The 288,358-nt window shown below is 44.0% G+C and overlaps 1 protein-coding gene across 3 annotated transcripts; it reads left to right on the forward strand.

The window, feature by feature from the left end:
- Positions 1–13,983: 13,983 nt before the first annotated feature.
- On the forward strand, positions 13,984–235,063 carry COL26A1 (collagen type XXVI alpha 1 chain). 3 transcript variants are annotated; one of them, XM_073315529.2, is made up of 14 exons: positions 13,984–14,295; positions 50,063–50,185; positions 67,524–67,627; positions 177,360–177,421; positions 190,867–191,020; positions 198,469–198,585; positions 201,182–201,334; positions 209,148–209,240; positions 211,507–211,568; positions 215,849–215,911; positions 222,165–222,209; positions 224,175–224,219; positions 225,387–225,471; positions 229,615–235,063. In XM_073315529.2, exons 1-14 carry the CDS (start codon positions 14,144–14,146, stop codon positions 229,779–229,781), a joined length of 1,425 nt encoding a protein of 474 aa, XP_073171630.1. In that variant the 5' UTR covers positions 13,984–14,143; the 3' UTR covers positions 229,782–235,063. The 3 variants fall into 3 exon arrangements, with proteins under 3 accessions (XP_073171630.1, XP_073171631.1, XP_073171632.1); XM_073315530.2 differs by having other exon boundaries at positions 67,530–67,627; XM_073315531.2 differs by lacking the exon at positions 222,165–222,209.
- The last annotated feature ends 53,295 nt before the right edge of the window (positions 235,064–288,358 follow it).

Here is a 288,358-nt window from a genome sequence, read left to right on the forward strand (position 1 = left end):
AGTGAAACAAGGACAGCTCTGGAGTTTACCTCCCCCCCCATTCAGCGAGCGCCCAATGACTAAACTGACAATCTACCATGAAGGTTATTTATTCGGGGGTGAGGGGAGGGAATCCTGAATGACTGCACTGAAGTTAAGGAAAACAAATTCCATTAATGTCAGTGGGACCAGAGCTTAGTCCTGAAGCTTTTGCTTGCAAAATGGACTGCTGGCAAGGAAGAGGGTTTGTCTTGTGGATAGGAAGGGGAGTTTTTTTGTTTGTTTTCTTGAGTTATCATTGTATCACTTCGGCATTTAGCACCAAACAAGAGTTTCTAAATCCTGCATGCCTTGCAAACATCACACTTCCACTAAGGTACCTGGGCCTAGTCACATCTCTTCTTGGGTGTCCCAGTCATCTTAAGCTATTCCATTGAAGACAATAGAGTGACACCAGTAATTAATATGGCTCAGAGTCCAAAGCCAAGTTATCTTCCTTCCCTCCTTCCTTTTTTCTCTATTACCATCAACAGTTCCACCAAACTAATGCTGAGCAGCAAAAGGACACACTTTTCCCTACCCCCTCCATAACCTCAGCTTTTATTTAAAAAGCGTGTTTCTAGCCTTTTTCATAACATAGGACTTTCAAAACAACCATGTAGGTATGGATAAAAGTTCCTTATTTTTCCTAAAATCACCAGGGAGATCATATCAGCTCCTTAGAAGTAAGAAAGGGAAAACACAACAGGAACTACAGGCACTTACCAGCTGAAAACAAGAAGGCTTCAGCAAATAATCAACTACAAAATGGCTACTTTAGAGTGACAGCTGTGTGTGTGCATGTGTGTTGTCTTTGTATCTAATTTAGAGGGCTAGCCACACCCCCTTCCTGCTGTGAAAGGTGTTCTTGGGGAAAAAAGTCATGTAAGAATATACCTTACAGTAGGAAGATTGATGAGGAGCTGGGCTGTCACTAATGAAAGTGCTGTTGTGATCAGGTTTATATTGTTACTGTTTATAACTGTTTATAACTAACTTGGGTTATAGCTGTTTAGATTTAGCCTTTGGGGCCTACGAAGTCCATAGTTATAGGTATCTCAATTTTTGTAGTGTCCCCTTTCTCCTTTCTGATGCTGTGCTCACCCTCCCCAACTCATAGCTGCATGAGGACTGCTACCTGAGCTAGGGACACCATAAGCTTCTTGTTTGCTAGCAGCTGGCTAATTAGCTGAGGTGCTAATGTGGTTTCCAAACATGCGTGGGACAGTTTAGTTGATGGCAGTCAGCAAAAAGGATACAAAAGGTGGGCCCATGGTTTCCTAACTCTACCCTTATTCCCTTCAAAGGCAACAATAGTACCTTTGGGGGAGGAGAAAATGGAGATGACGCGGAAGCAGGCAAATCAGTATTGAGATACCTCCCATCCTCAGAGGAAAAGAAGAAACAGAAATTATGAGCGATAAGACACCAAAGAGGGGATCAGTACAGAGCAGCAATAGGCAAAGAGATATGGGAGGACCAGACAGAAACAATGGAATGCCAAGGGGATGGAGAAAGAAGAATTTGGAGATCAAAGGGTATTTCAAGAACAGAAAAAAAGGTAAACAAGGCAAAGTAACATGGAAGGTGTAGACGGAAGAGAAGGGTTAAATAACAAAGACAAAGAATGAGAATCGTAGAATTGTAGGACTGGAGGGGACCTTGAGAGGTCATCTAGTCCAGTCCCCTGCACACATGGCAGGACTAAGGCCATGTCTACACTTACCGGTAGATGAGCAGTGTGGTGATCCATGCAGCAGTGTTGATTTAGCGGGTCTGCTGAAGACCCGCTAAGTCGATGGCAGAGCGCTCTCCCATCAACTCCAGTACTCAGCTCCCCAAGAAGAGTAAGTCAAGTCGGAGGGAGAGTGTCTCCCGTCGACACAGCAAGATGTATACACCGCTGTAAATCGACCTAATCTACATCGATTTCAGTTACGTTATTCATGTAACTAAAGTAGCATAACTTAAGTCAACTTACCGCGGTAGTGTAGACCAGCACTAAGTATTATGTAGACCATCTCTGCCAGGTGTTTGTCTACCTGCTCTTAAAAATCTCCAATGATGGAGATTCCACAACCTCCCTAGGCAATTTTCCGGTGCTTAACTACCCTGACAGAAAGTTTTTCCTAATGTCCAATCTAAACCACCCTTGCTGCAATTTAAGCCCATTGCTTCTTGTCCTATCCTCAGATGTTAAGGAGACCAATTTTTCTCCCTCCTCCTTATAACAATCTTTTATGTACTTGAAGGAAGATGATGCTTCTGAAAGAGAGAAAAAAGAAACTGAGGCAAGGAGGATTAGGAAAATGAGAGACAAAATGGTGTACAGAAGAGCAGAATAAATCGGAGAAGAAGGGGAAAAGGTAAGAAAAGGTGATAACTTGTAGCTTATATCAGGAATGTAAAAGAACTTGATTCAGTTATGCATTAACACCTAATACTAAAAGTGGAGAATACATATATATGTGTGTATATTCCCCCAGAATGGGTTTTATTTTATAGGTCACCTCCATCTAAGAGGAGGGATGGTATCATGGGTAAAGCACAGGACTGGGAACCAGGAGTGAGAGTCTTTATTCTGCCTCTAAGAGACTTAGCACAGAACTCACAGCTGTAGGAGGGAGACTAATGCTGCTTTACACCCACTTGGCCATGGACTGCTCTGAGGGTAGGGTGACCAGTTGTCCTGATTTTATAGGGACAGTCCCAATTTTTTGGTCTTTTTCTTATATAGGCTCCTATTACCCCCCCATCCCCGTCCCGATTTTTCACACTTGCTGTCTGGTCACCCTGTCTGAGGTTCTAAATTATGGCAAGCTTCTATGACTATCCTGTGGGCTGCAGCACTGCCTAGAATTTCCACACTGCTGCATGCTATCGCTCTGGTGCTCAGCCCTGCCCTAGCCTGCTCCCGAAGCCGGGGTTTGTGAGGGGTTCCTCAGAAGAAAGACGGCTATCTTCCACAGTTCCTACATGTGGGGAATCTTCCCCCCCAGGAGCCAGAACTAGGATTTTAGGATCCTTCTACCCTGCATAAAGGGGCTAGAGCAATGGTGCAAAGTTCTGTTCTCTGGCTGAGCTGTAGAATCCCTACCCTTCCTTGGATGAGTCATTTAGGCAAAAACTTTGCAAATTTGGGGGTCTTAATTAAGGCATTTGCTAGCTTAAGCCACCCATTTAGGTGCCTAAATGTGGATGTAAGGGCTTAACTTTTAGGCCCCCAAGTTTGAAAATGTTGCCTTAACCTCTTTTTGCTTTGCCTTTCCCCTTGAAAAATGGGGTAATAATACTTTTAACTCCCCAGGATCTCGGTTCATTTGTAAATTGAGTTGAATGCTTCATTTAGAAAGTATTACATAATGTGAAGTATTTACATATTCATGTACTGCACTTACATAATCACATACTCTCAAGGTTCACAACGCTCTCAAAGTTTAATATAAAGATCCTGCTTGACTAAGGATCCTTTTGCCTATTTAATTTTGCATATTCTGTATGTGAGCCTTGCGTTTCTGTGAGGGTAGCGATACACGGAAGCATGTAGAGCTCTGCAATTTGAAACATTATGAGGAATGTCCTGGAAATTTAAAAAAAAAAAGAAAGAAAAGAAATGGAGAGCTATTTAAAAAAAGGTTACATTTAGTACAGACTGATGATTGCATAATATTAAGTGGTATGCTAGTCAAATTTTCTTCAGTAATTTGAAATCCTACATCTCTTTCTCCCTTGGCTTGTCCAGTTTTGTCGTCTTGAGCTATGCTATACTTTACTGAAATGCTATGTTTTTAGTTTTCATTTTAATTAGCACAGCTCCAGCTTTAGATGGATTACTACAATTACTCTCTCTTTTTCCCTTCTAAGTTCAGAAATATTATCTGTCACTTGTAACATAAAGAATTGAGTTGGAAGCATTCCAGATTCTTACTTTAAGTGTTCAAAGATTAAATGGAGTCCTCACTCATAAAATCTTTAATTTGAACTGGTCCTTTCAATTCCCAATTCTTAAATTCACTATTTTTACATCCAGGGATTTCCTATTATCCAAATATGTACAGAGGCACTTTATGTTCCTAAATACATATGTATGTATGTTGTGTAGACATCATCAGTGGATTATCCTTAACCTCCTTAGGTTGATATTTTCTGTTTAATTGCGTTATATTTTAAAGCTGAATGGTATCTGCCTAGTCCTGTTTAATAGCTAACAAAGTCTTAATGATGAATGCAGTGTTGCTGTAGCTGTGTATGTCCCAGGATATTAGAGAGACGAGGTGGGTGAGGTAATATCTTTTAATGGACCAACTTCTGTTGGTGCGAGAGACTAGTTTTTGAGTGACACAGAGCTCTTTTTCAGCTGAAGAAGCGCTCTGCGTGGCTCGAAAGCTTGTCTCTCTCCCCAACAGAAGCTGGTCCATTAAAAGATATTTCCTCCCCCACTGTAAAGTTTTAATGAAGCTGCGGTCTTCAGTGTGTGTGTATGTGTGTGTATATATATATATATGTGTCTCCAATAAATGTTATTGGGATTATATAAAACGACACAAATTTATTAAGTAGGTTCGTTCATAGAAATTTGTGTCTCTAAGCAATATAGCTGCTGCAGGCAAACACTATGGTGTGTCAGTTAAGGTGACCCGATATCTAACACAAAACCTAAAAGTCAAGGAAATAAAAAGTTGAGACTTCCCACACAACTGTACATACCCTATGCTCCTCCACCCAGAGACATGCACTTCACCAATACCACAACCACTATACACCACAAAAAAACCCATGCCACAATCTTAACTTTGCCTTTGGAAATGGAGAGAATAGGGAGATGGAGAGGAGGATCTGCAGAGGGAAATCCTGGAAGCAATCAGTTTGGGGACAGGATACTCAGACTAAGGTTTGCTTGGTGTTCCTTGAATCAAGGGAAAAAAAACAAACCAGAACCCCAAGGGGTGGGTGAGTAGGTGGAAGAAATGTTCTGGACTAGGGGTGAGCAATAATTTTTGCAGGGGGCCACTCCATGAATTTTGGTAAGTCGTCACTGCCCGCACATTTCTATTATATTAATAGAAGGGGTGTGGGCTCTGGGAGTGAGTTTGGGTGCAGGAGGGGGTTCTGATTTGGGGCAGGGTGTTGGGATATGGAAGGGGGTTCGAGGTTCAGGCTCTGGCTGGGAGGCCCTTACCACAGGCGGCTCCCAGCTGGCGGCGAAGCAGGGCTCAGGCAGGCTGCCTGCATGCCGTGGCCCTATGCCGTACCCGGAAGCGGCTGTGGCTGGCTGCTGCTGGCAAGTCTCTGCGCGCTCCTTGTGGGGAGGAGGGCAGTGGGTCTCTGTGCGTTGTTTGTGCCTGCAAGCACTGCTCCTACAGCTCCCATTGGCTGGTTTCTGGCTAATGGGAGCTAAGAGGATGGGGCAGGGGCAGCGCACAGAGCTGCCTCTTCCTCTCCAGCCCCCGCCAGGGGTGTACAGAGACATGTCAGCAGCAGCCAGCTGCTTCTGGGAGCGGCCTGGGGCCATGACAGGCAGGCAGCCTACCTGAGTACCCCGCTGCGTTGCGGGACTTTTAGCAGCCTGGAGATCGCAAGGGAGCAAAGGAGGCCAGACAGAAATGATAGTCACAGGCCAGACAGAAATGTTAGATGGGCCGTATTTTGGCCACCCCTGTTCTGGATACTGACCCATTGTGTAGGCTGTGTTTGAGAGCAGGGTGGGTATTAACTGAACAGTAATCAAGGTGGTACTAATACACGTGTATACGTAATTTGGGAAATACCTGGCTCCAGTTGTGTTATAATAGGTGTAGTACTTAATACCTCCAATGACTCTTGCTGTATTTGGCACCTCAATTGTCATTTTATCGCTTCCATGTATTATCTGGATAGTGTTAAAGAAAGGGAGGTTTAGAAGCTGGAAGCTGGAGAGCCAGATAATGAGATATGATGCGCTCAGCATTATACAGGGATTAGTTAAATGCTTGCTCAACAAAGGGTCAATGCAGTAAAATGCATATAAAATGCATTAATAAATCTAGAAAAATATTCTTTTAAAAAAATCTCCAAAGTTTTCAGCCTCATGCACGGCTGTAGTGAAAAAACTGAACGGAATGCTGGGTTGCATTACTTGTAGGAACAGAATATAAATCAAACGCGGTGGTATTGTTATTCCATGAGACACTGGTGAGCTCTCATTCAGAGTACTGTGTATGGGACCAACCCCTGTGTCTTAGAGGGTTACAGTTGCACTTGAGGGGATAAAGCAGAGAGAATGAGAATAATACCAGGTCTTTCAGCTGTAAATTATGAAGCTAGACTGGGGAGATTTGGCATATTCTTGTTTGAAATGAGATCTTGCTGTGACTCAGCCAGTGGTTTTAGAAGAACGAAGAGGATTAATCAGGATGAATCAAATTGATTCAGACGAAGGCCACGAAAACAAGAGAGCTTAATTTGAAAATTAGGAGCATGGGAAAGGAGGTGGAGGGAGAAGCTCTGGCTAAACGGTTTCAAAATCCATATGGAATAAGTTACCGAAAGGGTTCTCTGAATGAAGGAGCACAAATGTCTCAGGCCACAGCTAGATAGAATTGCCCAGGGAATGGGAGCATGATATTTGACTAGCGGCTGGCTGTGTTTGTCAAGAACACACACGAATGCTCATATCCGCTGTGTGGGGGATGGAGGCTGGGTGTTTGATAGAAGGAGATGGAGACAAAATGGGGATGGCTGGAGCCTAGGACATATGGTGGAAGGAAGATAGGCTCATCTATGTGGGATTGGGGTCTGTCGTAGGAAAGGACCAGCTGGCAAAGGGGTGGAGCTGTGGGAGGAAACCAGCCTTCAAGGAAGACAGGAAGGGATGTTAGGGACTGAGGGGAGGAAGGAGGGAAAGAGCCTGTGAGTGGGTGAAGGAGTTCGGTGCTGTAGTTTTTGAGGGACAGGTCTCCATACTTCCCTTAGTCAAATCCCTGCTCAACAACAACAACAAAACTACTTTTGCAAGGCCCACAAAGAGAAAACACTGATGATTAAAACTGGGTCTTTCAAGGAGCCTACAGGAGTTAGGCACTCAGCTCCCAAATGGATTTGCATGCCAAATTCCCTTTGACAGTCCCAGCCTAATGCATTATCTATGGTATTTCCTTAAGATTTTCTAGGGCACTTTCTCTTATTTGTACATCTTCTAGACTGGCCATGCCTTGGAGAGTTTAGAAGTTTCATGTTTGTGCCTTGCACAACACTAACCACATGGTCAGAACTTCACAACTAAATAATAATATTATTTAATGAATAACTGATGACAGGGCATGTGGTTCTTATCTGGGATATGTAATAAGGCGTAAAGCCAAAGGCCAAATACATTGGCACTAGAGAATTCAGATTATTTCTAATTGCTGCACTCTGGAAAAAGTTATCCCATTTGGAAAATGGTATACATGATTCTTTGCATGGTACAAAAATACGAAGAAGTCATGTCAATTCCACTGCACACCGATATTGTCCTAAAAATCACATGGGTTGGCTGTTAACAAACATCCCATTGATCTTTTGAGCCAACCAGTATTCCATTTGCTGAATTATGCTTCGGAATGAATCTTGTCCAGTTTTTTACCTTTACTACTGGTACTTTTTGAAGTGAAAATGGCTGACAACATAAAAATTGGATGGCAACAGATGGCAAATCCATGCTTGTAGATGTTTCCTTTGCTTCACACTGACTCAATAGACATTTGAGGCTTCAAAGTATCAGAGGGGTAGCCGTGCTAGTTTGTATCCACAAAAACAATGATGAGGCTGGTGGCACCTTAAAGACTAACAGATTTATTTGGGCATAAGCTTTCATGGGTAAAAAAAACCCACTTCTTCAGATGCATGGAGTGAAAATTACAGATACAGGCATAAATATACTGGCACATAAAGAGAAGGGAGTTACTTTACAAGTGGAGAACCAGTGTTGACAAGGCCAATTCAGTCAGGATGGATGTGGTCCACTCCCAATAATTGATGAGGGGGTGTCAATACCAAGAGAGGGAAAATTGCTTTTGTAATGAGCCAGCCACTCCTAGTCCCTATTCAAGCCCAAATTAATGGAGTTAAGTTTGCAAATGAATTGTAGCTCTGCAGTTTCTCTTTAAAGTCTGTTTTTGAAGGTTTTTTTGTTGAAGGATGGCTACTTTTAAATCTGTTATTGAATGTCCAGAGAGACTGAAGTGTTCTCCTACTGGCTTTTGTATGTTACCATTCCTGATGTCTGATTTGTGTCCATTTATTCTTTTACGTAGAGACTGTCCGGTTTTTTACCCATGAAAGCTTATGCCCAAATAAATCTGTTAGTCTTTAAGGTGCCACAGGACTCCTCATTGTTTTTGTAGGCTTCAAAGTGACACAAGGACAGAGTGACAATCCTGTTAGAAAGATTGTTCAGATAGAAGGCCTGACGTGAAACTCCTCATTCAAGCAGAACTCCCCTCTGAGATCAATAAGAGTTTTGCCTGAGTAATGACTTCAGGATCAAGCCCACAACATGCTATGTACAGTAAGAGTAGTAGGAAATAACACCCTACACTAAGTGCACTGTAATAACCCTGGTAATCTTGCAGCTTAATTTACCATAGAGATCTACCTAAGATCTTATTGCTATCAAACCTTTGTCTATCTACTTTAACTGTCAGATGGTACTTGAGTGGCCCACTTATGTCATTTAATGATATTATCTGTGTTCCACACTGGAAGGACTTTATTCCAAGCATTTTCGTTTTTAGATTGGCTTCTTATCTGACTCCTTTCTAACTTCAAAAGGACGCTTCATAATTCTAAATCTCCATAAGGTTTTACCAAATGAAGCAAGGCTGTTTTTTGCTTTGCTTTCTTTCTAGTGTCTACATGGAAAAACTCACTGACATGATCCAAGGAGCAGTCGCTATAAAGCTTATTCACAATTCTTTCCATGGTCTCCAGCGAAATTCAGCTGTCCCCCAAGTAGTTAGTGACTTTTACAATCATAGGAAGGATAGAAAACATCTGTGTGTAACTCCTGAAATTCTGGGGCCATATTCTGCTCTCACAGCATTGTAAATGAGAAGTAACTCCACTGAAGTCAATGGACTTGGAGGGGACAATGAGTTCAGAATCTGGCCTTTTCTTCCATTCTGTTCTTGCTGTTCTTCACTCAGTCCTCTGTACTACTATTTTTTCCAGTATGCAACACCCTCCTCTTCTCGAACAGAGGTAGTTAAATATTTCCAAAAAATATATGTAGCCGTGGTTGCATAAGCATATGTTTCATCTATATGTTTAATACTCTTTTCAAAAATGTGTAGCTTTATCTCTTGTAATATAGTGTGTCTGGTTTGTAAGAACAGGGCTGTTCATATTTCAGGGCTTCTCTCCTCGTAGTTAATCTCCCTGATAAAGTGAATGAATTATATTTTTGTTGGCTGTCTTCGTTGCCTCCATCACTGTGTTTCCAATTTATCAACATAGTTTTGAGAAATTGTTAGGATATGTAGCACTCGTAAGCACCATGGGGAGAAAAAATATTCATTTATTACTGCTATTGCATGTGATTACATTACGCATATCCAAAGGACTAAACATTAAATGTCATATTTAATTCTCCCCATACAGTAGATATTACTCTTTCTCCTTCTTTCCAAAAACATCCTGGAAGCTAATTCTTCAGTCTCATCTTAGATCATCCACACAGCAAAGAGGGCAAGTATGATTTAAAGATTAGTGCGAGAATAATAGGAGTCAGGCCATCCAAGTTCTTCTCTTCATTCTGCCTCTAACTCTTGGAATTTCAGGAAAATGATTGTGGTGTCAGAGCTGGGAAGGGGGACACTAAGGAAGGAAACTTGGTGACCTTGGGAAAGTCACTTGACTTCTCTGTCTCAGTTTCTCAATCTGTAAAATGGAGATAATACTAGCTTACTGCAGAGGGCTAATGTCATAATTTGCTAGACTCCCACCTTCTGGAATACTTATCCTGGCACAGCAAGGAGAGGGGATATCCTAAGGTCCTGTACTAAGACCAAGATCATGAACGATAATATATTAAACACTGAAGAGTCAATGAAGACTGAGGTGGCCAAATATGCAGATGACAAAAAATTGTTTAGTATAGTAAAGACTAGAAAATTGTGAGGAACTTCACAGGTATCTAACAAAGCCAGATGAGTGGGCAACACCATGGCAGATTAAATTCAGTGTTGACAAGTGCACATTGGAAGGAACGATATGAACTATTTATCCACATCCCTGATGTCTGACTACTTGGAAAAGAGACCTGAGTTTATTTGTGACTAGTGGAATGAAAACACCTACTCATTGTGTAGTGCTGATGTGAAAAAGACAAGGTAAATGTTAGGATGTATAAACAATGGAATATAAAATAATGAGATGATCATTCCATTATATAAAGTAGTAAAACACCTCCACCCTGAATACTGTGTTGTTTGATTTGGGATGACCAGAACTGTCTATAGCTGGTAAATGTCTATAGCTGATATAAATGAAAGGACAGTCAGGCCCTGGGAACTTCAAATTCAAGAGCTGTCAATCTGGTATCTTTCATGAACAGTAAAGCCAGTTTTTTAAAATGGTGGTTAATTTGTTTCTAGCAACCTAAATAGTTTACCTGTGGCCAATACACCTCTTTTATCAAAACATAAACTTCCAAAGCCACCTTGGGGACTTGCTCATTCATGGAGAGAGTTAATTATGGCAGCCAGGAGTAATGTATGGTGATTCTGATGGGTTGCAAAAAACAATCCTGCCCATGTATCCACCATTAAGCTAATGTTCCCAAGTTTAGTTCTCTGGGCAGCATTGTTTCAATTGATCATAAGAAATTCAGTAGTAGATGCTAAGCAGATACTGACTTCAGTCTGCAGTAAGATTTATTGACCTGAATAAATACTAACCAAATCAATACCAAAGTCTGTATGTAATACATTTTTAAGGTCAGAAGGGACCATGATGATCTAGTCTTTACCCAGTGATTCCTGCATCAAACCCATAACTTCTGGTTGAACTAGAGCAGATTTTTTAGAAAAAACAACCAGTCTTGAATTTAAAAGATTTCAAGTGACAGAATATACAACCTCCCGAGGTAAATTACTCCAATGTTTAATTACATTCAGTGTTAAAAACATATGCTTTATTTGTAGTCTGAATTTGTCCAATTTCAGTTTCTAGCCATTGGATATTTACCTTCAGGTATAAAGAATCTTAATATTAATGAGCGGGAAGTATGCAATATAGCAGTACACTATTATAAGAAAGTTTAGTAAGGTAACACAGCAAGTAAACTTATTTTAAAAGAATGGGAACACAGAAATTGCCACACCAGATGAGACCAGTCATCTTTCTAGTTCAGTGTTCTGTCTGACAGTGGCTGGTATCACATACTTCAAACAAAGGTGGCTGGATTCCTGTAGTGGACAACTAGGGAACAATTTACCCATAATAGAAGAAAAGGAGTACTTGTGGCACCTTAGAGACTAACCAATTTATTTGAGCATAAGTTTTTGTGCGCTACAGCTCACTTCATCGGATGCATACTGTGGAAAATACAAAAGATGTTTTTATACACAAAGACCATGAAAAAATGGGTGTTTATCACTACAAAAGGTTTTCTCTCCCCCCACCCCACTCTCCTGCTGGTAATAGCTTATCTAAAGTGATCACTCTCCTTACAATGTGTATGATAATCAAGGTGGGCCATTTCCAGCACAAATGGGGGAGCGGGGGAGAGAAAACCTGGAAAAGAAGAGCCCTGTGGACTTTGAAAGCTTGTCTCTCTCACCAACAGAATTTAGTCCAATAAAAGATATTATCTCACCTACCTCATAACTCTCACCTCCTGAGACCAACAGGGGTACAACAACATTCCTAATTCCATGCAGTTAGTGGCTGGTTTATGACCTGAAACATTAGTTTATAACTTGGGTGGTTGTGCTGCTGAGTTTATGCGGGCATTGAGAGGGGAAAATAATCTCTAACATACATCCACAGAAATGCTGAAGTCATTGGGACGCTTGGTGTAAGCATTATGCTCTATTCGTAAACATTTGCAGCATTTGACTTTGGCTGTAAGGTTTTCGGGACAGAGACCTCTTGTTCAGGTCTACACAAATAATAAATACTCAGAAGAGATGCTATTTAGTACCAGATTCTTAGTCTGAACACAAAGGCCCGTTCCACTGTGCTGCCACTGAGGTAGATTTCAACAGGCAATATTTTGAGGTTTTTCTTCAACCAGTGGAAGGAAGTTTATTGAGACTCGCATTTAACAGTCTTGCCAATGTGCAATAAAATTGCAGGGTGTTTGATCAGAAGCACATAGAAGATCAGGGTTGGAAGGGACCTCAGGAGGTCATCTAGTTCAACCCACTGCTCAAAGCAGGGCCAATCCCCAATTTTTCTCCCAGATCCCTAAATGGCCCCCTCAAGGATTGAACTCACAACCCTGGGTTTAGCAGGCCAATGCTCAAACCACTGAGCTATCCTCCACCCCCCCAATCATGAAGGGGGTTCACAAAAATCTCTATTATAAACAGGAAAGGACTGTAGAGAAGAAACTTTCCAAGTTTCTCAGTAGTGCTTCCCTACCCCAAAACACAAAAGACAGGCGAGGTACAAATGAGCATATCCACCTGAAAAAAGTCACAGGCGGCCATTAATCACATAGTTATTTGAAGCGTGGATGGAAAGGGTCAGACACCCTGGGGCCGTGGCACCTGAGCCACTGAAACCGAGATAGCAGGTCTGGATAAAAGCTGGGTTCTCCCAAGCTCTCCAATCTTGCGGCCTACAGGGAGATCAAGTTAAACTACTCCAACTCAGTGCTTCTATATCCTGGGAAATTTCCCCAAATCTGGGAATTTTTAACGGCATGTGCCCTGCAATTTCCCAATTTGCCCTGCAATTTCCCAATCACGATATAGAAGCACTGCTCCAACTTCACCTAAAAAGCCCAGGTCCCAAGGCATCCTGGTACAACGGTGCTGCAAAAACCTTGTTTGATCCCCTGCCTCTGAGAGGTTCCTTGTACCATGATTCATTGGGATTTGGATTATCCTGTTGTGGAGGAGGAAAATAATTTGTGTGTGTGTGTGTGGGGGGGGGTGTTGCATTCAGAAATTAGCTGGATCCAGCAGGGTACTGATACCAAATCAGAGATCTTGCAGTTTCCTTGGATCGGGGTGTGCTTGGGGTCCTGACCGCTCTGGAGGAATATTAGAAGCAACACTTTTCTGTACTCTGAGGGCACAAGCTGGGTTTGCAGCTAAAACTTGGCAGGATCCAGGTTCAGAATCAGAGAGATTTGTTAGTTTTTGCTGTGCTGGGGAAATTTAGAGTCCAGATTATTAAAGTACAGGACTGGCTACCTTATTCTTCGCTCAAACAGAAGTTTGGACGAAGGATGGGTTGTTGGGATCAAGGTGCCAGATCCAGAGTTTTGTGCTTTGGGGGGTGTCTGTGTGTGTGTGCCCCCCCCACTTGTTCTCTGTTTAAGCATCAGAATTTGGGTACTTGGGGCCACAAATGAGCCGAACCTGGGTTTCGGTGATACTGTTGCCGGGGGGTGGGGTGGGGGAAGTTTTTTTGGGGGGACGAACAGGGAGAGCTAGGCTTGTTCTCCGTTTAGGCAGTGCAAATGTGAGGGGTTGGCTGGGTCCAAAACCAATCCGGCTCTGGCCGGGTCCAGGTGGACCCGTCTGTTCTCCCTTTCCCTTGCAAGGCTCAACTCCACCGCGACCCTCAGCACGTGTGCGCGCGTTCAGCCCGGCAGCCGCCTCTCGCAAGGGAAGCGCCGGAGCCGCGGGGGTCTCTGGCCACGTCCTCCAAGGGTTAATGGAGAAACCCCACGCCCCCTTTGACGGAACTGCACCAACCTCACCAAATTTGAAAAGGCTGCCGCCAGGGCTTAGCTCGCAGAGAGGGCTTGACTTCCCTTTAAAAGCCAGGAGCAGCAGCAGCAGCTCGCCATCGGTGCCCTGCGGGGAGCTCCGGCCCCTCGAACCCCAAATTCTCACGCGTCCCCCCCCCCCCCACCCCGGCTATCGCATGTCACTGTGACCCCCCCCCCCCCCCAGTCCGCCTCTCGGTTGTATTTGTTGCCGCAGAGATGAACCTGGCTCTCTTCCTGCCCTGGTGGGGCTGTTTCCTTGGATGTACCCTAGGGACCGGTTTCCTCTATCCGTTCCCAGCCTCCACGCTGCAGCACAGCTATCCCGAGCCGGGCGCAGGATCCGCGGGCAGCGGCTTCGCCAGCCGCCGGTGAGTAAACCCGCCCGGCCGCCGCCGCCGCCTCCTCCTCCGGCGGGCCCGGGGGCGTTCGCCTCGTCCCGCACTGAGCGGCAGGGCTGGAGCAAGGGCCACGTCCACCGGGGGGCGGCGACCCCCTTCTCTCTCGGGGAAACGTGAGTCCCCGTTGAATGGAAACTTTCTCCGGCGACTGTACCCGCCCCCATGGGGAAGCACCGACTTCTACAACGCTCAAGTGTCCCCTGTGACCCCTGTGGCTGGGGGTTATCTCCCGCTGGGCATCTAAAAAATGCGGCTTTTGGTGTCTCCCCAGCAAGCTGATGCATTGGCAACAGAGGAGTTTCTACTCTCTACTAAAAAGCCTTTCTGTCCCCGTCCCCCCCCGTCCCCCAGACTAGCCAGTAGGAGGCAGCCCATCCCAGAGGGAGCCCCCCGAGGTGGGTCTCCTACTCGCTGGGGACCCGAGAAGCTGAGCATTTAGCTGATCTGATCAACATCATTCAACATGTACCAGAAAAGCCAAGTTCTTGTTAAAATCAGCCCTGCTCAACTGCCCCAAGAGACCAGGTTTAAATGGCCAAGGAAAACAGGAGATTCTTTAGGGCGACTAAGGGAGCTGTAGCTCACCAAAGCTTGTGCTCAAATAAATTAGTTGGTCTCTAAGGTGCCACAAGTCCTCCTTTTCTTTTGAAGAAAAGGAGTACTTGTGGCACCTTAGAGACTAACCAATTTATTTGAGCATGAGCTTATTGGTTAGTCTCTAAGGTGCCACAAGTACTCCTTTTCTTTTTGCGAATACAGACTAACACGGCTGTTCCTCTGAAACTTTTCTTTTGACTCATCCTGTCTTGCAAAAGCGCATGGTGCATTTTTATGCACCCTAAGAAACGTCATACCTGTTAGGGCTTCCTAAACAAAGACTAATTGATTCTAATTAAACTGAGGACTTGGGCACCGTAAACAAGACCCTCAAACCAGGCGTTGAGGAATTCTGAATGAAAACATAACCCCAAAAGGGTTTGGAACCACAGTCTTCTGATATCCCCAGACTGTGTCCACTAGGCTACACGGAACTGTAGCTTTAAAAATGACTGAAATGTAACATGTTATGCCAGTAGAGGGAACCACTATAGTCCTGGGTTGTTCAGCTCAACAAAGAAAAACCCTAATTACAGATTTTATACAAGGGTTACAGCGTTCAAAGGGGAACCAGTCTCCAGGTAAAGCAAAACAAACCCTGAAACAGTTTCACATGAATTTAATGTAAATCACCGTTAATTTATTACGTCTTGCTGCTTTAACAGAGAAAACAGTTTAGATTTGTGTCCCCCTCCCCCTTTCTCTCTAAGCTTCTCTAGAAGTAAAACAGCTGTTCAAATGAATGAGTAGCTCTGCACAGTAACCCAAAGTGGCTTAGGAGGCTTTCAAAAGTATCTTGATTTAAATCACTTTTTAAAATTCAGTATTGTATCTGTTAACCCCTTAAAATCAGAGCACGAGTGGTAAACATTCAGCATTTGTAAACCCTGCTTTTCTCTTTGCTGTGCCAGTGCAAATCCTGAGTGCGGATGAGTTAACACTAGTGTAAAAAGGAGCTCCTACCCATGTCGTTTATCCTGGCTTTAAAGCAGGGTAGGCTGCAGCAGCCTTTTTGCAGCCTGTATTATAGGCTTGGATCAGTGCCCCCACCCCCAAAAGCATTGACACGCATGACTGTAAGCATGGCAGGGCAGGGAACATGTCTTACTCTGTGTTTGTAAATGTAAAATTACAGGACAAACCTAATATAAAATTATGGAACTAATGTAAGAGACATGTTTCTCCATGACATGACTCTCTTCTATCCTAGGACCAACACAACTGCAACTATGCTGAATAGAACTAATATAACATTATTAAGAAACATTTATGTGGAACTGTTCCAGAAATGGCATATTCAGCCAATGGGAAATTTTGACCCTTCAAAACTAGTTCCTGTTGGAAAGTGGGACAGCGAGTCACAATATCGAACCGTTTCATGCATTAAAAAGTTTCAAATCTGAAACGGTTAATTCATTTTGATTACAAAAAAAAAGGTGTGGGTGTTTTACATTTTTGAAATTAGATTTCTCATTTAGCATCTCCCTTTGGAAAATAACTCTCTGGTTGAAATCGACATTGTACTATGGAAAGCATCTGCTCTGACAAAACTACTTTTTCCATTGGGAAAAATTTTGATGATCTCTAATGTTGGGATTGTTTTGGGAGACTTGTTTCTTAATGTGAAATTTAGGTTGGGATAGCTGTGGTCTAATGGATCAACATGTTGTGGGGACTTGCGATGTAGGTTCCGTTCCTGACTTGTCAACCTATCTATCTGGGTTTTTATACTGCTGTGGTGTCTGAGACCCTTGAGTCATTCAGCAGTTGGGGTCTCTACTAAGACTGCTACATTTGTGGTGATATGTTTGTAGTCTGAATGCATGGCTGCTCAGGGACTGGAGTATAGCCCCCAAGAGCCTGGTGCTGAGCTACTGCAGATCCCAGGGACTGCATCTCTCCAGAGATGGCAAATGTCTATCATGTGGCAAGAGCTGTTGGTCACAAACTACTTGGTTTATACTCAAACAGGAAACCAAGCAGTAAAAGGGATCTTCAGCTTATTGCCAAGCCATTGAGCCCTCCTGCACTAGTTTCCTGTATCAGTACAACATGGCAACTTTAGCCTTCCTCTGACTTTTGTATTCCATGCTGGGGCTTTATGTGGAAGATGATTAAAATGGTCTAACAAATTTAACTGCAAGAGCATGGAGATGTAGGAATGGCATTGGAATTCCAGACACTGTTTTTTTCCTTTTGTTCCACTAAATCATGTTCATTTAGGAAAACTCCTACTGTCTTGGCTTTCTAATTGTTTGATGAATAACTTCCTTCCATGTACATTTCATTCTCCCGCACTAAGGAAAAGGCGTTGGAGCAGTAGAAACACGTATGGGTGGGGGAAGGAGATGGGGCACTCCTGCTTTTCTTAACTAAAATAATAGGCCTGTCTTGCCTCTTCAATCACTTTGTTTGTTTGTTTTTCTGAAAACCTGCATTTGTTGATATTTGTAGGCTTCAAATGTAACAAATGGTATTAGAGATTTAAAAACAGCAATGATAAGAGTAGTGCTAAGCCACGAGAACGTAGCCTAAAATAAAGAACAGTACAATATTAAATAATGTGACTGATGCATTGCTCCAGGATTATATGGGTGCAAACTTGCATGGGAGAAAAGAGATTTAGGTTCCAATTTGACAGCCATTCAAGCATTTGTCCAAGTCTATCCATCTTCAGTAAAGCACTCAGGCATGTACTTAATATTCTGTTCATTTGGGCCTTGCTAGGGCAAAGGAAAAGATAAAAGATGTCTCTTGGGGTCAAACTAGCCTCTCAGAATAGGCAAAGGAAGGGCATCTTAAGTGAGTATGGTTTATTAGTTGGTTGTGGGTTTTAGTGGTTAGAGTAGAACACTGGGTTCTGGGATTCCTGGGCTCTAGTCCTAGCTCTAGACCTATTGTGTGTCTTGGTAAAGACACTTCAGTTTTCCCCATCTGTCAGATAGCCCTTACCTCATGCAAAGGGTGTTGTGGCAATTCAGGGACTTCCTCTTGAGAGGTGATGAAATCCCCCAACTCTCATTTTTACGTGAGTGGATGGCACTTAGAGCCTTGTCCGCTCAGGCTTGATGTTTGGGTTGAGCTTCTGGGATAAAGGTGCTAGGCTGTGTGTATCTGGATTGTATGAAGCGTCTAACAATCAATACAGCACTAAATTTTACAATACCTAAAGCTAGCAACCTAGGCCAAGTTATCTCTAAAATCTCAGTTCCTGCTTATTAGATCAGATTTATCTTTTACTACAAATTTACACAATGCCTTGCACAGTGGAGCCATCATCTGATGTAGGGCCTTTAGGTGCAACTATAAAATGAAGATGATGGTTGTGGATGGGTGTATTACCATAACACCTAAGAGCAACAGTAAAAACACTGCCCCCAGGGCCAGATATAGAGGGCAGGTGACCTCCTGGGGTGCCGGACTTGCAGATCCTAGCATGCAAATGTATCCTCTTATATGGCAGACAAATCATGCATGCAAATTGTGCATTGAAATCATGAAGAGGGCTACAAATGCAATAAAAATAAGGTATTCAAAAGTTTAACAAATAGAAGGAGGGGGGGCCTTGCCTGGGGCACCACTTGGTCTAGCCCTCCAGGTCACAACTTATGAAATTGAATAATGTACTTGAAGTTCTGGTTTGATATTACATTTTTTTCCTACTATTAAAATGAATATACACATAGAAGCAAAGGAATAGAACTAGATGAAGGTGTAACTTGTGCAGTGATTTAGGGCTGAATATCTGAAAGTGGCCACTGATATTTAGGTGCCTAATGTGAAACACTTTTTGAGCCTAGTGTTCAGAGGTGTCGAGCTTCCTCGAGCTTTAGAAACGAAGGGAAACAATTATTTTCCTTCAAGAAGGACTTTTCTGTAGAGGCCCACAGGAGGGATGGTGTTGAGGCATCTATTGAAGGCAGCTGTGTGATGTTCAGGATAGGAGGATCTCTTTTCCATGTCCCCAGGGTCAGCATTAGACTTGCTGGGGCATAGGGCAGAAACTAAGGAACCGGAGCCCAATCATATAACAGCTTTGCAGGCCTCCTGTGACATGGGGCCTCAGGTAATTGCCCCGCTTGCTATCCGCTAATGCCAGCCCTGCACGTCCCATAAACTATTCAGTGAAACCATGGGACATTAGTTGAAAAGGTTTGGGAAGCTCAGTTTGAATATCCTAACAGCCAGCTTTCAAAACTCCTAGTGTTCCACCATCACAGCAAACTCTTTGAGGGAGAGATGAGCACTCTATAGGCTGAGCACTACTCTGACCATCTATAGACTGCAGCTGGTACGTGCATTCTGAGAGAGCTCTAGGCATGACTCCGTTTTGCTGGGGGCAAAGGAATAGAGCTGAATAACTACACCCTTTTTTAATGTTAGTGTAAAGTACCCTGGGGCTACTCCATGCTATCATATGGAAATGTATACATTCAGTTCTAATCTTGGCTATGCACAGTCAGGGCTCCAGTGTGTCTAACCCATGCATAGCTTCTCCTGCCTCTGTGAAACTGGGTTGAGACGTTATTTCTTTGCTTCTCTACAGAGCTAGCCTTTCATCAGGCTGTCCAAGCACATCACATACATTAATAGACTGACTCTTGCCTCATGGCTGTGAAGTAGGTGAGTAGTACTGGACACGCATAGAGATTGCATAACCTTCCTTGTAACACAATCCGCTGGTGAGTCTGTGGCAGGGCCAGGATCTTTTGAGTCCCATTCTTGTAAGCTTCAGCCCTTGAGCTGTTCTTTCATGTGCAGGTATGGAAAGAGGAACCTTGGGCTTTGCATCTCTTTCTGAATGGGGTATGTCACAATAAAGATATTATAGAAATGATGAGCCAATAATAAGAGGGAAACACAAATAACCAAGTGACAGGAGCAGCAGAATTAATAACTTTAGTGTAGGACATTATGATAAAAAGAAAAGGAGTACTTGTGGCACCTTAGAGACTAACCAATTTATTTGAGCATGAGCTTTCGCTCACGAAAGCTCATGCTCAAATAAATTGGTTAGTCTCTAAGGTGCCACAAGTACTCCTTTTCTTTTTGCGAATACAGACTAACACAGCTGTTACTCTGAAACCGGACATTATGATGTTTCAATAACCCTAAAATAGCTAATAAACACACATCTGTACAAAATAACGTGTCTCTGTTGCTGGTATGATATTTTCACCTGCTGTGTGGACATCTTTTGGGGACTGAATAGATAGTATTGAAGTTCACTTGGTCCTGGGGTGTCTGTGATCGTTCATCCCTGGTCCAACTCCATGGCAGTCCATGTCATTACATCAGGAAGGAACTTGATTAATTGTTTCTTCTCTTGTGAAGAAATTGTGGGCTGGATTCTGTGAATGGGGAGAGGGAAGTATAAGAACAGGGCATACAGGATGTCTACAGGGCTGCCCCACACCAGGGGGGTGGTAGGTGATTGTCCACTCCAAGCATCTGGTTATCTGTAGGGTAGCACACTGGCTTTACTTCAGCTCGGGCAGTAGGAACTGACTCCCTTCTACTCACTTCATAAAATGGCTCCATGGAGTCTTATGTAAGTGGGGGAATAGTCCTGCTATTGTGGGGAACTTTCCTGGCTTCTGCACTACACCGGTGAAGTGGGCTAGTGAAAGGATCTGAGTCCTCGCTCCCACTTCTTTTACCCAGTGGCCTCCCTGCCCTTGAGGACTCCCCTTCCACTCTCCTGTCTGGCAGAGTCCTCGTAACCACAACAAGGCTGGGCCCAGGATTCCTGGGGGGCTCAACCCCCAACCCTGCTGTGGTCACCTAGGACAGGTGCTAGGGTGTCCCCACTCCGGGGTACTCTCTCTGTACTGGGCACTTCTCTGACCATTACATACAAGTTAAAGCAAATGCAAGTTATTTAATCAACAATTAATTTTAAAAAGAATAAGGAATAATGGGAAAGGTTAAAGGAAACACATCAACCCGCCCTGTGGCAGGGAACATCACAAACAGCATCTCTGGAACGTCAGGGCAGTTCAGTCTGTTCCTTGTAAGTCCCAGGCCTCCTGCTCCGGCCCTGGCTGTGCTGTAGGGATGCTCTGGGTTGGACACTTGCTCTGGTGGTGGCCACACGCTCTCAGGCTCTAAGTGGTAGGACCCTTCTTCCCAGTGTCGCCCCCGCCCTGTCGGGGTTATGATCCAAGCCTGGCCTGCAGAGCCTCATGGCTGAGGCGTCTCCCTGTGCTGGGCCTGCTGCCCAGGGTCCCCCTCGGTCTCCCCAGCTGCTCACTGCACCCAGCTCCAGACAGCTCCAGTCCCAGCTCCACCACTCGGTCTCTGCGCTGCTGCTGCTCTGCCTCCAGCTCCTTGGGCTGCTTCTCTGGCCCCTCTGCCTCTGGTTGCTGCAGCCCTGCTCCCAGGACAGGTCTGCTCTGCAGGCTGCTTCTGTGACTCTGTTCCCAGCACTGACCTGCTTCCTGGGCTGCTTCTCTGGCCCCTCTGCCTCTGGTTGCTGCAGCTCTGCTCCCAGGACAGGCCTGCTCTGCAGGCTGCTTCTGTGACTCTGTTCCCAGCACTGACCTGCTTCCTGGGCTGCTTCTCTGGCCCCTCTGGCTCTGGTTGCTGCAGCTCTGCTCCCAGGGCAAGTCTGCTCTTTTTGGGCTGAGCCTCTGGCTTTGGGGCTGCAGCTCTGCTCCCAGGATAGGGTCTGCTCTCTCTGGGCTGCTTTTCTGGTCCCTCTGGATCTGGCCCAGCTCTGCTCCCCAGCTCAGTTTGGGCCCCTGCTTTCTCCTTAGCTCGGCTCCCACTCTGTCTGACCCAGGCAATTCCAGCTCACACGGAGGACGGGACATCCCTGGCCTCCTGACTCCCTGATTAGCCTGCCCGCCCTGTCATTCAGGCTGACTTGGAGCATTGGCCTCTCCCCATTGTTCCTGGGGACTATCAGTCTCAGGGTCCTGGTTTCTCATAGACCCTTCCCGTTTTAGTACTGGGAGCTAGCCAACCAAAACACCCCCACTGAATGTTAGTAAGGGGGCAGCAGTCCCCTTACATTTATTTAGATTCTGAGACTGGATGCTGAGCACCTCGGTGGCTGCTCTGTCTCTTCTTTACCTCCAGTCCTGCGTCTTGCATCGCTCTTGTGAGGTGCAGGGATGGAGTCATTAGGTCAGAGTGTGGCACAGGAACTTATATGCTGTCTTCAGCTCGTAGTACCAGCTGTTGCTGAGTACCTGCTCTGCTCCTCTCTACCTCCTCCCAGTGAGTGCTGAGCACTCTTCAAGCTTGTGCTCATATGTCTGTCCAAGGAGCTGGTGTTGAGGTTCTTCAGCTTGGTTGAATTGCTTTTCTTAATCGTGAAAAAGGCTAATGATCAAGGCAGCTGCTTGTGGAAGCAGCTAACAATGTCATTTGCCCAAGGAGTCTGTTCTGGTGACATAATGTCTCTAAGTTGGGTTTTCCATTGGTCTGGTGTCACATCGCTTGGTAGCCTGGTGAGATGTGGTGACTCTGAAAGGAAGGGTAGAAGTTTGTCTTCGTTGCGTGCTATTCAGTCCTTATTAAACTCGGAGGTTTCTAACTCTTTCCTCTCGTTGTTCTAAATGCAGCAGGGTCGTGACCCTGACCCAGATCAGTTTAGCTCTTCTGTGTGAAAATCCAAACTCCTTTTTGAAGGTTTAGTTGGTGACAATGCTACTGGGTTCTACTTCTTGGGAGTAGATGTGTGATGGACTCCCAGCATGAGTAATGCTCTATTGCCTGTGTGTCTCTTTGGGGAAGGTGATTCCTTTCCTCTTTGGCATGGGTGGTCTTGACTTTTTTCAGTGCATATCAGCTGCTGGGACTCTTGTTCAGTTTCCTCTGGAATCACTGTCCCCTTCCCTGCTCTCCAAGAGTTGTTCTGCTCCAGGTTTTTCTTAAGGCCAGTTGTCTTGGTTGCTTATGCTTGGCTTGGCTTCATTCAAGGTATAGTTTGAGTCTTGGTCAGTTATTTTAATTCCCGTAGTCAGCTTAGATAGAGGAAAGCTAAAAAATTTTCAGAAGGGCTCTACACCCACAACTGGGGCCAGATTTTTTAAAACAACTTGGCACAGTAGTTCTGATCTCTTGAAAATCTTCCCCTTAAAGAATGTTTGGCACGCAACAACATTGGCGAGCTCTTGTCACTCAGTATTGCATATCTCTGGGCAAACGTTACTTAGTTGGCGGTCACTGCGGCTTCCTTGAGGGAATTTTTACACTGTTATTGTTTTTTAACGAATTTAAGGCTGACACTGCAGGGACTCTGTGAACTGAGCTGTCAGCTTGTCTGACACTGACAACATAGAGGGAAAACTTGATACACTTAGGCTTCACAGTTTCAACATGGGAAAACCCTACTAAACTAAAAAAATAAAAAGATCTTCTACCGCTTTCCACAGTATGCATCCGATGAAGTGAGCTGTAGCTCACGAAAACTTAGGCTCAAATAAATTGGTTAGTCTCTAAGGTGCCACAAGTACTCCTTTTCTTCCCACTAAACTAGACACTAATGAGGAGGGAGTTAAATTCCTTGGTTAACCTAATCTCGGTATTTTGTTTTAACATGCAGTACTTCTAAAGTCTAAGAACAGAGCTGAGCCCTGGCACCTCTAGGCTTGGCAGTTCTTCTCCCCGGACCTCTGGGCTGGCTGCATCCATTATGAAAGTAAAAAAATAGCTTTGAGCTCTGGCCCCAGCACCTTTTTCATTACAAATGAAGTGCTATCTAAAAGGCATTGTGACAATGCCTAGTTGGCCAAATTGCCTTGGCTTTTGAGAATGGCAGAGGAGTTTGGATCTTCACACAGATGAGCTAAACTGACCTGGGTCTTTTTGCCATTTATCCAGTCAACAAGGTGGCCAATGAGACTTATTTTTTTCTGCCCACCTAGAGGATAATGGGCTCCCATAAATATCTAACACAGTGGCTGTCCCAGAAGTCTGGGAATCAGGATTTCCCCTCTGTCTTGGTTACCCCATATGTAAAATTGGAATCCTTCACTCTAGGCATGGCTATGAGAGTGAATTCATTCAGGTGTGGTAAGGTTGTTGGCTGGAAGCCACTAGGCCCTAAAAGGGTGTGGGGGGGTGTGTGTATACATACACACACCCTCCTCCCACACACCCTTTATAAATATAAAATTCTATGCTAAATTAATATATTAAATGATTTCTAGTATAGATGTGAACATACTCCTTGTTTCCTTTCCTGCAACTGTGCCTGGCAAACAGGAGGACTTGTGGGGGACCCTCTTTTTCTCCCCCCCCCCTCTTGATGTGGCGTATATTGTGGGAGTTACTTTCCACCTGACCTATGCATAGAAGGCTTCAGTTAGTAGGTCAAGCAGAGAGATCCAGCAGAGAAAGAGAAGAATCAGGGGGTGCTGACTAGGAAGGACTCTGGCTGGAGTGATCCAGGGAAGAAGATGGCACAGTGGAATTTCTCCCAGCTGTGGAAGCAGTACAGAAGCATGTGAACCAGTGTGAGTTGTGGCAATCCTTCTGAAGTCTATCATGCACCTGGGAAGCCTCTGTGTGTTACATGCTGATGGAAGCTGACTCTTGGCAGGAGAGTGCTGAGTGAAAGCGTATCACCTTTGCATTAAAATGTGCCACAGTGATAGGCAGTCCTGCATTGGCTGCCTTTGTTGAATCTGGAATAGATGAGAATTAGTTTTGGTATGTGGAGCCATGTGAAGTCAAACATATTTTTGCAAAGTTCCCGTGTGTTGTAGCATGTTGGAGGGGGGGGGGGAAATGAGCACACATGGGGCAATTTGGTCTGGCAGGATTTTACAGTACTTGGCCCAGTGCTGCTGTAAATTAACATAACCTGCAACAAAATATATTCTCACTGCAGCATATTGCAGTATGCGGCATGGCATTGGAGCCAATCAGGTTAATCTGAATTGTCACACTGTCTTGTGAGCTCATGTTACTGTAAACCACTAATATATATCACAAAGAGTACTTTTCTATAACTAAGTGCAAATCCCTTAGACTTGTAACCCTACAGATATATTTTTGAATGACTATACAGCACATGCTGAAATAATAGAACTCTGCTTTGCCAATCAACAAAAATATTTTGGTTCTGTTAGTGTAATTAAAAAGACTGCTAAAATCTCTTCTGAAGATCTGCAAGGGGCAGGCCTGTTGGAAGCTGTCACAAAAACTACAGCAACGTATCTATTTGCTCGGGTAAAGCCCTCTGCAACAATCGAAGACTCTATAATTACATCTGTGAGCTCATTCCAGGTGGTTACTGGCATCTGTGAGGCTTTCAAAGCAGCTCCTAGATCAGCCAACTTATATGGTCAGAAGTTTGATTTCCAGCTTAAAGGGAGACAGACCAGTCCTCGCTTACAGACAGCCCCCCAACCTGAAGCAAATACTCTCCAGCAACCACACAGCAGAACCACTAACCCAGGAACCTATCCTTGCAACAAAGCCCGATGCCAATGCTGTCCACATACTTATTCAAGTGATACTGTCATAGGTCCTCATCACATTAGTAATGCCATCAGGGGCTCGTTCACCTGCACATCTACCAGTGTGATATATGCCATCATGTGCCAGCAATGCCCCTCTGCCATGTACGTTGGCCAAACCGTTAGTCTCTATGCAAAAGAATAAATGTACACAAATCTGACATCAGGAATCATAACATTCAAAAACCAGTAGGAGAACACTTCAACCTCTCTGGCTGCTCAGTAAAAGACTTAAGGGTGGCAATTCTGCAACAGAAAAGCTTCAAAAACGGACTCCAACAAGAAACTGCTGAGCTTGAATTAATATGCAAACTAGATACCATTAACTTGGGCTTGAATAGAGACTGGGAGTGGCTGGGTCATTACACATATTGAATCTATTTCCCCATGTTCTTGTCAACTGTCTAAATGGGCCATCTTGATTATCACTACAAAAGTGTTTTTTTCTCTCCTGCTGATAACTCATCTTAATTAATTAGACTCTTACAATCTGTATGGCAAATTCCACCTTCTCTCTGTGTGTGCGTGTGTGTGTGTGTGTGTGTGTATATCTTCTTACTATATGTTCCATTCAATGCATCCGATGAAGTGGGCTGTAACCCACAAAAGCTTATGCTCAAATAAATGTTCTTTTTGCTGATACAGACTAACATGGCTGCTACTCTGAAACCTGTAGAAGAGCTGATTTTCATAATGGGAAGGTGGAAATGCTGTAATAAAAGAAGTTGGATACTTCCTAACTTCTGTCTAAATGCTAGTTCATGAGCGGAAAGCAACCAGAAGTCAAGCTGCTTGGTACCAAACGCTTCTGCTAACTTGTGGATTAGGCCAGCCCGAGAATTTGATGTCTTTAATTTAGTGCACTTTGGTTTATATCTTTGCTCTGCATCTGAGTTTTCATCCTGTGGGCTCAGGAGCCAAAATTCACTTTGTGGGGGCATTTACATCAGCTGTGCTGTACCTGATGTTGGAAATTAAACACTAGCATTTGGTTTGAATTCCATGTTCCCCCACATTGTTTGAGGCTAGTACTAACAGAGAGCCACAGGAACTGATTATGTTAAAAGAAAGAGAAACCTCTTTCAGCCTGCACCTGTTCTCAGATTTTGTTTGGCAAAGCTTTAGTCTATTATGCTTCTACGTATGGGGTCTGCACTATATGATGGGGGGGTGGGGAAGAGAAATATCCTATTTAAATTCATCCCATTTGTTACAGCATAGGCTGCGTTACAGCCTATCGCAACCACTAATTTATGCTCAATGCTAATATTACTGAGTGACAAATACTAACTCGGCTGTTCTGCAATTTCAGTTGGGTATAGCAAGCTTACTCTTTTTTCCTTTCCTAAACTGCTTGTCGTATTGCTTTGAGCTGTCAAACGGCTGCTCTGTTTGCCATATAGGTGGCTGCATTTTGCTTCACTCACTACTGATAGATATATTCCATGCAAAAAACAACCCCCAAAAACCTACATGAAAAGACTATTAAGGTTTTAAAGTGAGGTATTCAAAAGTCGGCAAACAGCACAGCTAAGCTTTCATGTGCAACCTTATCTCTGGCCTTGTGCAGCATAGTCTTTAACATGCTATCATGTAATTTCAGAAGGGCCCTGGCTCATTCAGCATGTTGAGTGGATCATGCACAGTAAATGAGGCAAGGGTGTGACATTTTAAAAACCTATGGCAAGGCGAAGTGAGGAAGGGTGCACAAGAAAAATGACTACTTGGCAATCAACGTTAAAATCAAAACTAATTTATTAAATATATTTTTAAAATTCTGTTCTCGCTGTTAAATGAGTGCCCTCATCTTCTTCACTGTACACGGTCAAGGCTAGTCACTGAAGACCGAATTCTGGTTTCAGATTCATCAGTGTGAACTTGGAATAAATCCACAGACTTGAATGGATTTATTCTAGATTTACATCAGGTGCAGTTGCAAATAGTATTTGGCCCCGAATGAGACATGGATCTCACACTGAAAGAGGTAGGGAATGTTTTGTCCAGCCAGCCCACAGACTGAGGTGGCCTTCTGTGGCAATAATGGTATATGATCATACAGCTGCACTGAGAGGCAGAGTTGAGTGTTGTCTCTGCAGCCTTTACTTTGACACTTCCTGCGATTTGAATGCTTCACTTAGCAACCTTAATCTTCTTTTAACTTAGTTGTTTTGTGTGGAATTGCCTGCTTTTTAAAAAAAATAAGCAACCAAGAAAGCAAACTTGAATTCATTATCTGTTAACACAAAAAAGCAGCCTAAAACAATCAAAAAATGCAAAGGGGTTTGTTCCACCTTACAATAGCCCACTGCGTGAGGCAGGGATTCTCTGCTGCACTGCCCTACCTCAACCACTGGTGCCACCTGTTTTGGCTCCTTGTTTTTTCCCCTCCCCATCCAGTTTGTTTCAAACCGCCCCCCCCCCCCCCCCCGCTTACTCTCTCCTTTCTCAAATGGCTGAACTGGGTTTGCTGCTTTTGTTTTTGTTTTTTAAAACCACCATTGGCCAGAAACCAGGGCTGGAAAATTTCATCCCAAAAGATGGAAAGTTTGGAAGCCTATAATCTGAAAAGGCCTTTAATTGCAGCTCTGAGTGTGCCTTAACTGTAACTAACACAACACCCTCCAGCTATAGGGGCTGGATTTTATTTTATTCCCGTTTTACACCAGGGTAAAGGAGTCTGCAGATGTCAAGCGTGATGTTGGTGTAAGTGAAAGGAGACTCAAGCCCCTAATATACAGTATAACTCTGAATCTGATAGCATGGTAGAAGGGTTTTACTGGCATGAGTTTGGGACTGCTGTAGGTCAGCCCCTCTGAATGCAATTTTTTGTGGCACTATAACCAACGCAGTATCCCAAGGGTAAGAGCAGGACTACACTGTACACAGGAAGGTGAGAAGTGGGCTGCTGGTGGGGTACAATCACATATGCATCTAATCACTGACCAGTACAAAGGAAGTTGTCATGATTGCATTACAGTTAAATGGCCTTTCGATTATTGAGGCTTTTTCTCAGTGTGGATAAAAGCACCTTGAAAAGGCTAAATCTTTATTAAAATCACATTCGTAACTCAGTGGCTACTAGACCTCACTCCTTTACTTCATTCCAGGACCCCATTTTAATATTTCTTTGAGGAAAGAGGCGCTACAAAAGCGATGGAGTCTCCTAGCCTTCCTCATTGGAGCAGACCCACGGCTGCAGAGGGTATTGCTGGGATTAGTGCAGTAAAGCTGCTGCTGGTTGAAAGCATCCGTTCTTGCCACTAGAAATGGATTAACCGCAGTTACAGAAACAGCCGTCCCGTTCTTTACGGTAGCTCCCCTATTCTGAGTTCCACTGCAGAATGTGGCCCTTGGCTTGGTTCCAAACAATGACCGTTTTGTCAGAGGGCAAAACTCTGCTCTGTGATCCTACAACAGGTCGCAACCCTGATGCTCCTGTTTCCCTACACGTGAAACTCCATAACGCTTTGCGCTTTCCAAATTATTACTGTATCGCCTTCAACCCCCACTCCTGTACTAGGGCCCCACTGTGCTGAATGCTGCACAAGCATAGAATAAAAAGATGGTCCCTGCCTGCAATGATTCTTAAGCTAAGTAGTAAATTGATACATAGATCTAGCTTCTCAAGGGTGGCTAGTGATTTTGGGTGCCCAATTTAAGAGCTTACAGGGACCTGATTGTTCAGAGGGGGTGTTAAGCTCTTTCTAACATTGGACCCTGTAAATTATCTGAAGTTGGGCACTGACGACACTAGTCACTTCTGGAAAATTTTAGGTAAAATTGACTGCTGACTAGAGCGGGAGACTAGGTGTCAGAGCTGAGTTCCATTCCTGGCTCTGCAGCAGATTTACTGTGTTCTTTGGGCAAGTAAATTCTCTGCCTCAGTTTTCCCCGTCTGGAGAAAAGTGTTTCTCGTGACTTTTGCACGGCTTAATTTATTAACGTATGCAACCCACATCCACTCAGAGATGGTTTAGTCCACATATAGAGAGAGACTCAGCTTGCTACAGTCTTGGCGAGGAGAGCAGGCTTCTCTAGCTTGGCAGTAGAGGCTCATACTTTTAGATTCAAAAGTCAGGCAGGTTCAGTCCTTTCTGCTGATGGTCGACTCAGGGGTGCTGTATTTGTCTCCATGGTTTATTAATCTTATAGCAATGCAAAGTGTTATAGTCATCACAGCAACTGGCAGGTCACAGAAGTGTCCCTTGCACTAGTTTGGGATCTGGCTACGTTTTGGGGCGTCTGCACTTTGTAAGCAGGGAGCATTATGACAAAGGTTCTTAATATTCATTTGAATTTACAATACATCCTTGCTGGAGATTCATAATTTTTCCCTCTTCGCTTGACTCATTGCAAGGATTGCACTCTAGGTCATGTCTTGTTTATGAACATGTGCTCAGCCTCCTCCTCTAATCAAGACCTTATGATACGTTGTAACTAGAGCCGGGTGAACTATGTGTAGCAAACAAAGTATTTGTCGAATGCAGCATTTTTCTGGTTGTAAATTGTCTAGGAGCAGATCTCTGTGTCAATAGACTTGTTTACGGTTCGCTGTTGAACTGTTTTGACGTGACTCTTTGACATGGGCTTTTAATATTCACAAACTAAAATTCCAGCTGGTCTGATTAGACGCATTGCTCACATGGTATATTTGTCAGCCCTGACTGGACCTGTGAGGGATTTGACTAGCCCATGCAATGGGTGTCTGCTCCCTGGGCACTTCAGAAACCGGGGGTGTGGGGTGGAGAAGATGGATCTGGTACTCTGTGGCTTGACTGGCCATTCACCCTATGTGGGGGCATGGGTGGACACAGGTGCTGTAGATGCTGCTTGAGGCTTGGGAGGCACCATGGAACAACACTACTATACTCTACAACCTGGAAGGAGAATTCCTCCCTCCCTTGGTCCCTGAGGAATTCCACAATCTGCAGCTTGCAGTAGCATTTGGGCTTAATGGCAAATGTAACCCGTGTGTGTCCATCCTTCAGTGCCTGACCCACAGAGGGTTATGGGTCTCTGTTACAGCTTTTACCTACCAAGCCTGGATCCCTAACTCAAGCTATGGAGACTCCATGGTTTTAGCTCTGGAGGTCCCTGGTCCAATCCCTGGAATTGGATAGCCACCATTTTGGCCTACAACCATTGCATGTTGATGTGATTTTAAAATAGATTGAAACAGTCAGGAAGCTCTCCCTGGCCTAAGTGAGGAAGAGGAGCTGTAGGGGAGTGCTGCTTACTCAAGCCAGGAAGAGGAGTTACTCTTTTGCTTTTAGCAGAAGAAAGAGCTGGAGGTCTACCTCCCCTTTCTGGCTATATGTAAAAGTGAGTGTGAATTCTACACAGATCAACACTCATGTTGCTCAATTTCTCTTGGACTGTTGTACCATCTGATACAAACCGAACACTGTACTGAGTGCTCAACTAGGGTGGCAATGTTTTAAAAGAGGCTGATCATCCAGAATGGTAGAATAAATGGGATTTAAAGCCATTTGTCTTCCTTAATTCCACGCTGTTTAGGAGAACTGGATTGTACACATGGACTCACTTTTTGACATGGAAACTAACCAGTAACCGATTTCACCAAACTTCTGAAAACATATTCAGGATTTGGCAAATCAATCTGGTGTCAAACTTAATTTCGCGTTCGTCTCTATTGCAACAGCTTAAATTAATGTCCTGGTCAAAATGAAATAGACGATGGATCTTGCCTAAGGTCTTGCTGCCTTTTATTTTGAACCTGAGACGCATGCCCTTAAAACTAACAAACACTTGGCTCCTATATGTACCTGAGTGATGCATTTTCCCTTCATTTTGCATCTAGCCTTATTTATTGAGTAACAAGATTAGGTGACACTTATAAGCTCTCTAAAACTACACACGGAACAGATGCTGTATTTCTTTCCGCAGCAGCCATCTTTAGCCAGGGCTTGTATGGACCTCAGACTGAGGGCTAATTGGACTCTAATTGCTATGCTAAATGCTGCTGGGTAAGTCACTACATAAAAAGGTGAAAGATCACTTGTTCGTTAATCGGCACATGATAAAGTGGATGGAATCCGTCTGGAGAATGGAGATGGACTTTGTTTTCAGTGTTTAATTTTCTGACTCTGGTGCAACAGCCCAGAGCTTTCAGTAGACAATGCCACTAAATGTCTGTGATCTGGTGGGATAATTAGCTCCTTGAAGAGTGAGAGAGAGTGTGTGTGTGTGAATGCACAGTGGATGAAATATATGATTTGGCTGGTGCTATGAAAAACACCAGTGTATTAAGTGCTGGTTAGAAGGCAGCAGGGTTCTCTGTACCACTTGTATTTGATCAAAGGGCAACAATTACAATGCTTCCTTACATATTTCAGTGGTACTTTGGAACACTTAAAGATCCTGGTGACATACAAGGTATTACCAGACTATTCTGCCAAAGCCTAGAAAAGGCACTGAATTACTGTGTGGTTAACGTTGTTTCTGATGGTGTTAGCAGTGGTGGGAACATTGTCCTATTTGGAAATCAGACTTTCCAAATGATCGGGTCATCTCAAGTAGGTCACTGAGTGCTGAGCATCAAGATTCTTCACCCCAAGCCCTGACTACTCAATGTGGAGGAGGAAACCTCCGTTGCAAGACTTTGTTCGTGGTTTTGTGTAGCAAAATGCCCTCTAATGATGTTTCATGGGGACTAGAGGTTACTATTTTGGCCAGCGTTGTCTTTGTCCACAGTAGGAACTTGTAAAAGGCTGCTCAGTATTTTACATTAACTGTGAGATCAACCCTTGTGTAATTTTTAAAGTAGATGTGATATTCTCTCCTTGGGTTTTCTATTCTTGGAGCTAGAGCTTTCAAAGCTGAAATATTTATAAATGGCTCTAACTAGTAGAAACTAGTGAGGTGCTGCTACTTATAAGGTCTAAATAAATGGGGAGCCCCAATGCAAATGACTGAATTTTGTTCATTGTGTTAGTTTGTTTACTTACCCATGAGCTTGGGGGAAACAATGATTTTACTTTTGTTTCTTTCACTATTGGAGTGTAGTTTCTATTATTCAGAGGTACTTCATGACTAGGTTTGTGTATGCTGTAGTGCATCTTGTAAATGGAATGACGTCAACCTCACAACAGAGCTCTGCAGTTTTAAACCTCTGCTAAGAAATGGGGGAGAGTCCAGTAGTTTTGTGACTTGCTGATAAGAAAAGCTCTGTGGCAGGACTCTCCAGTGTAACCTTTTCAAGAGGGTTGTGCTAAATGCAATGGGGGCCTAAAGTTTGTTTCCTAGGTCCATATTTAGGCACTTAAATATGTGACCTGATTTTAGTGGGTTGTTTTATTTAAAAAAATATATTTCATAAAACAATGCAGTCCCCTTCCAGGCAAAGTTCCACCATTGAACATGATCTCCTCCATTGGCATCAACAGGAGCCATAAGCCTTGCATCAGAAGGCAGAACCTGAGTCAGTGCTACACATTAGCCCGTGGGGCTACTTGTGTGAGGAAAGAGGCTGCAGGAATAGACCCTGTATCCTTAATGACTATCTATTAAGGCCTACAAATGCAAACCATGTGTTGTAGAGTACCAGGTGCCAGATTCTGATCTGAGGGAGGATATCTTACCAGAAACTAATTAAATTCCATTTTAGGATGTTTATATTCAGAGGATTGTGTGCATAGGTAACCGATTAGCAATTCCTATTTTCAGAGGTTCGGGAGATTGCTTTGCTTAGTCTTATTAGTGCTTTATTGGAGGAGGTGTATTTATAGGTTGGAGAGCAAGTTATTTCTATTTATAATATCAAATACTGCACAGTACCATTTAAATCTATATAGCCTGATTCTGATCTCAGTTGTGCTTGTGTTAAGTCAGGAGTAACTCCACTGAAATCAATAGCTACCCTGGTATAAAACTGGTGTGAGATAGAATTGGGCTCCTTGCATTTAGTTCCGACAGTTCTAGATCATGGATTTATAAAGCAGGAACAAACAGCCAAGTTCAGAGGCAAAAGTTGACTGTGTTCTTTAGAAACAAAAGTATATTTTAAACAAATACTTAAATGGTGTTTTGCCCTCCAGTTCTCGCCCTGCAGCTTTTATCAGTGTCTCTCTAGAAAATCTTCCCTTGAAATGAAAAGGGAAAATTTATATAAAGGAACAAACCAGTCCTGTGAATGTCCTGGAAATATGAAGACGGGAGACTAGTCTGCAAGTGAGTATCCAACTGTGCAAAAATGTTTAGGCTCAGGTTTTTCTTTTTTTAAATGGAGAGCTATCGGGTTTGCAAAAATGACATACTTGGTTGTAATTGTGCACGATTTCCATACTGCATGGATATCCAATGCCAAATTCCAGTCAGTCAACTTCAGGAAAGTTGAATTCCATGGATATTTTTGTGCTTTCTCCCCTTCCCCCTGCCCCCAAAGTGAATGCCGGAAACCACTGTCCCCTCATTGATTACAGCTCTCCCACATTACTGCAAAGTACTGGAATGCTTATAACAATAAAGTCTTCAGGAAGAGGACTCTCGAAGTGAAAGCCACTGTCCGCTTTTGAGAACTTAAAGCCATGGAATAGCCCCCATCACTTTGATGATGGACCTTAGATGATGGACCTGGCTCCGGCAGACAATTGATAGGCTTTGATTCAGTCATAACATGTCACTGGCAAGATAAGGGGAATCAGAAATCCTACAGATAAATAACAAGACCCTTCTGCCAGACAAAACCATCCCCCCTCATGTCCTATATCTAATACTCCCCCCCTGACCCCCCCCAAAATGTTAAGGTTGCAAAATCAAGCACTGAAAATTTAGGAAATGCCAGATTAAGGTTGCCTGTGCAACCTTAATTCTGCCTTTTGTGTATGCATTATGATACAGTCTTTTTAATTACATGATCACATACTATTTTTTTTTCTGCACGCAGAACCCCTGCCTCATTCACTGCACAGAAGGGACAGCGCTTTGACAACCTCACTTCTGGCATTTCTTAACTTTTGAGTGCTTGACTTTTGCAACCTTAAGGTTCTTTAACATAGTTGTGTGTGTAATTTTCTAGGGCTTTTAAAAAAGCAAACTGAAAATAGAAATGCCAACAAGTGGCATCATATTGACACCCACATGGCTTATTAGCAGGGTCTAACCCTTCAGATGCACCACACAGACCTCTGGCACTTGAGCTAACACTGCACATGATAGCAGTAGTAGGTTGGCATCCTCTATGTGGACCAGCACTGAAAGGGGATGAGACACTTTGCCAGTGGGTTTCACAGATACTTGCTGACATCAGAGGAATGGTGAGACTTGGGAATCTTGGGTTCCATTCCAGGCTCTGGATGGGAGTGTGCTTCAGTGGGCAAAGTTCCAATCCTGTCTCTTTCTCACCCCTTGCTCTTTATCCCAGTCCCATTCATTTCACTTAGCTCTAGTCTCTGCTCCTTTCATCTAGTCTCTGCTCCCAGGCTTCTCATCCCAGTCCCAGTGTCCTTGCCTAGCCAATCCCAGTTTCTCCCATCTCCACAACCCAGCTCCTCATCAGATCTGTCTGCCCTCCATCTCATTTCCCCAGCTCCACTAGGTTCTAGTCCCAGGCTTTCCTCTGGTTTATCCTCAAATCTGTCTCCCCCACCTTTGTTTTCCATCCTGGCTCCCAGTCTCCTCCCCTAGGTCTGGCTCTTGTCTCTTGGGCAGTCTGTTCAAGCAGTGTTGTCCTCCATGATGCTTTGACCCAATAGACTGGGCATTGAGAGCACAGGAGAGGCAAGCTCCCTGCTCTAAGTTCTGGTGCCCAGACCTGGATGCAGTATGGCCTGGTGCAGCTGGGAGATTGAAATTGCAGGGAAAGTCTTGCTCATCCCCCTGTAGCCCTGAGCTCAAACATGCTATGTGCAGGTGGAATCTTCAGAAAACCGCTGCAAAGCTAAGCATGTCTGTGCTGAGCATGTGCAAACTTCTTGGGGAAAAGCTGCTTTGACCAAATTTGGACAGACTTTCAGAGGGAAGGCTCAAGCTATAGCTCTGAAACTAAAGCCACCCACCTGCCGAAGTTCAGGTCCCAACCTCAATGTATGGGGTGCTAGAGCTTCTCAACGAAAAAGTTGCCAGAATCTGTTAACATGGGCAATAGTGTGTTTGTCCTTGGTCTTGTTTCTGTAACCGTTCCCTGAACTGTTTTGGCTGAAATTGTCCAAAAAGAGTTCAGCCTGAGGGAGAGAGACCTCCAGAATGGGAAAATTTCAGCCCAAATGGTTAGCTTGGCAATGGTACAAGCAGGGAGGTGTAAGGCAACCATAATAATAAATGTGACCAGCTCTGCCTATAGATTGAGGCTTCCTGTGTCTATGTCTGAGCTACTTACGTGCTACTCTTGCTTATTATAACATCCAGAGCCTATTGAACCAAGGATAAGCTGTCTTCTGCCTTTACAATAGAGCAGTTCCATTTTATCTATAGAATGGACTCCTACTTACACTCCCTCTGCCTCTCTGATTTGTTTTCAGAGGGTTCGTTCTGTGTTCCTTCGTGTCTGGCACATGGGGCTTGTGCTATGGAGATCATTCTATATGCAGGTCACATGGAGCAGGAGCAGCTGCAGAATAAAGCTATTATGGACACTGTTACCAGATCCTGGCCCACTTTTCGTTTAACTAGTTAAGCTGCAGAAGGAATTTAGAACCTGATCGATCAAAACCTGTATCAAATACTCAATTCACACCATTTTTAAACAAAATCATAAATTTCTCTCTTCTGTATAGAAACACAGCAGTAACTTCTGTCCTCCAAGCGATACCTTCTGGTGGGATGAAGGAAGTCTGTACAGCTGTAGCTCACAAAAGCTTATGCTCAAATAAATTGGTTAGTCTCTCAGGTGCCACAAGGCCTCCTGTTCTTTTTGTGAATACAGACTAACACGGCTGCTACTCTGAAACCTGTACAGCTGTAGATGCCAAAGTCCAAACTTTGCTGGTGGTGGTTAATACCAAAATTTATGATTAAGGGAGATTAGATCCATTATTCTTAATATGGTTCTTATTCCCCTGGGGCTCAGTTCTAGCCTCACTGCGAAAGATTGTGCTGTTTCTAGGCTCTTGATTACTATAATAGAGTTTTTTTTCCTCAACTGGGTAATTTCAATTATTTCAGGGGAGTAAGGTGCAACTTTGTGTCGTTTCTTAGGAATGTTAATGAGGCCAACCCTGGGAGTAATGGCATAGGAAAGTCAGCTGCCACATTACAAACCCAGCAAATCACGGTTCAGTACACTTGGCCTCAGTAGCAGCTGAAGAGTACAGTCAGTGTGGAGATGGAGTTAATTTTCATGGCTAAAGTAGAGGATTCCTCCTGGAGCAATGGAAATTCTGATAACACACCAGGCATGGTGTCAGGCCGGGGTGGGGTGGGGTGGGGCGCGGAAGAGAGAGAGAATATATATATCTCCTCACTCCTTTACTCGCCAGATGGCTCCATTCCTTTACCTGGATAAATAATGCTGCACCTCTTCCAAAGGTTTCCTACAGCTCTCGAAGTGCCTGGGCAGCGATTGGCTGCTCTGAAGATCTTCTGCCACTTTTCCTTCCTCCAGGGCTAATATCCATGATGGTTAACAGCCGTTTTCTAGGCCTAACCTCTTTTCTTCTGGGCATAAATAATAGCTATTCTCTCCCTTGATCAGTTTTGACCTCCCTTGCCCACCGCAAATGCTAATGCCTAAAGATTAGTTTTTCCACCTTTACCTTCTGTAAAACAGTTTCATGGTTCTGGTACCCCCAAGGATGGAACTGGTTATTTTGCCTTTCTGGATTTCCAGTGCACCCATCACAGTAGTTTCTAGGCGTAGAGTTATGTGAGCTTGGTATGTCATTACGAACAGGACAGCATGTTGCAAGCCTTTACGAAGGTTAGGAAGTATAAACTAGCGGGTCGGCCGCTGGGACTGGGGCGATCTGGGTTCAGTGCCTTGGCTCAGCCATGTACTTCCTGTGTGACCTTGGGCAAATCCCCTAATTTACTCAGTGCCTCATCTGTAAAAATGGTGATCCTGTCTCCTTCCTCGCAGGAGTGAAGATACAATCCATTCATGAGGTGAGGTGCTGGGATGTTGATAAGAATGTGTTTAGTGTTTCATAAAGTGTGTGTGGGAAGCTGCATGTCTAGTTCTCACTCGACTATACCCAATGCTCTAAAGCGAGAGCAAGCATTTGCATTGTAACCCTCTGTGACTATGTAACTCATGAAACAGGGAAAAAGCCTTGTGGAATGCAAATGATGGCCTCTAACAGGATTTAACATCTTTATTAAATGCAAACGAGCCATTGTGCAAGATCAAGGATCAAAGCCTTTAAATGGTTTTCTCCCCTGACTCCATGAAGGAGGGACCTGCGTGGAAACTTGCTATCAGCTTGCTTTCTGAGGGAAGAAGATATAAAAATGCCTCACAAGGAAAAACGATCATCTCTCTGCTGTTTGAACTCTGAGCCAGAGCTCTAAACTAAAGCGAGACATCCTCTAGGGATATCCCCTGGGTTTGCCCTCAAAGACATTTTGAATTGACAGGTCTTTACAACTCTGTTGCTCTTAGGATTTAGATTGAAGCTCATTTATGTTATATCCTTGCTTGCTTTAACCTGTAAATAACTGACTGCTTTTTCTTAGTTAATAAGCCTTTTAATTAGTTTATTGCAGAATTGGCTACAGGTATTGTCTTTGTGACATCTAAGATAAAAATTGATCTGGGGTAAGTGACTGACTGGTCTCTTGGGACTGGGAACAACCTGAATATTTTATCAGGTTTCGGAGTAGCAGCCATGTTAGTCTGTATCCGCAAAAAGAAAAGGAGTACTTGTGGCACCTTAGAAACTAACCAATTTATTTGAGCATAAGCTTTTGTGAGTTACAGCTCACTTCATCGGATCACATGCATCCGATGAAGTGAACTATAGCTCACGAAAGCTTATGCTCAAATCTGAATATTTTGTGTGTATGAGTGCCCATTTATTGCTAAGTCCAGCTTGCCTGGGTATCAGGATAGACTGGAGCCTGAGGGGACTGACTCCATGGCAAGATTGTTACAGTGCTTCAGAAGTTCACATTTGTTACTGGGTTGGTGAAGTCTAATTATAGAACACACCACAAATTTGGGGTGTCTGCCCTGTTTTTTGATGGTCTGCCTTGAGGCAGGCATTCATAGTCGCAAGCCACCCCAGATAGCATGACAGTGGTGATAAGGGCCAGGTACGTATCTACATGCTAGAGATGGACCTAAACAACCCCCCAGATCTGAGCATCCCTGAGCTTTGGACAAATTGGCACCCAGTTCTGAACTTTCCTTGAAATTGCTGAACTGTAACCCTGGATCTAGACACCTCTCAACTTTTGAGGGGGAGAGTTCTGCTCTGTCTTGGAAAATGTTTTAAAGAGGGAATCAAGCTCATCTCTATCCAGCTTGGAACCGTTCTTGCCAGCAGAGCACGTTGGACTCTGTTCAGTCAGGTGACAGCATTAAAGACTGCAGTTCAGTCATAGACACCTCAGGTAACTAGTTAATGATGGAGGGTCAGATGAACGGGTATGTCTGTGAATAAGAGGGGAATAGCGGGTGGCTATGTAGGATCAGGCTATGTGTGAAAAGAAATCCTAGGTGCCTGGCAGCCTTCACATCTGAGATTTCTTGGCATGCACAGGAGCAGTTTCTGCTGCTAGTCTCGGGGATATATAAATAACTGACTCCTTCCAACTGTAGGCTTCGCAGTGCAATGTATGGATTGCTCTTCTGGCAAGGCAAGTAGGACGCTGTGCTATTTACAAAGAGAATAGGGCATGGTTTACTTTCATTGAGTCAATCAGCATCTTTTTCCCACTAAAAGTCAGCGACCTTTGATTTTTATTGAAATTCCTTTCCAGTATTGCAGGGAAATTAATAGCGTCAGTGAAAAATGTTATGAGGAAACTCAGGAAAATCTCTCTACTTCTCAAAACACTCCTACTGTTTTCTGCACCCTAAATGTTGATCTATGCTAAGTATAACATACAATCTGTTATCCTTATGAAAACAAAGATAATTCAGTGCAGTTGTTTACACAGCTAAAAGCTATAGGGCAAACTACAAGCAACAGAAATGCCAACTTTGTAGCAGAGTCTCAGTGGGGTGCAATCAACTTTTGTCCAAACTCATGAGACAGGTGTTGGTAAAAACCATCCTTCTAGAACAGATACAATTCCAAGATCGTCTGCTGCTTTTCTCTGTCTCAGCCCAGTTCAGTCTAGCTGATCACTAGTGCCCGGCTTCTTGTACTGTATGTGCTGCTTGTGGGTGGGTGGCACAGAAGTCATGTCCTCATCTCCTTTCAGTTGGCTCTGCACCAAGATAAACGGCCTAGCTTCAAGAACTGTTTGAAAGTGTGGTGCATTGGACTAGTGTGAACTTGTTACTCTGTTTAAGGGTATTATCCAGTTGTCACTGGGGCTTGTCTACATTATCCAGTTTGCTGAGTACATGAGACAAGGTCCTGAGAACTGCATACTGTAGACTTTTTTTTTTAAAGGGACATGGTACTATTTCAGTTTTCAATTATGAAATTGAACCATGGTCCCCCAGCGAAAAGGGGGACAAAGTAAGAATGTAACTGCTTTCATTTCCAAGCTGTAGCCTTTTGACTAAAACCGGAGGCTGGATTAAGCTCAGAGGCTGTTGAGCTCATACTGTTTCATAGACTAAACCAATCTAGATTTGCTGCTGTGAACAGGACTACTTGTTTGCTTTAGCCATACAGCCTTTAGTTGTGCTTTTAAAATGGAAAAAGTTAAGTATTTGCAAATATTTATTCTAGGGCAGTGGGTTTAGAAAACTGTATATTTGCAAACCTCTGTGCTCTTTTTTGTATTGTTCATTTGTCTCTCTCCTATCTGTCTTCACTTCCTTGCCCCCAGTGAAATAGCTTTTTGGTTACTCCAAGCCAACACAATTAAACTAGCCGTTAATTTGCTGTTGAGAGCTGGGTATATGGCCTCTTTTGGAGGTTAGAATGTTTTAGACAGCTGCACTTGTGTTACCTCTGATTTCCCCTCCCTCTCTTGTCCCTTCTGTTCTCTCTTATTGCAGGATTGCCAGCTGTGCAGAAATTTTAGGAAGAAATATGACCCTAGAGACTCTTGCCTGAGGTTTTTCATCCAAATGGGGGTTCTAAAGAGATGGCTTTCCCAACTTGCTCTATGCCAAGGTCAAAAGCTTGCCCCCTTCCTGGTGTCTGGCTTTATTAATACAGAAATTGACAATAATGAAATGCAGCTCAAGTCTTCTGTCCAGGGTTGGCTGCTCTTTGAGTTCCTCCCTCAGGACTGCTCAGCCCACACCCTAGATAGTCAGTCAGCCTCTCTGTCATCTCCCTTATGTCCAGGTGGGGTAATGAGTCATCTGACTCAGAGACAGCAGAATCCATTTAACCCTTTCTGAGCATCTGCTAACAGGGTGGGTTAGAACACTTCAATTTCCCTGGACATTCAGTAACAGATTTAAAAGTAGCCATCCTTCAACAAAAACCCCTTCAAAAAGAACCTGTAGAGCTACAATTCATTTGCAAACTTGACAGCATTAATTTGGACTTGAATAGGGACTAGGAGTGGCTGGCTCACTACAAAAGCAATTTTCCCTCTCTTGGTATTGACACTCCCTCATCAATTATTGTAGTGGACCACATCCACCCTGACTGAATTGGCCTTGTCTACACTGGTTCTCCACTTCTCTTCATGTGCCAATATATTTATACCTGCATCTGTAATTTTCACTTCATGCATCTGAAGAAGTAGGTTTTTTTGCCACAAAAGTTTATGCTGAAATAAATCTGTTAGTCTTTAAGGTGCTCCTGGTTGTTTTTGTAAATCTCCAAGGATGTCTAATGGTGTCTACATGTTGTTTCTCAATCCTAGCTGACAACATTACTCTATAGCCCCAAGCTTGAGTTTTCTAAATCAGTGGCTCACGAACTACGGTCTGCAGTTCCCCAGTGGTCCACAGAAGCCTTCCTGGTGGTCTGCAGAATAGAACATTTTTCAAGAATTAAATTGCGGTGGGTGGAGAGTGTGTTTCTCATGAAGTGGCCTGCAGAATGGAAAAGCTGGAGAGCCACTTCTCTAAACTATTCAGTGGAGTGTAAATTCTGTAAGGCATTTGCTAAACATATCAATGATGGACACATTTAAGATCTAGCAGCTCCAACCTTAAAGGAGCTGTAATTTGGGTCATTACATTTACTTGGCTTGAGTCTCCTCCTTGCATAAGCAATAATACGTTCTGTGTCATCCTGGACCTGTGCCTGTAATACTCCTAAACCTTTCTTTCTAGCATCTGTCCATAATGCAAAGGGTCATTTATAGTCTGTGTAAGCAAAGATGGGGTCTTTCATCAGTTTTAGTCTGAGGCACTGCAGTGCCTGCTCGCACTCTGGGGACTGTTCCTACTGAGATTTTATGGCTTTGAAAGGAGAAATCTCTCTGTGTCTGTGTCCCCTTTAGGTCTTAAAGTCATTGCACTCTTATAGCACATGGCCCCTAAATTCTAGCTGTTATAATTCTGGTAGGCCCGACAGTGATCTAGATAGGTTCTTGTTTTATTGCGACCCTCTTCTAGCCCACGGTAGAATACCCAGGGATAAATATTTTCTTTCTCTTTAACTGATACATGTGAGCCCACATAGATCAACTTGCTTAATGGGAAAATAATTCTTAATAGAAAAGCTTTTCCAGGCCACAATCCATTGTGTAGTAAGTCATGGCAATTGGAATAGGATCACTTGCATTAAAAGCACAGACCTTTACCACTGGAGCTCAAGGACTCAGCCGATCAGCTGTAAGCAGTGTCAGGCTACTCTCTCTTTATGTGGTGTGGTCACTAAAGGGGACAAACACCCTTGCCCACATTTTCATGGGCACCAGTGACAATCCAAAGCCAAATTCCCATTGACCTGGGTAGATGCCAAGCCAGAAAATCTCCCCCGAAAGTGCGTGCACACACAATTTTCTCTCGTGTGTGTGTGTGTGGGAAACACTCTCATTGCAGCTGGTTTTGACTAATGCGCTGAATACAGATTAGGGCTCCGCACTGTATTCTTAAAGACACAGTGCATAGAAAACAGCTTTACTTCACAGCTTTACTTCACTCCTCCTGAAGGTCGAAACAGCAGACTGGACTTCTACATAGAGTGCTTCCGCCGACGTGCACGGGCTGAAATTGTGGAAAAGCAGCATCACTTGCCCCATAACCTCAGCCATGCGGAACGCAATGCCATCCACAGCCTCAGAAACAACTCTGACATCATAATCAAAAAGGCTGACAAAGGAGGTGCTGTTGTCGTCATGAATAGGTCGGAATATGAACAAGAGGCTGCTCGGCAGCTCTCCAACACGAGTTTCTACAAGCCATTACCCTCTGATCCCACTGAGAGTTACCAAAAGCAACTACAGCATTTGCTCAAGAAACTTCCTGAAAAAGCACAAGATCAAATCCGCACAGACACACCCCTGGAACCCCGACCTGGGATATTCTATCTACTACCCAAGATCCATAAACCTGGAAATCCTGGGCGCCCCATCATCTCAGGCATTGGCACCCTGACAGCAGGATTGTCTGGCTATGTAGACTCCCTCCTCAGGCCCTACGCTACCAGCACTCCCAGCTACCTTCGAGACACCACTGACTTCCTGAGGAAACTACAATCCATCGGTGATCTTCCTGATAACACCATCCTGGCCACTATGGATGTAGAAGCCCTCTACACCAACATTCCACACAAAGATGGACTACAAGCCGTCAAGAACACTATCCCCGATAATGTCACGGCTAACCTGGTGGCTGAACTTTGTGACTTTGTCCTTACCCATAACTACTTCACATTTGGGGACAATGTATACCTTCAGATCAGCGGCACTGCTATGGGTACCCGCATGGCCCCACAGTATGCCAACATTTTTATGGCTGATTTAGAACAACGCTTCCTCAGCTCTCGTCCCCTAAAGCCCCTACTCTACTTGCGCTATATTGATGACATCTTCATCATCTGGACCCATGGAAAAGAAGCCCTTGAGGTATTCCACCATGATTTCAACAATTTCCATCCCACCACCAACCTCAGCCTGGTCCAGTCCACACAAGAGATCCACTTCCTGGACACTACAGTGCTAATAAACAATGGTCACATAAACACCACCCTATACCGGAAACCTACTGACCGCTATTCCTACCTGCATGCCTCCAGCTTTCACCCTGACCACACCACACGATCCATCGTCTACAGCCAAGCTCTGTGATACAACCGCATTTGCTCCAACCCCTCAGACAGAGACAAACACCTACAAGATCTCTGTCAAGCTTTCTTACAACTACAATACCCACCTGCAGAAGTAAAGAAACAGATTGATAGAGCCAGAAGAGTTCCCAGAAGTTACCTACTACAGGACAGGCCTAACAAAGAAAATAACAGAACGCCACTAGCCGTCACCTTCAGCCCCCAACTAAAACCCCTCCAACGCATTATTAAGGATCTACAACCTATCCTAAAGGATGACCCAACACTCTCACAAATCTTGGGAGACAGGCCAGTCCTTGCCTACAGACAGCCCCGCAACCTGAAGCAAATACTCACCAACAACCACATACCACACAACAGAACCACTAACCCAGGAACTTATCCTTGCAACAAAGCCCGTTGCCAACTGTGCCCACATATCTATTCAGGGGACACCATCACAGGGCCTAATAACATCAGCCACACTATCAGAGGCTCGTTCACCTGCACATCCACCAATGTGATATATGCCATCATGTGCCAGCAATGCCCCTCTGCCATGTACATTGGTCAAACTGGACAGTCTCTACGTAAAAGAATAAATGGACACAAATCAGATGTCAAGAATTATAACATTCATAAACCAGTCGGAGAACACTTCAATCTCTCTGGTCACGCGATCACAGACATGAAGGTCGCTATCTTAAAACAAAAAAACTTCAAATCCAGACTCCAGCGAGAAACTGCTGAATTGGAATTCATTTGCAAATTGGATACTATTAATTTAGGCTTAAATAGAGACTTGGAGTGGCTAAGTCATTATGCAAGGTAGCCTGTTTCCTCTTGTTTTTTCCTACCCCCCCCCCCCCCAGATGTTCTGGTTTAACTTGGATTTTAACTTGAAGAGTGGTCAGTTTGTATGAGCTATTACCAGCAGGAGAGTGAGTTTGTGTGTGTATGGGGGTGGGGGGGATGTGAGAACCTGGATTTATGCAGGAAATAGCCCAGCTTAATTGTCATGCACATTGTGTAAAGAGTTATCACTTTGGATGGGCTATCACCAGCAGGAGAGTGAATTTGTGTGGGGGGGTGGAGGGTGAGAAAACCTGGATTTGTGCTGGAAATCACTTTAGATAAGCTATTACCAGCAGGACAGTGGGGTGGGAATAGGTATTGTTTCATATTCTCTGTGTATATATAAAGCCTGCTGCAGTTTCCACGATATGCATCTGAAGAAGTGAGCTGTAGCTCACGAAAGCTTATGCTCTAATAAATTGGTTAGTCTCTAAGGTGCCACAAGTCCTCCTCTTCTTTTTGCGAATACAGACTAACACGGCTGTTACTCTGAAATATGCATCTAGTAGCTTTTGATGGTGGCAATCCACCCATTGCCACCTCACTGTGCTAAGTATTTTGGTTCCTAAAGTAAGGAGATGGTATTCATTAGAGGCACCCAAGATGCAGTGTTTGGCTACTCTACAGCCAGATCCAAAGGCAGAAAGCAATATTGGTTGGTCTTTAATCTCTTTTTAAATGACAGATGCAAATGGCGGCTGTTGCTTTTCGCACCAAGGAGTCCTACTACCTCATTCTCTAGAATGTTGTGCATCCGTTTCCAGGGCCTGCATTTTTGTCCACCCATGTTGTGCCCTCTAGAATATCAAGATCCCATGATGTCATCTGATGGATTGGATTTCAGTCTCTGTGAAAACAACAGGAGTACTTGTGGCACCTTAGAGACTAACAAATTTATTAGAGCATAAGCTTTCGTGAGCTACAGCTCACTTCCTCAGATAGAAAAGTGTGTTCTCAAAGTGTAAAGAGAAGCCCTGAGCTATGGGAGGTATGTGATCTGCCCAGGATAAGGCTACATAGTGTGTGTTGGTTTGTTCCCTTGTGTCCGTTTGTCAGCAGTGTCCATTCTTGATCTGTTGCACGTTGCTGCGTACTGCAATGTCTCCTTTCTCCCAGGGCTAGGAGTGCCCTAGAACAGAGCCCACTCCTACAGTCCTTAAGCAAATCCTCCCATTAAGGCTGAGAGCTGAAATGGCACTAACCACAGTATAATGTGTATTTTCTAGTCCAATCTGAAACCAACTCCTGTCTCCAGTCCTCTCCCCTCCCCATCTTTGTTACATTCTCCCTCTCTTTCTCCCTAATCTTAACTCATGGAAGCTGTTTACAGCCCATTAAAGGATCAAATATCTTCAGAGGATGATTTGAGCTTTCATTAACATTTTTCCATCTTGCAGCTCAATTCCCTATATAGGAAACCCTGACTTAAAGCATGATTCAGAGGGTAGCAATGACATTTGGATATTACGGAGTTTGGATCCAGAGCCCAGATACTAGTATTATGTATTTGTAGAAAGCAGGATGTCTATTATCCCCAGACGTTCACTGGAATTCATTTGGAACATCATCTTTACAAGCTACATGCTTTGTATCTTTAAACATTACAACCCAATGTGGTCAAAGCTGAGTTGCTCCTATAAATGAGATATGGCATATGAATAAATGACACAGCACTGATAATCTTGCTTGTTTTATGACCATGAAAATCTTCATCCTGTGATGTGGGATTGTATTGAATGTGGCAATGCAAACCAATATTAGCTCTTCATTTAAATCTTTAACATAGTTTCCTACTTAGCTTCTCCTGATTCCTTTTTCCAAGGTTGCCTGGCAAGAATCCCCCAAAGTGACAGCTGGAGCGGTGAAACCACGCTCTAGGCCTTTCCCACAGTGGAGTCCTGCAGTGTCAACTGTTTCCCAATGTCTAGAGAGAGGACCTGGTGGCATGAGGTCACATTAATACCCATCTGAGTCAAACCATAAAAATAGGCCTGAAAAATACTGCAGAATACTAATAAACCTCTGAGAGAAATGGCTCTCCAATTCCCCTGCATCATTTTCAAGCCTGGAAAATACTTGGGCTGTGACCATAACATGTTGTTGTAATGGGTTAGACCCCTTAAGCTGCCACCTGATGTATTGGAATATCACTAAGCCCGCCTGTTCTGCCAGCCAGGGCACCCTTTTTACCTGTCTTGCTGAGCCAGGCTATTAAGGCTCCTCCAGCACACACAGGCAAGGCCACTCCCAACTACAGAAGGACGCAGATACTGAGATCAGCTCTGGGAAGCCTCTGCTTAAGAGACTTTCCCCAGAACTCAGCTGTCCACCTCCCTTAGAGTGCAGACCCAAAGGTATGTTACGAAATCTGCCTCCTCCCTCCACACTGAGGGAAGGTATGCACGGCCTCTTACAACCCCCCAATTATGCAAACAGAACAAAGCAGATTACTAAGCAAATAAAACAAAACACACATATTAAGCTTCAGAGTGGTAGCTGTGTTAGTCTATGTCAGCAAAAAGAACGAGGAGGACTTGTGGCACCTTCGAGACTAACAAATTTATTTGAGCATAAGCTTTCATGGGCTAAAACTCACTTCATCAGATGCGTACAGTGGAAAATACAGTAGGAAGATATATATACACACACACAGACAACATGAAAAAATGGGGTTGCCATACACACTATAATGAGAGTGATCAGTTAAGGTAGGCTATTATCACCAGGAGAAAAAAAACCCTTTTGTAGTGATGATCAGGATGGCCCATTTCCGACCGTTGACAAGAAGGTGAGAGTAACAGGGACGGGGGTGGGGTGGGGTGGGAATATTACTTTGTGTAATGACGCATCCATTTCAGGCTTTATTCAAGCCTAATTTAATGGTGTCCAGTTTGCAAATTAAGCTTGTTTTACCAAAGAAATTGGTTACAAATAGTAATTTCTCATGCTAAATATTGTCACAGGTAGATTACAGAAAATCTTGAAAGGCAGCTGCATTGGCCTGTAGCTGGAAATTTCAGGTATTTCCACTCTCAGACTGGATGCCTTCCCAGCCTGGGTTCAACCCTTCTCACCTCAGTTCAGTTCTTGCTTCCAGATGTTTTTCAGTGTCTCTTTGGGTGGGGAGGCAGAGGAGAACCACGATTATGTCACTCCCCTGCCTTCTTGTGTACGTGGGGAACCCTTTGTCTCCCAGTGGAAGAACACTGGCATTCCAGGGGGTGAGTCCAGTACCACGTGACTCAGACCCATGTCTCTGCAGGGCTATGGGAGCCATTGCTCGTAGGCTGTCTGGAGCATCCACAGGAAGACTCTTTCACAGTCCATTGTTTTTGCTAATGGGCCATTAGCCATGTCTGGCTTTTCCATTGTTGTACCTGAAGGGCTGGTTGGGGATGACACCCAAAGTAACACATTTGAAATACAAATACATAGTCAATATTCCTAACTTAAGATACAGAAATGATACAGGCATACATACTGGATAATCGCATTCAGTAAATCCTAATCTTTCCAATGATCTCTCACATGAGCCGTCTTGCATAAAGTATATCTGTTATGTCATATTCATATCCTAAGCATATTTTTCATAAAGAATATGGAGTGAAATGTCACAGTAGGCTCCCTTGAGGTGTGTGGGGAGGGTGACCAGATAGCAAGTGTGAAAAATCGGGACAGGGATAAGGGTGGGGGGAATAGGTGCCTATATAAGACACAGCCCCGAATATCAGGACTGTCCCTATAAAATCGGGATATCTGGTCACCCTAAGACAGGGTGGCATGCTAGTCCAGAGTCAATGGGAGCAATGTTGGCAAGAAAAGCTATGTGGGTTTTGGATCGCTGCTGTTAATGAGCTCCCATGGCTGCAGGTGAAGCAATGATAGCTATTCGAAAGCCACTCCCTTCCTTCCCTGTTCCCGCAGCAGCTGCCAGCCCTGTTTGTAGCTGTGGGGTCAGTTTACTGATCCTCTGCTCTGATGCCGCAGCACTTGACGTAGCTGTTTGGATGCATTCATCCCAACTCTGTGGAGCTACAGGTGTGAGTCTCCCCCTCTCTTTGAAGATCATGGAGCCTCCTGGGGAGATGGGAGGAGGATCAAGAAAAGGAAATAAATTAGAAAGCAGAGAAGGGGAAAAGAACAGAGGCTGAAAAGGACAAAGGCAAGGCAGGCGAGAGAGAGTGGACACAGGATGGGAACAGGGAAGACTAGGTTGCGGAAGGGGTGCACCTACTTGTACACGGGTAGGGCAATTCAAGCAAACAGGGTTGGGCGCCCTTGTCGTACCTACAGAATAAAGGATTGGCCACGCTGGGGTGTCTTCACTCTGGTGTAGCTGTACAGGTGCGGATCCTGCAGTAGGGTTTGAAACCTGGATAAGCCATACTGGAAGAAGTCTCGCTTGACATCAGTGGAGCACACCTACTTTAAGTGTTTGCATCAGTACAACTATGTTGGTGTAGTGAGCACACTGCAACCCCCGCAGGGTAAAACATCTGAAGGCACCATCATTCTCGTTCCTCAAAAGCTGATGGCCATGAACCAGAGGTTTTTGAAGGGCACCTGCTACCTTAAATACTGAGGCCCAGGATTCTTTTGTGGGCATTGTGCCAGCAAAGCTCCCTCCTGTATTTCGAGCATGAAAGTTACCTTTGGGCTCAATTCAGAGGCCTCTCGCTGCTCTCCCTGATTTTTGCACCCCAGTCAGGTAGGAATGCCAGGGCTTGTGTGCTACCTCTGTTCCGATACAAGAGCGAAAATGTGGGCACAAGTTTGGCGAATGTAGATTGTGCTCACAAAAGAGAGGCGGCCTGGCTGGATCTAAATGCCCCTTAAAGGAGGAGGAGGGAAAAAAAATCTCACTGAGTGGGGAACATGTGAATAACAGTTATATTCACTAAGATTAAAAGCAATTATCCAGAGGACAGGAAGGATGCTGCTTTTGTCAAACCACTAGACTGGGACTTGGGAGCCCTGGTTTCAATTCCTGGCTATGCCACAGGCTTCCTGTATGACTTAATCTCTCTGCCTCAGATTCCCATCTTTAAAGTAGTATGCTACCTTTTTGTCTTGCCTCTTTAGGTTGTAAACTCTTTAGGGTCTGCAACAGTGTCTGTACGGCACCTTGCAGAAAGTTATGAATAATAAACCCACAATTATCTGAAAATTGTAAACACCCAAAGTGCAAGGAATTGTTCAGAGTGGAAGGGAGTTGGGGAATAATGCCAGAAGTAATGGAATGAAATTAAGGCAAGTAAAATTTACGCTGAATCTTTGGGAAACTATTGGAAAGACCTCCCTGAGTCCCATCACTTACAGTGCCTGAAAGGAGACCAGATAGTGCACTGTAAGAAATTCTGGCCTCTGGAAAACGGACAAGATGTCATATTAGGTTTCTTCTGTCTCTCATTTCTTTGATTAGCGGACACAGAAGATCTCCTCGAGGCAACACTTTGAGGATTACAAATATTTGGGTAAACCTAGCTGGCAGCAGACTGACGTATGTTGCCCAGCTCGCTGCACTACTGGGATTTAAAGTGTTCTTTTTCTTTGCAGGCACTGGTGTCACTACACAGTTACGCGGACGGTTTCCTGCCAAGTGCAGAATGGCTCGGAGACGGTGATCCAGAGAGTTTATCAGAGTTGCCGGTGGCCAGGACCTTGTGCCAACTTAGTGAGGTAAAAGCCCTTAATGTCTCGTGTTGTATATTCAATCTGTAGGCCGGGCCCTGCGCTGCTGATTCAGTTAATGGGTATCTGGGCAAAGCAAATAGGATTGGGCCATATGGGACCAGATTCTGATCTTAGTTAACCCAGTATGAATTGGAAGTAACTCACTGAAGTCAAAGGAGTTACTCCTGATTTATACCGGTATAACTGAAATCAGTACCCTACCCGATGTCTGTAGCTTTGCTGCGTGGCATTTAGCTGTGCAAGCTTCCTCATACAGTTTTATTGAGGCACGTGGTGTTACTGACCTGAAATGCCACTACTCTGGCTCTCCGAGAACGCCAAGCGCTCTGACCTGCAGCGGGGCTTTGATGTGTACCAGAGCCCATGAGGGACTAAGATAAGGCCACCAAACTCCTTGTCACATGAGACCTGTGCCAGGATTGGATTTCATCCTGGTAGGTTCCCAGAGATTGTGGGCTAATGCAGGGGTAATAAAAATACTTGATGCTTGGAGCTGGATCTTGCAAGGTGCTCAGAGCTTTTAATTCCCATTGACTTCAGACCTTACAAACTTGAGCTTTCATAAGGTACTCTTCATCCACCAGTCTCCGTGCCCTTTACAGAGATGTGGTGTCCAATATTCCCACTTCACAAATCAGAAACCTCAGCACAGAGGTCGTGACTTGCCTAGGGCTTCGTGACTTCCAGGTCTTCATTCTACCTGCTAGACTCTTCTAGCAATCTTAAGGCTGCAGACAGCCAGGCAGCACAATAATTAGCCACCAAAGTGAATGGAATTATTTATCCCCACTTTATCACTAGAAGCTACAGAACAGGGTTTGAGATAATCTCATGCTTAGTAAAGAAATGTCTTGATGGTAATCTAGGCAGAACATAGTTCCACCCTCTTCGAAAAGCATCTATCAAATACTGAGCTTCTCTTATGATGATAGGGAATTTTAATTTTTCACATTGCTGTTAATACTCTTGGTTCTCCGTTTTCATTTGGCCACTGGTTAGTCTTACTCATTTTTCATTTGTGCTTTGGTGTGTGGTTGGTCTTATTTCAATGACCACTTTACATGGGACATTTTATATTTTACATTCTTGTGACCAGACTTCTGCTGAGCTCTTTAAATTTCCCAGAACTGACTTTTTTTTTTTTTTTTTTTGGCTCTCCATTCCTGTAAAGAGTGCATGTTAACCTTCAAAATACAGTTTTAAAAACAACTTGCCAAATTCTTGCCCATTCTCCTTTTTAAAAATGTGATTGAAGCTACACTGCTAACAAATCCATCCTGTTATTGGATCAACATCCTATCTACATACTTGTAAAGTTACTCATTAAATAGGCATATTCACTGAAAAGAAAAAGGGTATAAAATTGAAGTTTATCTTTGAAAACTCTAGCAAATATAAACCCTGAGATTTAGAATCTTTTTTTTGGTGTTTAATTTTGTGACATTCTAACTTGGCTGGATGGTTTTCTGTCTTAAGTAATTTTTCAAATAGCCTGAAGACTATTAGCCTGAATTGTTCTGGCTGCTTATTTTAGGACCGGGCAGAGTAGCACTGGAATGATTGGCAAGAGAAAAGCTTAAATTAAAAATGCATACATTTAAAACTGAGAGACAAGGTGGGTGAGTTCATACCTTTTACTGGACAAACTTCTGTTGGTGTGAGAGACAAGCTTTTGAGCTCTTCATGTCACTAAACACTGAAGAGACTTGAAGAGCTCTGTGTAAGCTCAAAAGCTTGTCTGTCTCACCAACAGAAATTGGTCCAATATTACCTCACCCACTTTGTGTGTGTCATATCCTGGGACCCACATCACTAAAACACTAAATTTACAAAAGGCAGAAGCCTTGGCACTGAAATAGTTTGAGGTTACTGACACTTAAGATCTCAGTTGGGAGCTGCCTCTCTGGGAAGTAACTGCCCAATAGAATTGCCAGGCATCTGGTTTTCGACTGGAACACCCAGTTGAAAGGGATCCTGGCAGCTCTGGTTAGCACCGCTCCTGGGAACTGTGGCCAATGGGAGTTGCAGGGGTGGCGCCTGTGGGCACGGACAGTGTGCACTGTGCAGAGCTACCTGGTCACCCCTGCGCCTAGGAGCCGGACATGGGAGCTGCGTGGAGCCAGGTTAGGCAGGGAGCCTGCCTTATCCCTGCTGCACTGTGGACTGGGAGGCGCCCGAGGTAAGCGCCACCTGGCTGGAGCCCCTAGCCCCACCCCTCTGCCCCAGGTTGGAACCCCCTCCTGGAGCCCCCCCCTCCCTGCACCCCAACCCTCTGCCCTGAGCCCACTCCCACACTCTGAACCCCTCTGCTTCAGCCTGGAGCCCCCTCCTGCACCCTAACCCCTCATTTGTGGCCCCACCCTGGAACCCACCCCCCCAGCTGGAGCCCTCCCCCCCCCATTCTGCATCCCAACCCCCTGCCCTAGACCAGTGAAAGTGAGTGAGGGTGGGGGGGGGGAAGAGAGAGAAGGGTGGGGTGGGGCCTCGGAGAGGAGGTGGGGGCAAGGGCGGGGCCTCAAGGAAGGGGCAGGGCACAGAGGTTCAGTTTTCTGTGATTTAGAAAGTTGGTAACCCTACTGTCCAATTGCTGGCCTGTGCTCCTAGGGCATGGACTAGAACACAAGAAAACTCTGTCCAGACTGGCATTGAGCCATGCTACCTATTGTTAATTAAGGCAATTTCACGAAATTGTTACCGGGCAGAAATTTCTTAAGGTAGAAATGGACCAGAAGAAATATTCAGACATGAACATTGAAATGCTACCCCCCATCTCCACTGTAATTCGGGGAGAATGTTAGATTCCAAGCTGAGCGGCTGTCATGCTTCCTAGGTCACCGCAGTGCCCTCTGCACAAGGTCATGCATCAGAACCACCCAGTTTCAGTCATATGGGAGGCACAAAAGACACCTAAATGAACCTTAGGCTGTCCCTGGCTCTCTGTTTTGTGGGGACCTCCAGAAGGGGGCTGACAGAAGTGATATGAGCTCACCCAGTTACTGACCATGTTAAAACAGGACTAGCACATGCCTGCTCCAGGTGGCACACGGTATCCTCCGCTGAAGTCATTGCAGAGAAGGAACAGTTCTGAGAACAAGTGCCATGTTGTCAAAGCCCCTGAGATTCAGAGATGGTAGCTGATTGAGAGGTATCTGTGCTAGGGGCCTCTCTCCCTTTTTTTTTTTTTTTTTTTAATTGGTTGTATTATTTTGATTTTTTTTGTGGTGCAGGGTGGGATGATCTCTTATTTACATTTTGATATTTCACAAGGAGGTAGAAGTAGCCCCTGGAATCAGTAGATGCTGATCATTGCCATGTGACAAGTGCAACCTGTTGTAACCCAGGCCCAAGAAATGAAGATCTCCTGGCATCACCTTTGTTACGCTGCCTATCCCTTCAGTTGGGTGGAATTCATGATGTCTATAATAGCACCATCTTGTGACTCCCAATAGCATTACAAGCGTTGCTCCAGTTTTAATTCCCAAGGCTGTTCTTTGTGCATCTCTGAAGTGCTGGCTGAATTTGTGACCTTTTTAGTTGCACAGCCCCATCAGGCAAACAGACTGGCCTTTGGCCAGCACGTCTCTCGGATTGGGAGTGCTCAAGTCATACGATTGGTGCATCCATCTCTGGCTATCTTGTCTAAACTCAGATTTCCTCTCGAACCAGGCCCTGGTAAACTTTTGTGCATTAGTATTGAACCTACGGAGTTGGAGGGCACTCATTCGTCTCCTGGTAGCTCTTGTATTGTGGAACACTGTTTAACATGGGCAGACCAGGCCCCTGCACGCTCAAGCTGCCCCCAAACCCTTTCTTTGTGGTTTGACAACTCGGCTTGATTTCACAGAGACGGATCTGAATCCCAGAAAGAGCTGCGCGTTTGAGTGTGAGCTTTGCTCGATGCTAAAGTGTCCAGTCATCTGTTGGGAGTACAGTGCAGGCCAGTGGTTTCCAGTTATTTTTGAGATCCCATTTGTCCTGGCTGGTGGGCTTTCCAGTAGCGGAGTGAGTGAGTGTGTGTCTGTCTGTCTCCATAAAATATCTGAAACAGTTTGATGCCCAAGGACTTAATCAGTAATGATGGCCTTTGCTTCACTGCAGGTGTCTTTTGAACAGCTCGTGTTGAGTTCCTCAACCCTGTTTGCTTTCTGTTGTTCCTGTATCCCTTTCTCTCTTTCGCAGCACTGTAATCTGCAGGGTACATTCATCACCCTTCGTGATGCTCCTACTGGAGACATCAAACAAAAATGTCTTCTGCTGTGCCTGGCAGGTGTCCGGGTGGGGAGGGGTGAGTAAAGTGATTTAACCACTACTGTAGTGCTAAGAAGTTCCTCCCATCCATGGTACTGTGTGAAGGATCCTTGTTTGTACTGGCAGTTCAGTTTGGTCTCACGCTCGTTGTGCTGCCCATGGAATGCTTCGAGAGACCTTTTCTCAGAAGGAACGTTTATAAATGAATTAATAATGAACTAAAGGGGGGGTAATGTAATTAATGCAAATCATCAGGACTTTATGGAAAATAGGTCCTGTCAAACTTGATTTTTTTTATGAGATTACAAGTTTCATCGATAAAGGTAATCGTATTGACATAAATATGTAGACTTCGCCAAGGTGTTTGATTTGGTACTGTGCAACATTTTAATTAAAAAAAACTAGAATGATACAAAATGAACACGGCGCACATGAAGTGGATTAAAAACTGGCTAACTGATAGGTCTCAAAATGTAACTGTAAAATGGGGAATCCTCATCAAGCAGGTCTGTTCCCAGTGGGGTCTTGTAGGGATTGGTTCTTGGCCCTATGCTATTTAATATAGTTATCAATGACCTGGACAAAAACATAGTCATCACTGATAACGTTTGCATATGACACCCAAATTGTGGGAGTGGTAAATAATGAAAAAAGGCCATGGATTCAGAGCAATCTGGATTGCTTGGTAAACAGGGTACAAGCAAACGATATGTGTGTTATGGCTAAATGTGAACATATAAATCTAGGTACAAGGAACGTAGGTCATACTTATGCGATGAGAGACTCTGACCTGGGAAGGGGTGACTCGGAAAAAGATTTGGGGGTTGTAGTGGCTAATAAGCTTAAAATGAGCTTCCAGTGTGATGCTGTGGCCAAGACCGCTAATGTGATCCTGGGATGCATAAACAGGGATTTCAAGTAGGAATTAGGAGGGTTATTTTACCTCTGTATTTGGCACTGGTGCAACCGCTGCTGGAATCCTGTCCAGTTCTGGTGCCCACAATTCAAAAAGGATGTTGTTAAATTGGAGAGGGGGGGTCAGAGAAGAGCCATGAGAATGATTAAAGGATTAGAAAACATGCCTTATATCAATAGACTCAAAAGCTTAATTTATTTAGCTTAAAGAGAAGGTTAAGGGGTGACTTAATTACAGCTTATATGTACCTATATAGGAAATACATATTTAATAGTGGGCTTTTCAGTGTAGCAGAGAAAGGTATAACGCAATGCAATGGCTAGAAGTTGAAGTTAGACAAATTCAGACTAGAAATAAGGCATACATTTTTAACAGTGAGAATAATTAACCATTGGAACAGCTTACCAAGGGTCATGGTGGATTCCTCCTCACTGACCATTTTAAATCAGGATTGGATGTTTTTCCAAACTCTGCTCTTGGAGTTATTGTGGGGAAGGTCAATGGCCAGTGTTATAAAGGACATCAGACTAGATGATCAGAATGGCCCCTTTTGGCCTGAAAAACTGTGACTCTGACAATACTGGACTCTCGCTCACATCCCTGCTGACTGAAATCTCCTCCTTGGTTTTTGGCTTCTTCCCAGTGATCCCTGACTTCAGCCTTGTGTAATGCACCTTAATGGCACAGACACCTCTGTCCATGCCCTGTCTGAGACCGAGAGGATGGAATGAGGCTCCAGAAACTCTGTATCCTTTAGTACCACTCTCCGGAGGTTGAGGGATTCTTGTCTCTCTTGGGATGCTCTGTACAAAATTATCCAATACAGCAGGAGTCGTCTTAAATAGAGAAAACGGTAAAGAAACTGTATATCACACCCCTGTGAATACTAGGCAAAGCCCAATGAGGTAGGCTCCCCTTATTTCTAGATTGTCTTTGTTTTTCCTCTGTAACTGAACTAAGTCCCCTCTCTGTTTCCTGGTCAGTCTGACTGCCTCTCCCTGCTGTGTAGAGAAGTCTCTCTATTCCTCCTCTGACCTGCTTTCCAATCCTAGCTGTCAGAGCTCGTTACCCTATCAGTGAAAAGTTACATAATTTCCATGGGAGTGTTTGATCAAGAATACCATCTGGGGCAAACCGCATAGTCTTTGTGCCTCATACAAAGACTATTGTCTCCCTTTACTCCTGTGAGGCTTCCCCACATTCCTGTCTCAGGTATCTAGCATTTCAGAAGCCATTTTTGCCTCCACCTCCCTAGACACGTGTTGCCAGTCAAGGCGATTTGACTCCTGATTTGCATGTACATTGTTTTTGGCAATAGGAGTTGTATCCAGTTTTTGTCTCAGTGGCCACAGAGGTAGCATGGATTTATCCATTTTCCCTTGTCATGAATTATACATTACTTGGACTGCTGTTACATCAGTGGTGGGGACACATCTCTAGTTATAAGGAGGAAGCATGGGTAGATTTGATTGGAGTGATGATAGGGGAATAGAGAAAACCATTAGGCAGATAGCAGCGCAGCTCTGGCTTGGTTCTATTTCTCACAGCTGTGTCTTGATACAACTGTTTCATCTTCTTGTTTGCAAGTAATGAGCCAAATCTGGTCAAGCTTTCATTCCCTCCATGTCCACAATGGGGAGGCTCACTAGCAAAAGCCACTCCTGCCAAAGAAGAAGGCATCTTTCAATTCTTCAGTGACAGCTGAGGGGGGCATTTCGTTAATGATCCTGCTTCCAAACAGATGTCAGTCTGGCCAGACGCTGTTTAATCAGTTTCCTGTCACCAGTTCAGATGCTACATTTCTCTTCCTTATTGCACAAATTTTGGGTCAGCGCCCAGCATTTGACAGGGAAGTATCTGTATGATCCCTAGTATAGCAGCTCGGGGTGTGTTGCTCCTTGCTATTTACTCACTCGCTCGCTCCTGGGAAGCTGGCAGCTGTTTCTTTTGCATGAGCGTTGTCATCTTGGCTCAGATGGGATGAGCTATGCTGTTCCCACCCTAGACTCTCTATTTAGCTTGGAGGCCTGCGTTGCTTTGGTGCGGTCTTTGCTGTTGGCTTTTGTCTCGGCAGAGCTCTCTGCTATGACCTTTCTCCGTCTGAGCCATGCCATTCGCATCTTCTGCGTGTCACTGCGGGTGCCTAGCTGTTGTGACACTGAAGGGCAGATGGGCCTGGCGAGCGCACCTGATGTGCGTATCCATTAATATCTCATGCATCTCTCTCTTGAGAAGTGAATAAAGTTGCTTGTTTGGGTTGTGTCTGTCAGCGATTCCCTGGGGTCCAGCCATCCCATCTATGGGAGCACAACTCCCATAGAAGCCGGTGGCACTTCACGTTTGGCCTTCCCCCTACATGACGCATGTGTTAGCTCTCCAAAGGCCGCACTAGGTTGATCGCTTTAGAGCAGTCAGTGCCCTAACTAGGACACGCTCTCCGCAAAGGCTGATAGAGAAGGATGGTCTTGTGGTTAAGGCCCTGGATAGAGACTTGGCAGATCCTGGCTCTGGCACAGACATCCTGTGTGACTTTGGGCAAATCGCTTTAACCTCAGTTACTCCATGGTAAAATGGGGTAATACTTCCTGGGTCTTGTTTATCTTGTAAGTAAGAGACCCTCCCAAACAACTGTGTGCAGGTACAGAGCCTAGTGCAGCGGGGTCCTGATCTCGGTTGGGACCTCCATGGAGCTATCTATACTGCACTGTAAGCCCTGGTGCTAACTCAGGTTTTAACCTAAGCCCCTTCCATCCACACAGAAAATAGTCTGACTTGGGCCAAGAACCCGCTGGATTTGGGCCTGCTATGGGGGAGAGTCGGAACCAGAGTCCCACTGTGATGTGGGTCAGAACCCAAGCATTTTGCAGTATGGATACAGCTCAGCTCTGGGTCTCCTCAAACTCAGGTCTGGAGAGTCCGCCCATGCTATCCCACAATCCCTTGGGGCTGTTTTCCCAACCTTTCGCTTCCAGAACTTGCCACTCACTTCCCAGGAACTGGAAGAAACCAGTGGTGCTAGAACGATTTTTATAGAGGGGAGGAGTGCTGAAGGTGGAAATCATGTACTTGGGTGGTTGGTACTACTCCAAGCTGGGGGGTGCAGCAGCCCCCCTCCTTCCAGCACCTATGGAAGCAATCTCCTGGTTCAAATGCAGCTGCTCGTCGCTTAGCCCTTCATTTCCAAGAGGATTACTCAACTGGAAAGAGTACTGCCACGGCTAAAGCCAAGCGCTTGCAAGGCGGTGAGCGGTACAGAGCAAGTCAAATGACCTCAGAGGCTTGAGCGAATACTGGTGAGGCTGGCGTTTGCTATTGCTCGTTCAGCAAGGGATACACTCGCTGTTGGAGATCTAGAATGTCCGATGTATCGTTGTCAAGTGCACAGCCGATACTGGGGGTATCGTGCATCCGGGAAGCCAAGAGGTTTTAGACAGTGGCCCGGACAGCCTGCCTTTCCTACAGCTACTTCACTGTCCCAGCAAATGTTTCCAACATGTACAGTTTAGTCCTGCTATCCCCCCTTGCCATGATTGAGCAGCATTGTCTCTCTGGGGTCCTGCTTCTGGGAAATGCAGGTGCAGCAGCATTGCATGGCAGCAGACAGTATAGCTCAGGCTGAGAAGATGGGCACTTTCATTCTGGCACTTAAACACCCCCTGCAGCATCAAAGTACCTGATTTTTAGAATTCAGCAAGGACAGTGGGGCGCAAGCCTGTGTGAAACGTGCTGTTAACCCATTGACAAGAGCTTTACTTCTGCTTCAGTCCCTGCACCCCACCCAGCCCTGGGGGCAGGGAAGCACCGCTTCCAACACAGTGTTTGGTGATGCCATACTGGGACATTATTTCAGACTGATATCTATTGATGCACTTCAGGGGTTTTGTGGGATGTCCAGAACAAATCATGTCAGACCAACCGAATATCCTTTTTTGACAGGGTAACAAGCCTTATGAATGGGGGGGGAGTGATAGATGTGATGTACCTCGACTTTAATAAGGCTTTTGATACAATCTCATGTGGCCTTCCCATAAACAAACTAGAAAAATACAGCCTAGATGAACCTACTATAAGGTGGGTAGACCACTGGTTGGAAAATCCCACTCAGAGTAGTTATCAATGGTTCACAATCAAGCTGGAAGGGCATATTGAGCAGGGTCCTGCAGGGAGCTTGTCCTGGGTCCGATTCTATTCAATACCTTCATAAATGATTTGGATAATGGCAGACAGAGTACGCTTATAAAGTTTGCAGATGATTCCAAGCTGGGAGGGCTTGCTAATACTTGGCAGGGCAGGATTAGAATTCAAAATGTTCTTGACCAACTGGAGATATGGCCTGAAATAAATAGGATGAAATTCAATAAGGACAAATGCAAAATACTGTACTTAGGAAGGAATAATCAATGGCACAAATGCAAACTGGGAAATGACTGCCTATGAAGGAGTACTGCAGAAAAGGATGTGGGGGTTATAGTGGATCACAAACTTAATATGAGTCAACAGTGTAACACTGTTGCAAAAAAAACGAACATCATTCGGGGATGTATTAGCACGAGTACTGTAAGCAAGACACAAGAAGTAATTTTTCCACTCTACTCGGCACTGGTAAGGCCTCAACTGAAGTACTGTGTCCAGTTCTGGGTGCCACACTTCCAGAAAGATGTGGACAAATTGGAAAAAGTCCAGAGGAGAGCGAAGTTCCAGAAAAAATGACCTATGAATAAAGATTGAAAAAATTGGGTTTGCTTAGTCTGGAGAAGAGAAGACTGAGGGGAAGACCGATGACAGCCTCAAGTGTGTAAAAGGTTGTTACAAAGAAGAGGGTGATAAGTTTCTCCTTAACCACTGTGGACAGGACAAGAAGTAATAGGCTTAAATAGCAGATAGGGAGGGAGATTTTGGTTCAACATTACGAAAAACTTCCTAACTGTCAAGGTAGTTAAGCAATGGAACAATTACCTTTTGGAGGTTGTGGAATCTTCATCGTTGGTTTTTTTTTTTTCTTTTTTTTTAAAGAACAGGTTAGATAAATGCTTGTCAGGGCGGGTCTAAGTAATACTTAGTCCTGCCTCAGTGCAGGGGATTGGACGAGCTGACGTATCCAGGTTACTTCCAGTCCTACCATTCTATAATTCTATGTCTTCCATTCCGATACAGACCAGGTCTGACTCTGCTTGTCCCATTGTACATGACATGACCACAAACTTAAGTGGTATCTTCAATATCTTACTTTAAATGTAACTTCCAGAGCTTGCTGATCAGTGCAGATCCTTCTTGCTGTTCAGTAGTCTTGAATGAATACATTTTTTTTTAAATGTAGCAACTCCTCGCCCTTGCTCCCCCCCGCCCGCCCGGAAAATGGGGGACATCATCTTGGTGAATAACAAGACGATCTATTTTAGATATGTGGGGGTGTGGAGCACGTGCCTCAGTTTCTCTATCTGTACAATGGAGATAATGACACTGACCTCCCTTTTGTAAAGTGCTTTCAGCTCTATTGATGAAGCGCGTTAGAACAGCTAGGTATCTATCATTTATTGTCTGTATCAAGAATCTGTTGCTATGTGATCGATAGAGTTGTGTGTGGAGTGTACATCACCAAAGAATTTGGCCCATGCTTTAGTGCTTATGCTCCGTCAACAATATTTCTCTAGCTGGCATTGCCTCTTCTGAAACTGGGAATCCCTCCGTCTCCTTTCTTTGCCCATTCAACTGGATAACTCCTATGGACTGATTCAGTGCTTAGAATTGCTATTTGAAGTCCCTTTAGACAGGAAACGCTGATTATGTGTTAGTCCCATTATTTCTCTGGAGGCGGTTAGGTCACATACTAGGAAATAGACCCCCCTCCCCCTTCCCCGCCACATACACGTTACAGCAGGATGAGCGTTCCCCGGAGAGCATGATCAAGGCTTTGAGTGTCTAAGTGATTAGAGCCCAGACGTGAAGGCGTATCCCTGGGTTTGTGAAGGGGGCAAGCTGTCTTGCGTTCAGAGGGGAATTGGTCTCTGTGTGTATTACCACATGCAGTGCTGGCCAGCTGTTTTCAGAGTGAAAGGGCCAGCTGTTACACCTGTGCAAAGCACATAACTATTTAGACCAGTAATTAGGTAAATTATCTTGGGGTCTGCACACTGACTGAGCTGGGGTCTGACTGGGCTAGATCTTTTGGCCAACAGCAACTGGGAAGAGCAAAGCTGATATACTGTTGCCGCTGGTTTAATTCTAGTCTGAATCTTGCTACAGAGCAGAGAGGAGCTGTGGGAAAGACCAGATTTTGGGAGCTAGCTGGCTGACTTCTCTCTGGGTCTCTGAATGCTTGGGACCCTTTTTTCCTGGGGCTATAGACATTAAAGCCCTCCAGATGGGTCCCCTATGGAGACTCGGCAACATAGAGATCCCCACTCCGTGGTCTCAGGCCTTCGCTGTGTGGTGCAAGTCAGACAACCTCAGCAGGTTAAATCCAGCCCTTGGTAGATTCCTTTGGGGAAGGCCGAGCACATGCCCGTCTTTCAGGAGAGCCTCTCGCAGCTCCAGCTTTGTTTTGTCCAACGCTGGAAGAAGCAGACTTAAAGCTTTTCATGACTGGGAATTGTTTGGCCTTTGTGCCGGGTCAGCTGGAGTAAACAGGGGGATAGTGAAGCTTGAATGCTGAGTGGCGGGGTGGTTTGTTTTACAGAAGAGATGATGAAAACAAAAATGTCCAGCTAGCCCCTGACATGTTCATTAGTGAAAACCACCATCGTAGACTCTCCTTGACTGGTGTCTACAGTGTGGCACTGGGGAGGGGGCAGCTTGCTGATGATCCTTCAGACATGCTTTGTACAGGGCAAGTGGCAATCCTGGCTGTCTGGGTAGGGGGGGTTCTAACTAAGGAAGCCAATCATCTCCCAAGTATATCGGTCCATCCCATTTAGTTGCATCAGTTGTATCTCAGAAATATGAATGATTGGCAGTCATCTGATTTGAGTGTTTTTGTTTCCTACAGCTTTGCTATGCTCCCAGGAGAAGCTGGGCACTAGGAAAACACAAACACAACAGCTCCCACAGAGCACATCTGCTTGCTGTGCGTGGTGGGTCTTAAAGCTACTGACTCTTACATAAAACACCTGTTTCTGAGCTTGTGGGTTCATCACTGAATTGCTGACTGACTTTTTCCCTTCTTGAATTGGGAGGCTGTAGGGAAGCGGTTTTAAAGAAGCAAATGCAAAGGAAGCTTCCTTTGCAAACTACAGTAGAACCTCAGAGTTACAAACACCAGCGTTACGAACTGACCAGTCAACCACACACCTCATTGGGAACTGGAAGTAGGCAATCGGGCAGCAGCAGCGACCATAAAAAAGCAAATACAGTACAGTACTGTTCCACATAAACTACTAAAAATAAATAAAGGGACGAGCATTTTTCTTCTGCATAATGAAGTTTCAAAGCTGTAGTAAATCAATGTTCAGTTGTAAACGTTTGAAAGAACAATCATGTTTTGTTCAGAGCTATGAACATTAGAGTTGCAAACAATCTCCATTCCCGAGGTGTTTGTAACTCTGAGGTTCTATTGTATTGCTCCATGATGGTCTGATTCTGCCAGGAGCTGAGCCCTATCCACTATGGACTTTGGGAGTTTGACATTCAACTCCATGGAGAATCGGGCCCTATACCTGGTTACTGGAACTTGCAGCTAATCTAATCTTCATCGGATGAAGTGAGCTGTAGCTCACGAAAGCTTATGCTCAAATAAATTGGTTAGTCTCTAAGGTGCCACAAGTCCTCCTTTTCTTTTTGCGAATACAGACTAACACGGCTGTTGTTCTGAAACCTGCTAAGAAAGACTGCTTGTCTTGTGATGTGGAAGCAAGTTTGACAACCCCCACCCCTCCCCCTGCTTAGGCCAGTTACGTACAAACAGTTTTGTTTATATGTGTAAAAAATAAATGAATCCAAACAAACAGGAAAGGTATTTCCTGTGTGTGAAAGGCTGTTCTGTTTATGCCACAGCAGAGACAGTCACTCCTCTTTGACCTGATTGCTGAGGATCAGATTCAGGCAAGTTGCACGTTCTCCCTTTCTTGTGTCATGACTGGCTGTTGTATTCAGCAATGCTTCTTTATGAGCAAGAGGAATGTGCGTGTACTGGGACTTGAGATCCACTGTGTGACTACACCACTCATATCCTCTCAACAGCTTGATCTCCAGTATTAAGGGCTTGGCTAGCCACAGTCAATTGATCCACCTGTATCCCCAATCATAATGTTCTGTACAGTGTTTTCAGATTCTCTTACTCGTGTATCCAGATCCACTGGTTCCTAAACCACGATCACACACTGAGAAGCACTGTGGTCTAGTAATTAAGGGTAGTCTCCACTCTTGGAGACGGGACAGTGGGCTAGATAGACCACAGGTTTGATTTAGTATGGCAATTGCTAGGATTGTTAGTCAAGACCTTTTTGGGTTCTCTTCCAAATCCTGCCACTAACCTGCTGTGTTACGGACAAGCGGCTAAACTTTGCCCGGTTTCCCCTTACTTGCATGCCTTGCAGGTGAGTTGTGAGGGTTGGCAGCTGATTACCTGTAAAGTGCTCTGAGAGCCTTCACTTACAGGAGCTGTTCAAGTGCCATGTTACCATTTTGACATTCGCTTGAGGTGGCAGTGCAGGTGAATGCTGATGGTGGCACGTGCATTATTGACACATGAGGGCAAAGCTTTTCCTGTGCTTTTCTTGAAGCATTCAAGGGGCACGTGGCTGGATTGATGTGGGGGAAAACCACCGTAAATAGCTTACAGCATGGGCTAAGGAATCGTGCATAGGACTGGAGCTTGAGACTTGGGTTCCAATCCACTCTGCCACTGACCTGCTGTGTGACCTTGGGCAAGTTCCCCTTCTGTACCTCCTACCCTTTTGTCTTGTCTGTTTCAACTATATGCTCTTCAAGTTTAAGGCAGTCTCTTGTAATGGATACATGTATTTCTTAGCATGATGGGGTTTCTTGTTCTTGATTGGTTACCTCTTGTCACTACTGTAATACAAATAACTAGTGCCTAGACTGGGTCCTGACTTGCTTACTGTGACAGGGATAGGATTTGACCCAATGTATTATGTTCTAAACTTAAAATAAAGCCGCACTATCTGAGGTTTGCCAGTGTGGAGCACACAAGACTTGAGTTGGCATCGAACCAGTGAGCTAGAGGAGAAAGGCTCCCTAGACAATTATCAGTCTCTTTAGCCATCCGTTGCACTCTCCACTGCCCACCCCACCCCGAATCTCTCCAACTGATGTTTCTCCACCATTTTCCTCCTCCTTCAACTGGTAAGTAGGCTCCAAGAGCAAAAACAACTCTTCTATGTCAATTGGCCAGTGAGTGGTTGTAACATACTCTGATAGTGGATCCACACCCCTCTCATTCTAGTCTTCACCATCTTGTGATGTGCTGATATAACCTCACATTGTGTGGGACATCAAGCTCTGATGCAGTGTCACGTGATGAAGTTGTAATGTTGTCCTGTGACATTGTGCAGACCTCAGTTCGGTCTGATGTTGCAATCTGTCCAAGGCTTGCCAGTAAGAAACTGGACGGCACCATGAGCATCCGATTCCTTCCAGGAAATTCAGGATGCATGGTAATCCTAACTGAACCCCAAATCTGTCATGTCCCAAGAAGTGCCTGACTCCTCTTAGTTTGAGGAGTAAACCTACAGCTAATTCCTGAGTACTGTGGTGACTGCTGAGATTCTAGCCTGGCTCAAGCCATTCTCTGCACCTCATAATGAAGTTTGAGAGCGTTTTAACATCTTGGCAAGAACCACGATTTGAAATTGCGGCGTACTTGGAGACGAGCTGGCACTGGTAATGGGACAGAGGCTTTCATCTCCAGGTCAAACACAGCTGAGTTGTTAGCGACAAAGTCGTGATCTTCTGACTGCTGGTTCAGGGCTTAAACCAGGCAAGATGGGCTTTGGGCTGCCACTACAAGACTGAGTCAGGAGGCCTCAGTTCTGTTCCTGACTCTGCAAAAGATGTTCTATGAGACCCTCAACAAGGTGTTTAATGCTGCTGTTCCTTAATTTTGCCATCTGTTTTAAGACTGTGGGCCTGCCTACAGGTTAGGCTTGGTGAGAGGCTTATCTCCTTATCAAAGAACCTGGAAGTCAATACCTGTGGCTGGAAAGTGCTGTAGTGAAGAACTAGGTGAAGTTACTTGGCTCAGTTTGGCCCCGATTAGACAAACATCTTGCTCCTAATTGGGGTGCTTGCTGGCAATTCAGCAGCAAGGCCAAGGACTGAATGGTCCAGGGAGACTACATTATTCTCCCAGGTCAGGGTTGTGGCATGCTGCTGAGGGAGCTTGTGCCGCTGCAGCTCATGCAGTGCCTGTCCTGTGGATAACGGAGAAAACTTGTCCGTCTCCAGAGTGAGCAATCGGCATAAATATCATTTATGTGCTTATAGTAGCAGAGGCCCCCACTTGTGTTCAGTACACGAAGGGGCACCCCTTGCTGGTATGCTTGCATTACTGCTGCTGCTAACAAATTAACCTTACCACTTGTAGTGCAAGACCTTTTCTGATAGGATCCCACACTGCGACCTGTAGGAATCAAGGTTGGTTCTCATTATTTAGTGCTCCATTTGGTGAGACAAGCTCTTCTTGGTTCACCTTTCTTCCATGCTCAAGCATATAGTTCATCCTCTGATCATGATCAGACCAAAAGTGCAAGGGACTTGCTTCCAATGCCGGACTGCCTGTTAATTCCAGCTCTTGTTATAAGGTAGAGATCCCCCTCATCCCAGCAGAGGGCAGCCCATGCCAATAGAGGGAGACTGCACATTCCTTCTGAGAATTATTTTTTCTGTAACTGGCCCTGGGTATTGCAGTACACTAGAGTAATACTGGGCTTGGTGACAGAGCTCCACCTACTGGCGTTTCTAGATATTGCAAGTCACAGGTGGTTCCTGGTAGAATGCAGTACATTTTAAGTCTGTCACATGGCGTAAGTTTCCCTAAAAGAAATATAAAAGCCACAATGCAGAGTTCCTTAGTCTCTCCCCCACTCTCACCTTCATTCTCTCCTCCTCCTGGCCACGCCCCAGTTCATTGTATCGGCGTATAAATGAGAGCAAGTTTATAGAATATAACTTTTTTTTTTTACACATGTTAAAACCTTCCATGTTCTCCTGAAGCTTCTTAAAGAGTGACAACAATTATTCCAGCTAATGCAGGGAAACCTAATTTGCTGAATATATATATATATATAATTTTTTTTTTTTTGGTAGGGCCAAATTTTCAAAAAAGCTCAGGATTTGCATGTAGTTAATATAGAAATGTGCCTGTGGAAATAACATGATTGAACACGTGTGTCAGGTGATGGTGTGTGCAAATCGCTAGTTGTGCATACGAATGGCTATCGAGACTATCACTAAATGTGTGCACTATGATTTGTATTGTAATAGTGCCTAGATGTCCCTACTGAGATCAAGGCCCTGTTATGTTAGATGCTGTAAAGGAGAACCTGCCCCAAAGAGCTGCTTATAGATAAGACAAAGAAAGGAGGAATTATCCCCATTTAATGGATGAGAAACTGAGGCATGGATTAAATGAGGTCACAAAAGGAGTCAATGGCAGAGCCAGGAATTGATCCCAAATCTCCTGGATCGTATTCGTGTTCTCACCACAAGATGATCCTTGCTCATTTTCGTGTGCACAGTCATGCTCTTTGTATGTCCCAGTGTTGATAAACAATTTGCGTGTTCTGTCTTTGGCCACTTTCTTGCAAACTGATCCTCTGATATTATGGTATGGAGAAACAGAATGTATATGTGGGACTGTGTTTAGTGAATATCTACCAAAAAAAAAAAAAAAAGAGTTCTGGGAAATACTGGGTTTGGTGCCTGGGGAGTTAAATACACATGCACTTCTCTTGATCCCGCATCCATTCACGAGCAGAGCCATTTAGTTCAGCAGCGAGTAAGCACAGCAGGATCAAACCCACAAAGTGCCGATTCCCTCACCCAAACCCACCTGGTAACTTTGTATGTTGCCAGTCACAGCTGCTGGGCAGTTGGATGCTGGGATAGTCCCATGCGTGGGACAAAATGGCCCCTCTGTACAAAATGGCAGTGATAGTCTGCAAGATGGGGAGGTGCAGTTTGTTGACTTCTCGTTTGTGTTAGTTACAGGACTCTTCTCAGGCCCACGTACAAAATGTCTTACCGAACTGTGACCACCCTGGAGTGGAGGTGCTGTCCTGGGTTCACAGGGAGTAACTGCGAAGAGGGTAAGTCAACTGGAAATCTGTATCTCTTCCCACAGAGTCTTGGTGGGACAGGAGGAATTGGGTTTGGGTGAGTTTATTTTGGCTGAGTTGCTCTTCATTTCCTCAGTTCATCATATGTGGGTTTCTCTCTCTCTCTCTCTCTTTTTTTTTTTCTTCTCCTCCAAAAAACTCCATTAATTTTCATATGAAACACACATTTTTGTATTGCAAGCCAAGCTCTAAAAGGAGAGCATGGCAGGTGAGTCTGGAAGCCATGTGTGTGCCAGCTGTGCTTTCAGAAACCTGCCGTGGGTAGCAGAGCACCCAGCTGTGACTTGGGCATGGGAGTTTGCCGTTGGTGGATGACTGATGCATTTTTGGTTTGATACTCCCATTGTGCTCTCCTTCAGAAACCATGAAATCCTGCATGCAAGCTTGTCTCCTCAGGGGAAATGTCATTCACGTTAAATGCAGGAACCCCCCTCCCCCCATCCCACATGAAATGGAGATACATCTCAAAATACATTACCATCAATTACTGAGGTCAATGAAATTGAATCATGAACCGCCACTTATAGCCTCTTAAGTTTATGCTAAAGAAATTGAATCGTTCATCTTCTAGACTGAGCTGCTTTATTACTTTTGTGTCCCAAATTTAAGCCTGGGCAGGTTAAGAGGTAGGCCTATGTCTATCCAAAACACAGCTGTGTCCCTAGAGGTCTATTAACTGAAATTACTCACTGTCCTCGCTACATGGAGATAATTTTTAGCTTCTACCATACACCGCACAATTCAGTGTGTCTGCATTTGACATCAGATCTGTCACATTGGGGGAAAAAAAAGGAACTCATTTTTTCTTGAAAGGAAGAAAGGAAAAGGTTTTCCTTTCTTTTCTCACCTCAACTGAAGATGAGCGAGTGATTTTTTTTTTTTTTTTAAATTTTTTTGTATTTTCCTCCTTCACTTTCTTTAGCTTATCTGCAGTCTCCAGGGTTTATGAATGTGCGGTGCTTACGCATGTCGTATCTCTGATACGGGAGCATCAAAACTTGCGTCTTGCTATGAATGCCGTATGGCTACAAGTGGGAAGGCAGGCTGGGTAACCTGGGCCCTGGATTGACATGTAATGAAGGTCGGGATGGGAGTGAGGGCCATTGGCTGTCAAATGCGGAGTTATCAGGAGCTTTCAGCTTCTCTCCTACAAGGCATTCTCTGACCATGTCCCGCCACAGGCAGTCCTGGTTTGTTTGTGCCATTAGGTCATGGCATTAAGCACGCCGCAGACAACTCAGGTGACTCTGCAAACTCTAAATCGTCCTGTGACAGTTGCAGAAAATGAAGCGTGTGGTCCTAAGCTGGTCACTTCGTTGTCATGGAAATAATAGCCTCCCAAACCTCGTGGAAATCTAAACCTAGTAAAGCTACTACAAAGCAGCCCTGCAGCTCAGGTTCTCATTTCAGCAAGGTACTAAAGAGAATGAGTCAGAAAGAGAGAAGGCCTGGAATGCAGTGAAATAATGGCCAAAGGCCAGCTTGGTTTCTTAGCTATCGCAGCACTGAATGGTGGCATGGACGTTTGATAGACATGGCAAAGGACCAGTTACTGGCAACACACCCAGCAATGAAGATTCAGCCTGGTACAGAGTTCAAATTGAGCTGTGCAGCCCCATTAGCCCTCAGTAGCTTAGCACAGATATAAGCGATTACAGCTTTGTAAGCGATTCCACAGGTGGAAAAAAAAATTCTTCTCCATCCCTCTCTGTTGTATCCATCTCTGGAGTGTTAATGGGAGTAGAAAGCCATAGACGCTTGTTTGAGAGAGTCAGCAAAGAAGACTGAATACTCATGGGAGCAGGTCTGTTGGACAAGGTGACCATTTTATGTAGTTACTTCTCAGTGGAGAATATTCCTTTCAGGCTTGCATACGGTGTTCCGGAGCGTTGACAAAGTAAAAGTGAGAAGCAGCCCCCTTTTCTCCCATGTTCACACTCTCTTTCAAAACATCTGGAGCAATTGCGAATCCCAGCTCCTGAAAACCGAACCCCGATCAGTAGAATTGCGAGTTGCTGCTCCCTTTCTGGCAATGGCGTTGACCCTAGTGGCTTGTACTGAAAAACAGAGTGAAAATCATCAGCTAAATAACAAGGACATCAATTTAAATTCATCTCTCTTTATTTGCTATTGCTCCGGTAATGTTAGGTGTTAGTTAGTCTCGCTAAACTCTTTCAGCTGCAATTTTCTCTGTATTTTCAGTTTTTGCTTAGTAGAGGATCAGTTTCCGTTTCCCGTATATAGTTAGTTTTTTTCCTATGGGGCGGATATGTGTGTGGGGAACAGCAGTGAAGGATAGAGATCCGATGAAGTGAGCTGTAGCTCACGAAAGCTTATGCTCAAATAAATTGGTTAGTCTCTAAGGTGCCACAAGTACTCCTTTTCTTTTTGCAAAAAAACGTGATTAGGAAACTGCATGTGTAAAAAAACAACTTGGAAAAAGTAGTAATTTGTTCTTCCCCTTCTCCTGATTCCCTTTTTGCTTTTATTTTTTTAAACTGTCTCTTTTAATCTGTGAATGCTTTTTGTGCTTAGAAGTCAGTGTGGCTGCATGAGTGTAATTGGGGACAGAATTTGCTTCTTTAAAGGTACATTCTGACCACAATATGAAAGTCCTGTTCCTCAGATAATCTCACTGTACTGCTCCATCTGGTTTTATTTAACGTGAACAACAGTGATCACAACTGATGGTCCCAGCTTTCCACTTGCTTAAGAGGAGCCTTGTTTTCCTTCTGTGTCTGGAGGCTGTGGTCTCCTTTCCAAGTGGCACTGCCTTTTCACGCCCAGAGCTGATTACGACGATAGAAAATTAGGGTCAAGCAAAATAATTGTGAGGCAGTTTGGGGACCGTATTGTGGGTGGGCGGCTCCGAGAATGAGAGATGGTGAAGTGACAAGTTTTAAGGACTCCTCTTTAGGCCCGTGGGACCACTTTTTGGAGTGCAAGGCTCAGAAAGCCCTGGCAATTTGCTCCTGCCTTGATCCACAGCTACAATGCCAATCCCGCTTTTTATGATTCCTGAGCGGTGTCTCTGAAGGAGCCAATGTGGCCTCTCCCAGTGAACAGATTTTTATTTAGCTTCCATCGTAAAAGGATTTTGTCTTGTTTTCTTTAACATTTAAAGGGTGGAAAGACACCATTTCAGTAACTCGGAGTCTGCAGCACAGCCACCCCCCACAAAGTGCTGCTTTCAACTACCGGAAGGGGGCTCCAAAGAGGATGGAGCTTGGCTGTTCTCAGTGGTGGCCAATGACAGAACAAGGAGTGATGGTCTCAAGCTGCAGTGGGGGAGGTCTAGGTTGGATATTAGGAAACACTTTTTCGCTCGGAGGGTGGTGAAGCACTGGAATGCGTTACCTAGGGAGGTGGTGGAATCTCCTTCCTTTTGAGGTTTTTAAGGTCAGGCTTGACAAAGCCCTGGCTGGGATGATTTAGTTGGTGGTGATCCTGCTTTGAGCAGGAGGTGGGACTAGATGACCCCTTGAGGTACCTTCCAACCCTAATAGTCTATGAAACCCAGGACATGTAGGGGAGCAGTGATGGTCTGTCCTTGTTCTCCCTGGGTTTCTCTTGCGATGGGGTAGTGTGGGATGGAAGGCTGGTTCGGTGGCACTCTGAATGTCTTGAGGTGCTCTGGTTGTCACAGCCTTCTCTTGTTGGAAGTCTGTCCTCCCCCAGGGTGCTCCCTCTCCCCTTCAGTAATATACTGCACATTGAGGGAATGAACAATTGTTAAACTCAGTGGAGTATTACCAAGTGTCTTGACCTTTAGCTAATAGGTTCAGTTTGAGAAAGTAACCACTTAACTATCACCAGCTGGCGGGCACCAACTTAATGCTGATGGCTGCAGATTGTTTGGATTAAAATTTATCTCTGGAATTTAACTCTTGCATAGCAGCTGACAAAGAAAAATCTTTGTGTGTGTGTGTGTGTGTGTGGGGGGGGGGTTGCTTTACTCAATCTGCTGAATGGGGACAGCTGCTTTAATTATCCCCTTTAAATCACTCTGCCCTTAGAGGGAAGCTGCCCTACGCATACCCCACCTCTCTCTCCTCCGGGCATGTCAGCATTTGAAAAGGCCCAGCTAATTCCTGCACTATTTTTGCAGATCTCTGAAGAGCTAATTCATTAGGTGGTTTACTAGATTCCCCAGATTGCACCAGACCTTAAACTGCTTCTTGCAACAAACCCCTTGCTCTGCATTGGACAAAGAGGGAGACTTGACAGAAATGAGTCTGGTGAGCTTAACTGTCGGTGGATAATTTTTATTTTTCCATTTTATTTTATTTTATTTTATTTTTTATTTTTTTAAAACTGGAGCCCTTGCTAGGACAGGAAATGAATCCACTGAGCCACCCAGCCTGCTGAATGCTGATATAAAGAACATATGGAAGAGGGCAGTGCAAAGGTGAAGTGGTTTAGCGATTGCAATCATGCATCAAGCTGATTGATTTGAATCCAAGATGATGCTGACATTTCAACCCAAGCTTGTTTTCTATTTTTCCCCCTCCCTTGATGGCTGAAAGTTCAAAGCCAAGAAGAATCTCCTGGGAGAGGAAAAGGGTCCCTAGTCTATTCAGGGGCTCAGCACTGCATTACCATTAGCTAGCTAGTGAAGACCTTGTTTTACTTTACAAATCTGACTTTTTTTTTCTAACTCAGATTTAGGATAGTAGCCAATAAGCTGTTTACCCTTCAAACAAAGTGTTGACAGAGTATTTGGGACTGCTCCCTGCCTAGACTATCCCTCCACTGTTAAAGTGACACTGTGTCTTTAAAGGTATGTTTTAAAAAAAATAATGGTTTTTTAAAAAAAATATGATCCTGGTTCTGAATGATGATTAACTCTTTCTGGTCCTTTGCATTCTTTTAAATGCTCTTTAGATGAGCATATAACAATTTAATAGTAAAATGACTGTGTGTGTGTGAGTGACCCTTCATCCTCAAGGATTCAAAACATTTATTAGTATTTGTGTTTCTAGTACCCAGGAGCAAACAGCCAACCAACACGGATTAGAGAAAGTCAGAGAACGTGGTAGAGGGGTGTGTGAAAGTGAGTGACAGAGCTGGGTGTGTCTGGGATTTCTAAAGGAGTCTAAGGAATTTAGGCACCCAACTCCCTGAATGTATCGGAGAAAAGGAAAACTCCCCTACCCTTGAAACAAAGGAACTGCTGGGCTGGAATGGGAGAACCAATCTGCTTCAGCAAGGCCACACAGTGGTTCTCACTATGGGAAGGGAAGACCAATTTAAAATTAAACTGGAGGGTGAATTTTAAGCAGGCAGCATATAGTTACATAGGCAGAATTTTGGTTAGGACACTAGGATTATTACTCCTTCCCTCCAAGAAAGCTTTCTTGAGATGGTAAGGAGTCAACATTTCAGTTTTGCATCTCTTCTGTAAAAACAGATGCATTTTCAAAATGCTGTGTCTGGGGGTTTTCTCTAATTTCTTCAATTTAGATCTTGGTTTATATGAACCCAGGGCAGTCCCTTAATCTGTGCCTCAGTTCCCCATCTGTCAAATGGGGGTAAGAGCACTTTCCTATCTCACAGGTATTGCAAGGATAAATACAGTAAAGATTGTGAGGTGCTTTGAGATCTACTGATGAAACATGCTATATAAGAGGTAGGGCCAGAGTTCTATACCAACATGTGCTGTATTTTACTTAATAATGGTGTATGTAGGTCACAAATTGCTTTAACATATGTGGGTGAGCATCACTGGCCACTGAATCACATTGCCTCCTTCCTGTGTGCTTTCCTGTGAAAATATTTCTGATGCTCTGATTAATTTTTCTCCACACCATTAGCACACGCTGCTTTGGAAATAGGTAAGTTAACATGGTGTAGCTGATTATTCTTGTGGGCAAGGGTTTTTGCCAGTGGTGTATAATTGCTGCTATTTCTCATTTTTCTTTCTTCCATCTCTTGGAAGATTTACAGTAGTACCCAAAATGTCTGAGAAGAACAGCGTGGCTAGGTAAAGGCATGGCCCTGCTTATTCTGTCACTGTTCACTTCTAATACTCTGTTTCTCAGTTGGATTAAAAAGAATCCAACTGCTGTGTGGATCAAGCAAGCCTTCCTTTAGGACAGGGAAATCCTCTCACAGATGTAGATATCTGAACACTGATTCTGGATCAGGGAAGTTTCATACTACAATTTCTGGGCCTGATGCTGATTTTGAATTCACTGGTCTAAATTGGGAGAAATTCAGTTCAACAGATGTAAAACTAATGTGTGCGTGAGATCAGAATTGTCTGTCTTCCACAACAGAATGATCACCACAACCTGTAGGAGCTGGAGGGTGTAGGCTAAGGAGGTTAGAGGAAGACTGTTAACGCTCAGTGTACTGATTTGTTCACAAGAGGACACCTTGGCTTCTATTCCCGCCTCTGCTGCATTCTCACCATGTGACTTCAGGCGAGTCAGTGAATATCATTGCCTTGGTGCATTGTAAATGGTGTATCTGCCAATTGTGCAGCAGTGTTAGGGGCTTCCTTAATGTGTTTGCATCATACCATGGGGTCCTGGTTCGTGACTGGGGCTTCTAGATGCTACTGCAGTACAAATCATTTTGAGAATCCTGTGTGGAAGGGGCCATTTGAGGTAAAATGAAAGACATGTGCTTTAAGTTCTGAAAAAAGAAAAGAAGTACTTGTGGCACCTTAGAGACTAACCAATTTATTGGAGCATAAGCTTTCGTGAGCTACAGCTCACTTCATCGGATGCATACTGTGGGAAGTTTAGAAGATCTTATTATATACACACAAAGCATGAAAAAATACCTCCTCCCACCCCACTCTCCTGCTGGTAATAGCTTATCTAAAGTGACCACTCTCCTTACAATGTGTATGATAATCAAGGTGGGCCATTTCCAGCACAAATCCAGGGTTTAACAAGAACAGATTGATAGAGCCAGAAGAGTTCCCAGAAATCACCTACTACAGGACACGCCTAACAAAGAAAATAACAGAACGCCACTAGCCGTCACCTTCAGCCCCAACTAAAACCCCTCCAACGCATTATTAAGGATCTACAACCTATCCTGAAGGATGACCCAACACTCTCACAAATCTTGGGAGACAGGCCAGTCCTTGCCTACAGACAGCCCCCCAACCTGAAGCAAATACTCACCAGCAACCACATACCACACAACAGAACCACTAACCCAGGAACAGATCCTTGCAACAAAGCCCGTTGCCAACTGTGCCCACATATCTATTCAGGAGACACCATCACAGGGCCTAATAACATCAGCCCCACTATCAGAGGCTCGTTCACCTGCACATCTACCAATGTGATATATGCCATCATGTGCCAGCCATGCCCCTCTGCCATGTACATTGGTCAAACTGGACAGTCTCTATGTAAAAGAGTAAATGGACACAGATCAGATGTCAAGAATTATAACATTCATAAACCAGTCGGAGAACACTTCAATCTCTCTGGTCACGCGATTACAGACACGAAAGTCGCTATTTTACAACAAAAAAACTTCAAATCCAGACTCCAGCGAGAAACTGTATCCAATTTGCAAATGACTTCCAATTCAGCAATTAACTTAGGCTTGAATAGAGACTGGGAGTGGCTTAGTCATTATGCAAAGTAGCCTATTCCCCTTCCTTCCTCCCCCCCCCCCCCGATGTTCTTGTTAAACCCTGGATTTGTGCTGGACATGGCCCATCTTGATTATCATACACAATGTAAGGAGAGTGATCACTTTAGATAAGCCATTACCAGCAGGAGAGTGGGGTGGGAGGAGGTATTTTTTCATGCTTTGTGTGTATATAATATCTTCTACACTTTCCACAGTATGCATCTGATGAAGTGAGCTGTAGCTCACGAAAGCTTATGCTCCAATAAATTGGTTAGTCTCTAAGGTGCCACAAGTACTCCTTTTCTTTTTGCGAATACAGACTAACACAGCTGTTACTCTGAAACCTGTCTTTAAGTTCTGAAGCATCTCAACCAAAGTTTTATAAGGAATATTTAACATCTCCTTCAAATATACAGAGTGAGCAGCAGACCCCATTACAGTGAACTCAAGATCCTCTTCTCAAAATTATCCATACTGAACATGTAGCTGAGTAACAAGAGGGAAATGGAGGAGATGCCAGGACTAAGTGACCAATAAAATGTTGATTTTGTCAGTTAAAGTACGTTTAGTTGTAAATTACTCTAAATATTTCACTTAGCTGGTGAGAATCGGTCTTGTCTGTTTTCCTAAGTGACGCATTGTCTGAGAAACACCCTACAAAACTGAAATTCATTATACTTCCAGTTGTGTCCCAATACAAGGAACATTGAAATTTGATCTTGTGTTCCTCGGTCTAATTGTGTCTCTTTGATGATTGATAGACTTTTAAGGTGAGCAGGGACTTTTAAGATGATTTTAGTCTCACTTTCTGCATAGCACAGGCCATAGAAGCTTACCCAGTAATTCCTGCATCAAGCCCATAACTTCTAGTTGAGCAACATCCTATCTTTATGAAGTGATGGAGAATCCACCACATCATTTGATAAGGGGTTCTAATAGTTAATTCCCCTCACTATTAAAAATGTTCATCTTATTTCTAGGCTGGGTTTATCTTGCTTCATTTTCCAGCTGTTGGATCTCATTCTGCATTTGCCTCTATTTATGAGACCTCTTTTCTAGACGGTCATGAAGTTGCCTCTTAACCTTCTCTTTGGTAAGCTAAGTTGAAAAGATTCCTTAGGATGGTTAAAAACTTTTTATAACAGGAGTGTTTGTGTTTTCGGGTACTATCAGATTCTCAATGGGAGAGACTTCTAATGTTAGAGCAATGGGCTTGGACTCCTACTTCTAGGGCTTGACTCTGAAATATGCAGATCTGAGTCCTACTGAAGTCAGTGGAAGCTCTGGATGCTCAGCCCACTTGAAAATGAGACTCTGGAGTCTCTCCATGGCTCTGCCACTCATTTTGCTGGGCAAGCAGATTAACCTCTGAGTCTTAGGAAAATGGGGCTATCTCTCTACCTCGCATGAATGTTGGGGCTTAACATTTGCAAAGCACTTGGTCCTACTCATGCGCTGCAAAGTATTATCAACAAACATAAATTGGGAGGATGGGTATAAATCATTCGCTCATCCCATAGATAAAGAAAGCATTTCTAGGTTTGCATTACTAATAGGATGAAGTGCCAGAGAATGAGTATAAATTGGACCTTGGTTTTTAGAAGGGGATCAAGGCCTTTTAAAATTTGGTGAGACAAGTTTGTCAATGGTATATAGAGGAAACTCTACAGCCTAACTCCTAGTAATAATGCTGTGTTTGCTGGGGGGGAAAAACGATGAAGCTGGAATAGCAGCAGTCCTCAAAGTTTCTTGAAGTAATGGGTGGCGGCAGGGAGTGTTCTGTGGTTATAATAGGGAGTTGGAATCAGGACACATGGGTTCTGTTTGACTGTTATGGGCTCACTGAGAGACCTTGAGCAAATCACTTCTGTACCTCCATTACAAAGCTAGTGAAACTGAGAGAATACGTCAAAAACATTGACTCTCAATTCCGAATGTGTAAGCATTGTGAGTTCTTAAGATGAAAGAAAATATGGATTCTTGTTGCCATTGTACTCCTTTCTAAAAACTTCCATAGGATTTAGGTGACAACCTGAACAAATAGGGAATAAATGATTTCAACAGTTCTTAAATGACCTCTTGCTATGAAAAGCATTCCTCCAAACTATCTGAATACTTACTACCTCTGTTTTTTAAAAAAAAAAACAAAAACAAAAAACCCCTAGATACTTTTTTGGAAAGTGGCTATTTTGGTGGTGGGCTGATAGCTCAGTAACCCCTACTTTAAATTTACCCCAAATTTTGGACACTATTCCTACCCCGCACCCTCCTGATGCCCACCATATTTCAAAGGACTCTGACATATGTTAATTTTAGAGTGTTGAGGAAGGTTGACCTTTAAACAGAATTTTTGACACAGCCTTAACTATAGTGACGCTGCTGCACCACCTCGAACATACAAATATTCAGATCTAGCTACCTACACTGCTCCTCTCTTAGGTTCTGGGGGCTTCTGGAATGGACATTCGAGATCTCCCAAGCTATTTAAAGGGATACTACTCAGTTCCTATACCCAGGTCTCAACTCTGACTGGCCATGCTGACCACTTGGCAAACTCTGGCTTCAGGCAGCGTGTTGGTGTTGCCCCAGTCGGCTCTTCAGTGGAGTTCCTGGAGCGTGTGGTAACTGTTGGAAAGGGGCGCAGCCTGATAGAACTTTCTGACATCTGTGCCTCAGGACTACTTAGCTAGGCTCAAAAACGTTACTCTCCTAGCTAGGGACTGTGTCAAAATCCCCCTGTCAGGTTTCCAAAGATGTTGACACTGTATTCCATCCAGCATCTGAGTTTTCATTTTTATTGGACACTTTTTAAATCTGGTCAGAGGGTAACTTGATTCAGCACCTAATGTCAAAATAGTTGGAATGCTAAATATCTACAGATGTTATCTTAGAGTAATGATGATTAAAAAGCTGCCTATGTTCTATGGCCTTGTCCGCATTTTTTAAGCGGCATTCAAATTGAACCAGTATTTACAGAATCTTTATTTTTGGTAGGTTGTTTGCTTCCTCTTGTGAAATGTTTGAGAGCCTCATGTTTCCCCTGTACTGTTTTCAAAACTCTTAAATGACCAAACCTCCCACCTGCAATGGATGGGTTTCCTATGTATTGCCTTATTCTTTGTACTGCATTGTGCTAAACGCTGTTGAAACTGAGTCGGACATGGCCTCAAAGGGCGTACAGTCTAGGAGATGAGACGGAGAAAGGGTGGGCGGGGGAAACTGGCTGGGAGAGGAAGTGAGTTGCCCGTGGTTGCACAACAGATAAGGGAAAGAGCTGGGTCCAGTGCCTGGCTGAGTCTGTTCAACTGGAACACGCTGTCTCCCTGTAGGTACAGACATCACGGCAGAGCTCTGCTGTGAACTTCTGAAATTATCTTTTGTCTTTGCAATGTATTTGGCTCCTTTCTCATTAGGATTTGCTCTGCCTCTAGTCTTGTAGTTACTGTGTGAGAGGTGCTGAACATCTTGCCCTCACAGAGTTCTATCGGTCCAGGGACATTTTTATGGCTTCTCTCACTGTGATATGAGAACCCTGGGAAAGGATTTAAAATAAGATTAACCGGAGGCAGTTGGAACTCTGCAGGAACAGTCCTTGAGGAAGCAAGTTGGGTCCCAGGAGCAGAGCACAGAAGAGGTGCCGGGGCTCAAATGGCACCATAGACTTGCAGTCCAGCAGACATGCCTCCCTTTGGCTGTCTTGTAGCTTTCTCTGATGTATGAATGGTAGGAGAGCAGTAGTCGTGATCATGTAACCCTCATGGCTGAAGAATGGCAGAGGACTCAAAGGCAAAGCCTAGAAAATAAAGATGAATTGCTGCGATAGGTCTTGGTAAAATGCATTAGGAGATGCTAATGCCAAGCATCTTCTTGGTCAATGTCTGGAGCTATTATTAGCAATAGTGGTTTCTCTGAGGCTTGTCCTAATTGCATATTTTCTTTGTAGAGAACTTTTCAAGAGTTGAACTCCTAAGATCGCTTTGCAAAGCAGATAAAGATCAGTCAGAGAAGCCTTTTAGAAAGAACTGGGTGCAAAGGTTTATTCTGCAAGAGGGTTCCTACACGGATTACAGACAAGCAGGCACATCTTAATTTGTGAAATCAGAGTGAAATTCTCTTGCCTACGCTATGCAGGAGATCAGGCCAGATGATGATGGTCCTTTTTGGCCTTAAATTGTATGAATCTTTAAGGTGTCCATTCAGGTCAGAGCAGACACTCGGCTTTGATGATGAAAGCTAGCTCTTTGGTCTGCAGCAAATGCTGTCATTGTGGCTCTGATATAGCCCTTATGTGTTTCTACTGATGCTTTTTACAGCTAACCTGCCTTAGGGGAGAATATTGACTATGAGAATGGGGCTGAGTAGAGGGAGAAATAGAGTATGGAATATTTGATGTTAAATTTCTTTTATTTTGACCTAGAACATTTCCATTACATTCATTAAAGGTGAGTTTGAGTCCCTTAAAAACAGTAAAAGCATGAATGTAGGTTGTGGTGCTAATATTGGCTATTGGGTGTGTTTAAAAATCTAGGAGCATGTAAATGTCTTGGGCAACTTCCTATGTCCGATGACAAACTTTTTACACAGATGTTTACACTATCTAGGAGTCAAAAGAAAACTAATAATTGGAAAATTTAAGAGGAGAATCTTGAGCTAAGTTTATAGCCTAAAAACTCCTCTCGGGAGTGTTTTTTCCTTGCTTACCTTCATAGCTGTTGTCTTACTAGATCCTTGTACACTGAATAGGTTACTATTTACTCATTGCATTCCCTTCAGATCTTCTGCAACCCCCTGTTAAATTCCCAAGTTTCTCAATGATTTCCTCCCAGCCAGCTTAAAAACTGTTGGCTGACGGTCTTTCCTGACCACGTGTGGTTTTGTCCCCTTCTGATGGCTAGTTTTTGGTTCAAATATTGCTTCCTTGCTCTATTTCTGATACAGCTTGAGGTAAGAACATGCTTCTCGTTGTGTGAGCTTTCAGAGTATTGCACTGAGCAGCATCGGCTGGATTTTATTGGCAAGGCTTTCACTTTGTGTCAGTGGTGGCAGAACCTCTATGTGCTGAGGTCTAAAGAAATAACAGTAAATGAAAGCGTTCAAGACAGGAGGCGACTTCACTGCCTGGTTTTCAAAGATGTCAGCTGGAGAAGACTTGCTAGATAATCCAGTCTGTCCCTCCCATTTCAACCTGGTCTGTTTACTAATACCAAAGGTATGAGGTTCTGCAAGATAAGGGAATAACCAGATTGAGGCAGTACAGAGAGGCCTGTGTGCTCTGCAGTAAGCGGGACCTAAGGTTCATGGCAAGATTTCTATATTCTATGCTGAGGCTGATGGAAATCTTGTTCCATCTTCATTGGAAAATCCATAAAATGTAGGTTTTTAATTAAATAGTATACCAAATGCATTATTCTAGCATCTGTGTCTTTATAAGAGCAAATACAAATTATTGTATGCTTGTGATGGCACGTATGGTCTTGCAAAAAGAATATGGGGAGCAGGGGTAGGCAGGGATCTGATGATGATAATCTTCAAATATTTTAAGGGCTATTATAAAAAGGATGGTGATGAATTGTTCTCTATATCCACTGAAGGTAGGACAAGAAGTAATGGTCTTAATCTGCCACGAGGGAGATTTAGGTTAGCTATTAGGGAACACTTTAACTAGAATGATAGTTAAGTTCTGGAATAAGCTTCCAAGGGAGGTTGTGGAATCCCTGTCACTACTGGAGGCTTTTAAGAACAAGTTGGAGTGACGCCTCTCAGGGCCAGCTTCTAGGTTTACAGGGTCCTGCCTCAGTGCCGGGGGCTGAAGTTGATGACTTCTTGAGATCCCTTCCAGCCCTATGTTTCTATAATCCTCTGAATTCTGAGCTATTATTACAGGCTTAGGGAGAGGGCACTGCATCATTTTATATTTCAAAAGGGTTTTTTGTTTTGTTTTTGCAATGGTAAGAGCTACGAACATAATTTTAGAAATGAGTTCAGATTCTGAAACACAGTCCTGTGACAAGGAGTGCAAGCCACAGTGAATTCCTTAACTGCAGAATGCACAAGAGAGCTTACGGGGTGCAGCAAGTATGCATGCTAGTATAAAAGTTATACATTAAAGATTTTTGTGATCAGTTGATTTTTACCTAGTTCCTTGCCTCAAATAGTTCAGCTGTTTGAGCAGGATTGAGGCAAGCAGTAAGTTTTCCTCCGAGCTGACATCTTTATTGGCCTGGAGAACATTGTCGTTTCAGAAGATGACACTCCCGTCAATTTGTTTTTACTTGAGATAGATAGTTCCTCTTTAGGTATTTGTTCATCCTGCCAAGAACCAGTGAGTTGTGCCTTTCAGCTAAGCACAGCATTAAATGTAAGAAAACAGATCCCTCTCAGATGTAACGGGAAACTCCTGAACAAACCTTGGAAGTCTTACAAATAAAGCCAGCCTTTCTCAAAGGGAATCATGGTGCGAACCATTTCCATGTCCTCTGTGAAAATAAATCTGGTGTTACTGTACAAAACCCCCAAATGTTCTGAACTTAGTAGGTTAGTATTTTTGCTTACAGCTGTGGCGGGTTTCTAAAAAAGCAGCGAGATAGCAGTGCGGTTGCACCAGATGCTTTTAAAGGCCTGAAATAGAATTCATTTTAGAATGGAGGGGTAAAATAGCATGATGAGGTAGGGTAAGGGGAGTTGTATGGTAGTTGGGGAGAATGGCTTAATGGGCTAATAACAGAGTTTGAAGTATCTAGTGTAGACTCATGACTTCAAATCCCAGTAGAGTCTGCTCAGTCCTTCATCATTCCGAGGTACTGAATATTGTGTAGTTTACCAGGTTCTTTCAGATAAGACTTTAATATCAATTTAATACAATACATTGATATTAAAGATCCAGTGACCCTTTTCATAGGGGTTGGACCCAGTGATCTGACTCTAGTTTTCGCTTTCCCCATTGCTATGTTGTGTACCTGTTTGCTGCTGCTCACTATCCCAGAGGTGGCTGCCTTTCAGTGGTGGTGTACATACATAGTTTAGGAAATGCTTTAAAAACAGTCTTTTTGTTCTGTTTGTACAGCGGCTAACACCATGGGGTCCTTGCCCATGGTTAGGGCTACTAAGTGCTACGGTATTAGAAATAATAAATATTTATTATAAACATAAGGGCTACATAGTATGTTGCACCTTAAAACATTAACTAATTCTCCAAATACCCCCACAAGTTAGATATGCTCTCCATTTTAAAGTTGGGGGGAAAACAAGATAGAGAGGGTAAATTAATACATTCATTCAAATTTTTAAAATTTATGGCACCAATTCCATAAATTAAACTCATACTGTAAACAAAAGGACTGCCCCTAAATATTCCCATCTTGAACAAAAGGGAAAAAGATTAACAAATCTGGCGCAAGGAGTGGGTAGCAAGTTCTAAAATTAAGGATCCCTCGCAGTGAACACTCTCTGCCAGCATCTGTCTTGTTTTATATAGAGGGATTTCCAACTTGAATGTCTGCTCATCTCCGCTGACATGGTCTGTCGGGGATGGGAGTGGGGAAGAGACGCTCTCGAACCATTCAGGGCTTTGTAAATGACTCCCCTGAGGTTAGAAGAAAAGTCAGTAGCGAAGCTAGCAATCACATTCAGGAGTTACTGACTGGCTTTTGCCCTGTCCTCTGGATCCAAAGCCACTATTTATAAATAGGGGAAAAAATGTGACCCAAGAAATCATAGATTATGAAGTTTAACGTCCGTTCAATACCAGGCAAATTGCAGAGAGCTATTAGTCAATAGTTTTATTAAACACACTGATTTAGTATCTTCTGTTTAACTAGTTTAGTGGATCTTGGAAATACAGCAAACCTAGTGTATTTCAACTTCAGGAAAGCAATTGTTATGGTTTCACAGGGTTTTCTCATGTGGAAAGTGAGAGGAATGTGTATTAGATGGACCGACTTCAAAATACACATACAGTTTGCCGAAAAGAAACCCTGCGGTGTAATTAGTAAGGGTTCAGTTTGTCAGTTTGGGTGGAGGTGTCGGGCAGAGTTCCACAGGGGATTGTTCTGGGTCCACTGCTGTTTGATATTTTCGTTTACAAGCTGGTGGAAGGGATGGAGAGCATGCTAATCAGAGTGGTGCATGATACATTGCTGAGCAGTGCTGGGAATACTGGGTAGGCTAGGATTAAAATGCAGTCGGATGTTGATTAAATTGGAGAATTGGGCAGAAATCCATAAAATTAAGATTCAATCAAGGACACATGTCCAGTAGTTCACAGAGGAAGGAATAATCAAACGCACAAGTCTAGAATGGAGGGTAACTAGCAAGGCAGCAGAACTTCAGGGAAGAGATGGGCTTCAGGGAGGACGATTGAATAAATGAAGCTGCTGTAACTGAAAGGGAGGAGGGGAATGATACTGGAGCCTGATCCAGCAGACACTTACTGCCAGGTATAGTGCTCACCACTGATTAGCCAATGGGGGTGCTCAGGGTAGTTAACATTTTAAGGCCTGATTTTCAGAGCAACAGTTCCCACAGACTTCAGCTGGAGTGGTTAGCTCTCAACACCTCTGAAAATCAGGCCTGATTAGTGTTTGCAGAACGGGGTCCTAGGATTTTAAATAGTATAGGAGGGGTGGGTGTAGGAGATTAATTATTTTTAATGAAAATGCTGGTGGTGTATATCTCTTAGTAACGAGGTGTCTGCATCTACAGGATGTGGGCGATGCATTTTATAACTGTGTTCAAAAGGAACAACAGCACAAACTGGCTTTCTTAAAAATTATTTCATACTTGGTAGTCATGAATGGTTAACTGTTGGTTTGCAAGGGGTAGGTAAGAAATGGGCACAGGCCCCCTGTAATTGTTCTCCCTAATATGATTTAGGGTCCATACCAGAGTAATACACACCGTTAATTAACTCCAAGAGAAGTAGAAATATTACAGGACAGCTTTGCTTATAAGTATGTCAAAAAGGGAATTAGTTGGACTAGTTTAGTAGCGTCCTTAAGTTTTTTTAAAAACCACAACGATATCTGGAAAAACTTGATTGGTGAATTTTTCCTGGACATCAGGTGCACTAGTGAGGTTTGGTTGTTGAAGTCCTTTGAATATATTATTTGCAATGTGGAGGAGAACAAAAGGGGAAGGACAGGGATAAGAATATTATTGTTCTGAAGTGTCTTGTTAGGTTCCCCAGCTGTGTGAGCAAGAAATAGCTTAAAGAAAGGCTCTGAAATCTCCTGGGATGAAGTACTTCAATGTCCAGTTGTATGGTAAATTTGTTCTGGCTCTCCTAGAGTTTGTGTCTAGTCTGATCTCCTGACTTGTCTCTCTCTTGGATAAAACATCCGACTGCTCCAAATATTCAGGTTTGCTTTTTCATTTTGAGCTCAGCAGGCATACAGCAATGAGTTTACAGGGTTTTCCAAGTGAGCCTGAAGGGACTTGTTGGCTAGAATTTGGACTCCTGGCAAGCAACTTGCCCCAGCTCTTTTCAGTTATAAACTCCGGCTTCAATCCCTGGCCTCTTATAGATACTGAGCACTGCTGCGTGTCTTTGGCTGATCTGCTGCTGGAAAAGCACAGATGTTTCACAATGCGTAACAATGGGCGCAGCATATCAGAAAGGCAGGATCAAGGTCAGGCTACAGATGCAGCAGCTGCTACATATGCAGCTCTATCTTGATCGGCAAATGCTAAACATTTTTTCATTGGTGACAAATGTCCCCAGGTGAGGAATGCTAGAGCCACTAATGCCAGTGAAAATAACGGTCTTTTTTTGCCGATTTCCTAAAGCTTTTAAATGCTACCCGTGGATAATGCCTTTCCTGTGACCAAATCCAATGGCAGAGCATTACAGTAGGTTTTGTCCTCACTGAGTACTTGTGCAGTAGGATGGAGTGGCTAGAAAACCATAGCCTCTGTGGAGATTGGAACTGCTGTGGATCTGAGACATTCAGTACAAGCTTCCTCTATTGGGGACTGTGCAACACATTGGCTAAATGTGTTGTGCTCTTGTCTAGTGGCTGAGTCATGTGGAGAAGAAGAGCCGAGGATTGCTATCCGCTAATGTGCTCCTCCTCTACCTTGAGTGTTAGAAGTCTGTGCTTTGGTAATAAAGGTCCTGGGTTTTCTTCTCACTGACTACTCATGGAGGGGGTTGTTTCATATGACTCATGGTACTCCGATGGACATAGCTCCAAATGCTAAAGAACGTTGTGTGGCTGCAGGGCTTCCAACTGTTGCTATAAAATACTGTAGTCCTGTAAATAAGGGGATTTGCTAAACCTTGCTTTCAACATTCTCCCTCCATCTTGAAAAATCAAGGGAAAACTTAAATAAGTCCTTTCTAAGGCTCCTCATCTGTCGGGATGGGATGGAGAGGATTGATGTTGGTTTATAAATAATACATGTGTGCGTCTCACTTGTGTTGTAAAATTAGGAATCCAATAGCAAGAGAGCAGTTTTTTATTAGCCACAAAGGAAAATAAGCTTCACTCAGTATCATGCAAGTAGCTCAGATTCTTTTCCAGCACAATGTAGATGTACAAAGGTGGCTTTCTTGCTGTTTATCGTTAGAAAAGTGGGTCTTCCTAATTGATAGTGATACCAACCACGTATTTAGCATTGTAAATCACTGAGTTCTATGGATAAAAAAGGTACGTATGTATCATTATCCATTTTATACTTATGGGGAAACTCAGTCAATTTAAATGGCTTGTTTAAAATCACATGGTGAGCCAGTGGTAGAATCTGGATTAGAGCCTATGTCTCCCATCACCTACTTCCATGATCTACCCACTGGACAACAGTGAAAGCTTTGCAATGTGAAATAGTTACAGAAAACTTAGTAGTTTATTGGAGTTGTAGCAGTGCAATTATTTAAAAAACAAAACTCAAGTTTTAGGATATTAATCTGATTGCTATAGGTACAACAGACCAAAAGTCTGTTGCCCTCTTCATATGTGTGACTCTCTGAGAGATGGAAAGATGCATTTCTAAAGTATGACAAAAACTGGTATTACATCCCCTGCCCTCTAACTGTACACTGTGATGGCTACGTTGGAATAAATAACTGGTGCTGTCTGTCCTTTTTTTTTTTTTTTGGATTGAATGGGGGGGGGGAATTTAAACCAAAACAGAATTTTTGTTGGTTTTTCTTGCAAAAATGAAAACCTAAAAAGAATATTGGGGGGTTGAATTAAACATTGAACCCAGCTTTTGAAATTAAATGTTCCACTTAGGTTTTTCCATAAAAATTCCTAATTTTTATTTGGCTGAAAGGATTTGCTGAATTTGACCCTAACCTGCATTTTTTGATGAATTTACTATTTGGCTGAAAAATTTCTCCCAGCTCAAGTGATGGCTGTGTTTTTCAGGAATTAACTTGTAGGTGTTTGGGGGCTTTGTTGTTTTGTGTTTTGTGTTTTTTGGTTGACATGGTTTTGCACCTCCTGACTTTCACTTTAAATGTTGGGTTTAAGTAAACCTCAAAACTCAGCAGAAAGTTTCTGCTTTCACCGGCCTTTACAAATGAAACTCTGTGAAAGTGCAAAATTGAATTTGAGTTGACAGTCCACCCTAATTCTGCCTCAGGTCACTGGAAGCTGGGATGGTTTGTAAATCTTGGTGACCCTTTGGACAAACCCAGGCTGAGTTTGGAGTTGTATCAGAACCTTATGTCAGTAAAGCTTCATCAGGCTTCAGTTTTTATTGGCACCATTATACTGAGCTTTACCTAAAGCAAAGTTGGGATGGCAGTGTGGAATGATTGTTGTGCCATTCAGTTAATCGCTTGTTCGCTCACTTGGGGCCTGATTCGGAGCATCCTGCTGACTTAAATAAGTGCTGAAGACAGTCAGCACCTTGCAGGATTGGGGCCTTATAGCATCCCTTTCTGCAGTACCACTCATGGGTATCCCATAGATGGGGAACTGAAACGGAGCACATCTAGCTAGGCATTTATGCAGAGTTCATTCCTATGGTATCTGAGGACCAAGTTTGTTGAACTTGCTCCTCTGAGACCACAGATTCCCTGTTCTTGATTCCCTTTCCTCGCCCGCTTGTATCACATGTGATGTGCTATTCAGCATGAGGGAGCCAGCAGGAGAATTTAGAGGCTCTTCTGGGCTCAGGGATCTAACCATGTGGACCTGATTGGAAGGATTGGGTCCAAAGACTACAGAAGACTTAAAGGAAGGGAAGGCTCAGTGATTAGAATTCAGGAGACTTGGGTTCAGTTCCTTGCTCTGCCATAGACTTTCCAGTGTGATCTTGGGCAAGTCACTTAGCCTCTCTGTGCCTCAGTCCCCCCTGTGTGAAATGGGGATATAGCACAGGGGTGTTATGAGGATAAATACATTGGAGTATGAGCGTCCGTTACTGTAGGATAGTAGGTAGTCCATGCACCAAGCAGCTGACAGTCTTCCATTTGCTCTTTGTACAGTAGCCAGCACAATGAGCCCCTACTCCTGACTGGGGCCTCTGAATGCTACTATAATATAAATAATCCCAGCGCTTCTCCTGATGTATACAGAAGGGAGATAAGAATCAGGCTGTGTGGGTGGGTGGGTGGGTGTGTGTACACGTGCTTTAGAAATAATATACACTGAGAGCCAAACTCCAATTCAGATGTCACATTAGTGAATCCTCAGTTCTCTCTAGGAACCTCTCAAACTGATGATCCAATCCTCCTTTGAGTTTTGATTCCAGCTGAAGCATTGTGGCTGGCTGTCAGTGATGCTGTGTCCTTGCCTAGAATGCCTAGTTTAAAAAAAAAAAAGTTTTAACGCACAGATTGAGCTCTTTTCCCCATTTTTATGTATAAATTCCACTTCATCAACGCAATAAGACTCTCCAGACCATGCACTCCAGGGCAATTATCCTAACCCTCCATGTGCTTAAACTCACTTGGCCATCAGCCCTTATCACTGTGGGGTTCATTTCTCTTGTAATAGTGGTGGGTGCATGTCTAAATACATTTTATGGATCCAGAATTCATGGTACAGAACTTACATCTCAATAGCTAGAAGACTCTGTAATATTAATTGATGTCCCACCTGAGACCCAGGCCCTTATTACGCTGTGTTTTGGGATAACTGGTTTATCATACAGACATGCTTCAGGATCCCCGTGTCTCTAGCTGTCCGTCTCCATGCTTGCGCGCGCACACGCCCAGTAGATATTTGCATTGCCCCTTGCATATCTGGCAGTCCTTCACCGTTTAATATGAACCATACCAAATAAAGCTGCCTGAGAATTGAAGATTATCTATGGTATTCATCACTTTTAGTAAGGGGTGTTGGTTTAACATTGGTTTTTAGCATTTGTTAGGCCTTGTCTCCTTGACAGAGAACAACAGACTAAAATGATTACCCAGAACAGCTGCTTAAAAGGGGCTGAGGATATTCCCCCCACCCCTTTTTGCTGACCTGAACCATGGTAACTATAAGTTCTGGTTTTTGTAAACTTACCACAAAACACAAGGCATACCTTAAAATGATGTCATGTCTAGACACTTGATTCAGGTATAAATTATAGAGACAAAGTAGCTTGTTCAGTGGTTAAACTGTAAAAAAATAAAAAAAAAATTAACCAGATATTTCTGTCTCTCTAGCATTCCCTCTTGAGTATGCATTTCTCTGTCTCTTACCAGGAGAGTTCTGAAACAGCCTCTTAATTTTTGGGATGGTGGATGGAATTTCCTCACCCATTTTTCATTTCCCATTTCTGATTTGTATCTCTAGGGAAAGAGCATCGTCTCCTGGTTAGAGGAGGGGGCTGCAGGGGGGACTTCCATTCTGGACTTAGCCAGCATCACACAGTGGGTGACGTATAGCCATGTTTTCAAACGTTGGCCTGTAATTTTGGATGACTGTTTTTGGGGGACTCATCTTGAGATGTCGATGGGGCTTATTTTCAGAGGTGCTGAGGACCACCAGCTCCCAGAGACCTCACTAGGAGTTTGCATCTTAAGGATAAGGGTGAGTCAGTCCCTGCTTACTACAGGGGTCAATAGTCAGATTCCTTATGAGATTCTACAAAGCTGCCCTGTGCAGGAATAATCAGGTATAGCCCACACACCACTGACTGGGTTGTGCCTAGTGACCAAGGTCTTGCAAGCTGAAGGGATGCTGGTGTTGCCAAGAATAGAACCTGCAACTCCTTACTTCTGTTCTGTTACTTAGGCATAACTCATGTAGGAAATACACCTCTGCATATTCAGGTGGAATTGGGCTCTTAGTTTACACTTTTATACATACACTTCCACAGCACTTGCTGGTTAATTAAATTAAACCCAAAGTACATGAAAGTCACAGGTTTATCTACACAATGTAATCTCTGTATAAAGGTTCCGTGCCATGAAACACAGACATCAGAGATGGAAAAGGCTTGTTGAATTGGGTACCAATGCAGGACTGTTCTCTACAGCAGATCTGCTGGTGTTTTGGTCAGTCTCAGTAGGAAGCCTCAAGATCAGGATTCTGGGAGACTCTTCTACCACTTCTCCTGCTATTCAGCCTTATTGTTGCCTTTAATAACTTGTATCTTTGTACCACCCTGGAGAATTCCTTCCTTCTCAGTGCTTGTAGACCATTGTCATTACTTTCATTCCCCAGGGCCCAATTCTGGCACCTTTGCTCACATGGAGTAGTACTTTATAAATAGTACAACCGAAATCGAGTGGTAAGGCACTAGTCAGTGCAAGTGTATCCAAGTCTGGCCCTTAGCCAAGCTTGCAACTCTTTTAATCTTTCCTCCTATTTTAGTCTCTCGAGCGTGGTTTCATTTTACTCTGGATTACTCCCACTTGTATGGTCTGGTAACAAGGTTCCCAGATCTGATTTCCTGTCCTCCAAGTGAGGTAACCCCAGAGCCATGCAGACAGACTGTGACTATGATGCTTTTCCATAGGTATCCCAAACTTAGGCTGGCACTCCTGTCTGTCCCATTTTGCAAGCTCTCGTGCGAATGTGCTATCTAGTATTGCCCCCAGGTCTCTCTCGGCACTAACCGTTATCTGTGGCTTTGGATGGTTTTCCCTCAGCTGCATCAGTGTCAGTCATTTTTTCCTGGCCTCTCTACCTTTTCCCCTCCCCCATCACCACATAGGGCAGAATTTAACCCAGATTCTATGAGTTATACCTGCAACCCCATTGGACTCCTGTGCTTGCAGTTTGTAATCTACTGTGTGGACTGCCATCAGCAGGAAGCCTGCTGATACGAACAAATGACCTGCAGAGTGTCATGTATAACCTCTTCACGGGTTAATGAACGAAATGAGATTGTGTACAGCAATGCTATGAGGTGGGCACTTCTCATCCAAATAGACTTTATTGTAATAAAACCACCTCAGCAACTGAAACCTCTAGGCTGAAAACCCCGCCCCCCCCAATCCGCCGTGAGTGCTGAGGTGGCCTTAAGGGCCCTCTTCCGTTTTTATGGCATGATTGTATTTCGTATGGTTGCTTTTGTTAAGTATAGAAGTGCTGTGTTAATGCAGCTCCAACATGCTCTTTGTAGCCAGTGTTTGTCCTAGGTCCCATAGCTCAGCTGTCCACAAATGTCTAATCTTTCCCCCCCTCTCCCCTTTGCACAGTGCGTGGATCCGCTTTGTCCTCCGGGAGAATCCATGCAGGCTGAGGACTAACTGGAGGATGGATTGGCCAGTGTGGGAGGGGGCATGGAGTGGCCCCACAGGATCTGAAGTGGGTCGGGGAGTTCCATCTGATGGGTGGCTGCACAGGCATTGGGGCTGTAGTCAGGAATGATGGGGCTCGGAACAGATGTTGTAAACTCCTCCCCCAAGTCCCCATTTCTCTTCTGTTGCACCCCCCATAACCAGCCGGGTTGCGTCTCCTTGCAGGAGAACAGGGCAGTGCCACCAGCTAGATGGCCCCCTCACCTCTGTGGCAGGTGGGCTGGTCCTCTCTTGGCCCAGGCAAGGGGAAGGAGATTGCAATCTCCGCTCTTCTCTCGGGTTGCCTGCCACCAGCCCTTCCGTGTGCTGGCTGGCCAGGGAGGAGAGAGGTAACTGTCTGCAGGGGTTAGAGGTAGTGTGTACAGGCGTTGCAGGCAGCTTTAAACAAGCTACCCCACTGGCTGATGGGGAATGGATCCTGGGGGCCCTGCTGAAGTGGGGCCAGGAACGCCATTCACAGCCCCCTGTCTCGAGTTGCTGGCCCTGAGGGGGAATGTACTCTACCTCCTAGTTCAGATGCCGCCAAGACACGAGTCGAGTGTAGTATTTGAAGAAGATTGCTCTCCTCTATAAACCTGCCATGGCTTTTATTCATCCCCAGGACCGCCGGTGGGAATGCAGTCTTAATGCTGCCCGGGTAATTGGCATGAATCCTGCACCGGAGGGCCCATTTTCCAGACCTATTCTTTGATCTCTGTGCCTTTCCCACCCTCTGCCTCTTAAGGAAGGCTACCAACAAAGGCCAGCTGTAGTCCTGGTTCGTGTGATGTGACCTGTCCCCTACTTCGAACGGTATCGAGACGACTAGTACAACAGGCCACCGAACAGCCATCCGGTAACTTTCTGGCACTGCCCATGGGAGCCTCACTCAAACCAGTGATCTAAATTTCAGCATCTTTGTATCCCATTACCAATCACAGGTCAAAATCAACCAGCCCCAAAGTACTGCAGTGATGCAGAAAGCTGCTTCTGACCCTAAGCTGTTGCATGGTATTTTTCTCTGTGTACAGTAGAGCTCATCTGCTTCCAATCCTTACCGAGTAACTTACTTTGTCAGCACCCTAAGGCATTCGTGTACATCGAGGGAATGGAAACTAGTAGAAGTACAAAAAAATGAAAATCCAAACCAGAGACCATGCAGTGACTATGTCCCAAACACCAGATTCTGTTCTGCCCCAGATTCTGCAGCATGTAACATTTCAACAGCGGGGAGTGGGATGGAAAAGGCATCACCATCCCCGTGGAAAATATGCAGACCAGACCCTTTGAGTCAGAAGGCAAATGGTGGAGATGGTCCAGAAAGCCTATTAAAATAGAATATTAAATGTTCTATTTGTAAAGCTCACTCCGCCAGGCTCCCTGGACATCAGTTATTACTCGGTGTCTGCATTTATTAATGGAAACAGGGCCCTATAGGAAGAAGAGTTTGGGATGCCGTGAGGTTAGCTGTTTGTTGCTTTTATTGTAGTCGGGCATAGAGACCTCAGCCAGCTCCAGTCTCTGGTTGGGCTAGACACACTATGAACTTAATATGTGCTAGGCACTATGTAGACTTAGTAAGTAATAGCACCTGCTCTAAAATCTTCAGTGGTGCTGCTCCTAGATAGTCTATTGGGTCACTTAAAAAGAAAAAAACATCCTGATACTCAATGGTTGAATGTACTGCAGGCAAGTGGGGGTTTGTATAGGTAGCGGTGTGACTTTGGCCATAAATTTGGAAGCAAATCTAATTTATTTAATCCGCGGTCGTCGTCTTCTTTCTAAAGCACAAGCAAATATACCTTAGGGAACAATCTTGCATTAGGCCAGGAGGTTGGCTCAAATGTAACCTAATCTTCTCATGTGGGCACCTTCCCTCTCTTTCGCCACCTTCCTGTCTTGCTTCTTTTTTTCTGTTTTCCTGGATCCATTTTTCTTTCGCGACACTTAAGGGCTGTTGCCCCCCGACTCTCCTGAGTATGTTTGGATGTTTTCAGAAAGCTCTGAATGAACTCTAATGAATGACTTTTCTTAAGCTGTCCCTTCATCTTTTAGCCTTTGATAGCTATCAAATTGCAAAGTCAACAACGGAATGGTGTCCACAGTTGTTCAGTGGCTCTACCTATAATCCCTCTCCAGTTGTTCCTTATGGGAAGGAACTGGTAGGTAAATCTCTGGCTTTCTCCTCTCCCCTTCCTCAGCCCCATCTTTAGTGCTTTCTGCAGCTGCCTTGCCTGGAGGACTTTATGTAAATACAAGGAACAGCACTGCAGGATGCACCAATGGCTCCTGAGAAGAAATCTGATACCTTTGTAGCTACTAGGCTACAGGGACTAACGCCTCAGCTCCTAGAGTCCAAAAGCACTGTCTTCCTTTCTTGCCCCGTACCTTACAACTGGTTGCCCAGCTGCAGCCAAGAGGTTAATGGGCAGAACTCACTTGGTCCACTACAGAGAGGAGTTTGGCAGCACACAGAGCTGCTCCACGTTTTTGCGGGTTTCTAGTAAATCCCGGTTGTGTAACTGTGAGTGCTAAGGGACCATGCTGCCAGGCTTGTAGTGATCCAAAAGGCAAGAACATGGACCAAAGTCCTAATAGGGTGAACTCTTTGCTGTCATAAGTCACTCTGGTTCTCCTCCGAGAATCCTTTTCCTAAGCTTGGCAGCCTCATTGGTCTGGATGGGGGTTGCAGTGACAGAATTACTGTCTGCAGCAGCATGGCAGTTGTTTTAGATTAGTGTACAAATGGACATTGGTGTAATACATCTGTTGTTAATCCACATCTTGGTGCAAGAGAAATGGCAACACATCATTTATTAACCACGTCAATCCTATAACGTCCTTTCTTTCGTGTCTCTTCTCCTCTCTATCTAAGGGTGTAATGGATTCCAGCCTGTCTTTTATTTCACTGTAGACCACATTTCCTCTTGTCTAACATAGCCGGACATAATGGGTTCCAGGATGTAATTTATGCCCTTTTGGAATCGGACACTGGACTATTAATTCTAAACCTTTCTGACAGTTCTCAGTGAGCCTGTTGTCTTGCTCTGCGGTTACTCTTCTCTGATCTGACTGATACAGGTATTCAGTGACATCAGGGAGACCTAGTGGCTCATTGGTTCTTCTCACCACTAGTGAGACAGGCTGCACCAATTACCCACTTAGTCTATCTGTGAAAGGTGAGTCTTAGCCTGGCCCTAGGGCCCCTCCTTGTCTGCCAGAGGATCCACTGCATGGGAAAGGGATCATAATACCATCCTTGCTGTGTGAGCAGTGGAGACCACACTGAAAATGGGAGAACCAAGGAAGAAGTTGTGGGTGAGCGGAACAGGGCATCTGTCATAGGAGAAAAAACAAACAACCTCTCCCCCAAACTTTAACTCAAGATGATCCACCTTACCTTCAGTCATTACCTTGCTAGGCAGAAGTATATGGTTAACAGGTGCTTGGTTGGAATGGTGAGGAGGGCCACATGAGCACAGAGTGAGAGCAGCAGCAAATGCATTCCTCCTAAACGTGGTGTATTGAAAACTGTTAAAATTGCAAGCTACCACTTTAAATTTTCAGGGGGTTCCTAATCCTGTATGCAGGCAAGGGAGCTCTGTTGGGAAGCACACAGTCTGCAAAGTGCCAGCCTGTAGCAAGGTGGAGTAAGTTGCCCCTCGCTGCCTTAGGGAGCAGCCTGCTTTGTGTCTCTCTGTTTTTGGTTCTTGTGTGTTAGGGTTCTGAACTGTAAGAAACAAAACAGTGTTACATTGCAATCTTCCAGGAAGATAAATATAAAATACTCTAATTTCTCTCATGTATGCTAGGAACATAACACTAAATGTGCTGAGTTTATTGCAGAAACTGACGGACAGCAGCCATTGTATGCATCTCCCTGAGCAATCATTTCAAGAACATTACACCTCCACTCCCATTGCTGGAGAAACCACTGATTTCATTTTTCTATTACTCAATTCATCATGTTCACCCTTTGGATGCTCTGGCATGAATTCATACTTACTTTGAAGTGTTCCAATGAAACATCACATTCTGACACATCTATTTTTTCTTTTTTATTTAATTTAAATTCTTTCATTCATCCCAAGATCTCCAAGGGAGACAGGAAGGTGAATTTACCCCACACTGTCCCCCAATGCCTCTCCCTGCTGCTCCAGACATGTTGTCTGGGTTCTGATGCTTTGAGAGATCCAGGATGAGGTGGCAGGGTGGGGAGGGTCGGCAATACGGGATGCTAAGTATCTATTCAGTTCCTTGGTCTATCAGAACTTTTACATACTCCTTTTAAAAGTTTAATTTTAAGCAGACGAAAAATCTTTCTGTGGAGTTTGTGAAGTGGTTGCTAACAGTAACAAAGATCTTAGACCGAAGGGAATAGTGTTGATAAAATTGTGACTCTGGGCAGCCTGCTAACTCAGACTGGTGAGTTATTAGGTTTGACATCATGTATTCCCCACTCCCTCCCTCCCGCGGTGTTCAGCTGTCTCCTGCTTGTAGGCTGTGGTCCTGTGAAAGAGAGTTTAGTTAAATTCAATACCATGTCATGCCATTAGCACACTGGTCTCCTGCGCCAGGGACCTGTGTTCACAGGCCTCCAAAGAACTGAATATGAAAACCTATAAAGGCAAGCTGTTTTAGTAATGAAAAGCGTGTAGAAAGGAATAATACTATTTGGTGATGGGTAACAGGAGAGCCGATAGAAGTGTATATAAAACTGCACATATAGAGGATGTCAGTCAAGCACACCTAATTACCCTGTCTCCCCATACTGGCCGGGTTTGATGATTATTGTTTGTATTTCAGTAGCACAGAGCAGCCTTAGTCATGCACCAGGGCCCCATCGCGTTTAGGTCCTGCACAAACACGGACTAAAAAGATGGTCCATGCCCCAAAGAGCTTACAATCTGCTGACTGAAATTAAAAGTTCACTGATGTAAAACTGCTATAAAGAAATACTTTTGTATCTAAATAATTAACCTGTGGGACTTCCTGTCTCAAGATGCTGTTGAGGCCAAAAGCTTTGTGGGATTCAAGAGGGCTAATCATTTACATGGCGCACCTTAGTCCTCCTATTCTGTCTGTGGCACGTAATAGTCGAGTCTCTTATGGACTGTAATATTTTTGGTCTAATTTCTGTTGCTGGGTGTACTGTGCAGGTGACTGGGGTGGGGTGGTGGTGGTGGCTTGTGATAAACAGGAAGTTAGACTAGATGATCTGGTGGTGTCCTCTGCCCTTAAACTCTATGGATGAGAACACTTGAAGTTACATTAGAGGACAAGGCCTCCTGCTTTGGGGCACAAGCCAGCCACTAATTTAATGGGTTAGGAAGAAACTTTTGCAATGGGAGGTTATTCTAAAACTGTCCGTAATGGGAGGGCTTATTCGTAGAAAAAGAATTCTGGCCTAGATGGGCCATCGGTCTGATCCAGTTGCCTTGGGTGCCAGAGTCCTGATGAAGGTAATTTGATATTGTAGGACTAGATAATGGTACTATGCTTGTAACTGCACTTTCCATCACAAGAGCTCAGAATTCTTTGCAAACTTTACTTAGCCCTGTGGGGGCGGGTTAGCATTCTGAACACTTTGCAAATAGAGACACTGAGGCATAGACGTTACGTGACTTGTCTAAGTCCTTCAGCATGTATGTGTCAGGGCTTTATTCCCAGCTCTGTCTCCTACTTTAACCAGCAGGCTGTACTGCCTTTCCCTAAAACAATCTTTAAAAACGCTCTTGGGTTTGGTAACTTGTAGGGATAACTGATGTGGTCCCTTCCTTTTCCAACACCAACCACTTCTTGGGCTGCACTGCCTCCTACAGGATCCTCGTGGACAGAAGGTTGTAGTGGTTTCTGCTGCTGCTTGCCTCTTCCCCCAAAGATTTCCTGCTCTCAGGGCTCTTCACACTCACTCATGAAAGTGGTAGTTAATCTAAATTATTCCGTTATTGATCAATGAATCTCTGGAGGGTTTGGTGGTTTGGTTTGAATAAGCAATAGTTGCAGTCTTTCATAAGTTAAAGTAGCCCTGGACAAAGATGCCATAATGTCACCTCTGCTGTTGCTCCTGAGGGCTGGTGCAGGTTTGCAAGACCCAAAGATCTGCCCCAACAACTTAAAATGGGAGGACATAGACTGTGATTTAGTTTTTGCTGTAAAGACAATGCTTCAAATTCTACCCTGCTATGAATGTACAACTCCCATGGAAATTTCTGGGCTAAATTCAGCTGTGCCGTAACCATAGCATAAATTCCATGCCTGTTGTAAATTGGTTAGGGAATGAGTGTAAACTGGTGCAGTATGCACTGGCTTGGTATTAGAAAGCAGGAGGAGTGCAATTTAATGCAAAGGAGCAGGGCAATGTGTTTTGCAGGGGTGGGGTGGCACAGGAAAAGTTACTAATGGGAAGGAAAGAGAGAGTGTGTGGGGTTGCAGTTTTATCTCTGTCCATGGATTTTTCCTGCTATAACCCCTCAGCATGTAAATTGTATCTTTTCGGTGCCAAATTGAAGCAAGTTACCCTCCTTTTCCACTTGCACCACCCTTGACACCCATGCTGATTTTGGTCCAGTGTCAAGTTTAGCTCTCCACTGCATGTGTACATCCCTGTTGTAGTCCAGGAAGTAGACCAGAATGGTGCATCGAATCGGGAGGAACTCCATTAAAGTCTATGGGGTTACTCCGGTTTTACACCAGTGCAACTGACATCAGAATCTGACTTGACATGCCAGTGTCATGTCGTGCATTCAGTCCTAATTTCTGGGGGTGACCGGCATAACTGCAAATCTGTATGCTTCTGCCATTCTACATGCCATTCTAGAGGTGGTCATTTAATAGGATTATAAATAAGTGGCGTGATGCACAATTTGGGCACTGTTCAGTTATTTTGCCTAATAATTCAAAGATTTAATCTGAGATGATTAAATTGAAGATGTCATTTCAAAAGCTAACGCTGTCTGTATGAGCTTTGTTAGGCTTGGTAAGAGCTGTGTCTTGTTTGGTACAAATGGAGGGATTTTCTTGCATGGGGGCAGGCGGAGGGTCAGCAGACAAGCCTAATCTGATCATATTTACTTCCACCATTTCTTGTTACAAAATACGTTGATGTAATGCAGAGCAAAAAAAAAAAAGAAACAAAAAACCAAAACGCAATGACCTCCTGTGGATGAGAGCAAAATATTCTTCTGGTGTTGAATGTCTGACAGGAAACCTCTTACATCAAATTCCAACCCTCTGCCTGCTCATCTCACCTTCTGAAGGGGACAAATTGTGCTATTAAAAAAGAACCTTTGGGCTTCTCCACACTTGAAAGCCTTTTCTGATTAAGAGAAGGTGTGAATTTATAGCGTAATAGCTATTCTGGAATAATGGCCACACCTGGAGTTTCTCTTTTGAAATAAGTGTTAGCTCCATTTATGAACCAGGAACAGCTCCATGTGTTAGACACCTCTTGATTAAGCAGTGTTGAGGAAATACATAATTCTGGGGGAATTCTGCCAGGGATTTTGCCCGGGAGACGCAAATAATCCCAGTCTGCTGGGGACTGTGACTGTTGCACATTGAGTTCTCCTCTCTGTGGCTGCCCTCCTAAACAGCCCCCCTTGGGTTGGTTTGCACCCCACCAGCTGGCACAGTGTCTGTCTGGTCTTCTCCCTGTCCTTTCAGTAAAGAAGCGGAGGAGCACATTCATGCATCATTATCAGCTGTTCCCAACTCTGAAGGGGAAAATTCTCCATCCAGCCATCAGGCTTCCTAGTCAGAGTTTTCTCTGCTAGATAGCATTAATCATGCACCCTGCAACGGTCTGTTCCAAAACAACATGTGACACAGTGGAGTTAATTGGCTTAATTTGAGCATTTACCCTTCTGGTATGTAACCTATAGGTGGCTGAAACGCGTGTGCCAAAAAACAGGTGCTGGCTTGAAACACACTATTTCCATTTGACTACAGTGCAGTGAATTAGGAACCGCGTAAGTTGCAGCTGCTTGTTCGTGTAATAAAATGCAGACATGGGTAACCCTTTCCATGGCCCTCCCCCGACATCACCACCTTCACCTTTTTTCCATGGATGACCGTATGATGGACATGCGTGCAAAAGGAGACACATGGGATGAAATGCAGCGAACTTGTCTTGGCGCTGTATTAGGTTAGATTATGCTCTTCCTATTGCTGCGTTTACCCGCTCTCTCTCTCTCCGCTACCCGCTGTACCCAGTGCCCATAGAAGTCAATGCTAAGACTCCAGCCCTGATCCTCCGCTATCCCTGAGCCCCTCCTGGATATTGTGGAGAAGGGTGCCTTTGTTCGCTTGTGCCTCCCTCTTTCAGCGGTGGCAAAATGAGAACAATTCAGCAATTACAGTTTGGGAGAGGAAAAGGGCTGAGAGGAAATGACTTTTTCAGGCCCTGTCCACACAGAGATTTGAAACCATGTTAGCACCTTTCTGGAGCAGTTTTGTTTTATAAACACTGTTCTCACCAGAAAGGTGTTAATATGGTTTCAAATCCCCATGTAGACCGAGCCTGCAGATTTCTGCTCCATTCTTGAATTTAACCCCTGGATGAGATTTTAAGATTTCTAGAAGTCTTTTGGGTCACTGGTACTTTAGTCCACCAAGGAGAATTTATTGAGCCGATGGATTTATTGGAGTCAGCAAGCCTGCAATTTTTTTCCTCCTTGTCATTTCTAGGAACAACTGGTGAGTTTAATTAAACTTCTGAAACCTTCCATTTCAATAGTTCCTGCCTAAACCAGAAGCGTTTTATTTAGATTGACTAAAATCCGGTAAATCAGAAGTGCTGTTTACTGAACAGCTGATATGGAGCATTGTATAAAATATGGAGGAATATATCCATTCCTGTCACCAAGATCATACAGTGAGAATTGTATACGTCCTGATTTTGACCTTTCCTTGCTGTAAATCAGAAGTAGGCACTGGGGCTACATCAGTGCAAAATTGGGGCAAGCGAAAGTAGCATGGAAACCCAGGGTGCGCCTGTAAACTCCCACCTCCAGGCCTTCCTGAGAAAGAGTTAAAAAGCTCACTCCCCTCCCTTCCCATTCCCTCCCTACTACAGTGAGGTAAAGTAAACAAACACAGTAACTTTCCATTCAGTGATGACAGACGCAGAGTCCCTCTCTTCCTGGAGATTCTATCAATTTCCACTTCCTTGTCAGCAGGTTGTAAATAAAATTGTGGCTAGATTTATTTTTTTGCAAGCTCAGGAATTGAGCCTGCTGCAGAGTGAATGTGTAGGTTTGATTACATGTGTGGGGTGTGCTTCCAATGTGCCTGGCCCAGAAGAGAACAGCCCAGTATTCTTAAAATTAAAGTTTTTAGTTGAGAACCCCAACGTGCACTGTTGCAACACTCTCACTTAAGACTTTTGAATTTGCAATAGTCTTATACAACACAGTTCGCAAAGTTACAAACACTCGCATCCAGCTAGGTACAAGGAGGTACTACAGAATGTGTCTCTGACCATCCATATACTCGCGTCATCCCTGGCAAAAGGACCTAAAGTGCTAGCATCCTCACCATTTTCACCACCAGTGGTTGTCTTACTGACATCTGCCAAGAGTTACATCTCCCAAGGCGCACAGGCCAGGATATAACTTTTATAATGTATTCTGCTGATGCCACTATGCCTAATGCATGTTTGGTAGGAGTCTCTCTCCCTTTTCCATATTTGTGTTTCCTCGCCCTACTAATGTTGGGGTGTCCTTCTCCCATAGGCCACTAGCCCATTTACCTCAAGCTTTTTAGCATGTACTTAAATTAGTGACCATGGCACTCTTGTAGTCCGACATCTGCTGATGTTCCTAACTGAAAATATCCCAAACTGGTATTAAACTAGCATCTTGTGGTTACCTGTCAGCAGTTTAGTCGATACGGGATTCTCTCTTGTGATATCTTATGATTTAGGGTTATTCCTGGTTAGCTGCTTATGCTAAGGCTTTTGGGCCTTGTGCCTTGTTCAGCTAAGCTATTGTCTTCAGGCCTTGTAGGCTCATTATATTACTGCCTTAATTTATACCCATGCCTTACCTAGCAAATGCCTATACCTATAGGCTACAGGGGTGCTGTGAGATGCTTGTAAAAGGAGTCTTTTGTATATCTGGTTTCCAAGACTGTGGCTATTGTCCTCTCTGTCGAGAGGACAAAAGTGTCCTGTTACTAGCTGATCTAGGCCTACTTAAAACGTGACTTGTCAGCTGGTCATATAAGAGAGAGACTCCAAAGAGCTAAACTGAAGTTACCTTTTGGTTCTGAATGCATCTAGGGTGGTGACTTCTGACAGTAATTTCCTCAGTATGGCTCTGACTCTTGTGAGTTCTGTTCCCTATGGATATGGGAAGCCCTGTTGATCGACAGTTGTGTTCTAGTGGAGTGAAGCTACATGCGAGGTCCTCATTGCAGAAGGTGCTGATTTCTCAGGGGAGTTAAGGTGAGTACTAAGCAGAGCTTTGAATATCAATGCAATGACCTTGAACTGGACTGTGTGCACTGGTGAATTGGGATGATATGTTCCCAGGAACCTGTGGTGTTCATTGGGATGAAATGGCAACCTGAAGTTACCCCAAAAAAAAGACATCTAGGACAGATTTGTTTTTTCCAGACACTTCAGGGATTTTGATACCCAATTCGTATTAATTTTTAATGGGGGTTGTGCATCCAAGTCCTAGGCAACTTTGAACACCTCAGCCTAGATTTAGAGAATGCAAATAAAAATGCAAATCATATGAATTTGTGATAAATCTCAGGGTAGTCTTGTCTCCTCTTGCCCAGAGGACTATTGATTTGGCTCTGTAACATTAGCTGTTTGGTGTCTGGTCAATTACACAACACTGAAAGAGAAGGAAGCCCAGAGATAGCCTTTCCAGGTCCATCTGTAATTGATCTGTGTGAATCTTAACTGGCACTTTTGAGGGGAGCTTTATGATTTCCCCCTGAAAGTTTGGTGCATGTTTTTGTTTTCTTTGGAGCCTCTGTTGACTTCTCCTGCCTTTTGTTTGGAGGCTCCAATGATCAATGCCTTTAGTTGTGGGAATTCTTGCAGAAAGGAGAGTTCTGTCGTCATTTATGGGGCACAGCAAAAACAGATGAAGTAGAGAGAAAACGTATTATATGCCAAACTGCGTCCTCAGAGCTCTTCTTATCTGATATCTACAGCTGTACTTGCTTAGTGTTAATATTATTTTGCTTAGCTTGACCTTTTGATATAGAAAAACAAAATGTATGGGGTCCTTTGAATGGAATTAGACATCTTTGTTTGGCAACCAGAATGATCTCTAATGGTATTTATAATGGCTCTGCCCAAGAATATGCTTGATTCATTTTTATTGTATCAGGACCAAGTCTATAATACTAATCAACTGGATTTTCCAAAACCACCTCCTGGTGAAAGCCATCTGAAGGAGTTTTTGTGGTTTTGGAAACTAATTGGACTGTCTTTATTGGTTGCCTCCATAAAAGGTATCAAATGTTCTTTAAGCCAGCATTACTCTATCGGTTTAGAATGTAAGCCCATCAGGGGAATGCACCCTTGAAAAGGAGAATAATAATAAAACATAGAGGAGAACACTGAATATTAAGGCAGGAGGTAGATCCTCAGCTGGTATAGATTGTCAAAGCCCCACTGACTTCAAGATCTACCCCAAATATTAGCTGGATAATTCCTTCGGGGCTGGGTGTCCATCCAGTGAAAATCTATGGTCACTTTTGGATTGGTCTCTTAATAGAGCTCAATATCATGCAGTGGGTTCAGTATAAATCCCAAGAGAGAGAAATGTGTGACACTAGGACTGTCTACTGTTGGACTAACCTATTCCACGTAGAGCATTAATGGGGTATGCGCACTCACACACACGCAGCTCTCGAAGGAAATTGGCTATTCTTCTGGAAGCACAGACTGACACTTCAACCTGACCCCCTAGTGCTGTGCTGCAATGGAACAGCACGAGACCTCAGTCTTTCACAGCGGGCAATGGAGTCTCTTAAACACACAGGACCAAGATGCAAATAGTGCTTATTTTATTTAAAAAAAAAAGAAAAAAGAAAAAAAGGCTGGGGTGGGGGAGAAAGTGAAAAGCTTGAATAATTTCCCCAGAAAGCCAGTTTGTAACTTAAGCCTTCCTAGGGAGCGATCCAATGTGCAGTCTAATCGTTTTATGTGACTGTTTAATCTACTGTTTCACAAACAAAAATACTTCCAGTACCATAGCAACTGCTGCACGGTTCGGTGCCTGTGGGGGACGCCGCAGTTTCTTGATCCAAAGCAAACCTGCCTGCTTCATGCATTAACGTACGTTTTAAGGTAGCCTTGCAAAATTTTCAGTCCAGGCACAAAAATAGACTCGCCTGCCCTTTAATGTGATGACTGAGGCGAATGGGAGAATTAGAAGATATTTTACTCAGCAGTCCAAAAACATTCCTGGTCCTGGGCAAGTGGGTGAGTTGTATTTTGTAAGTCTTCATGGATACAAAGGTGTCTTTTCAGTACACAGCTGAATTAGAGGCAGAAGTTGCCATCGTACGTGTAAAGCCTGTGCATGTCAGGAGGAGAAATGGCCCATAGGGAGTCTAGACCGTCTTGACATTTTGTACTGCCCCACTCATCACTGTTGTAGCTGAGGATTCCATGAAAAATACACTGACAACAGTGAACTCCCTGGTCACTTCTCCTGTTTCAAGATGTAAAAACCTCTTTGGAGGAGACTGTTTTCAGGAGAAGACAAGGGTTGATGTGTCTCCCATTCTGGTTATGGTGGAAAAGCTTTATAAAAGAGGAAGGTTTTCCTGTGTTTCCTAAAGCTCTGTATTTTGGCTCCTAGAGCTCCTGACTCTGGATTGATCTCCTCTCCTCTTGAAGTTTGTTCCTCAGCTGAGAATGCTTTGTCCCTAGCGCTCTCAGGCTTCATTCTGGGCTCTGTGATTGGTGTTGCTCTGGAGGAGTTTAGCTTTATTGATTGCAGTACCACCTTGAAAATGCAGTCCTTGGGTGGTTAAGGTCTGCTGCCAATTGCTCATGCCACCCCATTGGCCTCTCCTTGATTTCAGCGGATTTGCACAATGGGCAGAATTGGCCATTTTTCAGTGTAGCATAGGACTTTTTTCTTGTTCCAGTATTTGTGAACAGTTCCTAATTTCGATCACCATCTTTGTCAGTAGAGCTGGTTGAAAATTTTCTGATGGAACAGTTTCCTGTTGGAAATGCCGACTTGATAGCATGGAAACATTTTGTTGAGAACATGCTGATTTGTCGAAACTTTCCATGGAAACCAAACAAGCAGGCTAGCGGGCTTGTCCTCTGCCTGGCCTGTGGTTGGGCTTTCCAGCTTCCTAGCCCGCTCATCTGTGGGTGTTGAAGCAGCTTGTTCTGTTGTGCTGGAAATTCCGCCATTTCCACATTTCTTTCCAATGTGGAACAAAACAAAATGTCGGCAACCCGGAATTTCCCACAAAATGGAAATTCTCTTCTCCGGACAGCTCTCTTCGTAATCTGTAAGCATTTAAGTAGCAGTTCATCTGACTAAACTGCCAAACTGTGCACTATTCACAACTGTTCACTGTGTCTATTTGCCACTTGCTATATGTGATTGCTCACATGGTATGTTTTCTGCTCTCTGATTGGGTGACTGAAATATTTTAAATAGAAGAACAACTTCTATCTAGGAAAAACTGAAATGTTTGTGATTCACTAGTGTTTTTATGAATGGTGGTGGCCACAGGAGTATTTGTGAATAACAAACCATGTGATCCTCCAGGTATAGTAGTGTCCTGAATGAGTCATTTATTCACAAAGATAGTTTTAAAAAAAAAAACAAAACAGATTTGACACTATTAGCCAGTCAACTCTTGTTCCTGCTTTACCCATCTTCTGAGGTTCTTCTCCCCCCCCCCGAAAGAAAACTGTTGAATGTTGCCCTAAGAGAGGTGCATGTATAAAGTTTGGGAACCTTTTTTGGTTTGAGAACATCAGTAAAATGTTAAGTAACTGCAATCCTAAAACAATATCCTGTACTTCATCTCAAAAGAATCTGTTCCACATTGCAAGATCCCTGGGCACTCCATGTAAAATGATACCCCACAAAGAAATATCGCTTATTAATGAAAGTTTTGACAGAGAAGATTTCATTTTGAAAATAACGTTCCCCATAGCTTTTATAATAATTAGGGTTGAAACCAGGCCATGCAGACACAATAATTTCCAGATTGGGCAATCAGATGTTCTCTCCCCCCTCCCATCCTCCAGCCTTTTTTTCTTTTTCCAGTGGAGTACTGGACCCACAGGGCACTTTGTACTGGAAGCAGCTGAAGTTGGCTTACACAGGCAAATGGGAAGAAAAGAAAAAAATGTCCCTACTGCTTCCCCTCCCTACCGCAAAATGATTCTAGGGCCAAATTCTGCTCTCATCGATGCCTTTGAAACCCCGGTAAACTTTGTTCAGGGCCCTTCACTCACTGATTCCCTCCATTGCATGTGTGGTCTTATACAGCGCTCATCACTGTAGCATCTGAGTGCTGTCCATCTCCTCGATCTTTCCCATCTCACAGTGTACCCCACAATTGCTAAAAATAGTGGTAGTTACTAATGTGTGTGTGAGATTTAATAAATCCACAGGAATCCCAAAGGACTTGAAGCAGGTACAGCCAGAAAAAGCAACCACATGCTGCATAGGGCCCTGCTAATCAGCATCAGACCTGTCATTCATCTAGTTTAACATCCTGTCTCCAACAGTGGCTGGTACCAGCAACTTTAGAGGAAGCTGCAAGAAACCCTGCACCAAGAAGTTATTCAATAATCTTCCCATAGTACTGTTTTTCCTTACCTTCCATAGCTAGAGGTTGATGTATGCTCTGAAGCATGGAAGCTTATAGATCTTTCAAAAACCTTTTAAAAAATAACCTGAGTTACAACAGTAGGGAATCTGTTCTGTACAGCTCCAAAGAAAGGTCAAAATCCTTGCTGCAGGGGTTTGAGCTTCCTTCTAATTCTGGATCACTAGCATATACCCTGTGAACCAGTGATGATGCGCTATCCCATGCTGCAGTTGCACCTTTGTTTGCGGTGTAGACTTACCCAGTGTATTTGTAGTGTTCTACAAGGTTTCATGCATTTGACTCCCATTGTTTTAAAGGCTGTCTTGCGTCACATCCAGCTCTCCTTCTTGGCTTTGGAATGGTGGGTAGGGGATGTAAGGACTTCTTGTAGAGAAGGCAAGATGCCCCACCATCTAGCCAACCAAATGTTTGCACATTTTAGAATCATTTGGATAGGGTCTTGTCCTGTCTGGAGGCAAAAAAGCCAAAACAAGGCCTCAAAGTCCGTTCCCTTGTTACCTGCATTCATGACCCGGAAGAAGGGGTGCCAGAAATCTTATGCCAAAGCATTTATCACAATTTTTGTGTGCCTTGACACATTGGCTTGCAGTGACTGGAGGGTATTGACCTGGGAAGAAACAATTGGTAACCCAAGGTCAATGGAAAATCTGTTTGTTTTTACTCCTTTACCTGTGCGTTGTCGCTGTCTGCATTAAGGAAATTTGCACTGGTGTTGCATCAAACTAGCCGGCTCCTAATTCAGACCCGCTGCAAAGTGGAGCTAGCATCAGTGCTGCTTGACCCAGTAATGTACAAAGATAACGGGAAGCCTGCTTTGCTCCAGTGCAACACATCAACGTGAGAGACTGTCACTGGTTGTAGTGACACGGATGAAAAATATCCTTAGTGTAGACAGGTCCGTTATCTAATAATTTTCTAGGGACACAGGTAACGTCCGTCCACAGGGGATTCTGCCATAGATATGCTCCATAGGGGCTATGTAGCTAGAGCCACCTTTGTTTAAAAAAGAAGGGGCAGCTGGCATGCTGCTCTCTACGAAGGGCCCTCAACTTCGGAATTAATCCTTAACTTGCTCTAAAATAGCATGAATTTGTTGCTCTTACACAGAGCATGGTCAAATATTCCAGCAAGAATGTTCTGATTTAGACAGTGTCCAACATTTTTGATGGCACCATGGTGCCATTTTTTTTTAACTACTTCACTTTGCTTTTTTCTCGGGTACAATAATTCAGTTAAGTATCTTTTTTGGAATTGGGTATAAATATCTATCTAAGGCGAAGCCTATAAGGTCTTACTCTCTCTTGTTCTAATAAATTAGTGGTTTAAAATATTTGACCATTTTTGATATTGTCTGACAAAACTTGACTCGTCAGTTGACCAGTTATTTTTGGACTGGTCAAATGCCTAACCCCAATTTTCAGTTGTTTGGCTGGTTGATTTAATTGTGCTCTGAGTTTGATTGGACGTGAGTGATTTGGTTTTTATTTCATAGTTTGTCTCTCAAAATTTTTCAAAGTGCCTGGGTCCTGCGATAAGTTCCTTCTTTATGTACCTATATCAAAATAAATTGAGAACACCTTATATTTAAGGATCCCAAAGTTCTTTACAAACATTAGCTTCCTAAGATGCAGGAGAGGCAGGTGGGTAGCAATAGGAGTAGTAGTAATTGAAAAGAGGGGTAAATTGAGGACACATAAGTGACTTCTTCAAGATCCCACAGACTTATCGGTGGCAGAGTCAGGAATACAAGTCTAGATCTGGCTCTCAGACCACTGCTCTCCTAACAGACCACCCTTCCCTGCTATGCATGTGCGTTTCAGAACTCGTCTGTTTGCATGCATTCACAATTAGTAATTTGTAGTGTTCCCATTATCAACAACATCTCTCTTTAATTTATTTTTGTGCAGAAGATCTAAGCTTTTACAAAGCTGTGCTCTGGCTGTGTTCCTTCGTGCATTATTTACGGTAGTATTTCTGGTCCTCAGTCATCCAGTTCTGGCGAAAACTGTTTTCTCCAGTTTCCTGCCATTTATCCTTCAAGCTCTAAGCCAAATGCCTAGATGTTCCAATTACCACACCTCGGGCACTGTCATTAACCTCTGCCTTGGAACTAGGAACGTTTGTCAAGTATATTTTCTCAGCATAGTTTAGGGTGCGGGTAACAGATCCCCCCGCCCCTTTTTTTAAAGGAATAGTGTCAGATTAAAAATGTGTATTTTTAAAAAAATTCCTTCCTTGTAATACAGATGTCCCTTCAATTTATAAAGCTGAAAGAAACTTTGAACAGGTGAAATGTTTCTGTATTAATTTTGTTGCTGTTTTTGCGCTTCTCTCAGTTTGGACAAGGAAAATATTCTAGTCCATTGTAGCCAAATCTAGTAGTCCAAACACAGCCCTTCCTCAAGCAAAATTTTAATTTTTAATCCTGAGTACGGGCTGCAAAGGATCGGATCCTTTCTTTATGCTCCATTTCACTTTCAAGTTCTTGTGCTGTGATGTTTGAGTTGAATAATGAACATTTGTTTGGGAGTATTTTATTTGTTTTTTAATAAAGCTCCATAAAAATCTTTCAGATAGAATTTGAAAAGCCCCACATTTCTATTGGTTTTAAGTTTTGAGAAAACTTGTTTGTAGAAAAGCTAAATTTTGGGGGCAAAATTGACTCATGTCCCTTTAATTACGGTGATGACAAAGAGCAGCTGGACTCAGTGGAAGACAGAGGGAGAACAGTCTTCTACAGTTGTAGTTTAAATAATTTTTGACCTGCTGCTTGATATGGTGATGGATGCTTTTGAAGGTAAGAGAGAGAAACCGCCTACTCTAATGTGCAGACTTACTGTGGATGCATGGCTCTAGATTCAGAGGAGATGTGTAGGGTACATGTCACTAGGTGGGAATGTTGAACTGAGTGCAGGAGAATCTGAATCTCATTTGATGAAGTGAGCTGTAGCTCACGAAAGCTCATGCTCAAATAAATTGGTTAGTCTCTAAGGTGCCACAAGTACTCCTTTTCTATTTACACTTTAAGGGCCGGGAAGAGAAGGTGGGGTGTGTGGGGGTGTGTGTGTGCGCACACTACCTTACTTACACTGTCTTGTTTGCTGAAGCACAAAAGACAAGTTGCATCAGCTTAGATTCCCTTGTATCTATTTAATGTAAGTTGAACTATTACTTCACGCATCACCTCTGCATTTGTCTCAGAGGCGGCAGCATCATTACAAATGATGGATTGTGGTGCATGTTCTCTATCATCTTAAGAGCCAAAGAATGGCAATCTTTCTTAAGAATGTTTCCTGCAATATAGTGTTGTTTCTCTCTCCTCCTCCTCCTGCAATTGCTAAGGATGAGAAAGTTTGTTTGACAACAGGATCTGTGTTTCTTAAGAGTTTATCTGCTCCTGCTGTCTGTTCCCCATCTGGAGCCATAATATTTGACCTGTGATGACATACTAGGGTGACCAGATGGCCCGATTTTTATAGGGACAGTCCAGATTTTGGGGTCTTTTTCTTATATAGGCTCCTGTTACCCCCCTCACCCTCATCCTGATTTTTCACTTTTGCTGTCTGGTCACCCTACATCATACATTTGCATCCATGGTAACCATCTGGGATGTCATATCCTGTGGATTAGAACTTGAGGTTTGGGGGAGTACACAGCAGAAGAGGAATCTTTTGGGAAACTAGAAAATCCCATCTTCCTGCAAACATCCTTGCTAATGAAGAGCCAGGGAACAGAACTCAAATATGAGAGATGGCCTCTGAGCCTTAAGCAGATTCCCAATGTTCTGTAAATAGGGCTAAGAATGTGTTTTTGAAATTAAGTGTGTGTCTACATTTTCCATGAGGCACTCTATGCTCTTTACGTGACCAGGTTAAAATGAGCTTTTTAGTGAGATAAGTCTAGCTGCTCAGTTATGTCCTTGCTGTTTATTTCCTGTTCCTGGGTTTAATGTCTTATGTTTCCCACCATAATCTCTCATCTTGGTGAGCTGAATATTCCAGCCCCTAACTGAGCAAAACTCCCATTGACTTTAAAGTGAGTTTTACTCAGCTAATGGCCAAAGAATCTGGCTCATTTTCTTCAGTTCTAGCCTCAGCTCGCTTTGTAGTTTTGTTTTGTCCTCCTGCATGTTTTGCTGCCCTCTGTGTCCCTGGCAAATTTGATCATCATTGAATTTACACCAAATAAGCACCCAACAAAGAAAGACACTTGTTAATGGACTTTATGAGCAGCAAGCCAAACGGGAAGACGTACATGTATGTGTGAGGAGGGGTGGGTGTGCTACTCTGAAGCTGAGGGTCGAGGCATGTACTATTGTAACTTTAAGGAGGAAGACGAAGAAGAAACTCTTGTCTTAATTGTGCGTGCTTTATTGCTGTGGTAGGAACAGCTCTATAGACCTCTAGTGGTCCATAGATCACAGCCTGTGAACCACTGGCAATGCACAGTACATGGCTATAATGGATCGCGGAAGTTATTAGGCAGTGTTGTAAATGTGAACATTTTATATAAGTAATCTTACTGATGGAATGTTCTGTTCTGCTTTATGAGGTTTGTATTTAAAATGTCTAAAGCTGAGCTAATTTTAAAAAGCCAACCAAAAAAATTACCCAGCCAAAAGAGGTGGAGTGGGGGAAATTCCAAAAATGAAATACAGACCTAAAGGAACATTGTCAGGTCAAATATCACCCCATATTTAGTTATGTTTTTTAAAAAAAATTGTGAAGCATTTCTCTGTCTTACGTTTGGTAAAAGCTTCCTTTTTCTTTTTTTAAATACTAAAGAATGTTTGTACGTATATGGTGTGTGTAAGTAATATAAAACCTTGCATCCTTTACAACCTAAACACTATAGCATTGTGCTAATATATTAACTGGTCAGTGAAACTGGCTAGAAGCTGGCAGATGAAATTAACAACTCCTTTTAAACTGTCCTAACAGAGAAGCAAAACCAAAAACAAACGGCGTAATAAATGGCGAAGAGTGAATTATTTAAAAAAGTTTTCCGCTTTATTAGTCTCAGGTGATCTAAAATAGTTGTTTGCAATATTATTTTAAATTATAACGTCTCTGTACAATTCGTGGTGCTGGGGAGAAATAGGCAGTCTGTGTACCAGCCAGTCTGTACCTGGCTTCTTGTTCTTGCTTAGAGACAGAGAAAATATTAGGAGACCTTTAGGGAGCAGAGCCACCTGTATTTTACAGTGCACCATCCCAAATAGTTGTTAAAACAAAACTATTTCGAAAAATGGCAAGTCAGGCTTGACAAAAGGTCCTTGTGTAGCAAATGACCTCTTATTTGTGTGTGTGGTGTTTAAGACAATAGTGTGTGTTTAGTAATAAAAACCAAAGTTACTGCAGAATACCACAAAGCATTCAGACAAATGGAAAGAGATTTGTGTGGGGCGGGGGATTAGCATGTACTGTCATGTGCCAAAGCTAGGAAGGGGGGAAATTCAGTTAATTCTGCACTGAAACACCTGCTGCAGATAAAGGAAATACAGCAAGGATGTCTGCCAGCAACACCATTATTGAAGTCTGGGCCTAGATCATGTTGTGGCAACTTTGGGAAGATGCAAAGGCAGCAATCAGTCAGAACTATGCAGTACAAACTTTCAAATTAACTTCAAGTTGGCTGAGCCCCTGTTTAAAAGAAATACGGTGTAGTTGGATTCTTTTTATTTACCTTCTTATCTTTAATGCTTTAGGGATCACGTGGGGAGGGGTGACGCACACACCCTCCCCCTCCACACACACAGGGAGAGGTGACACACATGCACACACACCTCTCTCTCTGTCACATGGGGGAGTGACCCACTGACCCGACCCTCCTTGTCGCGCACTCTCCACCTTCCATGCCTGACTGGGCCCCCGGGACCGACCTGCCTCTCCTGGTACCTGGCGCCACGTCTTTCTGAGGCAACATGTGGGGCGTCACTCAGTCACATGCTCCCCCCCCCCCCCGTAGACTTCTGCCAGGGTTCACGCCATAAGGCCAGCAGCAGCCTTTTGGCACTGTGTGGGAGGGAAGGGGTGGGAGCTGCTTCCAGCCACGGGATGGGGAGGGGTGATCCTTCCCGTGTCTTTACAAAGCTCATTCTCCGCACACCCCCCCCCCCCCGAGTGTGGCTTGTCCCTTCCTGCCCGCACAGTGTCAAAAGGCAGCTAACACCTCCAAGCTGCTGCTGGCCACCGACATAACCTCTTCCTGCCCATGTCTTAGCTGGAGGCGGCTTGGTGGTTAAGCCCTAAGGATACGTTGTGCACCAGGGCCAGGGAACCAGACTGCAGGGGCTTTAGCGAGCCCAGCCAGAGAGGTGGCTCAGCAGGGGAGGGTGCCTAGGGGATGGAGCAGCCCCGCATTCCCTGGTTGCAGGACCTGGGGCTGCGTGGGGGTGTGTGTGAGTGAGAGAGAGAGTGCTGAGTCCCTGTCCTGAGGGCTGGTGTGGAACATGCAGGTTCGGGGCAGGAACAGGCTGGAAATAGCTTTCCTCTTCCCACCACCGCTCCAGAGCTTAGCTGAGGGGTGGAGAGGCTTCCCTGTGCTGTGCAGGGCGTAGCTCCTCTTGGCCAGTGCCCTGGGCCAGAGGGTTTTGGGCTTTCCCAGGGCGCCGGCCCAGCCAGAGGCAGTGGGGGAAGGAAGGATCCTGCCAGCCAGGCTGTTGGTGAGCTGAGCACTCCCACTAGGTGCTGGTTCTCTGGATAGCGCTGGGAGTGGGACGTGCCCCGCTGGAGGGGAGGGGGGATATGGAGGAGCAGTGGGGCTGGGTAGGGGTGAAGGGGCAAAGCAGGGAGAGGACACTGAGAGGGGGAGCACGTAAAGGGCCTATGAGTGGGTAGCAGAGGCAACACATAACAGGCCACCGCCTGGCGCCTGCCCGCTCTCACCAGCCACTGCAACTGGCAGCCAGTGCGGTCAGAAACAGGATGGGGGAGTGGGGCCCTACGGGCCGACAGCTGGCACACAGCGGGGGCTGCACTGACAGCCCTGCCCGCTGCATCTTTGCCCTGTCACCAGCCTTGCACACTCGGCCCCATCGTTGGCCACTGGACCCCACTGGTGGGCGGGCGGCTAGCGAGCTGGGATCCGGCCAGCAGCAGGAGCCACAAGTACTGATGGATAGGGAGACAGAAAATACAGGACAATTTGCCTGTTTTTAAGCCCTCCTGCAGGTGTCCTGACTTTCTTAAAAACGGGACTGTTCCTTTAAAAACAGGAAGTCTGGTCACCCTAACAATGAGGTACAAAAGGATCATTGTGTGGTTAACACACTAGTCTGGGACTTAAGACTTGGGTTCACTTCCAGTGTGACGGTGGGCATGTCGCTTGTGCTGATTGACTTTCAATCACCACCTGTTTCACAGTCTCATGACCTCCACACCTGTCCCCCTCACCCTCTTCTCCCCTGCCCCCCCTCCTTTCCTTCCCTTCTATCTCCTAAATAAATCCCCCTGATACGTGAATAATTTAAACAATGGTGGAAGTAACATGCCATTTGCTGCTATCACATGGTTCACCCCGCTTGTGTGTCTGTCAGGGCCTGTAATGTGGGATGTGTGACCTAGTGGTTGGAGACAGGAGTAGCCTTATGGTCAAGCCGAGGGTTAAACCACAGTCAGAATCTGAAGCCAAACCAAGGGTCAAAGCCAGAATCAGCAGCTGGGGTCAGGGTGAGGAAGCAGGCAGGGACTTGGTCTCAGACTTCTGTTGGTATGCAGTCAGCAGTCTGCTGCTAATTCTCTGACTCCAGTGAGATAGTGGATGTAGCTTTGGCGGCGCGGGATATTAGCAGCGCTTCCCTTATCAGCCTTTGGAGCTCAGTGGAACAGAGGGTAAGGCTCCTGCTCACCAGCCGTGCAGGCCTAGATTTGAGATCCGTGGTGCCTGACAGTACCATGCTCCTTTCCTCATCTTGTGTTTGCCTTGTTTATTTAGATAGTAAACTCTTCAGGGCAGGGACTGTCTACTGTTCCGTGTTTGTTCGATGGCTGGCACACTAGAGCCCCATTCTTGGCTGGTCCTTTGGCACTATCATAATAAATATGATTATTAATAAACATATTGCTCTGTGCTTTAATTCTCCATCTATAAAATGGGAAGAATAATAAATCTTTGCTTTAGAGCCCACGGATTGATTACATCAGTATTGACTGAGCTTATAAATTTGGAAACAAACTTCTTGGCAAAATAACCTCTTGAAAATGAGTAGATACAGAGAGGTATTTTCTGGCTGCAGGAGGAGTTTACAGAGGTTAACGGGAAATTGGTTGCACAAAGTCTGAAAACAAACACATTTCACAACTTAGTGAACGTTTTCAAAGGTGTGGAGATTTTGCTTTTGTTTTGGAGTTTTGTGTCATTTACCAAACTGGCTTTCTTTTATTTTGTTTTTTACTACCTTGAAAGTGGTGAAATCTGTCTGAGACAAAACTGGAGAACTAACCAGCATTCAGTCCATGGGAGCTGCTATTTTTGCAGCTCATATTCTCACATTGTTCCTTGGGCCCAAACGTGAGACAGTGGGGGAACAGACTCAAAACTGTGTGACAACAGCAGAAGAAATAATCGGGCTGGGAACCTTAAACAGTACCATTACTTCAACAAGTTGCTGTAATCTTTTGGTATATAGAAGGGCCAACTGCAGAAGTAATATATACAGATCTAAAAGTTTGCAAAATTATGGTTTGGCTAGTGAGTAGATCCTTTGTAGTGGTCTGGCTTAGTGTGTGCAGTCATGTCCCCCTCGAATTCTTGTCCCACTGACTAAGACAGTCTGCTATAAGAGTTCACCTTTAGCTTAAATGGTAAAGGCTTGTTCCTTCCATGCTGACGGACCTGGGCTCAAGCTTCACTGAAGACCACGGTTTCCATGCGTAGCTACACTGTTAGTTACATTTTGGACCCAGGATTTTGGCCTGTGGCCCAGTGGCAGGGCGCTACTAGGAAAGCCCTTAATCAGCTCCTGCCACCCCAGCCCCAATTAGGGGGAATGGATTGGGGCTGGGTAAACAGCCAGTGCTTGCCTGGCAGCTGTCCACACTGGCTAGCCTCATTAGCAGGAGCTAAAAGGCAGGGAGGAAGTGGAAGGGGGGAGGGGAGGAAGGAGACTAGGAGGGGAAGATCTGTCTCAGAGGGAGGAAGGAGCCTACTAGTCTGTTGCTGCTTAGGCTGGTGTGAGAACAAGCCGTGTAAATAGCGGGAAACTGGTGGTGGGAAACGGACACAAAATAAAGTTCATGGGTGTTGCACCAGCATGGAGTGTTCCTGAGTCTTAAAGGAGTGGGGCCAAGGGGCCAAATCCAACGGGGCACAGTGTGCACCCCATTACAGGCCCATCTCTAGTTTTGTGGCTTAATGTTTCTCAGGTAAGTGGTTTGCCATTAAGTGAGAGGTTGGTGTGGGATAGACAGGATGAGCTGAGTGGTAAGGTGCCACTCTGTATTTTTAAAAAAAGAAAGATAATTCCCAAGTTAGATATATATTTTTTTTAAATCTATTTCTGATAGGAAAGTGGGCCTTTGCCTGTGGGACAGGTTTATGGGCATGAAGCCCATCGTGCAAGTTTTGAGCAGCCATCTTAGCAAATGAGCTCATTTCTTCTGAAATACGAATACTCTGGGAATATTATTGCTAAGGACTACTGCGATTCATTTTCCCCTTTTTCTGACTGATTCATGGGGTGTTTTCTTGCCATTTGCAAAAGCACCTCGTGAATCACTTAAGCAGAAATTATAAAATTAAACGTGCGTGTATCCTTTTATGACTCTAGCCCTTGGAGCCAGATGATCTGGGGGAGGTGTCAGAAAAGGGCGTGCGAATGTGTGCATGATAGAACGTACACTTCCGTAGTTGTGTAGTCAGCAGTTCTTTCCCCGACTGCTCAGTCCAGGACTTAGGGGACACTGTGTGGCGAAATCAAGCCATGAAGGCTATGCTTAGTTAAATTCATGCATGTTGGAGAAGGCTGAATTTTGCCCTAAAATACTGAAAGTCTGTAGCTTGTATCATCTTCTCTACTGTTTGTGGTTGATTACTATGCCATGTGTCACCTGGTTGGAACTGTAAGTTTCCTACCAACTTTTGAACCAAACTAAAGACTGATTTCCAGAATTATTAAATAAAGCCAAATTTCCAGAATTATTCACTCCTTTTGTGTGCTGTGGAGTGTGTGTGTGTGGTGCCCAGCTTGGGCTAGATATTTCAGAAGTGCCAAACACCCACAGCTCCTGTTGAAGCCAGTGGGAGCTGGGGCTACTCCGTACCATGGAAGGGGTGCTCAATACCGTGCTCTAACATTCCATCTGGATTATATCAGGGGCTGTCTTGGATCCAGAGACACCATCTATGCGCAGTCCAACTCCCTCCCACCTTCACGTGTGTCTTAAGATTTCCTTATTGGCTGCCTTCAAGGTATCATGCAAAGTCAGTTTATTTTTACCATTGTTTTCCTTCCTCTGGGCTTGATCCTCCACCACTGGAGTCAACTGAGAGTTTTACTTTACCATTGACTTCAGTGGCAACAGGAGCAGACCCATTGCCACTAGCTCATATGTCTCGTAAGTTACTTTTTCTTTGCTCTTCTTGTCCCTGGCTCTTTCTGTCTGGGCCATTGATCTCAGTTTAAATTTAGTATATTGTTTCTAACTTTTGTCCAGCTCTGAAAAGATTTTGCGATGGGTGGTACAGATTGGGTCCCTGTGCTTCCCAGCTGGCATCAGAGGCGTGAACAGGAAAAATAATTAGAAAATGTTTAATACATAAGTTTTTTATTTGGAGTTTGTGAACAGGCAGCTGTGAAATCACAGCCTATGTGCAATGTAAAGTCCAAACTTACCGCTTCCCTGAGTCGGGATTTGGCTTGATTAACCCCCAAACAGCAGTAAGATGACATGCATCAGCTCACACTTTCTCCTCACACGTTGCTGTTCCAAGGGTTCCTCCTCAGGACGGCTCATCCTCACCCTGGATCCTCTCACCCTAGTGGACCACTTCCATCTTCATGATATCCAAGTAGGGTAAAGAGAGACATACCTCAGTGAGTGGGCAAAACACTTAACGCTAACAGGGTGTTTGTTTCTGGTAGAGCTGGAGAGGAATAGGTTTTCTGGCATGCAAAGATTTTTAAGATTTCAAAAATTTGACAGTTACACATCAGGGTGAAACCGAGACCTTTCAATGTTTTTCGGAGGAGAGGGTGAGAGACCCTACCACAATAGCCTAGTGGTAAAGGCACCTCTCTGGGGTGTGGAAGACTCAGATTGAAGTCCTTGCTCTGCTTGATTCAGAGAGATTTGAACCTGGAATTTACCACTCTGAGGGCACAACAATCCAAGAAACCCAAGTGGGAGTCAGCAGCCCTTCAGGATTTGCCAGAGCTCATTACTGTGTGGCATGGTTGTTCAGTGCTCTGCCTGGTTTGGAGGACTTGAACTTAAGTCACCCACATCCCAGGTGAGTGCCCTCACCACAGGCCTGTTGTGGGGATCTCTTACACCCCCCTCTCCAAAATTCCATCCCGGTGCTAAGAAATCTTTCCCGTTGAAATCAGCGCATTCCCGGGTAAAGTTTCGATTTTGACAAGTCATAGAATATCAGGGTTGAAAGGGACCTCAGGAGATAATCTAGTTCAACCCCCTGCTCAAAGCAGGACCAATCCCCAATTAAATCATCCAACTGATTTTTGTCTCTTATCCCTAAATAGCCCCCTGAAGGGCTGAACTCACTAACCTGGGTTTAGCAGGCCAATGCTCAAACCACTGAGCTATCTCTCCCCACCCCCTCAATCTTTTGTCAATCTCAAAAGTCAATCTTTTTGGGTGAAGATCCATTTTTGTCAGTAACTTTCTGACAAGCTGTAGTTTAAAAACAAATTTTCAACCTGTTAGCGTTGCAGTGATTCCACTGTTCTAACCTAAGACTGTGTGTAATGCCAAGAAATGCAGTAGTTAGGTGAATTTGGTCAATGAATAGCTCTGCCTGAGAGGGCAACATAGCCGCTGTAGAGAGCTCAGGAGAGATGGGGAAGATCAATGATACTCTAGGTAGGTTCTTTCTTTTTCTTTCAAGGGCACACTGTATCTTTAAAGTTCAGAATATTAAACATATTGCAGGCATACGCTTTCCATGCAGAAAACCACATAATAAACCTAATGCTGAAAACCACATTAAAATGAGGGAAAATCACTTTGCTAATGTTTTATTTTATTCAATTTCTTTTAGACTTGGAACAGAGTAGTCTGCTTTTTGGCTGCTTACCAGAGAGCTGGCATGCTCTGCATGGCTGAAATGTAAACTTCAGGGGGCCATTGCTTTTTCTTTCAATGCCCTCTTCAGACAGTGGTTTTTTGGGTTAAGAAATGTTAGTCAATTGCAGCCTTATGGGGAAGTTAGTATGATTGGTGTCTGAGTAGCTGACTGTTCTATCCTGTTGGGAATAATGTCATTGACCTGGAGTCATTTAGATCTTGTTAGCCCAATGATTAGGGCTGTTGAGTTTTCAGCATGTCATCATTTTTGTAACCTTTTAAGGAAATAAACAGTATTTACAAAGGGAAATAAATGAGCGTGGATTCCGCATTTAATTGCAGTCACGTCTCCCTAAATCAAGATGCTTTATTTGGGTTTGCAGGAGAGCTGCAGTGCTTGTCAAAGGCTGATTGATTTGGAATATTTTCTGTGCCCTCATCTGGGTCATATTCCCTATCAGATTGACTAACAGCAGAAGCAACTGTTAAAAGGGGGGTGGTTTTTTTGTTTTTTTTTGCATGGAGTCCATCATATCTTTATTTGTAAATTATAGCCTGAGTTTGGAGAGGGGAAGGTGATTTAGTAAAAGGTACTTGCACCAATAAACTCTGTGCTTCTTAATTTTAGCTGAACCTCACCTGATAACTTTAATGTGAATGACATTATATATTATCTCTCACTATTCATAAACATGTCTACCAGCCTCTCGAGCTCAATTGCATTGCTTGCTTTCATCACCATATTTAACAGTTTATCTGTCTTATTGGGTTTCAATAAAATGCAGTGATGGGTAAAGGTCCGATCCCAATCCTACGCTGTTTATACGCTTGTGTAAGTCCGGAGACTGCAGTGGAGATAAGTGTGAATCGTGGGAGTGAGAGTCCAGAAAAGGTTCCCAAGCGAGTTTACGGCACAAGTAATTTCAGAAGATGAGACCATGAAGTTTGTCATATCTGATCAGACCAATGGCCATGTAGCCTGGTATCCCCTGGCCTCTTGTATCTGCCAATGACTCATACCCGATGCTTGAAAGGAAGGCAAAATCCATGTCATATGCTTAGCCAATGCTATGCACAAGGGACAACTTGCCTGCGGTAGTGGTAAGTTTACTCACTGATGCTGAAATTCACCCCAGGATAGAGGATCTGCACAAGACCATTTTACAGTTCGTAAGTTAAAGGCTTAAACGGGGCTTGTGAGCCTAATGCCGATTTGATTTGTTGTCTTTAATGTAATTTAATGCAGGTATGTTAAACATGGTTTTATCAGTCCAGTCACTTCAGTACAGGGCTCAATTCTGACCAATGCTACCAAGCATTGCGCACCTTCATCTTGCACTGATATCAGCGAACCTTGAGGCCATTTCACACACTGCCCACCAGCATACATTCCCTAGCCCTGGTATTGCATCTGTCTGCCTTATGTGTCTCCAGTGTTCTCTCCATGCATTCTCTTGTTTTCTTGGTAGCTCTTCTCTGTGGCGAAATCTGGTCACTCCCTTAGGTAATACCCCCTTTTGGGTACCAGCAAAAACAAAATAAATGAGCATACACCTCTTCCATTTCCTTGTTTTCAGTTCTGTCTCCTGTGTTACCAAAGACAGTGCTTTCTCCCTTCCATCTCGCCTGCTGCAACAACATTTGAAGAGCACTGTGCCTAAGATCAGTTATGTAATGAATGCTGAATAACTTTCATCTTCTGGTATTATTCTTTACAAATTCTCCTGCTTATTTTATAGATCTCCCAATCCTCCCCACTCTTGGATTATACCTCTATATCTGTAATAATATACATATATATTTTTTTAAAAACTCTTTTTGGTTTCTTATGGAGCTCTTTCTTCCTGTTTTGACTTTAAACCCTGGCTAGGTTTCATTTTCAGGTACTCCTGCTGTTCCTTAAATATCTCCCACTTCTCTGTTGCTGATCCCATTGCGTTTGTTCATGCTAGCTGTTCAGCAAGCCACATGAGGGAGGTCCTCCTCTCCTAGACGCACATTCACCCGCCTGCCTCACTTTGTGTAAATATTATACCAACCACTAGCTGAGTCAGTTGGAATTCCTGATTGATCTGATTCCTGGATTTTTGCCTCCATTTTCTCTGGAGATCTGCAGTGACATCCAGAATCCTTTCCCTAACTTACTGAATCTCTGCCCCAACAAATGTCCAAATCTGTAAGTAATTTTCTTCTTTTTGAAAATTCTATTATATCATCTCCACCCCCAGTGATTGGTAGCAAATTCCCTCTGTTCTTAGGTACCCACCCATCAATATGGGAAAAGTCCAGTCAGTGCTGGGATGTTACTGCTGCCTTTCAGTGCATGCATTCAGCTGGTATACAGCAGTATGGCATGCTGGCACCTCTCTGAAACTGCTATCTTGCTCTGCAAAATCTCAGTTGTCATTAAAAACAACAACAAACATCTGTAGCTTTTTTGATTGTGAAGAAACCGTCAAAGAGTGAACCATGTGTAACTACCACCAAGATGTCCCTGGGCCTCTGCAGAGAACCTGGAACAAAGGTTCAGGGAGGTGTGTTTTTTTTTTTTTATAGCCTCTTTCATCGTAGTGAGGTGTTAACTCAGATGCCCAATGATTTAAATGTAAAAGGTGTTAATTGTTTAATTCTCTGTGCAGTACAGGAGAGGGAGGATCATAGGGAGCTGCACAGGTTATTGCGAGTGACCTCTCGTTTTGGTGCCACAGTTTGGCAGTCGCCATCATTTATTTCCCCATGTCAAGTAGGACCCAAAACCAAGCAGGCTAGCAGTGGCCCTGGGCATATTAAAGCCCCACTGAGGGGGAGCCAAGCTCAAGGAGCGGAGTGGAGCTCGGAGTGCATACACTGTCCTATTTTGAATGTCTGCACAATCTGCTGTGAAGAGGGTCTCATTTTTTACTCACATGGGCGGAGCTTATTTTGTGGGTGGTACTTGGAAAAGTACCTGGTCCCAGGTAATCCAAGCAACAAGCATAAAGCACTAGGGACACCCACATCACTGCAAGAACAAAACCAAACCTCTCCAAAGGGCTGTCTCCAACAAACAGAGTACTTAGTAAGAACACCAGCACTTCACAGGCAACCCACAAAGTGACCTCGCCTCGAGGAGAGGTACATTAGGACAGCCATAATGCTGCAGGAACAGCTACAGAATAGCCATGGGGCTGATCAGAGGTTACAGACAGCGGCCAAAGGAAACGGCAAGAGTTTAAATGATTAACAGCGACGAATCCTGGCAGAGTGATCAGAGAAGAAAAGATGCATTTTCACTGGCACATGGAGGTGGGAGAACAAGGACGCTCAACAGAACAGAGTAACACGAAAGGCCTGAATGAAATTCAATCCAGAAATCAGTCAAAACATCTGCAGCCTGGAAAGAGAGACCAGGGCACAGTCCAGAAACTAACTGCAGTGGTGAAAGAACTGCCGGGAATGGAACACCCTTAATTCATTTATTGTGGCACTTAGACAAGAACTATTTGACTGTGGCCATTGATCTATTTCAGCTAGATAATAATGACAGCATGGGAATGCCTATCGCCTCTCTCTGGAGCTCACTGCTTACGCAATCAGTGATATCCCATCCTTATGCCCTTTCGTTTTCAGTTTAAACCGATTTTTACTGAAAAAATCCCGGGTTTTACAAAAAGTATTATTCATTTCCCCCCCTGATTTTCACCCTAGTTTTTTATCGTTCAAATAAATAAAAAAAAACCTTGTTTTATAAGGAAAATACAGTACATTCCATGAGATATACATTAGTCTGTGTGTACATTCAAAGCTGCCTGATGAAGGAAGGTTATGTATTAGTCTAGAAGATACACACAATAAACAGGCGTGCATGCAAGCTCTGAAGTGTGTGCGCATTGAACATACAGATGAATCTCATACCCACCACGTACACATTTCAAGCTGTTAGCAGATTACGGTTTAAAGATTTGACACACTAAAATGGGAAAACAAAAGTCTGTTTCAGAATACGGTTCAGAACACAAGGAAGTATTCAAAAGTTTTTAAAAAACAAAAACAGGAGAAAAGGATGAAGCTGAGTGTACGCACTGCAAATGATGTGGCCCAATTATTAACTGTAAATATTTATAGGTGAATAGTTCTAAGTCTATAACAGTAAACTATTTATTCAAATGAAAAGTTTTATTTGGGGATTAGGGATATGTTGTTTTCTTAAACTCAGAGGTGGCATTGTTTTTTCAGTTCTGTTTTAGTTCTGCAGCAAACCACATTGAAGTTCATTCGTCAAAGCATTAATCTACTAAATACTATTTTCCCTGTCCTTCCATCCACCAAAATAAACCCCAATATTTACCCAGAAAAATTAATAATTTTTTCTGCCAATTTTCACCCATTTTTGTTGTAGTAATAAACACCGATAAGTTCCTGGGAAAAATTAAATAAAATAAAAACCAAAAACGAAGGGCCTTACCCATCCTGCAGCCAGCCAATTGGAAGGCAAATCATTATCTATACACACACAAATTTCCTTCAAGAAATTACTGTAATTTATGGTAAAATTAATCTGACCAAATTTTTTTTTCTTTCAAAAAAAAAAGAGTCCTGTGGTATGGATTCACATAAGATTCTGCCACTCTTATTCACTATTGAAATCAATGGAGCTACTTTAATGAGAGCATAAACATTAGAATTCAGATCTAATCATATCCCTTGTGTGTTGTAAGAGGAAAGTGTCACTCACAGACAAGACTAACAGGGAATGTTAGGGAGTATAATTTTCCCCATTCCTGTTTCTAATTTATGCAGATATAACTTCAACATACAAACAACCCTTTGAGAAAGGAGACAAACCTGAAGGAGGAGGAGACGTAAAAGGAATAAACAAAATAACTACAGAGATTAGGATTCTCTGTACAAAGTTATTCAGATGTGTTACAAAAGGCATGATGTACTGTATCTAGATCATCCAATAAAGTGGCTTCAAACATACCTACAATCAAGTGCCTGGATAATACAGACTAATTGAGGTGAATGAAACGGCATATACTTAGCATTATCTGTGTAGCAACTGGGCAAATGGGTGAATATGCTTCTGTTTACACATAGAATCATAGAATATCAGGGTTGGAAGGGACCCCAGAAGGTCATCTAGTCCAACCCCCTGCTCAAAGCAGGACCAATTCCCAGTTAAATCATCCCAGCCAGGGCTTTGTCAAGCCTGACCTTAAAAACCTCTGAGGAAGGAGATTCTACCACCTCCCTAGGTAACGCATTCCAGTGTTTCACCACCCTCTTAGTGAAAAAGTTTTTCCTAATATCCAATCTAAACCTCCCCCACTGCAACTTGAGACCATTACTCCTCGTTCTGTCATCTGCTACCATTGAGAACAGTCTAGAGCCATCCTCTTTGGAACCCCCTTTCAGGTAGTTGAAAGCAGCTATCAAATCCCCCCTCATTCTTCTCTTCTGCAGGCTAAACAATCCCAGCTCCCTCAGCCTCTCCTCATAAGTCATGTGTTCCAGACCCCTAATCATTTTTGTTGCCCTTCGCTGGACTCTCTCCAATTTATCCACATCCTTCTTGTAGTGTGGGGCCCAAAACTGGACACAGTACTCCAGATGAGGCCTCACCAATGTCGAATAGAGGGGAACGATCACGTCCCTCGATCTGCTCGCTATGCCCCTACTTATACATCCCAAAATGCCATTGGCCTTCTTGGCAACAAGGTCACACTGCTGACTCATATCCAGCTTCTCGTCCACTGTCACCCCTAGGTCCTTTTCCGCAGAACTGCTGCCTAGCCATTCGGTCCCTATTCTGTAGCGGTGCATGGGATTCTTCCGTCCTAAGTGCAGGACTCTGCACTTATCCTTATCGAACCTCATCAGGTTTCTTTTGGCCCAATCCTCCAATTTGTCTAGGTCCTTCTGTATCCTATCCCTCCCCTCCAGCGTATCTACCACTCCTCCCAGTTTAGTATCATCCGCAAATTTGCTGAGAGTGCAACCCACACCATCCTCCAGATCATTTATGAAGATATTGAACAAAACCGGCCCCAGGACCGACCCTTGGGGTACTCCACTTGATACCGGCTGCCAACTAGACATGGAGCCATTGATCACTACCCATTGAGCCCGACAATCTAGCCAGCTTTCTACCCACTTTATAGTGCATTCATCCGGCCCATACTTCCTTAACTTGCTGACAAGAATACTGTGGGAGACCGTGTCAAAAGCTTTGCTAAAGTCAAGAAACAATACATCCACTGCTTTCCCTTCATCCACAGAACCAGTAATCTCATCATAAAAGGCGATTAGATTAGTCAGGCATGACCTTCCCTTGGTGAATCCATGCTGACTGTTCCTGATCACTTTCCTCTCATGCAAGTGCTTCAGGATTGATTCTTTGAGGACCTGCTCCATGATTTTTCCAGGGACTGAGGTGAGGCTGACTGGCCTGTAGTTCCCAGGATCCTCCTTCTTCCCTTTTTTAAAGATTGGCACTACATTAGCCTTTTTCCAGTCATCCGGGACTTCCCCTGTTCGCCACGAGTTTTCAAAGATAATGGCCATCTCAACAGACAGGCCCACAGGATCCTCGCTTAGTACAATTTAACAGATCTGAAATGGAGGGAATGCCAACAAACATTTCCAACTCCAACCGCTAAATAAGGAAACATACGCGGAAATTACAGATTAAAAAAAATCTAAAGAGACTTTAGGGAATTTTCTCCTTTTTGTCCAAAAAACAATAAATATGACACAAGTAACAAATCATACAAAACAAAGTAGCTTACCATGCATATTGCCAAGGCAAAGATGCTGAGGTCACTTAAACAATTTGTTGTTGTTTTCGGAATGAGGGGCTTAAAAAACAACCAACCCTCAAGAAGTGCAAGTGGATAAATTGCCCTTTCTTCTTTGCTAACAATGGGCATGACTCTCAGCCAGGGTAAATCTGCATAGCTCCACTGAAACCTATCCCTTATTTAATGTTTTGCTTTGTTTCATTTTGAGTTACTTTCCCAACATAGTTAAGGTCTGGCATTCCTCAAGCTTAAGCCTTCCCGTGCAATCTAATAAACTAGCCAAATGAGGTTAGTCTGGCATGGCATGGCTTGGCTTACAGAGGTTCTAAGTATCTGTGTCTCTCACTGAATTCAGTGGAAGTTATGGGTGCTCATCAATCTCTGAAAATAGAGGTCACCAAATCTATACTTCAACAAGCACTCTGGGTGCCCAGCACTTCTCAAATATTTAGGAGCCTAATTATGATTTTAGATTTCTAAACTTTAGGTACTCACCATAGAAAATTTTGGCTTGACTGTTTTTAATAATTCAGATGAGGAAAAATTAGCAAAGAAATGTCACATCTTGAAATGTCTGATGGACAAGGTATTGTACATCAATCAGCAACTCAGACTGTCTGACAGGATATGAGGGACTGCTGTTGTTCGGTACAGTACAGTTACAAGATATAAAGAGTACCCTTACAGCTGCTTCCAATGACTGACAGCAGGCTATCACAGGCTGTCATTTACTCCCTTATTTCCCATTCATCTGTCCAGGAACCCAGAGCGGGCAGTGGGGGAGCTGGAAAAGAGGCAGGACACCATACTGTATCCTGCACATGTGGACACTATCCACAGCTGGGATGGTAATTCAAATGCTTCCTATAAAGTATTGTGATGGGAAGCTAATTGTTTTTCCTTCTAAGCCAGCTGAAGGTCTAGGCCTCATCTGAAACATGCTGAGTCAATGCAGAATATGACAATGGGGCAATATACTGTCCAGGCTTCTACAAGGGATTTCCTTGTACTTGGGAGGGAAACTAGCAGAATGCAGGCCTGCTGTCCCATTTGTGCAAAGTCTGTTCATTTCAGACATCTGGATTCTGGGTTATACAATTGGATACACCTCTGGAGAGAGAGGCGCTCTAACAAGCAGGAGAGAGTGGAATTAAAGAAGGGCCTGACCCAAACCAGCAACAATGGGAAAATTCACTGTATGGAAAATATCCAAATCTTTCTACATGCCTGGTGCACAAGTTACACCTAAAGACAAGCCCAAGTTCCACCATTTGGATCAGGATCTGAACTCCCATAAAGTTCAAGGGGTTTAGGTCAGCAAGCTTGGTTCAAGTCAATCTCATGTCATAGCCAACATACCCTAACAGCGTGACATTAATGTGTCCATAAGGATGGACTGTTAAACAATTTCTCCTATATATAATATATATGACACTTTCCTTTAATCATTTTGATTTGGCACCTAAGTCATCCCCTTATGAACAAATACGTTGTGATCAACACAAATATAGTCCCATATTTCATTTATACTTGTTGCCTGGTGTCCCTCATATTACCCCTGGGCAATGATATAGTACGTGATACCTTCTGCACCAATACGCTATAAATCTGTTATAAGGAGCCACAGTTAAATGAAAATCTTACTTTTAACCAAAAGCGGGGGTCAAACTCGGGGAAAAAGGGACCAGAAAATGGACCAGGACCGCATTGCACTCGATGCTGTACAAACAGAACAAAAAGATATTCCCTACCCTAAGGATTTTACAATCCAAGTATAAGACAAGAGACGACAGATGGATACAGACCAACTGGGGAGTATATAATTGGTTTATGACTTGGTCCCTTCCCTTGTAACTGAAAATATTATCACCTCAGTGCAGTCACCTGAGAGAGCTGGAATCCATTGCCTAGGCAAACCCCTGTATATTCATAGGCAAATGGGCATTTGTGTATGCACACTGAGGAATTGTGCAAATCTCCAGGGGTGCACAAGGAGTTGTGGAATGCAGAATTGCACCCTTGGAGTCCCCTCATTTCCTCGTGTACACTCTGTTAGCATAGCATTGGATTATGGAGCCAGCCGTGCTCTGAAATTAATAAAATACTTATCTACAGCCTTTTGTACCCTTCAAAACTTTCAAAACTGTTCATCTTCTGGTATTAAAACAATTTGCAGCAAAAAGGGGTTGGAGACCCTGTTCCAAATGAAGCAGGAATAATTTTGTTCCACTGAAACAAAACATTATATATTTTAATTAGGGCTGTCAAACAATAATAGAATACCGTTTATTTAAATATTTTGGATGTTTTCTACATTTTCAAATATATTGATTTCAATTACAACACAGAATACAAAGTACAGTGCTCACTTTATATTATGTTTATGGGCTTGTGCCATACTGAACTGATTGAGCTTTAACCTTCAAAATAATTATATAACCCCCCACCCCCCAAAAAAAATAAAAATAAAAAGTGCTTGGAAATGAAGGATGCTTTTTAATCACTGACCTGGAAACAACAAGGTAGGTCAGTCATTAGCCACAACAGTGTTCAAAATAAGATGACACACAAACCAAATGCAGGCTTGAAAGGACTAATCAGATTTGCCTTCTGCTGAGATATCAAATGAAATGTAAGGCCATAACATCTTCCTTGTGCAAAGTCCTTCATCCCAATTGTGTTCCCAAAGCTTTTGAGATATAAATATTCGAGAAAACAGTGTTGTAAGAAGTACAGTCTAGTGTGAAGGAGTGTGGTCCATTGCTTGCAGAAGGGGCCTAGGCATCAAGACTCATGGGTTCTGCGTTTTTCTCCATTATTGACTCGGCATATTTCCCTTGACAAGTCACTGAGCTTCTCTTTATTTCAGTGTACCCAATAACAAAATGAGGATAATGCTATTTCCTTACCTCGCAGGAGAGTTTTGAAGCTCATGGTAATTTTGTTACTGAGATCTTGGCAAGAAAGATGCTGTGATGCCTGATAGGGCCAGAATTTTCATTAAGGCTCATCACTTGCAGTTAGGGCAAAATTTTCGCAAGAGCTCAGCTCCCGTTCAGGCATCCCAGTGGTCAGATCTGCAAAAGAGCTTAGTACCCTGGGTGGTGAGATGTCTTGAAAACCTGGCCCCAGCTGTAGGTGCTGAGTGACTGAAAACTTGGTCACCTCTTCAGTGATGTTAATTGTTTACTTATTGCTAGTAAAATAGTCGGACACCTTTTCCCACTGAACATCAACCTATTGTGCCTCTGGCTGCCACTGTCCTATTTAGGATCTTCAAATTAAAAGTGAACTAAAATTCAAATGGATAAAATACTTGAGGAAAATATGGTACTGGCAGAAGGATTCAGCTAGGTCTGTTTCATCTCTATTTTTTTTTTGTTTGTTTTCTGTGATCTCTTGAACATGCCTTTCCTTGACTGTATTCCCAATATGTTAAATTTTGCTCTTTGCTGCACTATACAGTGAAACGATAACTCTGGCTAACTTGGTTTTGGGGATGTCTCTTCCCCAGTCTTTCCTGCATGCCTCACATTTGGAATATGAATAAGACTGGGATAGGCTATGAGACAAAGTGTATCAGACACTGGAGGTTTGGCTGGCTCTGGAAGCCAGGGTCCAAGATATGAACATCTGCTTTAAAAAAAATGGTTCTGTTGAGGAGGAAAGAAGAGGGGATTAAAACATTACTTCCATTTATGGCCCAACACTATATTTCTGTTGGAAACATGATAACTAGATAAACATTCTTTCCTTCCTCTGCCTCTAGGCTGGATGTTCTGCTTTGCATGTAACAATGGTAATAAGAATAACAAAGCTTCAAGCAGACATCAGTAAAAAGCTGTTGCAAAGTTCTTTGCTTGGTTAATCTCATTGCATGTTTGTGTGTGTGCTCCATTCTTGTATGAATTTGTCTCTTGGTCTGTGAACAGCATGAGGGGGGACTTTGGCTGGAGCATGCCCATCGTGTCTGGTATTTTTCTTAACTACCAGTGGCTTTGTACATTCTGCAGCCTTTGACGATGGCATCATGAAGTGAGTGGTCTGTTTCATCAGCACCATTAAGTGGCTGAATGATATGGGGAAATGCAAAGCCACTGAGGTTAAGAATCCCGCAATATATAAATAGTTTTGGATGAGGGTAGGCATTAAAGTGAATGCAGATGGGTCTGTGGACTGTTGCAAATTGCTCGCTTAAGAATGTCTGCACCGTACATCAACCATTCATTCATCTTGGTTACAGCTTCAGTGATTTTTAGCAGGGCTGGATTAAGGCAATCTGGGGTCCTTGGAACACCTCAAAACAGAGCCCTCCCCCCCACACTCCATTGTCCACTTCCACTTCCCACTAGCAGTGATGGTGGAAAGGGCTCCCTCCCCACCCAGACATACACGGGCTGTCCTAAGGAATGACAACAAGAGCCCACCTCCTCTCAGGAGTGGCAACAGGAGGGTCCTCTCCACTTCCACTCCCAAACCTGAGAGTCAGGGGTGGCAGCAGGGGCACTCCCCAATACCTAGAGATGCATGGGAAAGTTCACACTTCTCAGAGGTTTCAGGATCTCAGTATAAAATATCTATCATGCAAGTTGCTTGAGTTTAACATTCCCCTGTGGTTAGTAGCAAAGTTTATTGAAAAAAGTTAAGGGCTTTTTTTTTTTTTAAATATACCTTTGGTCTTGTGGCTTGCTTTAAAGTCTTAGATACCAATTTTCATTCTCAGTATATTTCCATATGGTGTAATTTTTATGGCTAAACTAGAATTACTTGTGTTTGTACTTACTAAGTTATTTAAATATCCTGGTGACTCAGCCCAAAACACATAATCTCTCTCTCTCTCTGTGCCCACTACTCACGCAGAGTTTACTCGTGGTACATACTGCAAAGCGGTTTTAAAGTAGACAAGCTGAGAAAAGAGGCTTAGACTGAGTGACTAATATAAATTACAAGAGTTATGTTATTTCTCAGCCTACATACAGGAAACTCTGAAGTCAGTGAACCCTAGGAAAGAACAACAAATGCAATATGCTCTTTCTAATTTGCTTTGTGCATTTTTTCCTCAGTATTTTGTTTTCCTATTTGTTCTTTTTGGGGGGGGAGAGTTTTTCTTTCTCCCCTTTTTTAGCTGTGTCTCTTCACCCTTCAGAGCCAGAGGCAACAGCCAAGCAAGCACGATTGTGAGGTCATATCTGCAGATATAAGATTGGGGTGATAGACTGTGCTGAATTTTCATTGACACTGTTCTTTCTAGTCCTCTTTATTTTATGTCTGCAGACACTAGTTCTATTAAGTAGGCGCACGTGAACAATCTCTCCTAAAAACAGAAACCAAAGTAATCTTTTGATTTAACAGAGGAGTGTTGATTTATGCATCACAGGGTGGCTGGCCCTTTAAGGAGAGAGGGGCTCAGCCTCACTTGTGACTGATCAGCTAGCAGCTGAAACTGGTTAAGTGATTATAAAAGCCAGCCAGTGACTCAGTTGAAAAGGGGAGCTGTGGGAACTAGATGGGCTTCTGTCCCAGGCCCTGGAGGGAAGGGAGAGAGATACAAGGGGAAAGGCCGCTGGGTCTGTGCTGCCCACTTTGTTCAGGGAAATAGCTTTATTTTGGTTTTGCTTTGAGTTTTATATGTGAAGAATAAAACCGTGCCCTGAAGGAAGGGCCTGAACAGACTTTGAACCTGGCTTTTTCCTTCCTGGGCTGAGGGAGTCAGGCTGGCATCCCACGCAGGGGTTATGAACCTCACTCAAGAAAAAAGGGAGTGTTAGCGATTCTCAGCAATGCCAATGTTTTTAATTAGAGATGCAAGAGTCCTGTGTCCACTTCGAGAGTGCTTTGAACTCCTGCATGGCAGCACACAGATTCATTACTAGATGGAAATGGTTGAATGATCCACAGTAATGCAGAAAAGGCAGAAGTGTTCAATAAATATTTGTTCTGTATTTGGGGGAAAAACGATATCTCATCATATGGTGGTAATCTATAGTACTTGGTGGGTCCCTTATTTATTTTGAATGTTTTTTGTGTTACAAGCTCAGACTTGCAGTAGCATTTGTGTTGACAAATGAAACTTAAATATGTGCAACTAACAGAGCTAGGTGAGAAATCTGTCCCCTTCTTTCATCAACAAATTTATAAATTCAAAAAAAAATTCAGCCAGCTGTTATAAAGATATATTGTAATAAGTGACCTCATAATGGCACTGGGAAACCTTGCTTTCATTTGATACAAGATATCACTTCTGTTAAGAGAGGGGCGTGGCTAATACCTGTGACCTTTTTGCGGGAGAAGCCGGGGGAATTTCATGCTACAGCTGGGATTTTCAAAGAAGCCTAAGGAACTTTGAACCCTGGACTCTCAGTTTAAAAGTGCTCACCAGCTGAGCCAGTCCACAGGGATATTTTCCCATGGTGCAGTACTTTGTGTCAATATTGCATTAGATTTCACCGTCCAAACCCACTGGGATGAAGCTGCTCTCCAGTACTGAACTTTTTCCAGTGTGCATCTTCACTACATACAACTCCCTTTCATTTTTGATAGCTGCTTATCTGGAAACCACAGACTGTGGGTGAGAGAGCATTAAAAAATAAATCCGTATCTTCTCTTCGAGTCAGAGGAATCCCTGACTAATCTATTAAGCCATTCGGCCCTTAGAACTTGACCTCTCGCCTGGAAGCTTGTTAAACAGAATTCTTTCCCAGTGAAATGTTGATAGGAGAGTAAATTTACAACTTGCTCAGGAACAAGGAGACTTTACAAGTTATGTTTGGTGTCATCTTTCAGAATAAGAAGCCTCTTCATGCCTGACCGTGCTGGACCATCTCATTACATTTATGATTTTTTGTTTTGGATGAGGGGAAGGGATAACATATATCTCCAAACAATAATTTAAACTGAACAGCATGAAACTAAAAACCCAGCCGAAGAAAAATGGCTGAAGTTACTGAACCTTTAAAGACAAAACATATGTAGGTCTCATCTCCCTAGTATTCTCCGTCATCCTAACTGCAACTGAAACAGTATCCTTGCTTTCTGTTACAGCAAAATTCTCTGGAATTCCCAAATGGCTTTCCTGGAAGACTGGTAATCCCTTAACTGGAGCAAATTGTAACACGTTTTCCCTTGACCAAACATCCGCACCTTCTCTGTTGCGTTGTGGTTCTCTCTCTCTCTCTCTCTCTCTTTCTGCTTAGGAAATGGGGTGTTGTTAGGTCATGAAGTCATCCAAAAACCATTAAAATTGCTGATGTCTTTGAAAGGCTTGTCCATAATAACCACATTTCATGCAGACCTGAATGTATAGCACATTTGATTGTGGCATTACTACAAATAACTTTAGCAATGCAAACAATCAATGTATACTATAGACTTATACAGTGTCTTTCATCTGGAAAGTTCCCTATGTGCTTTGCAAATTCACGTTTAGAACCGCAGTTTTATAAAGTGATAATGTGAGGTGCACCTGTAATTGTGAACCTCCGTTATGGCGTCTAATGATCATGGATTGCATATGCAGTTGTGGTAACTGCACGGGCAAATCTAGGCATGCACATACTAACATACTACGTTTGTTTTGTATGTCGAACCCTCGCCTATTCCTAAGTCTGATCCCCAGAAGGGATCAATTGCTATTGGAAAAACCGTCACCTCAAGTGGATCACGGCAGCCATACTGTTAGCAACACTCAAAAAATGGTTTTTAAGGATGGTAGAAACTACAAGGTGAAGGTTTTCTGTAAATCAGCATAACATTAATTATTACAGTTGGAATTTGGGTAGGACATGGTCATGATGAAGAGAATGGCCTTGTGGCTAAAGTATAGGCATGGGAGTTGGGAGATCTGAGTCGTGTACACACTTAATCCTGCCGCTGTCTGTCTGTCTCACCTTTGAGCAAGTCACTCAGTGCTTTGGTTTCCCATTTCTGAAACTGGAATGAAAATACTGAACTACTTTGCAGGAGAGTTGTGGATTAATTCAGTGATGTTTGTCCCATGCTTAGGTGGAAGGCAATCTAGAAATGCAAAGTATTATTGTTTGTTGTTGTTACTTCTGCAAACATCACTATGGGATCTTTACTGACCACAAATGCTGAAGGCCTTAAAACTATTGCTTACCAGAAATATGGAAACACTACCCTTGCAAAAACCCTAGACCGCATATTGAGCATTTGTTCACTACTGACTTGGAGGGAAGAGTGAGATGTTAAACAAAACCAGAATGATCTTTGGCCTACAAAAGACAAGTTGGTTCAAGGAGAGTCTAGACCAGGGAAAAGGCATCCACTTTTGTGACACGCCGAGGAAGTTATATACCCTTACACCATGTTTTCCTTAATGGATTGCCTCAATTTCTCTATCATGGTGATTTTTCTTCTCCTCCTTCATGTATTTTAGCCTGGTCATGAGCAAACTACTAATACCCACTTCATGAATGACTTGTCCAAGTGGTAACTCTCACCTTGGTGAGGAGAATCCTTGAGTGGCCATCCCAGGGGCATGATGTTGCAATCTCTGTGCACTCCCACTGACTTGGGTGCTAGTTCATTTCTATCTGTGCTCTCTAACAAAAGTATTTTCAGATTTGCTCATCAACCAGATTGATTCCTCAGCCATGTACCAGGCTCTTTTTGGAGGCTATCACCTCCCTCCATTTGAATCTTCATATGACGCCCATATATATTTTGTGACAAAGTTCCTGCTCTACCTTGGTGGGTCTTGCGCTTATTGGCGGATTTGCTCGCCTGGGAGCTTCACGGCAGCCCTCAGCTTGGCCATTTTTCTGAACCCACAGTCCAGGTCGACTCCTCCTGTGTCTGACCAGGAGTTGGGAGGATTTGGGGGGAACCCGGGCCCACCCTCTACTCCGGGTTCCAGCCCAGGGCCCTGTGGAATGCAGCTGTCTAGAGTGCCTCCTGGAACAGCTGTGTGACAGCTACAACTCCCTGGGCTACTTCCCCATGGCCCCCTCCCAATGCCTTCTTTATCCTCACCATAGGACCTTCCTCCTGGTGTCTGATAATGCTTGTACACCTCAGTCCTCCAACAGTCCGCGTTCTCACTCTCAGCACCTAGTTCCTCTTGCTCTCAGCTCCTCACACGCACACCACAAACTGAAGTGAGCTCCTTTTTAAAACCCAGGTGCCCTGATTAGCCTGCCTTAATTGATTCTAGCAGCTTCTTGATTGGCTGCAGGTGTTCTAATTAGCCTGTCTTAATTGTCTCCAGAAGGTTCCTGATTGTTCTGGAACCTTCCCTGTTACCTTACCCAGGGAAAAGGGACCTCCTTAGCCTGGGGCTAATATATCTGCCTTCTGTCACTCTCCTATAGCCATCTGGCCCAACCCTGTCACAATTTGTAAACCTGGATAATTTTCTGTATGGCCTAAGAAATGAGTTCCAGGGGTCATCTGCTGTCTAGGAAGCACTTGTCTAACTGGATCAGGAGATATATTGCAATGTTCAGAGTTGGCTATGGTCCCAGTCCCTTATGGTCTTTAAGCCCATCTGACCAGAATAGCTGCACTTGCAGCTTCCACAAGATGTCTAGATTGGAAATTTGTCATGTTGCCACTTGGCAATCAGGCCATATCTTTCGCAAATGTTATAGCCTAGATAAAGCAGCCAAGACAGACTCCTTCTATTACAGAGAGACTTTCCAGGTTCTCTTTACTTTATTCCTCAGTCTGTCTTCCCTACCCCATGGAATAGGGAAACTATGATAAAAGTCTAATGGGAAAACATTAGCTTGTTTACTGTAGCTGCGTGTGGATTCCTTGCAACCATTTCCTCAAAAGATACACACACAGCAGCACTCCTGACAGTTTTAGAGGTCAAGGCTGAGGTGCAGTGGCCATGCAGGGGACTCATGCATTACCACTCTCCATGCTGTGTTGGCTGGTTGGGCACATGAGGACTCCCATCTCCGAAGCTGTCAGCCTGGCTCTTTTCACAAGCACTGAGTTCTTTTCTTTTTTAAGTGGGCTAAACAACATACACACATCAAAAAGAAGGGTCTTGTGGTTAAAGCACCGGAGTAGGCATCAGCAGATCTGGGTAGACTTGAGCCTTGGCTCTGCTATAGGCTCTGTGTGACCTTGGTCAAGTCAGTTAAGGTAATTCTGCCTTGAATCTTCCTGTTCATAAAATGGGGATAATATACTGCTCCTTCACAGGGGCATTGTGAGGGATTATGTTTGTGAGATGCTCAGAATACTATAGGGATGGTTTCCATGGAAATGCCTATCCTAAATTCAAGCCAACGCTGGTTAAAGAGCAATATTGAAATGCGGTTTGATTCCTACACTGGTTCCGCTCTGTCCCCAGTAGACAAAGCCTTGGAAACATTTGGTGCCTTTGCATTTTAGCTTCCCTCTTCTCACACAGAAGACTAGAAAGTACAGGAGAAAAAGACCTGTGTCTTGCTTATCTCACCAGTCGTTCATGCAGAATGTACTCTCTCCAGTGTATTCTCCAGTATTTTGTACGATCTAGTTCTTAAATGTAAACCATTGTTGTACCTTTCTGAGGCATCAATGTGAATTCCAGCTATGGGAAAGGGAACAGAGAGCCTGACAACCACCGAGTAGCCCTTCAGACAATGCCATCATTTTCAAGTGACATGAGTTTTTAATAGGAAGTATATTAGTCAAAGAGCATCCGCTCTCCTTAATGAAAGAAATCATCCACCTGAGAATTCCCACAGTTCAAGAAGAATTTCCAGACACACGCTCCACAGAGAGAGAGCGCCTGTCAATTTCAGACAGAAGATTCCATTATAATAAGGCTAAATTAAAAAAAAAAATACTGGTGTAATACTGTTTGGAAGTGGTGCAAGTAAAACTGTCTACACTAGATTCAGCCTGCAATGTTTGCTTCAAGCACCGAGTGGGAGGGGAGGCGCGGGAGAAGGAAAGCTGCTCTGTGCTGCAATTGTGCTGCATAATGCCAAACCCTGCAGCCGTGTCTGTGGCAGACCTGAGAAGACTGCTTATACGCCCGTTACGCACGAATATATAGTGTCTTGGACCAGTAGATTGAGCTGAGGTGTGCTGCCTAGTCTGGCTCACGTGGTCAGCAGCCATAGGCATTGTACTGTCTCTCTTGTGCTTCCCTTATTATTTTTATCTGCCCATAGTGCTATGGTAGGCTGCAGATTTTGGAATAATTGCTGTAGAACCATGATGCTGTGGTTGATGGAACAGTTGAGGTGATCACAGAATCTTGGAATACCAGGGTTGGAAGGGACCTTAGGAGGTCATCTAGTCCAACCCCCTGCTCAAAGCAGGACCAACGCCCAGCTAAATCATCCTGTAATCCTGGAAGCTGTTTTTGTCCGTGGTGAAGTGGCACTCAGTCTTTAAAGGGCAGCATTTCTTTCTCATTGTATCCCAATCTACTGGATGAAAAGTGGGTGACTATTACTCCCAACTCTTCTTAGATCCTCTTTAGACAGAAGGGTTTGGCAATTGGTCCTAAAAATGGCACGAATTACCTGTATTTATCTCAATGTACTGCTGTTAATTCTGAGCGTAATCACAATATTTGAAGTAAAAATGATTAACTAACTGTTTAATTGTTGGTCATTTTTAGCAGAAGCATCCTGCTCCTCTAGGATTGTGGGTGGAACTTGAGTAGCGTTTCCCCCCGCCCCCTTCCCAACCTGCCCCATGGGACAAAACTGAAATTGCAGCTGTCTCTGGAAGGTAGGGAAGTGTTAGGGGAGAAAGACTGTTGTATGCCTTGATTGAGTCCTAATAAGGTTCAGAATTGGGTCTGGCTAAGCAGAATGGTTTGGCTGGTTTGCATTCTCCCCCCATTACCAGTTAGATCTTGCTTGCCAATTTCTAAATAAAGTCGAGTGTGTTATCATTATCCTCATTCACAAAACCCAAATCCTAAAGTTATTAATTCCCTCTTCCCACTCCCTGTAAAGCTCAGGCTTGGAATCTTTATTCTTGTCTCCCGCCCTCTCTCTTTCTGTTTTACTCTTTTAAATTAAACACATTCCAGAGAGGGGCCAGTGGTTGACAGGAAGCTCCGGACTGATGGTGTTTCCTTGGGACTAGTGCAGACTGGACACCCATCCTCCCTCCCCGTCAGCCTCCAAAGACCTGCAGAGAAGCATAAGGTGAGATTTTGCAATGTAGGCTCTACCTGAGAGCTGTCTTGTGCATTATTAAGAACAGGTCAGTAGCCTAACTAGAAGGCAGTAAGTAACTGAATGTCACTTGCTCAGACAGGGGTTTTTGCTTGTCCCCATATGCTAGCCAGAAGGAATTTAGATTAGCCTGCTCAGCACATTCAGGCCTGTCTCTCTGCTCTGGCTCTGCACTCAGGATCTTTAATTGGCTTTAGTGAGTAGCTAAATTTCACTCATGCTGTAGTTGGAGAAGGGTTTCTGTTGTTGGTGAGAGCCGTTTCTGGGGTGGGGAGATAGAGGCCTGATCTGATGATGTAAATGCTGGCTGGACAATGGTTGTAAGGGAGGCTGCAGCTGTTCTAAACCCATTCCCCTTAGAGGGACATGGAAAACCTTACACTGGAGTAGCAAAGAGCCTGGAAAATATTTAGTCACCAGGAGACCCATTATAAATCTATTCACCTATGATCTGAAGACTTCTCTTATAAACCAATACGCTTATATTGTCTTGTATATGTCCAGACATGCCCTGAGCTTGTCACGTGATTGTAAACCAAAAAAGCGAGGTAGTGATGTGTGTGCAGAGGTGGGAGGGTTCCTATTTCAACAAACACTCTGTGAAAAATGAAACTTGGATCAGCCAGGTGGTTGAGGTCGGAGCTGTGAATGGTTACATTTGGAGATCCATTTGCTACAATGGCCTTGGAGACCTTTCCCTACATCAGTGGTGCTCAGGTGAAAGGTGTATGATGCAGTGTCTCCCTGCATCATAGATCAATGGTTATTCTCTTGTATCTCTATCTGTCCAGATGCACAAGAGTATAATACCCCGAAACACAGCATTATCATGGAGGAGGCATGGCCTGTACTGTAGGTAGGGCAGAAGGCTGAGGGTTAAGAGATCTGGGTTCTATTCCTTGCTCTGTCACTGACCTGCTGTGTGATTCTTCGTAAGCAGCCTGCTTTGTCCAGGGTGGCTGAACAGCCACAGTTCCCACAAACTTCCCTCAGAGTTGTGGGTGCTTAGCAATGCTGAAAACCAGACTTTCAACTTCCTTCTGCCTCCGTTTCTTCCTCTGTAAAATGATGATGTCAATGATGCTTGTTCACTCTGGTAAGGTGTAAATCTATGGATGAAAACTGCGAAGTGTTGTAGGTTGCAGTGCTTCGGAACCATGGGCAGCGGGTATCGTAGGCTGAGGGAGGCTGAGCCTCCCCAAACAGCCCAGCGTGGCCCCGCCCATGCACCGCCCGCCTGCGGGGGGGCCAGCGGCTGCTGTGGGGGTACTCTAGGCTCCATTGGGGGAGGCAGGGCACAAGGGAAGGTGGAGGGGTGGTACCTCCCCCCAGGGTCGGTTCACCTGCTGCCCATGTTTAGAACGTAACTGTAGAACGAGGTAGCACTCTTTTTATTTTAAAAACTAGAATGAGTCATGTATCCTCTCAGCCAGAGGCAAGGATAATTTGCCATACATGAGTGATCGTTAGAGGTTTTCCTGTGATAAATATGCCCATTGGATGATATGTTCTGACTTCAATGGAAACCTTTATCTCTCATTAGCAGAGACCCCTGCCTGCCTAGTCCGGAAGGGGTTGAGAAATTTGGTCTAAATCAATAGGTTGCAGTTCTTATGAGGCATCTGTCTTACAGTGGCCAGCACCAAATGCTGCAGAGAAAAGTGCAAGAAAAGCCATAGTAAACACCTATGGAAAAAACTGTCCAGGGGGCAGTTTCTTCCTAACCTCAGGTGATTAGTGTTTTGCTTGAAACATAAGGGTCTCTTCTCATTATTTAAGAAAGAAAATAAAAGACTTTGGTAAGTCTCTGTACCATTTTCTTTACTCCATTATGACTTCTAACTTGATTGTGCTCTTCAGTTACTGTGTCATGTTTGAATGTGATGCTCTGTGGTAAGATGGTAACAAATATGCAAATATGGAAACATTTAAATTTAAATTTTATATCTCTTGGCATCACCCTGGCGACATCCCAGTCTCTCAGCGAAAGGGTGGAGACCAACTTTTCATTCCTTGCGAATCAAGAATGAAGGAGCCTGGGAATGGGGAAGGAGACTCTCAAGGGCAATGACTGAAGTCAGGCCAAGCATGGCAAAGGAGAGATCATGGGTTATATCCACTGGGGGCCCAGCTCAGCAGTAACACTGTGGATTAGCGGATATCCTCCTTATTAATTTTGTCCTTTAATGTTTGGGTTTAATGGATTCTTTTTACTGCATCACTTTAAAACAATAGTTGATGCAGAACGTATTAACTTTCTCAAACTGATCCAAATACTTTTACCAGATGACTTGATCTCTCATGCCAAAGTGCACTACACTTGCAACTCTTTGCTGTAGGCAATTTCCCTTTGAAAAAATGCCCAGTCCTTCATGATAGTGGCTGAAGATGCAAAGTAATTTGATAAAAATTCCCAGACCTCTTGAGGGATCTGAGATTGTCCCACCAAGAAAGAAAAGAGACAACCGTTGCCCTCCCAACCAAACAACTAATTTTCCCCATTCAGAAACTGTGTGTTCCTTTCAAACTCCTTTCTGTCCCAGCCAAATCTGAAACCCAAGCCAACAGCTGAAAGTTGTACCATCGATTTCCATGTAAATGTTCCTCAGATAATTACCTGAGGGAGTGTGTTCCAAACCACAATGCATGGCATGCTGCCAGATTGATAAAGATCTGGGAAGAAGGGTCAGTGCAAATCAAACACAAGCCCCATTTCCAAATGAAAAGGAAATAAAACCTCCACGTGCAGGCATGTATGTAGGCCACTCATTAAACATAACCAAGCAGGAAAAATAATTCTGGCAAGAAAAGGCAAGATAACCTGTGCAGCCTATGTGAGGCAGAGGCTGTGATTGGTTGGACCTGCTACATACATGTTTCTAGACACAGGGGCAAAGTAAGCCCAGCCCCCTTTTTGCTACACACCCTAAAAAACCCTGTTCTGGACTATGGGGAGCTGGCATGGAGCTCAGCTCCATGGCTTCCCGGGAGTAGAAAGTCTCTCGTGTCCCACTTTGCCATCGCTCAGCAGCAGGACCTGTATTGGGTTACTTCTATTGTGCTCTGCTGCTTTTGTGAATGTGTACAATGGGGACAGGTGTGTTCCAGCGCTGGGAAGGGAATCCACACTCCTGGGTTTTCTTTCAGCCTTTGCTACTTTCTTGTTTAGACTTTGACGAGTCACATAGGCCAAAATTCTCTGACCTGTTTTTGAGATACCAAGACAGATTTTTTTCAGAGGTGCTGAACACTCATAACTACAAATTGAAGATAGCGGGCGTCACAGCTGCTGCACACCTTGGAAAATCAGGCCTCTCGATCAGTGGACACTGCTGAAAATATGGGTCTTGGCTTCCCTGTGCCTAAATTTTCCATTCAGTAAAATAATAATAGTTGCCTCTCTCATAAAAGCTCTGTGGGACTGAGTATTTGGTGCTTTGAGAGCCTTGGATAGCACGCCTAGTTGAATGGAAAATTATTACATTGCTTGTTGAATACTTGTTTTCATTCAGTAGCCCATCTAGCAGACTCTTTACTCAGAGCCTTTGTTGTTGTTCCGTATACGCTTAACACATCAAGTCATGAGAGGTTTCCTAGCACTGGCAGATGAGCTGAGGTTGCCCATTCTAAAATGAAATTCAGATTGTGAGGTCCAGTTGTTAGGGCATGGAAGTGGGATTGGGAATCCAGGGTTCTGTTCCTGATTTTTGCCGCTGCCCTGCTGGGTCACTTCCACTTTCTGCCTCCATTTCTTGCCCACCTTCTGTTTTTTCCTATCTATTTAGATAGTAAACTTTTCAGAGCAGGAACTCTGTGTTTTACAGTGCCCTGATCTTATCTGGGGCCTCCTAGGCATTATTGTGTTATTTACTTTTCAGTCGATTTTTTTTTTTCTCTTTTGCAGATACCAGTGATAAGTCTCAGCTGTAAAAGCCTGTGGAATTTTACGCTGCATCTTAGTAGCACAGCCAAGTTACTATTATCCTTAATGGGCAGAGACTCCCATGATCTGCAGAGCCTTTTTTGGTCACTAATAAATCACAGCTCTTGTAATAACAAATGGAAGGTTTTTAATTTTGTATTTAAAAATTTTCATTCTTTCTCTGCTGACTGCAGAAAATGTGCTTAATTTCAGGTGCAGATTTTTTGGAAATATTTCCCCCCCCCCCATGTGTTTTATGAAAAATTCACATACAGAGTGAGATGCTCATAAGCTCTTCCGAGATAAGAACTTAATTTATTTACACTTCATCATTCCAGAGATGGCCTAGAGACTGGCTGGGAATTTGCTGTTCTAGCTTTAACAGGTCACAGCCTGGAGGGAAGCAGCTGGATTTTCCTCAAGAGCAGCCGTCAGCTGTTGGAAGTCTCTTGATACTTCCCTGGCTTCTCCAGATTCGGCATTAACTTTTCTTTCCTGTAACAGGAATTATGTTACATGCTGGACACTCTTTTTAACGAAAAGGAGTAAAGTGTAGATTGCTGTTTTCCAGTGTTTATGGAGCTTATAGAGAACAAGTAATTGATTAGATCCTACCTTACTTTCACAAAGACAGTGTGAAGGAAAAGGACCATTTCCTACTCCAGGACGACTTAAAGAAAAAGCATCTTGATACTCTGTGTAAAGGATCTCTTGGCTTCTGATGCTCAGGCAGATAATAGAAGCAGTGAATTCGAAGTCACGACTCTTTTTTTTTCCCCCATCGTGTCTCTCTTCCTTCCCCATCTCCTTTCTTTAAGAAAATTTTTTACATTGGATGAATGTAGATGCTTTAACGTTATATCGTTAAAATACGAGGTCAGCCAGCGTGGCTCTCATTTTATACTGATTTTACACGTGTGTATCTCCATTGACTTTAGTGGAGTTACTCTTGATTTACACTGGTATCACAGAGCCATGTTAAATATGTACTATAAAATATTCAGGCTCAGCAATATCGCAAAGTAGCTTTGCAGTAAAAAAGTTTAACACCTGCATTTCCTGACCCGCTTTAATATACAACTCTGCAAACCTGGCATTGTATTAAGTGTTGTTTACTTCATACTAATAGGTATCTAAATAAGGAACTTGGGTCCCTTAGCTCTTTGGTCAAGCAGTCCTGCTTAGGTCTAATCTAGATTTCAGTGACTTGCCCCTTTACTGGCGGATGTTGAGTTTATTTCTCCTGTATTTCCAATGGGTACAACAGTGATCACTGAAATTTCCCCTCTGAATGGGGGGGGGGGGAGGAAAATGTAATACAGATTACCTACAGTGTCTTTTAAATCCTTCTGATTTAGGGCACTCATCTTAGTGCTGTCCACTGTAAACTCCACATTACATGATGTTGCCCATGAGCTTTGTGGGTAAGACCACAATACTTTAACCATAAAATGCCAGAATGTCCCCAGGCCATACCACTGTAGAACATCATTAATTTATAATGGGTGGATTGCACTGTAGCTTCAACCCCGGGAATTTTGGATATAAGCTTAATTAATTTTTTTCCATCGGAACAACTCAAACTCTCTGGGAGAAGGAGAGGAAAGTGGGAGGGAGAAATAGAAAGGAAAAATAAAAAGAACAATGCTGTTTAGTGATATTTAAAATGTATGGTCTGTGAAAAGTATAGAGAAATAATTGAGTTAGGAGGGAAGAGTTACTAGCCAGGACATAATTAACCTAGTTAATATAAGGCTTCATGTTATACCTTCACAATAGGGGGAGGACTGTCCATTTAATCATGGCAGGAAGGGGCAGCTCTTCAGCTGGTGTTAATCGCCACAGCTCAAGTCAGTGGATCTGCTCTGGAATACTTGTTTCCCCTTGGAGGTACTGATATATTTTCATGTATGTGGGTGTGTCACGGTTAGGTAAGCCATGGTTGAGTGCTGACCCTGTCCAGTCCTCAAGGTTGAGATGCGAGAGCTGCACCACATAAAATTTGTTGCAAGCAATCTCAACAAGCTTAAGAGAGTTTTCGGTGATCTCTAGATGCATCATTGACCGTGTCATTGAGCAATCCAAGGGTTACTTAATTCCTCAGGCTATTCAGCACCCCTTGCCTTAATGCATGCTTAAGCAGTGCATTAAAAAAATCAATTTCTTCTAGTTATGGTGCTTAATCATATTTCCAAAAGTACACAATAGCATCAAAACTTAAGTGATGCATTTTCCTAAATTGCCTGTTAGGGGATCTTTGCTCGCACATGTAGCTTCTGTTATCAATGGGATTATCTGTGGGGAAAGATTCTTGTGCATCTGTGGAAGTAGAACTGTGGTTCTTCTGCCTATGGTATTAGGCTCCACTTCCTTCACAAAAGAAAACAGCTGAACTAAAATGCTAGGGGACCAAGTTTTCTATAGTAGGAGTATTAAACCTTTCTAGCAAACTGCTGACAGCTTGGGCAGCACTTCATGGTTTGTCTTTTGAGTCTGTGGTATTGTTGGTCCCTGTTTGTCATGCAAGATGTTTTGAATAAGATTGCCTTTAAGATTTATGTCACCAGCAGCTGTGTGACCTGTGATGCCGTGGTATGAGTTGCCTATCTGAGTATTACGCAGAATGCTGAGATGGTCCCATTTTTCCGGTCAATGCTAAATGTAATAACTCATTAATTGAAAAATTCTGAGGGAAATCAGTAGTTTCTCCACAGAATTAAATAATCCACGTACATCTGGAGTCAGATTCCAAGGGGTGGGGAATGGGAGAGCAATGTTCCATGTTCTCAAGGGACTGTAATGCTGTAAGCATTATTTCTTACCCTGAGAAACTGGCAAATGGAAGGGTGCTTGGACTTCTCTCTCTAAATGTACAGACAGTACTAATGCTACATGAGTATTTGAATGGATTCCTGTGCCTACCCTGAGAGCAAATGAGATTGAAGCCAAATTATCTTGCTCAAAGGAAATTATAAACAGTGAAATGTCTCCTATCCAAATTTAACAGGAGATGCCTGGACAGATGTCTTTCAGCCACTGACTAAATGCAACATCAGCAGAGCTTTGGAGATTAGAAAAATTGTAATTTTACCTTCTATTAAGCAGAATGAGAAATCCATATGCTTTCCCATCCTATGATTTTGCATTAATCTTCCACAAGGCTTGTCATTTCTGGTGAGCTATAGATTGAATCCAGGCATGTTCACTCTCTGAGCCTAATTTACGAGTCATTATTTTAAAAAAAAAAATTCCTTCAATACCAAAGGACACAAACGTATTCTGAGCTTTCTTTTTTTTTTTTTCTTTTAAAAGATGATAAAAATAAAGGAATAAACAACCTAGACTGTGTTTTAGCTGCCAAAAGTTGAGAATCCGGAACGATGAAAGATGAAACTACCCCAACCTACTTGGCAAATGTGATAGAAGCAAATATTCCAAAGGTCACTTGTCTCACGTCAATTTGAAATTTGCTTCCTTGGGGATTCTGCTGGGGTGAAGTTTGCCTTCTAGATGTTATCAAGGGAACAGTGGAATTTCTTAGTAATTGAAATTAAAGAACTTTAGGATGTGTGATCTGGATAGGAAAGCTGAGTTCCTTCTCCCCCATCTCCTGCTGTTCTCATCAACTTCATTAGTAGTACTGGTGTTTACTGTTAAAATTGAGAAACGTTAGAATTAAAAGTTATGTGAAACACTGCAAGTTCAAAACAATGAAATTGCCCCCATTCTCTGATGATGATATTATAGACCGAATAGTGCCCTTCTGTATTTGGGGCACCCATCACCGCTTCACCACACTTGTAAAATAAAACATCTGCTTTTCCTGTGCAATAACTGATTTTACAAGATGTCTGGTGATCTGTTTGTTGTTATTTAATAGCTATATTTCAATAGTGCCTCAAGGCCAATCAGATTGAGCCTCCATTGTACAAGGAAATGAACAAATGTTTTGTTACGGTAGGAATCAACAGATGGCACTGTTACAGTTTTACAAGTTTTTTCTTCGTGTATAAGCAGTGGACAGTCCTGGATGAAATGCTGTATTGTTAGTTTCATGATGTAGTTTTTTATGGGTGGAACTGTTGCAAATAGCAGAAGTTTGCTCACTACCTTTCTTAGTCTTTCTAACTAGAGGTCGTTTTTGGGGCAGAGTTGCTCCTGGGTAACTGGGCATTGGTCTTTTGGAGAGGTTCCCTAAAGAAGGCATTGCCTATGTACTCTTTGACCACCAGTGCTCAAAGACTGGTGTATATATTGTTAATAAAGCTAATTACACTAAGAAAAGAGACCAACTCTGTTACTGCTTTCTCCTTTAAAGGGAGAAATCTGCTTCCACTCCTCAAAGGGGCGACAGTATAGAAAATAGCCTCTGCCCCAAGAGCATACTGTCCATCTTTTAGGGTAAGATGAGGCTCTATTAATGGTATTCTAATTTAATATTGAATAACCTGTTAACAGAGCAAACCTGTTGCCACTTTTTGGTATAACCAAGGGACAGTTCAATGGTTCCAACCATATTCACTGGATCAAACATAGGATTTGAAACACTGGTTAGTAGGAATTCTATTTAGGCTTGATAACACAGCTTTGTGCAGCTACCTTGAACTCCTCCACCTTTGTGGGAGGCAGTTTCACGAGACGTTTTCTTGGTTAGTGCGCAACACTACTGCAGTTCCCTCTCTTTCCACGGAGGGGGGGATGACGGCATTGTGTTTTTCTGTGGGAAAATAAGTTCTTTCCACAAAAACGGAGTCTTCACGACACAGGCTTCCCCGGCAAAGAGGGGGCCACTGTGAGAGTTTTATCCCAAACGATGGTCATTTGCAGCAGTCAATGAATGAGACTACTCCACAGTGGCTGTTTGCAATACCTGTTTAACAGATAATAACTTATACATTAGGATGGAGAGCATATGTTCCTCTGGCCACATGAAAGTAACTGTAACCACATTGACAGCCAACTTCACAGGAGAGCTGAATGCATCTTTTCTTAGTCCCTCTAGAACTCTGGGTCACCATGTTCTCATCTAATCATGGCACAGATAGGGGAGCCCAGTGTAGTAAACGGCAAGCAAGTTTCCATTGTGACTTTGATGCAAAGAATTTTAGGGCACTGACCTCCATTTTTTATGTCTGCAGTTTCTGGAGGCAAACAATTGTGGATAGACTTTAGGACAACAAACTGATTTGCAGGCACAAATAGCTTAAATGCCCCTCTCCTTAATAACAACTGCATCAGTAGGAGCTTGGCTGAAAATGGGGCCCATGATGTTTAAAAGTTAAGTGTTGATTGCTTAAATATTTAGTCATTTTTGATCCAGTTTAAAACCGGTTTCTAGTCTCTCCAAACTGCAGTCTTGCTTTTCAGCAAGGTGACAATCACAAGTCAGGTAGAAGTCTCCTGGTTGGGACTTTTAAACTAGGTTGGAAAGAGTATTAGAACATGTACAGGGACTTGATGATCTAATACATCTTTTCCATGTATGACTTTTTATATGAATCAGAGTGAAAAGAGGTTCTAGGGTCTGGATGAATGGTCATTTGTTGAGTGGTCCTATTAAAGAGGCAGAGAGAGGAGGAAAATAATAGTTTAGTGGGATGTTATAGACATTTTGCCTTGCCCTGTAGTTTCTTTCTTGTTTAAGAAAGGGGCATTGGGGAGGGAGCGTTCACCTTACCCAGAAACTGTCAGACTCACTAAGAATATATTTGGCTAGTATTTAAAAGAAAACAACAATTTTGCAATAATATTCTAGCGTGGTTTGGTGATGGTTACTGCCAGGTGCACCATTCTTGTCACAGACAGTCTGACTCCTTTGTACTTAAGTGTGTATGGCAAATCTCTGAAGTCCACAAGCCGATTGGTACTTGCAGTGCATTCCTCTCAAGAGTTAAACATGGGTTCAGGAAGCAACGTGGGACTTTGCTTCCCTAACAGCTGGAAGCTAATGAAAACTGTAGAAGAAGCTGCAGATTTTAATCTGGAAAACCAAGTCAGTGATAGCCTAAGCACAGCCTCTCTACTCCATTTAGTTGATTTAGGAGTTGGCGTCAGTGAAAACCAAAAGGAATTAGATGGAAACAGAACAGCCGGAAAGAATGGAGCATGGGAAAGGTGGAGGTTTAAAGGTGACTCCATCATCTGATAAACTATTGCTGATTCATCCTTGGAATATTCCACAGTACAGGGTTGTAATTTAAGAGAAAAATCGAAAGTGAAGCCTGGGCCAGAGACACTTCTGAGAGGCTTTTCTAAACTAAGTTTGAAGGGAAAAATATTTATGCAGGAAGGTCTTTTTTCTCTGTGTGCGCATGAGTGTGTACACCATGCACATGTGTGGGAGCACTTAGTCCCGATTTCAGTCTGAACTACCCTCGCAAATCAGCTTGACAGGACAGTGACAGCACATCAGCCTTTGAAATAGATGCGTTCTGCTGCAGGAGACAGACAAAAACGCTGTTTGGGATATGCCACATTGCCATGACAAAAACTTTTATTTTTCGCACAAAGGTAACTTCCCTTCCCCACTTTTTTTTTCTATTCATGTCACATTTTACACACTTGCAGTTTCCTGCTTGTGTGTTTTGGCTTTTTACCAGCACTCAAGCCTGTGTGTGATCATATGGTTTTGATAAAACATTGAATTTAGACAATACATCTTCTTGGACATGTCTTCCTGTTAGATTCAAGTATGATACAAAGCAATCTGTGTTTGATCGGTAGCAGATTCTATTTGTATCAAGTGCTATTAGAGATTCATTAGCCATGTAGACATAATATGCTACAGTACATGCCACCACAGGTAAAGTGGTGTTTTCTTTTCCGGTCTCCCCTTGTTGCTACTTTACCAAGGAAAGGATCACTGTACTGTTTGACAGCTGAGCTGGATATTCTTTGATGACCTCATGTAAATATTAGTGCAGAGCTAAAGCTGGTGCACCTAAGCTATATGGTTGGACTTTATCTAGCTTCTTTTATAGGCTCATTAGTCTGGTAACAGAGAGAAAATGATAGCGGGAGTATGAATGGGAATAGGAAATCCATTTATAATCTGCTAATGCTGACATTTTAGATTTCCATTTTTAAAAAAATGAGTTGTACAGCTAGTGCAAAAAGTATGTCGTCTGGGTAAACAGCTGGATAAAATTTGCATTTCCCATAATCTGAGGGACTTGCATGGCCCCCAATGCTGTAGTATCTGACTGCAGCCAACTCTTTGAATCTATTCTCCCAACATCCCTGTGAGGCAGGGAAATGCTTTTATCCTCATTATGCAGCTGGAGAACTAAGACACAGACTCGGGCCTTGTCTACACTACCGGGGGGAGATCGATCTACGTTCCACAACTTCAGCTACGTGAATAACGTAGCTGAAGTCGATGTACTTAAATATACTTGCCACGGGGTCCACACTGTGCAATGTCAAAGGGAGACACTCTCCTGTCGATTCCCCTTGCACTTCTTGTTCAGGCGGAATATAGGAGTCGACAGGAGAGCGATCCGCAGTTGATTTAGCGGGTCTTCACTAGACCTGCTAAATCGACTGCCGATGCACCAATTGCCACATGTTGAATCCCCCGGTAAGTGTAGACAAGCCCTTAGTGACTTGCCCAAGGTCACAAAGGAAGGTCTGCAGTAGAGCAGGGAACTGAACTTGGGTCTCTAACCACTGGACAGTCCTTTCTCTTAATGTGCCATGTATTTGTATATTGTCAGATACGTTATCCATGTAAGCCTTCAATGGTGCAACCCTCACTCAAACTGGTAACCATTTACTCATAGTTCATCCTGTTGACTTCAAAGGAATGATTTGTGTTAGTATGCATCAATGGGTGAAATAAACTACTTTGTATGATTAAGAACACTTAAATCATACTTTAAGGACCGAAGTGGTGCATTTCATCCCAAAGTGCAGAAAGGTTACACCACTGGGCCAGCACTATATTAAAATATACAGCAGTGCAACAATATATACAGCCTACTGAAACATTACATGACTCTCCAGATTACAAACAATGGCCTGACACTAGCTTTAATTTAAATGCATTTAACTATAATTTTTCTTTTAAACTTAATTAACTAGCTGTAAGGCTTTCCAAGGGGGCTGGATAATAATGTATAACTTTTACAGACACTTTTTATACAGCCCAAGGAGCATGGAATAAAAATGGAATGTACAGAAACTACACTGGACTTGTTCAATTAGGCATTTTCTTCTACTATTGGACAGCTGAGTTGCGGAGAAAGATAAAACATTAGAATTTACAGAGCTCCATTGCTGGAGGTTCTAGCCTGACTTCCGTTTTTAGGATCTGACAGGCATGCATGCAGGCCTCTTTCTTTTTAGCTTTTATCTCGTTATGCTTAGTCCCCCTTCCTTGATCGGGAGGACTGAGGTGAAAGTTGCCTGCATCCCTCTCTTTTGTTCCTGATCGTTCCAATTAAAATACATTGTTGTTAAAGCTTATGTGAGTGTTGAGCCAGTAAATCAACACTTGCTTGGGGAGTTGGCATCATAGGGTCTTTCTCTGTGCTGGTGCTGTGATGACAAATGACTGATGTTGAGGTTAGTCAACTTTTAAAGTCCAATAGAATTTAATAGATGATAACCTTTCTATAGATTTTTTTTTTTTAAACATTATATGGAATTTATTCTCTAGACCGGCTTAAAAGCATATAGAGTAAGTTAATGTTGTTGTCTACTGTAAGGATTTTCAGAGTAATATGTACAGAATTCCAGTATGTTTTTATTGGTTGCATCCCTATAAAATTGTCTAGCACTTAGCTTATTTACACAGTTGACAAACCAAAAGGTGACTGTTCTATCTTGCCTGCTGGCCTAACTCAACCTTGGTTCTGAAAACACAAAATCATGTTGTGCATTTTCTCCCTCTTACAACATTACCAGTAATACAGCTTCTGTGACTGGAAGGCAGTTGACAATTTTGTTAATGATGCATGGGGTAGAACAGAATCCTGCAACATTGACAGTAGTTTTTGAGGGTAAAATAAGTACATGTGGCTTGATAAAACACAGAGCAGATCTACTGAATGAGTTGGTGCCATTTTTACAAAGTCACTCTTTTAACTACACCTGCAACTTAAAAACTGAAGTCGTGCTTACAGGAACTATATGAAAAAGCTTTTGTGAAATACTGCAGTGTCCTGATAACATCTTAGAAATCTTCTTGGTATCTTGAAGCCTAAAGTTAGGAAAGAGCTTTGAAATCTACCTTCAGTTTTAGGGCAAAAAGCAAAACATGTGGCTCTGTTTAGGAGCTATTTTTGTTAAAACTTGACAATGAAGGATGATAAGATGCAGCTGCATTGTTTAAACTTTGTTTAATTTCTGGTTTGGAGCCAGCCTGTTCATTAATATGGCACCATTTGTTTCAAAACAACATCTTTGCAGAGTCCCCCTTACTCATGTTATTGATTGAAAGTGCCAACATGCTAAAATATAATCTCATCAGGTTTCTGGCCTGTTTGTATAATTTTGATATATATGTTTTTTATAGTTGTGTCAAATTTACAGTCTGGGTAACTTTCCACAACAATTTGCCAAAGTTTTGGTTGTCATGCCATTCAAACTAACTAGTGCTTGAGTTTTCAGGACACAATAGATGTGCAAAGAAAACACATACAATACCTTCTACATTTCCCTTGCACCAAAACACACACATCCCTTCAAGCTATGCAGCAGCTACTTTGGGGTGCTGCGTTCCTGCTAAGCTCTCTGCTGTTAATTCAATAAATAGCATTGTTAATTGCACTGTCTGGCTGCAAACATGTTCAGGAGACACTTGTGAAACATTAACAAACAGCATAAGAAAAATGAATCCTTGAATAATTCACCAGAGGTCTGTTTAATAAGAACCCTTAATGAGAAGACTGTAAAATTACTAACTTTTTCCCTTCACTGGTGTTACGAAACCTTTAAAATGGGACAAGTCATTTTTAAATGTCTCCATAACCTGACTAGAGGTATAACATCTCTTATCATTCTAATAATCTAGACCCTGATTCAACAAAGCCCTTAAGAACATGCTTAGGTCCCTTTTTTGGTCTTTCTTGGTTTTTAAAGTTAAGTACTCATTTAAGATCCTTGCTGAGTCAAGGCACTCTTCTCTTCTTAGACAATAACCTGAAAACCAACGTATAACTGGGGAAAGTTACAGCTCCTTTGAAAAAACTGATAGGACCTTTTAGATTTGATGTGTTCAAATCACTAAGGGCATGATCCTTAGCTCACTGAAATCAATGAGAGATTTTTTTTTCTATTTACTTCAGTAAGCTTTATATCAGACCCTAACTAAAGTGGCTACTTCTAAAATTATCCATGGGTTTCAGAGGTACTGCATACATCTTAGGTTCAGTCTGTGATTCCAGAGCCTGCCACTTCATATGGAACATATACGTAGTGTGTCTGTCTCACACATTTTCATGTGTCCATATTGACACATGCACGCATTCCAGAACACAGATATGAAATAAGGCTTTATTGATACTGAATCCAAGTGCTCCAAAGCCCCAGTCTTGCAGAAAAATTTCCCTTGGGAAAAACTTCATAACTGATTCTGTTTCAATTAAATCAACTTTTAAATTAATTGTCAGCTAATAAAAGAATGCTGCCCAGCTCATAAAATATAAATCAAGATTACAAACTTAGTTGCCATGAACAGGTGGTAACTCTGTTTCCAAGTCAGACCACATTTCTTCTTTGGCATGGATTCCCCAAGTATACCTCATATTCCAGTTAAAAAATATTTATGAAACTTATAAAATGTAGGGATTGTTTTACAACCCATTTTCTATCTCACCTGCCAAGTGCAGTGGGAGTTGAGCCAGAGCATAGTGGATGCAGGGGGTAAGGAAGCTTTCCAGAAATGGGTTCTCTGTGCGGGTCTGTGGAATACATTTCTTCCTTTGATCCAGCTCTCTCTTGCAATTAGAGTGCTTTTCTGTTCCATAAAAGACATTATAAACATTTTTGTTTGTGATCTTTTAGCTGGGCTGGCTCTGGTCTTGCCACGGAGATTAACCATGTATTCAGACTCAGGGCAGGTCTCTAGTTAATAGCTGGGTCTCTTTGGATTCAGCCATTGGCATTGCTGATGTTGCGGATCTCAAATCCTTTTTCTTTCTCGGGGCAGGAAGTGGGGAGATGGCCTAAGCTGGAATTTTTATTGACTCCCAGCATGGGATGTAGAATTAAGACTTGAGTGAGGGGCTTTCTGGCTGCTGCAAAAGCTGGAATAATCAAAGCTAATTCATTAGATCGTGGCGGTATTTTATTATTCAGTTGATGTTACAGAATGTACTTATGGGCTATCGAATTCTGAGACCGTTCCACCAAATTGTAAGTCTCAAAAATTCTGTATTAGCCTATTTTGTACCGATAAAACGTTGGCTGTGTTAGAAAGGCCTTGTGCAGAGAATGGAGTTATTGCATTGGCTGTGAGTTCATGTTAGGCCCATTCATTCCCACAGACCATGGATCGATTCCTTTGGCCTCCTGCTACGTTGTCCCTCCCTGCACTGCACACAGGAATAATTCCCTTAAACTTGAGCGGTGTTAATTTTTTTTAAATGAAGGCCTCTATGTAACGAGGGCCCTGTCTGTATGGGGAAGTCCTGGGGGCAAAACTCACTCATGAGCCCAGGACCTTCCTTAGGAGCGTGTGGGGTCCGGGACAAATCAGCCTGTATGGCCCCCTCTTAACATTTATTTATGCAGGTGAAATCTGGTTACAGTGAATTTCAAGGGCAGCTGCAGGCTGCAGGTTAAATATTGATAGCGCCCAGCTGTAGAATTATAATGTAGTTCTATTATAGTGTAGTTCTTATGTATAATTATAATGAAGTTAATATAATTAAAAAAAACTCACCGTGAGGCAGCCCCGCCCCAGGAATGAGCTGTGCATGGACCCTCTAGCTGGGGGCCAGTGTCTGAGCCGTTCTGCACCCCCGCGGGGAGCTCATGGGCCAGGGCCCGGCGGGCCGGACCAGCCCCCTGCCCCGCACAGAAATAACCAGCCGCAAAGGGACCTCTCACAGGGTCCCGAAGCTGGGGCCTTCCCGCGACCCTGCTGCTGGTGGGCTGCACTGACCCCCGCGAGATGGGGCGGGGAGGTCCTGGCCCATGGGACGCCCCTGCCTGGCTGCGCTCCCCCATCCCGCAGCCCTGCACTCACCCCTCCTTGCACCGCCTCCTGCCTCTGATCCCACCGCAGCCCCCCCATCTCCGGGGCAACCAGCCACAGAGCCCGCGCAGGGACAATCACCAGTGCCTCCAGTGCTGTGGGGCGCACCCGAGAACAGCCGACATGGGTCATCTGACTCAGACTTGTGGGGCTTGGGCTGTGGGGCTAAAAATTGCTGTGTAGATGATTTCTGAGCAGGTCTGACCACGGTACAGCATCCCAGGGCTATCACAGTGTACACCAGTTACCAACCAGCCTTCACAGAGCAAACTGCATTTGTTTTTAGGGCAAAAACACTGCAGAGAAAACAAATCAACAAAGGAACCTACACACATGCTGAAAGTTTAGCAGAGGTCACCCCGACTACAGCATAGGGCTCTGGTAGGTGTCAGTTTTTCAACGGGGTTTGTTCCTTTAGTCCCGAGTTTACATCAGTTTTTCGTTGTTATCGAGTAATTCTTTATAACTGATGATTAACTGAGTGACCGAGCCCAGGAGTCAGGGTTGGAGGCTCACTCATTTGTGATTCCCAGTGTATTATGGGTGTTTTCCCCTTACTCTCCTCTGAAATATCCATTACAGACTACTGTTGGAGGCTCTAAGCACTTGACAGATAGTCTGCCTTGTCCAGTATGGAAAATGCAAAGTTCCTCTAAGAACGTATGAAGCTTTGTCTGCGGCAGCGTTTTCCATTGTCAGTTTAAATGCAGCTTGTTGGCAAACGTTTGCTTTAATGACAAAGGGAGAAGTCGGAGCTGCTATAAAAAGAGAGCTAAATATAAACAAAACAACCCCCCCACCACCAACAAAAAAAATTGTTTCTATATAGTCTGGCCTAGAAATAATAATATCCAGAACAGGGTGTTGACAATACAGTGCCAGATGCACTGAAAGTCGCATCCAAGTTATTCTTGTTGCAAAGAGCCTTTAGGGCACATTCTGCCTTTGTTCCATATATAGAATTCCCACTGAGGTGATTAGGAGGGAAAAGGGCCAAACTAGGAGAAGAATGTGGGTTTCTGTCTTAGCGGTCCTTCTAAAGCAGGTAAGGGGACTTAGCCTTATATGGTGGGTAGTCGCTGTGGCCACTCTGGGAACCCATTTCCTTGCTATTTGAATGCATCTAGTTTGGAGAAGGAACTTCTCTGCTGAAAGTAATCATTGTTTGCTTATTAAAGCCAGTCAGGTGTGTATATTGCAGCAGAGGAAGGCACTGAAGGTGGATTCCTTTGACCTCTTCCTAAAGCGAGTGTCACTCTGCGTTGTCTCTGTGCTAGAGGTCAGGCCGGCAAACGCTTAAAGCACAATATTCTCCAAGTGAGAAACCCAATCCTGATGTTGACTCCGAGCCCTGAGGTGGTTTTTCAGTGTTCCAAACCATGTGTCTGGTTTGGCGTTGGATCCTGCTTTGCTTTGGGAAACTGGGCAGCGTCCACAACTGCTAAAACAAGGACGGAAGCAAATGGCCCGAGACGTGGCTTGACCCTGCTAGGGTGTCCCGTCCAACGCTGTAGTCGTGTCACTATTTCTCATGCCGGCACTGCAGAATTGTCAGGGGTGGGGAGGAGGCTCCGACAGCTCTGAAGGCAGCATCAGCAATGGGTTTCGAGAATTCGATTTGCCTTTTTTTATACAGCCCATTTCATGATTTGTATTGTATTTATTTTTGAGTCTGACTCATGACTTTTGAATGGTTTGTGGGGGTGGGGGTGCTAATATTGAAACTGGGCCTTTGGGCTAGATGTATAAGAATGGGCTTTCTGATGAGATCTCGCTGGTTGTTGGTTGGAGATGCTATCAGAACAGCCATTGTGGTGGCAGCTTGGTGCTTTCCCCTTCCAAAACCTGGCCAGAACTTGGAAGCAACGAGGCTATTGAAACTATTAAGCGGGTCTTTCGCCAGTCTGTTCCCAAACTCCTGTCTGCAGTGTCCTATGCAAAACCCAGCTCTGCTATACTTAGGAGGTCCCCCTATGCACCAGCTCTGCAGTCATCTTCCCCTTTACAGTGGAATCTTCTTGCTTTCCCTGCTTGGACCTGCACAAATCATACTGCGTGTGCAACAGAAAGTGAATCCAGCAAGATCAAGTGCCATTCCTGCTAGGTTTGGACAGGGACATATTCCCCAGAAACTGTTTTTGTTTTTTTTTTTCAAAGAAACCAGACAAAGTTGTTGTTTACAGCCCACAGTGCTCTTCGGCTTCTTTGCCTCTCCAGTCATTGTCCCAACAATATCTGAATACCACGACAACGCTCAGGTTTTATATTTAGCGCCACTGAAGGGTATACATAGAAGGAATGGAAGAATGCAAAATATGGGACCAGTTCTGACCCCTTATCAGTGGTTTTTTAGTGTTGAAACTACAAGATGACTCAAAAATGTAGCAATGTACAACTGTGTCATCCACCCTGATTACTCAGTGTAGTTTGTGTTTAGCATACAATGGGCTTGTTTTCTGATCTTGCTTGCATAGGACTCTGTTAACTTCCCCAGTTACTTACAGTGGTGTAAATCAAGAGCACTAGGAGAATTCACACCCACTGCTTAGTAACTCTGTGTGTGTGTGTGTGTGTGTGTGCGTAAACGTCTAGGGTCCTAAACTAACAGAAACCATATTCAAAGCGGTTACAGAACCTGTTTGGGGTTTTTTTTTAAATGTTTCTAGACCAGGGTAAAACAAACACAGGGTAAAATCTTAATCTTGTTTGGACTGAGTGATCTGGAAGTTGCTATTATGTACACTGGTCAGGTTTACTCTGTCAGTTAAATCTGGTCTCTTCGTATTGGGAAGTTTCTGGTCCCAAGATAGTTGGGTCCTCAGACTGTTTGGTTATGTTTTTAACCTTATGTGAGAGAGAATGATGATAACGAATGATTTGTGTGTCCATTGTGCCTTCCAACTAAAACTGTCTAAGGAATGTACAATTATTAATGAATTAATAATTCTGTGAGAGGCAAAGATTTTTACATTTCCAACCATCATCTTAAGCGGGCAACTACATAAAATAAAAAACTCCAGTAAATGCATCTCTTATCCTTAGGCTGCAGAAAAAAGTTGAGCTGAACTTGAGAGAACAAATTCAGACAAGAGTTTATAAATTTGGGGGGAGGAGGCGAAATGTATAGCTCAAGCTGTATAACTGGTACTAGTGTCTTCATTAAAGGCAAGGGTCTAATTCTCTTCTGGGACAGGTGTAAATCCGAAGTAATTCCACTGGAGCTAGTGGGCCCCATTGTCGATTTAAACCAAGCTCTGAAATGGAAATGGGACGTACCTTTAGGATTATAGTCGAGGAAGAGAGAGATCTTTGGCACTGGCAACCTGCTGGGTCTAGCTTTAGCTGGGCATGCACAAAACAAACCAGGTGAAGCCCTCAGGCATGCTTCTGCAACTTGTTGGCAGCTGGGGATTGGGCACTTGCCATCACTGTAGAGGGGTTTGTCAGGAAAGCTTTAGTAGCCTAGAGGGGATGGTCATCCAGGGGGCAGGGGAAGGGGCTGGGGTTGTAGGTGCAGCCCGGGAGGGTCTCCCAAAACCATGCAGGGCCTTTGGTTGCTGAATACCTGACACATGCGCAAGACCAGGTGACTCTTGATGTTGGGCACATGCTATGTTTGAAATCCTGCTCCAGGAATGGCTAAACTTTTCCTCGCTGGGTTTGAAGGAAGCGAGGGTAGCGCCGTACATTGTGTACCCTGAAGCTCTTGCTCTTTCTAGTGGAGATGACCTCTCTTGTCTGCCTAGGCTTACAAACTGGGAAGACAGCAGTGCAGTGAAACGGAAAGGATCCGACTGGTTCTTCCAGTGTCTTTTCTTGGGATCAGATTTCCTTTAATGCACTTTTAGATGTCCACTAGGTGGCGCAATTTCTCTTTCAGCAACACCAGGTCTGGCATCGGACAACTTTACTTCTGTTCTAATGGGGAAAAAGTTCATAAAACTACCTGACCCCAAACATGGGGGTGAGGGTGTGCAGGGCGAGCAAAAATATTTTGATTAGTGAGGGGATGGGGGCAATGACATCCCCCCACTTTCCCTACCCCCATTTTAAACGCTTCTGGAAAATGATTTATATGGGTTTGGGGGGAGATTTGAAAAGTTATTAGAATATTTGGGGGGACGAGTCAGAGGAGGGAGAGGCATGAGGAAAGGGGTCTTTTCCAAAGCCCAGCTGGCTTGTTTCTGTATTAGGAAGGGGAAAAACTAGGCAGAGACAAGGTCCAATTTTGCAGCCCTCCCTTAGCCCCATATCCATTGGAGCCAATGGCACATTCAGGCTGACAGAGGGCTTATAACAGTGGTGGGCGAATTGACTTGGACTTTGGGTTTGGCTAAACACCCAAAAGTTCTCTGCTGCAAGCCCTGGCTTCCAGAGGCTGCTCAGGTTGAGTGCTTGGTGTGTTATCCAGAGGATGTACAAAAACACAGCCCAGTAAATACAGCAGGCCAGGCTCAAAGCTGGGTACTGATGGGCCCAGACACAACCCCCAATGTAAAACACCCCACTCTTTGGAGTCATTTGGATCCACAACAGAATGGAATAGCTGGGAGTTGATCTTGAGTGGTCTTGTCCGAACCCCCAGATCCCATCACCTGGGAGGCTAAATCTGAACTTTTGCAGCTCAGACTAGAGTGACCAGAGAGCAAGTGTGTAAAATCAGGTGGGGGGGGGGGGCAATACGGGCATATATACAATAGAGCCCCAAATGTTGGACTGTCCCTATCAAATCGGGACATCTGGTCACTGAGCTCAGACCCCACTTTAATTTGTGGCAGGGAGAGGGTCAACGTGTAGGACTCAATTAAGAACCATCTGATGGTTCACCCTGCAGTCAAACCATACTTTGTGAGGGTTTGAGTCACTTTATTAGGACAGTATTTGTTCTGCGACTGCAAGCAGAACACCCCAATGGCAAGTTTGCCTGAACCAACATGTCACCCAACACTGGTTGGGACCTGTGTATGTCATGGTCCAGCTGTACCTAAAAGCCAGTTTGGAATCCAGAGACTTGTGATCTGTATCCGGTTCTGACCTCTTATGTGACCGCGGGCAAGTCACTTTCCCTCTCTGTGCCTCAGTTTCCCCATTGGCACAATGTGGATAATGATACTTGATCACTTGTGAAGCACTTTGAGATCTACTCCTAAGAAATGCTATCGTTCTGTCACTAGAACCATTTCCCAGAAAATGGTACTTACCTCCTTTGTAAAGCGCTTTGAGATCTGCTGATGAAGTGCACTAGGCAAGAGCTATATATTGTTATAAATAGCAAACATTATGAGTTGAATGAGCTGGGTTCCGGTGTAGAAAATACGTGTGATCTTGTTTGTAATTGAAGATCGCATCAGAATGCGCAAGGGGGCGGAATTAAGATTGCACGGACAACCTGAATTCTAGCAATCCCTCATATTTGAGTGCTTATCTTCACAACCTCAATGTTGCTTTAACTCTGTGTGTGTGTAATATAGCGTGTGTTAAAGTAGCTTTGTATACGTGTAATTGTTGATTTTGTTTTACAGGGGGAAGCAGCACAATTTGTTTCCCTAGCCTGGGCAGGAGCGGTGCTGTTTCCAAGCTGGTGTTTAACACACCTTGAAAGCACTTTGGTGCATGTACAAAGGCCCAGCTTAGGTTTTAGAGTAAATCGTACGTCTCCACCGATGGCTAATTAGTAAGCACCAGGGATTTACAGTAATGGTAAGGGTTGCTTAGAAAGAGCCTTTGTACCTGATAGCCATCTGCAGATTTGCTGTAAATGAAAACCTCGGGACTCTGGAAGCAACACATCTGCTGAGCAGATGATCTATCCAAACACAGAGTGGTTTTGGGAAAGCAGTGGCAGAACGGGCAGGGCTCTGCCGGGGTTGGACAGAAAGCAAACTCCGCAGAAAAATAACACCAAGTCCCTGGAGCCCAAAGGCCTCTGATGAAGTGTTGAACCAGGAGGTGCCTCTTTTATCTGCCTCTCTCTTGTTTCTGTAGGACAGAAGCATTTTCCTTTTGTTGTAGCTCATGGTCTTCTTGAGGGAGGCTTTGCTTCCTCTGCTCATGTGAGTTACAGAATGCATCTCTGGGGTGTAACTTACACAGAATCTTAGTCATGGTTACCCAGTTCACAATGGGAGATTTGTCTCATGCACAGCTGGAAAGGGTGCTAGCCAAATGGGAGTCAGGGGGAATGTGGGGAAGAGTACAGATGAGAGCACAGAGAGGAATGGCTCCAGATTGTGACGCCGATCCCCATCACGCAGCAGGTCCTGTTCCCGGCACCAGTCAGCGACCCCGCACAGATCCCGATCCTGGTACCGCTCCCCAGGCTCACGGTGCTGCTCCTCGTCTTCGGACTTGGAGACGGGGTCTAGATACTCAGAGCAGGGCTGGCACCGGTTGGGCTGTGGAAGGCCTGAGGTGGGGGGAGGGCCACAGCGGCAGGGACCAGCACAACGGCCATTTTGGACCCCAGGCCTAGGGCACCCAATCCAAAGGTTCCCGTTCGGCAACCTCTGAACTGTGGGTGCCGGAGGTATCAGTCAGTCGCCCCACCCCTAGGGGTGCCAAGGAAGTACCGGTTGCTTGACCTCCCCTGGAACCACCCCCCAGTTCCTGAGCCTGATCCAGGCGCGGTTGGCCCCGACAGAGAGGCAGGACAGGAGGACCCTGTTCCCCCTTTAGCCTCCTTGTCATCGTCCCCGGACGAGGCGGTTGCAGGCATCTCTGTCCCTGGACCACCCCCAATAGACAGTTGTGCCCACCAGGACCTCCTTCTCAGGGAAGCGCGAAATATGGGCTTGCAAGCCAAGGAGGTGGTGGAGTTGTAGGACCCGATGGTCGACTTCCTGGCCCCAGAAGGCCTGTCGAGGGTGGCTCTACCCATCATAGATTCATAGATATTTAGGTCAGAAGGGACCATTATAATCATCTAGTCTGACCTCCTGCACAACGCAGGCCACAGAATTTCACCCACCGCTCCTGCAAAAAACCTCACACCTATATCTGTGCTATTGAAGTCTTCAAATCGTAGTTTAAAGACTTCAAGGAGCAGAGAATCCTCCAGCAAGTGACCCGTGCCCCATGCTACAGAGGAAGGTGAAAAACCTCCAGGGCCTCTTCCAATCTGCCCTGGAAGAAAATTCCTTCCTGACCACAGATATGGCGATCAGCTAAACCCTGAGCATATGGGCAAGATTCATCAGCCAGATACTACAGAAAATTCTTTCCTGGGTAACTCAGATCCCACCCCATCTAATATCCCATCGCAGGCCATTGGGCCTATTTACCATGAATATTTAATTACCAAAACCATGTTATCCCATCATACCATCTCCTCCATAAAGTTATCGAGTTTAATCTTAAAGCCAGATGGATCTTTTGCCCCCACTGCTTCCCTTGGAAGGCTATTCCAAAACTTTACTCTTCTGATGGTTAGAAACCTTCGTCTAATTTGTAGTCTAAATTTCCTGGTGGCCAGTTTATATCCATTTGTTCTTGTGTCCACATTGGTACTGAGCTTAAATAATTCCTCTCTCTCTCCAGTATTTATCCCTCTGATATATTTATAGAGAGCAATTATATCTCCCCTCAACCTTCTTTTAGTTAGGCTAAACAAGCCAAGCTCCTTGAGTCTCCTTTCATAAGACAAGTTTTCCATTCCTTGGATCATCCTAGTAGCCCTTCTCTGTTCCTGTTCCAGTTTGAATCATCAAGACTATATAGGCCAATACTAAGACCATCTGGCAGACCCAGGGCTCCATCCCTCCCACCGCGAAGGGTGTGGAGAGGAAGTATTTCGTTCCATCTAAGGGGTATGAATACCTCTTCACACACTTGCAGCCTTGCTCGTTGGTAGTGGCTGCAGTAAACGAGAAGGAGAGGCAGGGACAACAAGCCCCAGCGCCTAAGCCCAAGGATGCCAAGCGCCTAGATTTATTTGGGCGCAAAGTGTATTCTATGGGTTGGGGCGGGGTTTGCAACTCACAACTGCCAATCAGCAGGCAATTTTCTGAGTACCTACAGCTTCAACTCCTGGAACTTGATGCTCAAGTTTTAAGGAGCTGGTGCCAACTGAGTCCAGGGAGGAGTTTGGAGCAATAGTAGAGGAGAGGAAGGCAGTGGCACGGACCTCTTCACAGGCTGCTCTGAGCTGTAGCTCCTGGCTCCCGCCTGTGGTTCAACAGACCATGCAGGACCTGCCTTTTGATGGGGCAGGTCTGTTTGCGGAGCAGACTGACTCTAGGCTGCATAGTCTAAAGGACTCAAGGGCTACCATGAAATCCTTGGGTATGCACACCCCAGCAACCCAACGCAAATATTTCAAGCCTCAGCAGGAGCAGCAGCACCCCATCCTCCTTGGCCGAGGCAGGATTTTTACAGGTGAAGGGGCAGGAATGGCAGACGCCGGGAGCAGAGGCTACACTACCTGGATGTTTGGCGAGCACTAGCTTTCTACATCAAGTGTACTAAGCCGTTCAGGGAATCGAACCAGTTGTTCATAGCGGTGGCAGACCGGATGAAAGGACTCTCTGTCTTGTCTCAAAGAATATCTTCCTGGATCACGTCCTGCATCCGTACGTGCTACAAGCTGGCCAGAATCCCAGCTCCGGCTCTTACGGCACACTCCACGAGGGCTAAGGCCTCATCATCCTGGGCCAGGTCCCGGTACAAGAAATCTGCAGGGCAGCGACTTGCTCCTCGGTGCATACATTCACCTCTCACTACGCCATCCTCCAGCATGCCAGAGATAATGCAGCTTTCGGCAGAGCGGTGCTCCATCAGGGATTCCATAACTCCGACCCAACTGCCGAGGTAAGGCTTGGGAGTCACCTACTTGGAATCGATATGAGCAATCACTTGCAAAAGAGAGAACAGTTACTCACCTTCTCGTAACTGTTGTTGTTCGAGATGTGTTGCTCATATCCATCCCAAACCCTCCCTTCTGTTGGAATAGCTGGCAAGAAGGAACTGAGGAGGCTCTGGGTCAGCTGGGTCATATATAGAGCGCCATGAAGGCACCACTCCAGGGGACTCCATAGCCAACCCGATGGGTGCTGCTAGGGGAAAACTTTCTGCTTACTGAGCACGCGGCATGCACACGCCTAATTGGAATGAAGTTTTTTTCCTCAGGGAGGGTGAGAGCTTTACTTCACCGATGCTTGAGATCCTAAGATGAATGGCAAAGGCAATTCATTAATGAAGATGATGGCTGCATTGGAGCTCCCCATGAGTATCACCCCTTGCCTATGCTCCCCTTCACAGACCACTGCCACCAAAATTGTCTGCAAGTTGTTACAGACGCTTCTATTGAGTCCCACTACGCTTAAAAGGGCAATATTTTATTTCTGAAAATGGATCTTTAGAACCGTCTAAAGCATTATTTTCCCCAAAGTAGGAGCCAAGTGCTTCAGTGACTTACACCAAATGAGGTGTAAAGTAGGAGCTTCCCTACTCTTTATTTCAATTTCTACTTCCCTTGTCTTGTGGGTGAGGCACTGGACTGGGAATCGGAGATTTGTTCCGGTTCCAGTTGTGCCACTAACTGGCTCTACGGCCTTGGCCAAGTCACTTTCCCACTCTGTAGCTCAGTCTCCCCACATTAAAATGAGAGGATACTTCCCCCACCTTTGCAATGTGCTTTGAGATCCAGGGAGGTAACGTGCTATATGAACGCTGAGTATTGCTGGGTTTTGTTGCTCACATGCCGATTTCTGATTTTCGTCATCTGAAGGACATTCGCGTTCTTTTGACACTCACATGTACTTCCATGCAGCTTCTCTTGCTTCTCTCCTTCTTCCAGGTTCCCTCTCTCATAATGTGTGGAATAGATTGCTGCTTTCAATTTAACTTATTGAATGAGCACATTCTTCCAGTTCAGAATAATTTGTCGCACCTGCAGGTCCTTTTCTGTTCCCAGGGATGTCAAGCGTGTGTTCTTCCCCTTTGGCCCCACTTAGTAATGGTTAATGTTGTCATTTCTGCCAGCTGCTGGTCAGACGCTAGAAGGAGTTTAACTATTGGAGTCTCCCATCTTGGACCTGCTGTGGCCAAGCCTCAGACAAGGACCGTTGTGGTCCATAGACAAAAGGGAAGTCTCTGGCTTACCTGTAGAATACAGTCTAGGTCTTCTGAATCCCTGTCCTTGAAGTCAATGAAGCTCTGACAACTTGCAACAGCAAAGACACTGGCCCTTCCTCTTGAAGTGTCATTCATTAAGGAGCCTTCCTTCTTGAGGACACTATGGGAGGTTTCATAATAGCAGGGGTGTTAATCTTTGTCTTCCTTGCCAATTTGGGTAACTACCACCTCCCTTTAAATTCACCCTGCAGTTTCTACAGGATGCAGAGTTGGCTGGCTTTGGTTTTTCACTTCTTGTTCTAATCTAGTGTGTGCTGTCACTCCGCCCTGTTGAATAGCTATCACATTCCAGCCCCACTCCATTTTCATTTAGGAGCAGAAGCGGTTCCTCCTCTTTCTTGTTTTGGGATCCTTGGGGAAGATGGCTATTAAATGAATGTAAAGTAGGTCGGGCCCCATTCGCTCACTTACATCCTTTGGACATCAATGGGGTTGTACAGTGCAACCAAGGACAGAATGTGTCTCAGAGGATATTAGTTCATCAGGGTGTTTTTTAGTCTGAGAAAGGAATCCACCTTATCGAGGATTCATTCTAGGATTTGGTATCTCTCCAGCTATCTGAGGTTTAAAGACATTTTCCTTCTATGGTTGCACTGAGCCTCTAATTGACACGTTGTTTTCTAGGCTGTAGGCTAAACTCTCTGGAAATATAGACAGCTAGCAAGGCACAGATGTGGTGCTGCTGTTCTGCAGATTGGGGTCTTATCTCAGATATGTGTGAAGAGGGATTTAATGGGAACAGGACACGGAGATTAAATCCTTAAATGAGTATTGAAACGTGCTGGAGCAATGCCATGGCTTCTCCTGGGACTTAGGTAAACAGATTTGCGCAGTGTAGGATGTATACTTGGCCCTGCACCCTCAAGAGATTATTTTTTTCCTTTTTTAAAAGGAAAGGCACCAGATGCAGTAGAGAACAGGTACAATAGGGGCAGCAGCATTGCCAATTTAACTCCCCATCAATTCTGACGTGGTAAATACCAAAGTGGGGAAGTGAGATCTGTCTTACACAGGAACGTATGTCTGGCTACTAATCCTCTGCTCCCATGTCAAGCTGAAGATGTTAGAGTTCTAGAGTGGAAGCGTTTGAATTGCTTGAGTTTTGTAATTCACATTTCTCATTGATTGTTTGTATCTGAAGCCTTGAAAGTAGCGTGCTTGGCCGTTGATGATCTAGTTGGGCAAGACGTTAAGGTAACATCATGGGTATAAGTTGCTCGCATCTCGTAAGTGTGGATTGCTGCTGGAATAGACTGGCCGCTCTCCATGATAATGTGATGTTCAGTACAGTATTCTAAGCATTGTAATATATGGAAATCAACAGACACTTTGTGTCACTTTGAATGTTTTATTAAAATGACTGAAGCTTTGAAAAAGATTTCAGCTTTAGGGATGTCGTGAGTATTGCTGGGGGGAGATGGTTTTTCCATTGCATGAAAATTTTCAAGATTTCAAATATTTTCCCATTCCACACTTTGGGGGGTGGGGAACCTGAGACTTTTTTGAATATTTTCATGAGAAAAATGCAGAGAGAAAGAGACCCGCCCCTGAATAACCAGGACATTCACCTGGTATATGGGAGACCCAGAAAGAGCAGTGACTTAATCTAGGTCTTCCATATACCAGGTGAGTCCCCGAACCACTGGGCTATAGGATATTCTGGGATGGCTTTCAATATAGGCATTTTCCAATGAAAAAACATTTCATCAGAAAATTCCTCAACCGCTGTAGTCATGAGGGCCAGCGGAGAAGGGACCTAGGTGGGGCTAGTGAGTTATATAAACAATGTGGAACTAAAAGACTTGGGTAACAGGTTCTATTCAGAAAGCTGTTTGGAAAGGGTCTTGTCCAAACAAACAGGGAGACGAGGACTGCTACTGGAAAACAAATAATAATCCTTCCGCTACAGCTGATCCGTGGTCTAACCTTAAGAAAATTACTTAATCTCTCCAGGCCTCACTTTCCACATTTGTAAAATCTGGCTAATGGCACCCACTGTTCGTAAACTTCTGAGAGAGCTGCAGAGGAAGTGTGCTATAGGTACTAAATATTATTGTTAATTATTCCGTAGCATACTATAGTGTAATATAAAATGAATGCACAACAGAGAAGAGCAGATAAGCTGGTTATCATGCAGATAGAACTGTCTTCATCTGCAAAACTCTGCAAAGCCCGAACTGGATAGTCTGGAGCAGCACTATTTGTGCTAACATAAGGTATTGTTGGACTGATAAGTTGTCACTATTAAAGTCCTCATTCACCAGTGGTTATCCTATAGTGGTATCTGAAATATCGCCATTCTTGCTTATTGAAAATATAGGGGGAGATTGTATTGTCTTATATCATTAATGTGGCATTTTATAGCCAAAGTTGATATTTTTATAGCGCTTTCTGAACTCATGCTTGTGGGAAGGGAATGTTCTGTTGTTCCTTTGTTCGTTTAAATGTGCATTTTGTTTATACCTTGATAACATTTATCTTTTTTGTGCTTGGAATTTTTTGAGTATGTTCTCCTCTCAGTGCGGAGTAACTCCCATGACCATTAGTGGGTGTTACATACACAGAAATCCCCATTCGTTGATGAGAGAACCGTTGCCATTACCATAAGTAAAGTAGTATTTGATATCTCAATATTTCTAAGTGGATTTTCTAATTTTAAAGGGTTTGGGTTGGGTGATTTACTTGTTTGACGTGAGTGGGAATGCCTTTCAGAATATATTTTATAGGAACGGTGAATCTAAAAAAACTCAGTGGTTAGGTGTGCTTGGGGGTACTTACTTTCACCCTGCCACTTGAACACTCATAGTTTTCTGGCTGGGCCAGATACTTCACCGGGTATAAATCAACAAAGCTCCATTGACTTGGGTGGAGTTATGATAATTGATACCAGCTGAAATCTGGACCGGGAAGTGTGTGAAAGTGAATGGTGCCATGTTGACAGATTTTGGCAATGTGCATGCCACTAATGTGCTTGCTTCTGACCTAGAGAGACCATTTCTGGTTAGTTCAGTCTTTTCACCCACTCTGTAGCCACATGGTTTTAAAGCCCTGGGCTAGGCTTATTTCATTTCCACCAACCTTTTGCTCGTTATTGTCCAGAAATACCCAGTGTGGATGTGGAGTGGGATTCCTACCTCCAAATTCTACGTGGGTTATGGCAGATAAATGGCACTGCTGTGCTGTATTTCATTTTGGACCCATAAGCCTCTGGCTACTCTCCCCACTCCTAATCAATGCACAGAGCTCAGAGGAAGGGTAAAAATTCATTGACAAACCCTCCACAGCTGTAAAAGTAACATAATATCAGAGCTGAGCACATCAGGCAACTGCCCGAGGGGTTGGGTTGGCTGAGGTGCAGCCTTACCTTATTCTTGCCCCATTCCAAGAGACATTCCTGGAGCTGCAATAAATTTTGCATAAGCCCTGTTTAAGGAGGATGCTAAGTGGTTTTTTTAAGATATGAGGATTTCAGTAATGAAGCAGCTGTAACCTTGGAACAAATCCCTCATATGACCACTAATGCAGTGTCCACTGGGATGCTGTTCCTAGACAGTGCTCTGTCATGGATTATGTACCATAAATCAGAGGAAGTATTTGCTTTGAATAAATGCTGACGTTTAAACTAGTGAGTAAGGGCCAGATCCTCAGCTAATGTAAATGGGCATAACTGCAGTGCACTGTATTATTTGTATGGTAGGACCCAGAAGCCACAGTGGTGGATGAGGGCCCAGCTGTGCTTGGCAAACACGGAACAAAAAAAGAGTCTCTGCCCCAAAGAACTTAGTGTAAGTAACCAAGGGAACTATGCCCATTTACACCAGTTGGCCCTATATCTATACAATTGAGTTAAAGAAAGCAAGATGGGTTGCATTTTAAGACCAGGTTTATTATAATCTATGATTGACTGTGTTCCCTTGTTCTTCATGACTCAGATGAAATCATAGTAATCAGAACCTCAGGAGTACCTTAAACACAGATCAGAGATAATGCTGGGAATTATAAACCCAGGATTTGTATAAACAGTATAAACAGCCTGGAATAGGGACTGCAGAATAGCTGTTCCACGCTAGCTCCCTGTGTGCACACGCTTATTCTGCACTGTCCACCCCGAGCTAGAGCACTTTAAATTCACACCCCCACTTAGTTTGCAATAGCTTCTGCATCTCGACAAGCCTGAATAGGCCTGATTCATTACTGCTGTTCCTCTGTTGCCTCATGTCTTAGTTTACTGGGGAGTCCATTGGGAGACTTTGTGGAGAAGGGCCCTGGGGATGATGCAGAGTCTGAATTGAGACCACTGTCTCCTGTGTACATTTTAGTTTCTTGTCTGAGGGTGCACGGACACAACTGAATACTTCTTGTAACTGGGAGCATTTTGCAGAGTGAACAGGACAGAGCATCATCCTGGCTTTTACAATGGGTTTGAGGAAACGGACAAAGCTGTTCATAGATGTTTGGGGAGCCGGTACTTTACGGCAGCGCCGAGTGCTGTCGCATTAAAATCTGAAGGCAAGATTGTCACAGGCAGCTAGGTGCCTCACTCCCAGTGAAAATCAGTGGAGGAGAAGCCCCCTTCTCTCATCTGCGTTTCACCCTGAATCTCAAGAGACTTACACCTCCGAGCATCCAGTCCCACTGGGTGCTCCTCAGGGCAGGCAGGGGTCCTTGTTTTGAACTGGCGACATTGCATTATGCCTTTTTAGCTGATGCTGAAACCTGGCCCCGTGCGCGCACCGGTGCCTGCCCGCCTTTCAGATGTCACCTACCAGCCTCCACGAACGTTTAGTTTGCAATAAGCCATATCTGCAGTGCCCTGGGGAAATCTCCTCCAGCACTTCGGAACAGCCAAGGCTTCCCCGCAGAAAGTTCATTCCCTGGTTTGACTCTGGGTGCTGAGTGCATTGCTGGGACAGTACTTCGGGAGATGAGGGAGGGAGTTCTGTGCGCCTAGTGATGCAGTGCAGGCATGTCCAATAAAGTTTATAGCTCTGTCCCCTTCCTCTTAAGTCTCAGCACTTTGATTTGAGGGGCTTTCCAGGAACCTGGTACAGAACAGAAACCAACGTAATAGGCTACCAACAGCAGTGAGCCAAGAGACAATTGACAGCTTGGATAGCTGGAACTCACACCATATAGGAATGCTGCAGTATTAATGGCCACTGTGATGATAAGGAGTTGGGCTAGAGGTCAGCAAAGGGCAAATAGATTTGAAGAATTAGGAGGACAAGTGAATATGTGGCCTATTCTGAAATGCCTGTAGCCTCGGAGCAGTTGAGTCAGGTAGTCTCAGGAGCTGTGAATTACAATAATCTCTCTTGTATGATGCCACACTTTGCATTGTATGGGCAAGGTTCGCAGTATCTGGTGCCGAAAGACAGGGCTGAATCTGTACCAGAAGTCTGAAGATGGCAGAAGAAAAACCTCAGTGATGTTTTGAATGTGAAGCTCAAATGGCCAGCTTGGAAATAAACGGAGCATCAAAGCTGGTGTTACAGTTTGGTTTACTGTAACAGTTTGGTTACAGTTAAATCATCAGAAATCTCAACAATAATATTCTATAGTTCAGCTCTGCGACCGTTACAGATGGGTGGATCTTGTTGGAACCTTGCAACAAACCTTGCAAACTACATTTGCGTGCGTGCACGTGTGTGTGTGTGTGAAAATTCTTTTGAATTCTTAGACTTCCTCCTTCCCACCAGTAACTTAACCCATTATTGTCCCCGCAAGTCATTTCACTAATTTTCCCCCCAGCTACAGGAAAGCCTGTTCTATGTATTATTGAGGAAGAATCCTCAAAGCTAGACTATGTTCACCTTATGTAGAAAGATAAGGTGGGTGAGGTAATATCTTTTATTGGACCAACTTCTGTTGGGAAGAGAGACATGCTTTCGAGCCACACAGAGCTCTTCTTCAGGCCTGGGAAAGGAACTCTGAGCATCACAGCTAAATGCGAGGTGGAACAGATTGTTTAGCAGAAGTAGTTAGCTTGTCTCTCTCACCAACCTCATGTTGATTCTTAAATAACTAGGGAAGCTCTAGAGAATGGGAAAAAAACTAATGTTGTTCTGAAATCCTTGGCTGGACCGTGCAGTAGAAGGGAAAAGCATGCTAGGGACATGATAAATTAGAACAACAATACTTTGTCCCAAGGAAAGAGGTAAGCTAACAGCTTCTAGATTCAACATTTAGATTCAACAATGTGCTACTATACAAGGGACCCTCAAGTGATACACAGCCAGCAACTTCCTGTTTGGAAGGCTGTGTGTGTCACCTCTGCGTGGCATCTTCACATTCAGTGGTCCAGGGAACATGACTCCAAAATTATCCAAGACTTGTTTTTTCTCAGCCCAGCAGCCCAAAGCAGTAAGGTCCAGATTTAAAAAAATATATATATTCAGGTGCCTAATAGGATTTTCAAAACCACGTAGGCACCTAGTTCCCATTTGGCGTTAGGCGTCTAGGTGCTTTTGGAAATCCTATTAGGTGTCTAAATACCTTTAAACATCTGGGCCTAAGTCATAAAAACAAACGAAAAAACCCGCCCAGAAGAACAAAAACCCCACACCCCTGCAGCTACTCAGATGCATTTGGAAAGAGGTGAAGCAGTATCCTGCTTTGTTTCAGCCCACCACAGCCCCTGGTGTAAATCAAGAATATTTTGTGCACTTTTTTCCCATCTTGGAAAAATCTTGCTCTGTTAACAAATCTGTACTTTCCAGTTGAAAAACTGCATCTATTCCTGTGCAATTATTTTGGCTAGTCTCCACTGACATCACTGTTCCCTCTAAGCTGTGTGCGTGTATACACGCACACAGATCCTAAACCCGCACAAACATTTGCACAGAAGAAAAATTAGAGGGAACATTGATTGACATTTCTGTTTATCAAACACAGGATTTCTGTAAACTGTTTGCATTTTTTAAAAAGTAATTCAATAAAAGAAGAATCTGCTTAGAACAGTCTTTTGGAGGTTTTTTTTTTGACCTTATAATTATACTGTCGGGTATCTGTCTTCAAACCACCATGCAGCCAAGAGCTCTAGACTCTGTAGTTCCTTATTCTGACCTTTGTCATGGACTCCTTGTGTGATGGGCAAATCAGCAAAGGCAAAATGCTGATGTCCTCACACAGGTTTTATTCCATCCTCCTATGGGAGTTTGCCTGAGTAAAGAGGGGTAACAATTTAAGTAAGGACTTGAGGAATTGTCCCTTAATTCCTCTGAGCCTCCATTTTTTTAATTTGCAAAACAGCTTAGTTATCATAATACTTAAGCGGGGAGGGGAGTTGTGAGGCATCAGTAATATGTGTAATTAGCTCCTATTGATTTTCAGTGCGATTTCGGTACCTCTGAAAATCTAGCCTACTTCGACTTTATTTTATAACTCTTTGGTCATCTTGGTCCCTTTAGTGTGTGGCTTTATTAAAGGCTGAAAATCTATGACACAAAATAATAAACCTAGCCCACCAACAGGTAGGTAACAGCACGTCTTTAAATAAAGAGTACTTAGCAGCGCAGGCCTGATCATCTCAAACTAAAAGGAAATTGCACTCAACAATATAAATGTTCAAGATCCTTAGTGAGGAACGTTCCTCACTGAAGTCTACCAGGTTCTTGTCTTACTTTTGGAGTGTCTTATGTTTGTTAGAGTGGGCTCCCTTCTGCCTGTTCCTTCCCCCATTCCTCTGACCTCTTAGCTGATTATTTTTGATCTGAGACAACCAGACAAGGCCAGCTCTGTAGCACTCCTATCCACTGACGCTGTCAGCTCTTCACCTTTCACATGCTCAGGCTCCATTACAGAGCTAGAGACATGACTGATATTAAATAACAAGCATAATTAATAAAGTCGATCTAGCCAACATCTGACTCTCATTAAGGGGAAAGTGTTGAAAAAACACATCCCAGGTTGGTCATGATTTATAGCCTGGGTCTGCTATTCTTCATGAGCACTAGGGAAAGCTTTTGAGAAGGACCAGACCACGAACTACTTAAGGAAACTGTGTATGGACACACACAGGCTGAAAGGGTCAAATCAGATAAATTAAAAAGAGGAGGGGAAGGGCCCTTTATTCATCTACTCCCTGTTGTAGGCCACCTAGGCAGGCATGGTGGGGATGCATGTTTATATTCCCATTGAAACTGTTGACTGTGTCTGAAAAAGCATGACTGGGAATGCTATTGGCTAGACAGTGGGGAAAACATATTATATTAAGGAAGTTTATGTCCTAGTAGTTTGTCTTAAGGGAGATCTGTCATTTTAGATCTAGCAGGTTTTAGGCTGGAGGTGATAATAGAAGGCAATAACTCAACAAAGAGCTATGGTTTAGCAGGGAGATTACAAAGGTACCATTGTTACTTCAAGGAATAACCATCTAGCGGTTTGCCACTGGACTGTAGCAGACGTGGGGATGTCTCTTTCAGTTCTCATTCCCCATCCACTCACCAGTGAGGGAGGGCAACGTGTATACATGTCCATTCTAATGGAGTAAGTTCTGCTCTCGCATCATTTGGCTGCTGCAAATTTGAATAATGGGACTTTCAGGCTTACACATATGAAAAGGGTTGCTTCTGCTTCCAGAAGAGTACAGTTCCAGTTCCAGTTTCCAATCTCTTTTACACCAGTGTAAACACTTGAGTGACTTGACTGGAGTCCCTCCAGATTTGTACCAGTGTAATTCTGCGTAGGAACTGTTCCGTATTCTTACTGGAGATTTGAAGAAAGGAGTTTGTCCTGTTGACTAACAGGAGCATTATTTCTTCCACTTCATTTGGAAATGGAAATTCTCTTAAACCTCTTAATAATGGGCATTTTATCTTTTACTACCATCTTTATAAATCCCAATGCCCCAAATAAGAACAGCTTTATTTGTTGAAAGTGTAAGATTATTAAGGCTGATCACACACCAGCTGTGGTCTGAATCAAAGCACTTAATAATCATTTCATACTGTAGTAAAAGCCAGTGGAGTCCTGGTTCTATTCCCAGACCTGTTCACACTGACACTCTGGGGCCTGCCAGTGGCTCAGGCTTGCCATCTCTAAATTGGGGATAATTATTTTTTCCATCTTTTGGAGAGCACTGAGAGAGCTATGAAAAGCGCAGTGTACATGATGAGTATAATTATCTAGAGACAAATCCTTACTCATGGAAGTAGTACAACTGAAGCCAAGAGACTAATTATGTGAACAGGAATACTTTGCACTTGCAGAGCACTTTCCATCCACAGGTTTTAAAGCACTTTAGAAAGGGAGGCCAGTATCATTGCCCTGATTTTACAGATGGTGAAATGGAGGCACAGAGATGGGAAGTGACTTCGCCAGGGCCCTATAAAAGACTGGAGACAGGTTGGGAACTGCCTAAGTCTCCCAGCACCTCTCTCCTGCCCCGACTAGTGTGCAGTGCCCTGGACCATACTGACATTTTGGAAACTAAAGTCTGCAACTTTGGAGCTGCTGCTTGTTGAGAGATAGAATCCTCTTATTTCCTGTTCTCTCAAGACTATTTGTTTTCAATGAAGAGTCCACGACTCTGGAATTTTCTCACACTCCATTTACTGTACCCCAAATATCCACTTTGGAGTAATCCTTCAGGGCAGAAACCCGGGGCCTTGATCCACTGACTTTAATGGACTTATGCCGATTTGCACTTGGCCTTTAGTGTCTGTATCTGCGTGCATGCTGTAGGGACCAAAAACTGAGTCAGAGACACTGGGAAGTTTTCTTTTTGCACAGTTGTGGTCCCTTTTGTAATCACTGGCCTGACTGTCCTCTCACTTCCACTGGTGTAAAGCGTGGGTTTAAACTGGTCATAACCGAGAGGGGTCCATTGTGTTTGCTTTTAGTGAGGTGAGGAGCTCTCCAATTTGCGAGGCTGGAAGCACTGAACAGTTAAAATGTGTATATTTTTAAATAATCATTATAAAATTATGCTGATGCTTATGCTGTCTGAGGTGTGTAAAGAGGGAATAGCAAACGCCACATGGCATAGCTCCTTTGAAATTGAGAGAGAGACACCAGTCTACACTAGCTGAAGGTCTGGCCCACACCCTTTTATCTAGGATCAAGTGTAGCAATCTTTTTAGATCAAAACCAGCAGGTTTATATCTTGCCCCAGGGGTACGGACTCTGTGATCTGTTACATTTCCGTTTCCTGAGAAATGCTGATCCTATCCTGCGTCTGATATGTTATGTCATTTCTTTCCATCATGTAGCATTATTTTGCACGCGCGTACATACGGTGAGGGGGGGAGCGAATGGTGCATAAGGAGTGGGGTATTGGAATAAGAATGTTAAGACATTATGGAGACAGACTAGGTGTCATGGGATACTCTGCTACAGTATAATGTTCGTTATCTCAATCATTTATCCTCCCTCCTGGAATATTTCTAAAACAAATCCAACCATGTGTTTTGAAGTTGGGCTTCGTACAGTGAAATCACAACTCCTTACTCAAGATTTAGCTGAAAACCCCCCACACCTAATACACCAACTAGGAATACGAGGGAAATAAACGATGGTACTATGCTGCAACAGATGATGAATTTATGCAGATCTGGAAGGAGTCTCTTCAGGAATTCCAGTTCAGAGAGCATGTAAGATTTGCCTCAACACTGAATTCATTGTATGTGAAATGATGATGTGAAATCCTCCTAGCTGGTTTTAATAATGCAAAAGGCATTCTCTCTGATCAGAAAACTCGACCTTATGGGCTCCATTTTTGGATTCAATGAGTTTTTTGGATCAGACTCTCTAAATACTTAATTTCATAGTAAGTGGATACAGAAAATATGTATTCGCTTGATTCCTCCCATTCCGCCTCCCCCAACCCATCCTAAGGACCAGATATAGTCCCCCGGTAGTAAACCTATTCAATATTAGACTAGAGTACTAGAAGCTGTCTTGCTGTTTTGTTTCATCAAAGTATGTTTTGAGTGTATGTGTAGTAATAATAATCCTTAGCATTTATCTAGCATTTCATTTTTTGAAAGCACGGTCTGTTTGTTGATGAACTAAACATCACTGCTTAGTTATAACACAAGGGTTTGCCATTTTGCATTTGTAGAACAATTTGCCTTTGCAGCATAAGTTGCTGCTTTGTGCATCCTGAGAAGTGGGTTGGAGATAAAGTTTGCACACAGATCTGAACTTTCGTACAGTTCAGGGGGTTCAGACCCATGTCGAGCTCCCTCTCAGCAACTTATGACATAAGAGCTGCTGACCTTCCCTTGCTCCTTTGTAGGAACAGCTCAAGATCCTCTGCGCCAAAGTAAAGTAACTATTAAGTTTAACAAATAACACTGTATTCTTTGAGAACTACGTATTGTATTGTAAATCTTTCTTGATTTGTCCTGGTTTTCATTAATTAACATTACATTTCTTTGGTGGGCGCGTCGGTGGACGCAAACCATAACCAAATGCCTGCATGATCTTATTACTGTAACTCTTCTGCTTCCTCATCCCCATCCCACCATGTCATTAATTATAATCACTCCTTGTGTCAGTTCGAAAATGAACCTCATGCCCAGCAAATAGATGTGCTAATGTGGAGTCAGAGAGTCTCCGTGAGCTCTGCACAAATATATTTAATTGCAGAATCAGGACTACAGTTTGTAAACTCCTCTGGCACAGATTATAAACCTGATTCTCCCCCATCAATTTGATGAAATTGAACCATGCACAGAGGGGCAGTATGAGCCCCATGTACCAGATGAATTTTCAGGTGGTACATCCATCTCCTCTTCCGCACAGGAGTGAATTTCAGACAGTACAAGTCAGTCCCACGGAAATCAATGGGAGTTAATAGTATCTTTGGGCAGGGAAAGGGGAGAATAGGGCTCCTTATTTTATTTGTTCTGTAATGCATCTGGTAACCTTTTTGGCTCTGTGAAATGATGGGTTTGTTCAATTGTTTCTTCCTGTGTGGATGAGCAAGATAAAAAGCATGTAGCCAATCTACACACAGATCATTCCTGCTTTACACACCACAAACAGTTCCGAACCAAACAAGCCTTGCCCGTTCTGTTCCATTTTGTAATAACACATTTAAGGCATTCACATATGCATGAGCCAGTTTGTGCCAGGAAAAAAAAACGTTGCCCAAGATTTATTGCTGAGAAGAAAAAATTAAAAAGGTATGTCCTGTTGACAAACCTCCCCCCCCCCCCAAAAAAAAGTCCCTTTCAATACGGAGTTGTAATGAAATTCTTGAAATCAAATCTGCCTGAGAAGTCAGATGTTCAGTTGGCAGGTGGCTGTTAGAAATTAAGGGGCCAATGGGAGTTTAAACAGCTTTAAAAATCCCACTGCAGAATTTCAGTGGCACTAATAGACCAAAGAGGAAGAACTTCTTAGGAAGTGCGTTTGGAGATTCATTGCTCTTAGGACCTGCTGCATGTGCTTAGATTGTAAGCTCTTTGGAGCAGGGACCAGTTTTTGTTCTGTGTTGTATACAGCACCTACCACAGGGGGGTTCTGCTCCATAACTGAGGTTTCTCCATGCTACCATACAAGTAATTAATAATAATAATAATCCAGGTTTCAGAGTAGCAGCCGTGTTAGTCTGTATCCGCAAAAATAAAAGGAGTACTTGTGTCATCTTGGAGACTAACAAATTTATGGACGTCAATGGATCAGGCCCTCAGTGAGCCGAAAACGGCAGATTTATTTCTGTATTTGTTTTGGAATGAGGGATGTGAGAGTAGCAACTGATTCATAACGAGGTACAGTAACCAGTTGATTATCTATAATATTCCACATTGCTCGGCTCACTTTTTCCTTTTAAAACTGCTACATTGTAGAAGCTGACACATGTGAATGAGCTAATCTGTTCTCCAGAGGGATTGGGAGACTTTCTAGTAGCCTGTAATGTAAAACACAGAGTTGCTGCCAACTTCTGGGAAAGTGGGTGATGGAGGTTAAAACCCTGACCAAAGACACTCTCAGCTGAAGATGACCCCATGGATACAGCCTGAAACAATAGCTCTGAGAGTGAACTGCTTTGTTCATCTCGGTGGGTTGTTCTCATTTGCCCCACCCCCCATTTAGTACGCCTGCTCACACAGGGTCTGGGAGAAGACCTCCCCCATTCCCTACCCTATAGGGGCAGAGTCTCCCCAGATCCCAGTTCACCCAGGGGCGGGAGGGAGAGCCTGTATAGCACTTAAAATAGTCACCGTTTCAACAGAAAGCATTGTTCAGCAAAACACAACCAAAAATTCTAAGAAATTATTGAAATGAAAACTAGGGGTAAATGCAGTCACGAAGTTTAGATACGTGATGTTCTTTAGATCAGGCAATCATTTTAAATCACACTCGCAGCCCCTTATGTTTCTGTTTGTTCTTTAGAATACACGCAGTAGAAAAGCTGGTGGTTGTCATCAAGTGCTTAGTGGCTCCTATACAGTAAAGTGAGATATGAATCACCTTGTGAGTGCTACCTAGGGCTGCTTCAGATCTGGTGCCTGACCCAGCACCTGCTAAAGGCAATGAGAGTATTTCCGTTGGCTTCATGGACTTCGAACTAGGCCCCTTGTAGGCACAGATGAGTGTGTGTGTACATACAGTGGTCACACTTTTTCACAGATGCCAAAAGTTAATCTGGTGCATCTCCCCCATGCTGAGGCTGGATTTCTTCCAGGTGGAAGGGGATTCCCTATACTTAAAACGGGGGAATGCCCCTAAAATCATCCATCTCTCTCAGAACAGAAGCAGCTTTTGAAGTGTGAGCGGTGCACGCTTGCAACGCTGTAGATATTTGATAGCTGCAGGGGGTGTATGTATTCTATGTGCAGATGCCAGCCATGTGATACATTGTGAAGCCATGTGACTATTGATCATGCAGCATTGACCTCCTCATCTACAGTCTGCCTATTGCTACATCTCAGGAACTCATTCGAACATTCCACACCTCTTAGCAGCTTCAGAACTTACGTAGATTTCGTTTACATTTCGCATGGCTGTGGCCCCGAACTTGTGCCTTGGTGTTTAATATTTAATTTTTTTTTTTGGGTCTATAATTGCCCCATAAGCATTATTTCTTAGTCTTGTGAAATCCACACGTTTGCATGGATACAGCGTGCGGGGACACTGCAGATTTAGAGCTGTTCAAATAAATTAATAAAACACTTGTTGTACCCCTTCTCTTTTCTAGAATGCATGAACTGCACAAGACTAACTGATATGACTGAGAGGCTAAACACTCTGGAAGCCAAGGTAAGCACATGGAACATGTTTGAAAGGAAAAAATAGTGACTTTCGTGCTGGGGAGAGGTGCTGAAAGGACAATCCACCAAACAGGTGCAGCATGAGCAAAAACAACGCATACATTACTTCACCAAACTACCCCACTCATATTGCGCAGCCCGGTTCAGTAATGGCCACCTCTTAGAGTACGTCTACACTGCCATTTGGACAGTACGTGTAGGCATACCCGAGCTAGCTCACTAAAAATACGGGCAGCTGCAGCACTGTTGCTTGCAGCAAGAAGCTTGGTCAAAGCTAGTTTGGGCATGCCTACCCATGCTGCAGTTGCACTTCCCTATTGCTAGGCAGACATACCTTCAGCTGGGAGGTTCCTTCAGTTTCCATTGTTCAGTGTCTCTGCGGAGGCTGATAACAAGAGGACCAATTAGTGCCCCGTGTGCGGGTGGTGCTGGGTTTATATATATATATATTTTGCCATGTAGACACTTGCCACTAGAACAGAACCAAAGATCAGCTGATGTAATCAGACTGGTATGTGATACCATTAAGGACAAAAAGCCTAAAGCAAACTTCCACATTCAACCCACAGTTGGACTGTGGCTGTATTTGTAAACGATGGTTAATGTTAGCAGCTCATTACTCTTGACAGCAGCTCATTACTCTTGATCAGAAAGTGTCCATCTGAACCCCTAGGGTTTTATTCTTTGCATTCAAGAAGTATGAGGGCAAATTTATACTGGATTCAGCTCTGTAACAATGGGATGTAAATCAGCAGTGAATTTAACCTCCGAAGGCAAATAGGTTCTGAGTGTGAGTTCCAATATTAAAACACACAGAAGAAACTCCATCCATACAGTCAGTATACAAGATGGAGGAACAGCTTGTGTATTTCCTGTGTTACAAAATCTAAATCAGAAGCAATCCAACTCAATGAAAAAGGGCAGAGATCTGAGATTTGAGGCTGTCCTTTTGTAATTGTCTCCCATAATTCTTCTCTTTAGTCTTTCAATTCTTTTTACTACTTCTCTGCTGCTCCCATCTCTCCAAATCCCTCTTTCACTTCACTGCTTCAACAGTAGCAAATAGAAGAGTGTATGGGCTATTCCAGTTCGAACGTACACATCTCTTACTCAGATATGGAGGCCCTTCCTAAGGTCTAGGCACCATATTGGTCTTTCTTCACTTTTTAAAATAAGCCTTAAGTGAGTCTTAATGTGGTGCATGTGTGCTGGCCCGCTGCACAGGAGTGAATTTTGCTCAGGATGAGTGGCGGCTTCTGTTTGCAGATTTGTCTATTAGGGATTGTCGACACTTGAAGGTAATTCAGATTAAGGTAGTGTGTGAATTTGAAGTGCGCTAGCTATTCCAGAATAACTCCATGTATTAGCACGCTAATGTATTAGCGCTAAGTCTCACATTATATTTGCTGATGTAACTGGATGAGAACTCCGTATATCAGCGTTAGGCTCTCCACCTACTTTGCATTGATCTGCTGTTCCATATTTTTCATCCACTGTGCTAATACACAATGGTTCACGTGTGTGTTGTTCAAATCTGTATTCCTCCTTTTTTCCTTTTCCAAAATATTAGGAGGATTTGATGTACCACACAGTGTTGAAAACCTTTCACAGGTGGAATTCAGTATTGTGGTTTTGGTTAAATTGTTTTAATGTGTATCATAGAATATCACGGTTGGAAGGGACCTCAGGAGGTCATCTAGTCCAACCCCCTGCTCAAAGCAGGACCAATCCCCAACTAAATAATCCCAGCCAGGGCTTTGTCAAGCCTAACCTTAAAAATATCTAAGGAAGGAGATTCCACCACCTCCCTAGGTAACGCTTTCCAGTGTTTCACCACCTTCCTAGTGAAAAAGTTTTTCCTAATATCCAACCTAAACCTCCCACACTGCAACTTGAGACCATTACTCCTTGTTCTGTAATCAGCTACCACTGAGAACAGTCTAGATCCATCCTCTTTGGAACCCCCTTTCAGAAAGTTGAGAGCAGCTATCAAATACTCCCTCATTCTTCTCTTCCATAGACTAAACATCCCCAGTTCCCTCAGCCTCTCCTCATAAGTCATGTGTTCCAGTCCCCTAATCATTTTTGTTGCCCTCCGCTGGACTCTTTCCAATTTTTCCACATCCTTCTTGTAGTATGGGGCTCAAAACTAGACACAGTACTCCAGATGAGGCCTCACCAATGTCGAATAGAGGGGAACGATCACGTCCCTCGATCTGCTGGCAGTGCCCCTACATATACATCCCAAAATGCCATTGGCCTTCTTGGCAACAAGGCCACACTGTTGACTCCTATCCAGCTTCTCGTCCACTGTAACCCCTAGGTCCTTCTCTGCAGAACTGCTGCTGAGCCATTCGGTCCCTACTCTGTAGCGGTGCATGGGATTCTTCTGTCCTAAGTGCAGGACTCTGCACTTGTCCTTGTTGAACCTCATCAGATTTCTTTTGGCCCAATCCTCTAATTTGTCTAGGGCCCTCTGTATTCTATCTCTACCCTCCAGCGTATCTACCTGTCCTCCCAGTTTAGTGTCATCTGCAAACTTGCTGAGGGTGCAGTCCACACAATCCTCCAGATCATTTATGAAGATACCCACCAAGCATCATAAAAATAGCTCCCATAAGCAGAGTCAGTTAATTCCCTTTGATCTTTGGTTCTTTCTGTGACAGCCCATTCCTATTTGTTAGATATAGTGCTTGATCTCCCTAATGCTTGTGTAGCTAATAGTTATCAGTGATCTGTCATAGGAATTCAGGGAATCTCCCGGGTGGCGGGGGAGGAGGATGGGATGGTTTTGCGGACAACACATGATTTGCTGATAATTGGGGAATTGTGTCTGAGGTGAAGTGAAGTGAAATGAGCGACGCTTTCTGGAACTCCCTCAAAGATATGTGGGGTTGTATTTCACCATGAGGAAAATAAGAAAAACATTCCAGGGAGTTGAATTCCTCAAGTGAAAACAATGGTCATGGTGTAAGGGAAGATTCTGTTTTCGATTCAAAGATGAGCTGAATAATTGTTTTTGAAGCAGTAAGTCCAGGCAGGCTGTGCGTTCCCTGGCAGTGAAGAGCAGGAGGTGTTATAAGAGGAAAGATGACTCTCCTCTTTTAACTACCCACAATGGGTGTGATTTAAAGCTCAGGGAAACCCAAGTGACAGACGCCCATTGACTTTGTCTGGCTGTTGCAACCAGCACTGTCAGCAGTTCATATGCCTCACTCACCAGAAAATGAAAATCTAGGACTCACTTAAGGCACTTGCAGCGAAAGCACCATTAGATTAGTAAGGAAGGTGCCGTGCCTGAGGAGAGCTGGTTTGTGCAATTATGCTTGCATAGGCTAATGGACGGAATGAGCCTGGTGCTGGGCTCAGTTAAACTACTGTAAATCAAAGGAGGAGTTGGGTGCCTAAGTCCCTTAGGATCCTTTGGAAGTCCCAAGCCAAGAGTGCAACTGCATTGGAGTCGATGTTGATAGGCAGATGTGAAACTGGATTAAGACAGAGGAGTGCCCTTCGTGGACAATGGTGGCAGTGAGTTCACATGTAGCAGCACTAACAGCTCAGTGCACAGATGTTTCGTAAGTGCTGGCAGCAGCATTGTATTTGCCTTCTGCATGAGAGCACTAATGAGAGAAGGAGCTGCCGGGGTCCCTTTCCACCCCTTTTAAGCTTGGCTGTAATTTGTCTATAGATGGACAAAACTGCCATGCTGTCCCATTAAAGAACTCTTGGATTTGCAGCCTTCAAGGTTGTGACCTGAACTGAAGTTAAGAGGGATGAGTTGAGATTTCAGCCAGAGAACATAGCATGCTAGTGGCTAGCCCTGTGGATCGTCTGACATTGTTAGCATGGAGGTGGATGCATGAGAAGTCCAGTGCCAAGATGTAGCCTGCGTCCCATTTAGAAGGTAATCAAAGGATTTTGGTAATATCTGAATCCCAACCAAAACCATCAGAACAACACCCCTCTTCCCCTTCCCTCTTGAGTGCTGAGTTTTGGATAGCTCAGAGTCATAGATAATTAAACAACAGCCTCCTGCCAAAAGAACTGCATTCTTGCTTTGGAATCTTGAGGAAAGCTGTGGCCTTCCAAGTCTCCAAATAGCTGGACAGTCTGTTGAATAAACAGAAAGAACAAAAGACTTGACTAGCTGGGAGAGTCGGTGACATTTCAGCAGCATTGATTCGTCTCAGCTCAGTTGATCCTGGGCATCACACATGGCATCTTTGTGTATTGTGCTACAGTGTTTTGCAGTCCCTGGCACCTTGTAATGCTGAGCAAACGCTGTCTCTCAAGGCTCCTCTAGCCTGGAAGAGGAGCGCGGTCATTCTCTATTTTAGCCGCATGATTTTAAAGTGAGCATTCACTTGTGACGTCTCTTCACATTGGTTGGAAGACTTGAGTTTTCAACACAGCTCTCCTGTAACTAGATCTTAACGCAGTTACATTTTACTGGATTGTGAAAGCAAAGGAAACCTGGGTACTTTGGACAGTTTGGAGAGACTATTTATTTTATGTGAATGGTTTCTTTCAGATTTTTCACCATTTCACCACAATGACAGCTTGAAGCAACGTTGCCATGTATTGATGTAACACAATGGCCTTGTGTTAAAATATTACATTCCATCATGACACAACAGGAAAATGGCTGAAGGAAACCCCATCCCAATTGCAAAGGGAGACAGAGAAATTGGGAATAAACCTGGATTGTGGTTAATCTCTGTGAATGTTATTCCTTTGCTCTTTGCATCTGTTCACTCTCCAGGAGTGGTGATTTGGCACCTAATCCACCTACCATGGGCCCAATTCTGCTTTTACTTATGCTGATTTTACACCAGTTTAACTTCATCGATTTCAGTGGCATTATTCCAGATTTACACTGCTAGGAGAGCAGAATCACGTTGTGTGGGGGGGGCCTGATCCAAAGCCTCTTGAAGTCAGTGGATGGGTCCCCATTGGGTCCAGCACTAGATGAAGGAAGAAGTTGAGAAGAAACTATTCTGGAGAGAGCCAAGAGATGCTGTGTGTCAACACAAACAGCACTGCAAAAGGTCACTTGACCAGCGCTGCAAAAAATAGAAGTCTTTTGGCAGCAGGCTTTTAATAGTGGAACGATGCAGAAGTCTGAGCTAGTCTGAGTTTTGCTATGTACTCCTGAAAAGGGTTTGGAAAAGATGAGGCTAAAATTGCGACTTTTTATACTCCTATGAGTAGGGCTCGGCCAGTTATCTTCCTTGACTTGGCCCTGCTCTTCCTTTTAGAGATAGCAGAACTGAATCAGAAGAAGTAAAAACCTCTCCGAATCTCCATTCGCTGCTGCATCTGAAGTGAACTTCGGTTGTGATTCAGAAAAATTGGGTTTAACTGTTTATTTTTGTGTCCCTCTGAACTTGGTTTTGGCTGGAAACAGAAGCACCCAAGTACTACAAAAGAGGCTGCAGTCACTGTATTTTTGGCTAGTGCAGAGGCAGAGGTAACAGGACATCTCTCAAAAGGCTGTTCTGAGATTTTTAGCTCAATTTGAGTGATCTTTTGGGCTTGGGTGGCTTGGCATGACAGCCAGACTTCTGTTTTAGCCTCAGGCTTAAGGGAGATTAGCTTAGTGCTCCGGGAGGAGGGAACTGTCCGGGACTAGGCTGAGATCTGGAATTTATCTGCTGCTTTGCTTTTCCTCCTATATTCAGCCCAGATCTTCTCTTCCTCACCCCTGACTTGGCTTGCAGTGTAGGAGAGCTGCTTATTGCCGGTATGCCCGTCTCACCCATGATTAGTGCTCCCTTGTGTGTGTGAAACAGAGAGCTCCCCTGTCCAGCATTTGGCTCCCTTCTCTAGCCATGCATCCCTGGCAGAGAAGAGCAATGAGGATCCGAGTGACTCCTGGAGAGGAGTGGGCTGGTGATGTGGACACACCCACACCACTGACAGGACCTGGATAAGCTGCGGGCAGCAATTCCTCTGTCAGTCACACCTCCTTCTCTTTCCTCCACTTCCCACCATGCTTCACGCTTCTCTTCCCATGCCCGCCTCTCGTTTCATCTTCCTCTTTCCCCACTCCCCTGAGGTCCCCAGAAATCTCACTGGCACTGGCTTTGCGGAGCTCCCTCTGATGCTCCGATTCCTTCTCTTCCCTCGCTTTTCCACGGCCTGCATAGCACATGAAACATGAGTGGAAGCACAACTGGGTGCCAGGCAAAGCAGAAGTCACCAACAACCGAACCATGCAAGAAAATATCATGAGTTGGAAAGCAGAGGGAGTTGCCAGAGCCAGTGTGGGAGAGAAGACACACACTGGGCAGCAAAAAGGTCCCTGTGACCTGACTCTTCTCTTTCAGACTTCTCTGGAACAAATGGGGAATTTCCTAACTCTTTGGAGGTCACTTGGAGGTGGGATGTGTGGATTGGCATCAGGTGTAAATAACCAAGAAATAAACACAGGAGTCATTAAGGCAAAATGGTTAGATGCTATCTGAGGGTGAGAGCATGAGGTAGACTTCACTCGTTTTCTCAAAATGCCTTGTGCTCTCAGTGGCCTGGTCCAGAATTGTCAAGTTTAGCACCGTGACCACGCAGAGGAAGAGTTGGGTAAAATGATGGAAAGTCAGGTTGCTCTCCTGCTTCAGCTCTGATTTATGCTGTGTGCGGACTAGAGATGGGTGACCTCACTTTGCTTAACGCTTAGCCCACTCAAATGGAAGGCTGTTTGGCAGAGAGTATTAGAATGCTGGATTGGAACTCAGCACACCTGGGTTCTATTTCTTGTCTCTTCCACTGGCCTATTGGATGACCTTGGGCAAGTCATTTCCTCATCTGTAAAATGGGAATAATGAGTCTTACCTTCCTTTGCAAAGCACTTTGTGTTCTACTGATGAAAAACACTCTATAAGAGGTAGGTGGTATTCGTTTTTTTAATTATGTGTTGTAGGTTTGAAAGTTTGACTCGTGCTCAGGTATCGTGTTCCCGATCTGTTTATTGCCGATTAAAGAAAGGATCCTGGGAAGAGGAGAAAAAACAGGCGGAAGGAGAATCAGAAAGGGGGCCAGGTGAATAATTTCAGAATGGGTGATGAAAGGGAGTGGAGAGGGGAGAAAATTCTAAAAATAACAGATGCTCTAGGCTTGGCTTAATTCACTCTTTATCTGGTTTTACACCATTGTGGGACCATTTGACCTCAGCGGAGGTACTCCTACTTCACATCGGTATGAGACCAGATTCCAATTGTGCCCGACCAGCCTTTTGGGAGTGGGATTTCTTTTACCCCAACGCATAGTACAGGCTTTTCACTAGCTAGAAAAACACAGAGCCGGAATTCTGCCATCAACTGTACCTTGATTAAATCTCTTAAGTCTAAAGGGTGTAAAACTGGAGTGAGTGAGAGCAGAATCCAGCTCTATGCAGTCTTATTGCCTCCTTTGAATACATTATTCTCTTTTTGTAAGGCATGCAGACAACTTACATCTGTATTATCACATAAAAAGGTCCCATTTGTTTTATTCTGCTATACACCCATATCTTTTCACAAATTCTATCCAAGGGTTGCAGATAGTGTGATATTAATCTCATCTTTTGGTGATTGTTCAAATGCAATATTTGATGCGAGTCGATATAACCCATTCTTATCTCCTGACGCTACTTTTAAGAAGTCTGTGGCATTTCACAGTGATTTAAATGCAAAGAGATACATTACAAATCCTGTGTCTGACTGATTCATTGTGTGATTGATAAATGATCTGCATATTTTCTGCATGAAAACAGTCCTTGTAAGGCGATACCCTGCCCAGAAGTCTGTGAAAGGTTAAAGGAAATTTTTTAAACATGTATAGACTTTAGACCAATACACTGTTGTTTTTTTCTGCTACATGAAATCCACCCTATTTATTTAGAATATAATATCACACTCCACTTTTATAACCCTATCTTTTTTTAATTACTAGGTACAATTATGTGGAGCCATAGTAACAAAAAAACAATGACAATTACAATACAGATGTTAAAGTGCTCTTGACCTGTTCCGAGGGGGGATAGATTTAAGAAATGCATACGACAGTTATGTTTTATGGGGTTCACCTCTTCCCTTGAAAGATATAAAATGAAACTAGCTCCCACTGTAACACAGCGGTAGTCATAAATACTAGAGATTGAATATCCCCATATAGTACTATAACCGTGCTCACAAGTCCTCTAGAATGGAAAATCCTGTTCCTCTGTTGTATGGCAAGGATGCTTACAGGTAAAGTAGATTGGGTCCTATTGTTATTAAGTGCTGATGTTTCATGGATATTCCAGGTCTTGTATGTCACACACACTGGTGGTGAACATTTCATAATGTACCTGGTATGCCACCCCACAAAGAGGTGGTAAAGTAAATCCCTGAGATTCCCGTTGCCCGGGTCCAGATCCCACATTTCTATTTCTAACAATGCCGTGACTTTTAAGAATGTTTTAGGCAACTTTCCAGTCAGCAGTTCATTTAATATCTTGCCTATTGCTCCTAACAAGAATGAAAATCAGGATGGGGTTTAAAACCACCTTTGTACAAGTCTTAAAACGGGAGCTTCTGAGGCTTCTGCAGCTCAATTAATGTAAAACAAATGTCCAGGAGGGTAAAGAACAATTTCATGACTAATTTTAACTAGGGAGGGCCTGAACCAAAACCCAGTTCTGAACAACTCAAACTTTGGATCAAGAGCCATTTGTGAATGACACAACTGGCTCCTGTGGTCTTGCTAATGAGCAGAATTTATCCTCCAGATTGGGACAACTTGGGGAAGTTCAGATCTGGCCTACCTCTTATTCTCACGTACTACTATAATTAAGAATGACAGTGCAAAACCTCTCATCCTAAAGCCTAATAATTCCCAGCCCTCACTTCTTATAAATTTCAGGCTTGATGAGAAATCCTTTCCCTGAGCCTGTGACTCTCCGACTGTCCCATGTGGCTGGCAAATGTTGTGATTCACTTTCTGTAACCAGTCTTGCACTGTAAAATATCCCCCCCCCAATATGTGTGTTAAAATTTCTCTAAAGTAACCTTAAACATTTCTATTCACCCACAACACACAACTTACTTTTGCCAAGGAAATGTGTGCCTAGGATGGTAGATGCTTTTGCAGGGCTGTTATATGGGAAATGAAAAACACCCAAGAATTTTTTTAAGGTAGAGGAATATTTTCACAGACAAATTCCAGCTTGATTTAGATAAAAGGTGCCCTGGGAGGGATTTTCAAAGGCCATTAGAGGAGTTAGGCACCTAAATCCTTTGACTATCCCAGCCCATGTGTGCAAATATTCACTCTAATCCCTGGGGTGAAATTCCAATGGAATTTCTCCTGATTTACATTGACGTAAGAGGAAAATCAGGCCCATTGACTTCAATGGAGTTACTCATGAGCTACATCATGCTAAGTAAGAGATGAATCAGGTTCTTATTGTGGCTCCTCTGTTGTGTCGCTTTCCTCTTAGTGGCAAACTGAGGCTAAAGGTCACAAGGCAGTATGACCATTGAGAGTGCTGACACAACCCTCCCAGCCTCACTTACCTGGTGTCAAATGTCATAGTGCAGACCTGATCACAAGCAGATATCTAAGGTCAGAGCCATTGCTGAGATCAGATGTTGCTTTCACAAGTCTGACATCTCACGGTGGCAAAGCTTGGGCACTGTGTTACTTTCTCGAAGGGTGACGCTAAATTGGGCAAAGAAGAACGCTGTGACTGGGGAGGTGGAAGCGAGATTATAGCTCTGGTATATTTTTATGGGGTGTTTTAAAATTATGGAGGCAAATCTGATTTCACTCTGAGCTCTGCAGTGAACTCTCAGCGTGGCATTTGAAGGATTACTGGATCCTTTCCACATGCAGTAGTTTAATGGACTCCAGTACCAGGCTTGAAGTGGTTCCCATCATATACAAGATTTACAGTTTGGTTCATTGGCATTCAGCACCCTCACTATACAAATTGTTCCAATGTCTCTGTACAGAGTTATGTGAGATGTGGTGCTTTAGATTCACAGGGGTTAAGTGTCTCAGTCTAAACTTGGCTAGTTTCAAACCCCACTGAGCTTTGTCCGGTTTTGCACCCAAACCAGCTCATTAGCCCAAGTTTTATTCTGTTCTGACTTCCCCTCATGAAATACCATTGACTTTGTAGTAAATGGTATCCGTTCTGCCGGTCTTTTTTGAACCAGCATATAGAATTTAATAGAGAATTATACCCCTGCTATAGAAGTTATAAGGGTAACCATATGCTTCAGTGCTTTGCTGAACAGGGATAGACTTTACCTCATGGTTTGCTCATCGTTTCAGGGTTCTGTCTCCCAAGAACAGCTAACGAGATTACAAATAATTGATGGGCCAGAAACCTTTTTCTTCAGAGCTGCCTTGGGTCAAAAGTTGCCATCAACTATTGTTCACGAAGTAATTTATCTTTTAAACCTGTAATGAAATCTGTGAAATTGTTTGTGATCATACTAATTATGTTGTCCCCTCAAGGGAAAGTCCTCTGGAACTTAATAGGCATGAAACCAGTAGGGTCCTATAGAAATCACTCTGGGCATCTACAGAATTTAATAGAAACTCATTGATTTTCTTTAGAATTTTGAAACTGAGCTATGGAACTGAACAGAGAACTGTATCCTTGCTATAGAATTCCACGGGTTGGTTTCAAAATTCTATAGCAAGGATGCTGTTCTCCATCAAATTCTGTACGACTTCCAGCTCAGCCCTATAGCTGGGTGAAAGATTTTTATATAGCTTACTACACCAAATATTTTGCTCAGAGAACATGACACAATCTGTCCAAGTTATTCAATGAGTATTACTCAACTGGCTCAAGTCTTTGCTATCTTACATTACAACTTTTTGGGACTTCTAAGCTGTCCTCTGAGTCCTCTGAGCCCAAACCAGTTTTGGAAAACGTACTTAGAACTACAGTGCCCGTCTTAGTGACTGTTAAGTGTAGGCAGTCAATGTGGAACAGTGTGTTCAGAATTATTGAGCTACGCACCTTAAATCCTTTACAGCATTTATCAGCAGAGCACTCATTTAAAACATGTTGTTTTAATGCAAAAGACTCCATTGCCACTGTTCTGTGTTGATTATGTGGTAACACGTTTTTATTATCACCCACAAAAATGACTCAAAACTGTTCCATTCCAGACGTGAACTTTGGTAGAACTCAGTCAGCTCCGCTAATAATGCAATGGTACAGGGCCCTAGATGCCCCCACTTCACTGTGTTCTGCATACCCACCTAAAATTGTTGTTGTTATTGATTTAAATGTGTTCCTTTAACATAGCACCTCTAACAAGCGTCAGAGCACTTAGTTCGTGTAGAGATCGCATCATTTCCCCCAGTGCTGAAGTGCAGCCTCCTTTGTGTTGAGAGGTGGAAACAGATATAAATCAACGTTATCCAACAGTTTTGGAAAGGGAATTACTAGGATAAATGCTGATTCAGGAAAGCACTTAAGCATGTACTTAAATCACAAGTCAATGGGACTTGTGTGTGCTTAAATTATAGCACGTGCTTAAGTGTTTTTTTTCTAAATTGAGACCACAGTTCCTTCAAAACTGGAACAAGAAAAGAATTGGATGGAAGAAAAAGAGTGCAACAGGCCCACTGAACTAAATTCACCCCAGGGCTAACATAACCACAGGCACTGGAGTTAAATTAGGGGTCAGTGTGGCCTCGTTTCTTGATGGTGGTTTCCTGCCTCCCTCTTCATCAACCTAATGTTCAGAAACCAAGACACCAGTCCCTGTGAATAATGACCTTGAAGTCAAGGAGGGCGTTCTGCTAGTTCGTGCCAGCAGAGGTTCAGTTCTTTGCACTTAACCTAGCTCCCAGTTTAATTAGTCTCTGCTGTGCCCTTGTCAGGCTAATGTGTTCTGCAGAATGTTCGTCATTTCTGGCTTTGTCGCGTTATTGGCTCCCGCCATACATTGTACTCAATAAATTATATACTCCATAATTTTTGGAAGTTTAAAAAAAAAAAGCATCATTCTTATTTATAAATTACACCGACTTTATTATGTAAAAATCAACGCAGCACATAAAGGCTCAAAAATTCTTGATGATTTCGAGGCTAGCTTTGAGTCAAGTACTCCTTTTATTTTCTTGAGCTCTAGATCAGTGTGGGCATGTCTGCACAACCCAGGTCGACAAACTTGGGCTGGCAGAGCTCGTACTGGTGCTCTAAAAATAGCTGTGTAGACAGCGCTTTGAAAAGTTGTGGCTCGGGCTGGAGCTCACGCTCTGAAGCCTTGGGACATGGGGATGGGCAAGCCCAGCTAGCCCAAGTCTGGGAGGCTTGCTGTCATGGGCTGTGTAGACGTACCTTATGTGGTTAGGAGATGTACAAGGGAAAAATGTGGTGCTATAGGGAAGGGCCGTTACGTTGTTTTGCAGGACTTTTTCCAGGTCAGCACTGAGCCATTGCCCCAACATGGTATTTCAAAAGAAAATTCTGCTGGAGATATAATCTTGTGGATTGACCCCACCCACCCCTGTTTTTATGGGAAATTAGGTCCTGATTCTGCCAGATGCTAAGTGCGCTGAATTCCCACTGACTTTGTGGCCCTCCTCTTGGCCTCTGTTTATAGTGCCGTAGAGGAATACTAGTAATATTGTATTTACAGTGATGTTAGTGTACTTGGCACTGTATAATGCACAGAGGGAGATATGGCACTGGTCCCCTTTCCCAAGGAGTCTACATTCTAAATAGCCCAAACGGTTCAAACCCAGAAAACATCAGATTGTTAATTATTTGGAAGTGGCATCCATTAACTCAAAGTTACAGCTGGCATTTTGCGTACTATGGCTTACTACTGAGCTGAGTTGTGTGGAGAAAAGAGGAAAAATTGCCACCGTTTTAAAAATTGTGTTCTCCCCAGCTCCCCCTGCACACACACCCCCTTTTTTTAAATTCCAAAATTGAGCTGTGTCTGAAAATCAGGGAAAATGTTGTCCAGATTCCCCTCTTCAACTTTCAAAATGTTGTCAGAATCTTGAAAATTGCAACCGGTGCCAGTTCTCAGGCCCCGAAATTAATTTCATACAGGCTGCCAAGCCTCCCTTCAGCATGGTGTTACTGACCTGAGCTGCATTTATACAAGTGACGTAGAGCGGTGAAAGGCTCCGTCCACTAATACTAATGTCGTTCACTGACAACATGTTGCTTTTCTCATTAAGGGCCCAATCCTGCATGATGCTCAGCACCTCCCTGCAAACACCTCAATACACTGTGCAGCCCACTGGGGTTCAGGGCACACAGTAGAGTCCCTGGAGTGCAGTAATTGAAACTCTAGTCACTTATAGACTTGACCCTGAGATTGCCCAGCACCTCCCATTGACCTCAGTGCTGAGTGCCTCTCTGAATCCAGCGTTCTGGAGTATGGAGCCATCTTGCCCAATTACGTTTTTCTTCCTGTGACTTGTGTTTAGATTCTTCTGCTCGAGTCTGCAGAGCGCACCCTCCCTTCAGAGAATGACCTGCCAATCACGAGGACGACAGCCACGTGGTATGATGAATTGCTCCCAGATGCTATTCCCCTGGTAAATCCTGGGACTGTGTTGAGGAAGCCGGTGGGACCAGCTGGTAAGCATATAGCCAGGCATTAACTCTGACTGCCTTCTGTAGTGTCAGATGCCCAGTACAAATCCAATTGTGAGTTCTGCGTGATAACTAATGAATAAGTTGCTTCAGTGCAACGTGGTCTTAGAAACTGCCTTGGGGTTGAGCACATCCATGACTCAGAGTGAAATATTTCCTGTTCTTTCTAGCTATCGGGAGTGGGAGTTATAGGAAAAGGTTTTCAAAAAGGCAGATGTAAGTTGCACACATGACATTTGTGCCCATGTTTTTGAGCCTACAGGGAACTGCAAGTACCAGTCCCAGCACTTGTGCCTCCCGCTACCTTAGGGCAGTTGCAGACTGGGGGGTTATTGGCCCAGGTCCTCAGAGTTGCATCTGCAGTTATCTTTGCACCCGCAGCAAAGCAGTGGGAGCTTCAGCCTGGCTGAAAATATACATTACAAAGAGAAAACAAACCCCACAGAGATGTGTTTTCAGAAGTCTCAGCCTAACTTGGAGGGATGGAATAGAACCAGTGATGGTGAGATCTGGAGCCACACTTCCCCAGTGCTGGAAGCTATTCAAATCTGGGTTTGATTTGATCTGCCATAGCTGCAAGGACCATTTGTGAATCTTATCTTCCCCAGAGCTCAGGGTGAGTGAGGGGTTTGCTTTAAGTCTCTCTCTGCTAAATTGTGAGCACAGATCTTGTGTTCACACGTCCAAAATGGTATACTCGGATACAGCTACCTGTCACTCTAGTAGAACGTGGGATTTGCGTGCACAGTTTAGGCAGTTTGTCTGTGCAGCTCAGCTCTGTGGACTGCATTCTTCCTTCTCTCTGAAAGAAGAGATCTATGAGTTACAGATGAACTGCATAATATAAAAATGAAACTAAATCCTGTACTGTTTTCTGGAACATTGCAGGATCTACTCCTATTTCTCCTCTTTAATCTCCTCCCCTCACAATCTCCCCCCCACCCCATCCTTCCAGCCAAGGGGAGCTGGATATGACTTCCTCAAAACCCATTATTACTGTTCTTGCATTGGTGAGGATGCTGTTATATAAAGTGAGGAGCTTTTTGCTTCTTTTTCATGCGCCTCAGCCTCTGCAGGGAAGAGCGTTGCATCCCAGGAAAAAAGTGGCCAACCTCGGGGGGGAACATTCCAGTCCCCTTTTGCCAGCCTTAGTGGTCTGTTCTTAAACTGTGTGTTTGTGTTGGCCCAAGAAATCACTAAGAGCTGACTCCTGGTTCCATTGACGCTAAGCTTGCATTAGGAGCAGTAGGTATTTCTGTGTCTTGTAAGGAAAATGTTTACACACAATGGATGGGGATTTTCACTGTGAAACATTCCTGAAAAATCTAGAGACCCTGGGGGTACCCTAGAAAGGACATGTAATGCTCATCGATTGTATTCAGAATGTAGCACTTCTCTGGCAGTGAGCCCTGGATTGGGAGGCCATTGATGTATTAACAGGAAAGATGTTCTGTTAATGATAAATCTGTGGCACAATGCAATATATTATTTTAAATTGAGCATAAACAGATTTGGGCTGTTTTATGATCCCTCCTGTGGTGTGCAAAAAAAAAAAGTTACAACAAATCTTCAGCTCGGCTGTCTTGGCTAGACAGGTCTCCTAGCATTGTATTTCTTTGACCTTGGCACGCTCACTTCAAGATCCTCACTTTCTACTTCCAAGGCCCTGTCTGACAGTTGCTTTCCCGGCTCCCAGCGTTCTTCCTTATCTTCCACAGGGCCTAGTGTTGGTTTATGTTTTCCTTTATTTGTCAGAGCCGTTTATTATGGCAGCCCTTCATGACTGCAGCAGACTCGGAGCACGGATGCAGCCAACGCAGACCAGATGTAATCCTTGTTTATAACTGGACAGGATGCCACAACAGGGAAGGGAGGCTTTCTAACGATATGTTCTGCAAAGTATTTTTAGCATGACAACTACAGTTGCCAGTAACTGAATTAAAGCAGCATTTCCCCAAGCGTCCATTAGGTGCTCATTTCTTCTTCCCCATTTCATTTATTTTTGCTCTCGGGGTCTCTCTGCACCTGCACTTCATTTTATCAGTGTCTGTCCAGGAACAAGATTGAAGACTCCACCCACCTGACTTAAATTCCCTTACTCCACTTCAAGGGTCCATGGGCATGATATTTTTCCTTGTGCTCTTACAGTGTTGGGAAGTTACCTCCTGCCTAGGCCACTGCCATTGTTTTTTCCAAGGGTGGTTCCCATTAGAAGTGGGTTTGGGTTCGATGCTTTGAACAGTGGGAATGGTTCAGAATGACCTTGTAGCGTTGACTGACTGAGACCTTTCCAGGCTAAGATCCAGAAAAACTTGCTACTGTTTACTGCGGTTGATATTTCTTCCCTGACTGACAGGAGTTAAACTAGACAGTCCTTTAAAAGCAATTAGAGCTGTTGAGACAGCTGCATCACTGGACTTTCTGATCAGCTCATTAATCAACAGGCCTGTATTTAACTGAGGATTAAAAAAAAGACTCAGATTTTAGCTAGTGGGTAATGGGAGACGTATTTTTCATCTGCATTTCCTCTCCACCCTCCTGCTCTTTTAATTAGAGTCTGAACAGCTAGTGCCACAGAGAAAGTGATTGGTGTATCTATTTCTCCCCTTTCAAAGCACAAAATGTTGTTCATTTCTGTATGTATGGTGCCTCCAGGAATGCAGGCAAGATCATGAGCTTCAAATGAGAGTCCTCCTATAACTTGGGGTGGGGGAGGCGCCAGAGAGAGATGTGTGGTGATGTGGTGCCCTGTAGATACAGAGAGGTTGGGTTTCTTCTTTGGGTTTTACCTCTCTCTTGCTGGCATGGCATTAACTCCCCAGGGCAGACGTTCATCTGTCCTCAGATGTTGGGGAATTTAGAATACCAGCTGCACAAGGAGGGATAAAATTGCTGCTCCAGGTGGATAGTTGGAGGCAAAAGGAGCTAGCAAGTATGTTACTGAGTGAAAAAAGAAACCCACATCTGATGATGATGATTTACCTGTATTACAAATAGCTAGGTACCTAGAAACACTGACTGAGATCAGGGCATCGTTGTTCTAGGCACTGTACAAACAAACAGCCCGTGTGAGACAGTCCCTGCCCCAAAGAGTTTCCAATCAAAATAGACAAGCCAGACAAAGGATGGGAAAAAAAAGAGGCACAGAGAGTTGGCCAAGGTCACATGGCAGACCCATGAGTAGAACCCAGATCTTCTCAGTCCTACTCTGGTGCCCTAGCCAATATGCCTCCACAGCCCTCTTCCTCTCCTTTCATTTCTCTGGCTCTCATCATTTTCAAGGTTTGAGCTAGATTCTCAGCTGGTGTAAATCAATACCGAAAGATTTCATTGGAGCTACGCTGACTTATCCTAGCTACAGACCTGACCCACCGGTTTTGTTTTCTCTTTTCTTGTATCTTTTTTTTTTTTTAAACATTTGTCTCTTTTGAGCCGGTAACACCATTTGTCACCGGGCTGAGCATTTGTCTGATATATTACTCAGTGCTGCAGCTCCTGGTCCTTCCATTAGCACTTTCTACCTGCAGGGAAATAAGTGCCATCTCCTTTAAATCTCTTCTGTAACAGCACGATTGAGGCTGTTGGCAGCAAATGATTGCTCTTGGTCTGCAGAAGTTAACAGGGTTGAATTATAATGGTTGAACTTGATGATTGAGGCCATTTTGTATGATCAAGGGCATATTTTGACCCAAGCTCAGTGCGTTGTGCCTGAAAACAGTCTATATTTTTTATTCCTCCCTCTGTGCAGGAAGGAATTCTCAGTGACAACAATTCAGAATTGTGTGTGTGTGTATGTTAGCTTCAGTACATGGTCTAGTGGCTGCTTACAGTGCCCTGCGTGGATGGCCTTCTTTTCTTAAAGGGGCCAATGCACACCTACCTAAGCTTGCCAAATATATCCTCTTGTCCAGGGGCAGCAGGTTGTATAATTTTTGGTGGTGCCCAGAACCCACCCCTGCCCAAACTCTGCCCCCCACCTGCCCAAGGCTCTGGGAGGGAGTTTGGGTGAGGGAGGAGGTCTGGGGTGCAGGCCCTAGGCTGGGGCAGGGGATTGGGGTGCAGGCTCTGGGAGGGAGTGTGGGGGTGGGAGGGGGTGCGGAGGGGGAGTGAGGGCTGTGATGTGTGGGGTGAGGGCTGTGGGGTGTAGCTGCAGATGAGGGGTTTGGGGTGTGGGAGGGGCTCAGGGCGAGTGTAGGGGGTGAGAGCTCGGGGGCTGGGAATGAGGGGTTTGGGGTATGGGAGGGGCTCAGGGTGAGAGTAGGGGTGTGGGGGTGAGGGCTCTGTCTGGGGCTGGGTGGGTTGGGGTGTTAGAGAGGCTCAGGGCTCGGGCAGAGGGTTAGGGTGCGGGGGCATGAGGGCTCTGGCTGGGGCTGGAGATGAGGGGTTTGTGGTGTTAGAGAGGCTCAGGGCTCGGGTAGAGGGTTGAGGGTGCGGTGTGGGGGATGAAAGCTCTGGCTGGGGGTGTGGGGATGAGTTTGGGGTGCAGGCAGGCTGCTCCGGGACTCCCCCAGCCCTTTCCCTGCCGAGAGCTCTGGGGGAGGAGCCCTCCTTTCCCGCCCCCAGCAGCACACTCATGCCCACCACTGTCACTGCATGTGCTCCTAGGGCCCCTCTCAGGCCTAGGAATCTCCCTCCCCTCCCCCGTGGTGGGTGCCCGGGGGAGCTGCGTGCGCCTCCTCTCCTGCTGTTGCCCCCGACTGTAGCCTCCCTGGGGGGCGAGGGATGGGGCTGCCTCCTTGCCCAGCATGGGGCAGGACGGGTGACTGTGGGCGGGGGTCCCCCCTGTGCTGGTGGAGGGTCCCGCCGGAAAAGGGAAGGGTCTGAGGTGGAAGGGCAGGCTCAGTCAGTCTGCCCTGGCAAGGGAGAATGGGGGGCGCTAGGACCCTGCGGCAGCAGTTGCTGCAGGGAGGCAGCATGGAGCTGCAGAGGTGGGGAGGCGCATGGAGGGCTGGGGGACACTTCAGGGGAGGCACAGGAGGACGGACACCCAGCTCCAAATATTGGTGGAGCTGGGCCCCTGGGCTCTGAATATTGCTGATGCCAAGGCACCACGTGGAGATATAATTTGTGGCCTATGCTCTTGTCATGTTAGATGACTCCCGTACCAGATCCATGAGGCTGGCCCTGTCAGACACTGAAAAACCTTTTGTGTCCTATGGATGAACAATCTTGTTTAGGGAAAAATGAAAAACCTTCCACGAATCTTTGCTCTGCATTCAAATCAAATCAGAACTCTGTTTGATGGCATAAAATAGTCTTAATTTTTTAGGATGGTAGTGGTGTTAGTCTGTATCAGTAAAAAGAACGAGGAGTACTTGTGGCACCTTAAAAACCCTTAAGATCCGATCTGATCCTTTCATTCCCAGAGTCAGCTGGGATAAGAAGTGGAAGTTCCAAAACACTGTGAGAAAAATACTTGTGTCAATATTTACAAACCAGATAAAAGAAAGAAGGACGGGATCTTTATGAAAGCCTGTTCTCTTGTGGTTAACATCTCCAAGATATGCAGATAGTTTGGATGAGTATACCCAGAATAGGAATCAGATCCACACCTGCCAAAAAGGTAACCCAGGCTTGGTGTATGCTTAAACGTTAGGTCAACATAGCTATGTTGGTCAGGGGTGTGAAAAAACCACATCCCCAGCCGACCCAACCACCAATGTAGACGCAGCTATGTCAACCGAAGAATGCTTCCCTGGACATCACTGGGGGAGGTGGTGTATCTTCACCGACAGGAAAACCCCTTTTGTCAGCGTACGGCTGCGTCTACATTACGGAGTTGTGTCAGCATAGCTACAGCAACTTAGCTATGGTGATATCGTCTCCATAAACATACCCTAAGGATTTGGTCTCCAGTGCTTATCTCAAGCTCTTGGAGCTGCAGATCTCATGTGTTCATCATTTATTGCAAGATCTTCAATCCCTTGTGCACAGGCCATGACGCTGATACCTGGCCAGCCCATGTTGCCCTCCAGAGGCAGCTGGGAGTGATGTCTGAGGGGCTGGTGCCTCTCCTGATCTCAAGCTGTGGTGGAGGGGAGAGAAAGGGTGGGATTTCCCTATCTGACAGTTTAAAAGTGTATGAAAATGAAACCTGCCCTCTGTGTGTTTGAGAGTTCTATTTTCCGATTCACTACATTTACAAGTAAAGTTGGGCCTGAGCGAGTACCCTAAATCTGAACATTCAGAACTAAACTTCCCCAAAGTTGTGGCTTGCATTTCTCTCTCTTTCTGAGTATTCCAAAGCCCCTGGTAGCACAGATCTAGGAGCCAGGAATTCCTGAGTTCTTCTAACCCTGTCTCTGACACTGACTTGCTCAGTGCCCTTAGGCAAGTCACTTAACTTCACTGGGGCCAAAAACATTTACCTACCTTTCAGGGGAGTTGCAAGGATTAGGCAGTGTTTGGTCAGTGCTTTTAAAATATATATATAGCCAAAGCACCTATTACCTTGGTGTGCAAGAACAGACATAGTGTTTGATATCAAGCACTAGACTATATAAGTGATAAACATTATTATTATTTTGTCAGCCCAAAGGAAACAGCAGAAACATTTAAACCATTCGACCTTTCCACAACTTAGAGCCTAGAGGAAGAACTGCCTTCCTGCTTGCGTACAATGTACACCCTGCTCTCTGTGCCTTCTGTCTGCTTACCCAGGGTTTCAGAGGAATATGCTATGTAACTCACTTACCTGGGGTCACTGTGTTACAAGTATCTCCATGTATTTTTGTTCAGCACTCTCCTCAATGACACAAACGGGTAACATCTAGTTGCCACGCTGGGTCTGGTTCAGTCACACGTGTTTGTTGACGTGGGCAGTGTTTGTATTAACTGGGACATATATTAGATGTAATGAAATACTAAATGAATGGAGGAGACATACCACTCCTTTGATGTGTAATAGACAATCTCTTTGTGGTAGTGGAAGTCATTCTAGTACCTGCTTTCACATAGGTATCAACTGGATCATGTCATATTAAACTTGTATGGGACGAAAAGCTGGGTCTGGGTTAAGGAGGTGAAGGAGGGAGTAGGGACTTCAGTAAACCCCTGCCTTGTGCCTTGTAGGTGTACTGGTTTGGGAGGGGGGCCACTGCAAGTTTAGATTAACACAAGGATGGAGGCACTGGCTAGCATGCTGGCCTGTGCATCAACACTCCAATGGGCATGATCTGTTGACTAGCATAGATACTGCTGTCTGCAGCATGCGATCTGCGATCTGTGAGCGAAGCTCTCCTGCCCAGTGTGCTGGTAAGCTGGCACTCATGGGGTCAACACCACTCTCCCTTGCTGCAACCAAACAGAGCAGAAACTTCCCCTGAGTCAGCTGTACCTCTCAAAATCTCTTTGGGTTGCTTTCTGATGCGTAAGCGCGTATAATAACTCCAGTGTCCTAAGCTCCAACTAGTTTCCTATTTGAATGTTTGCAGGGCTCCCCGGGCAGATTGGGCCCCCAGGCCCAATTGGACCAGTTGGACTTCCAGGACCACCAGGACCAAAAGGAGACAGGGGACAAACTGGCGAGAGAGGACCAGCAGGGCCGCCAGGTGAGTCTCCTAGGGGAACTCATGCTAGGAAGCTCATCTTACTCTAGACAAACTCCTCTGCACATAAAGGGCCTGATCACATGATGGGCTGAACATCTTTAGGTCCCATTGAATCAACTCTCTCTGATCAGTGAGTGTTGAGGGCACTCAGCCCCTCCCAGGACTGGGCCCAAAGTTTTAAATTAACATAGACACCCCCTTAGTCCATCCATGTAGCTGAAGAGTGATTATTCTGGGATGCCAGCAGTATCTAATAGGAGATGTAAAACCAGTCTCTGTCCAGCTAGTAAGCAGAGTAGAGCTTTTTTCCTGTTTAGCCCTTTCACTGCTCCATCCTGCTTTTGGGGAGCATGCGTAGCTCATGGGGAGGAATTTTGCTTCTCTCGTCAGGTACGTCAAGCAATCAGATGGTTAACATTGAAACAATAATGCTGTCTACATTAAAAGAAAGGGCCCTAGATAGGGCGCTCCCTTCTGAATGCAACCTATTCCTGAGCTAGGAGACTTCACTCATCCCCAGAATGTTACTAAATCTTGTGATGGAGACAATGCTATGCCAAGCTGCCAGACAAGCGGCATACGTACTGATTAGCAGTGCTTCATAAATCTCCAAGCCAGGGAAACAGTTGAAACCCGGAGTGTGCCTTAAATGTCAGAGGTTTCAGAGTAGCAGCTGTGTTAGTCTGTATCTGCAAAAAGAAAGGAGTACTTGTGGCTCCTTAGAGACTAACCAATTTATTTGAGCATAAGCTTTCGTGAGCTACAGCTCACTTCACTTCACTGAATGCATCCGATGAAGTGAACTGTAGCTCACGAAAGCTTATGCTCAAATAAATTGGTTAGTCTCTAAGGTGCCACAAGTCTTCCTTTTCTTTAAATATGAGAGTGGCCCCAGAGACATCTTGGCATTTGCTGCGGTCCTGAAAATGGCTGAGGTCTGGTCTGGGATGTCTTGACTCTGGTTTCTCAGAAACAAGATAGCCCTCCAACCCCAAAGAGAGCAGCATTAATCTGCCCATTGCACAATTTGGTTCCCGACCTGCTTGGGAGGGTCGCTCAGAATAATACTTTGCATTTCTTCGCTGCCTTCCATTTGCGTAACTCAAAGCCCTTCACGAACATTAGGGCGATGTTCCCCCTCCCCTCTCCCATGCAGAATTGCAGCGTGAGGCCTATGTAGAACTCCAGCCCTTGTGCGGATCCTCTGCACAGGGGTGAGTTTCATCCTTAAGTTAAACTTCACAATGCCCTTGAGCCAGTCAGGCCTTATGATCTTTGTTTTGCAGAGGGGGAAACCGAAGCAAAATAGGCTCAGCCCCAAATTACCCATATTTAGGACAGCTAAATAAGAGTGAGCTGAATTTCAGAGGTGCTGAATGCCCACACCTCTAACCAAAATTAAAAATCCTCTGCATTTTGCTAATAGGGACAGGGTGGGACTGTATTGGTCATTGTCAGGTGCCTGATATTTCAAGCCAACTGAAAGGGCTTTTATTTAACTTAACAGATGTGGTTCTGAGACAAAACTACTGCTTTTCATTCTCTCTCTCTCTCTCTCTCTCCCTCCCCCCTCCCATTTCCCACCAGTTCTGTCGATAATGAATGTTTTTTCATGTAGAAATCTTCAAACTCTTCCCCAGAGAAGTTGTTCTGTCCCGTGCATCCACCGCGGTCTCCTGTGGAGTTCACTGAAAAGAATCACTCATTTAAAACTAATAAACAAGGGTTTTTCAGTGGAAAATTGGGAGGGGGGGGGGTTGTCCAATTTTTCTTGCCACAAGTTTCTGCTTTCCCAAGAAAATTTGATTTTCACCAAATACCCAAAAACTTGAATATTTTCACTGAAAACCAAAAATTTTTAGTATTCAAATTTCTGTTAAAAAGTGAAAAATTTCCATAAATTTTTTTTTTGGAGCAGCTCTATTAATAACTGCCTGTTTTCCCCTGTGACCTGGCAGGAATCAATTTGTGATGGGCTCAGCAAAAGGCTGGGAACCAGGCAGTGCTATTGGTTTGCTTTGTGGCTTTGGGAAAATCATTTAACCCTTCTGTGCCTCAGTTTTTCCATCTATAAAGGGAGGAGGGGAATAATGATGTGGACTTAGCTGTCTCCCTCGGATGTCATTGAAGTTTCCTGAAGGCTTGTGTGGTGCTCTGAAAATGGAAGCTGCAAAGTATTCCTATTAACATTAACCCTTTTTCTGTGTAGCTTCCGTGGCTCCATTCCACACTGAATAGCAGCAGCTTCTAGAATCATTTTAAATGGTGCACTTCATCCCTCACCAGCAGCAGAAGGCCAGAACATTTCATCCTCCAAAAGCAGAGATTTTTCCTTTTACTGGGATTTTTGCCAATGTAAGGGTTGTGACGGGCCACAGACTTCGCCGGCACGGCCCGAGCCCTGCAACTGGATCCAAGGGTGGAGAGATGCTCATCTCAGCCCTTCTGACAGCTCCTGTTATGGAGCAATGCCGTTTCTAGACCTAGATTAAATTCTTTCCAGCAGCTTGGTGGGCTTTGTACTAACTCTTTGCCCCAGTGCACCTGCTGATGTGTCTCCAACTTCACAGAAATCTCCTCTTCTATTTCTTTGCAGGGCTTCTGGGACCTCCAGGACCAAGAGGACTTCCAGGAGAAACTGGAATCCCAGGACCCCCAGGACCTCCGGGGTCACCTGCCACCCCAGGCCTTCCCCTCACTGTCCAACAAGGGGTTCTCTACTCGCTGCAGCCCACAGCTGAAAAAGAAAGTAGGTTTCCTTAAGTGTCCACATCTTTCCGGGTGCATCTGTGAGTGACAGGCTGGTAACCTGTGCAGAGGAAATCAGATGTTTTTCTTCCCCTCCCTGCCCAGTGCTACCATGTCCCAGCTTTCACTGGAAGAGACCAGATGACCTGCGTCTCTTGTGGATCCTGCTGGGTATTTAGGCAGAGGAAAAAGTTTTGGGGGAGGAAAGAAGTCAAATTGTCCCATCTATCCCTGCTGATGAACCTCAACTCTTCATTCAGGTTGTTACTTGAGCCTGGATTAAGAAGCGTAGCTGGGTAGTTTATGGGACTGGGGGTTATGGGGAAGGGTTTACGGTTGCCACATGTCCTAGTTTTTCTGGGATTGTCCTAATTTTAAAGAGGCAACTGTACCTCATGCAAGCCTAGTTTGCTGGACGTTCATCGGGTTCCAAATCAAACCGAGGCTGCATCATGATGATACAACCCGTGTGACATTAGGTGATAATATGATGATGGGCACTGTGACATCACAGAGCAACTGTCACAATGTCAGGACGCTCGTGTGTGACCCGCCAAACTACCTCTCAAAAGTGGCAGTCCTAGAATATTCTAGTTGTAAGGGTGGAAAATTGCAATGAGAACCTCAGCGGTTTAGTACAAGTTGGAGTAACAAAGGAGCATGCTTCTTGAGTGGCTTCCTTGCATCCTTCAGAACCCGACAGTATCATCTGCTTGTTTCTTTCAGTGTCACAACTGTCAGTGCTCCTGTTTGTTTTGTACACTTTATTTATCCTGCAAATAGCTCCCCCTGCTGACTCTGCTTTGCTCGTCTTGCATTGGGATTGCCTTCTACATCAGAGGAAGGGCTGGCGGGGGGGAGACTATGCTAGGGGAGGCTGTGTGGCCTAGTGGATAGAGCACTGGACTGGGACTCAGGACACCTGGGTTCTGTTCCCAGCTCAGCCAGGGGCCTACTGGGTGACCCTTGTGCAAGTCACTTTACCTCTCTGTGCCTCAGAGCCCCATCAGGACATCTACTTTGTGATCTACTGATGAAAAGCACTAGATAAGAGGGGGGTGGTGGTGGTATTGTGGTGTGGAAACTGACCTTTCTTTTCTCCCTTCCTCCAATCTTCTGAATCAGGGAGAGGGAAAATCTTCCTGTTTGAACCATAATGCTCTGAGCCAAATTCTGCTCTAAAATATGCTTTGGGATTTCAGTGGGGCACCTGGGATAACTGAAAGCAAGAGTCAGGACACTGGGGTACAAATCAGAACTTAATGCAACTAGGCTTAAAACAAAGGCACACAATAACTACAGATCCAGTTTACCGCTGCCCCTCCCTCCCCCCGTCTGTCTGTCTAGCAGTTGCTTTTATATACCACCAATTACCATGGATGCTTTTATATACTCTAGTTCAAACAGGAATTAATTCAGGGAAGTCTTATGGCTTGTGTTACACAGGTCAGAATAGATGATCCCAATGGTCCATTCTGGCTTTATAAACTGTGAATCTATAAACCCAGCATCTATGTACTGCACAGAATTAAAAAGCCTGACAGCCCAGGACAAGGAAGTGTTTTGTTCCTTCCCTTCCCGTAGGCAGAGGGGCACGGATTTTGGTGCACTGGCTGGCTTTTTAAAATATTGTACTTGTTTATTTAGTTATATTTTTAAGAGCACGGAAAGGCATTCTAGAAAAGGTACATTTTATACACCAATCTGCGCACTGTCAGGTTTGGGCTTGTTCTGGTCGCTTCTGGCAGGGAGTTCTACTGCTCGGGTCCAGTGGTGATACTTTGAAACTCGGTAATATCGTCCCTTTGGCTAGTAAAGTGCTGGAAAACTAATGCACTACCCACCCTACCCCTAAACAGTGCCAGCTGTTCTACTCACCTCTGGCTTCAGAGTCAAAATATTGTAATTACAGCCACAGGATTAGTAAGTATCTTTGTGTCTGATAATTATCTATGGATTTCCTTCCCCTCCACCTACCTCCCACTTCACACTCCTTTTCCTGGAGGAGAGTAGATGTATTTTTAATTTGTTAAAGATTTTAACAGCATTGCTCTGTCTAAAGTTATTTAGTGTGTTATGGGCAGGATTAAATTAACTGTGGTTCAGTATCCAGGCTTTTAGCAAAATGTAGAATGAACTACTGTAGTCACTGTCACTAGGAGATTTTGCATTAAATTCACACCGGCTTCTTAGAGGATCATACCAATTACTGTGTGTGGATACAATAGTAACATTGTATATTTCCATAGAGCCTTTCATCCCAATGGATCCCAAAGCACTTTGAAAATGACATAGATACAGAACCACTGAAACACTGCCTGTTCTTGGAAGGCAGCAATCAGCCAGCATGAAAGAGTGGTAGGGAAAGAATTAACTTTGACAAACCTATATACTTGTGAAAAGTGCCATGTTCTCCTTGATAGCCCTGAAAACAGCCAGGACCCTAGTCTCATGAAAGAGACATACTGCATGGGACCCAATTTCTCTGCCTTGGAAGAATGATTTTACCCAGTCATTCCTTCCAGGAATGTTTCAAAACTGAGGCCTAATCCTGTACTCGGTGATGCCAGTGGGAGTATTGCTACTGACTTCAAATTGGCATAGAAACTGGCCTGGATGCTTGGCCCACTGGGCAATCTCCCCTTGAATTATAGACTCTACCCTTTTATTTTAAAAAAGCTATAAAATCCCTGGCATTTGCTTCTAATGAGAGTACTTTGATCAGACAGAACAATGGCAATTTTTAAATCAAGATTGGATGTTTTTCTAAAAAAATCTGTTCTGGTTCAACCATGAATTTTCTCTGGCTTCTGTTGTACAGGAGGTCAGACTAGAGGATCACAGTGGCTCCTTCTGGTTTTGAATCTATGAATGTGTTACTTAAGATTGATTCAAGACGATAGTCTGTAGACCCAAACTAAATGTGTGGGGACCCGAGCAGAAGAGTATTTGTGGAAACCCCAACGTAGTCATGGTATGAGAACCTGAACAGAATAGATAGCATAGAATGTTTCACCTACTGCAAACGCAGTAAGTTCTGAAGACCATTTACTGCTTTATCTTGTCTTCTTGTCTTGATCTCACAATATCAGAATTTCGCCTCTCCATCCCTGTAATCCTCAAAAGGAAAATTGTTACTCACTGCCCCTTTAGGTAGGTGACTACATTGTATGAAAAATATTGCGTCCTCTACTTTTTCAGTCATATGAAATCTTTGAGATTGGAAATTGGCAAGAATCATGGCGTTCGGCTGATTCCTATTAGATACACATTCAGGATACACGTTGGTCTCGTTTCCACAAATGGTCAGTAGCAATGAAATTCAATCCAGCGTGTGGCCTTGCAAGATTTTTACCCACTGTTGAAATCCTGGCTCTACTGATGTTAATAGGGATAGACTCTCACCTAGGTGCAGAGAGTGATGCTAAGCATTTTAGAGTTTTGGTCTATATCTGATCTAGACCCTATCTGTCTAATATAGATTTTCATAGAGCCTCCATCATTGTTGTAAGTAAGTGTTAAACTCTAAACAATCCCTACTTATTTTTTCTTCTTGTGATTAATACAAGGCTTACTAATAGGATAGGTCACTAATGTGGCATGATGAGCTTACTGCAATCATCCTATAAAATTTGCCCTTTCACTCTTGTTAACTGATTTGTGTGGGTTGGTGGAAAGCTAATTCTCAACAGCCAGTAGAAGCCGGCTCTATAAATCCCAGACAGGATTTTTTTATTTTGTTTTTAAATGGAGCACATCTGAAAACCATAACCATAAGATCCCATCTGCTGACAGCAGAGGGAAGCATACCCCAGCTAATGAGCATGTGCACCCCCATTATGGGAGAAAGCTGTATCCGATTATTATTAACCAGTGTTCAGGTTCTGCCTGATCATGGTTAATGTCAGTGTTTTATTAATCACAACAAGTTCCTTGTTGGCAACGTTTATCAGCCGGCAAAAGCAAAAAAGGGGGGAGACAGGCGTTTTCTCACAGTTTCACTTCGCTGCGGTAGAGAAATTGGTCCCAGTTGTGTCTCTCCAGATCAGGTAGCGGGCAGAAATTAAGACAGGATTACTTCATTTCCATCCTGTCTCAACAAATCAAGCCTTTAAGGGGGAGAATTTATCCTTAACACAGAATTGTTTGAGATGGGCCAGATTCTAAACAATACCTGCTATTGCCACTGTGTCTGTAGGTAAATGGGCAACTTACGTGCTCTGGCACTTAGAGATGGGAGGGCAGGCTTTGGGTACGTTATCTTAGAGCCCCCATCAAAAGGGCTGTGAAATGAAAGGACTTTTTTTCTGGGGAAAGGGAAGGGGAAATAATACCTTGCTCTGATCAGAGGGTGTTACGCTCTTATATCTTTTGTGAGTTGCTTTAAGATAGAAACGGCATCGTGGTTCAGAGCAAGGATGGGACATGCCCGAGGTCAACCAGCAGTTCAGTGGCAGGACAGGGAACAGAACCCAGATCTTCTGGCTCCCCATCCAGTGTTTGATCCACTGGCCTTTCTGAAAAGAGTGAACGGAGCAGAGGGAGTAAGAGAGAGGGATGGGACAGGGAGGGGAAAGTGAGGAGAGAGATTGAGGCTGGCATTGAGAAAACTGTTCCAGTGGCTGTGAAAGTTGTGCACATCCAGGTACCTGGGATGCCCGCGGCTGCTACAAAGGTGAACAAGCTTCACTGCCTCTCAGGATAGATTTCAGCCTCTCTTTAAGTTTCCCCCTTTCCATGTGCTCAAATCCCTAGCCCTGCCCATATCGAACAGGTTGGCTTGTTAGACACTTTGGGGCAGCTGGGCGTTTGAAAAGGCCTGGAGCAACTTCTACATCAGGGTGGTTTAAATGGGAAGGATACTCCCCTGCATTCAAGCCAGGGTAGCTGGAATTGTTGCAGGCAGCTCAGGGAGAGCCACATTGGAGGGGGAGAGGATCCTCCATCTCTTTGCTGTTGAATGACACAGAAGCTACTTTGTGGTTGCTACTGTAGCCCTGAGCTGCATAAGTCCCAGGGTCTCCTGTGACCCCAGTGTGTATGGAGAGGGAAAGACCGGAGGATCCAGGTAGCCACTGGCTCTCCCAGCTTGACCTGCTGCTTTGTGGGGATACAGAGGGAGTGCAGGGGGGTTTGGACTCCCCAAATCCCACCCTCACGTATGGTGGATGTGCACTAGGTGTGTTGTAATTCGAGCCCTATCTGACAAGGGAGGCGAGGGGCAGGATTCTCCCCATAGAAGGAATTCAGGAAACGTTGTGCTGGTCCTCTTGAGGCAGCCAGTACTTTGGCTAGTTTTCCATGGCTGCGCTACCAAGGAAGGAGCGACAACAGAGTCTCACCCCAGCATGCGGCACAGCCCAAATGCTGAGCTATTGAGCTCCCTCCCCCTCGCCCCCCGTAGTGCATCACAATTAGAGAAGCACCTTTCATAAATAACTCGAATTGATCTAATGTCAGGATGGGTGGATTTGTGAGGAGTAACTCTGTTTGTCATCATCATCATATTCTCTTTGCCTGGAACTTTCTGCAACACACATTCACTCCCCTCAGCAATAATTAAATCCCATTAGTTTGCAACCGCACTACCCCATCCCACCTCCCTAAGGATGCTTAATTTTGTTGACTGCTTGTTCTTTTTTTTTTTTTTAAATCCCCTGAAATTGTTAATGCATTCTCTGCTGTTCAATGCTCGTTTTCAGATTCCGTCTCACTCACAAACCCTGATGGATTTTGACATGGTCAAATAAAACTCAGATTAATTGGATTACACACTTCACTTGGGTACCTTTCCCTTTGAACATGAAAGCATTCTCAGACGTTTTGTTTCTGGGCCGCAAAGAAAGAAAGATGGCTACGGTCAAAAACAACAGTCAAGGAAATACCTGTTTGAGTTTGGCCCTTCTGTGTTGGCTCTTCTCCAGGAGAGACCTAGATTCAAAGTCCCAGGCATGCTGGTTCCCTTCCTGGACTCCACTGCAGAGATGCTATGTCCCTGAGGGCATCTGGAGTACGGCTGTTTCCCAGCATTCCATAGCATATGTCACGCTGGATCAGATCACTGATCTATCACCACTGTTCCTATTGTACCTCTATCCATGACCAACATCCATTGCTTCACCAAAGGTGAAAATCCTCTAAAATGTCTATACAGGACTTGTCTCCTTTTTTGGGGTATTCTTTGGGTCAAATTCTGCTCTCATTTATGCCAGTGCAGAGTACGCAACACCACCATTGATCTTGGAGGGGTTGCTCTATATTTACACCCATGTACCACAATAGAATTTGCCCCTCTATGCATGGAAAGAATCCCATCTAATGGTAGTTCAGTGAGCTAAAAATCACTGAAATGCAGGGTGGGAAATGGATGTGTGGAGGTTTGAGATCACAGGCATGAGGAAATGGAAGTTTCTAGATCGTGGGGGGCAGGAGCTGGAGAAAACCTGGCTTTTCAGAAGGCCTTCTGTCAGGGGTAACTGTGCTATGCAGTATCCATTGACCGGACCCTGGCAGAGCCCCCTAGTTGGGGAGTCTGCAGCAAAGGTGCAGTTATTTTTAAGTGATAGATTATCTCTCATATATAAATTGTTTCTTCAAGCAATAGTTAGCACTTCCATCCCATTTCCCCCGAAAGGAACTGCTGAAGTAGCATGGCTTGTATTATTGTAGTGTTTAATTGTATGTATTCTTTTCAAGTTTTGAAGATGCCTGTGAGTCTCTTCTCACCTTGTCCTTCACTGCCCCTGCTTATGAATCCAAAGGAAGGTCAGGAGAATAGAGAAATGTTGATTACAGTTAAGGCCAACAGCAACAAAGTCAGCAGAGGAATAAATTCCTGAGCCTATGGAATTGGTTAGGATCAAGTGGCTGGAGCAGTGGACATGAATCCTCACTTAAGTCAGGATACCTGGATTCTATTCCTAGCTATGTGGCATTGGGCAAGTTACTTAACTTCTGTGCCTTAGTCTCCCCATCTGTAAAATTACATATTGTCTACAGCACTTTTGTATCTTCAAATGAAAGGTGCCACTCTAATGGACTGCAAACTATTAGTATACTAGCATAGGAGTCCGTAGATAGTGTGTTGGGCTGATATTCAGACACTTGATGACCTGGTGGCTGCATATTGGCTACCATGGCGGTTTGGTGGCAGTGCTCTGGGCTGCTATAATGGTGCAGTAGCTCAGCACCATTGACACCAGTTATTGGGCAGTCACAGGGAGACTCAGAGTTCATACATGACTTCTTGGATCACTGGAAACCAGTGGTCTTAGAGGTGACATCTGTAGGCTTTCACAAACACTATTGCTATGCAATGCAGTAGCAGCCTTTTGCCACCCAGCTCCCTGAAGGGGGCGCGATCCAGTCTGCTTTGGCGACTGGCGGCAGGATTCAGTAATTAAGCAAGAACACTGATTTGGAATGAGGGGAAAATTCTTTGGGGCAATTGGAAGAAACAGGGTGCAGGGATGAACAAGAGGCGTGTGAAAGAGACTAAATGTAAACGCACTTGATCCGGAGCCAGTCTGTCCACATAATGGCCTAATGTATAGAGCCTGAAGAATGAGATGATTGCTTTGGCACCTCTGGTAGAAAATCACAGTTTTATTTTTCAATGAGCTTCTGGATGAGTTCCCCTCAGAACGGTCAGGGAAATTGTTCTAATGGTCAGAATTCCACCTAATTAAACACTCACTCTCTCCTTGGCCAACAGCTAGCTCGAGCTTTCAAACAGCCCAGTGTGAAATCCTGACTGACTGGACGCTGCAGTTGATAATTTTCTCAATCGTTAATTCCTCTGCTCTTTATCACAGATGGAGAACCCCAGCTGGCTTCCACCATCATAGACACGATCATGGCTGGTTTGCCAGGCCCACGTGGCGCACCAGGGCCTGTTGGGCCACCAGGTAACTGACTAAATTGAACTAGACAGCTTTAATGAGGAGAAACCAAACCAAAGATTCTTCTCAGGCTGTGTGTGTGAAAGATCCAGTGGCATAGTTTATTCCGACAGGATGCCTGCCAGGAAAAGCAACTGGGCCTGGCTGCAAGAGTTTGGGCTCAAAGGCCTTGGACTAGTCAGGGCGGGTGCAACCACTAGGCAAACTAGGCGGTCGCTTAGGATGCCAAGTGGTTGCGGGTGGCGGTGGAGCGGAGGTGAGCTGGGGCAGGGGGGCGCGGGGAGGGCCGCCTGCAGCAAGTAACGGGGGGGGGGGGCGTGGCGCACATGGGAACCGCTCCCTGCCCCAGCTCACCGCTGCTCCGCCCCCTCCCCTGAGCACCGCCCCGCTCTGCTTCTCTCCCTCCCAGGCTTGCGCGCTAAACAGCTGATTGGTGCCGCAAGCCTGGGAGGCGGGAGAAGTGGCGGTGCGCTCGGGGAGGAGGCGGAGCAGAGGTGAGCTGGGGCGGGGAGGGCTGCACGAGGCTCCCGGGCCGAGGGAGGGAGGGGGCGGTGGGAAGCTGCCGTGGGGGGGGACGGGACTCCCCGGGCCGAGGGGGGGAGGGAGGGAGCGGCGGGGAGCTGCCGCGGGGGGGCTCCCCGGGCCGAGGGGAGGGGGTGGCGGCGGCGTGGGGCGGCGCAAGGTGGAAGTTTCGCCTAGGGTGCGAAACCGCCTTGCACCAGCCCTGGGACTAGTGGAGGCAAAGCTTTGTTAAAGGGACGTCTTCAGAGCGAGGGAGAAGCCAGTTTGTAACTGTTTGCCTCAGCAGGAGCAGAGTTGACACCAGCTGTGAAGAGGCATTTTATATAGTCATGTCAACCCCTCCATTTTAGCTGTGGCTAATACAAACCCCTTTCTGCAGTCATGGCTAAGCAGCAGTTGTGCAGAAAAGGACCTGGGGATTACATTGGACGAGAAGCTGGATAGGAGTCAGCAGTGTGCCCTTGTTGCCAAGAAGGCTAACGGCATATTGGGCTGCATTAGTAGGAGCATTGCCAGCAGATCTAGGGAAGCGATTATTCCCCTCTATTTGGCACTAGTGAGGCCACATCTGGAGTATTGCATCCAGTTTTGGGCCCCCCTACAGAAAGGATGTGGACAAATTGGAGCGAGTCCAGCGGATGGCAATGAAAATGATCAGGGGGCTGGGGCACATGACTTACAAGGAGAGGCTGAGGGAACTGGGCTTGCTTAGTCTGCAGAAGAGAAGAGTGAGGGGGGATCTGATAGCAGCCTTCAACTACCTGAAGGGGGTTCCAAAGAGGATGGAGCTAGGCTTTTCTCAGTGGTGGCAGATGTCAGAACAAGGAGCAATGGTCTCAAGTTTCAGTGTAGGAAGTCTAGGTTGTTTATTAGGACACGCTATTTCACTAGGAGAGTGGTGAAGCACTGGAATGGGTTACCTAGGGAGGTGGTGGAATCTCCATTCTTAGAGGTATTTAAGGTCAGGCTTGACAAAGCCCTGGCTGGGATGATTTAGTTGGGGTTGGTCCTGCCTTGAGCAGGGGGTTGGATTAGATGACCTCCTGAGGTCCCTTCCACCCCTAATCTTCTATGATTCTATGAATCCTCAGAGTACTGTGGGTCCGGTGGCACACGAGGCCCAGCGATCTCTTCACTCAGTATTGCACTCATTCTCTTTCAGAAATCCCAGGTACAATACCTCACTTGGTACAATTGCTTTATGGATTCTGATCTAAGATTTCTCTTGGGACCAAGGAAGAATAGTCATTTAAAAGGAGTCTGAAATTTTGCTGCATTTCTTACTTCTTACATTATTAAAATTTTGTATATGGCTCTAAAATAATTCCAGTATGGAAGGATGTTTTACATCAGAATGTGCATCTATCTTCTGTTTGATATCAGTGCTTAAGCCATGTCCTGATGTTCAAGCGAGATTTGTGTAGAGAGTGAGAAACACACTAATCAGGAGTAACGAAAGAAAGAGTTTCAGAGTAACAGCCGTGTTAGTCTGTATTCGCAAAAAGAAAAGGAGGACTTGTGGCACCGTAGAGACTAACCAATTTATTTGAGCATAAGCTTTCATGAGCTACAGCTACATCCGATGAAGTGAGCTGTAGCTCACGAAAGCTTATGCTCAAATAAATTGGTTAGTCTCTAAGGTGCCACAAGTACTCCTTTTCTTTTTGTGAAAGAAAGAGTGTGACTGAAATTGAGGTTCCTTCTTTCTAAATGTCTCTAAAACTGTCTCAGATTATGATTTTATCGCCAGGACCCCCAGGCAATTCAGGACCCAAAGGGCCCCCAGGATCTATTGGAGTTCCTGGATCACAAGTAAGTAATTTTATCCCATCCCATGCCTTGGAGGGGGCGGAAGTGGGGGAAGGAGGGGAGCGGAGCATGGAATTAAATGCAAAGCAACTGATCACTGTAGATGAAATGTTTAATTAGTAGAGCTGAGTGGAAATCGGAATTTGCATCTAGCAAGAAATTCCAATATTTCAATACTTTATTTTTATCTCAAATCAGGACAAAAAGCTGAAATACTGAAATTTTTCTCAAAACAAAATGTTCTGAAAAATTTTGATTTGTAAATGGCAAAATGCTCTATTTTGGTGTTCTTAAGCTAAAGAAAACATTTTGATATTCCCAGGCAAAACGTTAAGTTTTGGTTTATTTAACTGAACCAAAACATTTCATTTTGAGCCAGTTCAATATTAAACTGTATCTCCCTATGAGGTCGCATTGCCTCCTGGGAGTTTTAGTTTGGGTGCCTGATGCCCCCTTTCTCTTGGGCTCCCTGGGCCAGGCTGGCTTGCTGGACTAAATCTCCCATGATGCACCATGCGGCTCAGTCAGAGGAGAGAGTGTTGTATCATGGTATACATAGTCTGGCTAGGGATGCTGGCCCCTATGAGAAAATGGGCCCATGAGATATCTGAACTATTGCTCCCATGAGGCAATGCAGGACTGTAGGGAAATGCAGTTCAACAAACCAAAATATTTTGATGTGGGTTGATCCAAGCTGCAACAAAATATTTCATTGCCTTTTTCAGAATGGAAAATCAAAAAAGCTTTGGCAAAAATCAAAATTTCCCCCAAACTGCATTTTCAGTCAAAAACCATTTAGATGAAAACATTCCTGACCAGCTCTATTAATTATGTGTGGATAAAAAAAAATTATTGTGATTGGGTAGATCATACAATTTTGACAAGGTCCCTCATAAAAGGTTATTGTGGAAAACTACAGAAAGAGGGGCTAAATCTGTTCACAGATTGAAAATTGGCTAAAGAAAAAGAAATGAAGTGATGATGAATAGTTGACTAGTGGTAATTATTTTATAGTGGGGAACCCCAGGAGACCTATATTTGGGACAGTGTTCCAGAATGTGTAGTCCAGCTGCCAATCCAAACTATTTCAAGGACATAAAACATGGATAAAATGATGATAGGGAATTAGGAAAATTGGGGGAGATATAGGGGGTAAGTGATTTATGTCGAGGGACATAACCTTGATTTCGGATAAGGAGGAGGTTGGGGTTGCAGGGGATTGGAGAAATGGGATTTTACTGTGTATTTGTTAATCACTTGGAAGAAGAAATGGACAGCAAGTTGGTGAACTTTGCCAATGGTGCAGAATTGTTTCAATTATCAAATGCTATGGAGAACTGTGGGAAATTTCAGATGACTATAAACACACTGGGAGATTTGGCTGCAAAATGACGGCTGCAATTTCACATGATTAAATGTAAAGTAATGCACAAGGGCAAAACAAACAGAAGCTTCTCTTAGACTCCGGCCTCTGAACTTGCAGGATATACACACGGGGTGGGGGGAGGGAGGGGGAAGAGCCTTAGTCATGGTAGGTAGCTTTTAAAGATGGACTGAAACTTCAGCTGGTGGAAACTTGTCTAATTCTATTGTTTTCAAGGGAGCTATGCGGCTTTCCCTCAGCGGAAGGTCTGCCCAATCTTTACTGACTACAGAAGTGCAGCCTGTACTTTTCTTTTTATAAAGTGCTAATGTAATGTTCCAAATCTTACCGCTCAAAGTCAAACATGCAAAAATTAAGGATGCCTGTCTGCTCTTATGAATTATGAGTCTTAAAATTTCATGATTTCTTGCTTCCCCCTCTCCTCATGTGGAGCTTTTTGAGCTGTACACAAGAGAGTCTTCCAACAACTATGGAGCAATTTAGCTACACACGTGTGAGACTGTGTCCTACGGCAGAGCTTAGACACAGAAGCATCAAGGTTTCAATGCAGAGAAGGAGCTTTGCACTCTACGTTGAGAAGAGAGAGTCCTCTGCCAGCTAGGCTACATGAAAAAATTAACACATTAGCACAAAACTTTAACAAACGTTGTCCGAGGAACCCTGCTCATCTTTCCATATGCCTCAGATACTGCATGCCCCCCTCCTTTTGTTTTTTTAAGCTGCTACCTCTTCTCCCGCGTCTTTCCCCCACAAGGTCTCAAAACTTCGTAAGGGAACGGGAGAACTGGATTATTGATAGCATCATAGATATCAAAAGACTAGACTATTTAGTTTCCTATTAAGTACCAAATGAGTATTTCACCCTGTTTGTTATGAACATCCTTAGCCAGGTGACTAATGAGGGCCTAGTCATGCACCATGGTAAAGATTTTCAGAAGTGATGGGAGTGTGCCTCACTTTTGGAGTGCAATTTGAGACTCCCTAAAAGGCTTGATTTTCAGAAAGTGCTGAACACTTCCAACTGCTGATAACTGGGTCCTGCCTTTTGAGGCCTCTCAATTTGTGCCTCCAAAATCAATCATCACTTCTGACAGTCGTATCTGTTTAGATAGGATAGCTTCAAACTACCATCTTCCTTTAGATCCTGGAGGCTACTATAAAAACGTTTGCTGAAGCTTTGCAGCACCCCATAAAAGTTTGGCAAAGGCCATCCCTAAGGTATGAAAGCATCCCAGCAGGATGGCCAGAGTGAGCAGACAGACCTAAGATTAATTGGATTGTACATTTGAAACCATTTTGATGAGATTCACTCACCCAAATAAACAATTTTCAAATTAAGCCCAATGTGTGCTAATAATTCTGCTCCGTGGGTTGAATAAATCTATAAAACAGGCACCAATTTGGAGAAGAATGGCTTTGTCTCAAGACTTCTGGTAATTAAACTCCTTTGCGGATATTGATCTTAACTCTTTAACCACCAAACAAAGCCATGATAGTGTTGCAAACAAGATAGGAAGAGAAGAATGTTTGTTTATACTCGGCGTTCTATCCTCCAACTCTCCATAACTATTTGTGAGGTGTTAGTACCCACCCTAAGGACAATTGCAAGTGTCTTAAGGATTGCTGCAAACAAGGTCTAAAGACATCTTGGTCTGTTATTCCTTTGCATAGTTAACTGTGCAGGATAACCTAAGAACTGTGAAAGTATCTCACGCCTACCCTGCCAGGACTATTTCTAGGATCTTTAAGTCCCCATTCCCATTCAGTCTTTGGCCTTCTGCAGAGGCTGACAACAAGGCAGCCAGTAATGGCTGCAATATGAACAACTGTCCATCATGACCTGGGCTGGGTCCACTATCTATTTCAAAGAACCCATGCCGAACAGTTGTCTGCACTAAGTGTACTACCAACCTGGGCTAGACGTGAACCAGTAACCAAGAGGTTAATCCTATTTTTCAATATCCCATTACCAGTGCCCTCGAGACAATTCCCTCCCGCTCCAGTCTTTGCAGCCCTGAATACCTTGTCATCAGCTTTTAGCAACAAATACCAGTTGTTATAGGTCAGCCTGTTTATAAGCAAAAAACCTAGGCGCTTCGAAAAGAGCCTAGCACGAGGGGTCCTGGCCCATGACTGGGGCGTGTAGATATTATGGTAATACAAATAATAAAGAATAATAATATATGTGCATATGCACAGGGAGCCAGCTGAGAGGTCTGTAACTGCACAAAACTGCTGAAGGCCCTTTTTATGATGCATCTTTTCCTTGATTCCCTGTAACACTGCATAGACTTCATAAATCATCCTCTGTGGGCCTGATTATGCAGATGCACCATTTCCTTGAAAGGGCCATGTGACAGGTTACTCCTCATGTTCAACTATCCTGAATGTGCAAAATGTAATTGTAGAGATCCCCGGACCATTGGAAGGTGGGTGTGTTGTATCTGTGTGGTCAGTGATCGCTGACTGTCCCTGCCTTGAACCTTGTGAAGTCATTTACACCTGTGCAAAGAGTGTGCAAAATGCTGCTATCTGATGCTTCCTATGTGACCTTGGGCAAGTCACTTATATTCTCTGTGCCTTAGTTTCCCATCCTTACAATAGGAATAATAGCACTGCCCTGCCTCACAGGGGTGTTATGAGGATAAGTGCATTAAAGTTGCTATGATGATATGGGCCACAGAAGTACCTTATAAGATAGATAGACAAAGTCACATCTTACACTCACGTCACCCAGGTAAGTGACTACACAGGCTCTCAGGCCGCAGAGAATCTAGCCCAGCATCTTTAACAATAACAGGTGGTTACGCAAGATGTTCACTGGAGACTTTGTTTAGTTTCCATTATGTATTTTTTGAATGGAACGGTAATTTCCTCTTATTCTGCATCTGCCCTCTAGGGTGTACCGGGCTCTCCAGGGCAGCCTGGGCCTAAAGGTTCCAAAGGAGATCGAGGAGAAAGAGTAAGTTAAAACTTTATCACATGTAAAGATTCACAACCAGTTCTGGGCCAGCTCCTCAGATGGGGGAAATCAACATAGGTCCATTGAAGTCAGTGGACCATCTCTGATTAGGTGAACATAAGTTTGGAATATTATGCAAGAATCTCGAAGGGAGATCATTGCACAGGCACAGGGGACATTTTGTTTTCACAGGGTATAAGTTACCTCTGAAAGTTTCAGAGTAGTGAACACTAGATCCATAAAAAGAAAAGGAGGACTTGTGGCACCTTAGAGACTAACCAATTTATTTGAGCATGAGCTTTCGTGAGCTACAGCTCACTTCATCAGATGTTTACCGTGGAAACTGCAGCAGACTTTATATACACACAGAATCATGAAACAATACCTCCTCCCACCCCACTGTCCTGCTGGTAATAGCTTATCTAAAGTGATCAACAGGTGGGCCATTTCCAGCACAAATCCAGGTTTTCTCACCCTCCACCCCCCCACACAAATTCACTCTCCTGCTGGTGCTAGCCCATCCAAAGTGACAACTCTTTACATAATCAAGTCGGGCTATTTCCTGCATAGATCAAGGTTTTCTCACATCCCCCCCACCCCCATACACACACAAACTCACTCTCCTGCTGGTAATAGCTCATCTAAACTGACCATTCTCCAGGTTTAAATCCAAGTTAAACCAGAACATCTGGGGGGGGGGGGGGTAGGAAAAAACAAGAGGAAACAGGCTACCTTGCATAATGACTTAGCCACTCCCAGTCTCTATTTAAGCCTAAATTAATAGTATCCAATTTGCAAATGAATTCCAATTCAGCAGTTTCTCGCTGGAGTCTGGATTTGAAGTTTTTTTGTTTTAAGATAGCGACCTTCATGTCTGTGATTGCGTGACCAGAGAGATTGAAGTGTTCTCCGACTGGTTTATGAATGTTATAATTCTTGACATCTGATTTGTGTCCATTTATTCTTTTACGTAGAGACTGTCCAGTTTGACCAATGTACATGGCAGAGGGGCATTGCTGGCACATGATGGCATAGATCACATTGGTGGATGTGCAGGTGAACGAGCCTCTGATAGTGTGGCTGATGTTATTAGGCCCTGTGATGGTGTCCCCTGAATAGATATGTGGGCACAATTGGCAACGGGCTTTGTTGCAAGGATAAGTTCCTGGGTTAGTGGTTCTGTTGTGTGGTATGTGGTTGTTGGTGAGTATTTGCTTCAGGTTGCGGGGCTGTCTGTAGGCAAGGACTGGCCTGTCTCCCAAGACTTGTGAGAGTGTTGGGTCATCCTTTAGGATAGGTTGTAGATCCTTAATAATGCGTTGGAGGGGTTTTAGTTGGGGGCTGAAGGTGACGGCTAGTGGTGTTCTGTTATTTTCTTTGTTAGGCCTGTCCTGTAGTAGGTAACTTCTGGGAACTCTTCTGGCTCTATCAATCTGTTTCTTTACTTCTGCAGGTGGGTATTGTAGTTGTAAGAAAGCTTGACAGAGATCTTGTAGGTGTTTGTCTCTGTCTGAGGGGTTGGAGCAAATGCGGTTGTATCGCAGAGCTTGGCTGTAGACGATGGATCGTGTGGTGTGGTCAGGGTGAAAGCTGGAGGCATGCAGGTAGGAATAGCGGTCAGTAGGTTTACGGTATAGGGTGGTGTTTATGTGGCCATTGTTTATTAGCACTGTAGTGTCCAGGAAGTGGATCTCTTGTGTGGACTGGACCAGGCTGAGGTTGGTGGTGGGATGGAAATTGTTGAAATCATGGTGGAATTCCTCAAGGGCTTCTTTTCCATGGGTCCAGATGATGAAGATGTCATCAATATAGCGCAAGTAGAGTAGGGGCTTTAGGGGACGAGAGCTGAGGAAGCGTTGTTCTAAATCAGCCATAAAAATGTTGGCATACTGTGGGGCCATGCGGGTACCCATAGCAGTGCCGCTGATCTGAAGGTATACATTGTCCCCAAATGTGAAATAGTTATGGGTAAGGACAAAGTCACAAAGTTCAGCCACCAGGTTAGCCGTGACATTATCGGGGATAGTGTTCTTGACGGCTTGTAGTCCATCTTTGTGTGGAATGTTGGTGTAGAGGGCTTCTACATCCATAGTAGCCAGGATGGTGTTATCAGGAAGATCACCGATGGATTGAAGTTTCCTCAGGAAGTCAGTGGTGTCTCGAAGGTAGCTGGGAGTGCTGGTAGCGTAGGGCCTGAGGAGGGAGTCTACATAGCCAGACAATCCTGCTGTCAGGGTGCCAATGCCTGAGATGATGGGGCGCCCAGGATTTCCAGATTTATGGATCTTGGGTAGTAGATAGAATATCCCAGGTCGGGGTTCCAGGGGGATCCATAATGCCTATGGGAACAGATTTTACTATAAGCACTTTAGTACCTAGCGTTTTAGAGGGTTTAGCTCAGTTATGTTGCAACTGGAAAAGAAGGGCAAAGCATGTTAGAGAGAATAAGAACTATTCTGAAACAGCCATTTTTCAGGGTCAAATAATGTTCTTAAAATGTTTGCTTTTACTTCAAATTTTGTCATGTTATCGCTATTCTTGCTTATTTTGTCAAGGACTTAGACGTGTTAGTGCCCAAAATACAGCAAGAGGAGCTTGCTGAGTGTTTCCAAGCTGGCCAAGATTAGGAAATACCAAAAAAAACCCCCCTGAAAACCTCATGCGAGGGCCTCTTCTCACCAGGTTACCAGCCCAGTGTCCAGGCAGATTAAAGAGGTTCAGAGCAATATTTGAACTTTTGGTTGCTTCCACTATCCCAGTCCTCCAAAACTCTTCAGGACTGCCCATCACTTACCGTGCCAGACTATGGCCTGTGGACCACTGATGGCTTGTGGAGACCCTTCTAAGAGGGTCTGTAGAATGAAATCTTTTAAGAACTTAGCATTGGGGGAATTGGATTGATGAGAGAGACACAAAGTGGAGCAACAGAATGAAAAAGTTACCATTGATGGCGTTTGCAGCATGTTTTGGAAAGGAAAGACGGCTGCATAAAAGTTTTAGTGCTAAATTTCCAGTAGGTGCACAGAGCAGGAGTCAGGTGGCTGCAGCCCAAATGTATTGCCTTTCTTTAAAGAGGAATTACCTGCATATAGACTTAGGTGGAGGTGGAGCTCACTACCTGCAAATCAGGTGAACAAATCATCTGCATTTGCCAATTTCTCTCCCATCTTCCCCCTTCTGTTTGCTTTTTCAGTCTGAAGGGCAGAACAGTGTCTGTGGGGGCTTAGAAAGGCAAATGCCAAATGCAGTTTGATTAGTTTCAGATGAGCTTGGAGACTCTCCAAGCCCATGAGCATAACTAGTGACAGGCTTAACCTGCATCGCTCCAGATTTTACATCAGGGCAACAACAACAATTCAAACTAGATTGTACAATACACACACTGAAAGCAAATAAGACACAGAGGTTGCTGATAAATGTAGTGGTCTTTTGTACCTTTCTACCAAATACTGCTTATCTCTATTAGATGTTTATTTCAGTTTTCAGTGAAGGCCACTGTTATTTGTAGTTACATGCGGAGCTTTCTTCGTACATTTGATTAAAGCCCCTTTTTTTAATAGGTGGCTTAATTCCGTAGTTTACACCATTGCTAAATATTACAGATTAGAGCTGGCTGAAATTTTTTCACTGGAACAGCTGAGTTGAAACTGAAATATTTGACATGAAGATGTCTATTTTGATTAAGTTCGATGGGAAAACATCTAAAAGATTTTTATACTCATTTTATTTTGAAAATATCAAATGTCTTTTTGTTTCATTTCATTTTGACTATTTATATATAATATAACAACATTTCAACATTAGGAAAAAAACTGTTTAGTTTTGATAAATAGAAATTGTTTAATTTTCATTCTATAATTAGTTTGAAATGTCTACTTTTTGTTTTGTTTTGGAATTTCCTGTGGAATGGGAACTCCATTTTCCAGCCAGCTCTATTATAGATGAATGGCAAAGCAATAATTAAAGTTTTCATTGGCAGAAGAAAATAACATTTCTATATAGAATGGTGTGTATGACATGGTATTGAGAAAGTAAATAGGAAAGTGTTTATCCTTTCACACAGCACAAGAGCTAGGGATTACCCGATGAAATTAATAGGTAGCAGGTTTAAAACAAACAAAAGAACTATTCCTTCACATAATGCACAGTCAATCTGTGCAACTTGGTGCCATGGGATGTAGTGAAGGCTAGAAGTACAATTGGGTTCAAAACAGAATTAGATAACTTCATGGAGAATAGGGCTATCAATACCTATTAGCCAAGATGGTCAGGGATGCAATCCTATGCTCCAGGTGTTCCTAAACCTCCAACTACTAGAAGCTGGGCCTGTATGAATGGGGCTGGATCACTCAAAATCACCCTGTTCTGTTCATTCCCTCTGAAGCATCTGGCACTGGCCAGTCAGAAGACAGGACACTGGGCTAGATGGACCATTGGTCTGAACCAGTATGGCCATTCTTATAGTCTTACCTTTTTGTTCACCCATATAAATGCTCTTTCCAAGTCAATGAAAAATCATTCTAGACATTGTGCAGGCTTTTTTATACAGATAATATCTGCTGGCTTATGGTCATGAAATCCCTGGCCACCCACGCTGCTTTTATCATCAGTCTGTAGGGGGAAGTGCATGCTGCACCTTTGAATTAGTGTTGGCATCACAAGGACAAAGTGCAGAGACTATGTAAGCTGATGAAGGCCAGAGCAGAACAACAGGAAGGGGCTATCTTACTATCCATATTTGAGGATAAACAAGAGTCTTGATTCATAGATTCCAAGGCCAGGAGGGACCATTGTGATCATCTAGTCCGACCTCCTCTATAACACAGGCCGTACAACTTCCCCAACATAATGACCAGAGCAGAACTGTTAGAAGCATCCAATTTCAATTTAAAAATGGTCAACAATGGAAAATCCACAGTGACCTTTGGTAAATTGTTCCAACGATGTACCTCCTGCCACTTTAGTTCAGTGAATTGCTGCTTGCTTATACTTTTGCATGGGCCTGATTCACCCAATGCAGGATCTAAGCAACTCATATTCTTTTGGTGGGGAGAGTTGGGCCTTATTATATTTTTTCCTTCTCATCAGTATATAGTTCTGCCAGCAGTGGTCACCAAGCATTGCACAGGTCTCTCTAATGCAGTGTTTTTGATATAGTATCTTGTTCCAAATTGGTTCTTCATATAAAACCAGTGAAGAAAAGGTTGGAAAAAATTATATGTATATATATATGAAAAGGTAGCATTTCTTCTCTGGCAAATGCAAAATCCTACATCCAGCTGGAAGGTTCGAAGCAGCAAAAAAAAAAGAAGGGGGGGATGTGGAAGGGGTGGATATAGCAGGTCAGAAAATGGAAATTATATTCTTCAGAATATTTAGAATGAAATGAGTTTTTCAGTTCGTTTGAAATGTTTCCGATTTTCTTGAAAAAATAATTTTGAGCCAACTTGAAATCAATCTAAATTTTACAAAAATTCACGGTAGGGGTCCACCCCTCTTTTCCAGGGGGGGAAAAAGAGGGCAAAGGGAGGAAAAGGCAGTAGAGGAAAGGAAACAAAACAAAACAAAAAATGGCCATTTTGATTCTATTTGATTTGAATCAAAGCAAATATTTTTCAAATAGGTTTGAAACTGTTGTTTTGAATCGTTTCACCCAAAACCGCCCCAGAAAATTTAGAATATGAAAATTATGAAAAAAAATTGTATAATTCAAAAAGCCATTTTTCATCAAAAAAATCTATGTAGAGAAATTTTGTCGTTCTAGTTGTGGATAAGAGGGTGAGCATGTGTGCAGAAGGAGACTAGATGGGTATGTGATGAAGTTTTAAGGGAAAATCATAATTAGATATTGCAGAGTCTTTTGTTCAATGGCGAAGGCTGAGCAGTCTTAGCCTATCCATTATACTAGATGGAAGAATGTTGTATTTGGGGGAAAAACTCTAGGGCCAAATTTCTCCCCGCTTTAATGTAGTTGACTTCTCTAAAGTTCAAGAGGATGCAAATCCATTTTACAAAGCTCATCCTGAGATCCTGAACCAAACTTCCCCAAATGTTGCAAGGATTCAGAACTAGTGTTTGAGAGCTATTGCCCATTTTGCTGCCTGCTTGAATGCTGAAAGCTAGAACATTAAGGGAAAAGAACTTCCATGCTGTCTCATGCCTTTATTTGTTAAGCCATTTTAATTCCATTGGTTAAATTACATTTTGTTCTCATCAAATGGAAAAAAAATGACACTTGCTTTATTTCCAACAGGGGCAAGCAGGTCTGTCTGGAGAGAGGGGCAATAAGGGACTGCCTGTAAGTGTTGTATGTGTGCGTGAGAGACAGACACACACACACACACACACACGGGGTGTGTATGTCATGTCCAGCACCTTAACTACCACCTGGCTGGACTATGAGTGATATTACAAGTTCTTTCTGGATGCTAATACAACATCCAGGTCAGGAGACAGCATCTCAGAGATCTGTGCAAATGAAACACTGCATTTCAGTGCTACACTTTATATTCAAGTGCACAAAGCAGTAGAAAATACCTGGTACCTGCCCTGGGGTTGAGGAGCGGGACTGCACGATCTCATAGGCCTTCTCCATCTCTTTGATGGGTCTAGGAGTGGGCCTAGTAGTCTAGCAAAGAGAGCCTGTTAAGAAGAGGAGTGCTCCAACCAACCCTAGTTCTACCCTCAGGAGTGAGAAATTAGTAGCAAAAGATTTGTGCAGAAGATAGATCTGACATACCATACCTCTGCTTTACCCCAATGAGGCCAGATTTTCTCTCGCGTCTATACTTATCTGTATTGTGATAGTGCCTAGTGGACCCAGTCACGGATCACAACTCTGTTGTGTTAAGTGCTGTACAAACAGTCTCTTTGTTCTGTCTCTGCTGCAAAGTGCTTTACAGTCTTACCAGGCTGGCTTCTGCTAACATTCTGCTGGCATGAAGAGGGTTGAGAGGCGCTGTGGCAAGGTGGATGAAACCTTCCTATTGCCAGGGGAGGGGGCACAAGTGGGCAGCAATGATCCTGAAGGAGTTGTTGCCAATGAAGCAGGAAGGACATGCTAATTCAGCACAGCCCCACAGGAGCTGCCTCCTACCAGGCCTCCTGTTGACAGAACTATAAAGCTGCCTCGCACGTTGGAACCCTGGACAGACCATCTGCCCTGTGGCTAAGCCATCGAAATTCCACCAGCAAGCCTGAACTCTCCAAACCTCCTTTCTCTGTGAGGCTGGGCTGGAAATCTCCTGAGAACAGGCTTTCTCCCACTAGATCTGGGACTACCAGCTTCTGGCCAGGCTGGGAATCCTCTGGAGCGTCATCTCTCAAGCTAAGTCAGCATTTACATGTGCAGTTCTGATGAAAATGAAAAATATTAGGGAGAAGTGAGTGAATCCAACAAAAAGTTGAATTCCGTTTGAGTGGAAATGTTGGGGGGGGGGGCGAAGGGGAGGAAGGTAAGAGGGCTCTTGTTTTGCCTGACATGGGTCTCTTCCCAACTCTGTCATCTTGCTCAGCTTGAAATGTCTCTGCAATGCCTAGTGTTGCTGAGGAGCCAAGTTCTCATCCCAGCCACCTTACTCAGCAGTTTGTGGACCTTTCCATTGCTCTTTATTTAGCTTGTGGTTTACTCTGTGTATGCCATCTGCTGCTTGGGAAATGCAGACACTTCCTGATTAGATGAGTGGGCAGCAGGGGAAGGAATGTCAGACAAACTGTCACAATACATTTTTACTGAAGAAAGATCCCTAGTTAATGAGCTCTTGTAGAGAGGTTGTGGGTGATGTGGCTAATTAATGGGACCTCTTGTGTAGTGGATATGAATTTTTCTGGAAAAATAAACATAGAGGCAAAGTGTGCATGTTTGGGGGTGGTTATAGTTAACTCCATACTGGTTTTAACGTAAAGCGTTGCTTACGGGGAAAGCCTCACAGTACACACGTGGTTTTGGTCAAGGTCCCTGGCCGCAGCAATCGGACAATGGTTCATTGCAATGCAAACATCATATAGCTCAGGTCACTGTGGGCCAAGTTCAGCTGTGGTGTAATGTAAATAGGTAGACACTTCTGCTGGCTTTGCCAGGGGCAGGGGAGGAGCTGTTACAACTTATGTCAGAGCTGAATTTGGCCCTGTCTGAAAGAACAGATGACATGCATTGTGATTTCAATTTGCTTTCTGCTGATGGGGCTTTATTGAGGGAGGGGATTTGAATGATTTTGGTGGCAAATCTCCTAATTTACATGGAAATGTGTTTGTCTCATCTTAGGGTGAACCAGGCAAGAAGGGTGAAGAAGGAGATAAAGGGGCTGATGTAAGAAAACACTTTTTTACTGCTACCTGGATTTTCTATTGGTGAAAAGATGGTATGGTCCCAAGGGGAGAAAACACTGTCCTCGTTCTGTGTGCAGGACTCCCAGTAATGTAAATGGAGGAGTGCGGGGATTGCAAAGATAAAAGAGCAGACGATGGAGGTGGCATTAACCTCTGATTCAAATATCCATGGGCACTGGCATCGTCAAAATCTGGATCCAAATGTTTTTGGCTTGATCAGTGTCTGATTGCCATACAATTATCAATGGATATATATCCTTACAGCACCCCTGTGAGATTGGGCAGCGCTATTATCCCCATTTTACAGATGGGGAACTCTGGCCCAGGGCAGATTCAGAGACTTGCCCAAGGTGACAAGGAAGGCAGTGGCTGAGCTGGGAATCTTTTGTCATTGTCCAGTGCCTTATCAACTAGACCATCCTTTCTACCTATCTCATCCCACATCTAGTAGAATATGGCCCCCTGACAAGGTCTGATTTTGTTTTTTCAACAGCATGCTCCTGCTTGCCTGCTGATCCCTTACTTTACCATTAAATAATCAAGAGTAAGATATTTGGGACCCAACCAAGAAAGAGACAACTCTCTTCCCCAAACCCACGCTACTACTCAGATAATTTCACAAAATGGCAAGGAAAGGGGTTCTTGCGACATTTTTCAGTTTGGTGGTACAATGTCAGGGCAGGGAAAGCCAGGCCAGAACAAATGTCAGATCTGCTTAGCAAGGAATATTTGAATTGTAAAGTAAATAGTGCAGTGGACTGTGGAAATGGGCACAAGCCACATAGTTTGAATCCAAGCCTCACAGTTTGACAATGTTCAGATTTGCATGGCTGTTGGTTTGGCCCATTATCGAAACAGGAGCCAGCTGAAAATTTTGGATCTGGCTCTAAACCTCTTCAGTATTTTAGAGACGCCAGAATTTGGGTTTATAATTGAGGCTTTTTGCCTCATTGCTTTCCTTTGGCTGTTTTTGAGACTTCTCCCTGTTCTCCACAGATTTGCAACCTGGTTTTGTTTTGTGAAATCATTAGCAGTTTCAGGGGCTACATTAGCACTGTAGTCTTGGAGGATTGCATTATAAACTTGAAACCTCTGTATATGTCTGCAGCATAGGTACATTATTTATTTTGTTTTTTCCTTCTTGCAGGGAGAAGGAGTTCAACAACTTCGAGAAGCCCTGAAGATTTTAGCTGAGAGGGTGTTAATTCTAGAGCATATGATAGGAATTCATGGTGAGTGTGTCTCAGCCTGTGACTAAACTTTGTTTTTCTAGAGAAGTTAGATGTCACTCTGTTCCCACACTATCTAACAGCTCTAGAATTGGCTAGTTCTAGACTCCTAGAATATGACTTTTCTTTTCACCTGCTCTCTCAATGAGCGGCTGGCTTCTAGGGCTCAGTGTAGTTCAGCTCAGTAGCTGGTTAGCTCAGGATTTTAAAAGTAGGTGCCTAAAGTTAGGATCCTAAATCCATAATGAGGTGTTCAAAGTGGCTGAGTTTTACACTTTGAGCACCTGCAGCTTGGGCTTCAATGGAGTTTCTCGGTCTTCACCCTAGTGCACAATACGCCCCACCGACACATTGGTATTATAATCCGTAGTACAGAGCCAGCTCAGCAGCAGACCAAGCCATGTTGTGTTCTGCATCACGTAACCGCTACAAAAATGTTCTCATTGCAGAGTCTTTGGTCCGGATACTCAGCTACTATCAATCACCACAGTCCCCTGACTTCAGTGGAGCTGTGTTCACTTACATCAGCTGAGGATCTGGCCTTTTTAGTATTCGTCATGTCTGACGGACCCTAGAAGGGGCCAGGCCTCACTCTGAAAGGGAGTGCAAGCCAGCTAGCCCGCAAGTCCATAATCCAGGCAGCTCCCCTGATTAAAATTCAGAGAACACTGATTTTTGGAAACATGAGACTCTTAGTGAAGGACTCAATATTTTGAGTGATTCAGTTGGAGCCATTTCCCTCCCCACCACTGCCACAGGCCTTTCATCAGAGGGAAGGGGGTTTTCTGCTTCTCACACATCCGAGTTTTCTCTGCTGCTGATGCAACAAAGAGAAATCACGTGGTTTGGGGCAGGAACTCCAATGCATTGACAGATGCATAGCTTGCTCTGCATAATTTTTTTCCTTCAGAAATAGTCGGAGCAAGGGGAAAATGTTTTGGATCTGTTCACAATTATGTTCTCTCTGTGCCTTTGAGACGTTGATTGGGGCTTTTGGCACCAACATGCATGCTTCTTGGCCAAACACCATTTACTGCTGCTGGCACCCTTGTCCTCGCCTCATCCATAAAGCAAGGACTGCTTTGCCCTCTTTCAAATCTCTCTGCAAGATCCACTCCCATGGGGACATCTTTGTGAAACTGGCAACAGATAACAGCCCCTGGGGACTTCTGATAGTTATATGGCTTCTGTGAAATTTTCAAATGTACCCAAAGTGACTTAGGTACTTAGAGCATGTGTCTTATTGAAAAATCAATGAAACTCAGGCTGCTAAATCCCTGTCACATTCAAAAATAGGACTTAGGCACTTTTGGCAATTTAACCCGTGAATGTATTAATTTGCTTTGTCCTCCCCACCCCCAATCCTCCTGACTTGTTCCTCACACTTTGTGCATCTTGTCTTAGATTGTAAACTCTTCTGGGCAGGGACTGTTTTTCACCCTGTGTTTGAATAGCACAATCACGGCCCTGTAATTAGAGCCTCTAGGTGCAACCATAATACAAATAACTAAGAAACGGGGGAGGAGGAACACAGTGTTCAAGCACCAGGGACAAGCAAGAGATTATGCAGGAGGAAATCCACTGTATAGCTGTTCATGCTCTTCCTGGGGCCATACAAAGTCAAGAAGGTAGCCAGAAAACGTAGGGCTTTATATAGGCCTGTTGTTCTCTCAACATAATAAGATTTAAATTAATTTGATACACAACTGCCTTAAAGTTGAGGACATAAAGATGTTCTAAGACAATCTGACAGCAGGAATAGTTACCCGCCCTCCCAGCTGTTCAGCACCCTGGGAACTGTACTTGATAGTTCAGTGAGAGAAGGAATTTGCAAAATATTTACAGCACGGCTAGAACATGAATGAGCACTTGACAACCTCAGCATTACCAGTGATAGCGTCAACTCCTGACTTGCATAGGCCTGCACTAGCAAAATCTAGCATGCTTTGTACGGCCAGTTTCCTTTCGAAGAATACTCAGGCAGTCTAAAGCTCCAAGCACTTTGCATTGGGTGTGATTCTCCAGTGCCCTTTACCTTGTGTATCCATTTATACTAGCATAAAGGGGAAAGGCAGGATTTTAACACCCACTTGGCCTTGGTGTAAATGACTTGAAGGTGCAGGGCAATGGAAAACTGGGCACAGTGAGTTGAGTGAACTGATTCACTTTTTGGCTTGGTCTACTACACACAGATTTTATAGCAGTGTAATAGTGTTGGTTAAGGGGTGATTTACCAATATAGGACTTGTATTTATATTTAATTTCCAAACTTTGCCTCAATCTCTATATTTATGTACAATTTAAAAACATAAATACATCACAAAATCGACCCTGCGTCATTTAAAGGCTGACACCCCCTGCCTCCCCCAAGACAACTCAATGGGAAAGGCCTCCACAAATAGGCTCTGGCATGCAGCCTGTCCGATCAGAGAGGGGAAAGCAAGGTCTAGAGTTGAGTGCCACTCACAGAGGAGGCCCTGCTCCCAGACATTTAGATTAATTAGCTCGAGCACCTCCATTAATCTCAACTGCTGGGAGACAGTTAAGGTTTGTAGGACCTAGAGTAATGTAGGCTGTAGAGATTAAGACCAATAACGTAAATTGCACCTAAAAATGGACTGGAAGCCAGATCTGGTTATTTGCCATTCATGCTGCAATACAAAGCTTTGTGATACAGTGACAAAGGGAGTTAATTCATCTTAAATTTCCCCAACTAACTAACCTATTTTTATAAATAATTGGTATTACAGACCCTTCTTGTCCACTCTTTAAGGCCAAAGAGAAGGTTGAATGCTGGAAGCTGCTTAGGGTCAAATCCAGTGTCTTTCATTAAACTAGTACACCCACAGAGTGCAAAGAAAGAGCTGTTTGCATGCAGTGGTTCTATTGTAGTGAAATTGATTTTTATTGAGCGGAGACAGCCCCCCAAGCTGTGAGGCCACCCACAATTTTAATCAGCTGGCGCTAAGGATCCGACCCTGCTCCCGCTGTGGGCACTGAGATTTTTGCCATTGACATCAGTGCAGGAGACCCAAGCCGAAATGCCAATTACATGCTATCATTGTCAGACAAAGTGCCAGAATCCACGTGGTTTTGGAAACCAGAACCACCACCCAAGCAACAAAGCAAAACATACCAACACAAACTTTTCCCCACGCAACAGGCTGGAAGCTTGAGATAATTGGAGCGTATTGACCAGCCCTACAGAACAGAACAGCAGGACCCAAGAAAAGCCCAGTTTTGGCAATGCTTATTTCCAGCTAGCGCAGCACCAATCCCTATGCACTGGGGTACTCGCTTGAATTAGAAATACTGCTTGATGTGAGCTGGAGGTCTGGGTAGGAAGGCTGGGCTCTTGGCAGGGAAACAAACAAGTGTCCATTACTGAGGGCAAAAGGAAAAGAAACAGGGGCATTAACATTGGAGAGTCAGCATTACGGGTTTCTGTGTCTAAGCACTTGAAAAGGACTTTGGCCATAGACCAAATGTACAATTAGCGTTATGGGGCAGGATCATTGTAGAAAGGCTCCTCACCATAAGAGGAAGCATGGCCTGATGTCTAAGGTGCTGGGATTTATTGCCAGCAGTAGCTAATTAGCTGTGTGAGCTGCGGTAAGTCACATCACTGCTCTGTGCCTTGGTTTCCCCATCTCTAACATGTGTAGAATGATACTTAGTAACTCCTCAGAAGTGTTGAGTCTTCATCTTTGCTCAATGAGTGTTTAAATGACCCTTGGCACTTCTATAACTGCTGACAACTAAGGACCACAAGGTATTGCTGTTATGTTAATCGTGTTGATTATGGAGCTGCCGAAGGATCAGCTGAGAACAAACCCCACTGTGCTAGGTGCTGTACAAACAGAGTAGTAGGCAGTCCCTTCCCCAAAGAGCTTACAATCTACAATGAAACAGGGGACAGGGTATGATACACAAGCAGAGTGAGCAATGGGATAGTGGCAAAGATCACATTAGTTCCTTTTTTTGTTTTGGGAAGTGAGGCATTAGATAGGAGTGCACCAGCTAAATGGAAAGAAAAGCGAAGGGAGAGGGGACATTGAAGGGAAGGAGAGAAGTGTAAGAAGGGCAGGGACTTTGTTTCCTCCATAATAGGAGAGTAAGCTCTCCCTTGGCTTTATCTCCTTTCAGATTCTTTATCTTCCATGGAGCCGGGCTCAGGGCAGGAAGTGATCCTAGGCTCCTCCCTACGAACGAGCATCAAGATCAAACGCGGTGGTCGTGAGCAGCGGCACCAGCCCTATCAGTTCCTCTCTTCGCTGCTGGAGGACAGCGAAGCCAAAAGGAAAAGCAACTGAATGAAACAGGAGCATTTGTGCATTCTAAAGCCCATTCGCTGATTAAAGATACAGTATCCTAGTGCTTAATCACAGTGTGCAGAAGGAAGTGGGTAGGAGGCTGCAGGGTTAGCAGTAGGGTTTCCTTGCCTAGACGCTGCTAAACCATTACTGCAGGGAATGTCTTGAATTGCTCTTCATAAAAATATTTGAGCTACAGTTCTCTTCCCCCCCGCCCCACTTCAGAATACACCAAATGGCAGGTATTCTTAAAAGCTATCCCTGGAAATGGCCCTCTTCAAGGGGTTTGATCCTCCCCCTCAAAAATTATTTGTTTAAAAGACTGCACAGTTTGCTCAGACATCATTCAGTTCTACCTTAGCTCAAAGCAAAAGCCCTGAGCAACATTATACTATTTTGATGGCATCTGGTTATTTTTAAACATGTTTTTTGTGTTCACACTATAATTTCCAGTTGAAGATACCCCTTTCAGTACTCCACTAAAGCCATGGAAATGTTTCTTTTTAAAGAGTAGATTGAAAAATTAAGAACTAATCACTTATTTGACAAATTTCATCTCTCTCTGTGGAGTATCTTTCAACAGATCATGATTTGTCTCAGAGGTGTTGGCTATTCACAACAAATTTGTATTTGGCAAATTTCATTTACTCTTGGGCTTTCTGATTGAAATTTTAAATCAGGGATTTGAGCTGTGTTGATTGATTGTGTGAATGGTGTCATATAGACCTTGTGGTATTCCTTCTGTTCCCTGATTGCATGAACAGCTTACTATCAAGGTTTCTGGTATAAATAATTACAGAATGTAAAATTTGCTTTTTGTGCATATTCAAGATCAACATTCTTGTTGCAAACATTCATAGGAAGCAAGATAAAATTGTATAAAGTTTGCATAAAATGAACACAAAATAAGTATAAACACAGCCAGGAAAAATTCATTTCTTATTCGGAACAAATCTGCACTGAAAATGTTTTGCAGTATTTACCCAGCTTTAGATTGTAAGCCGGAACTATTGATATATAGTTTTCTTTATATTGTGGGTATTTTTAAAAGTATCCATCATCTCCTACTAGTTTGAATCTGGAGGTGGTGTGTTGGCAAAACACAGTAGAAGGATTAGACTCTTGCCAGTGGTTTGTCTTCGAACATTTTGCTACAAGATAACATCATTTTGCAATAGCTCCTGTTATTGGGGAAACAGACTTCCACTGTTAAGAGGCTGAACAGAAATTTCACAAACAAATTGGACAAGTTAATGTTACTCATGTAGACAATTAAATTACTTTTTTTAATAGCAGGAGTGAATGACCAAGGCAACTGATAATAGGTTACAGAATCTTTCACTGTGGGTTCTAGCCCACGAAAGCTTATGCCCAAATAAATTTGTTAGGCTCTAAGGTGCTACAAGGACTCCTCATTGTTTTCACTGTTCAGTCACTGGTTCAAATCCTCTCCAAGGCACTAGTGAACACATGTTGTTGTGTCTGTTATTTGGTGGCTTAAGTAAATTCACAGCATCACTCAGGCTCATTCCTAGTGCAAAATGTATCTACATCAAAAAGCCACCATTGAAATTCATTAGCACCTTTGTTGGCAACCTCAACAGAGAGACCAAGGCCTGAATGGCCCGTGGAGACAGAAGTACCCTCTTACTGCTAAAGGTGGTCCTCCTAGGTCAGCATGGAGGCAGGTGGAATGCTGAAAACTGGAATCTTGCACTGCCAGTGGATGTAGTCTGTGCCTAGAATAAGGGGTTCAGGCTCTGGTGTGAGAGATTTATGTATGTACATGTGCACACATACTCTCTGTCTACAGCGATACTGATAACTATATCAAAACATCCATATCAGGCCTCTAGACAGCATTGTATCACCAGCCACAAATAGTTTAAAACTCACCCCAAGTGAATGGATTTACATCCTTAAACTACCACCATTTTGCAAAGAATAGGTGACGGGGGAAGCTGATGACATAACAAAAAGCAACATCTTGAGCTGATAATGTGGTCTTCCCAGAGAAATCTCCCCGTGCTGTACAGTTAAACAATATGAACAGCCACTGAAGGACCAAAAGCTGCAGTAAATTTATTTCCTTAACATACTTTTGAATTTTGGTACTGACTAGGAAATTGTGAACAACAGTTAGGGCTACATTCCATAGTCAAGGGGTATAGTTAGATCCTTGCTTGGATCCATTTAAGGTAGTGATTGGGCAAGTCAAATCAGCCCAAAATGTGGAGGCAAAGCAAAATACGATCAGATGCTAATCCCCATAAGCCATCAGAGACTTCAAAGAACTTTAAACTCAGTGCAACACTTTAGGAGATGCAACCATAAAAAGCAGATGTTTGGCTCCTGTGCAGCTGTGTACATTGCATTCTGGGTTAGTTGTAGCTTTGATGTGATACAGGTAAACAGGGAGCAATAACCCAGCCTGGAGCAAATAAAAGGGTTTGTCAATATCAGTAAGGCATTGATGAGAGAAATGGTCACACCCTGGTGTGACTTCTAGGACAATAAAATAAGGCCTTCAGAGGAGATGTTAGTTGCAAGCCCACGGCTACATCCAGTGACTATGTGTATATACACAATTCTGAATGAGATCAGTATCTTTTAGAAATAGTTGGCAGCCATCTCTCAGTCTAAATACAAACAAATGCAAAGAGCACAACTCTACCAAGACATCTGGTAGACAAACATCAAAAGCCCTGTGACCATTTTCTTCCATTCACTAACTGAGGTGGAATGGAGTTGTATAAAGGGAATTTAGACCACGAAGTCTTGTTGAGGGGCAGCTGTTTTATAACACAGCCATGCCATATTTGCACTAGTTTTGTTCTTGGACTGGTCTGTTTCCTTTTAGGAAAAACTCGTTGACTACAACAGGCTTTGATAAGTCAGCCACTGGTTAGAAATTTACAAGAGGTGCCTGGTTACTTCTGTTGATAGATAATCTGGGGTCCTATCCTGTACCGCTTACCAGGCAGAGTGCTAACTAATTACTCTCAGGTCTAGTGAGTGTTCAGGAAATTGTTTCTTAAGACATAATGAGAAATCACCGTTTGATCAAAAGATTTATGCTGGTGTGAGCTGCATTTCATCTGATCAGTAGGGAAGAGTTTTCCCATAGCAGGACCCAGTGGCAAAGCCAAACAACCCTCCTACCTGATATTTAAAAAGGGAAATACCAATATTCCGTTTTGATGATCCCATGGATGTAATTTGGGAAGGGGGAGAGAAGTTAGGCAGTGTGGGTCCAATTAGTAGTTCCCTGAGATTTTGGAGTCCCCCAAATGAGTTAAAGGGGACAGTTTTTGTTCCCACAACTTAGTATTTGGGAATTAAAAAACAATTGCATTAGCTTGATGAGTAATCTCTTTAGTTGATTCGCATTTGACTAGTGAACTGGGTTTTAATTAAATTATTTAGAACAACGTAGTGGTAAAATGAAAAAGTTAATTGAAATGGTTTGCAATTAATCCTCGCAGATAGATTGTCAGAAGGCAGGTTTAGGTTCAGATTGCAACACCATTTTAATTACCAACTTTCACAGATTTCTATGAAGACCTGTGTAATTCTTTGCTCCCAAGACTCCTTGTTTTGCTTAGCTACATCTATCTATTAATGTGGTACTGTATCTTTAATCTGGGTAACGATAGGACCATATAGTGTGGACATTGTCACTGGACTAGGGTTTAATTCCTCACTAATAAGTCAATTAGACCACAGTGTGGTGCAGTCTTAGTTAAAAAAAAAAAAGTTATAAAGGTGACCATAACCTCATATGTTGACATGAATGATATTTGTGACTAAAATAAACCACTCCAACCACATTTTCCCTCTTAGGCAGGATACTAAGATTCATTTTAGCCTGGGCATATGCATTTTACCATCTCTGTGTAATTTAGGGGGTGGTCATATTTCATTTGCGTGCTAATTTAGAAATATACTTTAATTGAAATGTTAGTGCTTTATCTTACATACATACTGTGCACTACCATAGTGTGTTCTTTTGCCTTTGTTAAGATTTCTTTGGGATTTTTAAAGTACTTCTCTGACCTCCCATACTTTTCAACTTGGATTGGTTCTGGTAGTAGAAAAAAAAATGTTCCCTGCCTTGTGCTACCCAGAAGCCATGGCTGCATATTGCACAGTATAATACGTTATCATTTATGCACCCCAACTTTCACTAGTGCTCTGGTACCCTCCTGGGAAATAGAGAATGCTTCACTCCAGAGTATCCAATACACATTTATTCTAAAGACTTGACAGCAATGCAGGAAAACAGGAATAAGCTAGAGATAAGGGTCATATCCTGCTTCCACTGATGTCCACAGAGCTCTTGCCATTGACTTTAATGGGAGCAAGAATAGGCCACATGTTCAAATCCAGATCTTCAGTTAGTGTAAACTGGGACAGGCCCAGTGATGTCAGTGAAACTATGACTATTTACACTAGATCTGGCTCACAAACTTTGGCACTGAACCAAAATCCCAGATCCAATCTATAGAATAAACGTTGTTAAAGTAGAAACCCATCAACTACACCTATGACTTCAGGAAGGCAGACAGACAAACTAATTCTGGGATTACATGAAGGTAGGTTCTCAAGTGACTAATTGGAAATCCCTTCTAGTCCACAATTATGACCTCTGTATTATTCAAGATTACATTGCATTCTGCTCCAGCACTGGGGTGGGGGGAAGGAGGGGTTAAACTACTTATTCTGAAATCAAGCGAATCAAAGGTGCTATAAATGTCCATGAAACACATTCCCAATCATAGAAGAAAACATGAACTTTTTTCACGTTATTTTACACAGTACTTTTTTATTTATAGCCGTGTGTTGTGTGTGTGCAAGGGGGCCTAGTTTTTCTAATTGTAATAAGTTCTACAATCATTTGATCTTTTATAGTGAAGTCACATACTGTATCTTGTGATTGTGGGTAATTTTTAACAGAACAACAACAAATGAACTCATTTCTGACAGGCTCCAACGTTTGTCATCAGACTTCACTAAAGGAAAAAATAGAAAAACCCCAACCTGTTAGCTCCAGATCTTGCATGGTTACTTCTCTGTTTTCATATTGCCATATTATTGTTCATGGTATCTATTTCTCTTTATTGGCGATAGGGTTTGTTACTGTATAGGGAATGTTTTGTATTCAGCATTTTTTTTTGTTTTTGTTTTTTTAAACAGAGCAGAGTGGGAACAATATTCAAGAACCCACAAATACCGAAGACCTTTCATGTAATGCACTGAGAAATAAACATACTGTAAGTGAACATGGCATGTCGTAGCCTGTATTTCGAGGTCTTTGGCTGATTCAGGCAGATTCTCTTCCCAAAGGCTTAAATCTCTCTTTCTTGCCACTTTCACTTTCTTTCACTGCCTTTCGTAGTATCGTACAAGGTTGTAAGAACCTCTGTCTCCTTGTAACAGGGACATGAATGAGGGACTCAGCCCAGTTCTTAGTTTCCTGACTGAGATCAAGATGACAAATTTACAGATTCCACGTGTCACCTTTAGTAGCAGAATCACAGTGTGGTGTTCATGGAGGCCCTTGGTAACTGAAGGCAGGTTGGAGTGATTTCATTGCCTCGGGTGGAGTTAACCCCCGCCCCCCCTCCCGGATGATGCTAAATCATCCTGGTCAGATACAACATCCCTGGGGCTTATACAAATAAAGTTGGAGAGCAAATGTTCTGTCTCTGGAAGGGAGCAGATTACGCCCACTATCGCGGCTATTGCAAAGAGAAAAATCGTCCTTCCCCGCCCCGCCTCTCTCCATTTGCAGCTCTGCTCTCTCGTGTACTTCTCCTGCCAAGTCATTCACACAGACAGCACCCAATTCACACATGCGTAAACCTGACTGGCCCAAATCCTGTACTGCACTAGGTATACAAAGCAGCCCTCACCCCGCACAGCCAGCCGCAAGAGGCACCCTGGTGTAGCGGAATCCTCCAGTGGTGTTCAGGTGACACAGCTCTTCCTACACCTCTTGCCCTCCCTGCTGATGAAATACAGGCTGTGGCCAAGGGAGGCCACACAAACCCCACTGCTTCCTGGCTGCTGTATCAGCCTGTTGGAGACCTTGTGCCCAGCTGACACTGGGGTTTGGAGAATGTAAAACTCTCCATTGGCTCTCTCCCTTTTGCTCTGCGCTCCGTGGTCTTTGGCTAGAGCAAAGGTTCCGGGTCATTGATTGCAGTGGTGTTGTTACTCATTTATGCTGGTGTGAATGGGGCTGGCAGCATTTACATCTTGTTCTCCAGCCAGGACTGCCAATTTTGGTTGGCCGTATTCCTGGAGGATTCATCACGACAATCTTTAATTCCTGGAGACTCCAGGACAATCCTGGAGGCTGGTCATCCCTCTCTCCAGACCATTCACCCACATTCAAAACAGCAGTTGGCAGGTTTCCCAGACTCATGCAGGCATGGTTACATTGCAGCTATCGAGAGCCCCGTCCTCCAGCTAAGGCTGAGCACATCACGTAAACAAAAGAAAATGTCAATGAACCCAAACTCAAGGCCTCCACCTCATCACATTCTTCCTTGCAACACTGATAGGGACATGATCAAGGCTGCCTGATGTAACCACCCTTGCCCCTGCAGCACTTGTGTGGCTGTCTTGCTTACCCTGGTGGCACCAGCTACTACAGTGTCTCCTCACTGCAATGAACATTCACAGCTGGCCTGGCTCGGCTGACTCGGGCTTGTGGGACTAGAGTATTGCAGCGTAGACATTTGAGCTTGATCTGGAGTCTGGGCTCTGAGACCCTCCTGCCTCGCTGGGTGTTTTATTGCAGCGTAGACATACGTTTAGACTATTAATCCTTGCGACAGGCCTGTGAGGCAGCACAGTGCTATTATCCCCATGTTACAGATGGGGAAGGGAAAGACTAAGGGTGATATTCACAAGAGGGACTCAGGCATTGCAATGCTCAGAATCTACCATCAGGTAGAGGGGAAATTTGAACCTGGGTCTCCTGCATCCTGGGTGAGTGCTCCAACTGCTGAGCTGAAAGTGATAAAGGGGTCCACTGACACCACCACCACCACCATTTTGTGCTAGGCCTGATCCAGTAGGTGATCTCTGAGCAGGCCAGATAAGCAAGGGAATGCCTAGTTTAAGGATCCCACAGGGACTTCAAACATGTCCAGTGTGACAGAAATGCAGGCACCATGGAGACTTTACCAGCAGAAAGGTAGGCACCTACAGGGTTAGGTGGCAGCTGAGGGGCTTGGGGGGTTAGGGATCTAAATGTTGGTTTTAGGTGACTAACGTAGCAGTTACATGTTGAATTCCCTTTGTGGATCTACTCCAGAGTGACTCAGAATCAGGCCCACAGGGCAGATCTGCCTCGAAGGGAAAAGCCTGTGCAAGTGTTTGGAATTTAAGACCTTTCTGCATGCAGAAAACCTGTCTCATTCCAACAGAGAGCGGGGAGACAGCACAGGAGCACATCTTGGGGTATCCCCATGAGAGGGACAGGCTGAGCCCTGTGGCCCAGGGCTCGACTGGACATAGTACTGCAGCATCTGGGGGGGTTCAGGGACTCTGTGCTGTGGTTCAAATTTTCATCGACACACAACTTTCAGGTTCATGTTCAGTTCAACTCTAGATAACGATTAAACCTTAGACTTTGTTCTCTAAATGAATTTGCCAAGAGGGAGAGCCCAGTCAGCGTTTGAGAGGCTCCTGGGAGCACCTCTCTACTGCACCTGCTCCTCTCTCCAGGATGGGTGAGGCACTGATATACCTGGTGACGGGAGGATGTGGTTTCATTGGGGAGCACATTGTGGAGCTGCTGTGCGAGCAGGGCTATGTCAGCGAAGTCCGGGTCTTTGACTCACTGGCAGGAGAGGAAGTGAAGAAGTTTGCCACAGGTAAGGAAATATTATGTACTAGCAATAGCCTCTCTTCCTTTCAAAGAAGCAATTGTTCCACTTATACTATGCCCACCACGAAGCTATCTCCATCATAAGATACCATACCAAAGCGACAGGCATGGTGTAAGAACCTGACCAGAACAGACTACAAATAGTAACTTCCCGCTAAGAAAAGGCTAACACAGGACTGAAACCACACAGAGAGAGGACCTGTATTGACTTATCTACTAGACATGCTGCCAGGGGACAGAGAGTCCTGGATCGAGCGTCAGTTATGACGATATGTAAGATGTGCACTCCCTGAGCCCAGCCACCAGGTGGACGACACAGCTAACTGGTTACAGCTGCCTTAGTGGTCTGGTTACCAGCTGGAACACACAACAGCAAGATAAATCCAACCTGTCAAACAGCTCCATCCCAAACAAGGTTCTGCCCCAAGTACAAAAAATTGACAGGACTACAGATGCGAGCTCAGTTTCTGGTATGCAGAATGAAATAATTGGAAGGAACCTTCTATCAGAGTCCTCCTGCACTTTGCCCGAGGAACTAGAGACGACCATTAGTGAACAGGTGTATAATTAAACTAATCCACCCTGAGCATTGTTGCATAGCTGCCTTTTCTCTTTAACCAGAGTTTATTACTGTACGGCGCATTGGAAAAACAGCACCTTTCACTGGATCTTAAACATACATCCATGCAGAGCACTATGCCCAGCGATCAGTGCTCTGTATCGGGCGTAACCCTGGGAGTTTCCGAGCATGCTCCACTTGTTTTTTTGTGGGAGGGAGGAGAGTCATCTTGTTGTTTCATCTAGAGGCTGTCAGAATGAATGCTCAGAACAAGAGGAGATTCCAGGGGGTACCCAAGGGACGGATTCCCATGCACAGCTAATGGGTGCTGGAGTATGAGTTTGTTAGTGGCACCTGGGCATCTGCTGGCTGACATGACTGCAGTGAAGCAGGGTTACTGGGACTACAGTGCAAATCCCCACAGAAGTAGGAGTTGATGGCCTGTCTACGCTTCATATTTAGGTAGGCATAGCTGCCGTGCTCGGAGGTGGGGAACATCATCTGCCAACCTAACTCTGGGTGTAGATACAGGTAGGTCGATGGAAAAATGCTTCCATGGACCTAGCTACCATCATTGAGGGAAGCAGAGTTCCTACAGCAAAGGAACAACCCCGTCCGGCGCTGTACACTACGGGATTACAACAGCGCAGCTGTGGCATCATAGCGGCTAGACTGTAGGCCTGGCCTAAGGCTGTTAGAGAACAGGAATCCATGGAGTTGCACCTTGGTCTGAATTTGACTTCTTTTGTTTCAGACCTAATTTTCAGCTGTCACGAGTACGTAACCAAAGTTGCTTACAGTGTCAGAGATCCCTTCCGGGCACTGAGTCCTGGTTCAGGGGATTCCTACACTACGTGGCAGATCTGACCAAAATGGGCCAGAGAGAAGTAACACGTTTAGAAGTAATTCTGGGACACAGAAGAAAATAAATCCCAACAGCCCAGGTTTTCTAGCACAGTTGATTCCTTGCCCCATCCTTTTAGAATTGCCTTTCTTGGGGCCTGATCCTGACAGGTGTGAGCACCTACAATTCCGGTTAAGTCCCTGGAGTTGTGGGTGTTCTGGACCTCTCAGGTGTGGGACATTAGTGTCACAATCAGCTTAGTTCCCCTGCAGCACTTGCCATCACACACACACACACACACTCTCACACACACACAAACGTACGTGTTTGCAGTGGTGAGAGCGAAAGAATATAGGGGAGATTGGCAGGCTTTAAAGATCTCACTCCTCAGGCTGTGCTAAATGGAGAGGGAAAAAATGGTCCCTCCACGGCTGCAATGTATGAGATTTGATCTCACTCCAGAGGGCCAGTGAGGTGGTAAGAAACACAAGCCACCTGGGCATTTCTGTATCTCTCACGCACTGTTTGATCCTCAGACTCTCTGGCTGCTGCATTTGCAGGGAGATTGGCTTTCCTGCCCCTTACTTGGTTGCTGAAATATTCATCATGATTAAGTAGGTCACAGCTGAGTCAATAGGACTCCATAAAGCCTTGGAATCGGATCAAACCCATGGAGGACGGCAGTTCCTAAACTTTCCCATAGGGTCTCCCAACCATGTGGTCCACCTACCCTCCCAATCTCCTAACATCCTTGTGGCAAATACAACATGTAACCCAGTGGTGAGTGGGTCTGACAGGTCCCCTCTGCCCCAGACACATCCTCACCAGTGGGCTCCAATTGCTAGCTGAGAAAAGTGAGGGGAGGAGTCAATGTTTTCGTAGCTTCCTTCAGTGCAAGGTAACCGCTTGAAACAAGCAGAGTGCCACCTTTCTGGGATAGCAAGTGCCGTGGGGGGCACCAGCAATCCACAGACTACAGCTTGGGAACGGAGGGTGTAGAAGACAGGTGTCTCCTTCAGGCTGAGTTTCACTGAAGGGACATTTATGGTGGTATAGGAGTTCACTGCATAGGAGTAGTCTGTACCTGCAGGCCCTGAACCTCTGCCCAGAGGCTAGGCCTAACCCAGCTAGGAGTAGAGGCACTAGCCCACCAACTGTAGTGGCCAGAAAGCTGCTGAATTGGCCACCATCCTGTAGAGGTGGCCATTCCGCACTCTTGCGAGACAGGACTAGCGTGTCCTCTGAGCCCCATTTCCCCAAGCTAAGGAGACTGCACCTTTCCATGCCAAACCGACCTGTTATCGCCTTCACTCACATTAGAGAAAGTCCAGGAAATACAGTGAGCCAACCTCTAGCCAGGTATTCTGAACTACAGCGCAGGAGAATGGGCTAAATCCTGCCTGACCACCCCAACACCCTGGTGAAGTAAGGAAATAACTAGTAGTAGCTGCAGAAGTAGGCAGGTACAGTATTGCTGGGCCAAGGAGAAGGGAAAGCCCAGAAGCAGGCCCCAGCATTGTGGAAAAAAACCCGTATGGAATGTAAGAGGCAAGGGGAACTTCCCTAGGCCATTTCTAAACCAACCTATAATTCTCTATTTTATTCTATACGTTTTTAAGCAATTTGCATAGAATCCTGTTTAATTTCTACAGGACTCTCGTAGCTTCGTCCCTGCTAATTTCTATAGGGCTTCTGCTGTAGTGAAATTCTGCTCCCCCATCATCAGCACCTGGGCACCCCTGTTGGCTTCAATTAATTAGTTCAGGTTTGTTCAGTACTATACTGTGTACGAGTGCGAGGCATTTATAATGACAGACCCTTGCTCCAATCCACAGCGCGTGTCAGCCAGCATAGTTCCATTGGAGTGAAGGACATACACCAGGTGAGTACCCACGTCTCTGGGTGTAAAAGATACAGGGCCATATTCTGCCCTAATGCAACAGACTCAGTGGAGTGGTACTGTAAGACTGACAGACCCTGGTCGTCGGTAGGCGGGATCGAACCTGGGACCTCTGAAGCTAAATGCATGAGCCTCTACACTGCATGAGTTAAAAGCCAAAAGCCTTAGCTAAGGCTGTAGAGCCGACTCACTCTCTCTCTAAGTGGTCTTGGGGCCACTAGATGGGACAGAGCACCCCACCCAGGAGGTGTGTGGGTTACAGTAGCAAATTGCACGGGGTTTGAATTTGTCCCATGCAGAACAGGGTTTTATGTACAGGATTCTCCTTCTGCAGGAAGATGCTCCTTCATAGGTTTTTATTTCTGCATCTGGAGTTAAACGTTTTTTTTCCAGCTACCACTTGTGTGACAGTGATGAAAGGAGACATCCGAGACTACGCTCTGCTCCTCTCTGCCATGCGGGGAGTCCATGTGGTTATTCACACAGCTGCTATTGTGGACTACACAGATACTGTACCCTTTCGGGAAATGAAAGCTGTCAATGTTGCTGGTAAGCGCTTTAAAGCAAGGAACTAAGTACAGACTAATATTCACACATCATCTGTGTGCAGAGTCATGTAAAAGAACATGACACATACCCTCTCTGATGTAGTGCTTTTCTGCTTCCTGTAATTCAGAAGCACCACTTGGATGGTGGACTAGAAAAGTGACCTTTTCTTCATTAGCAAGAAAGTTTCTCTCTTGGCCCCTGACCCGAGTCGAGACCAGGCAATGACATTTGCTGCCAGTTCTACAAAGCTTTTATATGTGCAATGCCAAGTTACATGGAGAAGGAGCAAAATACAGCCCTGGCAAATAAGGCCTGAGCTACGCACAGATTTTGCACTGGGATAATTATGTTCGTTAGGGGAGTGATTTGTTTTACCAATATAGTTATAGGGGTATAAACCCCTGGTGCAGATGTAATTATACTCTTATGCATTATGATTTATTAGTTATACTGTAATAGCATCTAGAAGCCCACTCACAGACCAAGACAGCATGGTGCTAGGTCTTGTACAAATACAGAACAGAAAGACGGTCCCTGCTCCAAGTAGCTTACAATTACAAGGAGTAAGAAGATAAGGGAATAAAGCTAATGCAATCCTTGGAGGCATGAACAGGGGACTCTTGAGTAGGAGTAGAGAAGTTATTTTGCCTCTGTATTTGGCACTAGTGCAACCCACTGCTGGAATACTGTGTCCAGTTCTGGTGTCCACAATTCAAGGACGACGTTGATAAATTGGAGAGGGTTCAGAGAAGAGCCATGAGAATGATTCAAGGATTAGAAACCAGGCCCTAGTGTGGTAGACTCAAGGGGCTCACTCTATTTAGCTCAACAAAGAGAAGGTTAAGGGGTGACTTGATCACAGTCTATAAGTTCCTACCTGTGGAATATATATTTAATAATGGGCTCCTCAATCTAGCAGAGAAAGGTCTAACAATCCAATGGCTCGAAATTGGAAGCTAGTCAAATTCAGACTGGAAAGAAGGTATAATTGTTTTTTAAACAGTGAGTAATTAACCACTGGAACAAATTGTCCTGGATGATTCTCCATCACTGACCATTTTAAAATCTGGATTGGATGTTTGTCTAATAGATCTGTTCTAGGAATTATTTTGGGGCCATTCTCTGGCCTGTGTTATATAGCAGGTCAGACTAAGATGATCACAATGGTCCCTTCTGGCCTTGGAATCTATGAAAAAAAAGCTATATCGGTATATTTATGCCAGTATAACTGCATCCACACTGGTACCAGTCTAGTTAAAGCTGTACATTTGTGTGGATACACAAGACCTTACATACATGCGAGATTGTCCTCAGCATTCTCCCCCTGTCAATACCTACACAGACTTCCTGCCCATCTTACAAATTTGCCTAAATAACGTTGGTTCATAAACCCAGTGAATAAGCACAGGTTATAAAAAAATGAAATCCCCATTACAGCAAGAATTTCTAATGCACATCAGGCCACAAGCTGATATAACAGTTAACTGCAATGATGATCATAGAATCATAGAATATCAGGGTTGGAAGGGACCCCAGAAGGTCATCTAGTCCAACCCCCTGCTCGAAGCAGGACCAATTCCCAGTTAAATCATCCCAGCCAGGGCTTTGTCAAGCCTGACCTTAAAAACCTCTAAGGAAGGAGATTCTACCACCTCCCTAGGTAACACATTCCAGTGTTTCACCACCGTCTTAGTGAAAAAGTTTTTCCTAATATCCAATCTAAACCTCCCCCACTGCAACTTGAGACCATTACTCCTCGTTCTGTCATCTGCTACCATTGAGAACAGTCTAGAGCCATCCTCTTTGGAACCCCCTTTCAGGTAGTTGAAAGCAGCTATCAAATCCCCCCTCATTCTTCTCTTCTGCAGGCTAAACAATCCCAGCTCCCTCAGCCTCTCCTCATAAGTCATGTGTTCCAGACCCCTAATCATTTTTGTTGCCCTTCACTGGACTCCCTCCAATTTATCCACATCCTTCTTGTAGTGTGGGGCCCAAAACTGGACACAGTACTCCAGATGAGGCCTCACCAATGTCGAATAGAGGGGAACGATCACGTCCCTCGATCTGCTCGCTATGCCCCTACTTATACATCCCCAAATGCCATTGGCCTTCTTGGCAACAAGGGCATACCGCTGACTCATATCCAGCTTCTCGTCCACTGTCACCCCTAGGTCCTTTTCCGCAGAACTGCTGCCTAGCCATTCGGTCCCTAGTCTGTAGCTGTGCATTGGGTTCTTCCGTCCTAAGTGCAGGACCCTGCACTTATCCTTATTGAACCTCATCAGATTTCTTTTGGCCCAATCCTCCAATTTGTCTAGGTCCTTCTGTATCCTATCCCTCCCCTCCAGCGTATCTACCACTCCTCCCAGTTTAGTATCATCCGCAAATTTGCTGAGAGTGCAACCCACACCATCCTCCAGATCATTTATGAAGATATTGAACAAAACCGGCCCCAGGACCGACCCTTGGGGCACTCCACTTGATACCGGTTGCCAACTAGACATGGAGCCATTGATCACTACCCGTTGAGCCCGACAATCTAGCCAGCTTTCTACCCACCTTATAGTGCATTCATCCAGCCCATACTTCCTTAACTTGCTGACAAGAATACTGTGGGAGACCGTGTCAAAAGCTTTGCTAAAGTCAAGAAAATATACATCCATGATCTTTATATTTTTCTTCCTATTTGGTTAATGCTTAAGGCACCTGTGATTTACTAATGCATTCAAGGCCAACATCTATTTCTCTATTTTTGTTGTTTTCAAGACTGATGCTTTAAAAAAAGTGGCTGTATTTTGTGAGTGCCGGTAATATTCAGAGAGCCCTCAGGGCTCTGTTTTCTAATGGTTTTGAGAGATCCTCTCTTCATTGTCTGCTTGAAATCAGCAGTTTATTGGAAAGGGATTACAGATCTCTGTGAACTCGGAGGACTTTCCTGTTGAACAGAGAAGGCCTCTGAAACTAGCCCAAAGAACTAGGCCATCTGGGCGATGATTTTCAGAAGTGACTAGTGATTGTGATTCCCTCTGCTTTTTGCGGAGTTCAATTTTAGACCCTTAAAATATTCCTCAATTTCATGTGGTAGCTGCTCAGCACCTCTGAAGAATCAGGCTCTGATTAGATGAATACTATCTGAAGCCGAGAAGGCCCGTTCTAAGTAATCAAGAAAACAAACATATGTAACAATTAAATGTAACATGCACCCATCCAGGATCTGCAAATTCAAGAGCAGAAGCTGAACGTCAGGGCAGGGATATTACAGATATTTTAGGGACCCAGATTTATGAGATGCTGAATTCCTTCAGCTTCCATTGACTTCCATAGAAGTTGGGGATACTCAGAACCACCCATAGTTGGTATTGCCATATACATTTTCCTAGGAGAGCCCAAACTGAAGATCGTCCCAATGAATGCAACTATCCTATCCAGAAATGCCATAGAATCATAACAAATGCCACATCTTCAAAATTTTGTCAGACCTGACATAGGTATTGTCCACAAACACGCCTGCCACAATAGTGGCTTAATTTAATCCACTGTCTGTCCCAGGCAGGTTGCAAGCAGGCTGTAAGCAGCGCCTGTCACAAACTCTGTGGGAGTTGAGTGGAAATGGAGCAATCCCCATTTTAATTATTTTTTTGGCCCTTTGTTGTTGATTTTGTAACAAATGAAAACAAATTGTACGAACTGCTGTTCCCAGGGGCTGATAAAGACCTTTTTCTCTCTGTTCGCCTTTTGTGAAAGCAGACTCCAGGCCTGGTCTGAATCACTACACACTAACTACAAGGCCACATCTGACCATCCTTGCTCATGCTGCATGGGCCCTTAACTCCATTGTGTAGGGATTGCCCCTGGAGTAGGTCAGTGCTCAGTGCGAGATAAGGTGGCAAAATTTGGCCTTGTGTTTGGACCATTGGTATAAAATGTTGCAGTTGTTTATTTTTTAAATGCGTATTGCTCAGGACTCTGCATCAGGGCTAGAACCATGTGTGGAATTGCCACCTCTGAGCTATAAACCATCCCCAGGAGATCCAGGATGATCCTAAGTCCATAAAACAGGACAGCTGGCAGGGTGTACTGAGCATCCTTACAGATTTCCTGGGACAGCTACCTCAAAAACAGGATGATCCTGGGAAAACCTAAACAGATGGCAACCCTAACCACATGGATTTTTTTTTACCCGCACTGTCAGTGTACACAAAGTCAGCCATAGTTCATATTCAATAGGGGCTTGCAAACCACCAAGGTGGTGGACACACAGTTTTAAATGAGAAGATTTTTGCTCTGTGTAGATATCTGCAAACCACCTGAGGCTGCTGTTTGATGGAAAATTTTGAGCTTCTGCTGTTTTCCCCACGGACAGTAGCCACGTGAGTCAAGTCACATTACATTTTCAAGGGTAGCCCCCGGTCCCATATCTGGTGAGCTGCCGAGACTGAGTGATCTTGCCAAAATAACTCAACGTGGTGAACCCAGACCTTGTTGTGGCTTTGCAATGAGATCCACCCGTGGTAAAACGGACTTAGTTCAAATCCAAACCTTGACTCTGCAAATTTTTTTTTGCGACTACATCAGGAACCAAACCAATAAAGGTTGTTAATTATTTTTCATTCCTGACATGCTCCTCAGGTACTGAAAATGTGCTGAAGGCCTGCTGCATCCTGAGCATCCCATATGTTGTCTATACAAGTTCCATTGCGGCTGTGGGACCCAACACTCGACAAGAACCCATGCTGAGGTGAGCCTAAGCCAATCCGTTGCATCTGTCTGCTTTGTCAGATGACTGAAAGAAGATCTTTGGAGCTGGAGCGAGCATGGGGATTTTTGCTGGGATACAAGAGGGCAAGGTGTTTTTCCCTCCATAGTGATTTCCTTTTATGCAGGTCCTTCCCTGCTACCATTCTCCTTCAGCAATTACAGCCTCAAACATAGCCTAAATGCGAACACTAGTGGATATAACCCCAAGATAAAAAGTTTACCAAATGGCATATGACCCAGCTGCATATGACCTATGTATCAGTCAGATTATCAGCCCTTCCCATTGGCCATATCCCTGGCCTCAAGGCCCCCTTCCCCTAGATCCCATGACCATACCTGAACAGGTGCTAAGGGCTTGAGTCTGCTTCCATTGAAATCAACAGTAGTTTTGGATCAGGGCCAAAGGGTAAAATTTTCAAATGTCCTGAAGTTACTTAAGAGCCTAGGCCCCATTTTCAGCAGTGACTGGCACTTAGGTTCCTAAGTTCCACTGACTTTCAGTGACATGGGCTAACAAATTTCAAAAGTGCCCCAGTGACTTAGGAGCTCAAGCCCCATTCATTGACTTTCAGTAGGACTTAAGCACTTTTGCAAATGTTACCCCAAATCTTCTCTAAGGGGGGTGGCCCAGTGGCATGTAACTATGCCTGAAATGGAAAAGAGCAACAGTCCATCTAGGCTGGTATCCTGAGTGCTTGAAACATTATTTGCCTCAAAATAAACACACAACCCAAAACAGGGCAAGAAAAAAGATCCCAGCAGCCAGAGACCCTAATTAATTTAACTTAGTACCCTCTGGTTCATGTACCATGCGGGTAGGGCAAATAGAAAATACTTTTGAAAATATGGGCCTGATTCTCCTGTTATCTGGTGGAAATCCAGAGTAAGTCAATGGAAGCAAGTTGGTGTAAAGTGAGAGAAGAATGAGGCCCATGATCTGAAAATGCACCAGCTGCCTCTTAATGGAGCCCAGCTGGAGGACTGGCAAACTGCACAATATGACCGTGGTCACCACACTGAAAATACATGTGATACAGCTTCCCTGCTCCTCTCTTCCTTCCCCTTCTTATCCCCCTCTCTGTGCTTCACTCTTGCAGCTCATGCGCCAGCTCTTCTTTCCTCTCCTCTGCCCCCCTCTCCCCATCATTCATTGTGTAATTATATTCAACTCACTTTTACATCCTGGTGAACTGACACAGACAAAGCCTGATTAGTCTCTGGACAGGGTGATGGGCGCTGGGACAATGCTAACACCTCAGCATCCGACAATAATAGAAAATGCCTCTGTCAGTCTCAATCCCTCTGAGGGAGCTACCGCGGAGATACCTTCTGACAATGCTGCTCCAGTCTCATTAGTGTTCAGTTATCTGTGATCATTTTGAAAAGCAAGAGCATTACGCTGAGCTCTTTGTTACCGGCAAGCTTTAAGCCGGGGGGGGGGGGGAGGAGGAGGGGTGGAGAGGGGTGGGAAGGGGGGAGAGAAAAAATCCAAACAGTGCACTGCAGTCCAAGAATGCACATTACCCTTGGTGGAGCAGTTTCTTTTAAAGAGAAAAAGATCTGAAGATACAGAAAGAAAGTAATTAAAACTAGAACTTCAAGATAAACCTCCTAATTGTATTGGGCCTCCGGAGGCTCCTAAGGGTGGAATGAACCATGCACCACAAATCTTTTGTTCAGGGTGTTTTCTAGTTTGTTTGTCCTATGCATCACCCAAAGACAGGGAGTGGGGAGGATGGCCTTGCAATAAAAGTGCAGGGCAGAAGGAGAGTTGAGTTTTTAATTCCTGACTCTTATTATTTATTTGCATTACTGCAGCGTCTAGCGGTCCCAGTTGAAATCGGGGGCCCCATTGCGCTAGACACTGTATTACTACGTAGACAAAGGGTGAGAGAGAGGAAGTGTTACTACTCCATTTTACAGGTGGAGATACGAGGTACAAAAAAGATCAAATAACTTGCCCCAGGTCAAACAGGGCATCTGTGGCAAAGCGGAACCCAGATCTCCTGAGGCCCAATCCAATGCCTTAATCAGATCATCCTTCCTATGGCCAGAGATTTAGTGAGAGAACTTGTGGCAAGTCCTTAACCTCTAGGCCTCACTTTCCCCATCTGTGAATGGGGGACAATAATACTGTACCGCAGAGGGACGTGGGGACACTTCACTCATTATTAGGCTAATGTCCTTTAGCAACTCAAGCTTTTTGTTCTGGGCATCTCTGATTCAATCCCCATTGTTTTGGGCAAAATGGTGGCTGCCACCCGTGAACTTCAATATCTGCTTAACAATCACTGGCTCAGAGAACGCTCATGCCAGCAAACTTGTCTGCTAACTATGGAATTCACTCCTGTGCACAAGACTTAAGGCCTTTAGACGACTCAGAGTCCCCTGGAGCCATGCATAGGTCTTGTGCAGACCCTCTGGCAGCAGGAGGGGGAAGGGGTGATGGTCATCCAGAAAGCAAAACACAAAAGGGAATTCATTAAAAATGTGCAGGAAGTTTCACTGACATTTTTTTGCAGCATTTGCACACTGCTAAAGGGGACATAGACACACAGCAGGTAGGAAGATCGGAAGAACCAAAGCCTAGCTTCCTGGTAATTACAGGAAGAAGTGTGTGTGTCCATGTACACTTGATCCTGATGGATGATCCCTGCTTAGTGCTCAGGAGGAAAGCAGATTTTCCCTGCGCCCCCATCTCTCAAGATCGTTCCCCCCACTGAAATGCCTTCCAGATTCCACATTGAGCTAGAACCCTCATTGTTAGCACCTATGGTTTATTCACTAACCAAGCCAGGTAACTGTGGACAAAAGTCCAGGGTTCTGTCAAGAGGCAATGCCTCTGTTATGCTTGCTCTGTCTTCCCTTTCTGTAGCTGATTATTGCAGGAGTCTGTGTTGCTGATCATTCTATAGCTTTTCCATCCCCCCTCCAAGCTGTGGGCCTCCCCCTCCTTCATTCAGTAGTAAGTTAAGATCCAGAGCTAGCCTGGGGCGTGTGCTGCTCCTTTTAGAGCAGCAGCAAAATGCTCCCAGCACTGCGTCCATCTGAGCCTACAAAAAGGTCCTTGTGATGGCCAGACAGCTGGAACTTCTTTGCTCTCCTCCTAAGAACAGGATTTGCCCATGGTAACTAAAGAGTAACTCCAATATAAACCAACTGCTATTAACACTTCCATATGATCACCTGATACCGTATGCATCCCTTTTACATGTCTACTATGCTTGCAAATGCCTTATAATTAATAGTATTGGAAAATTAAACAGCAGCCGCTCCTTCTAATTTATGCCAGGTAATGGGCCGGTCTCTCTCTTTCAGCTGTGAGTGCTTTTATTCTTTCTGCCCTGTATCTTCCTGGGCCACATTCAGCCATTTGTGGGTTGCTAGAAAAGCCGAGTATGTGTCATGTGGCAGTGAGTTATACAGGTTAATTAGACATAGGCGAACCAAAATGAACAAAAATGAGACCAAACCAGCAATAATACAGCCCAGTGAGTAAGTTTTGTAGTGTTGAAAACAGTTCATACCAAAGGCTGTTGAGGCCCTTAGGCTTCTGCACTACTCATCAGGACCTCGGTCTCCCAGACTCTCAAGACATGTAATTTGTAGCTAAAGGCAAGATGTTGCCTAGCAGCTTTGTGGCAGTCTCTTGTAGTACCCTGATCACTGATTGCTTCTTTTCCTTTATCTCAGAGGAACAGAAGACACCAAGTACAGTGGGGAAGTGGAACTTCCTTATGGGAAGACTAAGGCCATGGCAGAAAAATTGGTACTTGAAGCCAATGGGAAAGAGGTACGAAAGTCAGACAGCAGCCTCAGTACCATAACATAGGATTTACGGAAGGCGAGAGCCCATGATTCTCTGAATACAAGCCCGCCACTCAAAGCTGATCAACTACAAACAGCTGCAGTTTTGATTTCACATAGAAAAGCCTTAAACTGATGTATGCTGGGTGTTCCCACCGAATCATAATGCAGACCGTAACGCTCCAAGGCCCGGATTTGGCAAAGCGCTTTAAGTACATGCTTAAATTCCATTGTAGTGAATGCCACTTATGACTCTTAAAAACTTACACTTGGTCTGTGTTAAATTATGGCTGTGAAACATGGCCATTCAAGCAATTATGAAGAAACTACAATCCTTCGAATTATGGTGTGTTAGAAAAATTCTGAAAGTATCATGGATAGACTATGTAACCAGTGAACGAGTATTAGAGATAAACTCAGAAAATGCTAGTTAAAGATCTTATGAAAAGACAGATTTGATTTACAACGCATATTTTAAGAGGTTTAGTGGGTGATGCATGTTTACGGGCACAGGACGGGAAAGTTGATGGCAGAACACAAGACAGAAAATGATGTTGGATAGCCAATGTGGTATCCTGGATGGATCAGCAGGACTATTTATTCACAAAGAAATAAGCAGAGGATTGTGTAGAATGGGCTACTAGTAATGGAGATGCCTCATAGGAATAGAATACTACTTAAGCATGGGCTTAAGTGCTTTACTGAATTAGGGCCCAAGAGACCACATTTACCTTAATATCCCATGTAAGTGGATACGCAAAAGTGCCTAAGTGAGATAGGAGTCTAAGTCCCAATTTCAAAAGGGATGTCCACACTGCATAGTACACCTGAGCTCTGACTCAGGTTTGAGCTCAAGTCCCTCTTCTGTCCACACAAATCAGTCTGACTCGGGTCAGCAATACTCAGGACCCAGGCTCTCAGACCCCACTAGGAGGGTTGGGTCAGAACCAGAGTCGCGCTGTGATGGAGGCCCAAGCCCTGTCATTTTGCAGTCTGGATGCAGCTCAAGACACGGACCCAAGTCAGAAGGCCTGCGCAGTGCAGAGTATCCGCACTGGTATGGCTGATAGGCCATGTTGCGGCAATTGCAAATCCAGGTTTACAATGCATTGTGGATGCTCAAGCACAGGCTTGAAAACACCGAGTCCACAAGCCCGAGTGCCGTAGACCTGGGCTTAGTGTGCTGTGTAGACATCCCTTTGGCACTTAGTCTTCCTAAGTCAAATTGACTTTCAAAGAGACTTGGGCATTTCAACGGGAGTTAGGCACCTTGGTACTTTTGAAAATCCCACTAGGATGCATCCTTAGGCACCTGAATATCTTTGAAAATCAGTCATTTCTGAAAACAGGACTTTACTAAACTGCTTAGGCACTTTTGAAAAAACATATTGTGGTCTCTTTATTTCCACATGACGTGTTTTTTATTTAACAAACACAAAAATACTATGGAAGATCTCATCCTCGAATCCATAGCCTGCTAAGATTCTGTGTGACCCGAAGAACAACTCTGTGTAGCATGAAAGCTGGTCTCTCTCACCAACAGAAGTTGGTCCAATAAAAGGTTTACCTCGCCCATCTTGTCTGTCAAACATTCTGTCTTGATTTTACAGCTAAGCAATGGTGGCAAACTTGCAACATGCATCATCTGTCCAAATACAGTTTATGGGGAGAAGTGTCTGGTTCTAAAGGACTTGTATACCTTTGCCAAAGCCAAAGGGGGTGTGTTGGACTACCTGGACCCTGAAGATACAGAACGTAATTGCACGTACGTAGGTGAGTATGTTGCTTTGATTCCTTTACATGTTTTTACCAGATTATTTTTTAAAGGGTCAGTCTGTCTTTTTGGCCATGAGGCTATTATACACCCTGGATCATGTTCGGACAGTGAGCAAGGAGTGTAAAGAATGAACACAAATAATTTTAAAAACTCTAAATAGGGCTGGCTGAAAAAAAAATTAAGGGTTTTCTGGGAAAAAAATTTAAAAAACAACTTTATTATTTTGTTCTGTTTTTTGTATGGAATTTCACTCTTTTTTTTTTTTAAACAAAATGAAAAATCATTTAGAACATGGAAAAAATTTCCAGTAGAAAAAAAAAATTCCAGGAAGAGAAAAAGCAAAAAAAACCCCAGAATTTGAAAACTTACTGGTTTTCAAAACAAAATTTTTCATCTCATAGAAACAAAATATTTCAAACCAAATGAGCATTTTTGTTTCATTTGAAAAGTCCCGCCTCCTCTTTTTAAACCCTACTGTTAGATTGGGGTGGGCGGAGGGGGGAAGAGACCAACCAGTTCTATTTGTAAAGTTTGGAAATTGTTCCTTGTGGAAGGAAGAGAGCGACTGAATTTAATAGGGATTAAACTAACAGGATTCTATGGAAATTTAAGAAGATTCTGTACAAAAACCTAAAGAATTTAATAGAGAAGAGATCCTTTGTATCAGTATGTTGAACCATACTGTAGCAGGGATAGAATTCTCCAGTAAGTCTTCCAGATTTTTAGAGTAGAGTAATATCTATGGAACCCTCTCACATACCTATAGGAATTTTTTTCCCATAAGGATGGAATTACAAGAGTTTGAAACCGCTGTTAGAGGAGCGTCAGGCCAAATAGGTTAAGTGACTTGTCCAAAGACATGCAGCAGAGCCAGGAATAAAACCATCGAGTCCAGATTCTTACTTATCTGGCTCTGACTATGAAATATTGCCCCTTCATTTCCCATGGACCAATGTCACAATGAACACTTGGATATTTTGGGCAATGACCAGGTCCCTCCAGAATAAGGTTGGGTGACAAAGGTGAGGCAAGATGGGAAAAGATGCTTTACCTACAAAACATGCAGATGTGGGGCATGCATTCAATCTAGTTTAGAAAGCTCCTGTAATAAGTGGACCAAGCTTGCTCCTCCTCCATTCCTACTCTCCCTTCTCCTTCTCCAGGGAACGTTGCATGGATGCATGTGCTTGCAGCCCAGAACCTGCAGCTGAAACCAGATGTACTTGCTGGGCAGGTGTATTATTCCTACGATGACACCCCAACAAGGAAAGGCTTCCTAGTGAGATATCAGCTGTTGTCAGGGATGGACCCCTCAATAAGGCTGGGCTCATGCATACCTTACTGGAAGCTATGGTTACAAATATACTTTTATAGGATAATCAGGATCCTTTTGTACCCTTTTTGGAAACCACAGCCCTTCCTAAACTTGCCTCTGCTGAATGCAATAACCACCACCTTCTCTTATGAGACAGACAAAGCCTTCAGGCATTTTGGGTACATTCCCCTCTACAGCTGGGGAGAGAGTAAACACCGAACTACAGAGTGGTTAAAGTCAGCTACAAAGAACTTGAGATCCCATCAGCACCACGGGAAGGAGATCTAGATGGCATTTTTAACACAAAGAGCGCTTATCCCCTTCAGTGAATTCCATCTGAATTTGGTCATGTGCATAACTTTCCCACTAGGAACCAGACAGAGACCATCAACTCATTACACCTAGACTAACACAGAGCAATGACTTTCAGCTTCTATTATGCATCACTTCTCCGCTCCCCAGGAGACATAAACTTAATATGCATTTACCATTTCACAATATCCACTTGCAGCAGCAGACATACGGGGGGCCATGTCCCACAGCCCTTACTCACTTCAATAGCCCCATTGGCTTCATGGCATTTCATTGGAGCAAGGAATGCAGGGTCAGACCTGTGATTTGTGCGGCTGAATTGAATCTTTGTACAAAATTATTTTTGGTAACCAATTTAATTCCACATCCTGAATAAGCTACATCCTTTTCCAACAGCAGGACTGGCATGTTTAAAGTGATCTCGAATAGCCATTTTTTAGTTAGTGGACTCTCTTTATTTCACTTACACACTCAGGAGGTCCTTAATGGATAATTCTTAGGAGGATGAGGAGAACTCAAGAAATCCCCTCTCAATTTTAGGGTTTTTAGATATCTATATATATAGATAGATATAGACTTTCATCACTATCCTTAGAAGCAGCTTTCACATCTACCTTTTCCCAAAATCCTTTCTGCCACTCAGCTTGTACATTTTATCTTAAAAAAAAAAAAAAAAAAAAAACCCCAAACCCACACCTAACATTGTAACAAACATAAAAATTACCTTACAATATCTCTTGGTGAAAATTTTTCAGTTTAGTTGCATTCTTATTTATATGGTTTGATAATTGATGTCAGAGCTTACAGACTGTTGGATGCATTTTGCAACTTGAATAAAAATTATACTGGATCCGATTCTCATTCACACAGAGATTGTTTTTCACTGCTCTGGCAATATAAAACAACCTTAAAGTGGGTGCAAATGTAATTGAGTCCCACATTAAGCCCCCCTTTCCACTACCAGAGTGGTGTAAAGGAGCCTTGGTGTAAATGAGAATCAGGTCCTAAGGGTCTGGCTTACATTAAATAAAGCCCTTGCATTCAGAGTTTGGAGAGGGAAGGGGTCATTTTAACCCATCTCATTGTGTTTGGCTATGCAGTTCATATAGTAAAATAGCATGAGAAACAGCTCGGAAATGGGGCAGGCAGTCAAATGAAATTTAGAGTTGAAACAATCTCTGTTGTGCTTTATGCTGGCTTACCAAACCCTCACCCTATTTTGTGCGTGAACAGCAGAAAATTTTCCACAAATGTTAGTTTAAAGTACAAATTAATTTCTACTAGAATTGATCTAGTTCACAACACTTCTGTTCTAGCGGAGTGCCCCAAGGGTCAGTCCTGGGGCCGGTTTTGTTCAATATCTTCATTAATGATCTGGAGGATGGTGTGGATTGCACCCTCAGCAAGTTTGCGGATGACACTAAACTGGGAGGAGTGGTAGATATGCTGGAGGGTAGGGATAGGATACAGAGGGACCTAGACAAATTGGAGGATTGGGCCAAAAGAAACCTGATGAGGTTCAACAAGGACAAGTGCAGAGTCCTGCACTTAGGACGGAAGAATCCAATGCACCGCTACAGACTAGGGACCGAATGGCTAGGCAGCAGCTCTGCAGAAAAGGACCTAGGGGTTACAGTGGACGAGAAGCTGGATAGGAGTCAACAGTGTGCCCTTGTTGCCAAGAAGGCCAATGGCATTTTGGGGTGTATAAGTAGCGGCATTGCCAGCAGATCAAGGGACGTGATCGTCCCCCTCTATTCGACCTTGGTGAGGCCTCGTCTGGAGTACTGTGTCCAGTTTTGGGCCCCACACTACAAGAAGGATAAGGAGAAATTGGAGAGAGTCCAGCGAAGGGCAACAAAAATGATTAGGGGTCTGGAACACATGACTTATGAGGAGAGGCTGAGGGAACTGGGATTGTTTAGTCTACGGAAGAGAAGAATGAGGGGGGATTTGATAGCTGCTTTCAACTACCTGAAAGATGGATCCAAAGAGGATGGATCTAGACTATTCTCAGTGATAGCAGATGACAGGACAAGTAGTAATGGTCTCAAGTTGCAGTGTGGGAGATTTAGGTTGGATATTAGGAAAAACTTTTTCACTAGGAGGGTGGTGAAACACTGGAATGCATTACCTAGGGAGGTGGTGGAATCCCCTTCCTTAGAAGTTTTTAAGGTCAGGCTTGACAAAGCCCTGGCTGGGATGATTTAGTTGGGATTGGTCCTGCTCTGGGCAGGGGGTTGGACTAGATGGCCTCCAGAGTTCCCTTCCAACGCTGTGATTCTATGTGGTCTGTGAACTTTCAAGCTTTACTTTAGAGCAAGCATTCATAGAAGGCTAACTTTAATTTCCATTGCTCAAATAGTCACAAAAAGCAAATTTTGTTGGTGCAGTATATTTGATCCGACTAGTCACCATTCACCTTTACTTGGTCAGTTACATTAATCATCCAGTTAGAAAGCAGAAGCAATACTATGTGACTGACTTAAATCAAGTTAGCAGGAATTTCCTCACTCACCTCTTTGCAAATTTCTCCAGACCTATTTGTTGTGTGAAATTCTTTACATATTTCTTTAGCAAACAATTCTGGTTAGGCAGATCATTTTGCAATCTGTTCACACAATATGCAAAGGTGAAATTCATTGAATAAATTATCAGTTGCAGATTTTTCCCCCCACTCAGCTCTCTGTGTCTATAGCTTCTTTCATTTCATTATGTTACCCCTTTTTACAGATATTGGGGTTTTTAACTCGGCAGCAGATGGCAGCTTGCTAGGATTTTCACAAAGAAAAAATATACATTGTCGGAACATCTCCAGGTTCTAGCAAATATTGTCTAAAAAAATAGTGTTTTTTTAAAGCTTTGGAAATGCTTAATATTATGTTGCCACTGGGTGGAGCTACAAGTCCACTTGTAAGGCACTTTGCCTTCTCATTTAAATATGTGGTAACAACTTTTGCTTTACCTGGCTTCTAAAGGCACTGAAGTCTTCCCTTGCTGGTCAGGCAAATTGGTTTATGCTCCATCTAGGTTTTTAAGAGTCTTCAGCCCCTGGCATTCTGAATTTTTTTTGAATCAGTGTTTCTGTAGGCTGCCTGGATGTAGCAACCTTCTCATTGACTTATACCGATTTACTCAAAGCCACCTAAAGAGAGATTTTGAAACCCAAATTCCTATAATAGAGTGGGAATTGGGTAATCAAATCCCACTGGCAGCTTTGAAGATCTCAGCCTGGGTGCATATGCTAATGATTTCAGATGTGCTAAGCAGCCCTTGATACATCTCACTGTGGGATTTCGAGCCACGTGATGATACTAGTTGGGGGAAATGACCTTGCTTTTGTCAGGCCGCATTCTCTTATCACAGAGTGTGATTGATGCTGGGCAATTGCTTATCTGCTCTCTGATTTCCCTCATGCAAAGATCCACTTGGTGCTTTTCTGGCTCTCCTCCTGCTCAACATGCATGCAAGGCCACTGGGGAGATAGTGAGAGGATCTGGGCTGCCATCAGCATGCAGATGATATGCAGCACCACCAATCAGGTTTTCAAAGGTATTTAGGAGCATAAAGATGCAGATGGGGGCCGAGTAGGGTTTTCTAAAGTTCCTCAACAGGGTAGGTGCCCAACTCCAGAAGAGGAGAAGTCATTGATTCAGAGTGATCCAGATCGCCTGATAAACTGAGCACAAACAATGTGTGTGCCTATAGGGCTAAATGTACACATCTGGGAACAAAGAATACAGGCCATACTTACGTGATGAGGAGGCTCTATCCGAGGAAGCAGTGACTCTGAAAAAGATTTTGGGGTCATGATGGGTAATCAGCTGAACACGAGCTCCCAATGCGATGTTATGGCCAAAAGAATGAATGGGATCCTGGGGTGCATAAACGGGAATCTCGAGTCGGAGTAGAGAAACTATTTTACTCTGTATTTGGCAATGGTGCAACCATTAAATAGACTCAAAGACCTTCCTCTATTTAGCTTAACAAAGAGAAGGATAAGTGGTGACTTGATTACAGTCGGTCTCTACATGGGGAACAATTATTTAAAAATGGGCTCTTTTAACAGAGAAAGCTATAACATGATCCAATGGCTGGAAGTTGAAGCTAGACAAATTCAGACCAGAAATAAGGCATACATTTCTGACTGTGAGAGAATTAACCATTGGAGCAGCTTATGGTGGCCTCTCCATCACTGACCATTTTTAAACTGAGATTGAATGTTTTCTCTAAAAGAGCTCTGCTAGGAATTATTTTGGGCAAGTTCTCTGGCCTGTTACACAGGAAGTCAGACTAGATGACCACAATGACCCCTCCTGGCCTTGGAATCCATGCAGTTTACATCCCCTCCTTGTACCTTTCCAGCTTTGACAAAAGGGAGGAGAGGATTCCTTTTCTCTGATCATGATATGGGAAAAAAGCACTCAGCGAAGTCTCATTACTGTTTTCCAAAGGGATGAGTAAGCTTCCTTTGGCTGTGCTGCAAGCGATTTGCATTTTGGCTCCTCTGAGTCAATGCTACTGCAGATTTCCTGTTAGATATTTGATTTATCAGATTATAACTTGTTTTCTCTTGGCAATCCTTTCATTCCTTCCCTACATTGGGCTTCATTCTCTTCTCCTTCCAGGGTCCCAACCCTATTATGTAACACACACACAAAAATGTCTGTTTCTCCTTCTGGAGAAGAGCCTTTGTGTGTAATTATTCATCCAAAAGATTCAGCAGGTATAACTGCTTCCCCTGGGGGCTCCATTTTATAATTGGATTTCATCCATACAAATTAAATCTGATCTTTACCCCTTAGTTAAGCCAAACAGTAAGTATTTAATGTTAATATCCTCGACAACTATTGCAGAAAGAAATGAAGAAGAAACATGGAAAGGAATGCAAAGTGTTCTCCTCCAGAGAAATAAATAGCACAGTAAAAAGATGTGCTGGCATAGGGAGAGTTGCCATCTTTTCGCCATGGCAGCTGTCAAAGCTACCAGTACAAGCCCTTGGGGTCTGTTGAAGGAGTTAATTTATCTCCGGCCTTGATGTCCCGTTCATCTCCTTCTCTCCCTCCCATGCTGCCACTTAGACACTGAATACACTTCCCCAAGCTACATGCCTACCCTCATTCAAGTTCCCATGGAAGACAGTCATCTTCAGCAATGCCAATGAGAAGTGATCTAACCACATTAATTATTCCCTCTTTTGGGTTTCCCAGTGCATTCTGTCTTTACTAAGTGGGCCTTTTTAGACAGGAAGCCCTTTGGCAGTGACCATCTCCCTTTGCGTCCTGTACATCAATCCCATTGTTACTACATAACAATAATAAATAATAAAAGAAAATAGCTCGTCACCACATGACTGGAGTTAAACTGGCCAAGTTTGGAACAGTCTCATATTGACAGTATTTAAGCCAGGATATACAGGAAAAGAATGGCATGAATCTGGTCCCCAGCCACACATAGATACTGAAGAAAGAACAGGAGTACTTGTGGCACCTTAGAGACGAACAAATTTATTAGAGCATAAGCTTTTGTGGGTTACAGCTCACTTCATCGGATGCATAGAATGGAACATATAGTAAGAAGATATATATATACACACACACATACAGAGAAGGTGGAAGTTGCCATACAAACTGTAAGAGGCTAGTTAATTAAGATGAGCTATTATCATCAGAAGAAAAAAAACTTTTGTAATGATAATCAAGATGGCCCATTTAGACAGTTGACAAGAAGGTGTGAGGATACTTAACATGGGGAAATAGATTCCATATGTGTAATGACCCAGCCACTCCCAGTCTCTATTCAAACCCAAGTTAATGATATCTAGTTTGCATATTAATTCAAGCTCAGCAGTTTCTCATTGGAGTCTGTTTTGGAAGCTTTTCTGTTGCAGAATTACCACCCTTAAGTCTTTTACTGAGTGGCCAGAGAGGTTGAAGTGTTCTCCTACTGGTTTTTGAATGTTATGATTCCTGATGTCCATTTGTGTCCATTTATTCTTTTGTGTAGAGACTATCCGGTTTGGCCAATGTACATGGCAGAGGGGCATTGCTGGCACATGATGGCATATATCACATTGGTAGATGTGCAGGTGAACGAGCCCCTGATGGTGTGGCTAATGTGATTAGGTCCTATGATGGTGTCACTTGAATAAATATGTGGACAGAGTTGGCAATGGGCTTTGTTGCAAGGATAGCTTCCTGGGTTAGTGTTTTTGTTGTGTGGTGTGTGGTTTGCTGGAGAGTATTTGCTTCAGGTTGGGGGTCTGTCTGTAAGCGAGGACTGGTCTGTCTCCCAAGATCTGTGAGAGTGAGGGATCATTTTTCAGGATAGGTTGTAAATCTTTGATGATGCGCTGGAGAGGTTTTAGTTGAGGGCTGAAGGTGATGGCTAGTGGTGTCCTGTTATTTTCTTTGTTGGGCCTGTCCTGTAGTAGGTAACTTCTGGGTACTCTTCTGGCTCTGTCCTGGCTACACTACTCTTCTCAGCCACATCTATGGTCTATTTGACACCTTTGTTTCACAAAAGGATTCACCTTCACCACAAAATTATTGAGAAGAATGAGGCCTCCTCATTTTCCAGTAGTTTTTGTATTTCTCCCTACTCTCCCAGGAATTCAGGAGTGAGAGTCTCACTGATTTGCAATGGGATGTGTGCCCCTCAATCCTTCAGATGCTTTTGAAAGCCTCCCCTTAAAGCAGAGGGGTATCCAAGATGCAAATTTGAATCAAAGTCTACGTCTGTTCAGAGCTGGAGCACTGGTTTATTCCGTTATAGAGAGAATCTATAGCCATAATGCTCTCATTTGGTGAGCACTTCAGGGGTCCCATTGCACTCAATGCGAACACTGTGCTCATAAATGTGACTAAGGTTGCACCCTAGTCTAACTCAAAAACATATAACAAAGACAATAACTGGAGGGAAAGCATTTCCATATTAAATATGCATCTTAAAAAAATACTGGAAAGAGTTGTAGGAAGAGATATTGTAGCATAGCAGTGGCTGTTTCTGGGGCAAATGCACCGAAATACCCATGTTCCGGAAGACAGTCATCAGAACGTTTATACTGATTTCCTGCTGTTTTAGCAATTAATTGCCATGAATCAATTGAATGTGGAATGCTTCATTATAAGTCACAAGTTTTATGTATTATATAAATAAAATTGCACATATGTTTTTGTGATTTTTCATTTAATTGAATTCCAAGGAGATTCATCTCTTGTGTTATTAATAGATCTTAAATGGCCTATAACACGCAATTGCTCCTTAATTAACCTGCAGTAACTTCTTTGTAAAATGTGAATTAAATGCTTTATTTTTTCCAGGGGTAAAATGTTAAATCAAATGTAACACTTTATTCTATCAGCAGAGCAACAATAAAAGATTCCAAGCTACAAAACGACTTTAGTGGGAAATGGATTTGGCCAAAAATGAAGGGTGTGATTTTTCCAGAAGTGCTGAGCACTGATACCAGTCTGCTCCCCATAGAAGTCCATGCCAGTTTTACCATGGACTTTAATGTGAGCAGAGAGAGACCAATTCGGAAGACCTTTGAATATCCCACTCTAAATAGTCACTGTGTAAGGGAGGTATGAGCAACCTAGTTCCTCTTTGTCTACCACAAACATGCTGGCCCGGGTCTTAATCAGGTTTTAATCTTTACTAATGTGAACATTTCCTCTCTGGCCTACTCGTTGCTCTCTAGTCCATAATTCACCTGTAAAATCATCTCCCAACACTTCATTCAGCCCCAGACAGCCCCTCTGATGCACACTTTTCTGGCCCCCTGTTGCCTCCCAGGTCTAATTCAATCTCCTTGCTCCCCCCTTCAGGTCCCTCCATCGCTTAGATCCTTCCTGATCTTGTCTCCTTCTACTCCCTTCCCAAGCTCTATTCACGTAATCAAAGCTCCTTCATGTCCCTTTCCCGCACCGACCTCTGCATGTTCATTCCTGCTATGCCACGTGCCAGGAACACCCCTCCTTTTCCCTATCTGCTCCCGCACTTCTATCTTTAAATCCCATCTCAAAGCTCCTTTTTTACAAGGAAAGTTCACAGACTATAAATTACTGACACTTATATAGATTATAAATACAACACAGCCCCCCTACCTTCTGTATGTAACTGTCAAGGTGATAAATTCAATGGGAATGAAGCCAACTCACCACCTGGCAGGGTCAGGGCCAGGGCCACAAAGAACAGATTTTAGAACACGCAAGCAACTAACAGAGGGTGCAGGGTTCTGTTCCCACTGATGCCACCAATGGAAATTTTGCCGTTGACCTAATATTTAGCAGCCACTTGCACAGACTGATTCAAGGGTGAGGGATGCTCAACAACACTGGGGCCCTGCCCTGTAGCCATGATGCTTACGAGATCTGCCTTGCTCAGAAACTACATCTGAATATAAGCTGCCACTAACCAGCCCAACCCATCACTGAGCAGGTGCATATAAAACTCACACCCTGTTGCATTTTCAGATTATTAATACAATTCACACAGCAAACTACATTTGCACTGGCTGCCACAAACATGGAACACCATCCATTGCCTGCCTTAAAGAGTGAAAGGTTTCCAAAGCACCCTAAGGCAGGTGGGTGTCTCGCTCGCATTGAATTATAATGGGATTTGGGAGTCTCACTCTTTTGAAAACCCCAGCCACACAACCTGAGAGAGATAGAGCACACACAGGAGGGGACACTGGATATCGGAGGGTAAGGGAGGAAGTGTCCATCTTTGACCATGAGGAGGAGGGTTTAAAGAGGGATCTGGGGGAGGAGAAAAGCACAGAGGGAGGCTGTTCCAGACACTGGGAACAGAATAATAGAAGGCTGGAAGCTAAAAGCAGAAGAGAAATAAAGGGATCTGTAAGGAAAGAGCATAGGGAGGAGGAGAAAAGACTTTTGCATGAGGAAGAGGAGAACAGCTCCAAGACATACAGCAAGCCAGTGGAAGGACTCAGAGAAGGGGTGAAGCAGCTGGAGGGATGGGAGGGGAAGAGACCCATCTGTAGGATTTTTGCCAGGCTGGAGGAGAAAGAGTGGCAAGGCAGAAAAGCCAGGCAGGAGGAAGTTACTGTAATCAACGTAAGAGATAGACAGCTTGTAGCCCCGGTATAGTAAGCTAAGGATAGATTTTAGTGATATTAACAAAAAGTGACAGAACTTAGTGAGAGACTGGGAGTAGGGAAGACAGATGAGTAAAAGAAAGAAAATGGGGAGACAATATATAAGGTATCCTCCTTTAGAAGAGACCATCCATTGCCATGTTTCGCACGGATGCTTCAGGTAAGCTAGTTCACTTGAAGCAAAAGTCTAAACCCAACAAAGAAATGGGAGCTGCTAAGAAGGGACAACCAGACAAGCAAGTTGATCTCTCTCTCTCCTAGCTGGTAACAGCCATTTAACAATATTGAGAACATCATTGAGCTGCAGGGAGTTTGTAGGGATTGTGAGTTGAGCAGCTCAAGTCATAACGAGAATTCCCCATGGACAAAAAAATACAGGAAACTTCTATCAGTTCAAGGGAGATGCTCAGAGAAAGCAGTTGAAAGTACAACCAGCAGACGTCTAAGCACAGATTGCACGATCCGGCAGAGTTCAGAAAGGAGAAGGGATGGAGTGGAACAGAAAGTTCAGGGAGAGAAGGCTTGGAAGAGAGATAGGTGAGTTTGGGCTTAAAGTTAAACCGGTGCAACTTTGTGTGTGGATGCTTATAATAACTTTAAAACTGATTTACAGCATTTTAGCTTGACCCTGTTAATGGATGCAACCAGGCATGCAGACCAAGCTGTTACTGTGTTGGGAGATACTAATGAAGACAATTAACTACTGCCCGCTGATTCTCAGACAGATGAAAGTTGCATAAGTGCGGCTCTGAAGAGCAAAGCAGCAGAGGAGCTGCGGCTAATTTTAATAGCTGCTATCACAAAGTCAAGCCAAAAACTTGCATCCAAAAGGTAACCAGAAGAAAGATTCAGTACCCTGAGCGAGGCTGGATACAAACCAATAGCAGTAACACTTCTGTTAAAACAGTAAGGCAGTTAGTGACTTTAAAGCTACGGTCTCAGCCAAGGCACATGCAAAATACATGAAAACAGGGCTAAGTCAGTGCAGGCCCAAGTTACCAGCCCAGTTAATAACCTTTTATAATCTGCTGGTTAACTCACCATTCTCCTGAATCACATGCAAGCCACAAATTCATGTTAATAAGATGTACAAGTTTCTTAGTATCCCCAGTAATGTCATTTTGGGCAGTGCTGGGGTACAGTGGGCCATATGGAAGGCTGGAACTTAGAAGACTGTGCCAGATTCTTATCCCTGCCACTGAAATCACTGTGTGACTTGGGCAAGTCACCTGGCCTTTCTTTGCCTCTGTTGCTTCATCTGTAAAATTAGGATAATGACTTTTACACACATAGCAGCAACATTATGAGGGCTTGACTCATAACATTTAACTGCTCTAAGCCACTCAGCAGAGGTGTGCCATTGAAGCACAAAGGATCATTTCAATTTTCTCAGAGCCTCAATGAATTATGATTTAAACTTAGTTTTTATTAGCTTCTTTCTACCACAAAATGTCGCCCTTGAGATATGCAGAAAACCTGGGGGAGGGGAGGAAGGCAGGGGTCAATCACCCTAAAGCCATACTTCTCCTGATGCCAGTTACATTGAAACCTAAAATACTCCCCTCCATTTTGGAACAATGTCACATAACCTCATTTCCTCAGCTTAAGAAAAAGCCTTGAATTTTATGTGTTGCACTAAAATATGTCACCATAGTTAGGTTTATAAACAGCCCTAAATCAAAGCAGGCCTCAGTTCATAGATTACGTGAGCCATGTCAAAACTCTAGGGAATGAGGCAACATAGCAAAAGGAACGGACAGCCTCCTTAGTCGGACATTTGTGGCAGTAGGAGAGAGAAACCTGCTGCTCAGTCACTTTTCTTTCAGTGGAGACTGTCAAGCAATTCCTTATTCTTTCTTTGTTTTCCAGGGGTGAAGTTACCTTTCTTATGTCTCAGATCCTGGACTCTCCTGGTGTACTGGCAGGTTTTCACATGGCAATGCATAGCCTTGACCTCAGGATTACAGACCAGCCAAATTGAGAATTTTTAATATATACTGGGCCAGATCCTCAGCTGGTTTAAAACAGTGCAGTTCATTGACATCAGTGACTGCACTGATTTATACCAGTAGAAGTCTGACCTATGTATTTTCATTTTTTATTGTTTCTACTACTTTTAGAATAATTAAAGTACATTTTCTTCCCAGTTTTGTCCTTTTCCATGTGGCAAACACTGATCGAGACAACCTACCTATCTTTCTTACTCTTGTCACCTCCACATCTGGGTGGCTTTCTAGAGGCACCTTAGTGCCAGCCCTGGGTAACTGAACCTGATACATTGCAGCCCCGTCACCAATTTAGGGAGGTTGTTCTGTGCTCCATGTTCCCCAACCCCTAAGTCAGGCAGCTTCCCAGAGTTCAACCAGCACAGAAAGGAGGCTGCATTCCTTAAACCTGGAGCACAGAGAGCAGCAGAATGGAGGTCAGCTTTGCAGGGCAACCATCTTGCAAAGGACTTCCCTAGTTAGACTACAATACTTTAAATCTGGGCAGCATCCTCTAAACCTGGGAGAGAGCCAGCCAGGAGTTTGGATTAATAAATACATGAGTTTATCCCGGGCTTCTGGGTGTCCTTGAGATCTTCCAAGAATCAGGATTACCTGCCTATATGTAGAGGCCACCATAAAGAAGAGACCATTTACTCTGTATGGGTATCTGGAACACTGCAGTACTAGTCAAGACACAGACAAATCAGTAATGGTGGAAAGGAAATTTTCCATTTCTTTTGAAATTTTCAAATTTTTCGATTTTCATAACAAGTTTTCATATTTTCTTTGGTAATAAAAAAAACAAAACAGAAAATGTCTGAAAAGAAGATTATGAACATGCTTTGTTTCTTCCATAAGTTTTCATGGAAAAACACTTATTTTATCTCCAGCTCTAATTATTAGTTAGCTCCTAGAGGCAGTAGCTGAGATTTGGTGCCCTGTTGGATGAGATAACATACAAAACACACCATAAGAGACCATCCCTGCCCCAAATAATTTCAGGTGAAATCCTGGCCCCATTAAAGTCAATGAGAGCTTTGCCGTTTACTTTAGTGGGAGCCAGAATTTGATGCCTATAATCTAAACAGACAAAAAAATGAAAGGCAAAGCAGAGCCGCAAAGAGATTAAGTATTACCACCCCTATTTCACAGACAAGGAATGGAGGCACAGAGAGAAAGTGACTTGTTCATGATCATGCAGCAGAGTTGAGAACTGGTTCGAGTCCCAATCCACTGGTCTAACCATTAAGCCATCCTTCCTCTCAAGACATGCACATGGCAAGCTTTTCAGGGAAACCGCTGTCACTGTGCCATCCGGGAGGATGATGGAGAAACAGATGACTATGAAGAAATGATAAAATACAATAAATTCTAAACTATGCCAATAGAAACTGTTGTACTATGCATGCATTTATGTGTTATGCGTGTCGGCACCTGTCAGTGTTTATGTAATATATAAGTCGGCAAATCTGCATAGGTTTATGATTTGCAACAGATCTACCTTAATATTGTTATCGCACATGTTCAAGCAAATTGCTACCACTTATTTTTGGCTTCTCCGTGTACAAAATGTGCAGCGCTCCACAGTATTTTATGCCTATGTTGCAAATAATGGCTTTTTCAGTGCAAGCAGTAAGAAGGTTCAGAGATCGGGGGCAGCAGAGGAAAAAGAAGAGACAAAAGGAGAAAGTAAAAGAACTAAAGGAGTTTGATGTCCAGAACAGGGAACTGGAGCAGGAGGCGATGGGGTGACGGCAAAGACTGATATGTCAAAAACCAGAGAGAGAAAATGAGCCCAGGGAAAACCTCCCTCGAGCCAGAAGAGAGAATAAATACAGGCCTCAGCAAAGGCCAGCAAACAGAAGGGGGAAAATCATTTGGAAACCAAGAAATGGTCAGTCAGGGCCAAGGTTTCTGTTGAAAACGCGCTGTAGAGAATTAAATTACAATACAGTAAATTCGACCGACTTCACTTCATCGGGCTCCCTCCTGGCACGGTCCTCATTTGAAGCCTTACCCTTTGAATCTATGACCATGCTTTCCTTCCCCCTCACTCCTCCTCTGCCCCCCAGCACTGAAAACAGGGGCTGGAGCTAAGGAGGTAAAAATATGTAAGTAAGGGAGTTGCCACTTGTTAAAGCTGGAGACTGTCTGGGGAAGAGAAAGGGTTTGCGGCTAAAATGTGGGACCCAACCAATTGTTCCCAACAATTAAAGTCTGTGATCTCAGTACCACCCATGCAAAATTAGCAGGGCAGCAAATTAGTTATTGCAAAAGGAATCTCAGCACCACACCTCTCCCTCATGCGAGTAGATCTGGGAAGCCACTGTTTACAGGGCAATCTCTGTCGCGGCTGGCTTCTGTGGAGGCAACTGGAATATTAGGACTCTAAGAAGGTCAGGGAAATGTGTTTGTGCCTGGTCTAGCTACTCCGTATAGCCACCTGTCACTGGGAGACCTGAGCACCTTGTAAATATCAAGCGGGTGTTAAAGTAGGGCAAGAATGATAGGCCATAGGAGCAGCTGTTGCAGGGGATGAAAGGGACATTTACTATCCCTGTTGATGTTCCTTCAGTGCAGCTCCAAGACTCAGGGACTGGTCCTGCCACTTGCCAACATTTCCCCCCTCCCCTGTGTGATTGTCTAGGGGCATTTGTAACAGGCGGTTCTCACAGCTGCCAACTCCTCTCATACCCTGCTCAGCGCTCTACGATCTAGTCTCTGAAATACGAAGAGATGCAAAGTGAGTCCCCTCCGGCCAAGCTGACCTGATCACAGCTCCACCTAGCGTGGCCACAGGAAGACCATTTGCTAGGACGACAAACCTACCAGCATCACAATGGTCTAAGTTTCAAACCTCAGCTGCAGTAAAGGGCAAAACGCAAAATCTAGCTGCTCAAGGCAAGACTCCACCATCTGATAAAGGCAGAGTTGGTGCCCGACATCGTTCTAGCAGACACAGCAGCCTCACGCAGAGCTCTCAAGGTTCAGAGGCTGCCCCCAAGTCATAAGGCCCACTGAAATTCCCCAAAACACAGGGACAGCATACAGTGATAGGGTATCAACACGTGTCTGCGCACGTGTCCATCCCATTAGGAAGGATTCACAGAAAGCAGAGAGCTAAGGGATTTAAATCGGATAATTTGCACTCTCACTCTACCAAAGATAAATATATAGGAATATGACACACTAATGTAAGAGCATACATCTTTGACTCAGGCTATTAAGGAGTTGGGATATTTGACATTGGTATTAACATGCTGGCTGATTAGTAGGCCATCCACCATAGGACCCCTTTGAATAATAATAGTAAGAGAAATATTTTTAAATGCAGTTTATAGGACTAATAAGTTGCCATTCTGATCAAGTCAGAATTTCCAGCATGAGCCAATCCCTCCATGGCCACAGGTGCAGATGGCTGCCACAGCTCAGACAAGCTGAAGTTGATCACATTTTCCATGTAAAAGGGCACAGTAATTACAACTGATGGAGGGAACTGGCGCCAAAAAACTCTTAGTCTTGGTAGGGAAAACAACCAGATTCAAAATCAAACGGGGTAGCTGCTGCAGATGATTTAAGGTCCTAATCTAACAACATTTAGCGTAGCATACTCTGCTCCTACAGCGACTGGGTACCAGCGTGTCAGGAGACTGGTAAAACTCCTGGAAATAGGGTACACTGTTACTGTGCTGGAAATACTACACAGTGTTATTCAGCTAGATACTTTATTAGGATCACTATTGTTAGCATGTGCAGACCACTTGTGCACGTTCCATTTTGCATAGCAAGGCTCAGGGAATTTTATTGTGTCTCCACGATGATGGGGGACAGAGGTTGTGATTTAATTAAGCTTTAAGGACTGGAGTCAATCTGTACTGGGATAGTGGCTGTAAATCTCTGCCCTGATTAGAGATAAGGCATGCTTTCAAGAGAAACTGCACTGCTTATAACATGTCTCTCTCTCTTAAACAGAGGTGTAGTGAAGAGGAGGTAAGGTCCCTATCCCTTTTAAGGATTGAAAGAATAGGTAAAGCAATGATACGTAAGGGTCAGATTTTCAAAAGAGCTCAGTATTTGGGTGCTGAGCGCCTTTGAGTCTTTGGCTGTTTTTTCGGTATCTGTCTGAGAGCTGGGTTCTTTGGAAAATGTGGTCCACAGAAGCCTCATGCCAACTATTTTGCCTTGTCTGGATCCTCACTAAGTCATGAGCCAAGGGTCATTTGCTGTGTCCTCTGACCCTATGCCAGGTTTGTTGGAGTAAGTCACATGGAGTAAACTGTGGCTGACCAGGGACATGTGCGATAAGCCGACCTCTAGGATCAAACTGGAGTTCAGCCAATTCAACAGAGGCTGTTTTCATTTTGCTTTTAAGAAGAGAGGCTGAGGGCTTCAGTCCAGTTTGGAAAAGTCAGGAAAACAAAACCAAAAACCAAATCCCAAATTCTTGGCTGCAATTGAGAAGCACACAGCACAACTCCGGAGCGGGGGGGTGTCATGCAAAATCCATCTCTGTGCATCTTCCCACGACCACCTACACTGGTTTTTAAAGCTGCATTGTGTTGGTGGTGCAATCTTAACATAGGCGAGAACCTGGGCCAAAACTCTTTTCCTCCGAGCCACTATGTCTGTCTAGTTCCAGCTGGCAGTGGTTGAGCACATTATTACCTTCTGTAATTCCCTAAGTTATTTAGGACTGTCTCCTTATTATCTTGATATCTTGGCTCCCATCATAATTACAGCCCCAGTTTTACAAGGGGAAATCATTTTTTCTTGTCTTATTTCCAGGGTTCTGTTCTTGCATCAGAGCTGAACTAGTTTTTGTGTATTCCTGAGAGACGTCTGCATGTGCCTTCTGCAATTCCCCCAGCTTGTGGGAATGGTCTAGGGCAGGACTTCAAGGAACCAAAGGACAATGCTATGAAAACTATGGGAAAGAGCTACTTTTTAATAGGGACATCTTTCCACAGTATTTATATTCATGGCACAAAATCATAAGTGTCTTACAGTGTATGGTCCTTTACATGATAATTCCTTGAAAACATATCTTTTATCTGATCAAACCCTTTAGCCAGCTGAGCAACACCTCTTTAGTGGATACTAGCTGCAACAAATAAGGGCTGTCCCTTAAAATGCAGTTTGGGTGGCCACTCTAGCACTGTGTCACTGTGATTTTATATTTTGGCTTATAGTTATATCTCCGGTTTAGAGGAGACGTTTCCCCACGTTCAGTGCTCTGTGCTTCAGAAATGAAGCCTTGTGCTTGGAGGATTCTTTGTGAAACCTTCGACACTAACTTCTGCAATCCACCATCACTAGAGTAGAGACTCTCATACATTTCATTTTCCACATATCTCTTCTAGGCCAGAATTAGACAGGGAAACTGGTTTCCTTGAGGTCAGGGTTCCATGGTTGCATCAGAATTGAGGCCTAGTCCTCATTCTAGTTCCAACAAACCCATGCAAACCGCACGAACTATCGGACTTACACCGTGTCTAGCTCATATCAATATCTCATTGTGCACAAACCCTGTCAGTTCAGTTGATTGCCTTCGGGAACTTCTGAACTTGAAAATCGGTGCAGAGCAGGTGAGTCTCTCACGTACTTGCAAATCCCTTTTGAACGGAGCTTGGAAAAGTTTGCACTGCTCTACAACAAACCTCTAAAAAAATACACAATTCAGGCAAGCGTTCTTGCCTTTGTTTCACTACCTCTCGCTCATGGGTGTCTTTATGCTGCTGTATAGTTTTCACCAGACTAGTTTCCATATCCAGACTGGCTCAAAGTAGGAGCTGCCAGCATTGCAAATAGCCCCATGATGCAAACAGTTCTTTGTGTATCTGAGCTGCACCAATTCTACCTATGAATCCAGCATTGAAGTTTTTAGTTTTAGGTGAAAAACACTGAGCTCACAGTAAAATATTAAGCTCTTGTAATAGACAGTGGGAAAGGAGTGACTGACTATGGAAAACACTTTTCAAAGCAATATTCCCCAGAATCATCCAACACCAAGAATATCATACTTTGAGTCCATTGCTCCTTAACTATCTGTCAGCAGATACAGAGTTATGTGATGAAAATAGTATCGGGAACATTCCTTTATCTGCATGAGGATGATGTATAGGATGGCGGAACAGGTCTTTGCCATATCTAATTTCTGTAGCTCTATGAATACTACTAATCATACATAGCACTTTTCATCCATCGATCTGAAAGCACTTTGCAAACGAAGGTCAGTGTAATGATCCTCATTTTACATATGGGGAAACTGAGGCAGATGAAGAGACTTGCCTTCAGTTTGAGTTTGGAGTAAAGATTCAGGCTGGTTCTTATTTAATCAGAGACACTTTCCCCAACCTAAGTTTCAGTCACCGCTTTGGCTTTCAGTGCCACAAGATCTGTTCTGAATGCACTACGTTTGCACTCTGGGGAAGCAACTGCTCATGCCCTCACCTTGGGAGTTTGTTTGTTCTTGGCAAATTCACAGCACAATGCCTCTTAATGGTAACAAAAATAATAATTATTTTTATTACAGTAGTGGCTAGAGGCCTTACAGAGATTGGCATGCTATCGTGTTGAGTGCTGTACAAATACATAATGAGGCAGCCCCTGCCCTGAAGAACTACAGTCTAGGTATACAAGACAAACATAGGGTGGGAAGCAGGTTTGGAGAGGCAAAATCACTGGCTCAGTGGCGCAAGGCTGAAGAGTTGGGAATAGATAATTAGACTCACAGTCCAGTATCCTGTCCCTTAGACTACACTGGCCCCCCCCAAAATGCAATGTATCCTAGAAAAGCATTAGGAATTCATGATCAGAGTCTTTTCTGATACTTCCTTGGAAGTATGATTTTGGCCACTGCCAGGGACATGCTATCGGACTTGCTGGACAAATAGAAACATAGAAATGTAGGGCTGGAAGGGACTTTGTTTCTATGTGTAAAAGGCTTGGGGATGGGAGGGTCAGAATCTGTCAGGTAAATCACCCATTCGTTCCAGACCCATACAAGAAAATACAATTAGAGATTAGTCCACTGAGTGCATAACTGGTGATATATCACCTGCAAATCATTTTAAAAGCATGTACTGACCTAAGCTCCTTAATTCCTTGAGTTGTTGATTCCAATTATCAAGCAGCCATGTAGCAAAAGCCTTTTTATCCCATAAGATTTCTTACGTTTGGATACAATAAAAGTCAATTTATTCTGCAATCACAAGGACATGGACAGTTAATGGGTTGCACCATTTTTCTCTCCCCTCAAATGCTGCAGAGTGGATCCAGTAACATGTTTACATACTAGACTTAAACAATAGTAGTGCTTCCTCTTCTCTAGGGGTAACAAATTCAACCCACTTTTTGTACATGTCACTGGGAGGTTCTTTATTATCACAGCTCAAAAGAAATCTACATAATTGGTTATGAATAATTTGTAACTTGTCTAAAACCCTCCATGTAGCTATCTGATTTACTAAGTCTTCATACTCCAGGAGTAGAAGAAGATTTTAATACAGTTTTTAATTGCAAGATCATAATTTAAGCGCATCACTCCTCCTTAATATAGCAGGTACATCGGACAAAACTCCTCTCCAGAGCTGCTCCATGTACCTGTTATGGACCTATGGGACAGTTAGCGTGCTGGGGGATCACTGAAGTTGAGTTTCTCTGCAGGGGAGGGATGCCGCAAGCAAAAGAGGGTAGACGACAGGAATTTCTGTACCTTGGTTTGTCTCTGAATCTGCATTTTACCTGAAGAAAAGGTGATATTGTGGTTCAAGCACTGAACATGGAATTGGGAGATCTGGGTTCCATTTCCAGCTCTCCCAAAGCCTCCTTGTATGACCTTGGCCAACTCACTAAATCTGAAAATGGGCATAATAATATTTCCCCTACCGTGCATGTCAGGATGCCACAAGAAGTTTAGTTACTACCATGATAGGGTCCGTCGGAATACAAAGCTCCCTGCATCCAAGAGGAAAAAAGGCTGCCTGATGCAATGTGGTTTTGGTTTTGAAAAAGCAACCTACTTGTGCGCCTATACCACACAACTACAGGCATTCCTTGTGTGTGCTCTCCCGGGGGCGCTGCGGTCAGAGCCTCAGTCACTGGCACGCAAAGGGGAGTTTTCGCGCAAAGTCTGCGTGTGTGTAAATTTTACCTCTCGTGCACGTACGTGATGATTTGGGTCATAGTGCACGAACAAGTGGAAGTCAGGCCGCGCAACAGTTTAAAAAAAAATCATTCCCTGTATTTTCATTTGATTGGAAGAATCATATTTTCAGCACAGTTCCCTGCAATTAACTTTGGTCTATTTCTTGTATTTCTCCTTTTGCCTTATATAATGTTCCTATTTCAGCAACTGCATGAGAAGCCTTCAGATTACCCTGTTACCTACATATTTCCATGGGTGGGCTACATTTCTAGAGGGCTCTCGGCATGAGCTAACACTTCCATCTCTGCCTTGGACACCCAGATTCTTTCACCCTCTCCGGCCCCAATTCAACAAAACATTGTTATGCAGAAGAGCACTAAAGCACAAGCTTAACTTTACGCAAGGGCTTAAGTCCCAGTGATCTCATTTGATATTAAATCAAATCAAAGCATGTGTTTACATGCTTTCCAGAAGTTAAGCATATACTTAAGTCCATATATTTATTTATTTATTTTCAGGAAAACATATGCTTAATGAAGACATGACTTCATTGGGACTTAACTATAAGCACGTGCTTAAGTACTCGCCTAAAACAGATGGACTTAAGCATATGCTTAAATGCTTTCTCTGAATTGGGGCCTCTGTAATTAATTTGTCTTTGCTGCACTTTGATCTTGTTAATGATGTAATAGCATTTGTTCTATTTTGTCTTCAATTAAATTTGCGTGAAAAAACCCTCATAAACTTCAAAATGTTTAAAAGACCCACTCTAAATCCTTTGACTCCCTGTCCTCCCCCTCCTCCCCCGAATATTTGGAAGGAAAGAAAAAAGTTCTTGTCTTGAAACCCAACCCAACATGGCCTATCTGGCAAAATCTTTCTGTGGGGCGGCTAGCTGAATATTACATTTTGCATTAAATTATACAACTCTGTCATCGGCGTAACATTTTGAAAGGTAAGTCATTAATAAAAAGGGAAAATAAAGTGGTCCTTAATTATGTAAGACATTAAAAGGCTGAGTGTTTGGCTTCTGCGGCGCATTCACTTTGTGAGAATAAATGTTTTAAGCCAGGGTGAGCATTCCTCTGTGGAATCACAGCTTGAAGAGGATTTCTTCCACCTAAAAGTGCAGCTGATCATTTTGAGACTTGCCCTCATCCACTTTTTGACTTTTTGGTTCTAGCCCTATAGAGGGGGGTGGAGGTTTCCAGCCTCTGTTTTGCATTCACCTTGGCTTTTGCTCTTTTATTTACAGGAGTATTTTCAAAGAATCTAGTGAGAGATCAGCATCCAAATCCCATTGACTTCCTATAGGAGAGGGCATCTAACTGCTATTTTGCCTGTGAAAATCACGCCTGATATGCTTTCAAAATCTGAGCCTCTCAAGTCAAAGGAAATTAAGCAGCCTAGTTCCATCCCAGCTTTATCCTTTATAGACCAAGTCCAGCCCTGATGTACCCAAACTTCAGAGACTGGAGTTACACCAGGGACGAATGAGATCTTTTGCATTTATACGGGCTACTCCTTTCCATCTGTTGGCATTAAAAGCAGGCATTCCTTGCAGTTCTAACTCCTATTGCATCTCCACAGATTTAGATGTGTGTGTAATTGTGAGAGATTGGTCATGGCTGGCAAAAAATGGTGATGTTTGGCAAACAGCTTTCCTTGGCCCATGTTCACTTGCCTCAAACGTCTGTCTCTTCTTTGGACGAGGGCTCCTTTATACTGTCCCCTGGACCCAATTTTTCCTCCAGCTCCCCAGGGAGGGTACTCTTCCAAGACTCCCTTTATCAGACTACCCCTGTCAAACACCATACGCTGCTCTGCTGGCTGCCGGCTTGGCCAACATACCAGAAATTGGAACAGGGATTTCCAGAACTAAAAGCGTGAGTTGCTACAGCTTGGACTGAAGCCTGCTTGTTGGCACTATAACAGATTCGCCCTTTGTAAACTGGCACAAAAGGAGACCTGTAACCAACACTCGCTGGTGGCTTAAACGACCATAAAGATCCACAAACCAAGAGTCTTTGACAGGGCGGTGTGGTAAAGGGGCACGGGCAGAAGAGGTGCTCAATAGGGGCAGAGTTCCGATTGCAGCGCATGCTTTGTGGTGCAGATTGGTAGTGGTAATGAAGAGGTATAAACCATGGGTGGAGGGAAAGAGGCCGTTAGGTGGCGTAACTTTACGTTACCCTGCTTTTGTGAGTCTGAGTCGGGTATAGTGTGTATGCAACAGTTAGTGCTGGTTGAAAATTTTCCATCCAAAGTATTTTTTTTTGGGGGGGGGGGAATAGAATTGCATGAAAAGAGTCTGCTTTCCATAGAGAATTTCAATTTTTCCATCAAAAAACCAAAAGCATGAAACCCAAACATTTCCGGCCAACCCTCAGAATTTTATGGCATTTGAATTTCTGCCCCTCAATTGAAATTTTCCAGGAAAAGTTTTAGACAAAAACCATTTGGTTTTTGTTGAAATTTTCCACAGAGAAAAAGCGTTTAAAAAAGAAACCCAGCCCTAGTAGCGATCCTAATTGCTTTACAACAAAGCTTTTAGTATTTTAATTATTATAAGGCTCACAAGACTTCTGCGAGGTTGATATATCTTTTAACCAAAAGTTTGCCCAAAACCTCAGTGCTGGTGCCCCTTCATTTAGAGTCCTGCATCATGTTTCCAAGCCAGGAGAATATCTTATCTGTAAAGCCGACGTGGTTAAATTCCTGCATCATGTTCCAATTTAGCAATGTGTGTTCCAGCCCATCAATTTTCCTTCTTTTATTTAAATGCCAATAGAACCTTTGCTTCACTTTACTTCAATATGAATCTAGCTCCCAAGCTGGAATATGATGAGACCCTTCGCTTATAGAATAATATCTAAAGACCAGTTTGTATTTATGAGCAATGAATTCCCTGTATACTGGTGGCATGGTGGGGTGGGGCATTGCGGAGCCTCCTGTTAAGTTTCCATTGCAGACTGAAGGGAAAGCTGGGGTAATCACAGTTTTCCTTGCCCTAATATACCCTCTCTCTGTATCCAGCTAAATCACTCTGCCAGAGATTATTTACCCTGGGGCTAATAAAAAGACTTTGAAGAACAAATCAGAGTATGCCAAGCAGTAGATATTTTGCACACAGAGAGTGAGAGGATTGCTCAGGGTGGACTAGGAGGGTCCAGAACACTATACAGTGGGCATCCCAACACCCCTCACACATACCCGTTCAGAAGACGCAACTAGAGTACAGGCCCGTACCATCAATATCTTGTGCACTCAGTCGATGTCTCCACTCTGCTTCTCTCTGCAGTCTGCCTCCCACTCCTAGCATGGCCTCTCATTTCACTCTTTTGGGGGGGGAGCCCCCATTAAAATACCAGCAGCGTTTCAGATTGACTCCCTTCCCCACCCCTGCATTGAAACACGAATGTGATTCCCTTGCAGTGTGTAGGATTTTTTATGCAAGTCATATTCCTATCTGTCTAGAGTTGCTGTCTGACAGTTTCCAAGTGATATTGGAATAATTGTAAATACGTATATTTTTTGTAAAATGAGCAAAAGGGATGTTTTTACTGCTAGGCATGCTCTAATGGGGTGGGGGAGGAATTGACCCCAGCAGTCATTATGAAGAGCAACAGGTTTTGAGCCTACGGCTTTACAGTAAATCAGGCATCACGGTGAGATAGTCGCTACTGTGATGGAAATCAGACTTTGGAAACAGAGGAAACCACATAGGCCCTGACTGAGCAATGACACTGGGTACAGTCTGAAGGGAATTCTCGAGGCTGAACACGGACTGTACCACTGCCAGGGGAACAAGGAGTCTCCATTACGGCTTTGTCTGTAAAGCAAGACTGAAGCCTGCCCTAGTGCCAAGTGACCAATGGAGCATCACTAGAGTCTCTAGGACGAGCGGCTGATCAATGGGGTAACGCTCCAGTCTGCGTCCCTGCCAGAGGATTACTGGAGCGGCACTAGTCGGTGTTACTGCAAACCGTTCCCTGGAGCGGCACTTGCATTTATATTCAGTGGAGTAGCTCGGGCGTCTGTATCACTCACAGCGGATCAATGGTGGAGAATAGAGTAATAATGATGTGGAGTTTTACAGTAGATTGGCCTTGAATCAGAGGATCTCCAAACTCTTTACAGACATTAATTAATCCACAAATCCCTCCTGTGAGATAGCGTAGGCTTTTTACCAGCCCCATTTTACAGGTGTGTAAACGAAGAGAGGGAAGTTAAGGGCCCAGTTTGACTTATACTGACTCCTGTGGAACGTGCCTTAAGGACACGAGGACTGAGCACCCATTACCGGGGCCAGCTTTTCACAAGAGCTCAGCATGCAACGTGCACCCAACAGGCTTGAGCGCTCTTGAAAATCTGGCCACAGGTTATCAGCATGGGAGCTCTTTGGAAAAACTGACCCCACAAGACTTGCTCAATGTCTCACAAGCCAATGGCAGAACCTGGCGTGGAGCCCAGGAGTCTAAGACTCCCTGGTGTTGGGAGCGAAGGCGTAGTTAAGTGTGATAGAAGCCTGCTGTGAATTTTAAGAGTCTGTTCTGATAAATAAATTTGTTAGTCTCTAAGGTGCCACAAGTCCTCCTTTTCTTTTTGTTCTGATAACAGTTAAACAGCATAAGAAGAACTGTGCAAGTGTAAGAAATGGCAGAGTAACCACATTTATGAGAAAAAGGAGAGATAGAGTAGCTAAAGAGCTAATAAAGTCTGTTCTGAACTAACGCAAAACATGTACTGAGAAGGGAGGAGAGTTAGCATGGAAAGGAGATACTAATCTATCTCTAGAAGAAAAAAGTGGGTGTAACAAAGGGATTGTGAAGCTGTATTGTCTGATGCAGGAAGTGACTGTGATGAGATCATCCTGATGAGCTTCCCACTCGTAACCAATCACCATTTGCCGAGTGTTTTACTTTAATAAAAATGTTAGACCCATCAGCTGAGTAAGTGAATTTCGAGCCAGCCAGCAGGGTGAAATCCTGCTCCACTGATGTCAAGGGGAGTTTCTAGGGGGCCAGGATTTCACCCCCATATCTTCTCTAACCCCCAAAGCACCCTCCCTCTCAGAGCTGGGAATAGAACCCAGAAGCCTCGATTCCCAGTCCCCTGCTCTAGCCCCTAAACTAGAATCACTCCACTTTACCATTTGGGATTATCCCAAGCATCTCCCATAGGCTCTGCCTCCGAATCCTTCACCGTACTTCAAACAAGAGCATCTAAGATCCCAGCCATGGTCTTCTTTTCCTGTGCTTCCAATTCCAGTTCAGTATCACCGTTCTTGGGGAAGCCAACTGTCCTTGTTTGTGTGCCTCCTCACCTGTCTCCCATGTGCAGGATCTTTTCTATCACAAAGTAACGAAAGCCTCAGACAATATCCTGTATGTTCTGTTTCGAGTTCCCCACCGATGCATGCTGAATGCCTCCATACAGTACAGCCACGTGCTTTACACCTCATACTTCTATACATAGAGCGCAATAACTTTGTTGCTTTGATACGTTTAAAGCCATCTGCAAAAGTATTAGTCACCGACATTCCCCTTCCCCCGCCCAACACACACACCAAGGGTCATTTTCTTGGTCTTTATTTCACATGGTGCTTCCTTTCAAGGTATCTATATTTATTTTTGGTCCCTAGACTCACTGGGTTAAAACACAATGAGCCAGATCCTCAGCTGGTGTAAATCGGCATAGCGCCATTTAAGGCTATGTCTACACTTAAGCCGCTGCACCTGCGCTCCTATACCGCTTCAGTGTAGACCAGAGGTGGGCAAACTACGGCCTGCCGGCCACATCCGGCTCACGGGATCGTCCTGCCCGGCCCCTGAGCTCCCGGCCGGGGAGGCTAGCCCCCAGCCCCTCCCCTGCTGTCTCCCCTCTCCTGCAGCCTCAGTGTGCTGCACTGCCAGCTCTCTGGCCTGCCGCTCCCGCCAGGCAGCGTGGTGGTGTGGCTGGCTGCAGCCGGGTGGCAGGGCTGCAAGCTTCTGTTGCTCTGAGCAGCATGGTAAGGGGGCGGGGGGTGGATAAGGGGCAGAGGGTCCTGGGGGGGCAGTCAGGGGACAGGGAGCAGGGCGCAGTTGGATAGGTGTGGGAATCCCGGGGGGGAGCAGTCAGGGGGTGGGGGTGTGGATAGGGGCAGGGCAGTCTGGGGACAGGGAGCAGGGGGGGTTGGATAGAGGGTGGGGTCCTGGGGGATGGTCAGGGGCAGGGGTCTAAGGAGGGGGCAGTCAGGGGGCAGGAAGTGGGAGGGGGTGGAGAGGGGGCGGGGGCCAGGCTGTTTGGGGAGGCACAGCCTTCCCTACTCGGCCCTCCATATACCCTTGAGTGATGTCGTTGGGTTGAAGTAACTTTTTAAATTAGACCTGGCCTAAGTCAATGGAGCTACGCCAATTCACATGAACTAAGGATATACCTCCATAAATCAGTGATTAGCCCAATACAATAAGGCCATCTATTTAAACTACTTCTGCTTTGTCACTCACTATGTGCAAGAATGAGGGTCCCTGCTCCACTGAGCCCACAAACTGAGTTGCTGACAGACAAGCAGACAGAGGCTAGGGAAAGAGGAACAACAGACAATATATGTACCAGTCAACTCAACTCACCACAAGCAAGCCTCTGCTTCGTCTCTTCTCATAGACATGAATGAGCTCCCTCTTATGGCCCATCTTGTTTCACTAGCAAATGTATTTCAATCCCACCCTTTTCAAGGTCATTTTAGATATAAGGGAAAGAAAAGTTTGGCTAAAACTGACCCTTGCTACACCTCTCCACCCTGAACAGTTTCCTCTCTGCGACATCCTCAGCGTCTTGTCTCAAAGCCAGCTTTTAACTGGTCCCTACCCTGCCTTTACAAATGAGTCTGTTGGTACTAAATCTTTCCTGAACTTTTGATAGTCTGGTTAAGCAACAGTCCAGAGGAAGATGTGCACAACGTACAGAGGCTAGAGGTGTGCAGGTGCCAAAGAGAGAGGAATTATTTAGGATGTAACTAATGTGTGTTACAAGGATGAGACAAATTAAGAAAGGGAAAATTTAGACTGTCCGGAAAAGTTTCCAGACAGTGAGATCTATTATTCTGTGGAAGGGAATTATTCCAAGGGAAGTAAGTGGTGGAAACATCTTCTCTTGGCACATTTAAAATGAAGCTGGACAAACACTAGTAAACATACAATCCCCCATTGGCAGGGAAAGAGTCCAGTCGAGGTAATAGTTCTTATCTATCTCCGCATTCTAAAATAAATCAGGTCAGATCTTTCGCTCTAGTCTAAAAACTGAAGAATGCACTTAATTCATGCAGTTTTAATCAGCCATAATCTCCCTTTTATGAATCCACATGGATTGCCCCTTATTAAATTAGATATTTCTAAAGTGTTTCTTTTTAATCATTTAATCTTTTTAATCCAAGGTGGCATTGCCTAGTGAATTGAGCACAGCCCTGGGAGTTCCTAACTCCTTGAGCTCTGATCTTGGTTCTACTACAGACTCATTCCATAACAGTTGGGCCACTGGCTTGGACCCATATTTTCAAATCCACCCACTAATTTTGGGAGCCTCATTTTTGAATGCCCAAATTGGCCTCGTTTTCAGAGATACCGAGCACCCATAACTCTGACTGACGTCAATGGGGACGTTTTTGAGGTCTTGGAAGTAGACAGTTGAAAGAAGAAGTAATTCTTATCAAGGTTACTCAATTGTTCTTGTGTCTACCTCCCAAATACTACAACAGTGGGTGCAATATTCTGAACAGAATGGCCACAAGGCTGGCAGATTTAAATCAGCCCTCACATGGGCAAAGCTCACACTGATAGCTATGCAAAGTTTTGCCTACAAGAAGACTACAACCAAATAAAGCTAATAAAGAGCAACACTTGATAAACAATAGCTATTCTCCCTTACTTGTGTTGGTTTTGAAACCAGAAACTTGTAACACAAACCCAGCTAGGGTCTTCCTTCTTGTGCTTCCATTCCAATTCAACATTACTCGCCCAACCTAGTTCAGCTATAAGGACTACTATTTAGCCACATGTTTTATTAAAGCTGTGGGTGGCAACTTAATTCCATAATTCACAAGTCGCCCATTCCTGGTGGATTTTCTTGTGGTCAAGACACAGGACAGTGTCTCAGGAAATCAGCATTCAATACTTGACCCTGCCACAGATTCTCTATGTGACCAGGGCCAAGCCATTTCATCTCTCTGTAAAATGGGAATAATTACTCCTACCGCAATGATGTGTTGTAAGGATGGAGCCATAAATACTTGGGAGGTGCCCAGATCCTTTGGGGGGGGGCAGGGTGTGTGTGTGTATGTACAGCGCCTGGCACAATGGAGTCCGGGTCTATGACCTGGGCTGCTATGCGCTATCACAGTGCAACTAATAAATAATATGGTGATAGGTGTGGTCCAACTGGTGGCCCACAAGCCAGATCTGTCCAGCTCCTGAATGCATCCATCCCCATGCCATTTTACTCTACAAAATGGCATCCTCCACGTGGCATGACCTCACATGCACAGTGCATGCGGGGTCATGCTGTGCTGAGGACAGCATCCCCCCGCCCCCACAGCATGTTCTTGTATCTGCAAGGTCATGTCGCCTGAGGGATGCCAGTTTGTTTCTGTATGTTGCCTGCGGAAGTGTCACACAAGTATGCATACGGCCCACATCACTGAGAAAGTTGGGCCATCCTTTTCTCCCCTAGACGCCTTTAAAAATCTTACACTCCGTAGGTAAAACTTCAGCTAGGAGGCTACTTGAGATTTCTTTTGGCTGTTCCTTATCATATTTAACTATTCCGCAAGCTCTTTGGGACAGAATTTTCTTTGTGACTCAACACTGGGTGCAATAAACATGCAGTCAGAGGAGAGTAAAGAATAATAAATATGATACTGAGCAGGCACTTGACCAACCATAAATTTAGCCATATTTTCCTTTATTATGCTTTCAAATCAGATCTTATCTTCTGCAGGGGACTCGTTTGTTTCTCCCACGTCCCAAACACACGTCTATTATTTTTCCAAGTGAAATGTCTGACAGCAAACCAGTGTGTCCTTAGCAGAATGCCCTCATATGTCAGCCACCCATATAGAAAAATTCCATACTGGTGTTGTGAAGGTCTGCTCCAAAGTATTTAGTCTTTCATTCCTGCCTCAGATAACTACTCCATTCTCCATAAATCTGCCTTTGTCTTCTATTCAATCCATTGGCTTTTCTATACTTTTAGAAAGTAGATCTCTTTGTTCTGTTACGCTGATGTAAATCTTCTAACTCACTCCAATTAAGTCAGTGGCGTAACTCAGGGTTTCCACTGGTATAACGGAGATCAGAGTCTTACTCATTGGGCCTGATATACGAGGGGGACAAATTTGAAGATACTCGTTAAAATTCTTTAAAAAAAAAATCTCATCTGTAGTCACCATTTATTATTTTGAATGGCTTCATTACAATTTCAGTGAATATCAAATTTGGATACTTATAAAGTACTCTAAAATTAAGCATATTAGAAATTAAGCATAGATTAAAAAAAAATCAACCATGTATAGGAATGTCATTCATGATTCTACTCGACAGTCCTTTCTTTTTCATTCCACACCTAATTAATTCACTTCCATTCCTAACCAATCTCTCTCGCTCTCTCTCTCGCTCGCTCTCTCTCAAAAAAAACCACCTTTTCTTACTGAGTTTTGCAAGCATAACATAGTTGTTCCTGTTTTCTTATCACAGGCATTACACAATTACATTAAACAACAGAGTTTAACCCAATTCATTTATCCCCAAAGGGATACATACAGATCTTAAAGTTTTCTGCAAAGCCAAATGCTAGAGGGCTTCCTGAACTACTTGTTATCTGTTTGAAACATCTGGCTCATGGTCAGATGTTTCATGTTATTAACTTCCACTTTTGTTTCTGAAGAAATTAACACTGTTTTCCTGAATTCAGAGAGCTGGCTGGTTCTGCAGTGGTTTTGGGTTTGACTGTAACATCTTGTCATTCATCCTGAAATCAAAGTAATTTATGGAGCCTGCAGAATTTTAATATTCCTCAGACTCTAAAGTGTTTGTTTAATCAACAGCAGACAGGAGATAATTAAGAAAGACTGTCTACTCATGCTTTAGTCGGACCAGATTTTCAAAAGAGCTCATCACCCAAAGTTCCCCTCCAGTGCACTAACATTTATTTGGAAAGGCTGCTTATTTTAATCTAGCCTACATGGGAATTTACTCTCGCGAAAATCAGCCTCAATTGTGGGTGCTAGCACTTTTGAAAAATCTGGCCAGAGTGACTGACCTGGACAGTTACTAAGCACCCAACTTCTTTGGCTTATATTTTTATGCATGTGATTCAAACGAGGCTTTCATTTCTCACTGTGCCTCTATTGGTTCTATCAAGCACCAGGAAAGCATACACAGACCACTGGAAGTCTATGAGCCATATCACTGCCCACTACTATACCATATCATTACATGCAGAATAGAAACAGAAAGGATTGATGTTTATGCTTTGTTACGCTAGTTTCTATTATGTATAGATTCACAGAACGGACAGAGTGCTGGGGGGAAGTAAGAGGGATTGAATCTCTCCGATATCGGTGTAGTGTACTCCTTATGGTCAACCACTCTTCATTTTACACTGGCTGATGCTTTGAATTGGTTTCCAAAGACAACTCCATCCAGAGCTCACTGCAAGAACTGGAGGAGACAAACCCACATTTCTAGGCTGAGATATTCTAAACTGCTTACAGGATTAGATGCTCTACTCCCATTGGCTTTAATGGGAATGGGCAGCCACGTCTCTTAGATGTGGTGTATTGAAAACTGCATTAAAATTGTAAGCTGTCACTTTAAATATTAGGGTTTTTCCCCCTGGTTCTGCATGCAAGCTAGGGAGCTCTGTAGGGAAGCGTGCAATCTGGGGCTAGCAGCAGTCAGACAGCTAAGCTAGAGTAAGGTGGGGTGAGTTGTGCCACGCCACTTTGTTTTAGGGAGCAGCCTGCTTTTTCTCTCTCTGTTTCTGGGTTCTTGTGTTTTATCATTCTGAACTTTAAGAAATAAAGTAGTGTTACACTGCAACCTTCCAGCAAAAACATTTAGGTTTTTAATCTAGTTTCTCTATCCATACGCCATGATCATAAAACTTGAAAACTCAGCCTCGATCCCCAAAGCAACCTGAGATTCTATGAGCAAGCAGGGGTCGAGAAGTCCACTTGAATTGAGAATCTCATTGACAAAGGAATCAAACCCCCTAAATATTGAGAAGAGGTACAATCCCACCAAAAAACAAAAACAGAACAAAACAAGCCACCCCTCTCATTGTTTTCCCTAACCAATTAGCATCACCTCTGGAATGGCATGGGGAGAGTAGAGATATTGCATCATCTACATCTGAAGAAAAGGAGACACAAAAGTTCATGTCATCGGCACGCTGATGAAATCGCTGCCCAGATCGCCTCATTGTCGACTGCAGGTGCCTCCTACGCACATTGGACGGGAAGAAGAAACAGAACAGAACCTTGTCAGAGAGTCAGGTAGATGAGACGTTTAGCCAGCACTACTCTCTGGAATCCCCCTGGGTGAAATTCACCCCTGTGCAGGCAGACAGCAGAAAGCATATGGACCAATTAAGTCCTACCTAAGCCCTGTTTTATGCACCATTTCTATCCCACTTAAAAAGCGGGGGGGGGGGAGGAAAAGATGGCTTAGGCAGGGGACTTAATTTGTGCACATGCCGTGGGCTGGCTCTGGGCACAGGCATGAATTTCACCAGTAATGATTTTGATGCCACTTCTATCAGCAATAGCCTCGCACACCTGCATTTCATTTCTGGTCTCCCCTCCCCCTCTTCTGACACCTCCCCCCCAAATTCCACACTCTTTTGTGCCCACAGTCTCAGTGAAGTTGGCAGGATTGCATGGGGATAAAAAAAGGCAGAATTCGGCACTTCTAAATCAGTATCCTCCCCTTTTTTAGGAAAAAAAAAAAAAAACCCTTCACCCTCTCCCCATTGCTAAATCTGTTGCAGTGGCTATGCTAAAGAACTGCTCAGTTAATCCTCTGACTCCATGCCATGCTGGCAGGTACAGCAAAGCCTAAGGCACAAAGTAGGGCATCAAAAGGAAAATTAATGTCTTCTAACAGCAATTAGAAGAAATTATTTCGATATAAATCTTGTTTTATATCTTCTCATACTTGTTTTTCAATCTCTCCCCTTTGATTTTTTTTCCTTTCAGGCTTTTCAAAAAGAAACATTTAAAACCCCTCCTGTAAACCACTGGCATAATTAGCTGCATGTTACACCTGGTATTTTAGTCTTCTATAGAGTAATTCCTTTGAGCTTTCTTTTTCACTAAACCCCCGAGGTCTCCAGAAACTAACTCTACTTGTTGTCTCAGCTGCATACTGACAGAGGTGGCAGAGGAACCAAAACACACACACACAGATTTAAGACTGTCTTCACGCATTCTGACTGACCCACCCTCTTCTCTTCCTCTGGCTGCTGCAGCAAGAGACCTGCTGTCCCGACGTAAAGCGGGTCTTGGATTTCCAAGTGAGCACACCTCATGTTTATTCACAGTTGGCCTAGACCACAAAGCAACGCACATTACCTAATTGTGCTCAGATAACATCAAACAAACTCTCTCTGATCCAGCATCTGGCAATCTGCCATCATATCTAGGGTCTGATCTGACAAGCTTGTTGATAGATCAAATAATTATCTAGTAGTTTAGGTGTATTGCCTAACAAGATCCAAGTTCCTTCGGTACCCTCTTCCTTTTCCTTGTGAAAATATAAGATATCAACATGGCATAGTATGGCTGGCTAGGGATAGCCCCTTTTATCAGATGGTGAATAATGACTTACATTCATAATGTGTCTTTCATTTCTAAAAGGATCTTTGCTACACACAGGAATCACTTTGCCCACCATTGTACTATTGCTAACTCTGAGGAGGAAGTTTAACAATGCACAGCAACACTGCACATCAGTTTGGGACAAGAATACAAGATGACCATATTCAATTGAAATCGCTAAGAGTAGGCAAAAATGTAAATACCCAAAGTGGGGAATTTGACCAGAACACAAAAGTAACAAGTGAAGAATGCCCGGGAAATTTTGGGAGTACATTTTCACTCGGGGTAAAGCCCTGAGTCTCATTTTGTGGGCAAATCTGCACCATGCCTTTTGCCACTAGTGGACTAGACTAGCACTCGCAGTTGAGTTTCTACACATCTACATACCTGACTTGCACGTGCTGTTCTGTACTGAGATCTGCACCTGCAAAAGGGCATAGATTCTACTGAAAATGCATCCCCCTTAGCAGTGACAAAGGCTACGACCTCGCTTTTACATCTCATTCAGAGTCATGGACTCGCAAATTTCACACAAATGATTTGGGGGCGGGTGGTTTCTTCTGGAGGTGGGTTGCCCAACTTCTGCCAACTGAGAAAGCTGTGCTGGCCAAGTGCCAGGAGCCCAAGGGCTATACCCAATTTTCCTAAACACAGCAGACTGAGGCCACCTAAAGGTATATAGACACATGACCCGCAGAGACTACACATCCGTGACCATGCAATGTTTTACCTGGATCTGAGCAAAAGGCAGCTCGGAATAAGATGAAACCTGGCATGCTGGGATTTGAAGTCTCTGCAGTCCACTGCTCAGAGACAAGGCTGGATGCCAGCTGCATTGCCAAACAACACAAGCCTCATTTGTCCTAGCAGTTGCACTTCGGTCATCCTTTTTCTAACAGATTACCCCTATTTCTCAGCCCCAAAGGAGTGGAGAATAGATGTTTGAGGATAATTTTCATAGTAGTGCTTCTCCTGCTTCTTTGGAATCTTCAATCACCGGTCTAGAGAAAGGGGAGATGGGTCCTCTCGTTTTACCACCACCGACTCAGGTCACATATTCATTGGGCCTCCTGGTCCTAGGTGCTGGAACTAGGGGTGCTACCACAACCCCTGGCTCAAAGTGGTTTCCATTATATACAGGGTTTACAGTTTGATTCAATGGCTCTCAGAAACCCCCAACGCCCCAGCACCTGGTGCCACTTCCTGAGGTCCTATTTCAAAGTAAACCATCCAAGGTAATACGTTTGGTCATATGCTTTGTTTTATCCACATAAATAATTAAACAAAGTTCACAAGGAGCAGGCACTCCACACTTATCATAATATGTAACTTAGTTCCCTGGAGACTGTCTAGGTACAGAACAGCTAATAAATGTTTCCAAAAAAATCCCCCAAACCCTGGGTCATTAAATCTTGTTTCATATCTTCTTGTTTCCATCCAAGTATGCAGAAGTGGAAATTCTCTTTCTAAAACAGGCTCCTACATTTTACAGCCAACTGGGAATGAAGCCAGTTGAAAAGAGAACCCCACATACAGCTCTGACAGCTGTGCGCAAAATTCATGCGCCCAGGAGACAGACTGCTGCAGAGACAGGTGTCCGAGATCTAAGTTTAGCTTGGAAGATTAAAACGGCATCTACAAAGAATGTATTTATCGTAATCCTCTCTGCACTAGAAACGACACATACATCACTGATGTGTACGTACTGGAAACATTTCAGATATGTCTTTCTTCTGTCTTATGTTGGATTTCATCCTATTGTGTTCAGGGATAAAACAGGTTACAACGTTAAGACCACAAAAATGCATGAACACAGCTGAGAGGGATGATCCTGTTGTCTGAAGAAGAGTTTTAAGTGGTCAGAACCTGTTTCTGGACTAGGCAGAATTGGGTTTATTTTAGTAAGAGCTGCTGCCCATCCCAGAGGTTGCAACCCCACTCCAGACATTCTCAACGCAATGAAGCTGGCTTATGTAAATAAGAACCGCAAGGCAGTATAGCAAGATCCTAGGGTGTGGTTACTGTGAGACTAATGAACTCAGTAATTAGACTTGCACCGCACACAATTCCGATTGTAGCTACATTGGTGTAAATCTAGAGTAATTCAGAGAGTGGAGTAGATTTCAGAGTGCGGTTGCTCCAAATTTACCCCAGCCACATGATCCTACCCTTTATGCTAAAATGATCCAAATGGGGGTCCAGTTCTTCTTTCACTTCAATGGAGTTACTCCTCATTTGCATTAGTGGAAGTGGGAGCATAAACAGCATTGTAAGGAGTTATGGGTGAAGCATAGCAGACTCTTGCTACCTTGAGCTGGTAGATCTTCTAATAAAGAAGTGAGCCTGGAGACCCAATTTCTAGGTCTACAAGCAAAATCAAACTGTAAAATAAAGTATCAGCTTGGTAAAGAGTCATGTGAAGGAGTGCAGTTGTGTGTAATCATCCATAGATAGAACCTTGCCGTATATTAATGCTTATATAATAATTTGATAGTCCAGGGCATCAGATTATGACCCGGATAACAAAGATGTCATAAGAACGTAAGAACAGCCATTCTGTATCAGACCCATGGTCCATCTAGTTCAGTATCCTGTCTTCCAACAGTGGCCAGTGCCAAATGCATCAGAGGGAATGACAGAACAGGATCCACCCCCCACACCCCCTCATTTCCAGTCCCAGCTCCTGGCAGTCAGAGGTTTAGGGACACCCAGCGCATGGGGTTGTGTCCTTGACCATCGTGA

The sequence above is a fragment of the Lepidochelys kempii genome, chromosome 17, assembly GCF_965140285.1.
Source record: "Lepidochelys kempii isolate rLepKem1 chromosome 17, rLepKem1.hap1, whole genome shotgun sequence".
Taxonomy (NCBI): Eukaryota; Metazoa; Chordata; order Testudines; family Cheloniidae; genus Lepidochelys; species Lepidochelys kempii.

Coding starts and splice junctions, on each gene's coding strand:
- COL26A1 (XM_073315529.2), top strand. CDS start 14,144: ATGAACCTGGCTCTCTTCCTGCCCTGGTGGGGCTGTTTCCTTGGATGT. Junction 191,021..198,468: donor GAAGCCGGTGGGACCAGCTG/GTAAGCATATAG, acceptor GAATGTTTGCAG/GGCTCCCCGGGCAGATTGGG. Junction 225,472..229,614: donor GCATATGATAGGAATTCATG/GTGAGTGTGTCT, acceptor ATCTCCTTTCAG/ATTCTTTATCTTCCATGGAG.